This window comes from Danio rerio, chromosome 5, assembly GCF_049306965.1.
Source record: "Danio rerio strain Tuebingen ecotype United States chromosome 5, GRCz12tu, whole genome shotgun sequence".
Lineage (NCBI taxonomy): Eukaryota > Metazoa > Chordata > Actinopteri > Cypriniformes > Danionidae > Danio > Danio rerio.
Window position 1 is genome coordinate 51,898,495 of NC_133180.1, and position 288,358 is coordinate 52,186,852.

A 288,358-nucleotide genomic window follows, 5' to 3' on the forward strand; every position below is an offset into this window, starting at 1 on the left:
AGAGAGAGAGAACGAGAGAGAGAGAGAGAGAAAGAGAGAGAGAGAGAGTAAGAGAGAGTAACCTGTCGTGAACAGCCCCCCAATTTACAATATACAACCACCATATATATATATACATATATATATATATATAACTAATATATTAGTAAAGGTTTATCTCAAACTTAAAAAACAAGAACTTTAATTTACTTATCTCTAAATGACCCTGTCAATATCATTGTCGAATATACAAGGCTTAAAATCATCAGCCTTTGGACTAAAAAGCTTAAACACAGAATTCCACGCAAACATAAAAAATAAAGACATTATTATTCTCCAGGAGACATGGAGCAAGACAAACACTACCACACATTGCCCACCCAACTACAGGGAAATTATTCTTTCCTCACAGAAAATCAACACAACTCGACAAGGGAGAGACTCAGGAGGACAAATCATCTGGTACAACTCAAACCTCCACAAATACATTGACACAGTTAAAACCGGAAAATATCACGCATGGCTCAAAATCCACAAGGATCTACTGTCATCCAAAAAGACTGTTTCTTATGTGCCATACACATCCCACCATCAGAATCCCCCTACTACAGTGAAGACATGTTTGACTCTCTGGAGAAAGAGACGAGCCACTTCCAGGCCCAAGGACACATGCTCATCTGTGGAGACATGAACGCCAGAACAGGACAACAGCCGGACAACACCAACGCACAGGGAAGCAAATACATCAACAGCAACCTACCAGGCATACAGACCAGCTTCTCCCATCTTCACAGAAACAACCACGATCATATAGTCAACAAAAGTGTAAAAGAGCTCTTGCAGATCTGCAGGAGTCTGGGACTGTACATTGTCAACGGATTGTCAATGGTCGGATAAGAGGGGACATACTCGGGAGATTCACATTCTGCTCACCTCTTGGCAATAGCAAAGTAGACTATATGATAACAGATATAGACCCTTCATCTCTCAGTGCATTCACTGTTAGAGAACTCACCCCACTTTCTGACCATAGCCAAATTACTTTATACCTCAAAAAGACAATAACAAACCCTTGCACATAGCCCAATAAACTATTTAACATCAGAAAACCATACAGATGAGCTGAGAACAGTGCAGAAGACCACAAAAATTCAGTAAACAGCCCAAAAACTCAACAAATCCTAGATAACTTCCTGGTTAACGCATATGCCCACACCAAACAAGGAGTTAATATGGCGGTAAAAGATATAAACAATATATTCGAAAGTACAGCTAAACAGGCAAAATTAAAAGTTAAAACCAGACAAAATAATATACCCAAAAATGACAAAAACTGGTCTGATCAAGAATGCCTGTCAATTAGGAAACACCTCTGAAACCTGTCAAATCAGAAACACAGAGAACCAAATAATGCAGAGATTCGGCTTCTCTACTGTGAAACACTAAAACAATACAAACAAACACTCAGAACCAAAAAGGCACAATACACCCAAAAACAACTGACAACAATAGAGAACTCCATTAACTCAAATCAATTCTGGGACAACTTGTTACGTTTCAATGAGAGTCAGAGAAGATCCAATAGCAAGTGTACAAGTTTATTGTGATGACAAATACAAGAAGTGTCAGGCTAGACGGACGCAGGACGCAGGGCAGGAAACAGAACGGGGAAAACCAGATCCAGATTACTCCGCAGGGCCTGAGCACAGACACACAAACATGAGTGATAACAACGAACTGACACAGACACACAAAAGCGTCGCCCAGATATAGGCACCATGATGAGCCTCAGCTGGCGAACTAATCAGACCAACTGAATGACGTCATAACACGTGAGCCTAACAAATCCACATGGATAACCAAAACAAAACAAACCCACGTGATCAACATACACTCCGGAGAAGCGCACAAACCTGCAACCGTGACATTACCTCCTCTCCTACGAGCACCTCCTGGTGCTTCCAGAAGAGCTTACCTGGCGATTGTAATCATCGATAAGAGAGTGATCCAATATGTCCTTTGCAGGAACCCAACTCCTCTCCTCCGCACCATAACCTTCCCAGTCCACCAAGTACTGAAATCCTCGTCCCCTCCGTCTCGAGTCCAGAATGCGCTTAACCGAATAAACGGTCTCCCCATCTACGAGACGCGGCGGGGGGGGAACCGGAGTGGGCGGGTTAATGGCCGTATGAAAAACGGGCTTTAATTTGGAAACATGAAACACGGGATGTATTCTCCTGTACGCTGGAGGAAGTTTGAGGCGGACTGCCACCGGACTAATGATCTTGATGACAGTGAATGGGCCAATAAATTTAGGTGCAAGTTTATAACATACGGAACGCAAGGGAATATTCTTAGTTGAAAGCCACACTTTTTGACCGACGACGTAAACGGGAGGCTTCGACCGGTGGAGATCGGCTTTAGCCTTGGTGCGCGCACCCACTTGGAGGAGGGTCTGTCTGGCTCTGCTCCAAGTGCGTCGGCACCTCTGGACAAAGGCGTGGGCAGAGGGGACCGCGATTTCGGATTCCAGACTGGGAAAAGCTGGTGGCTGGTATCCTAAGCTACACTGAAACGGAGAGAGGCCCGTAGCCGACACTGGTAATGAATTGTGTGCGTACTCCACCCATGGGAGCTGCTGACTCCAAGAGGCGGGATTTTGGGAAACCAAACAACGTAACATACGCTCGAGATCTTGATTGGCCCTCTCTGTTTGTCCGTTACTCTGAGGATGGAAACCAGAAGAAAGGCTTACAGTCGCTCCCAATAAATGACAGAATTCTCTCCAAAATTTAGAGACAAACTGGGGTCCCCTGTCAGAAACCACGTCCGTCGGGAGGCCATGAATGCGAAAGACGTGATTAATGACAGCATCCGCTGTCTCTCTGGCTGAGGGTAATTTGGGCAGAGGAATGAAATGAGTAGCCTTCGAGAACCGGTCCACAACGGTCAAAACAGCCGTATTGCCACCAGATGGCGGGAGACCAGTGACGAAATCTAGCGAAATGCGACCAGGGTCTCGAAGGCACTGACAGCGGCTGAAGGAGTCCAGCAGGGGGGCGATTAGAAGTCTTAGAAACAGCACAAACAGAACAGGCCAAAACAAACTCGCGTATGTCCCGTGCCATAGCTGGCCACCAAAACCGCTGTTTAACCAAAAATAATGTACGACTCACCCCAGGATGACAAGCCACTTTGGAGGAATGTCCCCACCGAATGACGTCAGACCGAATCTCCTCCGGCACAAACAAACGACTGGGTGGGCATCCGACCGGGGGCGTTACCCCATCCAGGGCTGTGCGGACCCTGCTCTCGATCTCCCATGTTACTGCAGAAATACAAATCCTCTGGGAAACGATGGGCTCAAGAGACGTATTGCGCTCGGAAGAATCAAAAAGACGGGATAACGCGTCGGGTTTGATGTTTTTAGAACCCGGTCGATATGAGATGGTAAAGTCAAAACGTCCGAAAAATAATGCCCACTGAGCCTGCCTGGAGTTAAGTCGTTTGGCGGACCTGATGTATTCGAGGTTCTTATGATCGGTCCAAACGATAAAGGGAACCCCCGAACCCTCCAACCAATGACGCCACTCCTCCAAAGCGAGTTTGACAGCCAACAACTCCCTATTACCAATGTCGTAATTTCGTTCAGCGGGAGATAATCGGTGAGAGAAAAACGCGCACGGATGTATTCTGTCATCCGAGGCTGCGCACTGGGACAGGATCGCGCCCACGCCCACCTCTGACGCGTCAACCTCCGCCACGAACTGCCGAGCTGGATCAGGTGTCACCAGAATAGGAGCTGAAACGAAGCGGCTCTTTAGTTTAGTGAATGCAACCTGTGCTGCACTCGACCACCTGAAGGGCGTCTTGGCGGAGGTTAAGGATGTCAGAGGGGCGGCGAGCTGGCTGAAATTGCGCAATAAAACGCCGGTAAAAATTAGCGAAGCCCAGAAATCTCTGCAGGGCCTTACGAGACTCGGGGATTGGCCAATTCACCACAGCCTGAACTTTCTCTGGATCCATGCGCACCCCCTCGACTGACACAATGTGTCCTAGAAAGGGAACAGACTGTGCATGGAACACGCATTTCTCCGCCTTGACAAAAAGCCCATTCTCTAGCAGCCGCTGAAGCACTCGCCTGACGTGCTGCACATGTTCCTGGAGAGAACGAGAAAAAATCAGAATGTCATCCAGGTAGACATAAATAAACTGATCTATCATGTCTCGCAACACGTCATTTACGAGTGCTTGGAAAACCGCAGGAGCATTAGAAAGCCCGAACGGAAGAACACAATATTCAAAATGCCCCCTGGGGGTCAAAAACGCGGTTTTCCACTCATGACCCTGCTTCATGCGAACCAAATGATATGCGTTACGGAGATCTAATTTCGTGAAAAACGAAGCCCCTTGCAGACACTCGAACGCTGAAGACATCAGCGGCAAAGGATACGTATTCTTCACCGTGATGCTGTTCAGCCCTCGATAGTCTATACAAGGTCTAAGAGACCCATCCTTCTTTTTCACGAAAAAGAACCCCGCCCCCGCCGGAGAAGAAGAGGGTCGTATGATCTTGGCCGCTAGAGAATCAGAAATATATTTCTCCATGGCCTCCCTCTCAGGAATGGAAAGAGAGTATAACTTGCCTTTAGGCGGAGAGGTACCTGGCAATAAATCTATTGCACAGTCATAGGGACGATGAGGAGGCAGAGAAGCAGCTCGAGACTTACTGAACACTCTCTTCAGGTCGAGGTACTCACTGGGCACGTTTGACAGGTCCATGCGCTCCTCCTGAAACACAGAACAAGAAACAGCAGAACGAGCAGACGAAAGACAAGACTCATGACATTTCTCACTCCACGAAAATATGGAATTAAGACCCCAATTAATGTGAGGTTTATGAAGAATTAACCATGGATGTCCTAAAACCACCGGTGAGTTGGAACAGTCTGTTAAAAAAAATGAAATGTGTTCAACATGATTTCCAGACGTGATAAGTTTTATGGGTTTGGTGGAGTGAGTGATAGTGGGAAGGGAAAGCCCACTGAGGGCGCGTACTGCAATGGGTTGTGACAGTGCGATAACCGGAAGTTTAGAACTGAAAGCGAAACTGGAGTCAATGAAATTTCCCTCCGCCCCGGAATCGACGAGGGCATGGGTGTCACGACTTCCGGAACCCCATGATACAGTGACGGGCAATAAAGTGGCCGCCGTAGAGGATTTTTCCAAATTAATTTCACCTATCAGTAACCCCTTACCTACTGATGGGTGTCGTCTTTTACGGGACAGGAAGCCACCCGATGACCCGCCCCTCCGCAGTAGAGGCAGAGTCCCTCCGTTCTCCGTTGGCGCTTTTCTTGCACGGACAAGCGGGATCTCCCCAGCTGCATGGGTTCCGGGTCAGCGCTTACCGCTTCCGGTGTCGCAGTTAATGCCGGAAAGTCAGGAACGGGATCCGAAAATCTGCTCTGCTGCAGGCGAGTCTCACGCCGAAGCAGTCTGGTGTCCACACGGATGGCCAAATCCACCAGCTCGTCCAGAGTCTTCGGAAGATCTAAGGAATAGATCGCATCTTGCAGACGATCAGACAATCCGTGCAGGAACATGTCCCACTGGGCCTCCGCATTCCAGCCGCATTCAGCGGCTAGTGTTCGGAACTCAATCGAGTACTCCACTACGCTCCGATTCCCCTGGCGGAGTTCAGCGAGGACTCGGGCGGCCTCTCTCCCGGAAGCGGCTCGATCAAAGACCTTCTTAAGTTCTTTTGAGAACAGGTCAAACGTAGAGCAGCATGGTAGCTTTTGTTCCCAAGCTGTAGTTCCCCACTGAGCCGCCTTTCCCGAAAGGAGGGTGATGACAAATGCCACCTTAGATTGTTCAGAGGAAAATAATGACGGCTGCAGTGAGATGTAAAGGGAACACTTAGACAGGAAGGATCGGCACAAGAGAGGCTCTCCAGAATAGCTGGTCGGAGGTGGAAGACGCGGCTCAACAGAGCGACCAGGAACCGCAGGCGCTGGTGACACTTCCGGGGTCGGTGCAGTCTCGGGGGCAGGTGGAGTATCAGCCTGTGCAGCACGAGTAACCAGTTGTTGGACCTGGGATGTGAGCAATGAAACTTGGCCAACCAGGGCCTGGATCGCCTGAGCCGTGGTGGCCAGAGCCTCATCCTGACGGTCGATCCGAGCGTTGCTGTGGGAGACGAACTCGGAGATCTGGGAAACACTCGCTGGATCCATGTAAAAGGTCAGTTCGTTCTGTTACGTTTCAATGAGAGTCAGAGAAGATCCAATAGCAAGTGTACAAGTTTATTGTGATGACAAATACAAATAGTGTCAGGCTAGACGGACGCAGGACGCAGGGCAGGAAACAGAACGGGGAAAACCAGATCCAGATTACTCCGCAGGGCCTGAGCACAGACACACAAACATGAGTGATAACAACGAACTGACACAGACACACAAAAGCGTCGCCCAGATATAGGCACCATGATGAGCCTCAGCTGGCGAACTAATCAGACCAACTGAATGACGTCATAACACGTGAGCCTAACAAATCCACATGGATAACCAAAACAAAACAAACCCACGTGATCAACATACACTCCGGAGAAGCGCACAAACCTGCAACCGTGACACAACTGGAAAACTTGATCAAAAATCATGAAGAGCTACCGATCCAAAATTCTGAAATATGGGAAACCCATTTCCAAACACTATTCAATAAAGTAGAAACAGACCCAAACCCTAAACAAAATCAAATAACAAAAAAACTGGCAACACTAGAATCGACTATCAAGGATAATCAAAAACCAATAGACTTCCCCATCACTATAATGGAGCTTAAAGACAAAATTAAATCTCTTAAACCTAAAAACGCATCTGGACCTGACAGAATATTAAACAAATGATAAAACAAACCAGCCCTAAATTTCAATCAGCCATCCTAAAATTATTTAATCTAGTTCTGTGTGTTGGTCACTTCCCTGATATCTGGAATCAAGGATTGATAACACCCATCTTTAAAAATGAAGATAAATTTGACCCCAATAATTACAGAGGGATTTTTGTGAGCAGCAACCTGGGAAAGTTATTCTGTAGTTTAATAAATGCCTGAATACTGGAATTCATCACGACACATAATGTCTTAAGCAGAAGTCAAATTGGATTTTTACCAAAATACCGCACATCTGACCACATTTACACACTGCACTCGCTAATTAAAAATCACTGTCCAAAATAAAGGTAAAATATAAGCATGTTTCATTGACTTTAAAAAAGCTTTCGACTCAATTTGGCACCAAGGCTTACTTTATAAGCTGATTGAAAGTGGTATAGGAGGAAAAACATATGACCTTATTAAATCAATGTACACCAAAAGCAAATGTCGCATCCAAAATAGCACAAAAAGAACAAAATATCTTTCCCAGGAGTGTGGAGTGAGACAAGGCTGCTGCCTGAGCCCAACACTATTCAGCATCTACATAAACGAGCTGGCGCTCAGTCTGGAGCGATCCACCGCTCCGGGTCTCAATCTCCATGACTCTCAGATCAAATGCCTGCTGTACGCAGACGACCTGCTGCTACTATCGCCAATCGAACAGGGCCTTCAGCAGAGCCTGCAGCTGTTGGACCAGTACTGCCAGACCTGGGCCCTGACCGTCAACCTAAACAAAACCAAAATCATCACCTTCCAAAAAAGAGCCAGACCCCAGGGAACACAACAAACATTCACACTAGGCACCAATCAGATAACACACACATCACAGTATAATAATTTAGGCCTGAACATCACCTCCACTAGAAACTTTAATCCTGCAGTGAATGAGCTGAGAGATAAAGCCCGCAGAGCCTTCTACGCCATCAAACGTCAATGCCCCATAGACATCCCTGTTCAGATCTGGCTGAAGATTCTAGAGTCAATTATTGAGCCCATCGCCCTCTATGGCCGTGAGGTATGGGGTCCACTGACAAACCCTGAACAAGATCTGGCCAAATGGGAAAACACCCGATAGAGACCCTGCACACAGAGTTGTGTAAGAACATCCTACACGTCCACCGGCACATAACAAACAACGGATGCAGGGCAGAATTAGGCAAATACCCTCTGATAATAAAGATACAGAAAAGAGCTGTCAAATTCTGAAAGCAATTAAAACTCAGCGACCCGGACTCATACCACTATAAAGCCCTGCAGGACAGAGAACTGAGCAGAAGAGCAGACCCATTCTCCCAGCTGGCCCAGAGGTTGAGGGTCTCTGAGACGTCTCCTAAGGAGCTGAACACATTCCTGCCACTGACTTAGATCACACACCAGATAAAGAACAACTACACACACCACTAGGAAACTCAAACATAACTGCAAAGCAAAATGCAGTGTTATCTGGCCCTGAAGAGACAATATACTCTGGCAGACTATCTTCACACAGTGACAGATAAAGGTCTGAGGAGCACCCTGAGCAGATACAGACTCAGCGGACACGAACTGGCCATTGATACGGGCCGGCACAGACAAACATGGCTGCCGGTGGAGGAGCGGCTGTGCCCATACTGCCCTCAGCAGCTGATTGAAACAGAACTGCACTTCCTTACTGAGTGCACAAAATACTCAGAGATCCGGGAGAAGTTCTACCCGAAACTCACACACACACACACAAAAACTTTGAGTCCCTGTCAAACAGTGAGAAACTGCCCATCTTATTGGGGGAGTGTGTGTGCTGCTGTGTGTTAGCAGCTCAGTTTGTGCACTCCTGCCACCGTCTGAGGAACCCACAATGATCCACTCCACTGTCTCCAACACACAACACAGGAACTCTTTACTTGTAGATTTACTGTTGATATTATTGTCATCACTTTTATCCTGTTTCACAAATTACCATTAATCTATTTTTATTTTTATTAATCTTTTTAGTTTTACTGATATATTTTTATTTGTATTAATCTATTTTTTTTTTTTTTACATTTCTTTTATTTATTTGTATATTATATTTTATGTTCATATTTGTTTGCACTACTGCCCTTTTTACACTGTCTTGTCTGTACGCAGTGACGCTGCACTGCTTTGGCAATATGAATGTACAGTTATTTGTCATGCCAATAAAGCACCTAAAATGTGAAATGTGAAAATGTGAGAGAGAGATGTTTACAATGACAAAGTGAGGGTCTAGTGCTGATCAGCAGGTGCTCATGCTCCTCTGCTTGACTAACAGTGTAAGTTGGATGATTAGCTGCACCCTGCTTTGAATCTCATTATCATCGGTCTGGCAGACGCCATGGCAGCCCCAGGACAAAGAGCTGTCCCGTTTCCCTACAAATCATCCACACAACACAAGCCGGCATCCCGCTGCACCACCCAATCACACCACTGAGAAATCCTACTTTCAGCACAAAGCAATGAATTATTACACACTGGATGTGAGAGGGTGATTATCTTGCATAGTTACTTGACTATGTTACAGAGTTCTGACTGCAGTAGAGGATCAAATAAATAGAGAGAATTACGGGTTTGCAAATATATACAAGGCTCAGCATAAATAAGTAAAAAAAAAAAGTTTAAAAAAATGAATATTTTATCAATTTCTCAGAGAATATTGACAGTTAAATGCATTAAAACAAGAGTTTAGTCACATAGCATCTAGTATATAATATATTTAAATTTAGATTATGATGACCGTTAAACTTGTCATAACAGTCTTGTGAAAAGGGTCAATTGCAAAAAATAAATTACAAACTGCAAAGTCGTCACCTGAGAATTATAAGATTCTATCTAACATTTTGGCAATCTGGTGGCGCAGTAGGTAGTGCAGTTTGCATGTTCTCCCCGCAACATCTACTTCTACTTTATTTCATATTGTGGAAACCATTTCTTTTGTAACATTGCCAGTAAAGGCTCCTAAAGACAATACAAATTTTATTTTAAAGATTTTTATTGAATGTATCGAAACACCCATGTTTATATGTTGTGGAAAAATATTAAATAAACTTTTATAAATAGGTGAAAACAAAAGAAAGGTAAAAAATATCAATTAGTAATTCGTTGACATTTTGTCACCTTGGAGTTATAAGGTTCTATCTGCATTCTGAGTGATTTTGAGATATTGAGCTTTATTTATTTATTTTTTTTGCATTCCATAGCAAACAGTATGTGTGACATTTGTTTTTAAATAAAAAGTCTTCAAATGTAAAAAACTTATAAAAAAAAAAAACATCCTGTAATGTAAATAAGTTGTCATTTATTAAGAATATGTCAATAACTCAATTTTGGCAAAAATGTCAGATTCATTCTTTCATTTTCTTTTAGCTTTGTCCCTGTATTAATCTGGGGTCACTACAGCGGAATGAACCGCCAACTTATCCAGCAAAGGTTTTACGCTGCGTAAAATAAAATTTGTATTGCCTTTAGGAGCCTTTACTGGCAATGTTACAAAAGAAATGGTTTCCACAATATGAAATAAAGTAGAAGTAGATGTTGCACACTGGTGGTGGTGTGGAGAGACCCCCCTCTAATAATTGTGAACTGTTTTGGGTGCAAACCTATACACGATAAATGCGCTATAAAAATACACATTACATTTAATTACATTACACTATCTGTTATTTATACCAGTTATTTATTCTCATGTTTGCAGTGCATTTATATTTTAGCAATCATCAGACTGCTTTTTGCTTTTATTCAACGTGACTCACACTTGTGAACACACACTCGGAGCAAAGTGCTGCTTAGGGAACAGTTGAAGTCTTCGTTCAGAGCATTGCTGAAGGGAATCACCTCAGCCATGGTATTGAGGGTGGATGAGAGTGCTGGATGTTTATAGAATTACTTTGTCTGAAAAGTACTAATAACTTCATAAATAACTTGACTCAATGCTTCCCTATAAATAAATCTCAGAAAATCCCTATAAATCTCAATAAAAAAGTATTTTACAAACATAGACTTTAAGCTTTATATGCAGTACATGGCCGAGAGAGCTTAACATGCTGCAGTTTAAGAAAACAAACAAACTGCATTTTCTCACAAGGCAAACAATTTTCTGCACTTTCTCATAACACTTTGAAATAGCACAAAACACAACAGAAATGGTTCAAGGAGACCCTAAAACGTGACTAACTATGCTGTGCCATGACTATTGCTCAGTAAAGTTGTAGTTGATCTTTGTAAGGTGAGTATTTTATTAGCCTAATGCTTTATGCTATTTAAAAGTGTTGTGAGAAAGTGCAGCCTGTTTTTGTAAATTGTTTGTGTTTTCAGAAAATGCTGTGCGTTTTTTTTATGTGTTTGCATTGTGGATATATAAACACACACACACACACACACACTCACACACACACACACACACACACACACACACACACACACACACACACACACTCTCTTTACACATTAACACAATCTTATTAACAGACAGCATTATTAAGTACATTAAGGAACTTTTTTGTTAGAAATTCTTCTATGTTTGTTTCTATGGTCTATAACAGTGGTGGCCAACCCTGTTCCTGGAGAGTGAGCTTTCTGCAGATTTCAGTTGCTACCCATATCAAACACACCTTATCAATTAATTAGGACCTAAACACCATGTGATAATTGCAGGCAGTGTGTTTGATATGGGTTGCAACTGAAATCTGCAGGAAGGTGGCTGTCCAGGAACAGGGTTGGCCACCCCTGGTCTATAGCTCTTTATTTTCACATTGCCATTTCATATTTCATATTCAAATACATTATGAACAGCAGCTACACTAATTATATTATTTGTTCTCTATTTTTTTATGCCCATCCTGATACCTCTAGATGTTGTGCAGCACCACTGATGGGATCCAAGACCTGTGAAGAGAAATGCCAACCATCAAGAACTTTAGGGACAACACGTACTCTTAAATACACTTAATTAAACACATAAACATCATCTATATGTTGTAAACCTGCAGATTAAGTGTACACATACTAACTTGTATTTAATTGTAACTTTAACATAATTGGATTGTAATGCAATAATGTGCACCTTTTGTAAAGCTGCTTTGAAAGAAAAATTATTGTAAAATGCGCTATACAAATAAATTGAATTGAATTAACTGAAATTACCTGAAAAAAATTAATCTAACCAATTACTTTTCAGCAAATAAGTAATTTAACTGGTTACTTTGACTAAATACATTCAACACTGCACTCCAAATTCCTGTTGTATGCAGAATTGTATGCATAAAAGCATATTTGTGTTTGTACAGTAGATGCAAACCAGTTAATTTATTAAACTTAACATAAATGGCCACTGCAATGCACAGAGAGAGAGAGCTCGTGTTATTATGACAGAGGCAAGTGTTTGGTCTCCTATACTGTGACATTTGAGAAATGTCATTGAGCTTTATATAGTGTCCTCAGCACTAGATGAGGATGTTTTGAATGTACGAGGAACAGTGGACACAGATGAATCTTAGTTCCCATGACTACATCAAATTATTGCCTGATTACTGACATCCAGCAACATCTCTGCATCTTCTCAAGCACCTCAACTGTACAGATACACTATAGAACTCATTCATTCAGTCATTCATTTTCTTTTCGGCCTAAACTCTTTATTAATCTGGGTTCGCCACAGCTGAATGAACCGACAACTTATCCAGCATATGTTTTACGCAGCGGATGCCCTTCCAGCTACAGCGCATCATCATATACACTCAAACACTACGAACAATTTTAGCTTACCACTCACCTGTACCACATGTTTTTGGACTTGTGGGGCAAACCGGAGCACCCGGAGTTACCTATGCGAATGTGGGGAGAAAATGCAAACTCTACACAGAAATGCCAACTGACCCAGCCAAGGCTCGAACCAGCGACCTTCTTTCTGTGAGGCGACAGCACTACCTGCTGCTCCACCGCACTGCCACTATAACACAATAAAATTACAAATTACAAATGTATTATATACATTTAAAAAAGTAAAAATAAAAAAACTTTCATCTTATTTTTCTTCGGCTTAGTTCCTGATTTATAAGGGGTCACCACAGCAGAATGAACCGCCAACTTATCCAGCTTATGTTTTACACAGTGGATGCCCTTCCAGCAGTAACCCAGTGCTGTAAGAGAGAGAGAATTTTTATTTTATTTCCATTTCAGCTTCTATGGCTGTCATGAAAAAAAAAAACAGATCAAGTTTACCACATTTTTTAAATACCACTTTTCATTCATTCATTCATTTTTTTTTTTGGCTTAGTCCCTTTATTAATTTGGGGACACCACAGCGAAATGAACCGCCAACTTATCCAGCACATTTTTACGCAGCGGATGCCCTTCCTGCCACAACCCAACTCTGGGAAACATCCACACCCACTCATTCACACTTATACACTACGGACAATTTAGCTTACCCAATTCACCTATACTGCATGTCTTTGGACTGTGGGGGAAACCGGAGCACCCGGAGGAAACTCACGCGAACGCAGGGAGAACATGCAAACTCCACACAGATATGCCTACTGACCCAGCCGAGGCTCGAACCATTGACCTTCTTGCTGTGCAGCGACAACACTACCTACTGCACTACTGCGTCGCCATACCACTTTTCTATAACTATAAAAATCATCTTAAAATTTAAAGTCATCAACAGCAATAAATAATACACAAGTTAAAATACACAATAATAATATAATAATATATAGGATGAAAATTTTAAACAATCTAAAATCAAGTTTTTTAAGGTTTACTTTTGATAAAAATTTTACAATTTTAGAAGGATTCACATATAAAAATATTTCATTTAAAGACTCTCCAGATAACAATTGTTGTCTGATAACATTAAAAATAGGGCATTCCACAAGTATATGTTTAACAGTTTGGTTTCTGCTGCAATATTGGCATTTTGGGGGTTCTTCTCCTTTGAGTAAATGTTCATGTGTGAGTCTTGTGTGTCCGATACGGCATCTTCTTTAAACAATCTCATATGTCTTGAGTTTAAAAATTAATTTACTTTTCTTCCTATTTCTGGCTGAATTTCAAAAAGTTTATTTTCTGAGCACTGATCCCATTCTGTTTGCCATTTGTTTAGAGTATAGCCTTTTATTAGTGGCTTTAAATCCGAAGTTGGGATTTTGCACTCCTTTAGCTTATCGGCTAAAGGGCTGTTTTGGGGGCTTTGCCAGCTTGTTCATTTTCAAATAGTCCAGCATGTCCTGGGATCCAGCATAAAACTATATTATATAACTTTCTCTTTAGTTTGTTCCCCAGTACTGGGAAACACCCGTACATTCACTTGTGGCACATGTGTTAGACTGTGGAGGTAACCCATGCAAATGTGAGGAGAACGCGCAAACTCCACACAGAAAGGCAAACAGAACCAGCTGGGGCTCGAACCAGCAACCTTCTTGCTGTGAAACGATGGTTAATTGGTTTATTAACGATTTAAATAACAATAAAGACAGTTAATACATTGTTTCCTAGATTTTAAATAGTTTTTCTTTTCCACAAGCAGTTCATGTTGTTCATCGGTTGGTCAAATGCCATTTGACAGTTCACTTGTGGAGGCAACAATCAGATTTTAAGCAATCATGCAATCTCTAAACATTTAAACTGACACAAGAGAAGTCAATACTGTTTTATTTGTCTTATAGTTTTTACACAACACTAAATATTCAATGTAACAAACATAATGCGTATGCACAGTAAGGGACCAGAAAAGGTAAACACATAATTAAAAAATAAACAAGTTTAAAAATGCTGAATTATTTTAACTAAATTTTGGCTAAAATATGGACAAAAACTACTGGTGGGTTCATATTTCAATTGAATTTTTAGGACTAAATTTACTCAACATTTAGGTTTTTCAATATTTTACTCATTTTGGTTTTTCAATATTTTCCTCATTTTGGGTCAAAATAACCCAACATTTGGGTTAAAGTAATCAAGCATATACTGTGTTACAATCCTATGTTTGTCTTGTCTCATCTGTTTTTTTTTGTTGTTGTTTTTTTCCTGTTTTGCTTAGAACACATCCAATTGGCCACTTCCAGCTTGCTTGATCCTGATTGGCCTACAGTGTTTTAAAAAGCCATGACATCACTTCCTTGGCAGCCATCTTGTTTTTGGTCACTTGCTTGTGTTTGTTGAAATGTTTGAATGTAGTATAGTGCAAAGTTTTTGGATGTGTTAGGACTGGGAATTTTGAGATTTGTGAGTACTGTTTGTTTTGTTTGACTTCTGAGATTATGTTGAGAATTGTGAGTACTGTATGTTTTAGTGTTTGCTTTGTTTATGATACTTTGTTCCACCAGCTTGTTTGACCTTTGTTGCCTGCTGACATTGATTTTGGATTGTCCTTTAAATATGGTTGCCTGTTTTTGTAAATTGATTGTAAATAGTGTATATATTGGGATGGTAAGGAGTTTGACGCCATTTTCTTTGTAAAACCTTTTGGCCTCTGTTTTTGTGTTAGGTAGTTATGGAAGTGAATTGTACTTTCTTTTCTTTTATTTTTGATCAGGTAAGTTAGAGATTTAAATAAAGGAATTTTTGTTTGTTATTTTGGCCTTGTCAGCTCCTGAATTCAAACCCCAATAAATCTTTGAATTCATTTTTGTTGTCGTGTCTTTCATGTTGTGCACCATCCCTAGACAGTGCGTAACAACTGTTTTTTTTTTTTTTTCTTTTTTTCTTTTACTGCTAACAAGCATTGTGCTATACTGAAGCATGTTTTAAAAACTGTTCACACAGCTGCAACCCACTATAGGAAACACCCATACATTCTTATTCACACAAACACACTCGTACACTATGGCCAATTTAGTTCATCAATTATTCTGTACCACATGTGTTTGGACTGTGGGGGAAACCGGAGAACCCAGAGAAAACCCGCGCCAACACAGGGAGAATATGCAAACTCCACACAGAATTGCCAACTGGCCCAGCCAGAGCCCGACAAGCGACCTTTTTGCTGTGAGGCAACAGTGCTAACCACTGACCCACCGTGTCACCCCTATTAAATAGATGAACAACTTTTATTTTTGAGGTTTGAATGATTCTTTATGTTCATCATTTACCACCTGTTGTGTGTCTTGAATATTATAAGAAATTTGTGATGGGGAAAAAATGTGCAATTTCTTGCAATGTAAATGCAGTACTTTTACAGTAAATGTGAAGATCACAGTTTTTTTTAATCTCTTAATCAGCAAATATTTCAAAACACTAGCTAAACTGCAAGCTAGGGGGGCAACCTTTGAGTCGCACAAAACATTTCTTGTATTGTAATACACATCAAAATTCTGCTACATGTGAAAATATAGACAATAGACATGTATCTCCTTCATCATCAATTGATTTTGATCTCATCTGTTTTGTTGTACGGTTTGTACTATTGATGTACCGGTGAAAGTGTGCTTATTAGGCTCTCTAAGCCCAAAGTTTACAACATGCTCATGTGGCCATGGTAAACTCTTTATCTTCTCAACACTATCACCATCTTTATCACTATATATCTTCCTTTTCTCTACCAACCTGTATTTTCTGATCCATTTTCCTAACAAAATCAGTTCTAAGTTATTTCGTTTAAAAACAATTAAATAATAAATGCCAATGACAATAAATCCAGAGAATTACAAAACTAAAGTAGGCTTTAGGCTGAATTGTGATCAGCTTGGAACTATCATGACATTTTCAAAATAAATACAGCAAAAATGCATGGATGCATTGTGCAGCATCATTGATGGCATACAAGACCAGTGAAGAGATGAAGCCAACCATCGAAGACTTCAAGGACAACATATACATTTCTTACACAAATACACATCATTAAACATGTACACAAAGACATTATACCTACATGCTATAAAATGCAAGTTAACATTTATAAACAATACGTTCAACTGTTTAAATCTATTGTTAATAGTTAATTAAAGTTATTAGTAACTTGTAATGTTATGGTTTCTATTACCCGTAAAAAAAATTCAGAGTTTGATTGTATTGCAATAAGCTGCTTCGAAACAATTATTACCTTGAGGAGGGCTGTAAACTTTAATTGAATGGATTTGACCATCAGTCCATTTTGAAACTAATGTTAACACAGCATGTGAAAAAATATCAGGCGAGCTTTTTGCCACTTGTAGAGAATAAACAACAAAAGTGTTTGAAAATTTTGAAAAACAAACAAACAAAAAAGTGTTCAATGCATGTATTTTGTGCCAATGTCACAAAGAGAAAAAAAAATGGTTTACAGTTTGCTCTGCATAGTCTTTTGTTTGACTGATTGTGTGAACAACTTTTAACATGTGCCTTCGGTATTGCATAATATCTATTAGTGGTTGATAAAAATGTAAGTAGGTAAGCCTATAGAGCAGGGGTCCTACAGATCTTAGCTCCAACCCTAATCAAACACACCTGAACAAGCTAATCAATGTCTTACTAGTTATACTTGAAAAATCCAGGCAGGTGTGTTGAAGCAAGTTGGAGCTAAACCCTGCAGGGACACTGGCCCTCCAGGACCGAGATTGGTGACCTCTGCTATAGAGTGTGATATGTGAATTAACTAAGTTGAGGAATGATATTTGAAAACAAGTATACACTTACATCCTTTTCTTGGTACAAAAATAGATTACCATAAGTAATAGGAATCAACAAAACATCTGGCAGCACATTGGTGCAGTGGTTAGCACTGTCACCTCACAGCAAAAATGTCGCCAGATGGCATTTTGGTGTGGAGTTTGCATGTTTCTCCCTTCGTTGGTAAGGGTTTCCTCAGACATGTGCTATGGGAGAATTGGGCATCAAAATTGGACATAGGGCGAAGCAGTGGCGCAGTAGGTAGTGCTGTCACCTCACAGCAAGAAGGTCGCTGGTTTGAGTCTCGGCTCAGTTGGCGTTTCTGTGTGGAGTTTGCATGTTCTCCCTGGGTTTGCGTGAGTTTCCTCCGGGTGCTCCGGTTTCCCCCACAGTCCAAAGACGTGCATACAGGTGTATTGGGAAGGCTACATTGTCCGTAGTGTATGAGTGTGTGTGTGTGGATGTTTCCCAGAGATGGGTTGTGGCTGGACCAATTTTTTTGGTTCATTCCACTGTGGTGACCCCGGATGAATAAAGGGACTAAGCCGACAAGAAAATGAATGAATGAATGAATGAATTGGACATAGTGTATGAGTGTCAGACTGTATGTGTGTTACCCAGTACTGGGTTGCAGCTGAAAGGGCATTCGCTGTGTAAAACATATGCTGGATTAGTTGGCAGTTCATTCCACCCCTGATAAATAAGAGACTAAGCTGAAGGAAAATGAATAAGTCACACTTTATTTTGATGGTCCGTTTGTTGAATTTTAGTTGCATTGCATCTACATGCCGACTAACTCTCTTTAGATCACAAGTAGACTGTTAAGTTGGGGTAAGTGTAAGTTGACATGTATTTGCAAAGTTTCTTATAGTCAGTTAAATGTCTGTTATAGGAGCAGAATTAAAAGATATAAAGCAGACAGTCTACGAATACTCAAATATACCATTAAAATAAAGTGTTACCAATGAATGAATGAACAAAACAACTTTAGTTGCATTTGCAGAGAGCCCATGTTTTCTTTATTGAGTGTAGTAACAATTACAAGCAAAACATGACTCTGTTTGAGAGCAAGCAAGCTGTCAGATGCAAGATAGTCATACTAATTACTAAAATGACAAAAAAAAACTTAAATTCAATGACTTAAACATGAAAAATGTAAATGGATTAATGAAAACTTTATTTGAATAGTTAAATAAAATAATAAATACTTTTGTGTAGACCTACATTGACTTATCAGCCTGGTGAAAGGGGTGTTTTTTTTTTTCAATAAGTGGACCTTTTTGCAGTTATATGCCTCATTTTCTATTTAACTATGATGTTTAAATAGTGCATTTTAGTAACATCTTAAGCACTATTTCAGCTGGATTCTGTGCATGGTCATCATAACCACACTTGATGTCCAACAAATATTTCCTAAAGATTTACCATAAAGAAATATGAAATAATTTCCAATTATTTCCAGTGGCCTATTGTTTTTTTATCGGACAAATAACATACAGATCATTCAACTTTCCTCAGTCAGAATTTTGACATTTGAATGATGATAAATTCAAACTTAATAACAACAACAACTTCACTAAGGTATATTTTTTAATGTCATGGATAACAACAATCAAAATTTGTATTTAAATTCATTTTAATGGGCGGCTTTTGGTGCTTCACACATTTTAATTGGTCATTTTTGTTTCAAAGAATAGATTTAGAAAAAAAGTTACTTGTAAAATGTTTTCTCTATTTAAAAAACAATACAGTAGCGAAAGATGGCTTCACTTACGTCAGATAGTATGTTCTCTTGCACAGCTGGATGTTGGACTGATGAAAATAATTTATAGCACTGGCCAAAACTGATTTGAAATCACACAGAAGCAAAAGCTGACAAAGGGTTCCGCTTGGTTTCAAAGCCTTTTTAATGGGTTATTTTCACTGTTTATGGTGGCATAGCAGTCAGAATAAGAAAAATGAGCTCATATATGACAAACTCTGGACTTTTGACAGTGAGGGTGCCACCCAAACCTCCTGGCTATGGGGCCCCTTATTGAGCACTGAACATATATTTTCAGAGATGATCGGATCTTGCTATTTGCAGACAGTTGTTTACTAATTTAGATTGTGATTTCGGCATATTCTTTAGGACAAATTTGATTTTCAAACTGCATGATTATTAAAAGAAGGAAAAACTCAGCTTCTAGTATTTTTATCAGTTAATTTGACCACTGGATTAGATTAGACATCTCTAGAAAGGACACTTAAATCATTTTTAAGTTACATAAAAGTATGTTTTGCGATTATAAACCGGTAATTATGATCCCGAAGCGGCACTATCATGTCTTGTCTTACAATGCTCGGTCGTGTTGCGAGCCTCTGTAATCTACTGGTTTGGTCTGTAATCTGCTAGCAGGGTCTGCGCATGAGCGGGGACGGGCAGGGAGAGGAGTGGGACTGGGAGCAGCTGTGGCAAATGTTCCACCAGTCCAGCAATATCGAGAAGAAAAGACAATTTACGGCTGAAGAAAACACTTTGACGCGCTCTTTGAGCGGAATCGAGTGGGTAGACGCGTGTTGGGCGTCCGCGGTCAACTGCGAAGCGTTGAAAAGTAGCAGATCGGCTCGGTTTCTGAACTCACTGCAAACAAAATAACAAGCCCGAAAGACTGACAATAAAGCCACAACTGACACCAGACTGAACCAGGGCCTCAATACACCATCCTCTAATCTACTCGGACATTCACCCCGCATCAATTCACAAAACCCCTGCTTGTTTTTGTGAAACTCGGGAGACAATGAAGACCTGAACTCATGTGCTAGCCGCTGAGCTGAGTGTGTGTGTGTGATAGAGTGTGTATGAACTCTTCTGTTTTCAGGAAACTTTCTCCCCTCGCATTAAAAGCCTGGACGTAGAAGAAGCTTTAGCAGACTTGGGGAGGAAGCTTAGGCTGTCTTCTTGATCTCTGCATGGAGGTGAGGGGCGAGGACAGGGGATCGGACGGCAGCAGAGGCCCCGACTCGACCCACTTTCCTCTTTACAGCAAACCCGCGCGAGTACGGGTCCCTGTCCCGGATCCTGACATGATGATTTACCCGAGCGCCGGAGGCGAAGAGCTCGCTGGGAGAGCCGCTGCTGCCACCGGCTGCGAGTCTCCCTCTTCGGACGGACCGGGTAGCAGCCGGATGTCGCCCACTGACGGGCCCACGGTCTTCCCACCTTTACCGCCCCCTCCGCCGTCTGGACTTGGGGGGCAGGGGAGTGTGGATGAAAGCGATCAACAGGATGGGCCAGAATATGAGGAAGAGGAGGTTGTTTTCCCCCTTTCAGCACCGCCCACCAACCAGTAAGGATTCATCCCGCACACATGTATCATTTTTTATTCATTTATCTTCTTAATTCATGATGGGAAAGCATTTCTGCAGCTCAGCTGTGCTCATCTTTTTGTCAAGTTATGCTTCTGTGTAGAACTGCTTTTACTAAAACTCGTCTACATATTTACTAGTATAATAGATCACATTTTAACTCTCATAATATGTTTTCAAAATAGTTTGTCTGTATTAAAATAGTTAGGTAAAAAACTGTTATCTGTTATAAATAATAGAACTGTTTTTTTTCAGCTGGTAAATTGCCACACACTATTCTCAGAACCAATAATGGGTAATAATAGTACTTTTGTCAATACACCCTGGCATATATATATATATATATATATATATATATATATATATATATATATATATATATATATATATATATATATATATATATATAGTTGAAGTCAGAATTATTAGCCCCCCTGAATTATTAGCCACCCTGTTTATTTTTGCCCTAATTTCTGTTTAATGGAGAGAAGATTTTTCAACACATTTCTAAACTTTAGTTTTATTTACTAATTTCTAATAACTGATTTATTTTATCTTTGCCATGATGACAGTAAATAATATTTTACTACATATTTTTCAAGACACTTCTATACAGCTTAAAGTGACATTTAAAGGCTTAACTAGGTTAATTAGGTTAACTAGGCTGGTTAGAGTAATTAGTCAAGTTATTGTATAATGATGGTTTGTTCTGTAGAATATCAGAAAAATATCTAGCTTGAAGGGCTAATAATTTTGTCCTTAAAATGGTGTTCAAAAAATTAACTGCTTTTAAAAAAAAATTAACTGCTTAATAACTGCTTTTATTCTAGCCGAAACAAAACAAAAAAATCATAAAACATGAAAGATATGATATATAACAGAACATGGAAAGTATGCAATTATAAAATATATTTAATATTCTTATTTATTAGTTTATTTATGGTTTTCAGTCATTAATTCCACTTCTTGTTTGTATTGTTTAGTGTAGTATTTCTACATATTTTTTTACTGGCAGTTTTTGTAACACAAACACACTCGCACTCACACAGTTTTCTATTAGATTAAAGATTGTTTCTATGGCATAGAAACCCCTAGACATAACCAACACGGACACGTTCAAAACACTAGATAAAACAAAACATGTTATGTCCTATTTGTAATTCTTTCTAACCAATGAGGACCAATATGTCCTTCTGCAAAGGATTACTTGCACGTATATGAATCCGCTTTTTATGACTTTCAGATGATTTCACTTCCTCATATTGCAGAATGTTAGATTATGCACACTGTAGCAGTTAAACCATTTAGTTTATAAGGTTGGACAGCCATATAATCTAACCACTTTCTTTCATCAGATAAGTAGTTTCATGTTAGGTTTTATTCTCTCTCTTCATTCCACCACTGCATAAGGCATTAAGCATTTTAATATCACTAAGTTTTAACCCCTCTATCGCAACATTCACAATAAAACCTTACATGGATCCAGACTTTCCTTATGCACACATTGTGAAACCAATTACTGATAAATGATTGTGACTGCTTTTTGTGCCGTTCATTATCATCATGCTGGAAGGATCAGTGGCCGAATGTAATGAAGAATGTCAGGGCGGCGACACTGACTGTTTCTGCTTTTTATAAAATGATAAGTTTAATGATAGTGTGTCATTTATTATAGCTCTCTCATATCCTTAATTGCTCAAGAGCAGATTGATAATTGGGCTATGAGCTTTATATTTAAAAATTCTAAATTTGCTTTATAAAAATACAAGCAAAATGTTAATACATTTCCAGCTTTATTAGATTACCAGAAGCATGATGTTAGGGCTGCATGATATTGGAAAAAAAACGAATGTTGCATTTTTTTTTTATTCTGGGATATTGTAATATCAAAACAGTTTAGCTAGATGTGTTGAATAACTATTTGGAAAAAATGTATCATTTTAGATTGATTGGGATGATTCTGTAGGGGAGAGCATATGCATAAAATATAAGAAACAACATAAAAGCATATACATATTCAAAAAAAAAAAGAAAAATACAAATCAAATAAGCAGCTTTTGATTGTTTTCCAAAGAGTTGAACTGTATTCAGGTGTACAGTAGTTAAATAATAATCAAATGTAAAACAATACTCTGAAGTCTTTGTTTTATAAACAGTTAAATTCAGTACAAGTTCTTTGCTTTTAAAGAGCCCCTGTTTGCTTTATAAATGGTCATATTTTGGTTCTGGGCTCTCCAACAACAGGCTGATATGCATACAAGGTCAAAAACACTCTCATTGTCTTATAATAATATGCATTTATTTGTACCTAATTATCCCAATGACTCCCATTTGATTCGTTCAGCAATTAATTTGTTTCCAAACCCCTCCTTAGCAAAGCTAATCTGTGCTGATTGGGCCGATAACACAGTCTGTTGTGATTGGTCAACTGCGATCAGCGGGAGACAGAGAGAAACGGCAAAAACTATTGAAATAGCAAACAGAGAATGTGAGAGCCAAATGCAGGAATTCAATAAAGCAATGCAGTTAAACACCAACTATTAAGCAGGTCGCACACCAGAAGCGCCGCTCGGCGGCGCGCCGCGCAGCGCCATGCAGCGCCATGTATTTTAGAATTACAAACATAGGTTTCTATCAGGATACACACACCGGCGCCGCAAGTCGGCGGCTGTCGGCGGCGCCCGGCGACGGCTCAGGACGCAGTTCATTTTTCAGCCGCGCCACAGAGCGCCATCTGATTAGTTTCATGTTAAATATCATTCGAATGTGCGCGTCTGGTGTGCGATACTTTAATCTGTCATGTACGCGCCGTGTCGCGGCGCCGAGCGGCGCTTCTGGTGTGCGACCTGCTTTACTCTACTTTTTATCCTAACCCCATTTGATTTCAAATGCTGTACACTGTATATCACATAGGACTATGAATCTAATTGGGAGCATTCAGAACATCCCGTTTAAAGTTTATATATTGAAGCAAAAGAACCATCCCTTGAAAGACAGTGTTTAAAATTAGCAATCCAATGTACTGTCAAATAAAAATCAAAAAAGGATTTTCAACCTAGCTTCGTATGAAACCCCATCTGATGAATATGGGTGTTAATTATGAAAAGCTTTCACTACCTGATTTGAGCCATATTCCTCTTTGGTGCAACTCAAAAATAAGAATCTTATGGAACTTAACCAAACAGAAAGAAGTCCTTGACTCACCCACACAAATACAAACAAGAATTCAAACAAATAACAGACAGTCTCCCTCATCATAAACCCATATATACAGATAGATCGAAAACAGACAAAGCAGTAACAGCAGCAGTAGTGTTTAAAGATGATGTTTTTGGTACTCGGATTCCAGGAGAAAGTTGAATTTACACAGCAGAAGCTTATGCAATAAATATGGCTTTAGAACAAATGAAAAGAACACAGTACAGTAACTTTTTTTATTTGCACAGATTCCAAATCCCGTCTTCAAGCACTTGAAGCTTCTAAGTGTGATCATCCCATATTTTCCATGATTGTAAAGAAAATTACAACACTAGAAAATAAAAGTTTAACACTATCTTCTGTTGGATTCCAGGTCATATGGGACTACATGGAAATTAACTGTCAGATGAAGCAGCAAAACAGGCTTGAAAGTGACAGAATGTTTAATTCCTCCTCAGGACTTGAAACCCACTATCAATTTGTACATAAACGAAACATGGCAAAGAGAATGGGACAACCGCATAAATAATAAATTACATGAAATTAACCCGGAAATAAATTAAATACATTTAGCAAATTATAATGAGACAAAGCATGATTGGACTGTCTATACTAGATTTGGACAATCTAGGTTAACACATTTATATTTACTGAATAATGAAGACCCACCTAAATGTAATTACCCTCAGGCTGCTCTTACCATAAAACATAGTTTGTTAATGTGGAAGTTTTAAAACCATTAGACAACTTTTTTTAAGGATTGTACTTTGATGGACATTTTTAAAAAGGTACCACAGGGAAAAAATTAAAATTAATGATCAAAAATTTAACAAAAAAATCATATTTAACTTTGGATATATTTTTGTGTGAAATTTATCTAATTATATTTTATATATTTGTCTTTTTATTGTAATACAAATTTGTTTTTATCATGTAATATTTTATGTTTATCCATTTTGCCACGAAATAGCCATAAGTTGCTGATGTGGCAATAAGGAATAAATAAATAAACTTAAACCTAACCCCAAGTTATAACAATGACACACATTTAGTATTAATCCACACAGTGGCAAAAGTTGAACTATTTTAAAAAATTGACCTTGCTGTGTGTGTATGACCAGCTGATGGTGGCCATAGCAAAGGCAAACAATGGAGGATCACGAGTTCAGAAACACTTTGAATCGGTAAATGAAGAAGCATGTGTTGTGTTTTTAACGTGGTTTTGGATGCAATATGTGAATAGCCCCATAAAGGTTTAACTTGAGAGATACAGTTCAAGCACTGATCTATAAAGATGCGTGATTACAAGCCGCATGGTGCGATTACAACTTATAATGCAAAATTAAACACATATTTTGCAAACCAAACAAAACGAGGCAACAATCTTAATCACACTTGCATGTTATGATGTGGATAAAGAAGAAACTGGTCCAAGTGAACTGTAACAGTTTTTGACAAAGTTACCTGCCAAAGTCTGACAAAGTCCCAAACATAATAGTCTCTGCTGCTCCTTTCTCTAATAGCAAAAAGCAGACGAATCCTGCATTGCAGCGTTGGTTATTGTATCAAAAATCTAAAAAATGACAAGAACAATAACAAAACTAAGTTGGCTATACTGTGGTATCGTTGCGAAAATGAACTTTAACCCTTTATTCTCCACAGCCGAAGCTCTATCTGTTAGTGATTGTCATCTATTGGCGTCATGAGCACTCCCATAGTCCCCCATGGGCCCATACTCTGCTAGTGTCTGAAGGGAAAGCCCGTTCACATTTACCGGAACGGGTACTACATATTTGGTAGTGGTGTAACGGATCACAAATCTCATCGTTCGGATCACACTCATGGACCATTTTTTTCCGATCAGCAAACAATGGAGGATTTGGTTTTCATTTATACAAAATATTATTGCAAAAACCATTTGTTTTAACAAAAATAACTTAAAACCTGCAGTTTTAATAAAAATAAAAATCAAGAAAGAACCAGCTGAAAAAAAGAAAAATATTCAACACAAAAAAATATATTTTTTTGCTACGGTTGCTGATAATGCTAAATATAGAAATGTAACATCTTGTACAACACATCATATTTATTTCCAATTAATGATTCAACGATTCACACAAAAAAACCTATTCAGTGACATCATTTTGATAGTTGTTTGTCGCCACCTATTGGTTAAATAATGCACTGGCTACAAAAGTCACCAGCATTAAGTTCCATTAAACGGTGATTTCAATCTTTGCCATAAGCATTAGTGTTTGTATCTGAACTATGAACTGTTCTCCCAGTACTTCTGTGTTGTTTAATTGTTTGTAACGATCAAACGCAGATTTAAATGCAAAAGGGCATCAAATGATTAACAAATATATGCAAAACATTATCATTTATCGCATGTTTGATTTTAGATCACAATATTTTAATGTTTAATTGTGCAGATTTACATTGAATGCATTAATGCAGGCTAAACAAACAGTGAGAGAAAATACCTTTATTGAATAACCTAAGTATGCATTTAGGTCCCACCAAAACTTTTTCTATTATGTTTTACAGGGAAACCAAAATACTTTCATGCATGTGATTTAAATAACGCGGAAGGCGATTTCTCTGCTGTTGTCATTAATGTTGAATTAACCTACAAGTTAAAAAAAAAAAATTATTAAGTTATTAATCCGCGGGTCACATGCGTTCCAAACTGTGGGTTGTGATCTGTTTCACCCCTAATATTTGATGATGAACTATATCAACGTTGATGCGTTCATGCAAAAGATCCGAACCCAACACGATTCATTCATTTGAGTCTGAGTCGACAATTTTGTTAGAATTAATAGTTTTAAATACAATGCACTTTTAGATTTAAACTTCAGCTGGATGTTTTCATTCATTTAGTGCTGCATAACTCACTGCATGGAAGGTCATTTTCAAAAACCTACAATAGGGGCTTTTTAAATGCCTCACACAGTTACAGGTCTCAGAAAACACTTTTATTATTTTATTATATTTTGTTGTATTAAATAATTATAATCCAAACTCAACATTGTATATACTTATGATATGACTTGAGAATGATAACATTGCTATATTGATGCTGAAACGATATATTGTGCAGCCCTACATAATGTCTCAATCACATTACGTTCCAAAAATACAACAAAAGGTGCTCAGGGGTAGCTTAAATAATGTGTTCGTGCTCTTTGAGTAAGGGATATTAGGATAAGCAGCAAAAGTCATTCCAAGGCACTCGAAAAATGTGGAAAAAATTATAAATATACAGTCAAAATTATTATTTTTCCCAAATCATGTTTAACAGAACAAGGAAGGACATTTTCACAGTATGTCTGATAATAGAGCTGCACAATCTTTTTTGCTTAAAATCAAGATCATGATTTTCTCACGATTCTGTAGATGTAAAATAAAGGTTAATATTAGTGACCATTATTATTGTTAATTCTCAAACGTATGGTAGAATAAAACTAATAATATTAGACCTATGTGTAGCTCTACTGTTGCTTAAAATGCTAAATTTTGTACAGTCATTATGGTGGACCTGAACAGAATTTCTGATGTCCTGGTTGTTAATTCACAGTGACGTGATGACATCAAAATACAACTATTCATAATTTTAAAGTTGATTTATCATGTTTGAAACATATGCTTGTCATTTGTCATTGACAACATTATTAGACCATTTGTTTTCACTGGTAAAACAAGTTATTTTTTTGGCTGCAAATACATCATTACATTTAGACAGAAAGGACATTTCTGGGTGAATTAAACCTTATTAATGCAGTATGTGACACTTTTAACGCTATTTGAAGGTGTCTATGTTGCTATGAAGACTTGTGCAGCCGCCTTTACGCTTCTCTCCTGACCTTGAAAATATATTTGGCTGAATCGTAGGAAAGCTGAATTAAGATTGTGTGTAGGGTCGAATCGAGATCGTGATCTTTTTTCGATTAATCGTGCAGCCCTATCTGATAATATTTTTTTTTTTCTGGAAAGAGTCTGATTTGTTTTATTTTGGTTAAAATAAAAGCAGTTTTTGATTTTTTTAAAAGACCATTTTAAAATTATAAGCCTCTTATATATTTTTTCGATAGTCTACAGAAAAGAACACCTTCATCAGGGTAACCATGTTAAAACAAAAAAAAAAAGCATTTCCTGCTTCATTAGACAACCAGAAGCATAATGTGTCCATCAAATGATTTTGCAATGACATTTTGGATGATTTGTGGTTCATTATCAGTGGTTTTATTGAATGTTCTGAAGTTCTAAACATGAGATCTTTGGCTTTCTGTAAAATATATCTTTCATGTGCTAAAAAAATTTGACCTGTGGGTTTTGCACTTCTGCATAGAGTTGTTAGCTGGTGAGGTACACTTTTGCCGTAGACTGGTGACCCAATTAGGATGATAGTTTCCTCAGAGCTTCCAGATGATTGACTCTGACAGACTTGAATCCCTAGAAGGCTGTGCTGCGTTGCTGAACCAGAGGTGATCCATAAGCTTATATTACTGCATGCACTCAGCGACTGCTGAGTTTTTGCCATGATGAGGTATTATTCACATTTTAGCCCTTCTCTGCTCAAAATGGCTTAGGCTGTGACATAACTGAAGGCTGCGTTGGCTTATGGCTCAGTGCACGTCTAAAATGTGCAACACCTTTGCAGTGAAAAGGAAGCAAGCAAGTGTATGCGAGGCAGGTTACATTAACAGCTTGTAGTCTGTGTTGTTTTATTTTTGATGTACATGTTGACACCGGAATGTCAAAAAAAGAAAAAAGCTTCCTCCTCAGTGTGTAACTTGTAACCTGTATAACCACATATTGTCATGACTGATCATTTCTAGATCCATTTCATTTTCTTTGCAATTGAGATGGTTGTTTCAGCATTTTCTCACTGTAGCAGGTTGAATGGCAGCGCAGCACGCTACACATTCTGTCTTATGTGTGACTAAAGTTAGTGCTTTCGTCACTCACAGAAGACAACCACAATCATTCATGCCTCTCTACTGTGCGCTTCATTCATAAACAATGATGCCAGCAGCAGAATAAATATTTCACAGATGCTTTCTACTGTTTAGCGAAGACAAAAAAAGGAGTGCACATGAAGAGCAGAGCAGTGCTCCTCTCAAGCCTTGGGTCTTGAGCGAAAACAAACAGCACTGTGGAGAAAGAGCAGGTTGATTATTTCCACGAAGATTAGAAAGGATTTGGAGTCATAAACGGTTTCCCTCAAGAGCTGGAAAGAGAGCGAGAGAGTATGATTTGGAGATCAACAGCGGCACATTGTGTCTGCTAGATAAGCAATTGCTCAACAAACTCACTTTGAGTCAAGGGCTAATTGAGCACCCATGCTGGTTAATGAACTATATGCACAGCTAGTGATTTCCAGTGATTAACTTCAGGTGAAAGGTTTATGTGAATATTTTCAAAAACGTAAAATTTCAGCATCGATGTTGTAATGTAAATACAAAACATTCTGTAAAATAACTTAAGCATTCATTTAGTTGTTCAAGCGTAAAACGAGGTAAAAGACCATGCAAGGTTATAACCGTTTTGGATTTTTCATTAGTTTTAGTTTTTATTTCGTTTTGACTTTTTGTTTCCAAATTCTATTCGTTTTAATTTGTTTTAGAGTTAGATTTATAGCGTTTATAAGTTTCTATATTTTGAAATTGCTTAGTTTTAATTTAGTTTTTATTAGTTTCAGTGTTAGTTTTATTTATTTATTTTTTAAATAAGGATATTTGTTAGGTGCAACATTTAAAAATAAAATTCTTAAAAACTCAACCAAAAATACATTTTTTTGAACATGTATTCAGAGAAAACTATTATTTACCACTATGTATTCTCAAATTTAAATACAATAGCCCACAAGACAGCTGCCTTTAAATACGCGTGCAAGGCTGCTTCTGATGTTAGATACAAGTAGTGATAGAGGGGGGAGGGGGGGTAAACTGAATTTAAGTATTTATAATGGATTTATAAAGTCAGTTCACTGGAAGCGCTGAGGCTGGCTGGCTGAAATTTCAAGTCCTTGTGCAAATATTCAATTCCCTTTTTTCCCTCTCTCTTTTTAAATTTTTTTTTTAGAAATACAGGGACTTTGGAATGCCAAATTGTGCAGCAAAACTCCTGGTTCCTCCACTGTAGAGTGTTTATGTAGCCGAGAGGCTTATTTGTTATAGAAAAAGTCTTCTCTTTCCTCAAAAAACAAACAAACAAACAAAAAAAGCTTACAACAACTTCTCCAATTCGTTGTTGTTTCTTTTTTGACTGCATTCATGACGTTTTAGGTTTAGTTAAAGTAATAATTTTTTTAGACCATGCAGGATTTTTCAGAAATCTCTAAATTGCTCTTAATGTTCTTCCAGATGTGCTTTTAACCGCCTGTTTTGTTCCCATTTGGTAAACAACATCTGAGTTCTAGTTTTCATTGTAACATTGCACGTTTAATATCATTCCTTACTGTCCATGCTGTTGCTGGACATCTATTGATTTCTCTCGAAAAGAATGTAGGTCAAGCTCATATGATGCTTTCCCTATTATAAAAGGTCTAATGCTGTAAAAGCTCTGCCCTTTTATGGATTGTCTAAAGAAGTTACTACATCCATTTGTTAGATTTCATCATATATTCACGAGGTTCCATGAATATTAAAAATACATTGCGGAAGTAGAGCATTTGGAGCATATTTTCATTTTGAGATTGTTGGCACGCAAGGATAACCATGTCTATGTCAGTTGCCAATAATGCACAATATTCTATATATTCACAATATTACATATATTAATATTTTAAATCTTAAGGCCCTGTTTACATCTAGTGTTAACATGTAATTTGAGTGATCCAATCAAAAGTGGCCAATCAAGTAGCAGTTTCCAGTGTTAATATGCGTCTCATGACTAGGGCCAGACAGAATTTGTCTGTTTGACCCTAATAATTTTGGGTCTATCATAACTAAAAATAATATGTTAAATAAAAAATAATACATTTAACTTTTATTTAATGTTTTACGATGCAAATCCTATTAGAGCCACTTATTTGGTAAACAAAGCAAGTACCTCATGTAGTACATCTAACACATATCTACTAAAAGACTGCTAAATCTACTAAATTATTACTTTATAAACTGTATTGAAAGTAAATCCTAAAACAGTTTTCATATTAGTAACTTCACACAATCAAATAAATAGATTCAATGATGGAATGAAAATCTGCGGAAATCTGTGGATTTCTGCATGCGTAGATTTTGTGTAGGCCTACTCATGACCCATGTGTTCAGAACGTTCCCTCTCATTTCATCTTACTTTAACTTTCTGGCAGTCATTAGTCTGATGTTACTGATTGATTGGACTGATCAACTTACAAGGGAATGGGAAAGCAAGTGAATGAAAAGATATGAGTGGCACCTATGATTTCGATCAATGAGTGCTTTTGATAAGCTTACTTACAACAGATGTTGTAGGTAGGAGGAGAGTAGGTAGTTATTTGGGGCTTGTGACTATATCTGAACATTTGCACTACAGGAGCAATCTATTCTTTGAAAGTATAGTCAAACTAAAAATGTTGTGGACTTTAGATCAGAATGACAAAAGTGCATTCCCAAAGGTAAGCTGCTTGTTTGTAGGGTGTTTACTCAGTGTTTTTGTGCAGCTGAATATGTCAGCGCTCTTCTAAAAACTTCTTAAAATCATTTTTTTAATTGCTGAGTAGTTACTATGGTGCTGGTGTTTTAAAAACATGGTGTTTCAGTGACGACAATAACAGAAAATTAACACTGAGCTTGACAAGAAAATAAATAAAAATGCTTTGTTGTAGGCAAGCCCTATAAGCGTGTGAAAGAGACTCCATGTAACTGTAGAAATTTGTTTGGAGCATACACATTTACGACAAAAATGTTATTATATTTAAGTAATTTATTGTTTTAATGTAATTGTATGTTTATAATGGTCCAAAAATTATCCATAATCTTAGTTTTAGTTTTTCACTAAGTTGTGTCGGGGATGGCTGGGACTGTCATTTCTGTGAAGAATAATTGTTATGGGGTCTTTGTTTGAATTTCATCTTAAATTGTCAGTGGCTGCATCTTTATTTTGGATTTAGTTACAGTTTTTCTTGTTTGCTTTGACCTGGTTAAAGAAACTAGGTTCCACTTCATTTTCATTATCACTATTCCAGCAGAGCAGAAGTAAGGTCTTGCAAATGTGTAAGCCCTTTCTCATTGGGTTGACACATTTTCCCCACCATTTTTTAAAACACTGAACACGGATGTCATTCAAGCAGTCCAAACTCCATTGTTTTAGCTATGGTAACCAAACAGAAACCATCTATTCCTAACCATTAGACACTACCAAGATCAGTATGATTTCACTGAAGCACTGGTTTGACACTCCTTCACACAAATCCTCAGTTAGCAATCAGTCTGCAAACATAAAAACGGTGGAAGCTCTGTGATGTTCTGTGCCAGCATGGATGGAGGAGGTCAATAGTGGCTATGTCCTATACTCCCAATAGATTTGACTGTATATTGGTTTACATGTGTTTTCTTTAATATTTACAGTATTTTATTACTTTTGTCTTTTTTTTTTTTTTTTTTTTACAGTATTTCAGTTTTCAGCCACACTTTGAAAAATTTCTTTAATTCAATAAAAGTTTAATCAAAGCATTTCTTATTCTAAATCCACTTTTTTGCAAAAAGGCAAATTTGACAGCCCAAATAGAAAGACATCAAATAAGTTCTGTATTTTGTATTTTGTTGTCCATTGTGTAATGATTAGTTGAAAGAGCTCATATACTTGTTTGCAAGTTGTGTTTTTTGAAGGTAAAATTAACTTTTGTTGCATATTTTAAATGTTTTGACACGATATGTGCGTTTTGTTAGCAAAACGTGTCATTTTGACCACAAGTGCCGCTGTTTAGGCCTGTGTGTTAACTGTTTTGTAAATGTGGAGTTTCAGTTGACGGCTACATCAAAGCAATCAAGAAAAACTGTAAAATAAAAGAATGTTTACAACTAATAATGTAAAATCAAAACATAATTACCAACTTAAAAAAAAATGAAGCACTCAGTCAAGTTTAAATTATTTTGTACAAACATAATTTTAAACAAACCCTATTAATGTTACTATTTAGAAGAAAATGGCATGTTTTACCATAGCTTTTATGCTGCGTTCACACCAGACGCGGACCGCTCGTCAAGCGCAAGTGATTTACATGTTAACTCAATGCAAACGCGCGAATAGACATCCTGCGGCGCAATACGCATGAATGACGCGAATTGCGTGAATGGCGTGGCGCGAATGGAGTGTTTTGGGCCTTAATTATTCACCCTCCAGTCTTCTGAGGTGTAGGTTATGGCTGCACAATTAATCAAAGGGGATTGTGTGCATGTTTTATTAAGTAGGTTCTGTAACCAGAAGTAAATCATGCTTTCAGATGGGACATTTTGTTTAATACACAGAGTTGTAGTTCACTTTCAAGCTACTCAAATATAAAATCAAAGATGGACTTAGAGGAGTAGTTACCACTGGCTTGATTTACATAGATATATACATTAGATGTTGCCTATCCTGCTGTTGTCTATTTGGAGGAATCTTTTAACATAGCCGCCATTTTAGTACAGGGTAGCGCTACTTTGAAATGAATGCGGGACCAAGGTGCAGTGCAGGACTGTGGCCATCCAAAGCCAGAGATATGCACACATATATGTATGATCAGGAGTTTTCCCGGTTGTATGTAAATAATTTTTTTAAATTACTAAAAATACAATTTTACATCTTTTTCACATTAATGGATGTGACCGCACGGGCATTGCCAACAAAGAGTGTGTGTTTGTGTGCATGGAAATTTAGTACTGTCCTCCCTCCTCGTTTAATTTGATCTAATCCGAGTCCTGAAACACACCCCTCTCCTGCTTTCACTTCTCAATATGACAGAGGGAGCGATTCGTTTGTAAATGAATCTCCGTTATGAACAACTCATTCACTTAGTCGACAATAATACAAGTTTCTAGCACAGCAGCATCTTGTTGTCATATTTCATAACATTTTTTGCTTATTTTATTCAACAAAACTAGCATAAGCCTAGTATTTAGTGCGAGTTGGTGCTCCTTTGCCTTATGATGAATGCAGTAAGAGACTGTATTATCATCAATAACATTACCTGTTAAGCACAAAAGTTCACAACATAAAAAAAAACTAAATTTTACCTATGAAATGTGATACCTTTGTGCTTTGTTCTCTTTGTTTGCTTGTTACTACACCCGTACACAGCGTTAAAGTCCAGCATTTTCACATTGGCACCCTGTCTTAACCAGTGGGGTTGAATGACATTTGTCCTGGAGCACTGTATAAATGTGGCGACGCTATTGACGCATGCTCAGGGTCTGTATGCGGCATCCAGTGTATATATTTATGCTTAATTTATACCCATCCAATGCAAAAAAACTTTTGTCTTGTTGTATTTCATGCATTTTCAGCACCATAGAAAAGCCACTTTAGCTGGGTTTGTTTGCACTGCTGTCACGTTCTGCACACCGTTTGTGGATAAGGGAGCATGCTGCTGGCAGCGAGTTGTTCATCAGAGCAGCGATTTGAAATTGACGAGAAGTTTCAGAATGTTACCTATATCATATCACTCATAGAACTCTTAGAACTTGTTGGTCACCAAGTGATTTCGAGTCCACAAGAGATTTAAGTTTATGCACCTGAGCATCAGAGCAGCGAACCGCTTTGAAATTGGGGGTGCGACCCGGCGTGACTGTTCAGACTGACACAAGGAGTCAATTTGTTTCTTTTAGCGACTGCAGTAAATAACTGAACAGTTATTTGAAATGTACAACTGCTAAGCTTAAAATGTACATTTATTTTTGTATCTTTTTTTATCCGCAAAGTGTACAGCTTTTGTCACCGCAGTCTATCGTTCTGGGCTTCTGCCAGATAGATATTGATATTAGTATACTTACTAAATAAAGTAGACTTTTATACTTGATCTTTACTTAGGTATACTTCTTTTTCCTTAAGGTGTATTTACTAATTTAATTACTAAGATCGGTCCTGTACAGCCAAAGAGAGTATTGTCGCTGTGACAGACAAGTTGGGTCAAAGCTAGGGATGCTCTGATCAGGATTTTTGCAGCCCATATAGAGTACCGATTCCTTTTCATGGTGATCGGCTCTTACGGAGTACCGATTCTGATGCTTAAAGCTTTATAATGCATTAAGCACATTTCCCTCTAAATATGAATCTTAAGAGAAGATCTTGCCTTACCTAAGAGAATAAATCAAGGATGCTGCATATAATCCCTTAAACACATCCCTTTAACCATTTAGGTGTTAATGTGTCATGGCCAGAAGCAGCTTTACAGAAAATAATTCATTCATTCATTTTACTCTGGCTTAGTCCCTTATTTATCAGGGGTCGCCACAGCAGAATGAACCGCCACAGAAAATAATATAACATAGATATAAACAAATTACCAAAAAAAGGAATAAGCCGAAAAAGAAAATAAATGAATGATTGCATGAAATTACAAACAATGCAATTTAGAAACATTGCAAATGATAAAAGAAGAGTTCAACATGTCTCAATCAAGAACAAGTTTACAATGCATATTTAATGCATAAGAAGTTAAAATGCACACCTATAAAATATTCATTGCAATAAATATATTGTGAGAAGTTATATTATTAAATTTTCATGTTAAATAAATAAAATTTTATCTATCTAATAATTCCAGCCAGCTTTTAGTGAATTTGCAATATTGTCAAAAACAGAACTTTCAGTTGTTATTTGTAAAAAGGCCTAAATACAATCAAGACCATACAAGTATTTTGCTCGTCTCCAATATTGACTGCAGATCTTTTAATGAGAGGGAGAGAGAGAGAGAACTTGTAATATCTTTACTGCTCTATTCATTTAACCTAGTAAGTTTAGACCATCACTGTGCCTCTTGCGATCTGTTGTCTCTTGTCTCGTCGCCATGATTTCCAGGTAATATTAACTTGGGTCGACATCGCCCAACCCTAATATACTCATAAAATCCAAATCAACAGCTACCAGCACTTTTAGAGTAAAAAAAAACAAACAAAACAATTATACACACACAAGGCAAAATCATTTTTCATACTGTAGCTCCTGACAATTAATTGGTGTTTTTATGCAGTGAAACGATCTGTGTACAAACTAAACCTAATTACATTTGAGCCACATCCCCAGCAGCATGATTGTGTAACTTCATGCTTTGTGTTTCTAAAAAAGTTATGCTAAATGGTTTTGAATTTTAGTAGAATTAAAAGAAAGGAATTTGCATAAGACTTTGGAAATAATGTAGATTTGCAAAATCATTCACACAAGAGTTACTTTAGTTTCTTTTAAGGCAGTCTTTTTCAGCTAACAGTAGATTCATGGATCATTGGACAGCTCTTTGGGGATATATAATCCATCCCTTATGTGACCCCGTTTCAGCTCGTACAGCACAGTAACTGCTTGCTGAAGATGGACTCTTTAGTCATCCATCTGTGTGCTGGAGGACAGTCCCCGTGTGCTGACTCTAACAAGCTGTGACACTCCATCATGTGTAAAGAAAAACAAAGCTGTTTGGCAGCTGCTCCCAGACCACATTCATCTCCACCTTTTCTCCAGTGTGGAAACTTCTGAAAAATGACGTTGCTGATTCAGCCACTTTGCATAATGGTTGGTCATTGAACAAACCAGTGGGATTTCGATGGTTTTGTGTGCCAGCTTGCTCATTAAGTGTATTTACACTACATTTTCAGCCAAAATGTTTTGCTTGTTCATCTATATGACAATGCATTTTGGGGATTGATAATGCAAAGTCAGTCATGAACAATTGTTCACATCAGTGGTGGTGTACATTGTAATTTTGTCTTCAACAAAGTGGTGTTTTTTAATTTTTTTTTACCAATATTAAAACCAATAGCAGAGATGCATAATATACACCCAGCAAATTCTAAATACATATCAGCATTGAGGGCAATCTTTGAAGCCATTTTACATGAGGCCTGGGAGATCAGGCCTATAAACTACTTTCCACAAAGTGCTAATCCTCACTTCCCTCAAGATACTGTTTACTATCAAGTTGAACATGCCAAATACTGCCCTAGCATACATAATGACAGCATTTTTGGCACTTTTCTTGAATATTTGTTGATGTTCATTTTAGAACTGAGACCAATACGATGCACATCTTGTTTCAAAGCCAACAACACAATATATTAAAGATACATATGAAGCAGCAACTGCTATGATAGGATTCACACCTATCACAATGTTCGATTAAATTTCAATTCAACACAATGTAATAAGATGCAATATGATGCAATGGAAAAAATATGATCACTTTTTGTGTTACTGTCAGGATAAGCTTGGTTCCTTAAACAGTGACAGTAGGAAAGCTGCTATGTTACCTGCTGATTCTTTCTCATGGGCTTCTATTATAGCTTGTAGATTCTCTATTTAGGTTTATGCCAGCTTTTACTTTTTAAAGATAGCTGAACAGCAGAACATTAGAAAGTATAATCTAAAACTGCTATTTAAAACAACTAAAATCAAATTATAAAAAAAAGACAAAAGTTTAACACATTTGCTTAAAGAAACACTCAACATTTGAGCTTGGACCTTATCCCATTAAAATGCTCCCTTTACAGTTACTGCTGCCATAAAATGTATGTACATGTTAGTATTAATTTCTGCAGAAGGCACATTTAAAGTCAACAGCATATAGCAAAATGCATATTTTGCACAAGATTATTAATCTGTTTAGCACACATGGGTGCAGTCATTTTTATGTGTGTTTTTTTAGCAATTCAAATATATTAAGCATAATGAATAGCAAATTAAATGCCAACTGGTATCTCATGCAAGAATTTTAATCTAATGCATTTTGTCGTTAATTTATTTACAGATGCATCTTCCTATTTTTAGTAGACACTGAAAACTGTCATCCATATGTGAAACTTTTTAAAAAATGGTCAACTAAAAACCGTCAGTCATTGTCATGTAAACAAAAGTCCCTCTCACGCATCGATACCGATAAATATCCGGAAAATTTCCAGAATGACTTTAGTAAAAAAAAAAAAAAAAAACGCTAGGGATATGACTGTATTATAATTGTTTTGCACAAAAGTTTGCAACACAAATTTGTAAAAAAAACTAAATCTTACCTATGAAATGTTCTGCCTTTGTGCTTTGTTTTCTTTGTTTGCTCATCACTACACCTGTACACAGCGCAAAAGTCCAGTATCTTCAGACAAGTAGAGTTGAATGACTTTTGTCCTGGCAGCACTGTACAAATGTGGCGGTCCATATGGGAAATGTGTGCTGGCGCTAACTGGAGCACTCTTTTAAGTGCACACATGTCAAGCAACAGAAGCAGAGCTTGAAGGTAAACAAACAGTGGTTTATCTTAAACATTTTGTTGATAATTTTTTACACAGTTGGCATTAAGAAGGAACATATAAACTCTATCTGACTAGCATCTAGCAACTAAATGTGTTTGGAAAAACATTCAAAGGCTTTTACTTCCACAAACTTCGCGGATGTGAATTCATTTGAATGTTCTGATTAGCTGGAGTAGACGTCTCATGTCATCACGTTCTAAATGTGAACCGGCACTTTTCCATTTGCGTTCACAGATAGCAGCAAATTACCGTAGCGTAGGCCGATACGCTGTGCATTATAGGATATGGAGGAAAAATATTTGTTGACAGCGCTTTACCAACAGAGAGAGAGAGGGGAAAACATTACCTGATGGATCATTGGTAATATTTCCGCAAGATGACTATGTTACAGTTTAGCTAAATTAATTCACGCCTCCTCCTGAAGTGACGAGCGATGCATTAAAACACTGTTTTCCAGCCGCAACCGTGCTTCATTCTCAAAATGTATAGTTTGTCTAAAGCAGGCATACAATCAGTCAGCGCAGTCGTCCCTCCAGAGTAAAAATGACATTTTGTGTCTGCCGGTTTTGTTTACATGCGGGAGTTCATTAGCATTTTCCCGCACATGAATTCTAACCAATCAATAAGCAGTTTAGGAAATATGTACAACAACATCAGGCCAATGACAGATCTGGATTTTGTCAGATGACTGCATTTTTGGTTCGTTTCAACTGGTTTCAACTCGTTTCAACTCGTTTCAACCCAAAGACGGCAGAAAATGCAACAATGTATCATTTATTGCCCTTGGTCCGGACCAAATGAAGCACCCTTAAATCTTTTTTTTTGTTTGATAGGAAGACAAAGGTATGCCTACGTTTTCATTGGATTGTAAAGGTTGAGGAAAAACTCAGATTGAATTTACAGATGTAGCCGACAACGTAAGGGTTGGAAAAAATGCTATTTATACTTTTTCTGTTCAAATCTTGAATTGTCGTCAGGTCCCACCTTTCTTAGCATCTCGCATCCCGTTTGTCCCCTCCCTTCCCGTCCTGCCTCCTCTCTCTTTTGCTGAGCTGTTTTTAATGCTATGCATTATTTGAGTGACTGCCTTCACAGAGGAAGGATGTGAAAAGCAGACCAGGTAAATTCAAACAAAAACTTTATCCTACAGCATCTCTTCGCGTTTACTTGGAGTAATTACCGGCAGGGATTATTTGACTTTTGGATGTCAAATCAGAACATATGTGAGGTGGAACCCTCCTCCTTTTGATGCAGACTGAGTTTCTGTTCAGTGACTTGAAGAGGCGTGTGGTGAGCGAACAGCAGGTTCTCTGGGATATGGCGACAACCAAATGGGAGGTTTGTCTGGTAAGACTGAGACGAGCGACCCCAGCAATACGGCAGCTGAGCGGGATTAGTTTGTGAGTGAGTGAACCGGACAGCCCAGGATGCAGCAGAGGATGAATTCAGCGTAAGTGGGACATGAGAGCTGCTTTTCAGAATCCGAGAAATCCAACTGACAGAACATAGAAAAGAAACATAGTAAAGAACATCCATTTTCCGTTTTACTCTCTTTGCTAAGTTTACGTTCTTGCTTTCCAAATTTATCAGTGAAATTTTTTTGTTACATGCTTATGCTTATATCAGAATTGATACTTGATGTGTTCAAATTAACATGTTTATATTTTCTTTCTTAAAATGAATATTTCCTTAATAATTTGGTCTGTTATCATGCTTTGAGCAAAAAATCTAATATTTTTTAACCACACTTTACAGAAAACAACTACTAAAATGTCATAATTGAATGTCAGACAGGTGGCATGGTGGCTCAGTGGTTAGCACGGCTGTCTCACAACAAGAAAGTTGCTGGTTCGATTCCCGGCTGGGCTAGCTGGCATTCCTGTGTGTTGTTTGCATGTTGTCCCCGTGTTCGTGTGGGTTTCCTTTGGGTGCCCCGGTTTCCCCCACAGTCCAAAAACATGCACTATAAAAGCATATTTATATATCTGCATCAAGTGCACGCATATGCTTTGGCGCAGAGATCTGCGCGGGACTAAATTTTGAATCCTGCTCCCGCCAGGTTTTAGCCCGAACCCAACCGCTCCCGCTTGTATTCAGCATTTGTTGTGCCGCTGCCCCCCCTCCCCCCACCCCGTTTTCTACCCGCCGCGCCAGTTCCCGCTAACAGGGCGGGGGGAGACGAAAACCACCCAGCTATACAGAGTCCAGACAGCCTATAACAAGCTGTCTGTATAAACACACACACACACACACACACAGAAGCAAGCAAGTCACACAGACAGCATCACACTCTCTCTCATTCACACTCATACACACACACAGACAGCACAAATCTCTCTCTCTCATTCATTATTTAATAGGAATTTAGGTACTGGTCAGAATAAGTGACTAGCTGGTAGCTAGCTCTCTGCAACTCTCACATCGTCACCCACTGAAGCTAAGCAGTAAGCATTTGGGAGAACAAATGGGAAAGATAGTTGGCTGCCAGAAGGGCTGTTAGTTAGACCAGCTGGGGGTGCTCAACCTGTTGTCTGTGTGGGTCCTAACGCCCCAGTATAATACAGGGGACTCCGTACTGTTCAGTGAGTGCCATCTTTCGGATGAGATGTTAAACCGAGGTCCTGACTCTCTGTGGCCATTAAAAATTCCTTTGAAAAGAGAACGGGTATCCTGGCCGAATTTGCCAAGTGGCCTCTGTCCATCATCCTTATCACTTGATAAGGACAACAAAATAAGACATTTGTGGATGTATTTGTCTATATGCACATTTTTATCAACCTAAAACTCAGCTAGGTTTCTTTTTTTTCTTTTTTTGTAAAAAATATTTTTAGCATTATGCATACAAAAATAAATAAATAAAGGAAAGTTGTTGCTTCAGCATTAAATAGTTAATCTAGTTAGTTGGCAAAAGCTACTCTAAACAAATTACTGTGTTGTTTAAACCCAAATTTGGGTCAAATTTGGACAAACATAACGTATATTTTTAAAACAGCGGTTAGGTATGTACATATTTGATACATATTTGACCTAAATTAGGGTTAATGCAGCTCAACGTTTTTTAGTTAGTCTTGTAATACATAAATATTACATCAATATTGAATATTACCCGAATAGCCTATGGACATTTTTATAAGCTATCACTCTCCACTAGCTAACACTGAAAATATTTGATTGATAAAAAGGCTATTGTTTGTTTTTTTGCCATTTATATAACGTGACTCATACCATAAACATTGCATTTAGTCATGAAATATTAATGGAATGTGACTAAATTCAGATGAAAACCAATTGTCTCAGGTGGACAAATATTATGCATGGTTTTGTTGATGTCGTTTGACAGTTGTTTTGAGTCACAGAATTAGGTTTGTATGTTTTTTATCTTCATTGTAAATGTTTCAAACCATTTGAGTTGATTATTCATTGTTTTCAAATAGGGATGCTCATTTTGGTTAATTTTGCTAACTGACAACTGCCGCTCGTTAATCAGATATTAACGGTTAATTGATCAGAATTATATTAAATTATTCTAAAAAAATTGACACATTAAATATTGATAAATACTGATTTATTTTAACATGCTAGCATATTAATAACAGAACAAAACAACAGAGCATCCTCACGCACCCGCAGTGTTTCCAACAGCATAGAAAAACTAAACAAAATTAATAAAATAAACAGGCCTTCCCTAAAATATTTCTCTCTTAAATGATTAATTTAGATTACAAAACGAAAACACTGACTGAATCCTTTTTAAGAACCTGCATGGGCTGTTTTTTTTTTTTTTTTTCCAATCATATATTTTTGTCTTTGGTCAAATAAAAATAGCAGATTTCCTCAAATTGCTCGCTCCATGTAAAATATGCATTTATTTAATCCCCGCTGTTATTATTGAAATACAAATCATTATTTTAAAGATTATGTCTTGATATAGTCTATAGTTTCTCCTCTCACTCGAGGTTCAAATGTGCGCGCTGCGTGATGAAAAGACAATGACAACGCACACATAAGTTGACTTTTTGTAAACAGTTTTGTTGTTTAAATATGATATTGCATTAATTTGCATATATGCTTTATAATCTTTAAAATGAAAGCTAAAGCCCCTGTTGTTGTGTTTATGACGCAAATCCAGGAGGCTATCAGCATCAGCACTGGTTTGGCATCAACTCGTCTTTATCAAACAGCAATATTCTTCCATTTTGCTGTTTTGGCAGATATGTCTGTAAGCACGTGTGGTTAAACATTATCGTCCCGGGAGTTAACAAATATGTGTTGCAGTTATATATTAAGGGGCCGATCGCAGCAAACGCGTTTTTTACTTCCAAAAATGCGAGACGCACCACACCGCTTTTTATGTTGACAAGAAAAAAATAAGCGCAGTGCTCTTTTTTTTTTTTTTTGTCCCTATGAAACGACTGAGTCAGCTGGGTATAGATTGTGCAAGAGTGTTGCTGTCTATGTTGTTAGAATTGTAAGATTTGTAAAGTCATACAGCTATGGATAACTTGAAACAGCGAGCACTAGTCTCTTCTACATCTTCAGTGTTTCCTCTAGGATTTTTTCCAGCTGTGGTGGCATAACTTTTACACAAATCTACCAAACTACCTATGGCATTATTTCAATGGCAAATTGAGAAATGTTGTAAGCTCAGTATTATAAGTCGAGATCGTATTTTCGTGCAATACGAGTGTGCTTGTGCGTCGATTTTCTCTGCTTGTGCACGAAACCTATTGCATGCCCTTAAATATGCTGCTCAAGCGCAGATCTTCTTGTGGGCTCTCAAATAAACGCTGCTGAAATGTGATATAGCATGTTTATGTTGTGAGTATAGCTCCAACATTTATTAGATTTGTTAGGAATATTTATGAATGTCTCCAATAGACCTACAGAGCAGCCTTGATGCTCCTTGCAGTAAAGTGAAACGGCTATAAACTCGAGCAAGACAAAGTCATTATTTCCAGAACCACAGACCTTTATCTAATAATAAAGTATAATTATGCAATGTGTGTTTATCATGGCTGAAAGCTATGTTGTGTTTGCTGGCCTCACGCATCTTGCACCTGTCAGTCAGTCAGTCAGTCAGTCAGCCAGCACGTATCCTCAAAGGGTTAAACAAATAACACACAGCACTAAGATTACAGAAGTTTGCGCTGTTATAAATCACTTACCTTTTAATACGTTTTGGTGCAATCGTAATCCGCTATTAAAAACAACAACAACAATGACTGAATGTTTTGAATGAGCTGTATGCTAATGTAGCTGTGGCGGGATGCATTTTGGTATGGAAGAATGAATGTAGCGGAAGCCAGGCTCTTTAAAAGTTCTCTGAAGTTGTCTTGACAACACAAACGCTGCTCTGGGATGAGTCGCGTGCAAAACACTTGCGGCCATTAGTAAACCATTTAAAAGATGCCCCTCTTTACACAAAAGGCGCATTCGATCAGCCCCCTATGCAGCCAAACTCTAATAATATTTAAAAAATTTAATAATTTTAATAATTTAAAATTTTAATCATATAACTGATACCATTAATCGGTTACAAACGCACCTTTTCGGTTAACGGTTAATCGATTATTTTTTAGTACAAGTAAATTGTAAGTGTGCAAGATCAGCCAGAAGAGCAGGTAACAAGTATTCCAGCTTTAAAATTAAAGAGCTTGACTAGAAATTGTGCAGCTGTCAGGAAGGTTCTGATCTTTCTGATTTTGCATAGTAAAACCTGCAGCTTATGATTATGCTTTCTTTGCAATGTGATTCTTAAAGGACAGCTGGTCAGTTGGGATTGCCAGCTGTTATCTCATAGATGCGATAATAGTTGGTGATCCCAACTGGATGGAGAAATTGTTGGAGGGAAAACAATAAATTACGAGGTCTGTGCAGCTACTGTTGTATCATCTGGTTGAAATGGAAAAACAGAGCTGTGTCGTTCGGCACAATAGTGATGAATGAAAACTTGTAATCAGGTTATGGGTCATAGTATGTGGCATAAATTGAGAATAGAAGAGTACTTAGAACTGATCCCTAACTGATGTGGTTTGGACACCTATTCCCTCCAGGCAATCCTGAAACATCTGCTGGTGAGGTAAAACTCCAGCCAGCAAAGTGGACTTCCAGTTATGCCCACTGAGAAGAGAGGATGGATGAGTGAATTTGAAGTGTCTCTGTATCATGTAATGTGTAATGTAATGTATATTTGTATAGAGCATTTATTGTGTATGGCCATTCACCCAAAGCGCTTCACAATTATGAGGGGGGTCTCTCCAAACCACCACCAGTGTGCAGCATGCACCTGGATGATGTGACTGCAGCCACAGTACAACGGCGCTAGGGCAATCACCAAACACCAACTCTTGGTTGAGTGAAGAGATAGTGATAGAGCCAATTTAGTGGATGGGGATGATTGGGAGGCCATGATCGTAAGGGCCGATTGAGGGACTTTGGCAGGACACCGGGGTTACACCCCTGAACTTTACGAGAAGTGCCATAAGATTTTTAATGACCACACAGAGTCAGGACCTCAGTTTAATGTCTTATCCGAAAGACTGGCTGCGTCCGAAACCGCATACTTCCAGACTATAGTACGCTAAAATCAGTATGCGAGCCGAGTAGTATGTCCGAATTCATAGTGTTAATAACTTTGACATGGTGTCTTTGTTATTACATCTTCTCTACAATGTTTATATTGTGTGTGTGTATACTTTCTTTTTCTCTATTATATGTATATTTGATATTTTGGTATTTATGTTATGAAGTGTTCAGTGTAAAACCGGAAGTCTTTTAATTTGAATTAATTACCGTTACGGATATAAACAGACACGGAAAGATCACACATGATCATGGCGTCCCAGCTGTGCGGTCTGCTACGGACTAAAGGTTTAGCTTCTGGTTTGATTGGAGAACAAGGTACTGACACTTCGTTTGATATGTTTGTTTGTTTGTATTGAGTTTGTACATTGAGTTTAAGTGATGTCTGTTTGTTTGTATATGGTTTTCATATTTGCTTACATTTGGTTTCATTTTCTCTTTGTGTACAAGCTCTTACGGTGTTTGCCGTATGGTGCAAGATATACGGTGTTTGGCCTTTGGTATAAGGTGTTTTGATGTTGACGACGGCGTCAGTGAAGTGAATGCTGCACTGAAATAAATTATGGAAAAACACCAGTGAAAGAGGCAATCCTTTATTGAACCAGGGAGCTACAGTAAGAGCTTGCCATCATCGGGTCGCTGCTTAACGGAGTGGACGGCAATTAAAAGGACTTCTGGCATCGGCGCGCTCGTTGGGAACGGTGTGATTGCTCGCTACGGATCAAGAGCGAACTTTAAACAGACGGAGCTACAAGGCTACACACAGCTGCACGGACTGATCTAACGGACTTCACGGCATACAACGGCTTTAAACTAGTTTGAGGATCGCAGTGAGTACTAAAACAAAGAAACTAACTGAACTTTTAAAGGGACAATTTCTCGATTATGGTGTGTGTGTGTTTTTAAAGGGCAATTAACGTTGTTGTGTGTGTTTAAGTCACTTGTTAAATGAATTGTGATCTATCAAAGTGTTTAACTATGCTTTTTAATGCCTTTTTGCATATGGTTAAAATGAGTGGTTAATTTAGTGCCTTATTGACCTAAAATTATTGTGGGGTATTAATTTATAGATCCAAAAATGTCAAAATCAGATATAGGTTCAAAGAAGCACACTAAGCAAGCTGATATAGAAACTAGGAGTGAAAATACACGACGTTCAACACGTGCACAGGTCCCTACTGAAAAAATGTTAGCTTATCAGCAGGAAGAGCAACAAAAAAAGAAGAAAAAGGTTATTTCTTTGTATGATAAATGGAAAATTGAAGCCCGTAATGCACGTGAGCAACTTAAATCGGATCTATCAGACACTCAATTAGCTATTTTAATTGAAACTTTGGAAATTGCTAAAAATAAGGTTCTCAGTGCTTATGATGAATTTAGGAAACAAACATTACCTGATGTTGAGATGAGACGAAAAATGGATTCATGTGAAGCAGTAACAACTGATGTGACCAGAATTGTTAATGAAAGAATAGCAGGAATAGACGGTGATTACAGTTATGAGAGGGAAAAGGAACGTCTTAGTGCTTTGAGTTATAAGTATGCTAATTCAATTTTTGGTTCAACAGCTTCACAAGTTAGTCAGGAAATCAGTGATCATTCAGGTCATTGCTCTGTTTTATCAGACTTGGAGGCGAAACGTGTAGATGCTGCAGCAGAAGTAGCAGCCAAACAAGCTGCATATAATTCTTTAATGGCAGAAACTAAGCAAAAAGAGAAAATAAAAGAGTTAGAAGATCAGCATAAAAAAGCCCTTGAAGTTGAGTTTAAAGAATTAGAGCAAATTCAAGCGCAAAAGGATTTAAAAGTAGCTCAAGCTAAACTGGATGTTTACAGTGAAGAAGTTGAGAAAATAACCAGCTCTTTAAATGATTGTAGTAGTGCGAGTGGATCGGAGTTGTCTCAAGGAAATGAAAGGAAAGAAGTTAATCGACAGGAACAAAATGAGACCACAAATCCATCAGTTAAAGCATCAACTTCTGAATTCTCTGCTCTTGTTCAAGCACTTCAAGATGGCATATCTGCAAGCAAACTTCCAGTTCCAGAGCCTCCTATTTTTACAGGTGATCCTATTCACTTTATTGAGTTTAAGCAATCCTTTATGGCACTTATTGATAAGAAAGGGATTTCCTCTGCTGATAAGATGTTTTATCTCAAGAAATATGTGAGTGGGCCTGCACGGAAAGCCTTGGATGGCACTTTCTTCAGAACTGATGATGAAGTCTACAAAGATGCTTGGGATAAGTTAAATCATCGGTACGGCCATCCATTTATTATTCAAAAGGCGTTTAGAGAACGTTTAGCAAATTGGCCTAAAATCCACCCAAAGGATGCCATGGGACTTCAAGCTTTCTCAGATTTTCTGAATGCATGTCGTGGTGCATTACCTCATGTTAAGGGTCTTCAGATCTTAAACGATTACCAAGAGAATCAAAAACTTATGCAAAAGTTACCTGATTGGGCAATTAGTAGATGGAATCGTCAAGTTACACAGTCTATCACCAATAATCATGAATATCCCACTTTTGATGAATTTGCTGTGTTTGTGTCAACTGAAGCGGATGTAGCATGTAATCCAGTTACTTCCTTCCATGCTCTTCACAATTCAGGATATACAGATGAGAAGGTAAACATGAAAGAAGTCAAGAAAAATAGAGTACGGGTTTTGGCTACTCAATCAAACACTGAAGGGGATCAATATGTGATCAAGTCTTCTAACAAAACTCAATGTGTGTTCTGTCAGAAAAATAATCATCAACTTGACAATTGTTCTAAATTTCTCAGTAGACCATTAGAAGAACGACGGCAATACATACAAGAAAAGAAGCTTTGTTATGGATGCCTGAATTTTGGACACAGTGCAAAAGTATGTCGATATCGTCTAACATGTGATACCTGTAACAAGAAGCATCCAACTAGTTTGCACAATAACAACTTTGTGAAAATGGTAAGAACTTCATCTTCTGCAGTTCAAACGCAAAACGATCCTGAAGATACGGCTAATGCAGTAACGTTAAATGTAGCTGGAGAAGAACCTGGTGTGTGTACTTCTATGATTGTCCCTGTTTGGGTATCTGCGAAACATAATCCAAGTTGTGAACAATTGGTATATGCGCTGTTGGATTCTCAGAGTGACACGACTTTCATTGATAAAAGTGTGAGTGATTCATTAAAAGCTGCATCATTTCCAGTGAAACTAAAGCTGACAACAATGCTTGGAAGGGATACGGTACTTCAAAGTGAGAGAGTGACTGGACTTCAGGTGAGAGCTTATAAGTCTAGTGACTATATCGATTTACCAGCAACTTATACTAAAGATTGTATTCCAGCAAATCGCCACCATATTCCCACGAATGAGGTTGCTGAACATTGGAAGCATCTTTCAGTCATCGCAGACAAAATACCTCCACTACAGGATTGTGATGTTGGCCTGTTAATCGGCTACAACTGTTCAAGATCAATGATTCCCAGAGAAGTGATAGCAGGAGGAGACGACGAGCCCTATGCGGTTCAAACGGATCTTGGATGGAGTATAGTAGGTTGTTCACCACGCTCTGACTTATTTAATGTTAGTAGATTGTGTCATCGCATAGCAGTTAGGGAGCTTCCTTCTATCACACCTGTCAACATAATAAGGGCCCTTGAGAGTGATTTTAAAGATGCAGACGAAGAAACCGTCAGAGTATCCCAAGATGATATTCTCTTTCTTGAGAAATTAAAATCCGGCATAAGTAAAAACATTCACGGTCACTACCAAATGCCCCTTCCTTTTAAAGTAAGGCCGAAACTGCCTAATAACAAACGATGCGCTATGGTTAGACTTGATCACCTTAAAAGGAAGATGGTAAGAGATGAATCGTACATGAAGAATTACAATCAGTTCATGAGTCAAATCTTTCAGAGAGGAGATGCTGAAGAAGTGCACAGTAGTGGTAAGGAAGGAGAAACGTGGTACCTACCTCACCATGGTGTTTTTCATCCGAAAAAGGCAGACAAACTGCGTGTGGTCTTCGACTGTTCTGCAAGGCATGAAGGTTCATCCCTAAATGATCACTTGCTTCAAGGTCCTGATCTCATAAATAGTTTGCATGGCATTCTAATTCGATTTCGTCAACATCCCATTGCACTTACTTGTGACGTTGAAAAAATGTACCATCAGTTTCACGTAGATGAACCCGATAGAGATTTTCTGCGATTTCTTTGGTGGAAGAATGGAGACATCACACAACCTGTTCATGAATTTCGTATGAAAGTTCATTTATTTGGGGCTGCTTCATCTTCAGGTTGTGCGAACTACGGCCTAAAACATCTTGCGACTGAAAATGGGGAGTTGTATCCACTGGGCTCACAGTTCTTGCTTAAGAACTTTTATGTCGACGATGGAGTGATCAGTGTGGAAAACGTGCATGAAGCCATTAAGGTTGCAGACGAAGCGCGACGTCTCTGTGCATTAGGTGGTTTACGATTACATAAGTTCTTGTCTAATAATGAACTTGTATTGAAGGGCATCCCTCAATCGGAGAGGATGTGTGGTGTAAGGGGTCTGGATCTTGCCTTTGATGAATTGCCATTAGAGAGAACACTTGGATTGCAGTGGGATAGGGAATCTGACTGCTTCAAGTTTAAAGTACACCTGAAAGAACAACCTGCCTCTCGGCGTGGCATATTATCTGCTGTCGCTTCTGTTTATGACCCTTTAGGACTCATTGCACCTGTCCTTTTCAATGGAAAGCGAATCTTGCAAGAAATGTGCAAGAATGGCAGTGGTTGGGATGACCCTCTGATGGATGGACTGAGTTTAAGATGGGTAAAATGGAAACAAGATTTACAAAGCCTGCAAAATCTAAGCATACCACGCACATATGTACCATTGAATTTCGGGAAACCAATTAGTATTGAATTGCATCATTTCTCCGATGCTAGTAATGATGGATATGGTCAATGTTCTTATGTCAGAGTAAAGAATGAAGAAGGAAATGTTCATTGCGCACTTGTGATGGCAAAATCAAGAGTTGCACCTCTCAAAGTTGTAACAGTCCCTAGGTTGGAATTAGCTGCTGCTGTAGTCTCAGTGGAAGTAAGTAATGTACTCAAAAGGGAGCTGGATTATCCCGTTGCTAATGAGACATTTTGGACTGACTCTAAAGTGTTGCTGGGGTATATAAGTAATGAAGCACGCAGATTTCACACATTTGTTGCAAACCGGGTGCAAAGGATATGCCGCAGCACAAAAATCGAACAGTGGAGATATGTTCCGACGGAAAGAAATCCCGCTGACTACGCATCTAGGGGTCTCACTGTAAAGCAACTACTTGACTCTGATTGGTTTACTGGCCCAAAATTTCTGTGGGAAACTGAAATGTTTATTCCATCTGAGCCCGCTCCTGCTCTTCTATTGGGCGATCCAGAAGTAAAAAGCCTTTTTACTTTGAATACAGAGTGTCAAAACAGCTTCAATTTGGCCAACCGCTTAACAAAATTTTCTTCATGGACTAAGGCAGTTGGAGCTGTAGCTCGTCTCTTAAGGAGAGCCAACAAGGATAGATCTAGTAGTCTTAGTACCATGCTAGAAAGACAAAAGGCAGAACTCCATATAATTAAATGCTTGCAAGAGAGTTCTTTTAAGGATGAGCTGAAGGAAATCAAGGGTGGGAGAGGTGTGTCATGTGGTGCATTACGTCCTCTTGACCCTTTCGTGGATCTTGATGGTGTGCTTAGGGTGGGAGGAAGACTTACTCGATCAAGTTACCCAGACTCTGTGAAGCATCCCATAATTATTCCAAAGACACATCAAATTACACAAATGATCGTTGCTCATTATCACAACAAAGTTATGCATCAAGGAAAAGGATTTACTGTAAATGAAATTAGAAGTAATGGGTTCTGGATCCCAGGAATCAACAAAGTTGTGGCATCCTTCATTAAAGGTTGTGTTGTCTGCAGAAAACTCAGAAGACCAGTTGAGGAACAAAAAATGGCCGATCTTCCACCAGAAAGAGTTGATCCATCCCCTCCGTTTCTGTACACTGGGATGGATTGTTTTGGTCCGTTTTCAGTTAAGTCTAGGCGAAATGTACAAAAAAGGTATGGCCTCCTGTTAACGTGTCTTTGTTCCCGTGCTGTGCACATTGAACTGCTTAATGACTTGACAACTGATTCTTTTATAAATGCTCTACGTTGTTTTATTGCCATTAGAGGCACAGTTCGACAGCTAAGATCTGATCAAGGGACCAATTTTGTGGGAGCAAGAAACGAGCTGAAAGGTGCACTCTGTGAAATGGATCCAGAAAGAATAACTACTTTCCTTTTGGAAAATCAGTGCGAATTCATCATGAATACACCTCATGCAAGTCATGCTGGTGGCGTATGGGAACGTCAAATAAGAACAATAAGATCTGTTCTGAATGCGACCTTTGCTCTTTATCCAGGGAAATTAGATGACTCTTGTCTGAGAGCGTTCCTTTATGAAGCAATGGCAATTGTAAATAGCAGACCACTAACTGTTGATTGTTTGAATGATCCACAAAGCTTAAGACCCATTACTCCGAACAATCTGCTTACATTGAAGCCAGTGACTGCTCTGCCTCCACCAGGTAAATTTTTGGAGGAAGATGTGTATGCAAGAAAGAGGTGGAGACACGTGCAGTATTTAGCCGAACAGTTTTGGAGCCGTTGGCGCAAGGAATATTTAGCAAACATAGTGACTCGTCAGAAATGGAATATGCCTAAGAGAAACCTTCAAATTAATGACATTGTATTGGTGAAGGAAGAAAACTTGCCTAGAAATGAATGGAAGCTAGGTAGGATACAGGAAACCATTAGTAGTGGTGACGGGCTTATTAGGAAGGCTAAAGTGCTCTTAGGTGATTGTAAACTTGATGCGAAGGGAAAACGTACAACCAAGCAATCCATAATTGAAAGACCAGTGCAAAAACTTGTATTGCTAAAGGAAGGAAATGAATAGTTATTTAAAATTGTGTAAATAAGTGGATCATGAAATCATTTTAAATTTTCTACATATTTATGGGTGTGTATTTATTATCATGAAAAAAAAAAAGGGTATTTATAAAAAAAAAAAAAAAATTTTAAAAGGAAAAAAAAAAAAAAAAAACACGTGAAGAGTTTGTTGCTAGGAAATTATTCGTGACTTGTAATTTGGGTTTAATACTTGCACTCATAATTTGGTGGGAGTGTTAATAACTTTGACATGGTGTCTTTGTTATTACATCTTCTCTACAATGTTTATATTGTGTGTGTGTATACTTTCTTTTTCTCTATTATATGTATATTTGATATTTTGGTATTTATGTTATGAAGTGTTCAGTGTAAAACCGGAAGTCTTTTAATTTGAATTAATTACCGTTACGGATATAAACAGACACGGAAAGATCACACATGATCATGGCGTCCCAGCTGTGCGGTCTGCTACGGACTAAAGGTTTAGCTTCTGGTTTGATTGGAGAACAAGGTACTGACACTTCGTTTGATATGTTTGTTTGTTTGTATTGAGTTTGTACATTGAGTTTAAGTGATGTCTGTTTGTTTGTATATGGTTTTCATATTTGCTTACATTTGGTTTCATTTTCTCTTTGTGTACAAGCTCTTACGGTGTTTGCCGTATGGTGCAAGATATACGGTGTTTGGCCTTTGGTATAAGGTGTTTTGATGTTGACGACGGCGTCAGTGAAGTGAATGCTGCACTGAAATAAATTATGGAAAAACACCAGTGAAAGAGGCAATCCTTTATTGAACCAGGGAGCTACACATAGAATTCGAAAATCGGTATGCGGGAAGTACCCGGATGACTTACTACTTCCGTCGAGATTCTAGAGTGCACATCCCATGCATGCTGCGCTCTCCCATGATGCCCCGCGAGCGAATTCATGAATGGGAGTAAAGCGACACAATTTATGCAGGTAGGTCATGTGACCATGACAAAATGGTGGATGTAGTACGTCTGAATTCCATTCATACTTTTCACGTTCACACTGTATAGAACAGACTTTTCTAACAGCCGAGTAGCACGTTTAAATTCAAATGCAGCACCTACTGAGTAGTAGGCGGTTTCGGACGCAGCCAGACTCTGTCTATCATAGGCAGAGGACACCTCCAGTTCCCCAAAGCGGAACCTCCTTTAGCAGTCTGTAATGGCCCATTTACACTAAGTGGTACAGTATTGTACGGTAATGGTACAGGTCGGTAAGGGTCACCTTTATCAGGCTTGCTCTTCCACTGCCAAAAGGATACCAATGGCAAATCTCAAAATAAAGCTGTACGGGTCATTTACATATCATATGAGAAGCAATTCTCACAAAATAGAGGCTTTATACAAAAAATACTTGTGTTCATTACTAACCTTTCTTTGAACATGATTTGATTTAAACTGCAGATCAATGCTAAAAAATAGCAAAATATCCTACTGTAAAGTCTGCAATTATATAGAATAAATAAACAAATGCAACGTATATAAACACAAACAGACCCATTTACAGACAGCATACATTAAGTCCTTAATTGGGTTCATTTTTTGCAAACCTCTCATCGTTTTAGGTTTCTTAAAAGAGTCATTTGCTCCTTGTTTTTTTGGGCTTCTCCTTTGTTTTTTAACGCTTCACTCTCATGTTTGTACGTTTCTAAAAGGATCGGATATCTGAAGCACTTCAATAATCACATGTTCGTTATTTCAAATATAGATGCGCGGCAAGCTCAGAAAGTGAAACCGCTTGTGCTTTAGACGGCCTTGTAAACAACGAGGCACACCGTAGATTCTGCTCTTCTAATTGGCTTTGTCGCTGTTCATCAAGACGATGACAAGGTTTGTTTAAGCTTGGGTTGACCATGGCTCATTATTATATGTATATATTATTAAGATGTAATGTCTTGGCTGTGTTTTAAAAATGGCACATTCTTTGTTTTCATCTAGTGACGTATCTCTGTAAACCAATAGCATTCAGCTGCGTGTCTTGCTCTGCCTTTTGGTACCCTTTTGTTGAGCTGGGTACCCTTCCAAAAGGGTAACCAAAATGTGGTACGGTATGGTTTTTGGTACTTTTTGAAAGTGGAAACGGCCATAAAAATGTAGCGAACCAAACCATACCTCTGAGTGGAAATGGGACATAAGGCAGTGATTGAGAGTAGTGCAGTCTTAGTGGAGTGTCTACATTTGAAGCCTGATTGGTTCGCATTATTATTATATCATTATTATTATTATTATATTAGCAGGTTATTCTGAGCAAGAGCAGGTTATTCTGAGCAAGAGCAGGTAATTCTGATCAAGAATAGTCAAGAATTAAGTATTCTGTTGTACAGCATTGCAAAGAGGGGTGAGAGAAAACAAGTTGATTGGACATGATAGCTTAAAATTTCTCTACAGAGAGGTCATGTTTTGATCTTCTGTTAGTCTTACACAATTACGTGATGCGATTTCACAGGTTAGAGTTGATCAAGTTTGAAATTTGAAATGTGGTGACATTTCCGGTCTGCCGCATCCGTATGTGTATGAATGGCAAAATGGCCTCATGACAAACTGAAGTTTGACCCAATGCTTTACGATGGCAATAAAAACCCATCAAAAACAACCCACTTTCTTGAGACTGAAAAATGAGTTTCCTCAAACTAAATGAGAACTTACCTGGATCGAATTTTAAATGGAGTGCAACAGGCCTTAGGTTTTTTTCATTTGGTGTCCCCCTTGTGCAGAACATGAAGTAGACTCAGTTGACAGCTGGCAGCCTAGTTGAAGGGCACTGTTAATGCCATTTGGTTTCATGACTCTCATACTAATGAATGGTGACATGACATCTTTAGAGGTGTTTCTGAGGCATTTGAGACCCATCAAGAGAGATGGATAAGTCGAAAGCGATTAAGAGAGCTAATATGATCCCTCAATCAAGTCTCAAAAAGCTTGCTCTGCCCTGACTTCCTTCCAGATGAAGTGTTGTAAATTGAAAGGTCCACCTTCTTTTCCTGATATCTGGTATGGACAAATTGCAAAAAAGCAAAAAAGGTCATGTTTTGGCTAGCTAGGAAGATCACATACAGTAAGAATAATGTTCTGCTTCCCAGCTATCTTGTCAGGATCTTTTTGGGCCATTTTTTTAGTGAATAATTTAGACAGTTAGTTTCTTTCAAGGCTTTTTAGATCTAAAAATACCAGCTTTGTCTGGAAATCATAAGATATTCAAGTGTTTCAGATTGAGGTTGAAGTTGAGTGTTGAGTGCCGGCAAATTCACTCTCTTATTGGGTTAATTTTGCACTCAAGGCATTTTCGCTTCATGTGTGAAGTACAACTTTTCTTGTGAAGTGTCATGATGGTGTCTTGTTTGTGGGTTAACAAGCACATGGTTTTCTCATCTTTATTTGTGATACAGAGTTCAGTTCTGTCAAGACTGTGAATGTACTTGCTGATCTTGTGTTGCAGTCTGTTTATTTTTGCCTGCCTTGCAACACACATCATTTGATTTCAATTAAAACAAGGTGCAAAGAAGGCCGTGTCAAGGCAGGCTTTATTGAGAAAATGCCACATGTCCACTTCCTGTTTCTCTTCTTTTGCATAAATCGGGTCGAGGCAAACAGACTTTTGCAGTGATGCTTCAGTATGTTAGCTCTTTAGTCTCAAATGCAGATGTGTAGCCACAGATCTCGAGATGGTTAAAGTGTGTGGTCTCAAGGCGCATACTTGTTTTTTGGCATGAAAACAGGGAGGTTATTGCATACAGTTTTAACATATTGAAATGTCAAAGCTCTGAAAGTTGAAGCATTAATTTGCATTGATTTCTGCTTGTGGCCCCTTTTATAAAGTGAAGTTAAAACAGCAGATCTGATATTCTTAATCAGATGAAGGTGGTGATGCTTTTTCTGTACTGGTGCACCTTTCCTTTTTTAAAAATGTATTACTGTTTTTTATTCATTTATTATTTATTTTATTCATTTTAACATTCTTTTTTTTAAACTGCTTTTAAGATTCCCAGTATATATGGGTTTATATTTGAATAAAACAACCTTATTTTATATGAAAAACATGACTTTTTTTTTTGCAATTTTATCACACATTTATAGAATAAAACTATTCATATGTTGTCCAATATTCCTAATGAATCCAGTAAATTTAGTGAAACTATTGATTTATTTTCTGTTTTTCCCATTATCAATGATTAGCATATAAATGTAGAACAAAGATATTTTCAAATTTGGGGAATATGAATGATGCTAAAAATTCAATGATAAAAAAATATTACAATCATAAATATGAAATAAATCTAATCCAGAGGTCACTTTATGAGCATTTCACCATTTAATTTGATTATCGTCATATGAGTACCTAAACTTAAAACATCCTTCGTTTATTTTATCAAAGTAAAACCTTCGCTTATCTTAATTTGTGCAATTTAAACAAGACAAAGGTTTCAAAGCAAAAGCATGCACGTTATTTAAATCACCATATTGCATTTAGTTTTGTTAGTATTTTAATTCAGTTTGTTATTAGATTAGATTGATCTGAAAAAAAATCACGATCTTGATTCGACTCTATACACGGTTTTAATCCAGCATCTCTACGATTCAGCCAATTATATTTTTAAGTTTGCAAGAAGCATAAAGGTGGTCGCACAAGTCTTTACGTTTACGTGGTGTGTAAAGTGTCACATGCTGTATTTATAAGGTATAATTTACCCAGAAATGTCATTTCTGTCTTAATGTAATGATGTATTGGCATCCGTGAAATGACACGTGAGCTGATACACTGTTTGTTTGCTACTGAGAGAACATGTGCTTGTCCGCAAATCATGTATAGTGAACAGAACCTGCATAGACTGTAAATAACAGGTAATAAAGGTGTAAATAACTTTCAGTTTGTTGCACAGATTGATTGTTTGGGAGCCACAAGGGAAGTATGATTTGCATGGATGTTTTTTTTTTTTCTCAGTGATGGCAGCCATGACGTGAGTGTATATGTATATGTATATATATATATATATATATATATATATATATATATATATATATATATATATATATATATATATATATATGTATATGTATATGTTTGTATAATTACAAATGATGCCAATTTAGAGTATTGTGTGAGGGGCTATTGATGAACAGGCTTCTTGGCTTTGCTTGTGTGTTTGCTTCATCATCTATTGTTCATTATGTCCAGCACTAAAGAGTCCTTCTTAATTCTTTTCTCATAGCTTTTGTTTTTTTGGGCCAGTGATTCATTTTATTATGCAGTAAAACTGTACATCAAAAGTAATAATTACTCATTTTTAATAACACATTTTTCTTTCTTCCATGTGCCATTTTGTCTTCCCAAAAATAAAAGGCATTGTTGCATTTTCATTTGATTCAAAAAGGATATTTATTTTTAAAAAGGTTGTGCCAATACGATTTCCAATTTTCTTTTTTGATTTATGAAACCTTCTGAAATTCTTCCGACATTTCGAAAACCTTACAGCATTTCATAGGCCCTACTATTGTGAAAGTTTGAATGTCATCATTGTACACTATACTGTAACCAAAAGCAGATATGAAACCTTTACCTGCTTCTTGTCAAGTGCACCACATGAATCACTGGACTGTTGACACTGTACATGCATCTAATTTAATACCAGTGTTCCGCTTCCAAAGAGGAAAAGAGATTATGATGTAATTTACTATTTTGATTCATGGTTTCTGTTCATTGGAGGCTTCAGCTAGCGATCAAGCACTGACATGATCAGGCATTCCTCAGGATAGTGTGCTTGTCTTTATCTCATCTGGATGTGTTGTTTACCCATAGGCCTTCGTTGTCGGCACAGGAACTGCTGCTATGAAGGAAAGATGATAAAATCCCTAGCTTGACTGTTTACAATGAACCTGATGCCAGGCCTGTTTCACACACAGTTATGTAGTCTGTATTTTTTCTGTGCCTTTTTTAACATATTGACATACACCAAACAGGAATGTGGTTTTAGGAGCAGTGCGTTAAGAGCATTGCAGCAAGTCTCAAAAATAAATGGATTGACTCAATTTGGTCATTGCATCATAGATGCATGTATTTACAGTCTACTGTGTCTTATAATCAACACTTTTTTTTTCTTCAACTATTGAAAATGAAAGAAAATTATGCCTTTAAGGACCTTTCAAGAGTTCACACTTAGCTGATGATTAATTATAAAGCTTGTTTGGCATGCTTTCCCTGGAGAAACCCCCCTCTCATAAGATTCTCGAGCCTGGGGCTCCCTCCCGTTGCAAGGCGAGAGGGGAGTTTGAGCTCAGGTAGATCACGAGAACTCCTCTGCTGTAGTAGCTAATGAACAGATGGTGATTGCTCTTAAGAGATAACTACTTACTAGGTGCATGTCTATGGTGCCAATTTGGATTAGTCAACTAACTTAAGTTGCATGTTTTCGGATGGTGGTAGTAAATCGGTGAACCCAGGGGACACCCACGCGAGAAATGCACTAAAATGCTGTGAGTTTTAGTTACAAAAAGGAACTGAAAAGATAATAACTAACTCAAACTTCTATTCAAATTTGTTTAGAATATTCAGAAATTAAACACTAATTTTTCTCTAGAGCAAACAATAGTTATGGCGTTAGTTATCACCTGATGCCTTTGTGACAGCTGCAAACAACTCTGAAATTATACTTTGCTGTTGCTTGCTACTAGATATATTGCTTGATACTAGCATATAGCTGCCTGTGGTGCTTTTTTAGGTGATGGTTGTTGTATTTCCTCGTATTGTGGCAACAATTCTGCGACAGCTTTTACAAATTACCTGTTTTTGATTGGTGTCTGGAACTTTGAAACAAATATTCTCATATTACCATGGGTCAACGATAAGCATTGCCCGATAGCCCGGGGCAAGAATGTGAGACGCTCGGGACAGTAGACAGGATCGTAACAACATCATAACAACCTATACAGCAAAGAGACAGCAACATCAAATGATGATGCTAAAAGAAAACGTTTGTTTTTAACTTTTTGGAAGCAGACATTGTGAGGGTACATCACGACTAAAAAAAATGAAGTGATGTTTTGAATAGTTTGCCATCAGTTTGGCAGGTCAGCCACGTTTTGTTCTGCAATAAAACACTTGCACATTTTCCATACCACTACTTTTGTTTGCATTACACTTTTTAAATTTGCTCATTATACATTAATTACCATTTTTTTATATTTAAATTCTAGATTCACAAACATTTAAAAAAAAAAAAATTGTGGCTAAGAAATAGCTATTAACTTTTTTGGTGGGGCCAGTGAAAAATCTGAACCACTGGTCCAATCAGGCCAGTAGAAAAAATCCTTAGCGTTATACCCTGATTATCGACATGCTGTTTTTCTTTTATATGAATTAATGCTTCTGAAGGGGCAGATGCCATCATCGCACTTGTCCACGCTTTCCTGTTTGTTTATTTTATTTTCAATTTCTGTACCTGAATACTGTTAGACTTCCGAGAAAACCATCAAATAGAGCTATTTAAACTATCTTGTAAAACAGTATATGCATCACAATATTGCAGAAAAAAATTATTTCTCAATATCAGATTTTTCCAATATCGTGCAGCCCTACAAAATACTGTATGTAAGATGCTATTGCTACTTATATATGTATACATCATTATAATAATAGCAATATAGAGTATGGTGTGATGGGCTAGATTTACTCTTAGATTTACGACTTCTGCCACTTGTGTGTTTGCTTTTGTACATCATCTCTTTTTCATCATGGCCAGCTCTAAGGAGTCCTTCCTTATTCTTTCCACATAGCTTTTGTTTTCTTGGGCCCATGATTAATTAGAAGTTTTAATAGAGCACGTTATCCAGCTCACTAAAAACCCTGCATTGCTGACGTCATTTTTATAGTGAACAGAACTGCAAAACAGTCCCGCTGAGAAGAAAACGCAGCCTCTGGGAATTATGAGGGACTCTCCTTCTGCTAACAGTGCACTTTTACTCAAAGGACTTCTTCATAGAGTCTGTCTGTTCAATAAATTAATGCAATGAGAAGAGGAGCTTAGCCTAGTTAAGCCTGCAGTGTGCAAATTACGCCTACACACTTTATCATGCTTGAAAAAAAATGGGCCAGAAGTTGGCATGGCCAAGTGTGATCAGTTTTTAACCTTCAAACTGCATGATATGTGTTATAGAGCAAGCGTTTGACAGTCGTGATCACAACATTTTTCTTTAATTATGTAGCCTAATTTAATATCTGTTTTGTGCCACTTACAGCCTAAGTCATGGAGGGTTGCAAAACTTGTAATAATAAAGTATTCACAAATCGACTACACATTTTTTTGCAGGGGTGTGGAATCAAGGAAGGGAAAATTCACCAAAAACGAAACTTCTGTCATTGTTTACTCCAGTGTTTTCCAAACCTGTTCCTGGAGGCACACCAACAGTACATATTTTTGACTTGGCTTATCTGGCTTATCTGAACCATTCATTTCAGGTTTTGGAATCTCTTCTAATGTTCTGCTGAATTGATTCAGGTGTTTGAATTGGAAGAGCAGCGCTTCCCTTAGGTTCCCCACACCTTTTAGCCACATCACATAAATAGTTTTAACACTATTTTATTATTATCTGTTTTAAGCTTTTCTCTTTTCAATGGGTTAAAGTAAAAAAAAAAAATACACCATTTATTTTATGCTATTCAGGAGCCATGTGCACCAACTGACAGGTCAAATCTGCTTCTCACTCCCACACAAGTTCAGGTGTAATATATTGTCAAGTGTAATATATATATATATATATATATATATATATATATATATATATATATATATATATATATATATTATATATATATATTATATATATATATTATATATATATATATATAATATATATATATATATATATTATATATATATATATATATAATATATATAATATATATATATATATATATATATATATATATATATATATATATATATAATATATCAAGTATATATATCAAATATATATATAATATATAATATATATAATATATCAAGTGTAATATATTGTCATCATCAAATCAATAAAATATACTCACTATAAAACCCTAAAGGTTAAGATAACCTAAGATAACTTAATGTTTTAAGTTCAAAAACTAATCCTAATAAGTACTTAATCTATTTGAGTAAATGAAGCAATTTGAGCACAGTAAAACCCATTAAGTTAAGGCAACTCCAACTGTTTGAGGAAAACGTTTCCAAAAAAAAAAATAATAAATAAAAAAAAACATTTGGGTTAAACAACCAATATATAAGAGTACTGTGAGCTTAATTTTACTTAAAGTAATGAGGTATTTAATTAACTCATTTACTTCAACACTGAGTTCAAAGCTCTTTTTAAATGAGTAGAATTAACTTTCAGTCAATTTTGAGTGAACTACATTAATTTCATTTAATAAAGTTGACTGTTGTGTTTTACAGTGCAGTATATGAGAAATAAATGACAGAAAAAGGAATAAAACAGACAAGATCTCTAAAAAATTATAATAATTACAAGAATAAATGTGTGTATATTGTTTAGATAAGACAAAATAGTTGATTAGCCATTTCTAATGGTGTACAAATATTCTGCAGCCAATTTCGATGTAATTTCGTCCTCTCTGAGTGTTTATTAAAGTTTTTCTGAGTCATTTAGATTTAAAGAACTAATTATTTAATAACTCTCACTCTCACGGCTGTGCGCATAAAATTAACTACAGCTTAGAAAACAAAAGCAAAACCAAAAACTGGACATTTTAGGAAGTTTAGAAACGCCAGCCGGACGCAAAAAGGTGCAGGTTTCTGTGGGCCTGCAAACTGTCTGTGGTAGTGGTGACAGTTCTTGCGCACACAGACCGAGCAGTATGAAACGGGCAAAGGAGAGATTTTCCACTGCTTAATTGCTCGTGGATGTTTGTTAATATCAAGCGGATACAAAATAAGTGTAAAGTATGATAATAATATTAAAAAATTTGGTGGCTATTAATAAACCTGGGCGGCCTGCCCAAATAAAGTCTATAGCAGTGTTCCAAATGGCACACTATACACTATGCACATATGCACTTACACACTCAACAGCAGAGTATATGAATGTATGTCATCCCAAATGGGACACTAATGTTTTTTTTTACTAAACTGAAATACAAACCGTTTCCCTGATGATGTTTGATGGTTGCTAAATAAATTACCAAAAAGTACCAAATAATACTTGCCATAAGTATAACCGCATTCACAATCGGGAGGCTGTATAATCACTCTCGTAGGAGAATTTTGCTTTCACAATCTAAAATAAATAAAGTAATCTAACATGTGTGCACTATAGCTCCATACCTTCCACTACATGAGGAAAGCAGCAGCCGTTGAGTGTGTGAAGTGTCCAACATTCCACACTTCATTTTACCGGTTGAATAAGTGCATCATAGGTAATTAAAGCACACTTATTATTTTTAGAGTTTTCAGTGTGAATGCATTGCTTAGACTATTTATACTACAAAATGGCGTAGAATAGTGCATAAGTATGCGATTTTGGGACGCACCTTATGTGTGGGAAGCACTAAGGAGGTTGAAAATGTGTGCTGTTGGTGTGCCTTCAAGAACAGGGTTTAGGAAACACTGGTTTACTTTATTTGATTTTCTTCTGTTGAGCACGAAAGAAGATAGTCTAAAGGGAAAAAAAAATCTGTATGATTTGTTGATAAATATGGACACCAATGCCTCCCTCCTCAAAAAAACAAATACACATTATTTAGAACATTTTGTTTTGTGTTAAACAAAAGGGTGACACTTTAGTTTAAGTAACAGTTCACACAATTTACTACTCACTTATTACCCGTCTATTATTAAGATATTAAGAATTTATTAGTAGGCAACTTAAAGTACGATCTTATTCTACATCCTTAATCATACCCAATACCTAAACACTACTGTTACCCTCCGAACAATTATTAAGCAGCTAATTAGTAGTTTGAGCAAAAAATTGCAGTTAACGATTTGTTAATAACATTTATTGTATATTAAAATAATGTGCGACCAACGTAAGAAATTCATAAAACCACATAAGAATAAATGATGAGGAAACCTCTTTAGATATGGTTTTTAGCTGAACCCATGGTTGTTGCTGATTCATACAGTATACAAGTCATTTATAATTAGGGCTTGACATTAACATCCACCAACCCACCAAATGCGGGTAAATTTCCGTTATGGTGGGTAAGACAGCTGCTCCCATTAGCCACTTTAGCTGGCTGAAAATTATTTTTAACTTGTAATTTTTTTTAAAACAATAAGGTTTGACAATACAGATGGCCCAAAGTGCGAGCTAATGTGATCTCAGAATCAAGATGCAGCAAGACTAACAAAACTAATTGTGTTGGCACAAGCAAAAGAAAACAGGTAAATACCGAATAAGAGGATGATCACTAGCACACACAAGTGATGTGATGCGCGTGACTGTTAAAAATCGTGCTCGAAGCAACCGTGCCTAGAGAAGACGCAACTGGTGAGATCTTGCACCCACAGTCCTGCTGCTTTTAAGAGCTCAAGATTCAAAAATAAAAAAAATCTTTTGTAAGCAGCAGCGGTCACTGCTTTTGTTTTAATTATTTTTTGAACAGATTATTAACAGGTCTAACATTAATCGTGTGCTCGATTGATCATACTTTCATTATCACACACAGTATGTTTTTTTTTTTACTTGCTATCATTGCTTACAAGTGTTGTTGTTAATATAGTTTAATTATCATTTTTTTACAATAACATTGTGTTAATATGATATTACCTCCCCATTTATGTGTAGTTAATTGCTAATCTGGGACATTTAGCCAGGACAGACTGCTGTGCATATTTTAGATATGACAATAATTATTTTCAATGTAATTTTCTTTAAAAGAAAAGTTTTGAATTAAAAAGTGCATAGCTATATTTTGCTTGTTTTGACACATTATTTAAAATTTGTGGCTAAAATAATTATTTATTTATTTTTGATGTGAGATCAATTTGGTAAATCTTTAATTTTAAGCTTTGAAAAGTCATGTGAAATAAAAACTAATTGCAATGCGACAACCCAGTTGCTCGTGCACATTAAGCAAGCTCATACAAAAAGTGAATACAAACACACACAAAAGATGAAATGAATGAGGAGGTATGTGGACATAACATAAAATCTAAATCAAGTAATTTTAGCACGCCAAAGTCAAATTTATACATATAAAACTTATTTTACCAACAACAAAATTGTGACTAATGAAAATACCAAGTGACTAGTAATGTTGTAATTCTGCTAGCCACAGTGGCCGGTGATCAAAAAAGGTAATGTCAAGCACTGTTTATAATCACTATGAGAGTCAAAACATGAATAATTATTACCTGTGTCTTATAAAACAAAATATTTTGGATTATTTGCAAAAAATACTTTAGAAATGGCTCTTTCCAGAGAACTAGATGAACCATTTTGTGAACCAATCATTTTCAATGTCAAACTCTCGATCAAAACTCAAGTCTGCCAGTCACTTCTTGAAATGAGGCAATGATACTAGGTGTGCCACCCAAAATGTCTCTAACTCAAACATGCTGACCAGCTTTACGCAGATGCTGATTTAATTTTTTTTCCAGGATTTTTATTGGTCTGAGGTAATATTAATTTTTTTGAGCTACTGGATTGGCTTTTTAACCCATAGTCATTTAATTTAAACACCAAACAAAAAATAATATATAGCATAATATCAAAAAAAATATATCAGTCTGCCTGTAACGAATCTGTCTCATACGAGTTTCCCTGTTTAAATTGATTTACTGAAATTAACTTTTCTATGATATTCTAATTCATTGAGATTCACCTACACAAAATGCTGGGTTGTTTTTGAGTTGTAAAATATAGATAATCCCAACTACTGGGTTAGTTTTGAGGCCAAAAACGGCAAGTGATAAAAACTGCTTAAAACAAAGACAATCATCATTCTTTTTTGTTTTATACAACATTATATGCAGTAATAAACATGTTTTAACAAGTTGCCAGTGACAATTAATGAGACGAGAGAGATTGCAGAAGTGCTCAATTGTGCATTGAAGGAATCAGCTTGTCTCAGCTTTTTGTGTTACATTTGGTTCAAGTTCAGTTAATCCATGATTTAACAAAATTTGGATTGAACCAAACTCAGGTTTTCTATGTAGTAAAATGTGTAAAAGCTATTAGGGCTGGGCGATTTTATTTTTTTAATTACTTACCCTTGTGTGGAGACCGCGCTCTGTTAAGGCTAACTTATACTTAATCTATTATGATTTATACTTATTTTATTATTTTGATATTATACTTCAGCCAAGCAAACATGTATTGTCTTGCGCAGCCTTCGCATACCCACGCACCTCTCAAAAAAGATTAACTGCATGTGTTTAGTTGATTTGCTAGTGGTGACGAGGGTGGGCAGCGTGGAGAGCCTAATTTTAGGCGATGTGTGTTAGTTAGTTTGTGTTGTAAGTTTTAGTGTTAGTTTCAGTTGTCCAGCATTAATGTTAAATGATAAATAATCATAGATAATAGATAGTGTGTGTTTACATCAATTATTTTAAAATCAAGTAATGCACCCTACATGCAAAAATCTCTCACTTGTAATATTAGAGCTTATTTACTGTATGAAACTTGTCAGTGAACTATGAAGGCAAAAACATATAAGTAAATAAAATGTTTATTCATTAATTGTAATTAATAAAAATGTTCATTTAATCGAGATTTTGATTGTAGTCCAAATCACCCATGCCTAAAAGCTATAATCAGTTTTCTTTTTTCTCAGGTTTTTTTTTTCTTTGTAATTGCATTTTTTATTGACACAACACTTATAAAAACCTATCCAGAACAGCAGAGATGCCCCACTTTATAATCATTTTACTACCCACACGATACTTTAGAAATGTGAAAAGCCTTTCCTGTAGACTGAGCACAACTTTACAAAGTTCCCTTAGAAAATGTGACATTCAGCACTAGGGATGGGAAAATAACCGGTTTCAAGGTTTACTGCGGTTTGGAAAAGTCAAGGTAATAAAACCGCATCAAAAATGTATGATATATTATTCCTGAGGTATATGTAAAGTTCTTTTTTAAAGAGTTTTTTCATGTATTGTAAAGAAATTTCAAATCTGTGTTTTTGAAACTAATGATTTATTTAAATTATTTAGCCTGACATGTTTACTGTTCCAAAATATTATAAATGTTTCTTAAAATGAAATATATTGTGTTTAATTGGGGGAAAAATTGTTGTTTTTTTACTTAGACCAAGGTTATCAGACCTACAAAACCATCCCAATCAATATCAAATTATGAGTTCTTTTCAAATTGAGCTATTCAAGTTAATCTGGTGAAATAATTATATACTTATATTGCAATAAATATTGCAGAAAACAAAATATCGCAATTTTCCAATATTGTGCAGCCCTACTCTAAACATGGTATGAGAGTGCACATATTCTATGGCAATGATATTCTATGATAGAATGTTCTTTGGAAAAATGTACAAAATATAATTTTCGTTTTTAGACATATGCAGTGCACAATCTGCAGATTTAGAGATGGATGTTTTACCTTGGTTTGTTTTTGAAAGGACCTTCGACTTTTAAAGAAAGTTTATTCCTGGTAAAAATCTTTTTGACTTTGCCATTTTTTATATTTGTTAAATTATTTGTTTATTTTGTTTATTTATATTTGTTTCTTTACTGTCAGCTTAAGATTGGGAAAAAAACGCAGCTGTCTAGCTCCGTCTCACACCTTCAAATGGCACCACACGTTCATTGCGTGTCGGCATACTGTCTTCTGAGGCACAAGTCATATATTAAATAAGGAAAAGATTCACGCAGCTTCTCCTACCACAGCAAATTCCATCTTTACTGTTGATATTTGGCACCAGTTAATCAGGAAGTAATGATTTGGTTCTTTTTGACTCGTTGGATGGAAACGCTGCTTTATTCGCATGTCTTTTATGCGATAATCCAGTTTTGCTCATAAATTTAATTAGCATCTTTGGATGGAAACATTGCTAATTTTAAATGTAATCTCGAGCTAATCTCAAAATGTAAATGCTTCTTTTGAGACTTTTTTTTTATCATAATGTGATTCCTTATCATTATTATTATTACAATTAAACTTATTAAAAGTTATTGTGGTTTGTTTTTAGCACTAAAATGGTTTTACATTTTCAGGTTGTAAATTTGGAAAATGGCTTTAAATTTAAATTTTATTTATTGTTTTTGTTTTAAATAAATTATATTGTGATATTAAAATTAATTAATTATATTATAATAAAATTATATGGTATCCAATCTTTCTAAACAAGAATTGAAATGACATCTGTATAAACAAAATAATACAACTTGCCATAATATTCAATGAACAGAGCTTATTTCCCTGTAACAATAAAAGGAACTTACGGAAGATGTTTGCTTCCCACTCATGCTGTATTAACAGAATCTTATGCTGGTTTCACACCAAAAGTGGAAAGTATTTATGCGATTAGATTAAATACCAAGTAGGGGTGTAACGATTTATCGTAGTACGATTTATTGCGATGCAAAAATGTCTCGATATGCATCGTGGCGTTATGACAATTTGATTACGATATGACGTCCGTTTCTCTTATTAGTTGAGCTGTTTGCACGTGAGCTATGTTCCACCTGCTGTCGCATGTGAGTTCAGATTGCAGCAGCAGTAATGTTAGCAGACCAAGATGAGTGGAGTTTAAATAAAGGATGGCCCATCCTCTCAAAATCAGACGTCTGGCAACATTTCGGTTGTAGTCATTGCTTTAGACTCGTCCGCTTTTTGACACGCATACTGGGTCAAACATCCTAAGTTTTAAAGTCTTCACAGTGATTTACATACTTTGCACAGCGACAGGTATACCTCCTAATGGTGTTGAAAGAGTCACAAACTGTATTTATAAGGTACAATTCACCCTAAAATATCATTCTGTCTTCATATAATGATGTATTGGCGGCCGCAAAATCACACATGACGTGAGCTGTTACTACAGAGGGCGGACTATGATAGACGCGTGCGTATGGCAAGCCGTTTTAGCATTTAAACCTTTGATCTGACTATCCATAAATATATTTAGAGATATTTCTAATTATATTTTGACTAGTCATAATTATAATTCGACTAGTCAAAATATAATTAGAGATATCTCTAAATGAATTAAATTAAATATGAATTAAATATATTTATGGATAGTCAGAACAAAGGTTTAAATGCTAAAACGGCTTGCCATACGCGCGCGTCTGCTTCAGTGAACAGAACCTGCAGGTTGTGACTAATAAAGTAGTAAACAACATTCAGTTTGTGGAACAGAGTGATCTTTCAGGAGCCGCGTGGGAAGTATGAACAGCACTTAGCAGTGGAAATGAAACCTAAAACGTACACATTATTTAAACAATCATATCGCATTTTAGAGTTATGATTACGACGAGCATTAACCCTTTTGAGTACAGAGGTACACAAAAATGCACGTCAACATGATACACTTGATAGCGCCGACATCAGCGACGCAGAAGAAATAGTAAACCTGCCTAAACTGCTGAAAAGAGCCACGACTGTCCTGTGTAATGAAAAGACGGCCACCCTGTCACTCATCATGCCCATGAAGACAGCCATCCATAAAAACCTCTCAGACAGATACACATAAGTTCAGGATTATCTTATAGAACTGCTGATTACCTGAAAATGTGGATTTTTTTTGCACACACAAAAAACGCAAGTGACCAAGCAAAGCCTTAAGTTCTTACTGTTAAATTCAATTGAATAGAAAGCTTATTTTTTTTTGCACCTTTACTTAAATTGTTCCTTAATTTTGTCTCTGTCATTTCAATAATATTTTTTAAGAAGTTTTTAAATTGTTTTATTTTCCAGAGACAGGCCTGTTTAATATATTTTCTAAAAGAAGGTTCAGTTTAACAAGTTGAAACAAAAGAAATACATAAAAATAGTTTACTTGGTAAAATTTGCATTTCAGTTAAATTGTAAATTTTTATTCCAAATATCGTGATACATATCGAATCGTGAACATTATATCGTGATACACATCGTATAGTGAGCTGAGTGTATCGTTACACCCCTAATACCAAGTCAATGCAAACATGCGATTGACGGTGAATTTCCACCAGGTGGTGCGAACAATGCAGAATGTTTGTGAAATTGGCTTCAATCGACTACGGTGGGTAAAAAACATCCCACAAATAAACTAGAGATAAACTTAAATACTAGATTTTTGAGATAAACAGCATTCTTATCTTATTTCACAGAGGTATTTTTTTTATTTCTTGTAATATTTCATGCCAAATACCTTTTTGAGCGTATTTAACACAGCAAACAAAAGAACGCCTGTGCCATTGCCTGACCCATAGGATAAGAAGTTTATATACACAGTAATTTATTATAGTAATGTTTTATCTGCAGTTCAACTGAGGCATTTGACTGACACACAGCCTGATGATAAATTAAAAGGCTGTGGGATACTGCAGAAATATTTGATTGATTGATTAATTTATTCAGTTTGAAAGTTTACTTACAGTTATAATCAAGCTACAGTTTATTTATGTCCAGCAGTGATCACGTAAAGTTGTTTCATTTGGTTAGCTGATGATTTGTAAGGTTAGGGCACATTGGTTAGGTCTTGACTTTTTTTTGCAAAACGTTAAATCAGACAAGGAAAAACTACCATGATCTAAAACTTCTAAAAATGTGAGCAGTGTTGTTAGAAAAGCTACTGTTTAATTTAGTGAGCTCCGTGTTTTTAATGGATGAGTTCCTGCAGTAAAAGCTTTTTAAAATTTCTCGCTGTGCTGAGGCGCCTTTTTTAGAGCGAGATTTCACTTTTGATATATCCGCATGAGTTTTTGTCAAGGGAAAACTCTGCGGCAGGAACCCTGTCATATCTCGGTTTAGAGGGTGACTTGCAGGATTTTCCTTCTTAAAATCTGTTCAATCTTATAAAATCCTGTTCAAATACAATCTCTGCAAGTCTCTCCTTCTTTTAAGCTAAGCCTTTTTCACAAATATGGAAGGTAATTTGGAGTAAAGTGAATCAAATATAGCAGGGCTATTCAATCAGTTTGTCATGGGGGCCAATTGATGAAAAGCATGCCAAATGAGGGGCCTGAGAGATATGACTTGCAATATAAGTGATGACATCAGCAATATAAGAGCCCATATGTTGTATTTTTGCACCCACAATTTTCTATATTTAAACATTAATATGTTGTATTCTGAAACTACATAACATCACTGCATTGTACAATGTGGCTTTTTTGTACAAACATATTTAAATGTTGTATTTCAAATCTCAAAAAAGCAGTGTATTGCTCAAGTAGGCTTCTTCTACATTCAAACACATTCAAATATTATGTTTTAAACTGCGTAACATTTAATGATGCAAGGATTATAGATTTTGGTTGTACGACTATAGTCTGAAGAATAATCATGGTTTCACGTTTATCACAATTATTAGGCTTTTATTAAATTAAAAAAAGTGCTAGCTTAGAAAATCACAAGAAAACTGCTTATATTTTAAAGTGTTCTTTATTGCTGCTCAGTAACCAAATACAGCACAAAATATGAATAAAAAACAAACAATAGTCCATTTCACTCTTTGGACTTTTTGATTTAAACATGAGTGTTAATTTTACAATTAAAATAAATGACAGAACAATGAATAATAATTAAAAAAAAAGAATTAAAAAAGTATTTGTAATGTTCATTTAGGCTATATATTAGCTAAGAATTCAAATAAACTGTTGTTATTATCTGTGCTCATACATACATAGTCATTTTAATAATTTGTAATAATTCATCTAATGTATCTTTTGTTTACATTGCACTAAAAGCCACGCACAGCTCTCCCCTCTACAGTATTTCGGAGAGCGTGAGTGCGTCGGTCTGCTTCCAATATGCACACGTCTCTATTGGAAATAATGAACTTGTGTGCGGAAAAGACGCAATATGTAAACAGCCTGCTGCTTGAGTTAATCCAAAGTGCATGCACAAAGAAACACAAAATACTATGGAAATCAAAGCAGCCAATAATGCAATGACATCCATAGTAGAAACCCAAATACTATGGAAATCAACCCCCAATGGGGAATGAGTAATTTATTTCAGAAATGGTGAACTATTCCTTTAAAACTGTAAATATCAAGTGTGAACCTGGACTAAATTTGTAATTTTGTCCAGATCAAAGAATTTAGGATAATTAAACTACAAATCTGAACACTCTTAACCAAGTTTGTTGCAGAATGATCTCATTGATCTGTGTGCTTTTCTTTCAGATGGTACCATGGAATGTTGGACCGAACCATTGCTGAAGAGCGATTGCGTCAGGCTCGGACACCGGGCAGTTACCTCATCAGAGAGAGCGACCGCCGGCCTGGCTCCTTCGTACTATCTTTTCTCAGCGTGACCAGTGTGGTCAATCACTTCAGGTGAGTGGCCTTTACTATCATGAGATTTTCATGTGTGATTAAATGATATTACTAGGGAGGCAACAAAATTAAAATTCCAGGCCAAAACTGGCCCTAAAATGTAGGGTTGCTCTGATCAGGATTTTTGCAGCCGATACAGAGTACGCGTGAAGAGCTGATACCAAGTACTGATTCTGATGCTTCAAGCTTTATAATGCATTAAGCACATTTTCCCTTTAAGTATGAATGATAAGAGAAGATCTTGTCTTACCTAAGAGAAGAAATTAAGGATGCTGCAAGCTACATATAATACCTTAAGCACATCTCTTATAATCATTTAGGTGTGAACATGTCATGGCCAGAAGCAGCTTTACAGAAAATAATTCATCCATTCATTTTACTTCAGCTTAATCCCTTATTTATCAGGGGTCTCCACAGCTGAATAAACAGACCACAAAAAATTATAAAACACAGAAATAAAAAATGGTAAGGGAAATTACAAACAATGCAATTTGGAAACATTGCAAATGATGAAGGAAGAATTCAACATGCCTCATTTAAGAAAAAGTTTGGAGCACATATTTGATGCATAAAAAGTTTAAATGCGTACTTCTAAATCTAATATTTCTTTACTAAAAGGAAACATGCTTATAAACTACTGTCTATAGCAACAAGTGTGTTACAAGAAGTTTTATTATTAAATATTTATGTTAAAAAAAGTGTTGAATTTTTGTTTATCTAATAATTCCAGCAAGCTTTTAATGAACTTGCAATATTGTCAATTTTTTTTTTACTTTCAGTAAAAGGGCATGCAAGACCATTCAAATATTTTGCTCCAACTATTGACATCAGATCCCTTAATGAGAGGAGGGAGGGATTTGCACTTGCGATATCTTTACTGCTCTATTAGAGTACACAGTGCCTCTCGCAATCTGTTTTCTTGCTCATTCACTCTTGTCGCAATAAATTCTGGATATTTTAACAAGTTTTTGGAGATCAAGTAGCTGGTATGAAATTGAGAGACTCGCAGAGCTTCTGGGAGAGGTTCAGAAACGCATTTAAATTGGTAAAGGAAAAAGCACGCATCATGCTTCTAGCATAGTTTTGGATGCAATATGTGAATAGCCCATGAAGATTTAACCTGAGAGATACAGTACAAAGACTGATCTATAATAGATATGTGAGTACAAGCCGCACAGGGTAATTACAACTTATAACACACAATTAAACACATATTTTGCAAACTACAGTGACACAACGAGGCAACAATTTAAATGACACTTACATGTTATGATCTGGAGGAAGAAGAAACTGGTCCATATGAACTGTAACGGTTACTGACAAAGTCCCTATCAAAGTCTGACAAAGTCCCTTACAAAATAGTCTCTGCTGCTCTTTCAATAGCAAACGGCTGGTGAATCCTGCGTTGAAGCTTATGTAGTTGTATCAAAAATCAGAATAATGACAGGAACAAACATGGCTCTAGGTTGGCTATACTGTGATATCGTTGTGAAAATAAACTTTAACCCTTTTTTCCTCGCATCCAAATCTCTCTTTTTGTTTTAAAATTGTATTTGCTAAACATTTCCAGTCATATATATATATGTGTGTGTGTGTGTGTGTGTGTGTGTGTGTGTATATATATATATATATATATATATTATTTTTTTTTTTTATCTATGTACAATGACATCTCTTTTCTTAATAATAATTCTACTACCACTCAGTATATTAAATAGACATTCAAAATAAAAAAAAATAAAAAAACAAATGCATAACAGTCCCAACATCCATTCCGCAAAAAACACACGATTCAGATCAACTTTATACCTCTTGAGAAACTGTTTAGTTGGATATATTTTATGTATAATTTTAAAGTAGATTTCACTGACTTTATTAGTGATAAAATATTTGTTGTTATAAGAACAGATTAAGTTCCAATTGATATTCTCAAATTGGTTATTCCAAAAGTATTTGTGTCTAAAAATTGCAGGACAATGAATCAAACTTTTAAGAAACCGCAGCCAAATCTCTATCTGTCAGTGATTGTCATCTTCACGTCATGATCAGTCCCGTGATCTCCCGCGCCTCTGCTAGTGTCTGAAGTGAAAGCACTTTCACATTTTACCAGAAATGGAAGTACATATTTGATGATGTACCGTATCGGTGTCGATGCCATCAAACAAAAGATCCGAACCCAACTCAATTCGTTTATTTGACTCGAAGTCAACTATTTTGCTAAAGAATCAATAGTTTTAAACAAGGTGCACTTTTAGATTTAAACCTCAGCTGGATGTTTTTATTCACTTAGAGCTGTGTTACACACTGCATGGATGACCATTTTCAAAAACCCATAATAGGGGCTCTTTAAGCACATTATACATGTTCTTTAAGTAAAAAAAAAGCATTTTTGGCTGTATTTATAAACTGCTTACTAATGTCTGTTAATGTAGAGGTAATGCTCAGGGCCAGACGGAATCTGCGGACTTTTTTTGCTATTTCTGCGTAGAATTTTGGTAAAAATCTGCGGATTTCTGCAGAATTATTTTGGGAGTATCCAGCAGAGTATCATAACTAAAACCTTAATATTTGAAATAAAAAGTAATAAATTACTGAATAAAAATTTACACATTTACTCAAGTAAATAAACAGAATTAATGATGGGCTAAAAATCTGCAGAAATCTGCGGAATTCTGCGGAAATCTGCACGTGCAGATTCAGTGTGGGCCTAATAATGCTTAACAAATGTTGACATGACTATTTGCTGATGCTTAATAAACCAATCATAATGTACAGTTATTATGAAGTGTTACTGATAATATTGATGATATAAGCTTGACCTCTAAACCAGAGATACCCAAACTAGGGCCCGCAGGCCAACGGTAACCTTTGATTTGGCCTGAGATCCCTTCTGAGAAGAGAGGGAGAATGGTGGGGATGGTTTAGAGATTGTCATTTCAAACTTAATTTCACCTTTTATTTATTTGTTATATTGTAAAGCCGCAAAAAGCTAACTGAAATTAAACATTTCAATTTAAATCGTGTCATTGAAGCAGATTTTGTTTAAATACTGTCACCTGACGGGTAGAAGACTTAAGTGAGCAAATCAAGGCAAAGACAGATTTTGCTTGGCTAGTGTATTTAGCATTGAACTCCACTGTGTTATAAATGTGATTGATTATGTTTTTGTCACAGTAAGTTATAATTTAAAAAGGTTATACTTCATTAGTTAGTATGATTCAATGTGATGTTTTTTAATTCGTTTCTCAATTTTATGAAATAAATTAGGAAATGATCCATGGCAACTTTAATGTAAAATAGTTTGGAATATTTGTCTTTTGCCCACGGCTGCCAATGCTGTTTGATTTTTAGTCCTTCATAAGAAAAAGTTTGGGTATCCCTGCTCTAAAAAAATTAAGAACATTAAAAGCAAGCAAACAGTCAGAAGAGCCAACAGTTTTTGCAAAAGCAGGATTCAGGTAAAAATTAGATTAGCTTGCAAATGCAGCTCACATCTCTGAATAATAAAAACTGTATGCTCAGGGTATTTACAGCAAAGATTACAGTTCAAGCTGCACATCATTAATAATGAACCAGCGCATGCATCTCATAATGATCTGCTCATAAAGGAACAAGCATTAAACAAAGTCTTTTAATAGTATAATAAATTTAAACCACAAGCCATAATCTTCACGAGTGTTGCATTTTGATTCTGCTGCTGAACAAAGCTCTCGCATTAAAACGAACATGCCTATTTGCACTACTCAAGTTATACAGACACTGCAAGTGCCTTTTAAGCATCTGTTGAATATTTGAAGCGACTCAGTCAATACTTTATCCCAGCAATTGTCAGTATGATTTATTTTGCCGTTGTGATTTTAATGCTCTAAGGTAATGCAACATTTTCTCATTGATGTGTGTTTTTAGGATCATTGCGATGTGTGGAGATTACTACATCGGTGGACGACGCTTCTCGTCCCTTTCAGACCTCATTGGTTATTACAGCTATGTGTCTTGCCTACTGAAAGGTGAAAAACTGTCGTCCCCAGTAGCTCCCCCTGAGGTACAGTCAAAATTTTGACAATTTATTTATGTCCTATTTGTGTTTATTGCTATATTTGAAGTCTGCATGAACTGGAATCGTGAAATTTTGTGCTTAATTTACAGTCACACTTTATTTTGATTGTCAGTTTATTGAATTTAAGTTACATTGCATCAACATCCCAACTAATTCTCTTTAGATTATAAGTAGACTGTTAGGTTGGGGTTAGAGTAAGGGTTAGTAAAAGTTGACATGTTCTTGCAAACTTTCTTATAGTCAGTAAGAAGCTGAAGCAGTCAAACATGGGCCTGCATGATATTTGAAAAATTGCACATTGCGATATACAGTTGAAGTCAGATTTATTATGCCCCCCTGTATTATAAGCCCCCCCTGTTTATTTTTCCCCCCAATTTCTGTTTAATGGAGATTTTTTTCAACACATTTCTAAACATGATAGTTTCAATAACTCATTTCTAACAACTGATTAAATTTGATCTTTGCCATGATGACAGTACATAATATTTGACTAGATATTTTTCAAGACACTTCTATACAGCTTAAAGTGACATTTAAAGGCTTAACAAGGTTAATTGTGTTAACTAGGCAGGGAATAATTAGGCAAGTTATTGTATAACAATGTTTTGTTCTGAAGACAAAAAAAAAATGGCTTCAATGGGCTAATAATTTTGAATTTAAATTCTTAAAAAATTAAAAACTGCTTTAATTCTAGCCGAAATAAAACAAATAAGCCTTTCTCTAGAAGAACAAATATTATCAGACATACTATGAATTTCCTTGCTCTGTTAAACATCATTTGGGAAGTATTTAAAAAAGAAATTAAAAAGGGGCTAATAATTCTGATTTAACTGTATATTGCGATATGAATACCATTTCACCAGATAGCTCTTTTTGGAAAGAATTTATTAATTTAAACTTATTTTGGATTATTCTGGAAGATTATGGAATTCTTATAAAATATTATTGGGAAGATAAAAACATTTTATATCACATTATTCAGGTACAGAATGATCAAATGTTCAACCACTGTATAGTGGACTGTAACTACAAAGATGTAGTTATTTATACAAACAAATACTGTATAGTCTTCATTGTATAAGTCTATTCTTACAGTCATGGGTCTTTAAAACGTGCAAATGATAAACTTTCACTCCATTATGGTTAAACTCTTTGGTGACTCCAAAAATTTTGTTTTCTGAACTATATCCTGCTAATCCCAACGTATAAACTCAGCATTGCACTTCCTGCAATATAACTATTGCGGATGTGCACATTGCAATATCGAAACAGTATATTTTGCAGCCCTAGTCAAAACCATCAAAGAGCAAATGGTTAGACTTTGATTGTAAACAAACATTTGTTTTCAGTGGATTGACTTGCATTGATCAATTGTTCTGAAGAATAACAATATATGTTAGCCAAATAAACATTGTAAATTTGGATTTTTACTTAAACCGTAAGGTATGTATGTTGTTCATTGGTGTTAATATGTGCTGGTTGTGTTTTAATAACCTATCATTCTATTTGTAGCCAGTGGAGGACCGGCGGCGAGTGAGGGCCATACTTCCATATACCAAAGTGCCAGAAACTGACGAAATCAGGTATAAAAACCTTCTAACATACTCATCTTATCTAAAATTGCTGGGCCTAGACAGTGTCCTGCATGTTTGATGAATTGATTTCTAGACTGTGAATAAAATACAAACGTATGAAACATTATGAAATAATGTCAAATGTTAACAAAATCACTTTATCAGTTGAATTAAAATCTTATCATCTGAAAATACTGTTCTTTAGAGTTTACCTTAATCAACTGAAAACTCCTTCAGGAGGCCACTTGTAGTTTGCTGCAACAAAATCTCTTGAGCAAATCAACACAAGTACATTTACATGGACACCGATAATCTGATTTTAATACAATTAACACAATACACTGATTAAGAGTCTACCATATAAACAGCGATTTTTGATGACCTTAATCCAACTAAAGTCATAATTGAACTAAACCGAAATCCAATTGAGACGAATTGAATTTTTTTTGAATTGCAGTACCGACATATAAACACCTTTAATCAAAGTATTACCATTATGGACTTCTCATCATTTTGGGACTAGGATGTTTCATACACACATGGCTGTTTGACACTATTTTCTGCACTTATTGAGTCAGTGAAGGACCACAGACACACAAATTGCAAAATGCAGAGTTTTTTTTTATTCAGTTTTAAATAAAACATCAGTCCTTACTTCATACTCGTATCCAGTACCTCAGTTTGTCACGTGGCATGAATTAAATTTTCCTGAATAAAAGTAAAACTGACAAACTGCATTTAAAGTTGAAATATTAATAATGAACCCCCAGAAATTCCAGAGGAAATTTGGATATTGCATATATGCTATAACATGTAAAACAGATCATGAAAGGAACATTCAAAAAGCAACTCATGTAAACACCTCAATCATATTGTTTTCTTTTTCAGAGTAAAGCTGCGGTCACATTAGAGTTTGTGTGTGCGATATTCTGTCATGCGGCGCAGAATTAAACAAGATTATTAGAGATTTAAAAAAGCGAGGGATGGGTCCATGCTTTAAATTTCTGTCCAGAGATGTCATGTTTCGATCCTCGATTGGTCTCACGCAGTCAAGTGATGCGATTTTGCAGGTCAGAGTTCATCAAGCTTGAACTTTGCACTGCAGCAACCTGCGAAATTTGAAGCATGATCCTACGTTTCCGGTCTGACACATTCGCTTGCGTATGAATGGAAGTCTATGGGAGGAAAAGCCCAGTGTGACCGCAGCTTGAGGCAAATAATTTGATTACTAATGTCCGTGTAAACTTAGTCTATAGCCCCTTTCACACAGTGATACCGGTAAATATCCAGAAAATTTCCAGATTGACATTACGGGTAAATTAAAAAAAAAAAAAAAAAGCGATGTTCACACGGACACAGACTTACTGGATTTTTTCAGGAAAAGAGCATTTACACATCCATTCCAAAATACCAGTAAATTTTGACATCAATTACCAGAAATGACCTCTAAACGGCTGCGCTTGTATTTGTAAACATTTGACTACATTACAAACCCTGTGGATGGATCAGAATTGTGAACAACTTCGATGAAAACATATGGAGAAACACTTTCGCATGTCGAGATGTTCATAATATGTGTGTGTGCTGGTGCTCATCGGCTGCTTTACGTGCACATGCGACACGTCAAGCAACTGAAGGAAGAAGAGCTTGAAGGTAAACAAATAATGGCTTATCATAAGCATCTTATTGATAATTATTTAAACAGTTGGCATTAAGATTGAACATAAAAACGTTATCTGACTAACATCTAGCAGCTAAATGTGTCTGGAAAAATATTCAAAGGCATTTATTTTCATAAACCGTGCGGACGTGAATGCGTCTGACTGTTCTGATTGGCTAAAGTAGACGCCTCACATCAGCGCATTCTAAACGTGAATGCGCTCTTTCTGGCAATCTTCCCACAACACAGCATTCTGTGCAAATTACCGGTAATGTTAGAACTTCTCTTTCCAGAAAATAGCCGGAAGTGAATTTATCGTTTTATTTTTTTTTTATTTATTTATTTTTTTTAAAGGCCTGCTCACACAAACAGACCTTTCAGGAAAATTGCTGGTAATTTTTCAGGAAAGGATTTTATGTGTGAAAGCTAATGTCAAACTGCAGTAAGACAAATCATGAATTTCGGCTATGTTGTTTTGGGGATGCCAGTCAACTATTTAGAGTTCATTTTGTTGTTGTTATTGTTGTTGTTTGTTTGTTTGTTTGTTTGTTTGATTGTTTGTTTTTTTTTTTTTTTTTTACAGATATATATTTTTATTTAAGTTATCCTGAAATGTAGGCTGAGATTGATATCTGAGTGAAATGGCTTCTGAAATAAGAAATAAAAAGTTGGGGGGAGGGGGGCTTTATTTCATACATCATGAATTAATTTAATCATTGGATGTTGGCCATTGCACATTCTTTGTTGACACGCTCGCATGTCTTTTTTTATTTTTTTACTGAGGATACTTATGTTGAAAATAATGGCAATCACACTATACTCATTTGATTTCTAAACAGTTTGTCTCCTGAGAAAACAAACAATGACTACGTTTACATGGACAAGGTGTTGTTTTAAAGGTATTTGATACCTCACGCCATATGTGAACCATATGTGAAAAAAAAATCAGCATATTACCTTTCTGTGGCCCTTCACTGACTCAGTAGGTGCAGATGATAGTGTCGAACACCCGTGTGTGTGTATAGACTATCCTGTCTCAAAATTATTTTTAAAGTTTGATTGCAGTGTTTACATGCCTGTACTGCACTTCAATAATGCCCCTAAAATTGGCATACTCCACATGTTTTAATTCCATTTCTGTTTAGTTTTAATATGACTTTTGTTGGATTAAGGTCATCAAAAATCACTGTTTACATGACAGACTCTTAATCAGAGTATTGTCTTAACTGTATTAAAATCAGATTATTGGTGTCCATGTAAACATACTCAATGAAACAGATAGGGGTGTCCTGATACAACATTTTAACTTCCGATATGATACTGATATTGCAGCCTTCAGTACGAACTGATACCGATACAAATCCGAAATTAGCACATATCATGAATACTTTACTTTTACCTATTTCGTTGAGTGAAATGTATGAACGGCTAGCTCAAACTGAGAACAAAAGTCAGCAGCAATAAGTATGAAAAAAAACGACCAATTTATTAATTATCGGTTGCATAAATGTAAACCTTTTACATAAGAATATATAAAAAGAATCAAAGAAAAAATATTAAGACCCTAAAAATATCTTAATTGAATAAACAAAAATAGATTTTTTAAAGTGCAAAATACTAATTAAAGGTTACTTTAGTTATTATTATTTTTTTTTTACCATCAGCAAATGGTAAAAACAGCTGAGAGCAGGAACATAAGAAAAAAATAGTGTTAATTGACCAACTGCTAAAGGTTGAGTGTCCAAATTTTCAATTTCTCACACAGCTTGTTGATAAATTTTTGATCCAGTTTCGATTTGAAAAATACATTTCACACTGGGGAGCAGAAATAAGGAGTTGTTAAGAATAGCTGAAACAGAATTTAGAGCGCATCGGACTGCTTACATCAGAGCTTTTTAACGCTGTCCGATTTAGTTTTTTTGGACTGATATCAGACCTATTTCCGATATCAATATCGGATCGGGAAATCCCTAGAAACAATTTGCAACTGGCAATTTATTTAAACATCGAGATTATTAGTGCACAGATATTTCATGTAGCTCTACAATTTTACATACAAACATAAAAATTTAAAAATTTCAATTTCATGACAACTTTAAAGTCTGTAAGTCCTAGTTGTTGTATGAAAGACAATGATTTTAACCATTTACATTCCCTCATAATGTTTTTAACCTTTATGAGTGTCTGCTCTCGAACACTAGATATGTTGGTTGATAATAGGAAATCAAAAACAATTATTTTGAAAGTCAGTGAGTGCCATCAAACATTCTTAATTGTTTTTATTTTGGGTTCAACAGAAGTAGGAAACTCATAGTTTTTGACCAAGAGATTTCATTTTTGAGTGAACTATCCCTTTCAGATATCTTTAATTTTAAGCAGGAGATTATCCTAGTATTTTCTGACTTTTAAAATATTAGTCATTGCATATAGTTTCACATACTGTGCATAAAGCAATGATTCTAGTCTTGGGGCATGTGGTAGTAAATAAGGGGTATGTTAGTGTTAAATAGGAAAGACAACAATAATGTGCAGTGCTGGGGTACTCCAGGACCAGAATTGAGATGATTTACTCGAGTAGCAGTTTGCAGCAATCTTTTGCAATCTTTTGTTGTGTTCAGTAGCACTTATAGTAAGCTGCAAAATGTAGCAGTACAAGAAAGCAATAGCAAGAAAGCAAGAAAAGCGGGAAAATCTTGTGTGACAGACTATTTCACAACCTCATGTATGTATGTATGTATGTATGTATGTATGTATGTATGTATGTATGTATGTATGTATTTATGTATGTATGTATGTGCGTGCGTGCGTGTGTAAATATAGTCAACAGTGCTTTCATTATTTGTAAAACCAGTGTTTTGCCAGTCACATTTCTAAACTACATTTATGTTTTGTAATTGTTGTTAAAAATATCTTCTGTGTTCTTTGCATGTTTGTTAGTTTTCTCAAAGGAGACATGTTTATCGTTCACAATGAACTGGAAGATGGTTGGATGTGGGTGACCAACGTTCGGACAGAAGAACAAGGCCTTATCGTTGATGATCTTGTGGAGGAGGTGGTATGTGTCTCTAACCCTTTATCCTGTAAAAGCTCTTTACAAACGACAGTGATTTTGTGATCTCCCTGAGAATTTGCATATGGATAATAGATTCTTCTCAATTTATTGTCAGGGTCGGGAAGAGGATCCCCATGAGGGAAAAATGTAAGTCTTTATAGTATAAAACAATATGTCTTTTAACAGCAATTTGAAAATGGGCTGGTGGAACAGCTGTAATGTAATAGAATATGTTGTGATTTTTTATACATTCCCTTTTATGACTTTTAAATGGCTTTCAATGGTCAAACGTGCTTTATATTAATAATGGTGTTTTTACACAATCTACAAACATTAACATCTAAAACTTTGATCCCTTAGCCTAATCTTATTCTCACCAGCTCAACAGTTTAAACTGTTAAGAATTATGCAGCAATCATTTTCAATATGACTTTTGCCTGTAGTAGTGCTGCACAATTAATTAAAGGCGATTGTTTAAACTAGGGCTGTTCGATATGGGCAAAAGAAACCTATCACGATTTTTTTAACCATATTGTTATGTTGTTTTTAATCACGATTGTGTCACAGACATACTGAATCTGTGTGTACAGTGTAAATCTTAAACATATTTTAAAAGAAAATCATTTATAGATCAAGACCTCTTTGTAGCGCTGCCATGAAATATGCCATTCACATAGTGTCTTTTGCGCGCACAAGTTCATTATTTCCAATAGAGCCATGTGGATTGCATGCACATTCCAGGCGCACTCAACTAAAAACATATTTTTTCAGACAAACTTTTATGTAAGTTTTCAGAATGCTGCACCGCGAGTCACGTAACAAAAATTGACTGATCAGCTTCATACTTTGTATGGGATATACACATTTTACTTACCTCAGACCAACAAGAAACCTGAACACGCTTTGTTTAGGCGCGCTGTTTCATGATTGGTTCAAATACCATACTGCGGGAAAATTAGAAATTGCGCATGTCCAAATCGCGATTTTGATATGATTTCAATCAAACGCACAGCCCTAGTTTGCACTTTTTTTTGTCAGTAAAGTCGGTTTTGTAAATAGCAGTAAATCTCCAGCGCTGGCTTTCAGATGGGGCAGTGTGTTTACTACCCAGAGCCGCTGTTCACTGTCAAGCTACAAACAATTGCATTCATAACCACAAATGGCTTAATTAGACAGTTATTGAGAATTATGAAATTGAGGATAATCATTCTGTAATTATTGACAGCTGATTGTGGCACTTTCTGTTGCTGAAAGCACATACAAATACATTATTTTTATTAAAATATTATTATTATTATTATTAATAAAAAAAATAATAATAAAAATTAAAGGGGGGCTAATAATTCTGACTTCCACTGTAATAGCATGTTTTTAGTTTAAACTTCATTCATAACTTCAGTCAAGTTTTTGAAATCAGTCGTTCTTTGAGATGATTCTATGGTCATGTGATTATTAGTCATGTTAAATCAATAGCAGGTAAATCTTGTTTATAATGGGGATATATACACTTCAGTTTTTTTTCTGGCTGTTTCTTTATGGGTGTTTGGAGTTTCCATGTGAGAGTGCCCCTTGGACCTCGGAGGAGATTTAGTATTGATCACAGAACCGTGTTCTCCTGAAGAGATGTTCATGAAAATCGCAGCTTTTGATTGATCATGATTGCGAGTTCATTTAGATTTATCATGCAGCCCTACAACTTAAGCTACTTTTGGTTAGTTTAGTGCTCTAGGTTCTGCCAGAATCCTGGGGTGCAAGTATATGTATGAACATGAGCATTTGAGCTTCCGGCTGTGGCTCTGATCAGCGATCAGCTTTAATAGAGGTGTGCTGATCCCTTGCACTGTGACTCTAATGGTCACGCTGACTCACAGAGCCTGAGGTGCTGCCCTCTGCCCTGCTTGCTTATCTCTCATATCCTGTTCCCTCATGATTTCCTTTTTTATCTTTGCAGCTGGTACCACAGGAAGATCAGTAAACAGGAGGCCTACAACCTGCTATTGACAGGTACATAAACATGAGTCAATGCACACAGCAAATAATTGCTCTACAGTTCATTCCAAAATAAAAGTGAATGATTATTTGCCCTTTTTCTTTATTTTGCATATTTAACTGTACATGCTTATTTTATCTAGTTTAACATTAAGATTCGGTTTTGGTTGTAGGATATGTTTTCTCATAATCTAAAGGCACACCAGGACGATTTTGAGTTAATACAAGGATTATGGAAGGAAAAAACAAATAATGACAAACGTAGACTGTTGGATTAAATATATATTTTTTAAATAATAAACAAATAATTAAAATAAAATATCCGTTAACCACTTCTGATTAATTTGTGTTTGACTGCAATTAGGCTCACATTAGCATAGATAACAAATGGTAAATATTCTTACAAGAATTAGAGGCAAATTGCGTACATTAGAGTATAAAAGAAACTGCCATTATTTCATAACTGCCTTTGAGGTTTACTCAAAAGCAGGTCTAACACTCTTTCTTCTCTTAGTTGGCCAGGTCTGCAGTTTTTTGGTCAGGCCCTCAGACAACACACCGGGCGATTACTCTCTCTTCTTTCGTACCAATGAGAACATCCAAAGGTTCAAGATTAGCCCCACTCCCAACAATCAGTACATGATGGGAGGACGCTACTATAACAGGTAGGAATGCAGGCTGAGGTTTAAATGCCTGAAAGCATCAACTGACTTGAGAATAACCACTCATAACCCTAATAAATATATTGTTTTTCTTTATACTACAACATTTTTTTCAAGGCTATGTTTGTAATTTAACAAAAAAAAAAAAAATTATTTACATTCTTAATGGTCATTGTGATGATTGTATATATAAATATATATATATATATATATATATATATATATATATATATATATATATATATATATATATATATATATATATATATATATATGTTTACTAACACTGACTTTTGTCTGTTTGCATAATATGCGAAGCGACAGAAGCATTTAAATACCACAGACATTCAGAAGCACAGAATAGTGCATTGCACTTGCAACTAAATAAACAAGTTTATAATTTAATTAATAAATCTTAAACCTCCTTAACATCACTAAAAGTACATGCTGGATGACTGATGACCCTGTTTGCCCTGATTTCTCAGATCTACCATTCATGTTTAAACTGTATGTTTGCTAATGCTAGTTATTTTATTTTTAAGAACTGACATACACTATCGAGTTGGGTCTGTCTGCATGCTGCAAGACAGGGGCGTAACATAAAGGGATGTAACTTGATGTTATGGAGACCCACATGTCAAAACTATGTTGTAGGCAAGATGGAGCTGTACCCAGTTTAGTTATTAGCTCAGTTATTACCGTTTACACCTGCTCCACACCGAAAACCCAACCATCATAGACATTAACATTTACACTAACCCAACCCTGATCCACACCCATCACTGTTCCTAACGTCTACACCTTCTCTACACTTAAACCCAACTATCATCATTATTAACGTCTACACCTTCCCCAAACTTAAATCCAACCATCACAGTTATTAACATCCACACCTACCCCAACCATCACAGTTATTAACATCAACACCTACCCCAACCATCACTGTTATTAACATCTACACCTACCCCAAACATCACTGTTATCAACATCTACACCTACTCCAACCATCACAGTTATTAACATCTACACCTACCCCAACCATCACAGTTATTAACATCTACACCTACCCCAAACATCACAGTTATTAACATCTACACCTACCCCAAACATCACTGTTATCAACATCTACACCTACCCCAACCATCACAGTTATTAACATCTACACCTACCCCAACCATCACAGTTATTAACATCTACACCTACCCCAAACATCACAGTTATTAACAGCTATACCTACCATAACCATCATAGTTATTAACAGCTTCACCAACCATAACCATCACAGTTAACAGCTTCTCCAACCATAACCATCACAGTTTTTAACAGCTACACCAACCATAACCATCACAGTTATTAACATCTACACCTACCCCAACCATCACAGTTTTTAACATCTACACCTACCCCGACCATCATAGTTATTAACAGCTTCACCAACCATAACCACCATAGTTATTAACAGCTTCACCAACCATAACCATCACAGTTATTAACAGCTTCACCAACCATAACCATCACAGTTATGAACAGCTACACCAACCATAACCATCACAGTTATGAACAGCTACACCAACCATAACCATCACAGTTATGAACAGCTACACCAACCATAACCATCACAGTTATGAACAGCTACACCAACCATAACCATCACAGTTATGAACAGCTACACCTACCCCAACCTTCACAGTTTTTAAAATCTACACCTACCCCGACCATCACAGTTATTAACAGCTTCACCAACCATAACTATCAAAGTTATTAACATCTACACCAACCATAACTATCACAGTTATTAACATCTACACCTGCCCCAACCATCACAGTTTTTAACATCTACACCTACCCCAACCATCTCAGTTGTTAACATCTACACCTGCCCCAACCATCACAGTTGTTAACATCTACACCTACCCCAACCATCTCAGTTGTTAACATCTACACCTACCCCAACCATCTCAGTTGTTAACATCTACATCTACCCGAACCATCACAGTTATTAACATCCACACCTACTCCAACCATTACGCCTCACTAACTTACTACAAGGTCCACTTGTCTTGCACTCTGCAGACAGATACACTTAAAACTATCTGCTGCCACTTTTAGTATGACTAAAAATATCATATAAACTGGTATTCAAACTCGCACTGGTAACATTTAACACTTAATAAAGCACATAATCAGCACCTGAGGTGGTCATTGTCATAGTAGTTTATGCTGCGACATTGCAGAAATAGGTGCTGTTATTAAGTAGAAATTTCACTTGTAACCATCATGGATAGAAAATCCTTTTCAAATGGAATTTTTTTTTTTCTTTTTTGTTATGTTGCGTTGGGGTATGGTATGATACTACCCTGACACTCTAAGGCCCTGTTCACACTTGATATTAAGATGCATTTAGAATATTCTCATACATACCACTCCTGTTAAGTTTAAATGTTTTCTTTTTAAGATAGAAAATAAATTCATATTTAACTGCAATTTTTTATTTTTCACGAGACACAGCTATATGAATGTTTATTTCATGTGTATTGTCCTTAATGTGCTTTTAATAATTGTATTCTATGCAAGTGAAACACTCAGGGATGTTGTTTACACCATAGAAAACAGTATGGTTTTGCCTGATGGGTCTTTTCGTATGATCAATTCCTGATCCCTTGCATAATGTTTTTTTATGCACCTAATTTAATTATGGAAGAAAAAGCTAGCAGTGCATTAAATAGTGCTTACATTGTGGTAAAAAACATGCAAGCAATCTTCTGAAACATGACAGCATAAATGCTGCATGCTTTCAATGTTTTTAACCTAGTTAGTTGCTAGCAGTGTTTCTGTCTGTTATTCAGACTTACACCTTCTTTAAAAGAAACGCATTCAAAGCTTAGTAGTAACAGTTTGTCTTGTGAATTTTTATATCTAGAGGCAAAGATTAATTAACAATGCTTATTCTAATACTATTACTTGTTTGATTGAAATATCGTTGTTGTTAATGCTTTGTCTTTGTTTTTACCATGCAAATAATATGCACAGTAATTCATGCTGGAAACATGCTAACAACATGCTAATTTGTAAAGTGAAACATGCCATAGATATATACACTAGATGTCGCCTGGCCTATTGTTGTCTATTGGACAGAATGCGTCAATAGCGCCACCATCTTGCTACAGGGTAGCGCTCCTTTGAAATGAATGCGGGACCAAGGTACAGTGGAGGACTGTGGCCATGCAAAGCCAGAGATATACACATATACACATATATCTGTGATCGGGAGTTTTCCTGGATGTTAGTATGTAATTTTTTTTTTCTAATTACGAAAATTATAATTTTACATCACTTTTCTACATTGATGGATCAGTGACCGCATGGGCATTCCTGACAAAAAGCTTGTGTTTGTGTGTACAGAAAAGTACTATCCACCCTCCCTGTTAAATTTAATCTAATCCGTTTCCTGAAACACGGCTCCTCTCCTGCTTTCACTGCTCATACTGACGGAGAGAGCGATTAGTTTTTGAATGAATCCCCCGAACGACTCTTTCACTAACGTAGGCGAAAATGATACCAGTTTCTGGCAGCGCAGCATCTCGTTGTTATATTTCTTTTGCATTGTTTGCTGATTTTATTCAACAAAACTAGCATAAGCCGAGTGTTTAGTGCGAGTTGGAGCTGCCTTGCCGTATGGTGAATGCAGTAAGTGACTGTTATCATCAATAACGTTACCTGTAGAGCACAAAAGTTCAGAACATACAAAAACAGAAAAAAACTGAATATTACCTATGAAATGTTCTGCCTTTGTGCTTTGTTTTCTTTGTTTGCTCGTTACTACACCCGTAAACAGCGCTAAAGTCCCGCATCTTCACGTAATTACACTGTCTTGACTAGTACGGTTGAATGACATTTTTCCTGGGAGCACTGTACCAATGTGGTGGCGCTATTGACGCATGCTCAGGGTTCCTATGCGATATCTAGTGTATATATCTATGGAAACATGCCAACAACATACTAATCTGTACTTGAAACATGCTTACAACATGCTAATTTATACAGGAGCCATGTTAACATCATGTTAATCCATACTGGAAATATGCTAACAACAAGCTAATTCATACTCGAATCATGACAACAACATGCTAATTCATACTAGAAACATGCTAATTCATACTGGAAACGTGCCAACATGATAATTTGTACTTGAAACATGATAACATCATGCTAATCCATACTGGAAACATGCTAACAACATGATAATCTGTACTGTAAACATGCTTACAGTACACTGATTCATATTGTAAACATGCTAACTTGTACTAGAATTGTTCTAATAACATGCTAATTCATACTAGAAACATGCTAATTCATACTTGATTCTTGCTATCTGTCTATCTTCATGCTATCTATCTATCTGTCTGTCTGTCTGTCTGTCTGTCTGTTTACATGTCTATCTGTCTGTCTGTCTTTCTATCTGTTCAACTTTCTATTCATCCTTATACCCCATATTTATTTGTCTATCTCTCAATCTATCTATTTGTACACCTGTCCATCCATCCATCCATCCATCCATCCATCCATCCATCCATCCATCCATCCGTCCATCCATCCATCCATCTGTTTTAAACTATATAAACTATTGCCAACAGGCTCTCAAGCCAGCCTCAAAGTTTGTTCCGACGAACTTTAATAATAGAGTTACTATTCCAGTTCTTTAAAATAAATGTACAAGTAAACCTAGGCATTTATGAAATAAATAAACTTGCTAGAGAATAATATCTAAATGCAGATTAGAATATAATTTACCCACAAACATCATTTCTGTACAGACTCGTAACAGATTTCTCAGATTTTCATTTCCACTGCATGTCTCCACAAAGCATTTTAGAGATTAAACCTTGTCCCAAATATTGTGGCGCACAGCAAATTTAATTAAAATGCAATACTTTTTAATTTTCCACTCAGCAATGAAAAATCACAGAACTTTACTTTCAGACAGTCTCTAATTAAGTAATGCTTTTTTCCTCTCTTAGTGTTGATGATATTATCGAACGTTACCGAAAAGAGCAGATTGTAGAAGGATATACCCTGAAAGATCCTGTCCCAGTCCAGGTAAATGAATCTCACTGTAATATAATCAAATAATTTTATACCTCTTAATAACAGCCATGACATTGTGTTGTTTCTTTGTTGTATTAGCAAAAAGAGCAAGTTCTATCTGATTTGGTTGATGGCAGAGAAATATATAACACTATTCGACGAAAAACAAAAGATGCTTTCTACAAAAACATCGTCAAGAAAGGATATCTTCTCTTCAACAAAGGTACCCATGATTACTTTTGTTTCCATCCAGCTGCTCTTCTCGCTGAGTTTGACTCTAGTAGTGTTTGTATTCGTCGCTCAGTGGGACTTGGACTGATCTTGAGAGGATGTGGGTAATTTGAAGCACATAAGCCCCATGCGAGTGTCTTTGATCTCCTGCGAAACGAAAAAGAGGGCTCTTTACAGACAGCTTAGGATGAGCCATGCTGAACAAAAAGAAAAAGCGTGTACCTTAACGCACACAGAGCTGTTCAGTTCAATGACACTGACTCTGCTTAATAAGAGATTTGGTTCTAGGTGGGGTTTGCTGCTGCTGATAAAAGTGTATTAGTCTGAATCGGTTCTGACACCCTGTCTGGTTATTATTCAGCTGTTGTTTGTATCTAATATCCAGATGGTTTAATAGGTGCTAAAACTTTTATGCCTTCAATGCCATTTGTCATTTACATGCTCGCTCTGTGCAGATTAAATTTCTTAAATCGAAGGCATTAATAGATGCGATGTTCTGCAAGAATTGATATGTGTTTAGACATTGTAGGGGATCTGGGGTTTATCTACTCCATGTTCTGCATGTTAAAATCAATTTCTCGTTGGGCTGATTACTGCAATATTGGCAGAAATATTTATTTCGGTTTTTAGGGGAATTTTAAATATTATTTAAGAAGTTGTTAGACATGTCACAGACAAATAAAGGCCAATTTATACTTCTGCGTTGAGTGTGTGTTGTGTGGTATGTCTTGTGTAGTCTTTCACAGTCGCATACTCTTCATTGTTCTCTGATATGCATTATAACTACACGTCGCGATGCAAGCTAGATCTGTAATAAAGAATGGGTACTGAAACTCTGTACTTATTTATTTAAACTCTGTACTGTAATTATTAAAATAGATTGACTGCATCAAAAAGCCACTGAAACTGCACAAATAAAAAAAAAATAGATCGCCCCACCAAATGCATGAAAACGAATTTAACAAGCCTGATTTAAAAATTTAAGGAGTAAAAAGTACAGATATTTGTGTTCTACCATAATACATCTAAAACCCTGATTGCTGTAAAAAGTGTTAGTGGCAGGGAAGCGTTTTCTCTCGTCAACGGCAGAGAAAGAGTTGAGCAAAATCATTTAGCAATTTGATGTACATCATAATACCAGCCATACATGTAAAGCACAAATAGTGTCCTTTAATTCGGTCACCTTCAGTGGCCGTCATCCTTGAACGAATCACCATCATTGTAAGCTGCTTGCTTTTCTGTCTGTTCCATCGCTCCATTTGTTAGATGTTTGCTCCCACTTTCAAATGTACAAGACGCCCAATTTGCGCCATGTTATTCACTCGATTTGCCCCACAGAATGTCTAATCCCTGAAGCAGCTCATCAGGTTTAATAAAGGAGGCAGAGAGTTTTTGACGAGTGCATTTAAATTGTTTACTTAGATGCAATAAACCTAATCAATGAAATCTTCATTGTCTCAGTTCTTTGCTACATACTGTACAAGCATCAATTCTTATCTTTATCGGGTTGGTGATCTCATAGCACATACTTCTTTGCACATATCATCATACTAACATGTAGCACTGTAGCACCAAAGCACTGTAAAGTTACAAAAAAAAAAAAAAAAACTAATAACATAGAAAAATAAACTCAGCAAACATTCACAAAACATCTAACATTTTTCAAATAAATCCAATAATAAACAAAACATACCTCGCTCTGCTTGCCGAAGGGATACTAAAGGATAAAAGCTCATGGCATTTTTCCAAGCTGTACCTGTTAGCTCATGAGCGTAAATTACTCTTACTCTATTTTGCCTCACTTAAATCCTATCAGTCTATACAGCCTCCCTTTGGTGACCCAATTAAAGAAAGCAAAGCGTGTAAATTAAATCATGGCAGTTACACCATCTTTGCATTGATAGTGTTATTATTGTAAGGGCATATCTTAGACATCACCTTTCGAGAGTCGCTCAAATACATCACATGCGCTGTGTCTACAACGTCTATAAGTCATGTAAACCAATTGCAAACTGAAATAAATATAATTTGATTATAGGGTTTGGAATTGGATTTTTTATTAAATTATTTATATTTTTGTCATTATTTTGCCTTAAAAAGAAGAATTTTGCAGGATCGCAAAAAATTGTGAATTCTTTTTGATTTTGGGTTAAATTCAGCCATTTCAAAATCGTAAAAAAAACTAGGGGTCTGAAATATAGGCATATTGTAGACCGATGTCTAGGGCCAGACAGAATTTGCATACATTTTTTGCTATTTCTGTACAGAATATTGTAAAAAATCTGTGAATTTATGTGGAATGATCTTAGGTGTATCTTAACTAAAAACCTAAAATTTAAATAAAAATAATACATTTATAACTTTTATTTAATGTTTACAATGCAAATCCTATTAGATCCTTTTTTAACAAACAAAGCAAGTCTTTCATATAATATATCTACCATTTATCTACTAAAAACTATTACTAGAAATTATTACTTTGCACACTGTATTCTAACTAAATCATATAAACATTTTTTATTAGACAATAATATTTCTGAAATCAATTTAAAAACTGCATAAATATGAATTTACACACAATTACACAAAACTAAACAAATAGACTTAATGATTGGCTAAAAATATGCGGAAATCTGTGGATTTTTGCATGCGTAGATACCATGTGGGCCTACCGATGTTAATTCTTATCCATACTTCTGAGACATTTTCTTATTGGCATTCAGTTGTTGTTTGTATTTAGTATTCAGCTGGTTTGATGTGCACTAAGGCTTGTCTCTTAACAGTTTATTACGTAAATAAATTAAGCGTCCTTCCATGCTTTCATTTCTTAAATTTTGTTTTAAATACTTCTTTATCACCTTCCCGCATATACTTCCACAGGTAAAGGCAAGCGCTGGAAACACTTGTACTTCATCCTGGAAGGCAACGACGCTCATCTCATTTACTTTGAGAGTGAGAAACGAGCCACCAAACCCAAAGGATTGATTGATCTGAGTGTCTGCTCTGTGTATGGGGTCCATGACAGTCTGTTTGGCAGGTATGCTACTGTAATGCTACACAAGCCACTAGTGTACTTGTATTTCTAAAAATGGTTTGCTTGCAGATTCAGATTGGTTTAGTGTTTTGTTTGAAATTCACTGACAGCTGGACTGTATAGCTTAAGTGGCTGCAATGTTTGGGGCCAGTGTGTCAAGCACTACTGATGTTGTGTGTTTAATGATGATGCTATTATTTTGTCCAGGCCAAACTGTTTCCAGATTGTGGTTCAGCACTTTAGCGAGGAGCAGTACATTTTCTACTTTGCAGGGGAAACACCTGAGCAGGCACAGGTACATATCACTTTGACAGCATCCAAGTTTTTATAAGTAGCAGGATTTATTTAGGTCTTTAAAAGTATTTTTATTATACCTTTTAAAAAAACAGGCCATAAAATGATGAAGTTATGGCATTATTTATTAATTTATTTTTATAATAAATATATCTAAACCTCCCCAAGTTGAGACATTTGCTCAAGATGCAAATTTAAAGTTGTGTTTTCTTAGAAATTAAACAAAAATTAGCTTTTGCTTCAAATGAGAACTTGAATATATATTTCGGTGGGTTATAAATTAGGTTGGATTTTCTGAAAATTAAGAACATTACGTCTTCACATTGTCAAGAAAACAATTTAGAACAAACTGTATTCATATTTTTGTGAAAAAGGAGTTACTCTTATGTTCACTGTTATCAATTTCCTGTAGAATCTATAGTAACCTACTGGCAGCAGTTCACCAATAACTTACTGTAAATCAATTACAGCAAAAATTCTGTATTTACATTTACATCAGCATTTGACTTGTATATGTATTGCATATATTTACTGTTAAATATATATTTATCATCACCATTTAAATTTAAAATACAGTAACATACTACTTAATTTTCCTACTGTAAAATTTAGTTTATATTACAGTTCAGTTCGCTAGTAGCTCACTGTAAATGTTACAGCAAAATACTGTATTTACATTTATACTGCACCATTTATCTTCCTGTAAATGTATTTACTGTAATGTTTATCTTTACTGTAAAGTAATAATTTTCCTAATGCAACTTTAAAATACAGTAACATCATAACTGTCCTGAAGTAAAATTCTGTTCATATTGCAGTTCACTTCGCAGTAACCTACTGCAAATAAATATAGTATTTTTGCTGAAATAGATGTTTAAAGCAGTGTTTATCCTGCTGTATATGGATTCACTATATTGTGTATCTTTACTGTAAAATACAGTTATTTTCACAATACAAATAAAAAATTCAATAACATATAGCATATCTGTCCTACCGTAAAACTGAGTTCAGATTAAAGTTTAGTTTGTCAGTAATTTATTGTAAATCAATTACAACAAAAATACTGTATTCACATATACAGCTGCATTTATCTTGTTGTATATTTATTTACTGTATTGTTTATCTTTACTGTAAAATACAGTAATTTTCACAATGCAACTTTGAACTACAGTAACAACGCATAACTGTACAATTTTGTTCTATTAAAGTTCTCTTCACAGTAACCTACTGCAAATCAATTACAGCAGAATACTGTATTTACATTTACAGCAGCATTTGTCTTTACTGTAAAATATATGCAGTAATTTCAACTTGTCAACAGTATTTTAATTATAACTTTAAAATACTGTAACATACTGCATCAATGACCTACAGTAATATTCAGTTTAAATAAGTTAAATACTGTGTAATTTACAAAAATCGTTAACTGTTTTTTTAAATTAATTAAATTACAATAAATGAAATTTGTATTTTCAAACTGTTTGTAAATGTACACTTAGAAAAGATAGATATATTGGGTTTCCTGCAAACTTATTCAAATTACCTGCAGAGACCCTGTAATTTTTAAACTGTTTTTACCTTTTTCATTTTTGACTGCAGTTTTTTACTTTTATTTTAGATGTTTGTATATTTGTATGTTTTTTTAATATAAATTATTTAATATATAAATCTAATTGATTTCTATTAACAAAAATATAATATTATTGTTTTATTTAGTTAACTATAATAATGAACATAAAGGGTTCAGAATTATTTGATATTAATTTTATTTGTTTAATTTAAAAGTCTGTTTGGCGGGATTTATTTGATAACAATTACTGGCAAAATTGTGAAATGCTAATACAACTTCAAATAAAATCATATAATGATATATATTTAAATATAAATCCAACACAGTATAATTATACATTTTAAAATATATTTGTATATTTTACATTTTAAAATATAATTTATTACAACTTATTTAAGTTATAACAACACTTTTATTGTTATCTATGTAAAAATAAGATGAATAATATGTCTTGGAAATTTTTATTGTTGAAATTTGGATGAATATGTCAAAATACTGCATTTATTCAAGTGTACTTTTATTATAAGCATATAAAAATCTTTATTGGGACTTGAATAAATGACACCACTACTAACACTACAAACTAAATCGATTTTAGTCGAAAAACGACAAAAGATTTTTTAGATTGTACTTCATGTATTAATCTAGCTTGTTCAAAAGTACTAAATAAATCTTTCACCCACAGGACTGGATGAAATGCCTTCAGACATTCTGCAATAATCTACGGAAACCCTTACAGACCACATACAACAAGCGTTTGCGTCAGGTAAGAGCGACCATCCGTTGTGTGTCAACTCTCGCTGTTCCCATAAAGCGTTATCCGCTGTCCCTTTAATCATGAGATAAGACGTTTGGATGCCTGGGAATGTGCTGTCTGAAGAGGCCACAGCTGAACCGTCTGCATGCTGGTGAACAGGCCGATGAAAAGCCCTTTCCGAGCACCTGATCCCCAAACAGGCTCTTTGGGCTAAATCTAAAAAAAACATCGTCATTTTCATTACCACAGGCATATTTTTGGGAAAAGATCCATGCGTGTCATTTTGCCTCTGACATCTCATCACTTATTCATTACAGAGAATGGAGAAAATCTCACATTTGCCTCTCGCCTTAGGTTAGCAGTTTGGTTCTATATGTGGAAGAAGCTCACAAACTTCCCATCAAACACTTCACCAACCCGTACTGCATCATCTCGCTGAACAGCGTGCAGGTGGCCAGGACTCATCCAAGAGAAGGACAAAACCCTGTGTTCACCGAGGAGTTCATCTTCGAGTGAGTTTATTCCAGTGTTTCCATTGGCCATGTTATTACTGGAATGTTATTGAATTAGGACTGCACGATATTAGAAAAAAATATGACATTGCGATATTGTGTTTTGCTACAATACATATTGCGGTATAAATTAAATTGTACCAGATGATTTGAATAGCTCTATTTGGGAAGATTTCACTCATTTAGATCCACTGGAATGAGCATCTGCATAAATAATAATTAATAACAAGCAAAAATAAATAAATAAACAGTGTTTTATGGTTTTCTGCAGAGTTGAACAGTATTCAATACAGAAGTTGAATCAATTGTATAATAACATGGCCATCATTGTATAAATGATTTAAAAATAATATTTATTAATATCTTTTTATCTTTAATGAATAATTCAGGGGCGTAGATTTAGCATTGATAAGTCCCCACCAGTTTCCAACAACTATCAGAATGTCCTCACCAATAATTTAATTTACTTAAAAAAATCGTGCAGAAAGGGTTACATCATGTTCTTTCCTCGAGCCGCACCGCCCCTAAACGCATATGAACAATGTGATTGGCTGTGTCTTTACCTGCTGTCATGTGAATGGCTGTAGCTGCATTCAATTACAATCAGCGCCAAAACAACTGCGCAGGGGAATTTGCCATGCAATAATAAGGTGTGTGAGGTGTGACACACACAAGTGAGAATGGCGCCAGCAAAAAAGGTGGACATAAGGTGGACGAAAGTCACATTAACTCAAGTTTGCCATCATGATAATGCCGTTAATGCTCATGTTTTTCCCCCCATTGTAAAACACAGTCTAACGTTGTAGCAGACTGATATAGTTTGTGAATAATATAGCCTTAATCAACAATAAGTCTTTATTAAACTCTCTTTATCAGTAAATAACTTTCCTTTAACATTTAACAAAAACTGAACTGTTTTGCAGTTATTTTCTATTTAATTGTGATATAATCATTGCATTTTAGTGACATTCAAAGAACTGTTTTTTTGCTGAGTTAGCTTGTGGAATGGATATCGTAACCATGCTTTTTGATGTACCAAAAATATTTCCCACCATTTTGTTAAATTGCTTACCATACTATTTTACTCTTTTAAGTGTTTAATTACAAATGTGCATTTAAACTGTGAGTTTTATATTACAGTTTTATAAATAATGCACATTTAGAGTAAAGAAACATGAAAAGATATATTTTTTTTAAAATACAAATTTATTATCATCTACTATACCTTTTTTTTTTTTTTTTTAAATCTGTTTCAACTTGTTTTAAATTAAAAACTGAAGCCTATAGTCAAATAGCAAACCATTTCAATAAAAAGGAAAATTCTACTGTAAGCAACTTACTAAAACTAAAATCTTTGTACTAAAATCGTACTAAATTCGTACTAAAATCTTTGAAAGCTTCGTAGCTAAATTAGCTTGGTAAAGTTGGTTTTAGGTTTGATAATTACCGGACATTCACTCACGCAATTTTAGGGATCATCTGGGAATTACATCGATAGAACCAGATTTTAGTACAAACAAGTTGTTAATGACACAAGACCTAATATAGTATACTGTACAAATTCATCACAAAGCCTGCCGTACTTATGGCTGCACAGTTTCTCTGCCCTCCGAAGAAGCCCACGACTCCTGCTGTGGTATGAATGTTTGATGGTTGGTTATCCTGTGTCATCTGTTCCTCTTGCTGAACCAATGCGACAGCTGCTTCACGTAAAGCTGACTAATAGTTTTTACCATTTTACTTCTGTTACGTTAGTAACTCATGCTGTCCTATCCATCAAAACCTTGCTGCTACCCTTGGCCTCTGAAAACACTCAACGTCACTTGAATACGCCCCATCACTTGAATACGCCCCTCCCACTGATAAGCATAGGCTTTGCATGCAGGTTGACATTGAAAATAAAAACTAAAATAAAAGTGTAAATAAAAGTAAAACTTAAATTTGCATTTTAATTTGATTTGTGTCACTATTATAGTGTGAACATTAATAACAAACTTTGTAAAAATCGTGTTTGCATTTTATTTTTCAGTTTGTCTTTTTATTTTAATATTGGCAGGCTTGATGCCGAAATGCAGTGAAAGTGAAATGTTAAATCGGCAGCTTCTTTTCAATTATATTTTATTTCATTTTCGCTTTTGGCAGATATTTTACGAACAGTGTTTTATGATGAAATTGTTAATCTGGATTTCACTTTAATTTTCAATGTTTATTTGATGTATTTAAAATTAGCAGGATTTATCTTCCATATGATTCTCCCTTACCCACCAATGCCAAATGTAAACCTTGGCCTTTGAAATGATCTAATCCAGTGATAGAGCTATCGATGCTCAAACAACAAATTGTTCAGCCCTATATTGAATTTTATAAGGTGTATTCTGAACATTAAAAGTCAGGGAATTTTATTAATTTGTTTTTTCCAATTCATAGTTGTCTGTCATTTAATATTTTTCTTCCCATTTACCAAAATGTATTTTCATTCATCACGTTTTGTCTATTTGTGATGGTTAGCTATTTTTTTAAATATAAATTTTATTCCTTTACTGCTTGTTAACAGGCAATCAAATGCAGTCACCATGTTGTATCTGTTAAAATACTATCTGTGGTTAGTTTTGTCAGCTCAATCTCTCTCCTGGATTTTGTTAATAAATTTTTAGATTATTGTGCTCTTAAATTTCTTCCTTTTATCAAAATCTGTGTTGTTTTGCTCTGGGTGAACGTGCATTGTGATGATGTCACATTATGTTCATCTAAAGTGGGTCTCATGCATAAATAGAAACTTAGCGTCATGCTGTGTTTATGATATCTCACGGTATCACTCACTGGATACCGCAACCTTTTCTATGTGAGAATATAGTATTATTTAATGTTAAACTGTGAACAATGTGCCTGCCGGCCAAAACCTGTGGGAAAACTGTCACAATTTTAAAAAAATAGTAAACTCCACACAACTTTGCATTATTAGCTTGGATTTGTGTTAAATTTAGCAATCATAGAATCAGTAAATTCTGTATGGATTGCTCAACAGAACAGTCTGTTTTCTGATCCTTACAGGTCATGGAAGTTCTGCTTTTTATTCAATAAAATTTAAGGAATTTAACATTTGACTTAAAGTGGGGACCCTGCCATTTTGATTTTCAACACTCATTTTGAGGTTTGAAAGTGATGGTTTATTCAAACTCTGATTATATTCTCTCTCTCTCTCTCTCTCTCTCTCTCTCTCTCTCTCTCTCTCTATTAGTGACCTGTCGTGCGACATCAACAGATTTGAAATAAGCTTAAGCAACAAGTCCAAGAAAAGCAAAGAAAGTGACATCTGTGAGTATATCTTTAATAGCAAAATGAGGTACACAGCATGCCATATTATTGTGCCAAACACAATCACACACACACACACACAAACACACACACACACACACACACACACACACACACACACATTAATATATATATATATATATATATATATATATATATATATATATATATATATATATATATATATATATATATATACACACACACAGTTTTTTTTTTCAATTTCTGTTTAACGGTAAGATCATTTTTTAACACATTTCTAAACATAGCTAATAGTTTTAATAACTCGTTTCTAATAACTGATTTATTTTATCTTTGTCATGATGACAGTAAATAATATTTTACTAGATATTTTTCAAGATATAGATAAGCTAAATTGTTTTTTAAAAAAATTAAAAACAGCTTTTATTCTTGCCGAAATAATGCAAATAAGGCTTTCTCTGGAAGAAAATATTATCAGACTTACTGTGAAAATGTCATTGCTTTGTTAAACATCATTTGCGAAATATTAAATATAAATAAATTTAAAAGCGGGGTTATAATTCTCACTTCAACTGTGTGTGTGTGTGTGTGTGTGTGTGTGTGTGTGTGTGTGTACGTGTTTTTGTGACATATCAGGACACAAATCTGTATAATGACATGAGTATGACACAGGTATTACAAAAAGGAGGTGAAATATGAGGACATTGGTGACTCATTGGTGACTCATTTCTCAAAAAGCCTATAAATCCTACAGAATGAGTTTAATCAGAGAGTAAAGCTGTCTCATGTGATGGTTGGGTTTAGGGTTGAGGGTAATACAATATACGGTTTGGACAGTATAAAATGAATGGAAAACTATGTAATGTCCCCACTTTTCACAAAAACAAACGTGTGTGTGTGTGTGTGTGTGTGTGTGTGTGTGTGTGTGTGTGTGTGTGTGTGTGTCTGTGTGTCTGTGTGTCTGTGTGTCTGTGTGTGTCTGTGTGTGTCTGTGTGTGTGTGTCTGTGTGTCTGTGTGTCTGTGTCTGTGTGTGTGCACACTACAAGTTCAACATCCAGAATTAGCTAAGGTGACATGATGGCAAGCAGCAGATACAAGTCACTCAAACGGCTCCACCATTAATTATGCATAATTTTTAGCCTTGATATAAATTAAATGAATGAGTTGTAAAAAAAATCCACCCTCATTTACAGTTGTCATGAAGTGTAATATTAGCTGTACACACTAAAATCATTTATCGTACCAGACTGAAAACAATTTTTTTCTGCTGTAAATTTGGATGTTTTTAAAATAAGAGTCTATATTATTGACTCTCCCTTTGGAGCCAGCCTCAAGTGGCCAGTTGATGAACTGCAGATTTCATATTGACTTCACAAAGAAAGCAGGAAGTTGCTAACTGGTTATCAGACTTCTAAAGTAGGTGTTTTCAAACTGTGGGGCGCACCCCACCAGAGTCACGAGACATTGAGGCATGTACTCAAGTAAATTTTTATGTGTTCACTAATGAATCTGATTGATATTAGCTCCACATCTAACTATCAAGCACCTTTAGAGTTAATGCGTGTGAGTAAAAAATACACAAATAAAATTGACCGGATGCTTTTCAAAACTAATGAAAGTAAAAAGTAAAGTAAAACCTGTGAGCCGTCCGACAAAAAAGTGCCCGTCTGAGCCAAATTAGCAGGATGCTTTTCTGGATCTTTCACTAACTATGAAGACCTTACTGTCTACATTTACATGGACATCTGTAATCTAGTTATTTGCCATAATAGATAATAATATAATTAAGGTGTTTCCGTGAAGTGCTTTCATGTAAGAGTTTCATGTAATTTTGGGTGACTTTGGGCAGACTCACGCTGTGCCTTTTTCATTCGCGTAACATTGCAAGACTTCGCCCTTCACTATCTCAACAAAGTACTGAAGTGCTAGCTCATGCTCTGGTTACATTACGGATTGATTACTGTAACTCGCTTCTCTCTGGCATTCCTGATAAACAACTTCATAGACTACAGTTGATTCAGAATTCAGTGGCTAGGATAGTTACCTGCTCGCATACTTCTGATCACATACTTCTGATCACATAACTCCAATTCTCTTTCATATGCACTAGCTCCCTGTTCACTGTCGTATACAATACAAAATCCTCCTCTTAACATACTGATCAACATTTCTAATCTTCTTCATTTGTACACTCCTTCAGCTCACTGAGATCATCTTCTGCTGAACTGTTATCTGTCCCACACTTTAAGATGAAGTCATTTGGTGGCAGGGCTTTTATTTGTACAGCACCAAAGTTATGGAATTCCCTGCCTTTGCACATTCGCCAGATGGACTCTATTTCCAATTTTAAATCTCAGATAAAAATGTTTTTGTTTAGGATAGCTTTTAATGATTTGCTGGTTTAATTTTATTCTGATTGTCATTTTTACTGCTTGTATTTTTATGATGTACTTGTGATCTGCTGTAAGGTGTCCTTGAGTGCTTTGAAAGGCGCCTAAAAATAAAAGGTATTATTATTATTATTATTATTATTACTACTTTAAATGCAGTTCGGCAGTTTCACTTTAACTCATAAACATTTTATTCATGCTCCCGTGACAAACTGGGGCATTAGACGGAAATAGGGAGTAAGGACAAGTGGAAGAGTGTTATGAAATTTAATAACACACACCGAATAGAAAGAAAAAAACTTCCACATTTTGTGATGTGCATGTCTATGGTTCTTGACTGATAGCCGTGTGTGAGAATCTTGTCGGAAAATTGGGTGGATAGTCCTTGATGACGATAATAATTTGCCGTGTTTATTTTAATAATGCCACTTACATATGCATATTCCATGTCTTAATTCTATTTCCTTTTAGTTCAGTTATGACCTTAGTCGGATTAAGGTAATCAAAAATCATTGTTTACATGCTAGACTCTTAATCAGAGTATAGTCTTAATTGTAATAAAATCGAATAAAGTATTGGTGTAAACGTACTCAATGTTCGACTCAGTCACACCGTCAGGGCTCTGAGAACTTAGCTTTGCGAAGCAACATTTTCTGCATGTACATCAAAAGCAAGTAAGCTATGGCTCACACTTATTGACAGTGAAAGATGATTTACGGTTAGTCGTGTCAGGAATACACCCATGTTGTACTGACTTGAAAAGATGGCTATGTGTTTATTTTTATGTAATTAATGCTACGCACTTTAAACGCAGCAAGTAATATGTGAATGAGGTTTGCACATGAGTTATAATTTTGGCTCGGTGAAGGGTGGGTCGGGGGCACAAGTGAAATTGGCCAAACTTGGGGGGGCATGTGTCCTAAAAGATTGAAAACCCTCTTTTCTAAAGTAGTGCTAACTATGTTAGAAAGAAGAGTTTCTCAACTTCAGGTAAAAATGATGAATACCTCACTTCATTCTTTTACACCGAGTTAAAAAAAAGACACAGGTTATAAGAGAATACCCCAAGGCAGGTGTAGTGTGAACTTTTGTTTTGATACTTGAAGCTTTCTTGTTATTGTTAAAGATTTAAATATAAAATGTTCTTAAATAGCATACATGTAGCCAGTAACACACAAGGCAGTTGTGGTATAAAGTTAATTTTAGACTGTGACCTTTTAATGGAAACAGAATTTGAGGCATTATATCACTAACCACTGTCTGTTTCAAGGGTAGAGAAGGGGGAATTCAAAGCTTATGTTTTTGTAACTCATTGAACTTACAATAAAAAAGTATAATGTATAAAGATAACTATTTTATTCTATTTTTTTCTGTGAGAACTAGATGTACGCTATCCCTTACTTGTATTGGATGTCATTTTGATGCTTGCTGTTGTGTATATAATAAGTTTAAAGCTACTGCAACCTTAATCTGAAAATCTAAAGAAAAGAAAATCTTAATTGACGGTATATCATGGATAGTTTACTCAAAAATGAGTCTTCTGTCATCAAGTGAAGTCATCTCACTCTGTACTTTTTCCAAACCTGTTTGCGTTTCTTTCTTCTGTTGAACACACAATAATGTTGGAATCTATTTTATTAATTCATTCCTACTGTGCATGTCAGTGTTTTACTAGTTTCTGACTTTCTTCAAACTATTGTTTACTGTAGAAAAAAAAGAAAAAATCTCAAAAAAGTAATCATGGTGTGGGAGAAAATGGTGAGCAAATGTTTATTTTTGGGCGAACTATTCCGTAAATATCCCTGTTTTTTTCTTCTTCTTGGATTTGTGTGCCCTCTGCTGGCACTGTACGGAGCAAACACAACCACTTCCCTGATGCTTTTTCTTTATATGTTGTTTCAGTGTTCATGCGTTGCCAGCTGAGCAAGCTGCAGAGGGGCCAGATGATCGATGAGTGGTTTCCTCTGAGCTCCTATGTGCCGCTGAAGGGAATTGAGCCCGGCTCTCTGCGTGTAAGAGTGCGATACTCCATGGAAAAGATCATGCCCGAGGAAGAGTACAGTGAATTCAAAGAGGTGTGTGTGTGTCTATATGCATACACAATATATAGTAATTTGGATTTTACTAATGTAGCCTTGTGGTTGAATATGTGGACTAGATATTGGAAAAATCTAACATTGTGATATTTTGTTATTCTGCGATATATATTGCGATATGAATACAATCTCACGAGATAAGTTGAATAACTATTTGGAAAGAATTTATCATTTTAGATTGATTGGGATGATTCTGTGTGGGAGTACATAAAATAAAAAATCCACAAGTATAAACAAATTCAACAAAGAGATATATACCAATTAAATAAACAGCATTTTATTGTTTTCCGAGGAGTTGAACTGTATTCATCATACAATTATTGAACAATTAAATGTAAAATAATACTGCATAGTTTTTGTTTTATAAATAATTCAATCACATTAATCATTATTGTTTATCAAAGATACAATTTCTTATGTCTGAACCCTCACAGTCACAGGCTTCAAAAAACACTTGTGAAATGATCAATTATAATCCAGACATCCAACATTGCGTACACTCGCGATGTGACTACTGCGAATTATCACAATGCGATATTGATGCTGAAACAATATATTTTGCAGCCCTAATATGGACTGAAAACTAAAAGATTTTCAGTTCTTGCCTATATGTTTATAAGCCCTTAAAGGTCTGTGAAATTATTATTTGTTTATTAAATTGTCTAACCTAAACAAAACAATGTAGAAGTTAGTTTCAGTCTGTTAGCTTTACAATGACAATGACAAACAATGACAAAATTTGCATCTAGAAAATATAAAACTGATAAAAACATTCAAAGCTTGGAGTTTGTCGCCTTAATCAATTGCTTTTCACATCGCCTCATTTTTCATAGTTCAGTTTCTTACTCTGTCTCCATCTTTGAAAAGCCTCTCAGGCAGTATGCTACAGCATTGTGTCTGAATGGGGAATATCAAATTCTCCAAAACTTTAAGCCAAGCTTACGTTTACATTTCATATTTGTAATCACTAATAAAGTTAAACATCAACCGTCTCTTAAGTTCTGTTGCTAAACATTCGAATCAAACTAAAACGGCATATTTTCAGGTTGCCCGAGCTAATGCGCATGCACACTTGAAATGACTGAGATCATGACACCAACCTCATTTATTGCCATTCTACACATTATCATCCTCTGGATAATGATTGTCTGATCATGTTGCTCTTCTGAAGTAATTCTTGGTCTTGATGGCGAATTTCCTCCAGAAATTACAGCGATGTTTGAGTAGTTGTTGCTGTCATGTGATGTGCTTTTGACAGAATGGACTGTACCTCGCGTTTGTTTCATACAGAATACAAGTACATTTAGTTCATTTAAAAGTAGATATTTTAAGCTTTATGGGGATATATTTCTTATGTCTGTGAAGCAAGTATTCGCATAGATTTCAGTGTGTTTGTTGACCACCAAACTGTCGTAAAAGCACACGTCTGGTCCGAGCTTCTCCGGAGAATCGTCAGTCGATAGCGATTGATGATTGGCTCCTGTACTTGTAGGCGGGGCTTCATTCACCATATTGACCGTTACACTTTTCCCCATTCAAAACTATATGTGTGACACGTCTTGTGTATTCTGTACACTTTGGCTGAATAATTTTCACTGGCAGTGCTGTGAGGAAACCAAACGCTATTGGCTGTTTTTTTTTAATAGGAGGAGCTACTTATTGCATTTTATAAATTACCAAGGGCAACAATCTTCCAAAAAAAACAAGGAAAAAAAACAAGGAAAATCTAACTCTTGAATGGAGGTTAAATAAATGTACATTTTTTTATTTTCAGGTGCTCCTTTCTTTTCTTTTTTATTTTGTACAAACCTGTAAAAAAATTATTTATTATTATTTTTTTTACTATATATTTTAGAAATGCAAAAAACAAAGTGATGTATCTTTTGAGTAGATTGTCATTGCTGACTTGCTCTGTCTGTGCTTGTCCAGCTGATCCTGCAGAGAGACTATCATGTGATCTATGCGTTGGCGCACGTGTGTGGTCAGGACCGCACTCTGCTGGCAAGCATCCTGCTCCGCATCTTAAGACATGAGCGAGCGGAAGCCCTGCTGCTGAGGACACTGAACGACAGAGAAATTAATATGGAGGGTAAGACTCTCTCTCTCTCTCTCTCTCTCTCTCTCTCTCTCTCTCTCTCTCTCTCTCTCTCTCTCTTGTTGTTTTATTCACATTTCAATCTTCAACAGCAAACAGATGTCAAGGCTGGCCAGTTTCCCTCAGGCTTCTTCATCATGCTTCAGCTCCAGAACAATGCTTTGACAGCTTTGTTGCTGCATTTTACACACTTCCTTTTTTGAAGCTATAAGCTATTGTTCATTTAATAGAGCAAGTAATCAGACGCTGTCTTGACGATGTGCAGTGTGTTCAGAGAAGAGCTGTCACTGTACCAGCATTAGTACTAGACACTTTTTTCATTTGTTGGTGAATTTACAACCACAGTCATGGTGAACGTTCGGTTCGTGAATTTGAATTAGATTTCAGAGCGTGACTCTTCAGAAAGATTACAAAATAATCTCCATGACCTTATTAATATTTATTTTTTAATATAAAAGCATTTGTAAAATTTAATTGCTCTAACTCGACAGCTAATTCAAAGCAGATCAGATAATGTACTGTGATTGTAAACATAACATGTACTGTTGTAAACAACATGTACTGTTGGTCTGAAGTAAACACAACAAGTCTCTCTTTTTTATTTTCCTGACGTTAAAATAGGATCCAAATCCTTATTTTGAGGCCGACCACAACATGATATAGAAATGCGGTTTCCCTGCATCGACTTGATTGACACCCACTTATTAACATGTCTCCATAGTAACGCGTATAATCATATCAACAAGACAGGACGTGCGCAAAGTAACCAGGATTAAAAGATCTGTTCAGCTCTCTGTGATCATAAGTCATCATCAAATGTGATTAAGAATGAGTATTACAGGTTTACAACATTTTTAAAACAGTGCATGTTAATGAATTACAGTGATTTTACTGTCTTATCACCACAGCCGCATGTCAGTACAATTATAAAAGAAGATGCTTCAATCCTGGTTTGTGAACGTTAAATCAGGTTTATTTTGTACATTAACATAACGAATATCCATACAGCAGTGGATATTAACATGTATCCTGTCACATTTGCTGTGCAAAAACTGTGGAAAGCTAAATGCATGGGCTGTGTTTGTGTGTCTGTGTGTTCGGTCTGTCACTGTGCTGTTTATCTGATGCAGCCAAGGCGGAGAGTGAGGTGGGCGGGTAGAACTAGCAATAAAGGCACAGGCACAGCTACATTGTGTTCATAGCTGAAAATTATAAAATACTGTAAGCTGTAATAAATAATTTAATGGGTGTTTTGAGCTGGAACTTTACAGACACATTCTGGAGACACAAAAGATGTCTCTTAAATCTTGAAAAATGGGTAAAATAGTTGCCCTTGGGTTAGCAACATAAATTGTGACTTGTCACTGTAGCTTTTAATTTATTTATTTTTTTTGTCATATTCGACCTATAGTCCGAGAATTTTTTTTTTTTAATTTGAAATCAGTACACTTGTTAATTGCCTAGTGTTTACAACACACCTTTCTACATTATGTTGTTTGGTTTTGATGTTGCAGATGAGGCCACAACGCTGTTTCGTGCCACCACTCTGGCCAGTACATTGATGGAGCAGTACATGAAGGCCACGGCTACACCTTTCGTCCATCACGCTCTTAAAGACACCATACTGAAGATCATGGAGAGCAAGCAGTCATGTGAGGTACAGCAAATAAACAAATAATAATATCCCACTTTTAAAAGGATAGTTCAGCCAGAAAGAAAATTCAGTCATCAATTACTCATCCTCTGTTTATTCCAAACTTGTTTGAGTATTTTTTTTTTTTTTAACAAAAATGTAGATCTTAAAAAAGTTTTGAAACTGATAGTTGTTGACTTTTATACTATATATTCTTTTTGCTACCATGGAAGCCAATGACTACCAGTTTACAACATTCTTCAAAACATCTTTTGCATTTATCAGAAGAAATTAACTCATCAATGTTTTGTTTGAGGGTTAGTAAATGGGTGAACTGTTTCTTTTATCTCATGCTCTGTTACCTTAAGATCTGTAAGTGTTGTCTTCTGTTCCTCCTGATGTGTAGTGTATATTATATCTGCATCATGTTCTCTCCAAAGCTTTGGATAAATTGGCTTTTGTGTGATTTCTATGATTTTCATTGAATTGACTTCTTTTGTGAAGTAAAATTTTTATATGGAACTTGATTCAAGTGATTGCGTAGAATACAGATGTGCAGTGGTAGAGCATTACAGGGATCGCTCAACCAATAATCAATATTCTATCTTCATCACATTATTCCAAGCCTGAATTAATTTTAGGGAATTAAGATTTCCCTTATGTTTAATGCTTTCTGGTTTTTCTCTGTAGCTGAACCCGTCTAAACTGGAGAAGAATGAGGATGTTAACCTGAATCTGGCTCACTTACTTAACATCCTTTCAGAGCTGGTGGAGAAGATATTTATGGCTGCTGAGATCTTACCTCCGTAAGTATGACTGCAATCTGACCAGCATGACTGCTATTAGGGGGGGTAGACATGGTAGAAATAATATGCCAAATATATGCATGCATAGACACAGGAATATTGCAATTGACCATTTCTAGATTAATTTTAAAAACTTACTTAAAAAGAAAAAAAAAAAAAAACGCAACATGATTCAAGTTACATTCTCTTAACCATCTGTCTTATTAACGTTTTATTACAAGTGCTTTATGCATTCAAGGGATCTGTGTAAAGCAAACAGGTTTCATCAAGTTTTCATCATTTTTGCCTTGAACTGCACGTTCCACAATTTTTCTATGTAAATAAGATCTGGACATCTTTATTTTATTTTAATTTATTCCTGATTTTTCAGCAGCCATTACTGCGGTAATTAGTGGACCATTATCATTCAGAAATCACTGAAATTGCATAAGAAACATTTCTGATTATTTTTACTTAACTATAAAAATACTAATGCATGATCCAATAATATACTTATTGATTATATGACAAAATAGTATGGACTCTTTTCACATTTCTGGGTATTTCAGCAATGCAAGTCATCGTAGTTGAGTAAACCTGGAGCACAGTGAATGAGGGAGTACATATTTGGCATTCCTATTTAATCAAATAATAAAAGAAAAACTCAAAGATCATGTTATAACGACTTCCATCAAAATTGTGTGAAGAACAAAATGTTTAAGCATATGCGTTGATCAGGCTTTTTTATAATTAGATGGTATAGTACAAAGTATTGCTTTATAAATATACATATGTTTAAAAAAGTCTAAGGATTAAAAAAAGCTTTCTAGGATTTATGACGCTAATAACCGTTAAACACCTCATAAGTGTCTTGTGAAAAGGGTTATAGATGTCCAGTAATGGCTATTTATTGGTCATCATCAGTGTTGTGCAAGTTACTTCCAAACTGTAATACATTAGATTACTTGCTACTGTTATTTAAAAGTAATCCCTTACCTTACAATATTACTGTCTCAGAATTTTAATGTTACATTACTTTTATATTACTTTTTAGTTACTTTCACCAAAATAACTACAGAATCAGAACTTAACATTCTAAAAATGTCAACTGCAAAGCATTTAACTTAAAATATATATGCAGGCTACTAACAATATAGTATATAATTGGCAACGTGAAGGCTCAAGACAATGCAAGAAAGGACGACAGCCAGAATTACAAATGACAAGTCTGTTAAAAGTTTGGTAGAGGTAAAGTGATTATCTGGCAATATCTGTGAATAGCTTGGGTATATTCATATTAGACACAACATGACTATATTTAAACTCCAACTCCATGACAAGATGCAGATTTTTTTTCTTATTGTTGCCATTGTTTTATTTACTTTAAATTCAAGTGGTTCACACAACACAAAACTGTCATGCACAAAATGAACACAATGAAGCTTTATCAGTATAAAATGCAATCAGAGAACCAACCCCCCAACCTCAGTCATTTTAATCCATAGAAATTAACATACTGTATAGGCTAAACATTGCCTAACTGCTTAGAAAGAAAACAGATCAGACAGAGATCTACATGCATCTAAAAAGACTAAATTAATGCACCTAGGCTACAACAACAAGACAAATAGCTATTGGCTCTATGAAACCATAAAACTAGACACACTTTTCAATACCAAAATGAAATTAAAGTGCTTTGGCCACCTCTGTTTCCACTGACAAAGGTGTATCAGCCATGGCATTGGGCTGTTAATCAAATAAAAAGAATTCATCCTCATGGCAGGTGACTTCAGTAGGTTAAGCATAATCCCATCCATCCCTATACTAGATTATATAGAATTCTAGCTAGTCGTCATGTAAACATTAGTTTACCTTGTCATTGCTGCCAGTCACAGGGATCTTGCTAATTAATTGATGGTAGCAAGTCTCCTGACATCTCGAGGTTCAAGTGGCATGATGGCAGACCGAGAAAAACTCAATTTCTCAATTTTCTCTTCTCTGTAAGTGGAGTGGTCACATGGCAACGGTCAAGATGTTTTTCTTTTTTAATTGCTAGTGCTATTTCTCAATGTCGATAATTCTCTCGGGTTTATATACAAAGGTTGTATTTGACAATAATGTTCTTCTGCTACTTATCAAAATCAAAGGAATGCGTGTACGTCCATCTTGCGAATGTACTGTCTTCTGTCATTTTCATCTGCTCTGTTCATCGGCTTACTGTAGACCGGGCAGAGCCAATAGCCTTGGACCTCAAGCTTAGAGGCTGAAATCATTCCACGTTAAAAGTAAAAAGTTCCAATAGCAAAAGGGAGATTAATTACTACATATGTGTATATTTATTTACTAATCACAAACAGAATATAGAACTTACTTTCTGTTTTTTATTTGCTAATGTCTTGTGGGCGAAAGCCAGGTTTGTTGTAACGCAAGCGTTACAGAACATGTACTGAGTAAAATATTTCTGAAAATGTATTATTAATGCCTTGCACTACTACGTTACAAGGAAAAAGAAATAAGTTACTGTAATACATTACTTTTATAATGCATTACTCCTAATTATTACTATATTTATTACTATATTACTGTCCTGTCAATGTCATATACATTGGACACTTACTTTTACAAAGCAGTTTATAGAGTTGGTTGATTGTCCATTTCCTGTCCCAGGACCCTGAGGTACATTTATGGCTGTCTTCAGAAGTCAGTGCAGCAGAAATGGCCGACCAACACTACAATGAGGACCCGAGTCGTGAGGTAACACCGTGCAAACACGCACAAATATAGCTTGACAAAGAACAGCCTCTTGCAAAGTGCTAAAATGTGTTTGTGTGTGTCCTCCAGTGGTTTCGTCTTCCTGAGACTCATCTGTCCAGCCATCCTCAACCCCAGAATGTTCAACATCATCGCTGGTAAGTGCAAAGCCTCACTCACAAGCTTATTTACCTGATGCAACACATTTACCTCAGGTAATCAGATTTTCACTCTGATTAAGAGTTATTTTTTAAATAAAATTGCACATTTAATACACATTTAGCATTTACAAAATTATAAAAAGGTTTTTAATATATTTATATAAATAACATATTCGTATCTAATATTTATAATATGTTATTTTCATTTTACTAAAATGTTAAAAAAATCTATACAGTAGTAATTTTATACATATACATTTTCAATAGTCTGTTGAAATCACATACACAAGCACATACTCGATCCGTGCATATACTCCCACAATAACACATGCACATACATATAAACTTGATCCGTGCATATACTCTATCCTCGCATAAACACCTAAATTTACACTGACATACACAAACTCGCTGCATGCTGGCATATAGCACAAACTTACATAATAAAATTCACAAACATATTTATCAGGAATCTGGTTATTGCAAAGCTGATGAAATAAAAAAGAATGGGATTAATATATGTATTAATTCTGTTAAATAATTCAAATTTGTTATATAAAATTATATAAAATATTAGTCTATATAAATAGACTATATAAAATTAGAACTATTTTATGTTATGTTTATATTTAGAACTACGAATATATTCAAACAACTCAAAAAACTTGAAAAAAAAAAGTCTAATTTTCTATTGCAAATATTAATGTAGCCCATACTCTTTTTTTATTTTTTATTATTATAATTATTATTCTTTTTTATGTTTTTACGATGTGGATGTCATAATTGTAAGATTTTAGTAATATTTTGATTGTTAAATATTCAGCATATAAAAAAATAAAATAAAAAAAACGCTGATAAAAATTTCTGTTCGTCAAGCTAACCTCCATGAACTGTCTATATATTATTTATATAAATAAGCTGAGTCTGAGAGTTTTATTTATTTGATAGTTTACTTCACATTTCTTGTTTGTTAAGGCTCATACAAATAAAAAGTGAACATTAATTTTTATTTTGTTTTTAGAGACTGGAGGTATTATACAGTTTGCATATTCAGTTTGCAGACATTTGTTGGTACAGACATCCATTGTGTGCGTTCTTGGCAGTTTTTTTCTCTGTGTTTTTAATATTCTCCATATCGATATCAGAATTATATCGCATCGACCAAAATTAAATATTGTGATATAAATTTTTGCCATATCGTCCAGCCCTATGACATGGTGCGTTATCCTGCTGCAAGTAGCCATCAAAAGATGGATACACTGTGGTCATAAAGGGATGGACATGGTTAGCAACAATACTCAGCTAGGCTGTGGCGTTGACACAATGCTTAATTACGACCAGCACAATGCCCAATTAGTATTACAAAGTGTGCCAAGAAAATATCCCGCACACCATTACACCACCAGCAGCCTGAATAGTTGATATGAGGCAGTTGTTGATGTTAAATTCTGACCCTACCATCCAAATGTCGCAGCAGAAATCAAACCTGTGTGAATTGTAGCCACAGTTTCCTGTTCTTAGCTGACAGGAGTGGCACCCTGGTCTTCTGCTGCTGTTGCCCATCTGCCTCAAGGTTGGATAAGTTGTTCATTCAGAGATGCTCTTCTGCTTAGCTTGGTTGTAACGAGTGGTTATTTGAGTTACTGTTGCCTTTCTAACAGCTGGAAGGAGTATAGCCATTCTCCTCTGACATCAACAAGGCATTTGCAACCACCTAAATCACCTTCCTTCCCCATTCTGATGCTCGGTTTGAACTGCAGCAGATCATCTTGACGATGTCTACATGTCTAAATGCATTGAAATGCTGCCATGTGATTGGCTGATTAGAAATTTTGGTAACAAGCAGTTGGACCTGTGTACCTAATAAAGTGGCTGGTTAAGTGTATGTGCATGACATCATGCAATTTTAGACCCCCAAAACAATTAAAATGAAAAGCTCGAACACAAAGTTTTGTGTATTTTGTTGAACATTGTGTTGTGTAAATCCCCTCTAAAGATATACTGGTATCGGTCCAAACATAATATTAACGATGATGCAATCGTGTTTTGTCTTTTCAGATCCTCCATCCTCCACTGCAGGCCGGACGCTCACGCTGGTAGCAAAGTCTGTGCAAAACTTGGCCAACCTGGTGGAGTTTGGTGCCAAGGTGTTTAGATTTTCACGCTGAGTTCTAAAATGATCTGTGCTGAGAGAATGCTAATGTTGTGCTGATGTGTTTGTGTTGCAGGAGCCCTACATGGAGGGAGTCAATCCTTTCATCAAGAACAACAAACAAAGGATGATCATGTTTCTGGATGAGTTGGGGGTAAAGTTTCCTCTATTCATTTTTAAAGCAGCATGGCTCAGTTTATGAGTACTGTCTGAACCCATTTTCTCTGTTCTGCTCATCCAGAATGTTCCTGATCTCCCCGAATCCACCGAGCACTTTAGGACTGATCTGTCCCGTGACCTTGCTGCCCTGCACGAGATCTGTGCTACTCATTCGGACGAACTCCGCACCCTCAGCAACGAGAGAGGAGCACAGCAGGTATGGGTCTCTTTTGCAGGGCATGCTGGGAGGAAATATAGTGCATCCAGAAGTTTCTATTCATAGCGCTTCCCTTTTTAACATTTTTTTTATGTTACAGCCTTATTCCAAAATGGATAACACTGATTTATTTTTTCCAAATGCTACACAATACCCCATAATGACAATGTGAAAAAAAGAGTTTTTGAAATAGTTGCAAATATCATTAAAAATAAATACCTGAAAAATCACATGTACATAAGTATTCACAGCCTTTGCTGTGAAGCTCTAAATTGAGCTCAGGTACATTCTGTCTCCACTGATCATTCTTGAGATGTTTCAGCAACTTTATTGGAGTTCACCTGTGGTAAATTCAGTTGACTGGACATGATTTGAAAAGGCATACGCCTGTCTATATAAGGTCCCAGGGTTGACAATGCATGCCATAGCACAAACCAAGCATGAAGACAAAGGAATTGTCTGTAGACGTCTGAGACAGGATTGTCTTGAGGCACAGGGCTGGGGAAGGTTACAAAAAAATTCCTGCTGCTCTAAAAGTTCCAATGAGCACAGTGGCCTCCATCATCTGTGAGTGGAAGATGTTTGTAACCACCAGGACACTTCCTATAGCTGGCCGGAGAAGGGGGAGAAGGGCCCTAGTCAGGGTGGTGATCAATAACCTGATGGTCACTGTGTCTGAGCTTAAGCGTTCTTCTGTGGAGAGAGGAGAACCTTACAGAAGGACAACCATCTGTGCAGCAATCCACCAATCAGGCCTGTATGATAGAATGGCCAGACGGAAGCCACTCCCCGCCTGGAATTTACCTCTTAGGAGTGAATGTCAGGCGTTACGTTTGGAGAAAACCAGACACCGCTCATCACCAGACTAATACCATCCCTTCAGTGAAGCATGGTGGTGGCACCATCATGCTGTGGGGATGTTTTTCAGCAGCAGGACCTGGAAGACTAGTCAGGATAGAGGGAAAGATGAATGCAGCAATGTACAGAGACATCCTCAATGAAAACCTGCTACAGAGTGCTCTTGACCTCAAACTGGGAGGACGATTCTATCTTCCAGCAGGACAGTGAACCAAAGCACACTGCCACAATATCAATGGAGTGGCTTCACAACAGCTTTGTTAATGTCCTTGAGTAGCCCAGCCAGAGCCCAGACCTAAATCCTATTGAACATCTCTGGAGAAATCTGAAAATGTCACCATCCAACCTGATAGAGCTTGAGAGGTACTGGAATGGGCAAAAATTCCTAAAGACGGGTGTGCCAAGCTTGTGGCATCATATTCAAAAAGACTTATGGCTGTAATTGCTGCCAAAGGTGCATCAACAAAGTATTAAGCAAAGGCTGTGAATACTTATCTACATGTGATGTTTTAGCTTTTTTCATTTACTTTTTTCACATTGTCATTATGGGGTATTGTGTATAGAATTTTGAGGAAATAAATGAATTTAATCCATTTTGGAATAAGGCTGTAACATTAAAAAAATGTGGAAAAAGTGAAGTGCTATGAATATTTGCCGGATGATATATCTTCATGTAAAGACTGCTTTGGTTAAATTTTTTTTAGGGTTCACACTTGTCTGTCAGTGAATAAAGGTTATTGCACATGTCTTTTTGTAATCATCATCCAAAAAAGTTGTCATGCACAAAAACCTTGCGCACCAAGTCTGATGGATATCATTACGTAGAAAAAAATCACAAATCCAAAATAAAGCCTTTGAGCAGCGAGACTGATTTTGTCTTCTCTTTTCTTAAAAAGACATGAAGAAAAAACTGTTCCTCAAATATTCCATCCTGGAATCACGTAGAGAGGAAGATGGTAGACATTTAACCAGATCAAAAGTTTCTAAGGCAGTCTCTGTAAGCGTAAACACAACATAAGGTTGTATTTGTTTTTAATAGAGAATATTTCAAATGAGAATATCAAACTGTGTGCAAGGACATTTAAGGAATCGTGAAACATTTTTTGCACAGCTTAAAATGACAGCACTACAAAAAAATAAATAAAAATCAGTGAGTTGCAAGTGCTTTTCTTCTGTCAGAGTATTTGAAAAAGGCAGATTGCTCAGTGCTCTGCATAAGACACACACTCAGCACCTCGCCACGCTGTTCTAAAAAAAAGTGGCACTCTCATTGGAAACAATTGAAAAAATATGCTTGCCTTCGAGAAACGCTTCAGTGGACAAGTATGAACGCTGCCATCTCAAACTTTTTGTGCACTGAACATGTGGACCACTGATAAGATGCATCTAAATCCACTTCCAACTGCACTCTGGTGCAGTTTTAGCAGAAATATGAACTCATTACAGATTAAAGATCTAAGAGGGCCATAAACAGGATATGATTCGAAAGGTAACGTTTCATAAAAGTGTTCCCAAACCTTTTGACTCAAAGGGCCACAATTGTCAAGAATTTTCTAGTCACTAGGACAATCCATAGGTTGAACAAACTGTACAAATATTAATATCTAAGTGTAATATTTGACTTCGTTCATACTAATTGCGAATTGTGAATGTTTTGGTTATTTTTGTAAGAATTTTACTTTATGTAGCCTGTTTTAAATGAACCCTCATGTTGTTCCAGTCCCCTGAGACCTTTCTTCATCTCCAGAACACAAATTAAGATATTTTAGATGAAATAAAAGTGCTCCCTTGTCCTCTAAAGACAGCAAGGTTCCTGATTTGCCCAGAAAGGGAATCAAAAACATTGTCAGTAATTCAACTGTAAACATAAAACATACAAGCATCATATTGATCTGATTCTAACATAGGTACACTGTTTTTGGAGCTTTGTATAATTACAGTTAAACACCTGAAGTCATGGTGAACTTTTGACAGTGTGTTGTTTCCTTTTCTGGACTTTGAATGTCATAAGACCATTTCTGTCTTTTCATTTCATCTAAAATATCTTAATTTGGGTTCTGAAGATGGACTAAGATCTCGGCAATGAAATAACATGTCAAGAATCTCAACAAATTTGTCAAAATATTTTCATTTTGAGTTTCCCTTGAAACTCTGCTGAAAATCACTGGCCTAGCCTGTAGTCCTATTTAGTTGTGCAATTTTTAGGTCAAGCTAACTTAGAACAAGTGTCTCTTGAAGAGTTTATCAGAGGTGCTGTCAACCACTAAGTGTCAAACTTGCATACTACATCTTTAATTCCACAATTAGTGTGAACTCAGAATAAACATGTCATTAACTTCCTGTGTTTGTTCGGCATGCCCTTAACATGTATCACAGTGCGTTTTCATCTAGACTGAGATATTTTTTAAAAACATCTGTGGAGAAACTGGTGTATGTGTGGACATGGCCTAATTCTCCAGCTACCTGTTTTTGTTTATCATTGCCTTTCAATAGCTCAAAGATGTCACCAGTTACATGCAAAACCTTGTGGCCACAAGACCACCTTAAGGAAATGACACACTTAAATTGTGGGTTTCACTGTCATTTTTAACCCAGCAGGACAAGCTGCAGTATATAATCCTGTCGCTTTACTTCTGTTCCCAGCACGCGCTGAAGAAGCTGCTGGCCATCACCGAGCTCCTCCAGCAGAAACAGGTGCAATATGCCATGTCCAACAGCAGCAGGTAGTTCCACCTCCGTCTTTCTGTTTGTCAGTTTGTCTCCGTCTTCATGGAGTAGTCAATGGGACCCCCAGCATGTTCCACCCTCATCCTCCCCCATGTCAGATCCCATCCTCCCAATATTTCCCATTCGTCTCATTGCCTGTACCACAAGTACTATGCAAACTACAGCTACAAAACAAAAACGGCTGGACACCAATGACTTTATAATCACGCGGTCGAGTTTGGCGACTCTCAGTATCATGGGTACATATCAAGCTAACAGACACCTTTAAGTCTGCAGAATGACGGTTTAAACACAGCTTGCCAAAGTGTATCTCTTCATCTGCTTGGTCCGAATCTGAACTGACACAAAGCTGCGACCGTTCTTTCTCTATAACTGGATTATGAGCTAAATGCTTTTTATACTGTAATTTGTTACTGATTTACATGGTTATGAATATGCAAAATGTGCCGAGACTAGTGTCCCTTTAACCCACTGTTCTGTTTAGTTCCAATTGTGCTGTAGACTGGATTTACTTTTGTTTGTTTTTCTTTTCATCATCCTCAGAGAGTATGATTTTTATATCCGTACAATAAATTCTCTTGCTGGAATCATGAGTATATAATTTGAGGTAACCTGATTTGTTTTCCATATTGTACAATATGTTTAATTGGTTCCTCCCTGAGACTATTTCAAAGCCAAGATAAGTTCTCAGTAGAAATGTTGACGGTAAAATTTAAACAGAAAAAAGTTTACAGCAGTAAAATTGACTATAGTAAAGATTGTACCAAGAATGCATGCACTTATTAAAAATGTTTTATAAAGTTCTGACTGGCTTATGTCTCAGATCAGCTCATCAAAGCAGCTTTTAATAAAGAACAAGACGGCTGTTGTGCTCCTCTGAAAATATTCTAGTGTTTGTCTACATTTTTAGTTCTTGGTTTTGAATAAAGGACCATTATTATGGTTATAGACTGCATCTGTGGTGTTAATTAAGCATAATTTGAATCCAGAACATCCCTTAATCTTTACTGAGACTGTCCCTGTAAAATGCTGTACTGTATGCATATGGTGAAGTTACAGTACAGACCGTTCACATTCAGTGGATACATCCATTTCAGTATTATTATATATATTTAAAGTCTTTTTTTAAGGCTGCATTTATTTGATTAAAATAACAGTAAAATAATGATGTCAGAACTCAATTTTCAGTAATATTAACATTAAATTGTAATATTAGTCTTCATTGATCATTCTAATTTAAGGGCCGTTGTCATGTAGAAACATATTTTTGTATATATTCTGGAAATGGAGAAATCATTTTCAGCTCAAAATACTTTTTTGATGTAAAGCTGAACTTATCAGGACATTTTTAAAGGTTAAGTTCATCCAAAAAAGAAAACTGTGTCGCTACAACCCTGTGAGAACTTCTATGTCTTCAGAACACAAATCAAGGTATTTTAGATGGAATCTTTCCTGAGATATTCAAAGTCCAGAACAGGAACGAAACTCTTCATTTGATCTCAATGGTTCAACTCAACTGTGACCATGTGAAGGATTTTGTAACCATGTGTTTCGTAAATCAGACTTTCTTTGCCTTTTTCTTCTTTTGTACGTCAGCTGTGCTTACCAATTGTGAATTCAGACTACATGATTTTCAAAGTAGTCGTGTCACAGATGTTTTCACACTGCATGACTATCTGGGCTAGCGTTCTGTCGCTGCTGTTTACACTGCAAGATGGATTGATTGACAGGAGGTTTTACACTGAATGACTTTAAAATTGGAAGAATCGCAGACAACTTTGTCTCAGTCTACTAACAACTCTTACAACCAAACACATGCGAAAAGTAATATGAAAACAACGCAAGATCACACAGTATGTCTTTTGTTGTTAACTACATGAGAAACAGAGCTTTAGTGAAGTCAGGGTTCAAAACATTTTTACTACTAAAATTCCAAGACTTTATACATGGTAATAAGAAAAACAATGACAATCAAATTTATTACAGCACATCATAAAACACGCAACAATCTATTTTGTTTACATTTGTTTTTATATCTAGAACTCCTGAAGTGCGAGTAAATAGTAAGTACATTTTAATCTTTGAGTAAACTGTGCCTGTAAGGCCTGTGACTGTGTGAACGTTTCATATTTTAAAACATCCGGTCAAGATTTTTTTTGTAACTTTAAAGATTAAATAATATAAAATGAAGACTGCAATGTTGATGATTCTGTACCTGAATAGTGAATACCTGAAAATTTTAATTCACTTTTATCTTTACTAGATTTCATTTATCTATGCTTGTAATTTATTCGTTATATATTATTCGAGATTCACTGCTCTACAAAATTCAATGATTTGACTGATTTCAGGCATTTGTCTGCGATTTCTCAAAACCGGTAAGTGAATCAAAATCGAGGATAAAAACATGCAGTCTGAACTTAGCATAAGGGCACTAAGATGTATTACCATTCATGCAAGCATCATATTTTTACAGAGTAAAAGCGCACCCTAACCTGACACGGAGAACATAGGCAAACACAATTTATTTTTTTTATTTTTTTGTACCTTCACCTGATTACAGTTGTCACTGAATTCACACATTTTTTTTATTATTCCTTTTCTGAACATCTCAGGAACATTGTTGTCTATGGCAGGTTAGAGAGCTCTCAGATTTCATCTCAAAGGGTTAGTTCACCCAAAAATAAATATGGTTATTTATTACTCATGTCGTTTCAACCCCATGAGATCATTGTTCATCTTCAGAACACAATTTAAGATATTTAAGGTGAAATGTGAGAGCTCCATAATCCTCCTTAAGCCCTGCTCACACTGAGGCAAATTTGGGAAATCCTAAAAGATTCCTGGACTAAAATCTGTGGTCTTTGATCAATGGTTTGACATGTTCACAGAAAGCTGCTTAATGCCTGTGCGATCAGAAGATGAAGTTCTGGCAGTGTCAGAAAATTTCGAACACTTTCCTGCTGTGTGACAACAGCTGCGATAAGCATTAATCCAAGAACCAATAGGAGTGCAGAATCTAATGACATAATCCATGTGACAGCTCAAATGATCGTTAGGAAATGTCAAAACTGTTGTTTTTTTCTTCCTGGTTATATTGTTGAGACGACGTGTGCAAAATTGCCACTACTGATTGTTTATGTTTGCTGTGAGGAATCATTTCAGAATGAAGGATAGTGGAAAAAGTGCTTAATGTTAAACTCGGGAGTTTTCTTCCGTGTTTGGTGATCTTCACTGCCGTTCAGTCTGACACGGTACAATCGTTTAGGATTATAAAAAAAAATTAAAAATCACAGTGAGCCAGCCTTCAGACAGCAAGGTTCCCAACCTATTAGGTCCAGGAAATATAACTCTCAAAAATTTGTCAAAACAAACTATATGCCTTCAGTGGCCCGATCAGAATACTATAAACCTCTTATGTGCATATATATATATATATATATATATATATATATATTAAAAAGTTCCCTAATGCCAGTATAGCGCATGCATTCACATGTTATGCACCTGGCGTATAACAAAACCGTGTTTTGTTTCAATCAGGAAGTTGCGCAAAACAGGCACGTGGTCTGTTTTGAGGATGATTTTAAGGTATTTATCTGGACTGTTGCCGTCTATGGAGGATGAGGAAGCTCTCTAAATTCACTTAAAATATCTTTAGTTGTGTTCTGAAGATGTACAAAATTATTACAAAGATGTGAACTAACCCTCTAATTTGGGTTTTGAAAATGTACATAGGTCTGAGGGATTAAAACAATGAGTAATTAAATAACAGAATTTTCAATCCTTTAAAGATTTTTTGCAACAATATAATTTTTAGTTTTTTTTTTACTGAAAATCTAATAACTCTAAAAAGTAAAAAAATTAAAGCAGTGTTGTCAAACTCAGTTTAGTTCCAACAGGCTTACAATACTTGTACATTTCAAACAAACCTGAAGAACTCAATTAGTTTGATCAGGTGTGTTTACTTGGGGTTGAAACTAAACTTAGCAGAGCTGCTGCCTTCCAGGAACTGAGTTTGACACCTGTGCTTTAATGTCAAAAAACATTCCAGGAATAATGTGATTAAAAAAAAGAAAGATTTATTTTCACATTACTAAAAGATTTACACATCATTTTACTGAAATATTTACAATTTAATAATGAGAAGCTCATCCTCTCCTGTTACCAGATGGAATCACTCGACCTGTTCTTGAAAATCTCTGCTGCCAGTTTAAAGTCATTTACTTATCACAATGCATCCAAATCATCATCAGTCCACTCCTGCAAAACAGAAAACCCATGAGATTCGAGCGGCAGCCAGAAGATGGGCATCTGAAGAACAAATAATCAAAAACATACTTCATCTGCAACCATCTGCCTTTTCACAACGTGATCGTCATCTTCATATCCATGTTTTCTTTTCCTGAATGACACGGAAATGGAAAGCGTCAGAACCATCAGCTCCTCTCATCTGAAGACTGCATTCAATTAGAAGGCCATCACTCTCACACACATCTGAGCATGCATGCTAGCATTAACCATGTAGATATAGATCACATCTAGTTTTTGTCCATGTCAATTTGTTGATTAACTGTAGCATCAACACAATAGCAGTTGTTTAACCCTCTAATGCAGTGGTTTTCATCAAGTGCCACCTCAGAAAAAAAATTGTCTCTCCAAGTACCACCATAATGAGCAGTATTGAAATACAATAGCGTAGTAAGCCCAGTAAAGCAGCTACAGCTCTGCACAATTCTAAAACGTGGTAGATTAATTTCTATTATTCAGAATATATTTATTCTTACAATGGCGGACATTGTCCGCCATTGTAAACATTATAAATAGTCTAAACTTTAATACTGTACTGTGCTTGTATGTAAAAAGAAAAAAAACATTTAAATTAAAATGTGCTTTTAAAAGTTAAAATTGGTAGGCTAATGTTCTTAAAAAGTAAACAGAAAAGTGCTGTACTTACATGTAAAGTATTAACATACAGTAGCCAATTCATCAACTTATGAAAATGTTGCCTGGACCTCAGAAATATAGACTATGTCATAAAATAAATAATATTATATGTCATTCATATATAAATCATTTTTGATAGATTTTTAAATACTTTATTTATAAATATGTAGCATGTACATATGACACATTTGATATCTACACATACCACAGTTTGAGAACCACTGCTCCAATGCATTCTGGACACGCAATGTATTGGCTATTTGTTGGTCAAAAATACTTTAAATTTATCTAATTGATCTAATCTAAAAAACAAAACAAAAATATATACCCTTTCCCCCATTTCTAACACTTTTACATGGCACGGACGTGATGGTGGGGAAAAAGGTGGAAGAAAAAAACGATAGGAAAATATATATTTTTAAGTTGTTTTGCATTCCCTTGCAAAACTGTTGCTCGACAAACACTTCCTATTTACTTTATACGTGTCAACCCATCAATTTTTGCTGTGATTCTCCTGTATTTTATCATACTATCCCACTATAAGTATTTCCCCATACTTAAATCTTGGAAGCACATTGTAATTAATATAAAAATGTCTGCATTCACTTTCTTTTCAATAAAGTTGTGCGTTGATCATCACCCTTCATATGCAACCTCTGACTGTGAATGCATGTATAAGCTTTGCCTGACGAATGCGCTCCGTATGATAAACTGATCCCAAATCAGCATCTGTACATGCCTTTTAAAGAAGCTAAAGTGCAGGACATTTTGGGATTCAGGTGTGTGTTTAAACACAAATACACTTAATAATATGTAAACATGTCTTTCTTCTGTGTTTTATTTAAAAACAACTAAGTCTCTCTTAAATGAGCACAATCGGTTACTAAAGTAATGGACTACTTTCATTATAGATACAGAGCGCATCCGTCAGTCAGCACTTATACATGCATTAACTGATTCAGGGGTTGCGTATGAAGGGCGATGATCGATGCACAGCTTCAATGAAAAGAAATTGAATGCAAACATTTTCATAATAATTTTAATCTGCTTTCAAGATTAAAAATATGGGAAAATACTCGGAGATAGTGGGATAGAATGGTGAAATACAAGGAAATATCGGTTAAAACAGGAGTAGACATGTATGAAGGGAACAGGAAGTGTTTGTGGAACAACAGTTTTGTTAGGGAACGCTAAACAACTTTGCGTTGCCTTGCAAAATATCTTTGTGAGGGAATGTAAAATATCTCTGTGAAGGAAAAAAACTTAAAAATATATTTTCCCATTCCCATTTTTTTTTTCCATCCATTTTTCCCCCACTATCACGTCCCTTCTGAGTCTTCTTACTTTTATAACTGAATTGTATTGACAAATGTGTAGGCCTATTGATGAATAATTGAATGCATTTTCCCGCTTCACCTGAATGCTTTTTGCAATTTGCAAGTACAAATATTTAATATCTGGACTTTTTTGAAGTTTTTTTTGTAATTTAATATGTTCCAAATTCAAATAAAAATAAAGGGGTATCTTATCTTAAAACAAAAATTGACTATTTATTCTTTCACAAGGGTTTCCAAAACTTTGAGTGCCTTTTTTTTTTCTGATTGACATAAAGACGTTTTGAAGAATGTTGGAAACCTGTACCCATTGACTTCCACATTAGGAAAAACAAATTCTTTGAAAAGTCAATGTTTACTGTTACCAACATTCTTCAATAAATAAATAAATAAATAAAATTAGACAGACAGACAGACAGACAGATATTTTGTGTTCAACTGAAGAAAAATCCAACCCGGTTTGTAACAAGTTAATGTTTTTTTTTTTTTTTTTTTGTGAACTACCCCTTTAAATTTACTTTCAATCATTCCAGTAATGTTTGTACTTCCAATTCTCTCAATATATATTCTTAGAAATGTAATAAACTAAAGCAGCGTTTACATTTATGGAAACACATATTTTCCAACTTTTTTCTTGCTGTGGTTCTTGGTAAATTTAAAAAACATTTTTGTATTTGTTAACCCTTTAACTACCTGCTCTACCAAATGGTTGACAATATTTTAAATAATGACTGAAAGTCATTAAAAGAATAATGTAACAAACATAATCCTGTTACTACTACACTTAATTTTAGTGTATAGAAAGAAAACATGTTAACTGAGAATCTGAAATCTTTTAAGGCAAAATTAAAAAAAATTAAGATAATTTAGTGTTAAAAAATGATTTTTTGATTGTTTTTAAATAAATTAGTTTTACAATTCATAATTTCAGATTGTTCATAGTAGTAGATAGTTGGTAGAGGTTGATATTTTAGAAATTATGGGATGTGTTGGAAAAAACTGCATAGAGTGTGTTATCTAGCAACATTAGGAGTTAAGAAATGCAATCCAAACAAGTTTTTCCTGTTAAATGGTTATTAATAATAATAATAAATGTAAATCTAGTAAAATCCTTCCCCACGTTATGCAAAAATAAGAGACATTCTGAATGCATTATGAGGGTTATATAAAAGCATAAGAAAACATGATGAACAAACTGATTCATAGCTACGATAGCGTGGCCTCCCGAAAGCACTTGATTTCTTGGTCAACTAGAAAAATTGCTCAAGACAAGCTTGATTTCTAAAAAGGTATCCACGCTTAATTTTGTCTTTATTTTGCAGAACTGAATGTACCTTTATGGCTGTTGCCACCACTATCCAGATCCTCTGAAAGACACGATTGGTAGCAAAGACAGCAAGACTCGTTCTCCCCAGATGCAAATGAAGACAGCGGTAACTAGCTCTGACTAGTTAAACGACACACACTGCCAATCTCAAAAACCCACAGAATCACAACAAGATGAACCACACAATAAATGGTGCGAGATATTATTTGCGGTGAAGAACATCTCTTGAATCTTCCAAACTTCCCAAGGGAATACCAAAATCTGAAAACCCTGTTGACTCAAAGCTTCTTGGACCTGACTTTGATTGAACTGACCTATGAGCAGTGACCACTAGACTGGCATCTGTAGCATGCAAGAACTCTGGCGCCGCATTGCTGTTGACCATCAGGGAAGCGAGATGCACTTACGGTGCAAGCCTTAAGAAACCGTCTACACTCAATACTACCGCACAACCTCTTCCTGTTTTGCCCCGCGGTTTCAGGTGCAGGTAGGCTTCGATCCCACAGATAGCAACTGATTCCTATCTTACCTTCTGAGCCGCTTCGCTTGACAAGATGCTGCATCCTGGCTTTTATCTCTGAACCAGTGTTTGTGTGTGATACATAAGCAGATCAGTGAGTCCGATTCAATTTTAGGAAATAGATTACACGCGGTTGGTGCATGCGTCCACTTTTAATAACTTAACCCTCGTTCTTCCACTGAATCGAGAATGGCGACAAACTCAAAACCCTGAATTTATAGCTTTATAGAGTAGATTCTGAGCTTCCTGGTTCATTTTCCATCACAAAAAAACCCAGCATCAAAACGTGCTGACTATCAAATGATATTGGTTTATTATTATCAGCTTGTTTGTTTCTTGATGTGAACTATTATGATTACCTGAGTTATGCAAAACTTTAAATCTTCTCTACAATTTATTAGGCGCATTCCATAATGTGTTCTTGTTTGATTGTTTTGAGAGGTAGTCCTATTGTCCTCCTTACAAAGAAAGTACTATGGTGCTACCATTTGTACACTGGTGATTTTCGATATGCGACGGTATTGAATGATAACCATGGTACATGTCCAAAAAAAAAAAACTGTTATAACTATTGTGCCATGTTGTAAAAGTATGGGAAACCCTGTTATGTTAATGTGTATCAACAACCGCTGACTGGAAAAGCTCACTTTGTTCTCATTTCCTGTTTCCATCTACAGCTGATGTAGGATTCTCTACGGTGCATTTAGCTGCATTTTATTACCCAGCAAAACCGGCAAAAAAGCATGACGCAGATTTACCCCTTTTTTTCTACTTCAGGTAGCTCATGTATTTTTATTTTTCTATTTTATACTCAAAAACCACGACTTTTGCATCTTAGATACAAAACACCAAGTGACTAACCTGGCTGAATAAAACTCTTAGTATGAGAACGTTTGTTTGTGTGTTTGTTTTTTGCTGGTCTCACCAAATTTAATTCTTCCACAAATACTCACAGGTTTGTAGCAAACTCAGCATAAATCCTTTCCAGTTTCTGTTTGCAGATACTGACTTCCTCAGCTTTGGGAAGCTCGTACGCTTTAACAAGACTTGTCATTCCTACAGTGAAAAACATATTAAGAATTATCCATGTGATACAACAGTGTCACTTATATCAGTGTTTCAACCATGTTCCCGGAGGACCACCAACTCTGCACATTCTTCATATGTCTCCTTAACCAAACAAACCTGATTCAGATCATCAGCTCAAATAGCAGAGGCTGAAAAACCTGTAATGATGGTAACAATAGAGACATCCAAAACATGCAGTGTTAGTGGTTTCCAGGAACGTGGTTGAGAAACACTGACTTATATTATAAATGCAACAATAGTAAATTAACTTACTTGATGACAATAATTGTCCTAGCAGGTGCAAATTACCACCATTTTGGCAACAAGTAGTTTTATGGAAGGATATCCAGGACAATTTTCAAATGCAATTATAAATAGGATTGTTTTATGCAAGTAGCTCTGTTTTATTATACTAAATATTTTTTATGGTTCAGTCATAATTCTGGTTTGTGCAGTGTAATAAAAAACACACAACATATTAAACCATCATTAATATTTCTCTACTAAAAAAAAAAAATCATACTTAAGTAAAGATGCCATTACTTGCTTACAAATGTAGTGCGAGTTAAAGTATCTGTTGAAAATATTACTCAAAGTATGAGTTAAAAGTAGACATATCAAAAGTACTCGAGTAGTGAGTATTACCCTGTAAACGGCTGATGCATTTACATGCAATTTGTGTAAACTTGGCATTCTGTAGTGCATTTAGTTATTGCCCAGCAGCCACATAACGCTACAAGAAATCAGGTTAGATTTAGGTTGTGATGTTAGGTGACAAAAATTCAATGATTAACCAGTGTCTAAGCACATCATTATTTTAAATCAGCCTTAACAAATGTCAAATGATGTTGTTATTTGGTTGATTTAGGTTGTACACAGACATCGGCCTGATGTTAAGTTAAACGCAATGTCCTCACGCCACGACGTTGAGGTACAATGTCAGTCTAACACCATGTTAATGCCTTGTGCTTGCTGTGTGTTTTAAGGCCATTTTGGTCATCATACAGTAAGCATGTCATCTTCCTATTAGTGACATGCATCTAAACAGTCTCTGGGTCATTGCGTGTAAAGATTTTGGACATCTTCTTGGACACTTAATACTTCCAAACAGTTTGCTGCAATTATAAATAGCACATGTCTTGAGGTAGTTCATTAAGATGCAATTTACCCCTCTGTCCAATCAAATCGCACATGGAATCACAGGACTGATTTTTCTAATCCCCATAGACAAGAAACAATAAAGTAGTGACTGCAGATTGAAGGAAAGTAGAGGAATAAAGTACCGATACTGAATAAAACTATACTATAGGGAACGTAAAACAAAACAATTTAAAACTACTTAGTAAATTACAATTCCTGAGAAAGACTACTCAATTACAGTTATTTTGAGTATTTGTAATTTGTTACTTTACACCACTGCTTATTATACATATTACCCTGAACCTTATTATCATGTTTAACCACTGAAAATCTGAGGGGGTGAAGGTTTTGTAGCCATGTTTAGTGTTATTAACCTTAAGAAAGAGAAAGTTACTTACGTCTCATTGACTCATACATCTTTGAGAGGGTCTCTTTATCCTCCTTAAGCCCCATACATTCATTTAAATATCTGTAAATGTCAAAGAAAACGATGCTATATTAAGAAAATGTTCAATGTAGCTTTTTTTTTTTTTTTTTTACACAATACAAATTCCAGTATTCATTACATTATATAATTACAGTAATTAGTCAAACACTTCTGTGTTTTTTAATAAAACTGTTCATTTACATTAAAAACAGTACAACCCTAATTCAACCCTATGTCATTTTTGACTGACAAGAAAAGGGATGATGGTGGTTTTTCACCTTTTAATAATTATCATACTTGTATGAACTAAAACACACCTTGTAAAAACATGGTCATACAGTTGAAAGCAAAATGATTAGCCCTCCCCTGAAATTTTATTTTCAAATATTTTTATAATAATATAAAAATAGTGCTGTAGCGATGCGGTGGCACAGTAGGCAGTGCTGTTGCCTCACAGCAAGAAGGTCACTGGTTCGAGCCTCGGCTGGGTCATCTGGCGTTCCTGTATGTAGTTTGCATGTTCTCTCTGCGTTTGCATGGGTTTCCTGCAGGTGCTGCAGTTTCCCCCACAAGTTCAAAGATATGCGATACAATTAGAGTGTTTGGGTGTTTCCCAGTAATGGGTTGCAACTGGAAGGGCATCCACTGCGTAAAACATGCTGGATAAGTTGGCCGTTTATTCCGCTGTGGCGACCCCAGATTAATTAAGAGACTAAGCTGAAAAGAAATTCAATGAATAAAGTGCTGTTTAATGGAGGGAATATTTTCAACACATTTTTAAACACTGATTGCGTCCTTGCTGTGATGACAGTACATGATATTTTACAAGATATAAATATGGAGCTTAAAGTGTGATTTAAAGACTTAATTTGAATAGTTAGGGTAATTATGAACAGTGTATAAACAGGAATCAGAGAGTGAAATTTAATTCCTTTTAGAACCTTTTTTAAGACACTTTCCATATATCTTAAGTCCTTATCACCACTTTAGGTTTCAACCAGGAACATTGGCAACATTTTAACTTAAAGTATATTTACTCAATTCTGATTTTAAGAAAGATTATTTATACAGTATAATGAATATAAATGCTAATCCAGCGGGTGGCCCCTATAGACAAAAACTATTAAAAAACACAATCGTACAGTTTTGAATGGGGAAAAAAGTGTAACGTCAATATAATGAATAAAGCCCCACTTTCTAGTACAGGAGTCAATCAGATCGCTATTAGACTGATCAATCTGATGATGAAGACTGATGATTGCATGATGGCTTGGACCAGAAGAGAGTTTCTGTAGATTTTCTGTAGTTGTTGTTGTTTAATTGTTCAATTTTATTGGTGATTCTTAATACGAAATTTAATCGTAAGCATGACAAGCAATTTTGGAGAATTTTCAAAAAAAATGCCTGAGCATACTGCCCGAGAGGCTTTTTAAAGTGACTTGCCTTAAAGCAACTTTACAATAGAACAGCAGGAATAACGGCGTTGCCTTAGTTACTACAGTAAACAAATCAATGTGATGTTAAATCTAGCAGGATTTTATCGATTTCATAAACCACACAGCACCCCAGAGTTGGCAGATTAAAGGCAAAATTATCATACAACTACATTGTATAATCTAAATTTTAAGACAATGTAAAATAGCTTTTAAAATGTTTTAATACTTTTTTAGGACCTTAAATTTCTCTTAAATGGTTTATCAATTTTTAATACTTTATAAGACGCTGCAGACACCTTGATGAAAGTCATCGTACAACACAGGTTTGTTCTTTAGCCAATCAAAACTAAGGGGTCTAATAATGTTGACCTTAAAAATTAAAACTACTTTTATTCTACTTTAACTAAAATAAATAAAACTCTCTAAAAATGGTATATAATAAAAATACTGTGAAAATGGCTTTGCTCTGGTGAAAATCACTTTGGAAATAGTTTGGGGGGGGAAACCTTCAACTGCATCTAGATTAGAATTTTTTTTTCACTTATCTAATGTGAAAAACATAAGTGTCAAGTTTACCATCAGAGAATACAAGGTGGAGCGTCTCTTTTGCAGCAATATTCACAATATTTTTATAATCTGCAAATACGAAAAAAATAAATAAATAAAAACGTACACATCCATCTTGAGGCCAGCACGTGCAGCGCTATTGAGGACAGCAGTGAGAGCAATCTGAGATGGAGAGAAGAGCAGTCCGGCATCTGTCATTGTTGCTCGGTTGAGAAAGTCTTCAGCACTTTTTCTAAGCATCTCTGGGTTCTCTAACAATGGGTACCTGGTCTGAAAAATGCAGACGCCATGCACTCAGTTAACCGACTATTGGTAATGTGGCAAATGTAATGCACACCAGCTACAGTATATTCGCCATAATAACATTATCTCAGCCAATGCTGTGCATTAGAGATAGGACTGTTTGCAACTAGGCATTAGGCTCACCTTCAGATCAATCAGAAAACCCTCCAAAGGTCGATACGGATTGTGAACGACCAGATGAAAATTCAGCTGCTGGATAAGGAGCAGTTCATACTCCAGAATCTGATCTACAGCTCTCTCCTGTCCCGCTGGGCTCTCCTGAAGATTCCCCACAAACTGAGTGCTGGACACATTAAACTCATCCACTTTACAGGACAGATATGCACATGTCAACCTGCAAAAACAGACATGGAAGTCAGAATCTGAAATACTTTATAATCTTCTAACTTATTCCAATCAATCACTATGCTTACATTATTGTCCGAGGATGATACTCCATTAATGAGTTGTTCAAATAGAATCTTCGAAAATACATGCAAGCTGTGCCCTGAACAAATAAACAAATAAAATAAGACACAAAAGGCCAGAAGAGCATAATAAATAAATCATTGTTTATTTATTAAATATATAAATCATATTTATTATATATGATATATTAAATATGCTTAACTGGCAACACTGATATTACTTACCACAACAGATTTAGGCATCACAGGCTTAAACACAGCACAAAAGTCTAGCAATCTCTTCTCATAGTGTTTGAAAAGCACTTTCTCTTCCTGCTCATTGAGAAGTGTGGATTCATTTATTCCAGGCTAAAAAAGATAACGTGTTGATTTGGTTATTTAATCTTAGATAATTTTAATAAAGCATTAAATTCAAAAGTTTTAAAATGTTTTATTATTTTATAGACTTAAAAAAGATAGTTTACTACTACTATAAAAAAAAATCTGCCATTGTTTACTCGCCTATTTGTTCAAACTCTGAAATTTTTGTGTTTAATAGATGAAAGAAACTGAAACAAAGTATGCTGGAAAGTGGCAGCAGCCAATGACTTCTGTAGTTTTTGGTTTCTACAGTGGTTGCCGATGACAGCTCATTTGCAACTAGGCATGGGCTGGTGTAAGTTTCTGATGGTATGATGACCTTGAATAAAAATATCAAAATTTCACTGTATCATGGTTTTGTGATTACTGCTTAAAAGTAAATTCTTTTCAAATGTCTGGGTCACCATCGAACAGAACACTATATTTTATTTTAGGAAACATTTAAAATATTATAGAGCAGTAAACATTTCAGGCTAAATAAATAAAATAATTCATTGACTTCTGCTGTCTTAGTTTCAAAAACACAAATTTCTTTAAACACATTTATAAAACAACCCTTACATATAGCATATATAGGACAGTATAACAGAAAATTCTAGCAGTTTTAAAACCTTGACTTTTCTAAACCATTGTAAACCTCGAAACTGGTTATCGTCTCATGCCAATTTCCAACATTCTTTAGAATATTTTGTTTTTATGTTCTACAGAAAAAAGAAATTGAACTTTTTGGGTGACCGATCCCTTTAAAAGAGCTTATAAGTCATAAAGTTCAGTCCTATATTTTTATTAATTAAACTAACATCACCTATTACAAATGTAGCTATTTTCACTGTTGATGCTACTTTTACTGACATTTACTTGTAATGTAAACTATTTTACTTTTTTCAACATTTTGCAATTTACTTAGGTTGAAATATATGTTTAATCAAAAAAATGTATGTACAAAAAAAGCAAAACTCAACAGTGTAGGGTCCTTTTTGTTAAGTAAACTTTTTTTGCAACTTGTATTATTGTCATAATATGGTACAATGAGATAAAAGCCTTAGCAATTATCACAACAAGAAAATAATACAATCATTATGCATAATCAAAGATTACTCAGGGTATTTGTAGTAAATCTGTGATTACACAAATAATATGAAATACAAATAATATAATACTTTTTTTATAATAACACATGGTTATAACTAGAGAAATATAGATCTGCATTCGTGTGAATTACCTTTCCACTGGACAGAGCTTTTGAGCAGAACTTCTGATTAGCTTCAAGTCTTAATTTATCCAAAGTTTCCTCTTTATCATATGTCCAGAATTTCTTCTGTGAGCTGTTGTGATACATGTTTAACCCACGTCCGCTGACAGAACAAGGAAAATATGATTAACGTCAGATGTGCGTTTAACATAATGCAGCTGCGTAGCCCAATTATTAGTTGTAACGCTAATCAAGCTACGTTAATTATTAGCATTTCAATTAATGAACAGTATTACCGAGGCAAATGCATTCGCATCTTATTAAAAGCGTAAGTTACTCTGTTTCAAAGTTTGACTAACGTTAAAACAATAACCTCACCCCTAATGCACACGATGATGTTTCTTAAATCAAGTCTAGTCGTACAAACATCAACTATTATACAAGACGAAAAGCTGCGTATCGCACTCAAAAGTTTCACGATTATAAACGTACGTTATCTAAACACGCAAGAAAGCGTCGCATGCGATACACGCCACTTGCGCCTTTGGATGATGTCGATTGTGTTCATCTCTAACGAGTCTGATTCACTTTTTCTAATCGGTTCTTTCGGACAGTTTGTTTTAATGAACCGTTTTAAATGAACACTAAGCAATAAACTTATCACATGTGCTAAAACCAAGCATGAAAGACATTTATAAACACATATTTTTGTTTTTAACAAATTGTTGTTGATGAAACTACAGCACAGTCGCGTTATTTATATATTTGTTTATTATTTTTGAGATGTTACTGCTCGAATCGAATCATTCTGTAAGAACCGGTTCAATAAAGAGATCCACTTTGGACTTCGAAATCGAATCCCCATCACTTCTTCTCACCGCACATAAACATGGCCACGAGGAAATATATCCGTAGATCATTGCAGGAAAGAAAACATATACTCGAGAAATATGATCGACTTCCTCAAATGCCCCTAAACGCTGCTGCGCGTTTGCTAAACGTCTCAGCTCCTCTGCTTAGCATCTGGCTCCGGAAAAGAAACATGAAAAACGCCAAGTCGGACCTTTCTGGAGCTGTCTATCTATCCTGCAAGACACATCAATTGGAAGCAGCACTGTGGAGGTGGATAGATGCTTCGTTTGCCGACGGTATTACAGTAAACGAGCCAATGATTCGTGGAAAAGCGATTCGAGTGGCTGAAGAAATGGGTCTCTCTAATTTTCGGGCGAACTCCGCCTGGTTGAAACGCTTTAAATCACGGGAGCCAGTGATACGAGAGATGTTCCAGGTAGATCAGAAAGAGGGGAATGCCGCTGGAGATCCAAAATCTGCAGATAAAGTGACAGAGTCTCAAAAAAACCTTGGAGCCAGAAAGACTCATCGACTCGAAGCGGCACTCTGGCGGTGGATAGATCATACTCAGCAGAGCGGCGTTGACTTGAATGAATCGACTATTCGTTCAAAAGCTGCTCAGTTGGCCAAGATTGTGGGTTATGGTAACTTCAGGGCAAATGCAGAGTGGTTTACTCGATTTCTAAACAGAGAGGGACACATTCGATCAATGTTCAAGATTGGCAAAAATAATCAGGATAAAAAGAGTATGGGAAAACTGGAGCCAAGGACGAATTTCACAAATGCAAACATGCAACAGCTTGAAGATGCGCTTTGGAGATGGATCGACCATTGCCGTGAGAACAACGTTACAGTAAATGACTCAGTGATTTGTTCTGAAGCATCTCGGTTGGCTCGGATGATGGGTTTCATTAACTTCCAGTCAAATGAGGACTGGCTGAAGTGCTTTAAAGCTAGGGGAAGAGTCGTACAACGTGTGACCAACCCCAACCCATGTCCAGAAAATCCACCAAATGACCAAACTAAGGAAGAAAGTGCATCCTATCGCATGCAAACTGATGAGTCAAGTACAACCGACCAATCGTACAGTGAAAGTGATGTTTTATCAGATCTGGACATTCCCAAACTCGAACCCACAGTCGTCACAGCTGAGCTCAATGGAAATGCACACAGCGTCACTGTACCCTCACTGTGGCAGATGAAGGAGGCCATGAAAACACTGGCAACCGGTTTACTCTACAGGGGATTCTGTGACTTTAAACTGCTTCATCGCTTTGAAAAAGAGGTTGACAATGTTTTGAGGAGATCTGTGACCCTAGGAAAAAACAACAGCTTGCAAGCCTAAAGCCATATGTACTGAAGTGTACAATGTACTTTCATATGTAGTCTTTGTTTTAGCATCATCATAACCTCTTTCTCTGAGGAGACCACACGGGGGCGCCAAGTGTTTGTTATATTTAAACACGTCCCTCTTATGTTGCAAACAGTCCAATCATTTATTCTATTTTGCATCCAGCTTCACAGTAGAATATTAAGGTCCTCAATTTGTTAACATTTGAATCTCCTTCAATGATTTTATTTTTACACAAAAAAAATAAAAGCTGTTCTTAAAAAAATAAGACGTTTATGACTGTTTTTTACTACACACTTGCACACGCACGCAATATTTTATAACAAATATTAGCTTTTTTAAACAAGAAGCCAAGGCATATGAAGCAAGGCAGCATAAATTACCAAGCTCCTATTTGAGTAGGGCTGTGTAACCTAATTTGCATAAACATGAGTAATTTATGAATAATAAATGCCCTTGTATTCAGCGTGATCCATTAATTTGCATATCACCATGGCACTACAGTTATTTTTCCTGTGTGCTGTGCTACCATGAAGCGATAAGAGCCTGCAGAAAACAGAATCAAAAGGTGAGTATTTACTGCCTATTTCTACACTCTCTAATCTGCTGCTGCTGGTTAGGTACGATGTATATGTCTTAAGCTAAATAACTGTCATTTTGTCCAATGCTTTTGAGGCTTGTTTTCAGTGTGTGGCTACAGTCTGGTACTAGTGTTCTGTCATTGTGTGAACTGCATAAACATGATGTTTCGTTGCATTATTGATGAGATCCAAGCTCTGCCTTATAGGCAGCTGGGAAGTTGAAAAAACTGATGGATCATGAGTGCATTGTCTGTAGCCTACTAAAGATGGTGCCACAACAAATAGCAGCTTCTCAAAACCTCGGTCAGTGTTTTATCATTATCAGCTGGTCTAAAATCTCATTTCCCATGTATGGACTGTAAGATTCCCACTCTTCTGAATCCATCAGAGGTCATTTGCATGATCTGTTTGTCATGCAGCAGCTGATTTCTGGTGTCAGCACTGCTGGAAAAGCAGGCTTTAGGTTGCCCAAGGAATTTTACAGTTTGACATTTTGTCTGCATTGGTATTTGCTGCAGGTGGAGATGAGCAAGGCGTCAGTGCTTTTATCCATGAACTGTGAACACATTGTGGCAGATGACTTTCGTTATTATCTGATGTCTTCTTATTTCAGTCTGTTTAGAATGGGTTACAGAAATTCAATGCACCTCAGTTGATCTTCTGTCAATATTTCCTATGCTATTTCGACAGATAGCAATGATTTTGTAAATTGATGGTGTGGAGAGATAGAAGTGTTGACTGTCCGTGATGAACGGCTGACATTGACGCCTGAATATGCACGACAGAAACGCTGAAGCTTCTAGTTGAGTTCTGAGTAAATCAATGGGGCTTTAATAAACTCATGATGTTGTATTCAGACTCAAGCCTGTTTTATGCACACATTCCAAGTGTGTGTCTATACTTTTTACTATCACCTTGGATATTATTGAAAGTCCAATACTGTGGCATTGACTCTACTTCGTATTTCTGTGATATCGGACAGAAATAAGCTCCTCATATGCGAAAACAGCCTTTGAAAAATCTTTCAAAGGGTTTATACATGTGTAATTCCAGTCAGTTCTCCCCATTAAAGTTTTTGTCTATAGGCTACAAGTGCTATATTGCTCATGAATGCTACGAGAAATTTTGTTTAGAAGATTTATTGAGGCCTTATGAGCACCATACAGAGTAGGGCTGCACAATATATCGTTTCAGCATCGATATCGTATTGTGATTATTCGCAATAGTCACATTGTGTTATAACTGATTATTTTGCTGTGTTTTTTTTCTTTTTTGAGGCCTGTGACTGTGTGAATGTTTTAACAGCATTCAGGCATAGAATATTGTTGCATTTGTAAATGAATAGTAATTACTTGTATATGTTTATAAAACAAAGACTTGCACTATTATTTTGCATTTAATTATTCAATTACTGCAAACCTGAATACATTTGTACTTCTTCTGAAAGCAATTAGACACTGTTTCATTTCTATATTTTTCTCTGTTGATTTTATCTACGCTTGTAGATGGGTAATTAAGCTTTGACAACATGAAGAAATTGAGTTAACTTATTAGTTTTTACAAATATAAGTGGGTTGAAAAAAACAATTATGTTGTCTAAAAAATCTCTAGACCTGTGTTGTGTGTCTTATTTGATACACACTTATTTGAGTGTATCTAGTGAAATTGTATTCATATGGCAAAGCATATCGCTGAATAAAACAATATCGCAATGCTAGATTTTGCCAATACCGTGCAGCTCTAATACAGTCTATAGTGCACCTGAATGTATAAGTTAAGCACAAAATGTTGGCTAATATTACATATATTTATGTTTATGTGTTTCTGCTAGCACTTCTCAGTCTCCCAGGTGTTGTGTAAATTGTAAAAATGTCCTTAAACTTTAAACAGTTTTTATTACACTTAAAAAAAAAAACTTTTTATTATATATTATAATATTGTGATGCATAAACAGCTGATTTTATTGTGTGTGTTTGTGAAATTTATTTAGACAAAAAACTTGAGCATTGGTGATTTACTGTATTTGGATTTGAAATACAATAAAACCTTTTCATACAGACATTATGAGATTCGCAACAATGTGCAGTTTTTTTTATAAATACTGTGAAAATAAATTGAGACTACTTCAAAAGTATAAAAACAATTATGCTTACAAATGTGTATTTTTTGTTTATCTGTAAATTACTTTAATATATCTTCATATGACATATTATCCAAATTTAAATGTAGTTTTTTCTTTCTTATTTATAAGACAACGCCAATGTTTAAACACTTGAGCAGTTCAGCAATCAGTGTTTGGTTGAATAACTTGGTTTTTAATGACAACAAAGGGAAATATTTATTATCAATAAACTGTTTCCGGGAAAAGAAAATGCTCTAAATGACAGTAGTTTTAAACTCATCTTTAAATGTATAATGTAACTCTTTTTTCACTTATATAGTGCTACATAATGTCATTAAAAAAAAAATAGTTGTAGATGATAGAAAGGAGAGCCCAGTTTATCAGTATAATACTGTTGGTTTGGATATTAGATACTGATTTATTTAGTATTTAACAGTTTTCATTACACATTTATCTCAGTGTTTAATGTATTTTTGTTTATGTTTTATTGTATATTATAATATTGTGATGCATAATTGCACATAAAACAGCAGATTTTATTGTGTGTGTAGTTGTTTTATACCAAGATTTTTAGCGTTAGTGATTTACTGTATTTAAATAAAAAATAAATAAATAAAACCCATCTCATACTATGCAGTTTTTTTAAATTTATTTATTCATTCATTAATTTTCCTTCGGCTTATTCCCTTTATTCATCAGGGGTCACCACAGCAAAATGAACCTCCAATCTATCCAGCATATGGTTTACACAGCACATGCCCTTCCAGCTGCAACCCAGTACTGGGAAACATCCATGTAGCCAACACTCATTCACACTCATACACTTTATTCAATTCCCCTATACCGTATGTTTTTGGACTGTGAGGGAAACCGGAGCAGTTTTTTTTTGTAAAATAATGTGATAATGAATTGAGACCAGTTTTTTAAATTCTAAAAACAATTATGCTTATGTATGTGTATGAATCATTTTTAGTTTATCTGTAAATTATTGTAACATATCTTTCAAATGTCATGGTATTTTCTTCTTTCTTTTTGATCAGACACCAATGTTTAAATGCTTGAGGACTTCTGCAATCAGTGTTTAGTTGAATAACATGATTTTCAATGACAACAAAGAGAAGTACATGTATTTATTATTAATAAAAAAATAAGAAGAAATGAAAAGAAAACGCTCTCAATTTAACTTTTCAGTCCGCAACGCCCAAAATAACAATGCCAGTGACTTGAGACCTTCACATTTCTTGGAGGGGGTTATAAATATCCAAACGTTGCGCACACAACAATAGGCCTATATACAAAAAAAAAAAGTGCAACAGTCTTACAATCTTATAGTTTTTATAGTCATTTATTAATTTATTTTATTTAATATAAGGGCAGCATGGGGCACCCTAAGCTAAATTTTCCGTAGTGAATGAGTGTAAAAGAGAGTGTATGGGTGTTTCCCAGTGATGGGTTGCAGTTGAAAGGACATCTGCTGCATAAAACATGCTGGATAAGTTGTTGGTTTATTCGCTATGGCGACCCCTGATTAATAAAGGGACTAAGCTGAAAAGAAAATGAATGAATTTAATATTAACCTCACCTAATGAGACTAATGGACACAATGTTTTCAGCACAAGTCTATTCTTAGTTTAATTTCAAAGATCACAAATCAGAGATCATTCTTGACATTCATTTGTGGAATGTATTTATTTCTAATGTATTTGATTGACATAAATGTGTCAGAAAGTTAAACCTGGTGCAAAACAATCAATCTTCTGCATCTGACACAATTGCTTTGTTGTTAATCTAACATAAACACACCAATCCTACAAAAAATAATAATAATAATTAAAAACCTGATACGAAAAAAACTTTTCTTTTGCATGTTGTTGTTGTTTTTTGTGCAGCTATTAACTACAATTTTTATCTTCTGTGTGTTGTGGATAAAATATGGCAATTCTGATAGTTAGATAATAATTTTTTTTTTTACTTTTTGAAAGACATTCGTTCATTCATTCATTTCCTTTTCGACTTAGTCCTTTTATTAATCAGTGTTCACCACAGCGGAATGAACCGCCAACTCATCCAGCATATGGTTAATGCAGCAAATGCCCTTCCAGGCACAACCTAACACTGGGAAACACCCATACACACTCTTTCACACATAGGCCTGTCACAATAATCAATATATCGACTTACACATGGACCTAAAAAATTTCTGTTAATGCAATATACAGTTGAAGTCAGAATTATTAGCCCCCCCTTCTTTTTAAAAATATTTTCCAAATGATGTTTAACAGAGAGATTATTGGCCCCTTTAAGCTTTTTTTTTTTTTTTTTTTGATAGTCTACAGAACAAAACATCATTATACAATAACTTGCCTAATTACCCTAACCTGCCTAGTTTACCCGATTAACCTAATTAAGCCTTTAAATGTCACTTTAAGCTGTATAGAATTGTCTTGAAAAAATATCTAGTAAAATATTATTTACTGTCATCATGGCAAAGTACAAAGAAATAAGTTATTAGAAATGAGTTATTAAAACTATTATGTTTAGAAATGTGTTGAAAAAAAATCTGCTCTCTATTTAACAAAAATTGGAGGAAAAATTAACAGGGGGGCTAATAATTCTGACCTCAACTGTATATTGCCAATATAAAAAAAACATATCTGACCACATTTTGACTAATTGCTGAATTGCAGCTGTCAGTTTTAGAATGGTTAAAAGAACACTCTAGTATTTACTATTAATTACTACAGTATATTTTCATGTGAGTGTCTGATGACTGAAAATGGATCTGTTACTTTTTTCTAATTTCTTGTACCTTTTTTGTTAACATTATTTATTTATTTGTTTATTTATTTATTTATTTATTTATTTATTTATTTATTTACTTATTTATTTATTTATTTATTTATTTATTTATTTATTTATTTATTTATGTATGTATGTATGTATTTATTTGTTAAGGATATCCGTCTTTAGAATATATATATATATATTTCACATTATATATATATATGTTTCACATTTATATATATATATATATATATATATATATATATATATATATATATATATATATATATATATATATATATATATATATATATATATATATATATATTTCTTAAGGATGTTGGATTTAATTATACACACACACACACACACACACACACACACACACACAATTATATATATATAATATAACTTCACATTCTGAAATACATATAGACATGAACTTTACATACAAAATGAATTGTATTCTTCATTTTTAACAAACATTTAAAATAAACATTTTTTCCCATAAATAAATGAAGAGTTGAGATGCAAAATCCTCTAAGTGCCATCGAAAATTTTCATCGAAAATGAACATTTTTCTCAGCCTCCTTTGTTTATGTTGACTTACAGTATTTCACTTTAAAGACCACAGAAATGACTTATTATTTACCATAAAAGTGAAATTACTGAACATACACACATGAGCCAGATAAAAATGCTCATTTTATAGAACAATTTCAGTGTTTTCATTTAAAACACAAGAGTTCTTGGTTTGGTCTTTGTCATATTCTGATGTGTACCAGACGCTGGCACTGAACAAAGGCAAGCCCAGACGTTCACATATCATCCACTCTTTATGCAAAATTAATGCATGCCCCCCATGACAGCATGATTTAATTTCCTCCTTTCATTTTCTGTCGCTCGTTGCCATGGACACCGGCAGAGGGCTGTTGTGATATTAGCCGCTACAATATGGACAAGTGCGGCTCTCTCCATGAAGCAAACAGCTACTAAATCACATGACCTCATCAAATCTCTATTCTGCTTGCAGACCGACTGGCACTGTGCCATGATCAAGAAATCTAATGTATTCATAGCTTACTTACAATTTCAGCTTAAAAAACACATCGAAAATTTATGTCGGACATGGTGTTCAACTCATCGGAAGTGTTATATTGACAAAACCAAACTATTTGGAGAGAGAAACACAACAAATATTTCTCATTGTACATTTTAGAAAGTATAAGAGAATGCTATTGGCTAGCCACATTTGTTTCGACAATGGTGATTGAGCTAGACAGGATGGCGTCATAACACTGAGTGCAATGTTGACTGTGTTGCCACCCAGAACATGTTGCCTGCAATGACCAATTGTGTGTGTTTATGTGTCTGTGGAAGCATATTAGTCTGCCCGTGGAGTAATGTATGCCTGTGAATCCAAGTGTGGAGATCAAAATGTTTCAGGTTGGCATCAGGCACCTCCTCCCCACCATCAGCTGCCCCCCCTCCACACACCGCAGGTCCCATCCTAACCATCTCTCTCTAATTGGGCTCTGTCTAGACTCCTCAGCTTAATATTGCATCCTATATTGTCTCTTGTATTCATGGAATCTCCAGCTGTACAAAACCATGCTGTAATGCCAAAATTTGTGATCAGATTTGGGTTTCAAACTATTAAAATGCGTTCCTTTAATTAGTTTTACTGTAAGTTATAGAGGAAGACTGTAATAAAATAATGTTTTTAGCATATCTTATCTGGATTGTTCATCTAAAAAACAAAAAATTCCTACATGTCACAGATCATCCAAGATGTAGTGGACTTTTATTTCTTCAGTAGAACTTTAAAGAAGTTTTTGAGCTAAATCCGTGGTCCTTGGTGATTCATATAATGGTAGTGAATGGTTGTTGCTAGATTGGCGGATGGAAGTTAACGTGAATTATTCCCATTTATTGTATTTTATAATGTCTACCCCCACCCCAACCCTAAACCAAACCGTCACAGTAAGGTAAAAACAGTTGTTGTACCGAGTATTATTTATGGTATCTATTAAATGACCCAATAAATAGGATTTTTTAATGCCTACGCCGACCCCAACCCTATCCAAAACCGTCACAGTACTGTAAAAACTTTAATTATTTAAATACAGTGTCATAAATAATGCTGCTATATTGATGTGCATATCGCACTTCCGGCTGGCCGAGTATCCGATCTAGTCTTTATCGTAGTGAATGGACCCTTTTCACATTTACGGGTTTCTCGGTTTTATATGGACAAACTTAGAATGCAGTGAATGGGAGAGTATTACAATCATATTTGCTCAAATAATAAAGGAAAAACTTAATGGTGTTATCGAGACTTTCAAAAAAAAGGAAAGGCAAATTGACAATTGTGATAACTTTAGCCAGAAGAGAGAACAACATCAAATTTACAGTCTTGTCCATAGACACTGCATTAAAAATGCCTCGCATAAGTGGTAATTTTTAGATTTTTGTATTTTGATGCAAGAATGATATAATACTCATACAAATACTAGGGATGTAAAGATTCACCTGACTCACGATTCGATACAATTCACGATACTGATCTTACGATATGATTTAGTCATGTTTTTTTTTACAAAGTTATTTGGAACAAATTTAAGCTGAAGAGGCTTTTCATTTTTTTTTCAATTCTGCACAGTAAACTAAATTGCTATCTTAAAAGCAAATTCCAAAAAAAGAAAAATATTAATAGAAACTAAAGAAGTTTCATTAATTTAAAAAAAAAACTAAAACTGTGCTGGGATTTTCCATTTACATTAAAGAGAAATATCAGCATATCTATGTTTTCTGGAATAAGCTGAAGTCTTTGCACATATACAATGCACCCTGCTGATGGAAAACCTCTTTCACTGGATACAGAGATGCTGATATGGAGAGGTGAACCTTTCCTAAACCAGAGAGCACACTGATTATATAATTGCTAATTATATAGTAGGATAGATACAGGAGTTGAAATTGATTATGAAGGTGAATAATTAACATTACTTGTATAATTAATTAGTAAAAGTATCAGTGTACACTTAAGAGATAATCTTGAACATTTTTTAAACATTCCATAATAATAATAAGCAAATTATTAAAGGACCATGAAACCCCCTTGTTTTAGCAGGGTGTTTTCACACCTCTACTTTGGAAGAAGTCAGGAAAGTGGGCATGTCCAGCTCTGTTTAGGGGGGAGTGTCAGAGGAGCAAAAGAGGCATGGTCTGTAAAAAATTTGCATAAAAATGGGAGTGTAGATTTTAGGCACACGCTAATTTTCAGAGTCAAAACACACACACACACACACACACAGAGAGAGAGAGAGGGGAGAAAGACAGACTGTGTTCACATGGCTATAAGTAATCAAATTATTTGACAAATTATTAAATGGTGGACTTTAACTAGAGTTTGGCTCTTTCATTCAGGGAATTTCATTCATGACCTCGTGACAAAAGAGATACTTTATTCGAGGAACTCCTCTAAGCGTGTATGCAATATTTGATACTGCACAGCGAATGAGAGAAAAAAAACTCTGCATTTCTCGGTAACTTAGATGCACTCGGTAGGTAGCGTCAGAAAGCCATGTTTGCTATTCCTGTCACAAAATGCGGCGAAAATCCTACATGACGGTAAGTTTGATTGTGGTGCTAACATGTTCACACTCACAGTAATATTTAGTTCGATACGAACTAACTTTGCCATCTAAGTAAACAAAGACCACTAGTCACTCACTTACCAAATCTGTAGAAACAGGACAATCAACAGCAACTAGAGCCGCGTCTTTATTAAGAGGAGACGAGCAGCAAATCCGGATCTCGCCATTTCCAGATAAGAAAAGGTCTCAGGTAAACAATGTTCCTTAGACACGTATTGTTGTCGCGCTTTGTGTGCACTGTTATCCACACGTGAGTCCAGCTGTGCTCTCATAGAGAGAAAATGAAAACAAAACCTTCATTGCAGCAAATTACAAAAGCAACACTGCACGCTTGTTTTGTCAACACAACGTGGCGTCTCTCTGAACACTGTAACATTAAAGAATATTAATGAAGTTGAACAATAGAGTGCGCTGATTGGTTTGAACCAAGTCTTACCCATGCATTAATCCAGCACACTCAGAGATGTAATAAAGCACTCCCAGGTACAGATGTCCAGTCTACATGCTGGAATACACGCTAAGATCTCATGGCAGTGACGCAGCTTCAAAAATTAGTTTCAAACCGGAAGTATGAATTTGCTTGAAATAACGTAAAAACAAACAATTGTAACTTTTTAGTTAAATATATGCATCCTAATAGTGTTTTTAGCAGTGTGGGACACATACAACTGTCAACGGCTCAAAAAAAAAAGTGTTTTGGTGTTTTGTGACCCTTTAAAACATGCATGAACTCAATTGAAAAGGAGAGGATAAACATAGTCTAATACCTGCTTCTGTAACAGAATAACTATCTCTTTCGGTCTGAAAAACATCTTCACACTTTCACTATGAAAACACTGATGCACCGTGTGATCTCCGTAGCATTCGTCAGACTCGGAGCAAGCGGTGCTGCAAATTATCCGGTGTGTGTGGTTTGGCTTTTTAATAGTTTTTTGCGTATAGACGTTTGTGATAGAAATTTTTCACTGTGCTGATGGTCTATGTGCATCATATTCATTGTTCTGTTAGTGTAAGTAAATGTCTTTTGCACTATTTGCACACAGTTTGTGTTTTGTCTGGCGCACTTCACCGCTGTTATTTTACTCTGCCGCTCCACCTCTTGCATGTCGCTAATGTGCAGGTACAATGAGTTTGCGCCTGTCTAAATCTAAATATTAAAAGCTTTCATTTCCCAATGATGGGTTGCAGCTGGAAGGGCATCCGCTGAGTAAAACATAGGCTGGATAAGTTGGCGGTTCATTCAAATGTGGCAACCCAGATTAATAAGTTAATAACCCCCCCCCCAAAAAAATGAATAAATAGATGAATGAATTAATTACTTTCAAGTATTTAACATTGTGAAAAGGGTCCATTATGATTGTTTTTTTTTTTAAATAAACACATACAAATGAGTCCAAATCAACTGGTAAGAAATTGAACATTATTCACAAAATTATTAGCTTCTTTCCACAGCCTGATCCAACAGTTCTTGGAACATATGCGACAATAGTAAAGATGCTATCAAACAGACCTCCTGTCCAAGCTCTCGCACTTTCACTATCAAAAGTGAACAAACTACAATCGGACCTCAATCGCATATGTGCAGAGAACTGTTTAACCAGGCTGCGGATTAAAGCTAATAATATTGTAAATGATGTTCAATTTCTTATACAGATTTGATTATTTGGCTTCACAAGATCTCAGTGTGTCATCAGCCATGAATAATTAATTTGTATGTCTTTTTTTATTTTATTTAAAAGATATAACCATTCACTGCTATTAATCACCAAGGACTACAGATTCAGCTCAAAATATTCTTTATGTTCTACTGAAGAAAAAAAGTCACCTACATCTTGGATGACCTGTGAGTAAGTAAATTAACAGGACATTTTCAGGTTTTGGGGAACTATCAATTTAAGGGATAATTCACACTGAAAAATCTGTCCTCATTTACTCACCCTCTAGCAGGTTTATTATAACTAAAATGTAACAGTTATAATGAATGTAAATTGCAAGTAATGTAAATTGCCCTATCCACACGCTATCCCTAAATCCAACCCTTAAAGAAAATATGCTACTTAGTGAGAAAAAAGTATGATTTTTAAGCTTTTTGAGAAATGTCCTTATAATTCACCATCTACCTGTAATACCTGTGTTATAACCATGTGTCTCAAATACAAGTGTGCTGATATGACATGACACACAATATATATATATATATATATATATATATATATATATATATATATATATATATATATATATATATATATATATATATATATATTTATATATATATATATATACAGTTGAAGTCAGAATTATTCGCCTCCCTGAATTATTATCTCCCGTAAAAAACTTTTTTTCCCAAATTTCTGTTTAACAGAGAGCAGACTTTTTCAACACATTTCTACACATAATAGTTTTCTAATAACTGATTTATAATAACTGATTTATTTTATCTTTGTCATGATGAAAGTAGGGCGACGTGGTGGCGCAGTAGGTAGTGCTGTGTTTCTGTATGGAGTTTGCATGTTCTCCCCGTGTTTGCGTGGGTTTCCTTCGGGTGCTCAGGTTTCCCCCACAGTCCGAAGACATGTGGTACAGGTAAATTGGGTAGGCTTAATTATCCGTAGTGTAGGAGTTTGAATGAGTTAGGATGGATTTTTTCCAGAGATGGGTTGCAGCTGGAAGGGCATCCGCTGTGTAAAAACATATGCTGGAAAAGTTGGCAGTTCATTCCGCTGTGGCAACCCCAGATTAATAAAAGGGAATAAGCCGAAAAGACATGAATGAAGGATGACAGTAAATATTTGACTGGATATGTTTTAAGACACTTTTATACAGCTTAAACTGACATTTAAAGGCTTAACTAGGTTAATTAGATTAACTAGGCAGTAGGCATGGGCCGGTATAAGATTCTGATGGTATGATAACCTTAGATAAAATTTTCATGGTATAACTGTATTGTGATTACTACTCTAAAATATATTCTTTTTAAATGTCTGGGTAAAAAAAACTCAAAGCTTTTTTCCACTTTGAATGCAATATCTTTTATTTTAAGAAATATTTGAAATATTTTGGAAGAGTAAACGTGTCAGGCTAAATGAATTATTGATTCTGCTGTCTTCATTTGTTTTAAAAACAGAAAAAAAAAATGGAAACAGCATCTTTAGAGATCTTTTTTGCTTGAGATACTGTTGTCCTAAAACCTAAAAAAAAAAAAAAAAAAAAAAAAAAAATGAACATACTTTAGGAACGGTATTGCAGAAAATTTGTAAAACCTTGACTTTTCCAAACCCGCAGTATACCTTGAACATGGTCATCGGCCCATGCCTACTATGCAGGTTAGGGTAATTAATTAGGCAAGTTAGTTCTGTAGACTATCAAAAGAAATATAGCTTGAAGTAGCTAATAATTTTGAACTTAAAATCTTAAAATGTTCTTTAAAAAAATAAAAACTGATATTTCTTTCACACATATATATATATATATATATATATATATATATATATATATATATATATATATATATATATATATATATATATATATATATATATATATATATATATATATATATATATAGTTTACAAGGATATTTTAAATTGTAAAAACATTTATTATATGGCCTTACTCTACACCTACCCCTAATCCCAACCCCCACATGTAACCTGTGGCAATACTTACATGTTAAGTAAGATTTTAATCATTTTGAATTACAAGGACACAATTTATGTCTTCATAAACCTCCTTAGCAGAGTACAACAATGTTTAAAGTTATCTTAACAGAAATAAAAGAACAGTTTTTAGGTATATTTACATGTATATTTTATAAAAACACTTCAGCTAAATATATTTATTAAATTTAAAGAACATTTTCATTGGTGTATTATCGTTGTTATTGGTGTAAATCTGACACCTGCAAATAATTTCCTTAATTTTAACAAATATTTAATTGACAGCATAATTTCAGTCCTCGTTGACTTACAATGCAAGATAGCAAATCTTTCTGAAGTGACTGAAATCTTCCGCAGGTTGTCTAGAGGAAGGCCAAAGGGAACAACCTTTCAGCCGAAGCAAGAGAAGTTAGCCACTCCAAATCTGTTCTGCTATTTGGCATCTGTAGAATATCACTAATGTATTTAAGTCCCTCAAAAAAAAAACAAAAAAAAAAACAGGATAATGTGGAGTTTCTACTGTTTAAACATTGCAGCTGCAATGGATTGGCAGTTCCATTTGAATAAAAAAGGTTGTGTATCTCAGCATTCAATGTTCGCTTGTGAATGCACAATATATTGATGCTGATGAGATGAAATTGTTGAATAAAATCATTATTTTTGACTTATACACACAATTGATTCTGATCATTTTGATTTATGCACTTTTATAAGTACTCGAGAAAAAAAATAAAATAAAATTAAACCCGGAAGATGAAATTAGCTGACAAAAGCTCAAAATGATCCAGTGTTCCCCACAATTAAAGCTGACACATGCTAATGTTATATTAACTAATGCTCAACACACAAAAATCTGTTAACATTTGTAAAACAAAGTACTCCAGGATGTCTTAAACCTTTAAATAAAGCCTATTTCTCCCTCTCAAAAGCCAGTTCTAGTGAATAATAAACGCACTAAACTATCATTAAATAAAGAAACGATTCCAACTAATGAACAATATTATAAAGTTTTACCCATGCTTGCTTTTTTAAAAACCTTCATAAGCATTTGAGGAAATGAATTATTTCTCTCCCGATGGCAATGACAGTGAAAATATAGGCTAAGTGGACACTCCTGCAGCTCCAAATCTAAATTCGGGCCCACTGTCATTCTGACACACTTCTCAATAGCAGTGTGCCCCTGTCAATATAGCTGGAGGTGAATAGATAATCAGACAGCAATCAGAAATTGAGATCTGCCATTCAAAGGCTATCTCAGTGTGGATGAGGAAGAGGACGGGCAGCCCAAGAGTGCAAGCATTCATGTGAAAATCCAATCCTTCACAGTACACAGCCCCCGCAAAGCCTGCAGAATGACCCTTTTATCAAAGTGCCATGTCCGTAGCTCTCCAAATAGCCAGCATGCTCTCAAGGAAAAGACGCATGTACAAACCTGGCAGAGTAATGTATGACCTGTCTTCACAATGTTCTGGGTTTGTGACCCAGCGTGTGTGTGTGTGTCTATTGCTCGAGTGTTTTTGTATGTTGTCTGTCTATGTTTGGGTGTGCCGAGTGTTAAACGTGTTTTGCGGTTTTCATGTGTGAAAATGAGATTTTTTTGATGTCCTTGGGAGTGTCACAAAACACACTGTGTGAAATGACGCTGTGGTCACTGTAGGGTGAGAAGGGGTTACTGACATTGTGGCATAAAAAACCTGGCACTAGAATAGATCATCATTTTAAAATATGTAGTAAAAGAACAGAGTAAAACTGTATTAACCTTGACTGTCAAATTAAAATTATAGTTTGGTAGTGTTGTTTTTTGCCATTATAAGAATCTGTAAATAAAAGTACATTTATACCAAAAATATTTTGTAGTTATTTTACTCTTGTATTATTGTTGCTATAATTCTCCTAAATAAATTACACCAAGACTACTGTAAAACCATTAATTGTAGAGTTAATATGGCTTTACTTCAGTAATGTAGTAAATCAATGGTTAATTTTGTCGCTTTGAGGTCAAAATGTTGTAGTTACTGTTATTTAACTGTTTGTATTTTTGTTATGTTGTTATGTGTTTTAACTACTTATAAATAGTTAAACCATGTCATTGTGGAGTTATTATGGTTTTACTTCAGTACTGTAGTGATTAAATGGTTGATTGTGTAGCTCCTATGATTTTAAAGTCAACCCAAGGTTCATTTTGTAGTTATTGTTAGTTTACTGTTATTTTTTGTTGCTGCTATGATCCTACTACTAAATATTTAAACTATGACTGATGTAAAACCATTCATTGTGGAGTTAATATGGGTTTATTTCAGTACTGTAGTGAAACAATGGTTAATTTTGTAGTTACTGTTATTTTACTGTTGTATGTTTTCTTGCTATGATTCTACTACTAAATAGTTAAACCATGACTACGGTAGTAAAACAATTGTACATTTTGTAGATACTATGATTTTAAAGTCAAACCATGGTATATTTTGTAGTTACTGTTATTTTACTGTCGTATTTTTCGTTGCTATGCTTCTACCACTAAGTAGTTAAAATATAACTGATGTAAAACCATTAATCGTGGAGTTAATATTGCTTTACTAGAGTACTGTAGTGAAACAATGATTATTTTAAAGTTACTATGATTTTAAAGTCAAACCATGGTTAATTTTGTAGTTACTGTAATTTTAATGTTATTTTTTGTTGTTGCTATGATTCTACTACTAAATGGTTAATCCACGACTACTGTATAACCATTAATTGTGGAGTTAATGTGGGTTTACTTCAGTACTGTCGTGAAATAATGGTTATATTTGTAGCTTTAAAGTTAAACCATGGTTAATTTTGTAGTTACTTTTATTTTACTGTTGTATTTTTTGTTGCTATAAATCTACCACCAAATAGTTAAAATATAGCTGATGTAAAACCATTTATTGTTGAGTTAATATGGGTTTACCTCAGAACTGTAGTGAAAATGCTTTGTTTTAAAGTTATTATGATTTAAAGTTAAACCATGGTTAATTTTGTAGTTACTGATATTTTACTGTTGTATTTTCGTTGCTATGACTCTACCACTAAGTAGTTAAAATATAACTGATGTAAAACCATTAATTGTTGAGTCAATATGGGTTTACTTCAGTACTGTAGTGAAACAATGCTTTATATTAAAGAAAAAAACCTACCTTAAATAAAACGTTTCAATTAAATGTTGTAAATAAATCAGAGATATCAGTGAGCAAATGAAGGCAAAAGCAGATTCTGCTTGACCCATGGTTAATTTTGTAGTCACTGAAAATTGTTAACAATTTACAGTATTTTATTACATTAAACAACATTAAGGAATTTGCTACAATATTTATAATTCTGTTATAAATAATTTAAAAATATGTTTGTGCTAGCTTAAATCCATTAAACAATATTAACTAATTCCTTGAAACCAAAGTTGTATTTTTAATGTTGAAATTATTGTAAAAGCAAGACCTTAAAACTGTTACTGTAATATATTTTAAAATCTGTTGAATTATGTATTTGTTTGTTTTTTTGTTACTAAATTAATTGGCAAGACAAATGACCATGCCAAGCCATTTGTAATGGGATTTTGTGGGTTGAGAAATTTCTATCATTATTGGTAAACTCAAATGCAACAGCAATATTTTTTATTTAGGAGCACTCATGACAAAAGAAAATAAACAAAAACCATACATTTGCAATATTCCCTTCTCCCTCCCATGAACAAATAATGCATGGTTACACAAAATTCATTCATGTCGTCCCAACTCAATCGATTAGGTTAATGTAACAAATTTAAGTGAATTGACACTAAAACAATCAAGTTTCCCCCAAAAAATCTCCAGAATTGTGTTGTATAAGCTCATCTTAAATAAGTAGTTGGAAAAGGCAGCAAAAGTAATTTTTGAAGTGTGGCTTCCATATTTAAATGCATGCTGTATACACTAATGTAATGACGAGAGTATTACATTGTATTGCACTTCCTTTTGTTCTCGTGAACCAAATGGCCTAAACAGTTACTAAATGGTGTACATGCATGTGCAGGCTAGGTGGACCAATATGAGATTCTGACTGTGTGATAACTCTGGATAAAAATATCACGGTTTGGCGGTATTGTGATTACTGCTCTAAAATATATTCTTTTAAAAATATATTTATATAAATGTCTGAGTAAAAAAAAAAAAAGAAAACCTTTTTCCCCTTTAAACACAATATATTTTATTTTGAGAAACTTTCAAAGTATTTTGAGACAGTAAACATGTCAAGCTAAATAATTTAAATTAATCATTGACTTCTAAAACAAATGTGTTTACACTAAACAAAATAATGTTTGCTGCTTTGTTCAAACTACTTATTTAAAATGAGCTAAAACAACACGGATCTTAAGGTTTTTTGGGGGGGACAACTTAATTGTTTTATGTTCAATCCACCTAAACTTGTGAAAACTAATGAGTTAACTTAATTCCTTCATATTGTCCCAACACAAATTGATTGTGTAGAATACAGCATTTTTGCAACGTAGATATATAGTTAGGAGTAGATTAGGCTTAAGATATTGTAGATATAAAATTCCTCTTATGAAAATTAACCGTTGTATTATTTTTGTCATATTTATCATATGCACAACCATCGCTTTATTACAAATGCAACCCCTGGTTTTATTTTATTTGTAATACAACCAACCACTATTCATCTACATAAGGGTCATTATGTGTACAGAGGTCCCTTCAAAGCGTGTGTTTGTGTGCGAGCGAGTGAAATGTGTGGAATTTGACTTTAATGAGACACTACAATAATCAAATTGCAAATGGCCCCCTTGTGGTCATGAAGATCAAAATGGTCTTTGTGACAGAAAAATGAGCACTACAATATTCATAATCTCATAGCAGTACTTATCGTTTTTGTCTTGGAAATGTGAATTTGTTTCAAATCCACATTCTATTTTCACTTGATAATGTAGCTAAAATATTTGAATACATCAGCGTTTCCCAAGCATGTTTCTGGAGGCACACCGTACAACAGTACATATTTTGAATGTCTCCCTTTACTGACCTATTCATTTCAGGTTTGGTGTCTCTTCTTATGTTCTGATAAGCTGATTCACGTGTGTTTGATTAGGGAAAAGTTTAAATGTGTACTGTTGGTGTGCCTTCAGAACCAGGGTTGGGAAACACTGAAATTCATAATACAAAATGATTTGTTTTTCGTAATATATTAAGAGTGGCGACGCGGTTGTTTTTTGCTGTCACCTCACAGCAAAAAGGTTGCTGGTTTGAGCCTTGGCTGGGTCAGTTGATGTTTCTGAAAGGTGTTTGTCCCCTGTGTTCATGTGGGTTTCCTCTGGGTGCTCCGGTTTCCCCACAGTCCAAAGACATGTGGTACAGGTGAATTGGGTAGACTAAATTGTCGTAGTGTATGAGTATGAATAAGTGTGTATGGATGTTTCCCAGAGATGGGTTGCAGCTGTAAGGGCATCCGCTGCTTAAAAATAAAATATGCTGGATAAGTTGGCGGTTCATTACACAGTGGTGACCCCAGATTAATTAAGGGACTAAGCCGACAAAAAAAAGAATGAATAAATAGGCTAAATGAATATTAAAAGTTTAGATGCAAACGCCTTAGTTCAATCTGAAAAGTTCTTCTAAAACGCATAGTTATTTCACTACTAAAAATATTATTTACCTTCAAAATGGAATCACTGAACCCAAGCAGAGAAGGCTGAGAAAAATGTGAAGTGGGAGAGAAAAAAAAACTCCATATGGTTCCCACTTCCTCCTCAAGATGGCGCACTGACCTCATTGTTCGATTCTAGGTGGCCGGCTCCTTCAAAAAAAAAATCAAATAAATAAATAAATAAATCCAAGTGATTATATGACATTTCTAAATGCTCTTCCTGGCATGCTTTGCAAGATTTTGAACACTACACACCTAACAAAGCCACACTCAGAAAGTTGTTTATTCAATATGCGCATGTAACTCCACGAGCACCAAACTGCTGTAAACTGACAGTGGGGTTGAGCACTGTGGTGATTACAAGTGGCTGTTGATTAAGCTATTGGCCTTCATGGGCTACTCATCTGTCTTTCTTTATTCATTGCATTCGCCCGTTTTTCTCCTTGAAAGAGACCAAATGGATCCCAGCAGGTGAAAGTAAAGAAACGTGAAAAGACGCCCCTTTTTGGTTCTGCTTTCACACCAACACAATACCCCGTCCCACCTCTTTCTGTCCGGGTTTCCTACCTGATTAAACCTCTTCCTATGAACCCATTGATAGATGGTGCAAAACCTAAATCAACAAAAGCTGTATGAGCCCCTCTTAAAATTTCAAAGCCTTCTAACAGTACGCTTCAATTAGCTTTTGTTTCTTGCGTAGGCTCTAGTGAATGTGTGTGTGTGTGTGTGTGTGTGTGTGTGTGTGTGTCAGAGAGAAAGCAAGAAAAAGGATGTCCTTTATGTGCTTTAATGTAATAGTTTACTTGCTGATTAATTCAGAGATCTCACAGATAAAGCTGGACTCTTTTCCATTAAATCCCGCCTGTCCTCATATCTGCCTGTTTCTCAGTATGTTTGGAGAATTGATTCAGCATATGCGTTCGTTCTTTATTTGTTGCATTAAGAAGCGCATGGCAAAATTACAGAACTGTTCGCTTTATTGTTAGTCATCAGACTGCGAATTTGTGATTTGCGCCAGGAAGCTTCGGGTTTATTTGTTTTGGAGACTTTCATTTTGTCTCTTTTAATTTCTGGGGCATATGAAAGTGTGCAAATTGATTCTATTATCAGTGCGTTAGCAGGGCCTCCCTTTTTGTCATTCAAATGAGAGTTAAACTTCAAATAAGATTTTTTTTCGTCTCGTCCTCTGTGCGGTGTTTGGTGTTGCTGAGTGACATGGGAACCCGTAATTGACTGAGTGTAAAAAAAGAGGGGAGAAAAAGTAAAGAAGGGTATGGCTTGGTAATATGTAGATGGCGTGCCTCTGCTCTTCAAGAGTTACATTCTACATCTGGGACAATTATACACACTGAAGCTTTTGATCAGCACTCTGTCATACTGTGTGTGCGTTTGGATTTTCACCTCTTTATAACAGCATTCATGTTTTTACATTTTGCCTATGCTAAAAGGTATTATTAAAATAAATAGGGTATAGGGTTTTAATAAATGAGCGCACACATAATATTTATTCATTCCCTCACTGAGTAGTCTCAAAATAAAACTGTAAAATTGAGTGTTACAAATTTTATTTGCTTGTGATTTGACATTCCCTTGTGTGAATTTGGTTTTTAAGGAATTATGCTTATTGATATAATTAAATGACTGTTAAAGAGAAGCTGTAGGCCCATTCCATAGAAATACAATAGGTAATCTCAAGCTTCTCTCAGTTATACATTGAATTACTAATACATGTATTATTATTTTGTATAATAACAACACTGTAACAATTATTATATGATCAATTAGTCCTGACAGCATGTTTTTAGGACATTGTAACTTATTAATCTAAGTTAACCATGTTCTAATTTAATTTAATAAGTTACACAAGCTGTTTTAAGCCAGTTTAACATAATATAAGTTTAATGCACTCATAAGGTTAATTTGAATCAGCTTAAAAAATTAAGGCAATCAGCATTTTTGACAGTGCGCATGTAAAGAATTAAATGATCAATTAGTCCTGACAGCATATGTTTTAGTTCATTGTGACTTAATAAACTAAGTTAATCATGTTCGAACTTAATTTTATAAGTTACGCAAGCTGTTTTAAGTCAGTTTATCATAGTATAAGTTCAAGCACTCATAAGCTTAATGATGAATGATGAATAAATGCAGTGCGAGTGAAGGCTTTGTTTCACTGTAGCCTGATTACTGTGTAATTCTACATTTATGTATTCAATAATGTATGGTGGAACTGTATGTGTACTTATTGTATTCACCTAATAATTTAGTGGATTATATAAAATAACAGCATGGATTAAGGTTATGCAGGGGTAGGTTTAGGGATAGTAGTTCTTATGTAATGACTATAATATGTATAGTTTGAAAAGGGACTGTAAGTGCTGACAAATGTTAACTAACAATAGGTTTCTAATGTAATTCATAAAAACACTGTAAAAAATGCTGGGTTCCACAAAATTCCTTGATCTGTTTTAACACAAATCGATTAAGTTAACTTAATTGTTTCTACAAATGTAAGTTGACTGAGCGTAAAACAACAAAGTTGTCCCAAAAAAAAACCTCAAGAATTGTGTTGATTCAGCTCATTTTAAATAAGTAGTTTGAACAAACAGCAAAATTATGTTTTGTTTTCTAGGCCTATGTTAAAAGATATTATTAAAAGGTATAGAAAACACCTACTAAGGGTTTTAGTAAATGAGCGCACACATACTATTTATTAATTTCCTCACGGAGTAGTCTAAATATGAAATTGTAAAATTGAGTGTAACATATTTTATTTGATCGAGATTACCTTGTATATTTTGTGTGAATTTGCTTTTTAAGGAATTGTGCTTATTGATCTAACTAAAGGACTGCTAAAGTGAAGCCATGAAGCCAAGCTTATCTCATTTATACATTGAAATACTAATAAATGTTTTTCTTTTTAATATATACAATAGCCATTGAATAAAATAATAATGAATAAATATAAGTGTGAGTGCGCACTTTGTTTTACTGTATCCTGATTCGTGTAATGATACATTTATGTATTGTGTTTAACCAATAATTTACTGAGTTATATAAAGTAATAAAATGCAGGGTTCAATGCAAAGGATTTATTCTACTGGCCACTAGTTCCACCAAAAAAAAGTTAATAGCTATTTTTGACAATATATTTTAAATAAAAATTTAAATTTGGTATAATGACCAAAAAATAAAAAATAAATAAAAGTGTTATGCTGACAAAAGTAGCAGTATGGATAGAGTGCAGGTATTTTATTGCAGTTTTAAATCATTCAACAAAAAGTGGCGCACTTGACTTACTCATTTGTAATTATTCGTAATGTTGTTAAATGTCAATTAACAAAATATTTGTCCAAACCAAACTTGCAGCAGATTGTACATAAAACATAAATAAAACAAATGCTGGGATAGTCGGTTCATTCTGCTGTGGTGACCCCTGATAAAAAAGGGACCTAGTGGAAGCAAAATTAATGAATTTGACTTTGCTGTTTCCCCACTGCACTGGTTATTAACAGGTTACAGAAAAAAAGAACATACAATCGCATAAGAGGACCCAAAAAGCAATATGCTGTTTACATCACAGAGAAGGCAGCATTTAAAGGCTTAAAAGCACAAACTGTTTCGCGATTCTGAGACTTTATTTGAACGCAATTCACAAATAGTCACAGGCAAATTGAACGGTAACACTTTATTTTGATTGTCCATTCGAGTGTCTGTTTAATACCTGTTGACACTGCTCTTTCAACAGACATTTAACTGACTATAAGAAATTCATAGTACATTTTATAGTACAAACCCAAACCCTGTCCCAAACCTAACAGTCTACTTATACTCTAATGAGAATTAGTTGGAGAATCAGTTTAAATTTAATTCAACAAACAAACCATCAGAATAAAGTATGACCTTTCATTGTATAGCAAAAAGCTGCATTAACAGCATGAGGGTGAGTAATAGAATTGTCAATTTTTAGTGCGCTTGTGTGTGTGTTAACTTTTTTTTTAAGTAACCAGCATTAAACTATTTATCAATGTATTATGTTCTTTGTGATGTGCAGATAATGCAAGTAGCTTAATATTTAGTGAATCTTTTGTTTAGTTCTAAATTGTAGCTCTCTGTATTTTTTATTGGTATGTATTTATTTATCTTTAACTGATGATCTGATTGACAAAGCCATGGAGAAAAAGGAATGGGTCAATGTCACTTGGTACCAAAGGGGTGAGGGGTGAGGTTGGCACACCCACAACCCTGTGGTCACCTCCAGGCATGCTATCACACACTGACAGGCAGGCGTGATGCCACGGCACTTCACACAAACATAGCCACATTGACAGCCGACTGACCCAGGCTGACAGCACCAGGAAGAAGAAATGGGGGAGAAGGCAGAAGTTCTCCATGTGTCCGTCACGGTGTGAGCGTGTCGGGGTGTCAACAACTTTTTTCTTCCAGAACCCCCTAAATCCTCCGCATCAGAACACATTCACATACCCAAACATCCGTGACCTTACTGGACACGGGTCACTGTACAGTTGCACTTAAGATGGCTGTGGTGGTTTTAATAGGATAAATGGGATGTGTCCATGTAGGGCTATGCAATATGAGGATATACAGTCAGAATTATTAGCCCCCCTATTTATTTTTCCCCCAATTTCTGTTTAATGGAGAGCAGATTTTTTTCCAACACATTTTTAAATGTAATAGTTTTAGTAACTCATATCTAATAACTGATTTATTTGATCTTTGCCATGATGACAGTAAATAATATTTTACTAGTTATTTCTAAAGAAAAAAACTACATAGCTTAAAGTGACATTTAAAGGCTTGATTAGGTTAAATAGGTTAACTAGTCAGGTTAGGGTAATTAGGAAAGTTATTGTATAACAATGGTTTGTTTAACAATACTTTCTCCTGAAGAAAAAATATTATCAGACATACTGTGAAAATTTCCTTGCTCTGTAAAACATCATTAAGGAAATATTTTAAAAAGAAAAAAAAATTAAAGGGGGCTAATAATTCTGACTTCAACTGTTTATCTTATGCACAAAATAAAACGTCTATTGTTTCATTTTATGCTCAATCATTTATATTGTAGTGTCACAAAATAAAATAAAAAATACTGTAATAGAGATTCATAAATTTTATGAGTCCAATATTACATGTCATTATGGGGATGCAGACAGAAACAAGAATAAAAACATTAAGAGAAAGTTATGATCTTGAAAGTACAATGGTTTACATTTTGCATTTTACTTATTTTATTTTTTATACCTTTAATTGTTAGTTTTTGAAAAGTGTTTTATATCTCATTGATATTTATTTTATATTTTTACTCTCCTAATCAAACATGTGCCTCAATTTACTTCTTAACAAAGCGAGAAATACGATCACACATGAATGAGTAGATTTCCAATTATATAATTTAAGATAAAAGTAGAAAAAAAAGTCCTTTCCATATGGTCAATGTTTAAACATTTAATCTATTGAATTTACAGAAAAGATGCTATATTATGATAATATAATACAATGGTCCTCGACCCTTTTACAACCATGGACTGGTCAACACTTTGGCAATTTTACAGCAGACTGTACGCCTGTGGCATTCATACAACTCTGTTGGAAATAACCTGCGTGAACTCCAGAAAAGATGCAATATGCGAAAGGCTCCTAAAAGGCCGCCATCATTTGTGATCTCCAGCAGTTGATCTTCGTGCACAGACATGCTGGATTCACCTGATTTGTTGACAGATGTGTTACGGATTTATTGCTTAGCAGTTCGTGGGTTTTTCACTGGGCCTTTTCCCCTCCAAAAAGAAACTTTCCAAAGACGTCTGTTTCTCACTCATTTTGCTGCTTGTGGGTCACATTTGGATGCTCAGGTGACCGAGACCGAGGTAAGTGAGAGAATATGAACATTTTTCAAAGTAAAAAAAAAAATTCAAAATAAAAGATTGCTCAGTCTCAGACAATAAATAAAACGAAAATAATTAATGATTTCTTGTGTGCCTGGTACCAATTGATCCACGGACTGCTACCGGTCCATGGCCCAGTGGTGGAGTAACACTGATATAATATATACTTATTTCGTGAGATGAGATTTTTGTCATATTGCCCATGCTAAGGTCCATGTCACTACTGATAGGGTGAGCAGAAAGACTTGTAGACAGGGGCATAGAGTATCTAACTTGATTTAGTTCAGTTAATAAAGCAGCCAAACAAGAGTGGATGGGGTTCTGTGCCAGATGAGCTTCTTGTTTAGTCATTGAGCATTATTGATGCATTGGATGTAAGTCAAAGGTTTAGTCACAAAAGCTTTTTATATGTTTTATATGTCAATGCATTTTATATGTCTTCATTATGATAACATGCTATAGTGGGCTTTGCTGTTGACAGTTCATGAATTCACCAGTCATAAAAGGCTTTTAATTATGCTGAGACATACCAAAGTGCTTTGTAAAGTCTGTAGCTCTTTTGTTCAAGAAAGTCTTTTGAAGTCATTCTATAGAAACTGGAACTTGTGAGCAACAAAAAATTGCTATAAAATGACATCGCTGATCATACAGACGACTTTTATTTCAATTTGAGACAGCAAGGCCATCATCCGTTTTTATCCTGTGTTTATGTGGGAAGGGAAGTGGAGGAATCGCATTGTCTTTATATTTACGAGCGAGAGAGGTATACTCTCTGATTCCCCTTGAAGTTTCAAGAGACGCCAGTGAAGATGCAGGCCTCTGAAGTTGATAACCCCAGCATCATGTGACAAGGAGATGAGAATGACTGGAGCCCTGTTGAGATCCCTTCTCATTAAAGAGCAACCTCTCAACTATTCTGTAAAGAAGTTGACCTCCATGGTTAAAAAAGGTGGGGGTGCAGGTGAAGTGAGAAGCAAACATTAACGCAATGTATGATTCCACCAGTATATGGCACAAGATCCACTTGCTTGCTGTGTTAATTTAAAGGAGGATGGAGGGACAAAAGATACAAATTAGAACAGAGCAAAGACAAACAAAATGTGTCTACAGAGTAACACAGTAGAGTGAGAAACAAAGATGGACAATAACGTGAGTGGCATTGCTTTGTCCACCTCCAGATGTTCTCTATGCTGGTGTCTTTTGGTCTTTTTGGTCCATTTTCCATGGCTTGGTCTTCCACACCAGGTGGTTAAATTTCCATGCATTGCAGTCCTTACTTTGTGGTACAAATTATCAAAGGACTGATATTTTATCCCCTTCATGCTGAGATGATGACAATACAGACCCTACGCTGGAACCACCAGGTAACCTGGTAGAGCCTCATCTTGTGTAGGCACCAGACTGAGCCTCCTCAGGTCCCGAAAGTCCATTAAAGCAGGTTGCTCACTGTCTCTAGGTGATGAGAGGTTGTTGAGGGCATGGAGCCTTGCTGACAGGCATGAAAGGGCCAAGGATCACCTGTCACCCACCTCATCACATCAAAGTCCCACAAAGAAGTACCTTGCATGAGGGATCTCCTCATGAATATACTGGGCAATCTGAGCCCTATTATTAGTGAGATAAGGTTTTTGTAGGTTCTGCGTTGAGCTCGGACGGCACATGATAAATTACCACCCCTCTTGAAGTATGTGTGCTTTCACCAGGAATATTTTAGGGTTTTTTATGGTATCATCATCTTCTTATTAGTGGTAAGACCCCTGAGTGCTGAAGTGAAAGGGGCTTGTGGTGTCCCCCCGAGCCCTTGCTTTTACCCCTTAATCCGCTGGCTAATAAGTTCATAGCCAGTCCATATGCTCTGGTGCTGTTCAGGAGGGGGAGGTGTTGCCCCATGCTACTTACACCGAGCAGACCCATTTCTCAGGTACCTCTCCTGCTGACCGACTTTTTGTTCTATCGGATCAGTCCACTCCATGGCCAGAATAGTCTGAATTGATTAGCCCTGCACCGTATAATTGCCAGCAAATCCCACTGAATCGTTTCCCATCCATTTGAAAAGGACAATGTTCAGTCTTTTTCTCCCCAGCTTTTCTTTGGCGCCCCTCCCCCATTACCCTCCTTTTCATGCCACTTGGTTTGTCTCCCACCCCACACCCCGAGCCACCTCCTTGAGGTAAGGAGAGAAGGGGGAAGGGGCTGGAGGAGAAAGCACTCCTATTCCGGACGAGCCCCCTATCCGAGCACTGGCAAAGGATGAAAGCGGGCGGCGGGTGGACGTGTTCTAATCCATCACCCTGGAGTGTGAGTGTAGGCTGATCGGAGTCCTTACCTGCCGGTGCACAGTTAGGGTTTGGAGGACAGAGGGAAGAATCCAAGGAAGGGGGAAGAGTTGGGGTGTAGTGTGAAAAGGAACTGTGGGGATATGCACGCGATTATTCAGAGGCCCAGGCGCCAGCGTCAACTGCTCCTGCAGCTCTGCTTATTCAGCTGAGAGGCCCAAAATCTCAGGTCGGGGCAAAAGTCTATCAGACTTACTGAGAATATTGTTATGTTGGAGTAGACTTGGAGGGACGATCAAGTGTGCCATGTCTGGAACAAAGACCATTTAACATGTTTTACTTTGAGATTGTCCTTTTGGCACCCCTATACACAGCTACAATACTGATCTCTCTCTTCAATATTTAACCATGCAAACACTGTATATTTTAATTCAGTATTCTAAAATTATATTTGTTTTCACACTTTATAAGTTCTGCATCTGCTATTAGGCTAATCTTCCTTCCCAGAAATGAATGTGACCCATCTTCACAAGACTGAAAACACTCAGATTTTAAAGTTAACCTTGAGCCAAGCAGAACATTTTCATGACTTTCGAGAGGTACATACTTTGTTTATTAGGTCATCATTAATAAGATGCATTCCAATAAAGTCAGATGTCTAATTAACATGTTTTATCTGTTTCACGCATCATACACCTCACCTTGAGGATTGCTTGCCCTTCATGAGAATGATCTAAACTCTAATCTCAAAAGATTTGCATAATTTTATGCTAAACGGGGGTAAACTGAAAGCTTTGTTTAAAAACAGTCCTCTGTCTGATAAAGACATGTCTTTCTTTTCTTATTCTTTATTAAATTGTATATCTCTATTAACCTTCAGTGACCATGTTCTTTGGACACTGGGGCGGGTCCTTTGGGAAAAGGTCATGGGTTCAGGGTGATAAGGGTTGTGACCCTTCCCATATTCGACCAGGCCTGATTTCAAGCTCAAACAAGCTACTACATATAATGCCCCATGGGATTTAATGAAAAACAGGCCCTATTGTCTGATCTGAGATCTGAACACAAACAAATTTAGTATTTTCTTACAACACGACCCTAGTGGCAACATGCTGGGATTGTCTGACTAATAAGAAGATCAGTGAATTAGACTAGTTTGGAGAAAAAAAAGTGATTGAAAGGCTCTTTCACTGGTTTAGCTGAAAAAAAAGTAGTTCTAAAAATATTGAAATTTAAAAATTGAGACATTGAAGTGACCCTGAATATGTAGTGTGCAATTTTAAACTAAACCTGCACAGGGTCATGTGTGTGATTCTGCTCAGCTTTACATACCCACTCAACAATAGGGAAGCTATAATAATCTGCATCAATAGGATATCAATTAGCTGGCAATTTGTTCCATAAAAAAGCAACCATCTGTAGAATTAGCTTCTGTTCAATTTCACCCTTCATGACAGATCATGTCTTCCCAAGGGAGTCTGTGACATTGACAAGATCCCAAGCTAAAGGTCATATTGGCAGTGACCACTAAAGGGCTTGATGATAAACTGGTCAAGCCCACTATTCTAAGGGCTCCTCCTTTTACAACCATTTTACCAGTTTGTCCATTGACTCCAGAGAGCTGAACAAGTAGAACGGTTGACATCCCATAGGTCAAAGGTTGAATGATCAGGATTGTTTACACACAAAAATTCACACACGAATTCCTGATAATTTTAAAAGACAGTCACCATAAAATCTGACCTGGATCTACATAGTTTGGTTTCAAAACAAGACATGTATATAATGAGGAAAATGAACTGTAGTCATTAGTGAAAACAAAGTTAATTTGTGGAACACTAGATCCTTATTGAGGATATGAATGTTTACATACATATTGAACTTAATTTTAGCTGGCCTCTGTGATATGAAGAAAAGATGGGTGTCTTGGGATCCTTACTAAGGTTCGATTCTATGCTTCAATCCAGGCAGCCATCAGTTTTTTTTTTTATATTAACATTTCCCTATTGCGCATCAAAAAGAGATTCTTCTAGTGTTTGACCCAATAAGGGTTGGTGGTGAGTCGATAACAGACCCGGGGTGTGAACCTGTCTTGCTGCTTAAGTTCCTGAATGGCTCCCTGGGAAACTGCATAACTGGGAGTGGTGGAGTTGCCTAGGACAGCATGTGGTTGTTTTCCAGCTTGCTGCCCCTTTAAAGGCCTTCAGTGCACAGGGTCTGTAATCAGTGCATTGAGGAGGGGTGCCTGTTGGTTGGACTTCTGTTTGAAAGATGGATAGAGAAAAGTTTGAAAGTAAAAAAAAAAGCATGGCCTAATGGGAAAGTAGGGTAAAACTTTTAAACTGCAAGATGAGATCACTGCAGTGGAGATTTCATTGCTACACAGTTGGCTAGAATTGGCTCGTATATACTCTTATTATCCAATAATGAGTGGACAGTGGCACTTCCTTCAGATCATTTTAAACAATGAGCAACAGAAAAAATGAAGACTTGTCTTGGTAGATGAATTAAATAATACATCTGTGTGCTTAGTTAGTATCTTCTCTATCGTTATTACTGCAATTTAAAAGGGAATATTAAACATCACCTTAAAATATATGCGGTGTTTGATACGGAACACGTGCATAAATTGCACTATTTGCACATGAATAAACATATGAACTATTTTGAGTTTACTTGCTTCATTCGCACGTAAAATTTACTTCACAATAGACGCTGATTCGCATCATGGGCAGAGTTTCTGTCTGCCTGCTGACACTAGTTTCTTTGCTAAATGCCTATCATAGATTTTATTTAGAGAATAGATGTGCTTATGTGCTTTAGGAAAGGCTAAAAACAGCGTACATTCGTTTAGCACCACGTCTGAGTCCACTAGATCTTTTCAGAGGTGCACCCAGCTCTGTGAGTTCATCAACTTCTTCAGAAACTATACCTGGATGATGGAAGCTTTTAGTGGTGCTTCCGACTGAGCCAAGCCCAGTTTGATGAACTGTTGTCCAGTTTCGGAAGAGGATTTTTCCTCGGGACACCAACGACAGGCACTACGTCATAATCACTCTCCTACAAGAGCAAGCTCATAATTCGTTAATGCGGCACGAATTTCTGCAGAAGTTCAGAATTTCCAACTCGAGTGATTTGTGCGAAACACAAGTTAAGCCTTTCAAATGTGCAAAAGGCTCAACTCGCGCTGTATCATTCGAGCAAACTCATTTGCATGTATCACAACGCAGGATGTCTATTCGCGTCTTTGCATTGACTTAACATGTAAATCACTCATGCTTGACGCTTTATCTGCATCTGGTGTGAACGCAGCATTAGACCAAACTCTCCAAAAATTCATTGGAGTGGTACCGTGAGGTACTAAAGCCATAGGGTGCTAATATGCATACCTTAGGTCATAGGTCTCAAACTTGATTCCTAGAGGGCAGCAGTTTTGCTCCAATCCTAATAATAGACAGCTGAACCAAATAATCAATGTGTTCAAGGCTACTATAGACTATTAAGCAACTGTGAGTTGGAGGTGCTCACTCCAACTCACTGCGGCACTCCAGGTATTGAGTTTGAGACCATTGCCTTAGGTGCAAATATGTACAATTTAGAATTAAATAAAGTACAATCATGTACTCTTTAGGTTTTTTATCTTAGGGTACAGCTCCTGTGACAGAGCTTGATCCTTTCTTGGTGAGTGTATGCACAAAACAGTTCAATATTTCACTCACTGGATATTTGTTTTGCTTTTCATCTTAGTTTAATGATTAAAAACACAAGAATTTGGGTGTTTGTGTCACATTTAACAAAACACATTTTTTCTTTTGAAAGTACATATATGCGTCTACCCTGTATAAATTTGTTTTGCATTTGTTTAGCTTGAGTTCACAGTGTGCATCATGGCTGTCTCTGTCCAGTAATTGATTCCTTCACTGTCAGCCATTTTCTCACTCGCGTCCTCCTCCCCTTCTCATTCTCCATTCCATCTTTAGCATGGGCAGCTAAAAGAGGCAGATTTATCAGCATCACCCTGCCATGATGACAGAGTAAATATTCATCCAGACGGCCTAGGTTCCCACACCATTACCGGGGCGTTCACTGTTGGCCCTGCTGGTACAATCTTTAAAGGAATTGTTCAGAAGAATGAATGGAGCCAAAGAACTGAAGGGCACAGAGTTGCCCAAACAAAAGTTTTAATGTTATTAGCCAAGTCTGTCCAGTGGGATAAAGAGAGAAAATAGATTACTGTAAGTGACAGTGATGTACAGATCAAACATCTAGTTATGCCAGTATAGATTATAGATAGCACAAAAATATAGCTAATCACAAAAATGTAATATTTGGTTTCCGATGGCCCATTGACAATTACAAGTGAAGTCAGAATTATTAGCCCTCCTGATTTATTAGCCCTCCCTGTGTATTTATTCCACAATTTCTGTTTAACAGAGAATTTTTTCAATATATTTCTAAACATAAGTTAATAGTTAATTCCTAATAATTTATTTATTTTATCACTGCCATGATTCCAGAACATAATATTTTACTATATATTTTTCAAGATACTAGTATTCAAATTAAAGTGCAATTTAAAGAATTGAAAGAATTTTCAATCTGTAGTTTTAACAATGAAAGTCACACATTTAGTCAGTGTTCACCAAATATGCGCCCTGTCATTTTCAGATCTAACTTCAATATGGAAAAATATTATAAAACTTACCGAACATAAAAACAATCCAAACACGAGATTATATTTCAGAACTCGAGCACAACTGGATAAAAAAGTCTAAACATGTCCAGGAATATCAGTTTGACACATAAATGACACATTTGATGCCTGTATTGAACTTTAATGGGCAGTAGTGCGACTATAAAGACAAAGGTCAGACATGCTTGAGCATTCTGTCCCTGTTGATGGTTGCTTCGTGACATCATGTACAGTTTTTTTTTATCTGTTTGGATGTCTTTGTTCCATCCTGTATCAGTCAAATCACATAAGAGTTTGCATAATTGTGGATAGAGACCCAATTATAGAGACGTTTCAAAAATTCAATTTTGCCTGCATGCATACCAAGACTCTAATGGCACCATTCACACTTATTTAACCACACTACGAGATCAATCATCGTAGAGTTTAAACCAACCAAACATTCTCAGGCCCTGTTTACACTATTACGTTTTCTCTTTAAAAGTGTGTTTTAGAACAAAAAGATCCTTGCCCACACTGGCGTTTTATCTAGCATTTCTGAAATTATCTCAGTTCACACTACACGACTGAAAACGTACACCGCAAGACCATACACGCACTCTGGTATGCGCTGAAAGCTGCTTCAGTGTATTCTCATGTCTGAGTTCTAAGCAGTCAGCGGGAGCTCTGAGCTTACCTGCCCATCGACCAGTCCGTCACGAATCTGCCGGTGGATCTCATCTCTCTGTTTTTGGTAAATGCGATCTTGAATTAATCTTGTGTATACCTATATCTATGAATCTATTAGCCTACTTGTTCTCAGGTAATGCGTTTCGCTGAGCTCAAAGATAAGTTAAAATACCTATTAATTGATATAACCACGTACACTGATTCCGCATATTTGACCAATTGCTTGCCTTCTTATGTTGTATAAACCTATTACTTAATAGTAATAATAGTAATCATTTTTTAATAATTATAATTATAGCTTAGGCTACTGATTATAATATTCAGCAAAAGATATGGCTATTTTGTATTTCACCATGCATTTCCGCTAATACTTTTATTGTGTGTATATTGCTTGACATTAAGCACATCTTGCTAGAACCCACACAGTGAGGCCATTATTAGGCTCCATTTTGTTATAAATTTGCACAGTGAACATGACAATCATATAAATATGTACATGGTGACTTAACCTCTTTGATGTCTGTTCTGTTTTTAATATAAAAATTAAGAGACATTGCTTCATGTCATGTTTTCTAAATAGTGAAACGTAGCCAGAATGAAAGACGTTATAAAAGTATACTACCGTTACATTTGAAGATCTACCCGACGAGTCCTCGGGAGTTCGTTATTAACTTACGAAGTCTGAATTTACAAGGAAAGGATGCAAGTCTGAACTTTGTGTAGGCTACTTGATATTAAGAAAAAGCCCCATTCAGGTAGTGCAAATGTCTGCAGCCACGTCTCTGTTTTCCCCCATCCACATTGACACAAAGCAGCAGCAACTTAAAACCAAAATGGCCTCTTCAGCGAAAATGCTCTGTTTACGGGGCTCAAAAGGGTATTTTATATGGAAGGCGTAACCATAGCAAAACTTTTGCATCTAAAACGTATTAAGGCTGATTTATACTTCTGCGTCAAGCGCACACGAATGCTAAGGCGCAGCCTACGTGTTAATGCATAGCCTTACGCCAGGAGTCGCTGATGCACACCTCTTAAAAAATGTAACTACACGTCACAACGATGCATAGCGCAAGCTCTGTGATTCGTCGGCTTGGTTGTGCTGACGAGTCTGGGTGAGACCGAGAGCCACACGAGCCAAATGGAGTGATTATTTACAAAGTGTGGAGTCCCGTAAAGGAGCTCCGGATGGAAAGTTTTGTTTTGTGTTTACCTAATGGTTAAAGCTGTTGCACGTCCGCCGGTTCCTGCCTCAAAATGAGCGAGTTTGAGCCACTTGTACATTAAAAAAGCGTTCTGAAAAAACAAATCACCAGTGAAGAAATTCCACACAGAGGAACACTTCACTGCCAACTAGCTTTTCAGAATTGTTATTACCGAACAACAGAAACAGCGCGCAGAGGTATAAATGCACAGCTACATGCGTTGCATACGCTGTGGGTCACGCCGGTCACTTGACGCACTCACACTGACAGGGCCTCAGTGTAAACACAGCCTTAGTTCACTTATGACTCATTTCCTCTGTGAATAATGGTTGGGTAGAATAGAGTACAGTGCATATTTATTTCTAATTTCCACTTTAACAAGTACCACCACTTTTTTTGGAACCAAAAGATGGAGCTAGACTTGTTGCTGAACAGAGAGAATCGTTCCCTGTGCATGGTACAAGAAAAATGACAACATAGAAAGTGCCATTTTTAAATACACAGCCAAAACACCACATCGTGATAACACAATGATTGCATGCCACAATGAGCTCACACAAAGGTTGTCTTCTTATGACAAAAAGGCATGAGCCAAGAAGCAAGAACAGAATCTGAAGGCACTAAACATGTTAAAAACATGTTTTGAAAGGGGTGCTACTTCCTCTTTCTATTTGTGTGTTTTCCATACATCTACATCTGTAATAATAAACTTGAGTGTGTAAAGAAATGAGATATGAGAACAACCTGTACAGCTTTCTTCTTTTGAAAGAGACTGACCTTGATTAGAACTTGCTGGTGTTCACTATGCCTACCTAAGTCAGGGTACTGTTGGCAAGTGGAAACAGAAGCCTGGTCAGTGTGAACTCTGTACTGAACTAACCTGACCTCTACGTCGGGCAATGTCAGGTGGTTCAGACCATAAAACAGCTTTAGTTTTCTTCAGTGGACTTTTAACAAGGCAAGTAAAGTAGTACTTTACTTACTCTAGTTCATCAGTTGTAGTCCGTTGTATTTTCTAGAGTAATGTTTTCCCTCTATCCTTAAACTTGAGCTACATTTACATCTATTATTTTCAAATGATCCGTTAAACCCAAATGCATGTCACAGAAGTAAAGATCAGTCACTTACTCTGTTTTATCATGACTTTTATCAGTCTCTGTTGACAAACAAACATTCGTTATGGTTGTTTCGGGCGCAGTAAACCATCTGAACATTCATGTTAAATCCCTTCTATTGATAGCTATGCATTTAATTGGTGACCTGTAAGATACTGTACTGTTTGCTTAGATGTCCTGAGGGGTTATATACATGATGTTTATGAGGTGAATCAGTGTGTAAGTGTGTGTGTGTGGGTTGCGCTATTGCTTTGTGTCACGCTGGGAGACCCTCCTGAGAGGCACTGCACAACACTAAGGTGGGTGCAGCTGCAATGGCTTTCATCTCCTCAGGCACTCGGCAGGGAATCACAGTATTTATGAGTGTGTGTGTGTGTGTGTGTTTGTGTGTGAGAGAGTAGTGAGGATGCAGTGTCTGTCATTTGAAGCTAATTACGGGTGGCAAAAATATTGTATTTCTGTATCTCAGGCCTCACATTTGGGATTGTAACTCTGGTAATTCAATATATCGGTATCAGTTAGGAGACAAGTGAAAACTCTTTCAGCGCATTTGTACTTTAATCAAAAGAAAGTCGGTTCAGTTGTCTTCATGCCTTCTTGGAGAGCATATCTGGAAGTTTCCATAGGAACAAAGCTTTGAGAAACCATTCAGTTGGATTCTGCTGACAGTGTCCACACTAAGGACATCCTCTCCCCAAGAGTGTGTCTGAGTCGATCATCCACTGCGGCTCCCTTCTGCGCTACGTGTGCGGGAAAACACATACGTAAAAGCGGCCACTCGTGGATCTCGGAGGCTGCCCACGGCTAAAGTGCGAGCAGCTAATACATGGTGCACCTTTTGCTTGCTCAGATGCCGCTTATGGTTGGGCAGAACATTTTAGCCCCCGCAGAGTGCCGCGGGGCAAGAAGTGATACCTGCGGTGGAAAGCTTTCGCTTCGGGGTCTCTGCACTTTCTTTTCCTCAGCTTTGATTTCGCTCATCCCTAAATCAGTGATAGGGCTCTAAAGGCTTCTTTTAGCTTCACGTCTTACTTTGACAGGACACAACTCTGTAAAAGTGCACTTATCTCAGTCTGACATGTAAGATTAGGTTTAGTCTTGATCTGTGGTCTGTTATATCCAGCGTAGATCCAGATTATTTTGTTACTGAATCTTCCTTTCTGTCTGAAAATATCAGGTTTTAAAAAAATCTCTCAACGTGATTGTCATGTTTAACTCTTCTAGCAGCCAAGAGGTAAATGTGGGGGAAAAGCAGAAGGTAGAGAACAGTAAAAGCCAAAAAATAACACGCATAGTTCGCTGAATGTGTTTAGATATCCTTGCCAAAGCCTACTTTGACTTTATCTGGCCAGAAACAAATTCATCACATTTTCTGGACTCCAAACAAAAGTTAACTTTTTTTTTTTTATTGTTGTAGTACTCGGACCATTTTTTCAAGGATTATTCTTGTCTCTAACTATATGACCAAGACTGTGTGGATAATACCACTAAATTACTACAGCATTGTCTGATTTATTGGCTAACATCATCAATGCGATTGCTTGTAAAATATCTGGATTGAAATGCAACCGATCATTTAATTTATTTTGTACTATTGTGTCAGATGTTTGCAAGGGATTGTGTTCAACATGTTTTTAAAACTAATACTTAAAAGAGATTTTGTTGATATGGGTGACGCAGTGGCGCAGTAGGTAGTGCTGTCACCTCACAGCAAGAAAGTCACTGGATTGAGTCTCGGCTGGGTCTGCTGGCGTTTCTGTGTGGAGTTTGTATGTTCTCCCTGCGTTCCGTGGGTTTCACCCACAGTCCAAACAAATGCGGTACAGGTAAATCGAGTAGGCTAAATTGTCCGTAGTGTATGAGTGTGTATATATGTTTCCCAGAGATGGGTTGCAGCTGGAAGGGCATCCGCTGCATAAAACATGTGCTGGATAAGTCGGCGGTTCATTCCGAGACGGTCTCTAGGGTTTACAGAGAATGGTCTAAAAAAGGGAACATATCTAGTGAGCAGCAGTTCTGTGGGTGCAAATGCCTTGTTGATGCAAAAGGAGAATGGCCAAACCAGCTGATAGACAGCCTACAGTAACCACTCCTAACATCTCTGAATGCACACACGTCTAACCTTGAGGCGGATGGGCTACAGAAGCAGAGGTCCACAACGGGTGCCACTTCTGTTAGCTAAGAACAAGAAACTGAGGCTACAATTTGCACAGGTTCACCAAAATTGGACATTAGAAGTTTGGACAACGTTGCCTGGTCTGATGAGTTTTCTACTGCAACATTGAGATGTAGGGTCAGAATTAGGCGTCAACAATATGAAAGCATGGATCTATCCTGCCTTGTATCAATAGTTCAGGCTGGTGGTGGTGGTGTAAAGGATATTTTCTTGGTACACTTTGGACCCATTAGTACCAATTGAGCATCTTGTCAATGCCAAAGCCTTGTTGAGTATTATTGTTGACCATGTCCATCCCTTTATGACCGCAGTGAACCCATTTTCTGATGGCTACTTCCAACAGGATAACGTCTCCGTTTTCCATGTCATTAAATGCACCATGCATAAAATGCGAATCATCACAGACTGGTTCTTGAACATGACATTGTGTTTAACACACTCAAATGGGCTCCACAGTAACCAGATCTCAATCCAATGGAGCACCTTTGGGATGTGGCGGAAAGGGAGATTCGCATTATGGATGTGCAGCCGACAAATCTGCAGCAACTGCATCATGCTATCATGTCAATATGGACCAAAATCTCACAGGAATATTTGAAGTATCTTGTTGAATCTATGCCATGAAGATTAAAGCAGTTCTGAAGCGAACGAGGGTCCAACCCAATACTAGGTGTACCTAATAAAGTGGCCAGTGAGTGTATCTATATGTATCTATGTATCTATACTGTAGCACATAAAAACACAAATACATAAATGCAAGCAAGTTGAACTTTGAGACCCTTATATCCGGCAGGCCTTAGGAAAGGTTTTACAGTGGGATGAGTCTGATCAACCAGTCAAAAGAAGAAGAGCTAGTTGAGATGTTTTCCTGTCATTTACTGCTACATTCTGTATCAGAGCAGAGGACTCAACCACTAAAGTTCTTTAAAAGCCTCTGGTCTTCATGGTATTGCTGTTGAGCACACTTTAATCCGAGTTTAACTGGGTTTGGGGGATAAAGGAGCTATTCTGTTTTCTAGAGTTCTCTGTAGATTTTGCTGTATTCCTCCTCCTACTCTGATAGCCCTTGTCTGCTTTCTATAGTAAGAGTCCTTATTAGAGATGGCACCACTCTCCCAGCTTATTCAGAGATGTGAGGGCTGGCTTGATCATTAGTCACTGCGGGTAAGGGCCGCATCAAAGCCTGCTTCCAGTCATGCACTAGTGCCTTAAGGCATGAACTTGGAAAGGGTCTGTATCTACCTGCCAATTGTAAAAAAATATTGTTGGGGAATTTACTGAAAATTATTAAGGCAAAGTATTTTTACACAATGATAAATAAATGTCCCTTTTTGCTCTTTCTTGGCTCACTATGCTGTACATCACCAAGTAAAAACTACGTTGGCTGAGACAGCTTAACGCGCTGCAATTTAAGAAAACACATGCAATTACAAAAAAACACCAGCAAATAAAGAAGCGATCTTCACCAATTTGACAGCACACATGTTGCAAATTGGTCACAACACAAACAACTGTAGAAACGAGCTGCAAATTGATCACAACACTTGCAAATATGCACGCAACACAACAGAAATGTTTCAAGAGGACCCAAAAACATGAAGGATCCTGCTGAGATATGGATGTGTTTTTTATTTTTGTTGTGTAATCAGGATATTAAAATAAATGAAAAACAACTCACCTTTCAAAGACTACCAATCCTTTTACTGAGCCACAGTCACGGTATAATAACACATCCATATTAGTTTCTGATTAGATTCCAAAGAGGAATGATCCACAAATTACGTAATTAATATGTCTGATAATATTTTTTCTTCTGGAGAAAGTCTTATTTGTTTTATTTTGACTAGAATAAAAGCAGTTTTAATTTTTTTTAAAAGTTATTTTGAGGACAAAATTATTAGCCCCTTTAGTCTATTTTTTTATAGTCTACAGAACAAACCATCATTATACAATAACTTGCCCTAATTACCTTAACCTGCCTAGTTAACCTAATTGACCTAGTTAAGCCTTTAAATGTCACTTTAAGCTGTATAGAAGTGTCTTGAAAAACATGTAGTAAAACATCATGGCAAAGATAAAATAAATCAGTTATTTAAACTATAATGTTTATAAATGTGTTGAAAAAATCTGCTCTCTGGTAAACTGAAAACAGGGAAAAAAATAAACAGGAGGGCTAATAATTCAACTGTGTGTTGTATGTGTGTGTGTGTGTGTGTGTGTGTATATATATATATATAGGGTAGGGGTTGATGTAATTAAATTTTATGAAAATGCTTTTAAAAGTTTAAAGAAATGATAACAATAACACAAGCTTTCTATACACTTCTATACATCACGTCTGTGACATGAAAGGCCTTCACTTAAACAGAGTCTAAAACGCCTCTATAATGAACTAAATAATCAACATATAATATTTTAAAAGCCCCCAGCGTGCCTCTTAATCCATTTTAGCAGCATTTTAAACAATTTAACCGTTAAAAGCCAAGCCCTTTTCATTTGGCCGACATATCACAAATATACAAATGCGGAGACACTTTCTACTTCCTTTTTTCTAGAGAGCTTTTATCCTCAAGTAAGGCATAAATGACAGTCGAATGTGTCTGTGCCACAAGGCAGTAATGATTGCATGAAATTACAGAGGCCTCAGCAGGCCTCCTCCTCCTCCTCTCTCTCTCTCTCTCTCTCTCAGGTAGCAGGATCAGCTCTCACCCCTGCCTTCCTTTCTCTCACTCTTTCCCTTCTCGCCTCTCACAAGCTATTCAAAGGGAATGTATAACTGAATATGAGATGGAGCGGGCGTCTTTCAAGGGCCAGAGCTAATGAGACGTTTTACCTTGAAATCAGAGCAAGACAGGAGGAGACCCTGTTGAGCTGAGCTTGCATAGGGGGATCACAATTGGGTCTGGATCCTTCAGCGAGAGAGCACGAGAGGGAGAAAGAGAGAGAGAGAGGGTGTGATCCATTCCAGACAGGAATAATGCTCTCGAACCAGAGTGGATTATGACAGGAGGACATTTTCAAGCAACAACGTGACCTGAAAGACTTGTTCAATGCTAACACTGACCCCGTTCCCTTTGTTTGCTATTGTCCTGGGCGCCACCCCGTACGTCAGAGTTAAATCTGTACCGCTCTGCTTTCAGGTGAAAGCCACAATTATTCTCACTTGAAGAAGCAAAAGCTGGAACGGGGGTGATGAGAAGGAAGCCAACAGGTACTCTTGACAGTTCGCAGTGCCAGCATGGATCAGAGAGCCCCGTCATATGAGGCCAGAGATGAAAGGGGATGGGAGATTTGTGTTCTGAGGGGTCCGCTTTTTAATCAGGGGCCCAACGAGATCGGCCACTAACCAGTGTCATGCTAATAAAAGAGCGTGGAAGTGTGAATGGAGGGTGCAGCTAGTTATCGACACTCTATTAACGTGCTACCGCTATTTACGTAGCATTGAGGGGAAGGGAGGCGGGAATGCTGAAGTGTGGGGGAAGGGTAAAGACGAGCATCTTTTGTGCAATTGTGTATGTGCGAACAAAGCTGGACATCCAATCTACATTGCGTGCCTACTAATCACCGCATGCGATAATCAAATCATTTTGGGCCATGGCATATTTTTGCTCCATTGATGATGGGGAGGTTGTTTAGTCTTTTCTTAAAATAGCATGGCGAGTCGTATGCGGTAAATAGACCATGTAGTTATGGTGATATAACAACATGCATTTTGATCATTTAAATAATTGAACAGATCACCAAGTCCTCAGTCATGGATGAAAGGACAATACGTTAGTACCCAAAATTACCTTTTCAGAGAATTTCGTTAAGAGCTCGACCTCATGACCTTCGATGTCTGGCATAGTCCTCATTCAGGCTTTCCCACAGACAATCCTGCAGACGAACTCGTGTCAAGAGGCTCAGCATATGGCCCCGGGCCTTTCCTATTGTCTGGAGTGGTGGGGCAGGATGGGCCGCCATTATTGTCACCATTGTAAGATTGGCAATGTGTCTGGAGGAGCAGAGACATGACAGGGTGAACTGGGTCCCAATGATGGCTTGTGCCCTTTCCCACCAACCCACAATCCCATTCCAGACACTAGCTTCACAAATGCTTGGTCATTGTCAATGTCAATGTCAAGGCCTAAAGTCATAACGTGAACCAGGATCCTGTCAAGTACTTTGATTTGCACACATTGAATGGTTTGGCGAACATCTTAAATGGCCTAACATTAGGGCTTCACGATTTTGTAAAGGTCTGACCCCTTTTCTGCAATATATAGTTGAAGTTAGAATTATTAGTGCCTTTTTATATTTCCCAAATTATGTTGAACAGAGCAAGGACATTTTCTTCTGGAGAAAGTCTTATTTGTTTTATTTTGGCTAGAATAAAAGAAGGATAAAGTAAATCAGTTATTAGAAAAGAGTTATTAAAACTATGATGTTTAGAAATGTGTTGAAAAAAAAATCTTTTCTCCGTTAAACAGAAATTGGAGAAAAAAAAAAAAAAAAAAAAACAGGGGGGCTAATAATTCTGACCTCAACTCTACTGTATATATTGCAATATGAATAAAATTTTACCATATGACTTGACTAGTCCTATTTGGAACAAATTTATTTGTTTATATTGATTAAGTAAATTCAGTAGGGTAGTGAATCAGGCATTGAAGGCAGAGAAAATATAAAAAGTGCTTTGTTGTTTTCCACAAAGTCAAACAGTATTAAAGTACAGATATTGAAAACAAATGGTAGTTTCTTGTGCCTGAATGTTTTTAATAAAATAAAAAAACAGATACAACTGATAAACTTTTACTCCACTATGGTTAAAGTTTGTAATGCAAAATCCAAAAATCTTGTATTTTAAACTGTAGTGCTGGTAGGCCTGTCACAAGAATCAATAAATTGATTTATTACGCAACACATGGACATGACCTCAGTCATTTTTGATGATGCAATATATATATACCCTATACATAAAAAACAATTCTAGCAACATTTCAGCTTATTCTGCATCTCTTTCTCTATTGGAGGTGTCAATATGGTTAAAAAACACTATCCCAGCAGGCACACAATATCATAAAACGTTAATATTATGTTAAATTTAGGTTGTGACCAAAGTTCAATGTCTAGCCAACATCTAAGGACAACGTTATATTGACGTTTAAATTACATTGATTTTAGGTTGTGTTGGAAAGTGACCAAAATCCAACGTCTGATAGACATCATAGTGGTAACGTCCACACAATGTCAAGGTGTAACATGATTAGACGTTGATATTTGGTTGATTTTAGGTTGGACGTTGGACATTGACGTCGGCCTGACGTTGGGTTCTGACATCAACCCGATTTTCATTTACAAGCAAAATCCAATGTCCCCACGATGTTGGGGTACGTCAATATGACGGCCTGCGCCTGCAGGGATAGTATTTATTATAAACAGCAAAAGAAAGTCCAAGGTATTCAAAAAATGTGGAAAAAATAGGAAAAAGTCTTTATTAATGTGGCTATTCTTTAAAACTGTGTCTATGCTTTTAAGTAATAGTTATGTAAATAAAGGCTTTAAAATATTTCTTCCACATTGTTCGAGTACCTTGGACTTTGTTTTGCTGTTTATTCTGATGAATCCCTCACTCAAAGAGCACTGACACATTAATTGAGCTACCCCTGAGAACTTTTTGTTCGATTTAGAATTTTTTGTTTTTACTATAAATTACTAAATTATATTTTCATGTCGAGGTCTGACAATTGATGATTGCATTGTGATGATATTATACTGTCATTCTGGCATCATGAGTAGCATAAAATGGTCTTAAAATGACAATTATATTGTTTATTGAAACAAAAAATAGATACAGTGACAGGTCTAGGTGATGGTCATTTATAATCTTAACTCAATATTGCACAATATGTGACAATTGTGGATGTTTCATTCATTACTTTTCCTTTGGCTTAGACCCTTTATTTGTCAGGGGTCGCCACAGCAGAATGAACCATCAACTTATCTAGCATATGTTTTACACAACAAATGCCCTTCCAGCTGAAACTCAGTACTGGGAAACATCCGTACACACTCATTTGTGGATGCACACATTGCAATTTTGATGCTGAAATTAAATATTGTGTAGCCAAAATAAACAAATCACATTAACAGAAATAGCTTAAATGATTTGCAATCCAAACAGATTGGTGTATTTTCATTAATGTAATTTTGCCAGGTTTAACTGGCAGGGTTTTGAACAATGAAAATATCCGTTTAGTGGCTCTACATTATGCACCGTTCTTGTACCATCTGCTTGTGCCTTCCTACAAAACCGGGAGAACTTCACGGTGGGTTTTCCTAAACTGTGAACAGACAAAAAATAATAATGAATTGATGATGAGCTAGCTAAAGCAGTTGGTTAAAATGAGTTTCTGTCATTCCTGGAGCTTGATCTAAAATTCTCTTTCATCACCTTTTTAGGACAGAAAAGTGCCGGTGGCAGAACGTATTCTTGTTTGATTTGTTGAAACTGACTCTAATGGTAATTTTTAATATGAAGACATTACAATTATAAAATCAATGTACTATATAAACTCATCACGGTATATGGCTGTGTAACAATTTTGAATAAATATTTACGTTTTAAAATGACAAGAGTTTTGGACTGTGAAATGATTTTGCTTAAAATGTTAGATTGTTTTAATAGCTTTAATATGCTTTTTAAAGATGCTTTTGGTAAAACTTTATAATAAGATTTAAAATAAATTAATTAAACTATCATTATTATTACTATTCATTAAATGTTAGTCAACTATACAACTAATAACAAATACAAAAATACATAAATAATGTGTTTTTCTTAATTTAAACATACTAACACATCAATAAAAATCAAGTTGCATTTGTTAATACTATTTAATGGACCTGAGCTAACACAACCTACAATGAACAATTTTTAAAAAACTTCTATTAGGCAACACAAAGTACTTCTTATTGTTAGGTAATAAATTAATGTTAACTAATAAAATCATATTACAAAGTTTTTTTTAGGTTTTTTAAAGCTTTAATGGTACATGTACAAAATTAACAGGACATGTAGACCGTCTGTTTCATACGACGTTCAAAAGTCAAAAGAAAAGTTCAAAAGAAATTGGAATATATCTGCAATATGACACAATGTGCATAAAATGTTGCCAAATTTAGTGACAGGAGTTTTAAATGAAATCAAGAATTAATACATTTTATACATTTTACATTTTATCATATTATATTATGTTTTTAAGCCTTAACAGTGCAAATAGATCATCACTGCACATAATGATAATAATCTAATGTATAAAATTAACAGGACAGTTTTATATGACATTCAGTTTAAGTCTAGAAATTGGAATATATCTGCAATATGACACGACGAGCATAAAATGTGCATAAAATGACTGTACTTGTCATAAACACACACATACACACACAGACACACACAGACACACACGCGCACACACGCGCACGCGCACACACACACACACACACACACACACACACACACACACACACACACACACATACACACACACACACACACACACACACACACCAAAAAGATGGGAAAAAAAATTGCCAAATTTTGTTAAAATCAAGAAATTGTTTTACCTTTAATAAGTGCATTGGATGAGTTCACTGCAAAGTCTGGCTTATATTTATTGCTTCAATAAATTATTATTATCAATATTTATTAAATAATATCATTCATTCATTTTCTTTTCGGCTTAGTCCCTTTATTAATCTGGGGTCGCCACAGCGGAATGAACCGCCAGCTTATCCAGCACGTTTTTATGCAGCGGATGCCCTTCCAGCTGCAACCCATCTCTGGAAAATTTAATTCATGAAATAATGATTTAATTAATCATTAAATATTAGTCAATGTATAAACCAATAACAAATACATATAAATAATGTGTTATTCTTAATTTAAGCACACTAATACATTAATAAAAAACAAGTTGCATTTGTTAATAGTATAAAATGGACCAGAGCTAACATGAAGCAACACAATGTGCTTTTTGTTGTTATTCTATAAACAGCGTTACATTAATTAAGATAAGATCTTAATTAAAGATTAAAGTGGCTGACAATAGTAAATATTCTGGTAACGCACTTTACGATGAGGTTCATTAGTTAATGCAATTACTAACATGAACTAATCATGAACAACACATGTACAGCATTTATTAATCATAATTGAACATTTACTAATGCACTGAACTAACAATGAACTACTGTATTTTCATCAACTAACGTTAACTAAAATGAACAAATACAGTAGTAGATGTATTGTTCATTGTTTGTTCATGTTAGTAAATGCATTAATTAACATTAACTAATGAACCTTATTGTAAAATGTGACCAATATTTTTAATAATAGCAATTCATCCGCTTGGTTTTTGAACTGTGCAGAGCTGCAGCTGCTTTATTAGGCCTGCTTTAATAGGCCCTATAATATAATATGATCAAATATTATTTGATCTTATTAATTAATGTTTTATAAGCTTTAAAGTGCAAATAGATCATTACTGCACATACAGTAATTTGATACATGTGTCCATGTATAAAATTAACAGGATATGCAGAGCGTCTGTTTCATATATTTAATTTTAGTCTAGAAAATGGAATATATCTGCAATATGGCATAAAATGTGCACATGCATAAATTACTTGTCTCACACACACACACACACACACACACACACACACACACACACACACACACACACACACACACACACACACACACACACACACACACACACACACACACACACACACACACACACACACACACACACACACACACACACACACACACACACACACACACACACACACACACCAAAAAATATTGGCAAATTTTGTAACAGATTCTTTTTTTTAATAAATTATAAGAAATCAAGAATCAATTTACTTTTAATAAGCAGATTTGATGAGTTCACAGCCGAGTTTGGCTTACCTTTAATACTGGATAATTAACAAGATTAAAAAGTGATTTAGGTCATTCAATGAAGAATTTCGGCTACGGCAAACATTAATATATGACATATTCTTATTGGGACACACACACACTAAAGAATCCGGCATTTAGAGAGAAAGCCCCACCTTGCACGTACCATCTTAATTAAATTGTTGCTAGGAAACAGAAGCAATCTTTTGGTAAATTGGCAGGCTTTAGCAAAGTGTGAAGAGGCCACTCACACAATGGCGACACGTTGACTTGAAATACATCCTTGGCAAACTTACTTTCAGACTAACCCTTATTTCCCCTGTCTTTCAGGCCAGCAAACAGAGGACACAATATGAGATTCTCACCTCCACTGGTGACTTATGGGGGAATCAGCTCCTATGGCCTTCTGGGATACTATAGACGGATCATGCCTCCAGCCACTGCGCCCGGCAACTGTCTCCAGTGGCAACAATTCCTTAGTGACAAATACTTCTGTATAGGAGCCTCACTTCGGACAAACGTACAGCTGCACACAGGCAGGACAGCAAAAGGTGTTATGTCTGTGATTGTGGGAATAAATCTCATGTCTGAAGAAAGATTTCCCTGAGCAGGAAACAGTAAAGTTTTCTTTCTTCTGCCTCGAGATTTATTGTTGTGTGAACACGCGCAGCTAAGATCGTCCCACGGTTCTTCTGGAATCATTATACTCTCTCATTTACCTCATTGATTTATAGATGTAACAGACATAAGACTCACCATCCTAAGCTAACTATTGCTTTTTATGCAATAGTGCTATTTCAATCATCCACCCATTTTCTTTTCGGCTAAGTCCCTTTAAGAATCTGGGGTCACCACAGCGAAATGAACCGCCAATTTATGCAATGCAGTGGATGCAGCCATCACTGTAAAACAATGCTATTTCACATGAAGCAAAATAAACATTTTTATTTTTGTTTACATTTTGTTAAGGCAAGACAGTGCAAACCAAACATTTCTGTCGATTTTGAGGTGCTGTTTTGTTAATAAAGTGTTTTTTTAGTCTAATGGCAAGAAAACATTCAAAATGTTTCTTCAATTACAACATATTTTTAAAGGTGATTTTCTCAGAATTGTTGTTTTGTGTGGTACGCCGAGAAATTGATGAATAATTAATTAAATGAAAACACTTTTAACCCTATGACGCATATAACACAGATGTGATCAGTAAATTGATTTTAATAGGCTAAACCTTTTATTTCATTTTCAGTTTTCTAATATTTGATATGTATTATTTGAAGCTATTCTCCTCCCCATATTTGTAATGGTTGGTGGGGGCATTTCCCATATTTTTACATCCCAATGTTGGCATGTATGGTTTAATGACTTGCTTTTCTAACACGCAGTAAGCAGATCTAATTTATTTAAATATGTAAATCCAAATCATATATTTAAAATACCAGTTAATGTTTAGATTTTAAAGACATACAAATAAGTCAAATATACAGGCAACACCTATTTAAAAAAATATATCAAAAAGAGTTTTTATATGAATATGATGACATATAGCTTATATTTATGAGGTCTGAAGAACATTTGCAGGTTTTGATGAATAGGCTACTATATGTTAATACTTTCAATTTCAGTAAAGCAGTTTTCTTTTTACTTTAAAAACAGTGCTATTTTTGATTTAGGAGCAAAAGTTTACCTGTAAGCAGAGTTAATGTTCAAACTATTTTTAATGGTTAAAGTGGCTGACAATAGTAAATATTCTGGTAACGCACTTTACGATGAGGTTCATTAGTTAATGCAATTACTAACATGAACTAATCATGAACAACACATGTACAGCATTTATTAATCATAATTGAACATTTACTAATGCACTGAACTAACAATGAACTACTGTATTTTCATCAACTAACGTTAACTAAAATGAACAAATACAGTAGTAGATGTATTGTTCATTGTTTGTTCATGTTAGTAAATGCATTAATTAACATTAACTAATGAACCTTATTGTAAAATGTGACCAATATTTTTAATAATAGCAATTCATCCGCTTGGTTTTTGAACTGTGCAGAGCTGCAGCTGCTTTATTAGGCCTGCTACACTACTGTATTTTAATACTGGTCATTATGACGATACTTGGAGAGACCATTTTTTCTGAGGTGGTAAAAGTTTGAGAACCACTGGCCTACACCAAACATCCTTTTATTTATATGTAACTGTTTATTCTATATTTGGAAGTGTTTATGATGTTTAACTTTGTGCAACATTTCATTCTACACAATAAATAAACAAAATTATGCTTATTAAGTGATTAAAATGTAAAAAAAAAAAAAAAAAAAGAAAAAAAAGTGACTTTTATTTTCACTATTAGCATAGTTGGAATGGCATGCCCTAGCACATATTTTCCTATTAAATTAACATTGTTTTGTGTTGGCCTCTTTGTAGAAAATGTTTTGTATGGAACGTCATTATAAAAATAATAAAAATACTCACTGGTTTTTGTTGTGTTTTTCTGGTCATTGATGTCTTCAGTGATAGTGCTGGTATGCTGGACTAATAGTGGTGTCCCATGGGGGCTTCGGTTGAGTGGCTGCCGACCTTTGCTGCCCTCGGACCACTAGCCATAGTTCAAATAGAGGCACAAGGGACACATCAGGGGCAACTAAGGGCTAAAGAGGATTATAGATCGGTGGACACATGCCTGATGAAGTCTGCTTGACCAAAACGATGTGAGGCCTTGGGATTTCATCAAAACAGAAACGTGGAATTCAGCTGTTAAGGTGCATTTCAGTCAAATTTGAATGACTTAATCAAACGAAAAGACGTACAAACAAAATCTAGAGTGAATACTAAAATTTAAAATGGCGACAATAGCTTGTTCTGGGCATGTGTGTAACATTAAATAATTTTTTTAAATACACATAGCCCACTATAATAGACATGCTTTTCATCTCTAGAGCTCCTCTGAAAGGTCACTTTAAGATAATTTTACACATTAATTTCAGTGAAAAATAAAACAGCATCATTATAACATGGACAAACGAAAACCTAAATATCTTCACGACAACCCATCAAAATAAAATTATATATACATATATATATATATATATATATATATATATATATATATATATATATATATATATATATATATATATATATATATATATATATATATATAATTCTCCTTTCCTTCCATATTTCAATTTTAACAGGATTTAAAAGCGTTAAATTTTCATTCATTCATTTTCCTTCAGCTTAGTCCCTTTGGGGTCACCACAGTGGAATAAACCGTTAACTTATCCAGCATACGTTTTACACAGCGGATACCCCTCCAGCCGCAACCTAGTACTGGGAAACATCCATACACACTCATCCACACACATACACTACGGCCGATTTAGTTTATTCAATTCACCTAAATAAATGGATTTTGGGAAATGTAAAAGGACCTTCTGTAAAATAAATATTGTTTGTCATTGCTGTGAGATTATTGTAAGAAATATGATTTCGGAACTTTTTGTTTGAATATGAAACCTGTGATCAAGTTTTTACACTTTCTGCACACATTGTTCCAATACCATATTTCAGACATGTTTCTCATATATCACACACATATATTATATGTTATATATATATATCAAAAACTTTGTAGTTTGAAATTAATAGCGTTGTAAATTTTTTTTTAACATAATAATCCTACTTTTCTTCCCTGTTTTAATTTTAAAAGGATTTTTAAAATATGTTTTGGTAAATTTTCAATAAATTGTAAAATTGTGTTACTTGGTTTCAAGTGAACATGCTTTTTTGATATCTAAAACATTAAAACTAGCCTGGAGTCTGGACACTGATCTCCATTATAATCATTGAGTGTGGATACATTTCAATTTATAAAATTAAAAAAAAATTTAATTAAAAAAAAAAAAAAAAAAAAAAAAAAAAAATATATATATATATATATATATATATATATATATATATATATATATATATATAAATAATGGAATTTGGGATATGTAAAAGGACCCTAGGTGAAATAAATATTGTTTGCTATTGCTGTGAGATTATTCTGTGAATTATGATTTTGGAACTTTGTTTTGATATGAAACCTGTGATCATTTACACTTTTACACATTTCAAACCCATATTTCAGATGTGCTCCTTATATTCCACACATTCTTATTTTAACACCATTGCAGATGTAAAGCTCAAGTTTATTTTCTGTAAGTGTATGGGATTTAGTGTGTGTGTGTTTTCTTCAAAACATACAGAAGAACTCTGTATATGTACATTGTTCCTATATTGTTTTACAATTCTGTTTCAATGTATAAATTACAATAATTCCTTTTAATGATCTATGTCTTTTTATCTGGGAATCCAATAGTGTTTTTAAAATGACTGTAAATAATAATTGAGTAATACAATTAAAATGCGACATAATTAAAAACATAAATGCAAATTAATATTGTACAACGAGATATGAACTAATCATGAAGGTTCTTAATATGTTTTAACATACCTCAGATATTTCTCAGATTGTCCTGTCCTAAAGTCAAGCACCTTTTCCTCAGCATTCCATTTTTATGTGCGAACAGCTCTGATGTGCACAACATCTCGGAGATAAAATAAACAATTTGTAGCAAGATAAAAACAAAATTAAGAACCAGTGACAAGGGATGCAGTCAAATTAAAGGTGCTCTGATCTCACTCAGTTTATACCTGTCACTGCATCACACATTCACAAGGGGGCAGTCACTTCTGTTCAAATGCCCTGATGAGAGCTTCATCCTCAAATCATTATGGAGTGTATTTAATTGCATTAGATTTGACACTACAAACACTGTGCGTTCTCAGACACTCTACAATATATATTAAAAACATAAATAAGATCATAGCTCTCATTCTCCTCTCTATGTAAAACAAAATATAGATGTGAATTACACAGACATGTAAATGTCTAAGTAGTTAGTTTGCAAGTAACACGTTCATGCATTGCATACAAACTGTTCCAGAGTGCATTTGCATTATGTAAAATCAAGTATAGCCTTTGAAAACAGCCCTAAGTGCGAAACGAAAGCATCCAGATTCGTTAGCTTCCTCAAGAGTCTGTGCTTTCAGTCTATTCATTTCTGGACAAAAAGAACAAGGTTAGGTCACCCATTATTACAAGTTCTCATTATTTATTTTGCTGCTCTCAACTGAGCTAACACAATAATGAAACTCTCATTATTTAGCACAGACAGTGGAGCGGTCATTAAAAAGATACCTTTTGAGAAGATTCACTTGTTCGGGCACTGGGAACGATGACCCTCGGTGGGCCTCGGATGAAATGCTTTGAGTGAATGGAGTCTTCTTAGGGAAAGAAAAGAGCCTCTTCGCCTGTTTGTTTTGGAATTTGTCTCATTGATCCAAGAGCGGCTACTAAAAGAGGAGGCCAGTATCGACAATAGCACTCAGGACAACATTACACCAGCGAGAACCATTCACTGTGCGAATTCATGTCATTCACAGTAATTCCAACATTACAAAACTGCCAATTTTAAGAAATAAAACTTTGTAAAAAGGATTATGTGACAACGAGACTTTAAGTTTTCTTGACAATCATTTATTAAACAAACTGAAAAATAATAAATAAAGTTAAATGCATTAGACCGACAGATCAGTTCAGGCCCAAGGGTTTTAAAACAGATACGTCTCTACTGGAATACTGAAGAGAAGAAAAGTGATTTGTCTACAATATCTCAGTATGGATCAGTCATGAGCCTCGTACACTGTTATTTGGCATTAGGGTCAGAAATGTTAACATACATGCTTACTGAAAAAAACCGTAAAAAGGTGTTGTACTTAGTAACAATTTAATAAAGTTTATTTTTAATCAATTTTGGTCATTTTTCTGATTTTTAATGGTGGGGAAATCATAATAAGGCAGTGAACTAAATCCTAAAGGTTAAGACTAAATTGCCCATTGCTGATTAATAAAGGATGTGAATGTTTACAGCTAAAATAAAATTTGTGTCCTTCAATGTTCACAGCTTGAGAATCAACAACTAAAATAAAAAAGGCTTCAGCATATAGACAAATGTTGATTGTGCTGTTGATGATAAATGTCCTTGGAGGATTGATTCAACTGATATTTGTTAATGCAAAGAGCTGTAGATTTGTTAAAATAAAATCCATCATAACAACAATCAAAAATCAGGCAGGATCAATACATTCATTGTCTGCGTACCCTCCTCAAAACTCAAAACAGAGGGTGAGAATAAGACTTTACAGTAGGTCAACACTTAAAAATGACTAACAGACACAAAAAAAAAAAGAAAAAGAAAAAAAAACATACCTGATATGCCTCTGTGCAGTTTTTCTAACTGTAGTGCCCAATCATACAATATTAAAGTGGACCTCATTAAACTATGTTTCTTTGTGATCAAGCTGCATGTTCTCTTTTGGCTTGCACCTCTACATGTGTGCTTCCGATTTCCAGCGGGAAATACTGTACACACTCATGGGGGAAAACAAGCATACTTGGCACCTTCACATGAAACAAATCCAATCCTGTTACTTGATGCTTTACAGAAAATCAATAAGCTCTATCCAGAAACATGGAGCCCACTTAGAGGATGTGTTTGAAGTCACTGGACCCGAAATTCAAAGTGAAACATCTGACCGGTTAAATGACGGGGAAGGGTATCAGATGAGCGGAGGCCACTGCTTTAGACAGTTTTTTTGAGTTAGCTTTTATACTTGATCAAAATGCCCTTTTTAGATTTACCCACCAGCAGCAGGGGTCACTGGGAGCCTGCAGGCACTGATGTTAACACACAAACCGTCACTCTCACATGCGCTTGCGCGCTCACACACACTTAAATTATCTATCAGTCTTCTTCAGTCAAATGAAATACTCCTGGCGAGGAAGCTGGGTTCAGACCCTCAGACAATAGACAAATAAATACACCTTTAATACGCACATTTCTCCTGGATGAATCCCCTCACTTCACTCTCCCAGCTTGACTAAAAACACTGTTTTGACTTCACATACCAACAATGAAAACCTCTCGTACAGCAGAACCCAGTATCTACTTAAGAGAAGTATAATAACAAAAAAAAAAAAAATGCTATTAAAAATCGTCGTTCTTATGAAATTCATTAAAAATAAAATGAAGTACATCAAAGACCATGAGTGATCCCTTCCTTCCAACCTTCTAGTGGCTCATAAAAAAGTCAGCATTTCAAGGTCTCCTTCAGTTGGCATCCCCTGTTCGTTGATGCATTGATGAATATTACAGTGAGTGAATTATGACTGTTGTCGTTTGTGAATTTGTTAGTTTAAAACAATGCGGAAGTCCTTCAGAGAAGAACCCGACTGATATGGTTGTAGGAAAGGGGAATGTTTGAGTGCCTCGTGCTGCAAAGTTCAGTCGAAACAAGCCCTTAAAGATGCTATGCAGCCATCAGATACTGGTGGTAGAAAAGGCCGAAGAGAGAGGTGGAGAACAAACACGCGGCGATCCACCAAGTGAAGAAAGACAGAAGCCCTCGAAAAAGCAAGGGGGAGAAAACAGTCCTCAGCCCCCCAAGTGCAACCGACAGCTGGGCCACAGTTTGAGAGGCCTCCATCTGGCTTTGCCCCACCTCGGCAGGGCTAGAGTCCTCGTTTGATAGACACGGCAAACTCTCATCAGAGTAAATCACCCACGAGTGTCCACCTGGGGGTTGAAAGAGGAGTCTGAAAATTTCAAGAAACCCAACGGGGCTGATAGAGATTGTGTCAAGAAGAACTTCAATGCACTTACCTAATGTCTTTAGCAGCAAAGTAGTGTGTAACAGCATCACCAGAGGCGCAATGTACTGTAGAGCTATTACACACAGGTAGTAAAAGACTCGGGCCACCTGTGTGAGGGAAAACAAATTTGCAGTTAAAACACTTAGGCAAATTTTGTTCAAAACAAGCAGCTTGGCAGGAGAGGAGCTCATCAAACAGACTTGCTGAAACCATCACTGGGAGCTTAAGTACAGAGGGAGGCTGCGAGCATATGATTTTGCAGCAGATGTAAGACCAGACACCCCTGCGACTCTACAGCCATTTGCGAGTCTCACTTATGGCTTGGAACATCAAACGGGCTCTTTTCCTCAGCCCCAGCTGTGGAGTGCTGTGGGTTTTGATCCTTGCGCTCCACTAAACTCAAATAGCCTCCTCATTTTGGAGCTTTGAGGGCAACAATGCCACGCAGTCCTTTTTCATACCGACATATTTCCACCTTTGAGGAATGTCGACACTGTAATGTAGGCCTCTAGAGTAGACGCCACAAGAGGGTCCCTGAGTGCATTTATTAACTAGTATCAGATCAAACATCACAAGAACAATCCACTGAAGATGCTCGGGATAGGGGCCAAAAATAAAAGATGCCTTTGTGTTCGATAATGTAATTGCAAATTATCGACATTATTCTGAGACTACCTGCTATCTTTGGGATTTTTGATATAATGACACGTCGTTTATCTGAAAGAACAAGATGTAACAGGAGCATGAAAAAAAAAGTGTTAAAAGTCTATGTACCATTTTTTGGAGGTCCACAGTACTAATGCGTCCCGCTTCCTTCTTCATTTGTAAGACGCCCTTCTGGGCCAAGTTGAGGTAGGCCTGGAGATGATGCCGCATCATGGCTAGTCTCAGCACACAGAGAAGCAGGATCACCCACAGACGCAATGTGTCATACGTCTTCTCAGACATTCTGCAAGCAGATGAAGAAGAGTGACACACTCGATCATGGCCAGTAAAATAAGCCCCAACTTTGGCATTTGACTTGAGTAATGAGAGTTAAACAAAAGTATCAAGGAAAAAAACAAAACATCAATTCAAGTAAACAGAAAGAACATCTTTTGTTATCGCAATGTGAAGCATTTATGAATAGAAAATCGAGAAGAAAACTGCAAGTCATGCCTAGATTGCCTGGCAGTGCTAGGAAGGATATTTTAAAAAGGTAATTTTGAAAAGTAATTAAATACTAAAAGCAACCATATTTTAAAAAGTAGTGTAGTTTTCCACTACTTTATTAATTAATCTGATTAACTTTTATTACTATTTGATTACTTAGAAGATATCACACACTATCTTCCCTTATTTGAGCCAATCAAATGAGTCAACATTTTTTAGAGTGTGTTAGTATGAACCCATCAGACTTGATCTGAATAAATATCCAAATCAAAAAGTGATAGTTCCCTCAAAAATACAATTCTGTCATCAAAAATCCATGAATAACACTTAGTTCAGAAATTATTTGGTTCTAGATTATTTAGACAAAGAGGTTGGTGATAAAAAGCTGTTGTTTGTGGAGCTGCTTAATGATCCTCTGCTGAGATTTTGAGAGATTCCACATATTATAATTCAGCTGATTTCATTAAGGCAGGGTTTCTACATGCTTCATCAAGTCAAATTCAAGACTTTTTAAGATCTTTTTAAGACTGTGATGAATGAAATTTCAGACTTGCACAAGGCTAAACGCTAACAATTTTTTAATGGCCAAGTTAAACCTTAAAATAATTAAAAACAAATGTTATTGTAAGGAAGATAATTAAACCATATTAATAAGTAAATAGTTACCAAATAAACGTTTCTTTAAACTTTTACTGAAATATATTGTTAGTGATTGGAAAGTTGCTGGCCCAATTGGGTATAACTTTACAAGGACAAAGGAAATAAAGACCCGTTTAACAGGATTTACAAACTATAACACAATATTTCAGTGGTTTTAAGACTTTTTTAAGGCCTAACATTTGGTTTAGGGCTGTCTAGGGCTGTGACTGAAGTCAGTTGTAGTTTTGTGTTTCTCTTCTGTATTTTTGTTTATTAATAGCAGGTGTTAGCAGGCTAATTATTCCTTTCATTGTCTCATTAACTTGAGTAACTTTAACTCAATTTAGAGACATGCCAAATACTATCTAAACCAGTGGTCTTCAACTTTTTTATTACCGCGGACCAGTCAACGATTGATAATTTTACCGAGGACCGTAGGGGGGGGAGTTGCTAGGCGACCATCAACCATTTCCCCAGTGGAAGACAAGCTGACAAAACAGCTGTCACTCTGATACGGATTTTATTTATAGAAAAAATTACAAAGCACTGCAGTGTTTGGGTGTTCTGTGTTTGTCTGAGATAATTAGTCTTAGCAAAGTATGTATATTCAATACAAGTTGATCGGTCAGTTCTTGTCACGTGACTCGCAGTGCGCTCGCAGGATTCATTCAATTGGGTGTGTCTGGTCTGAAAGGCCCCAGCCCATCAAGCAGCTTGTGCGCACAAGCCGCGCACCCTTATTGGAAGCAACAAACTTGTGCGAACTAGAAAAGACATCATATGCGAACGGCCCCTAAAAGGCCCCCATCATTTGGGATTCACCTGATTTGTTGCCAACTGGGTTGTGGATCCATGGCCCTGTAGTTGCGGACCCCTGATCTAAACTGAGTAAATTTTACTTAGAAGATTTGCACCCTTTACTTGTTCAAGTCCAATTTTATATTCTTTCTTATGTTGAACACAAAACACATTTTGAAGAAAGCTGTAAACCAACTATTGACTACCATGGTATTTGTTTTTGCTACTATTTGAGTCAGTAGTTACATATTTTTAGCTTTCTTCAAAATATCTGCTTTTGAGTTATACAGAATAAAGAAACTAATGAAAATTTAGAACCACCTGAAGACTCCTACACACCGGGACGGTTTTCGTTTGTGTTTATCGTCGGCGCTACACAACTTTACACCCGCTTGTGACACAGGAGGAGAGGAAGTTCACATGCTTGTTGTTGAAGTTACTGGTGACTCGAACAAGCATGGATGGTTCAAGCAGCAGCTCCAGCTGTAGCGATGAAAAAATGATTATTGTTCACAAGAGCAATAAGCAGCTAAACGTTCACATCACCTCTGAGCATCTTCTTCAATGTGCGCTCGCAGTTTTGTGCTTGAGTGCCTCCAAGTGCTGTTTACTGTAACTTCAGCAGCTCCGTGCATGTAAACAAAAGTGCCGATCTAATTGGTGGGCATGGTTTTGACCGGGCGCGTCAATACAAAAAACGAGCATGAGGCGTTTTTTAAAAAATTACGCTTTTGCCCCAGGCGTTTTGCACGTTGGTGTACACGATCGTTGTTTAGTCGGGAGATAAAAACGTCTCGGTGTGCACAGGTCTTGAGAGTGACTAAATAGCAGGTAATTTTCCATTTATGGGTGAACTATCCCTTTAAGATCCACGACTCAAACTAACCCTCAGTGGGACATAAACATGTGAAATATTCAAATGAGATTCAATGAATTCCACAAAGAGTAAATTGTTACTAACTTTTACAAAAACTCAAATTTAATTTGCCCAAATTGCAGTCTTTGTTGTGTCAAACAAATCCATCTTAAAGGTAGAATAAATTAATATAATCTATGCCTTGTACCTATACATACAAAGTGCAAATAACCTTTCTTTATAATACTGTGAACCAATGAAACAAGTCAAAAAACACCAGAAATGTGCATACAAAATGTTATACTTTGAGGTAAAGAATCATTAATTTGATAAACTAGTGATGTGAGGTACTCACAAAGGCACATTGTCTTTTCCAAATGTGGGATTTGTTATGTAATCCTTTGTTATGGGCTTCACCCATAGCAGTACCATGATTAAAGGGGCCAAGAAGTTGATATGCAGCAAAGTCCTGAAATATGAATGCATAAAAACAACATATTAGTCATCATCACAGACCAGTGCATTAATATTAGTGGAGCATCAAATGTCATAAAATACCACAGCTTTAAATATAGCATTTTCCAAGCACAAAAAGCATGAATGTAATCCAGGCCAAAAAGAGGTGTAACTGTAAGCCCCATAGTGTCATGAGAGCAGGTATGGAGAGCTGGCCACACTGAAGAGGATTAGCTATGTGAGATGTGTAATGCTTAACTCCTCTTTTGTAACACAGTTACCCTAGAGCTCAGTGCTGGCTGAAAATGGAGACAGGGTCTGAGGTAATACTTATAACTGGCTGAGGATGTGGTCAGACACTGACTCTTAATGTAAATTAACATGGAATTATTGCTAGTGGGTATCCTTTTTTTAAAGCAAACTTGTTATATTCAGCTTGACAAAAAATAAATAAATAAATAAAAATAAATAATAAAAATTAAAAAAATCCAGATCTAAATATATAACATGCAGCCACTGTTTTGGTGTTCTTGTTAGCCGTTCTTTGACAATCTGGTCTGGTTGGATTAAAAAAAAGAAGATACTTCAAAAAGTAATAATATTTAAATATAATAAAATATAATTTCTAAAATGCATCAATACATTTAAAATTACTGACACCATATTTTATACATACGCTCACCAGCCACTTTATTGGGTACCCCTGTCCAACTGCTCGTTAACACAAATTTCTAATCAGCTAATTACATGGCAGCAACTCAATGCATTTAGGCATGTGGACATGGTCAAGACAATCTGCTGCAGTTCAAACCGAGCATCAGAATGGGGAAGAAAGGTGATTTAAGTGACTTTGAACGTGGCATGGTTGTCGGTGCTAGATAGGCTGTTCTGAGTATTTCAGAAACTGCTGATCTACTGGGATTTTCACGCACAACCATTTCTAGGGTTTACATATAATGGTCTGAAAAAGAGAGAATATCCAGTAAGCGGCAGTTCTGTGGGCACAAATGCCTTGTTGATGTCAGAGGTCAGAGGAGAATGGCCAGACTGGTTTGAGCTGATTGAAAGGCAACAGTAACTCAAATAACCACTTGTTACAACCGAGGTATGCAGAAGAGCGTACCTCTGAGTGTACAACACATCCAACCTTGAGGTGGATGGGCTATAGCAGCAGAAGAACACCCTGAGTGCCACTCCTGTCAGCTAAGAACAGGGAAATGAGGCAACTATTGGCAAAGGCTCACCAAAATAGGACAATAGAAGATTGGAATAACGTTGCCTGGTCTGATGAGTCTCGATTTCTGCTGCAACATTTGGATGGTAGGGTCAGAATTTAGCGTCCTCAATATGAAAGCTCGGATCCATCCTGCATTGTATCAACGGTTAAGGACCAATTGAGCATTTTCTCAATCATATATGGTCAAAGAACAGCTAATAAGAGCAACAAAACTACTGAATTGGCTGGTTTAATAAAAATCAGTTACTTCAAAAAGTAATTATTACTATTCACATAATTTAAAATAATAAAAAAACACTATATAGCCTTTAAACAAAATATATATCAAAACCCAAAACGTTTAAAAACAATAACATCATATTTCATAAACATATTGCCATTAACTTTAAAAAAAAAACATTTAATGCCTTCTCAGGCATGTACAAATCGTGTATAATCTATCCTTTAGTTGAAAAAGTTAATTATTCTGCAAAATATCTGAATAACAAAAAATAACGTTCTCTAAATGTATAGCTCATTATGTCATGAACTAATTTCTCGCCTTGTTAAAGCATATGCAATTATCTTGATAAATGTAGCCGTTTTATAGTTAAAACAATATAATTTTTTCAAAATATAAATAATTAATCTGGTTCCTTGAACCTGGTTTATACAGAACAGATGAATTTATGTACATTATTTAAGCAAGTATTTTATAATGGTAATTAAGTTACCTGACCTTACTTTGCTTTTTCAGCAGAAATGTAATTTGATAACTGAATTGCTTATTGAATCTAATTGCGCCTACACTGGACATCATCAAGGACAATATCAATTATGTAAACGCATTAAAGTAGACTTATGATTATTGAAACATTATTGAAATATTTACTGTGTGACTTTGCAGTTGTTTAGCGTGAGGGCATCGAGATGCATCTGGGCCAATCGCAGGCCGGGGAAGGTGAGAAAGGCTCCAATGAGAGCGCAGAGAAGTGCCAGGATCAGCTTAAAGGTTAGCTTGGATATGGGGCCCCTGTAGAGACGGAGGTAGAGAACAAAGCCTGTTCACCGCAGGGAAGCACAAACCATCACATACACTGCTTAATCTCAACCCACAGAGACATGCTATACTGTAAACACAAACACACACCCTACGTGGATGATCACTGGCCATAATACTCACTGAGACTCGAGGCCTTGATTCTCCAAAAACTGCACGGCACTTTCGGAAAAATTTGCAAAGCCTACAAAAAGAAGAAACTGTTTATTGAGAAACTTTCTTACAAATTCTTATAACAAATGTCAAAATAATGAATTAAAGTAGATGTGGGCAATATTTATAGTCTAAAACAGGGATCACCAAACTTGTTCCTGGAGGGCCGGTGTCCTGCAGATTTTAGCTCCAACCCTAATCAAACGCACCTGAACAAGCTAATCAAGGTCTTACCAGGTATACTTGAAACACCCAGGCAGACGTGTTGAGGCAAGTTGAAGCTAAACCCTGCAGGGCACCGGACCTCCAGGAACGAGATTGGTGACCCCTGGTCTAAAATAATATAATAATTTTTGATTTATAAATGACTAAATTTACATGGACATCAGTAATGATGATATGATCAAGTGTATTCAAGGTGTTTACATGAGTTGCTTTTTGAATGTTCCTTTCATGAAACCCATTTTATATATTAAATAGCATATAGATCCATTAACCTCAGTGTGTCTCCACGCTATCCACATTTCCACCGGAGTTTCATGCAATTTCAGGTGTTTAATTTTTAATTTGTCGACTTTAACTGCAGTTTGGCACTTTTACTTTCATTCAGGAATATTTCATTCAAGCCCCATGTGACAAACCAGTGTTTATATGCCTGTGCTGTACTTTAATAATGCAACTATGACCTTTATCTGATTAAATGGAAGGAAGAAAAAACATGTAGTAATGTCTTAACTGTGTTAAAAATGGATTATTGGCGTCCATGTAAACTTACTCATTGTGCACACTGACATTATCGAGCATGTCACTTTTGTTACTAATACCAAAAAGACTAAATCAATATCAAGCAATATGTATTAGACTACTTTAAAATCTTTTTACAATGCTGATGAAAAATGTAAAGAGAGGTTCTCAAAATCGTAAATAAAAAATAAAATGCCAATGTACTTAATTTAAGAATTATATAGGGACATTTTTAAAAATGATTTTCAGTGCTGAAAACTAACAATCACACAGAATAGGATTCACCTACAGATCACTGCCACATATGGTGAATAGCATTGGATACACTTCCAAAGTTTCAAAGTCATCATCTCGTTGGATATATTTTACTAGGATTTCGTGAGACCTGTGTGTGGTTTTCTTAACAGTTTGCTTTATAAACAAAGCTATCATAATGGCTAACATAGAAAAAAGGAGTGCTGTTGTGTTTACAGTTGTGACAATTAGTACTTGTCAAAATCAACTATGCATAGTTTATGGCTAAGTCCAGTGTTGCTATAAGAAAACAGAAACAAAATTGAGAAAACATTGTTACAAATTATTTAAACAAATATCGTAAAGAATGAAAATAAAATTATAGTAGATGTGGCAACATTTATAGTCTAAAATAATATAATAATTTTTGATTTGTCATTGTGCACATTGACATCAAGCAAGTCACTTTTGTTGCAATACAAAAATATAAATAAATATTTATTTAAAAAAATATATATCAATGTTCAGCTTTTTAAAAAAGAACATTAGAATGATGATGAAAAATATACAGGGCTTTTAGCAAGAATTTCCTAAAACGTATTAATAAAATACAAATGTACTTAATTTAGGAATTATATGGGAACATTTAATACATTTGTATTAAAATCATGGCTAATACAGAAAAAAAAAAAGAATATTGTTGTGTTTACAGTTGTGACAATACTTATCAAAATCACCTATGCATAATTTATGGCAAAGTCCAGTGTGTGCCAGGATCATGGTTTTGCTGCACATTTGGGCTGCTTTGAAAATGCAGTTGCTAAAAAAAAAAGCTATGAGTTGAGTTTTTTATAATATGCCACAGCTGTCTAAATGTTTTGTTCTTGCAAAAACAAAATGAAAACTGAATCAATTATTAATGGAAGAAATTAGAATGCCCAAAAACTCATGCAAATGAGTAAAATCGTTTGATGGCAGGTCAAATATTTAAGGATCACTCTACTTTTTTTGCAAATATTAATTTTACAAGTCACCTACAGTCAAACAACTGAGATTTACCATTTGTGAATTCATTCAATCACTCTCTGAAACAGGCGGGGGCACTAATAGCTTAGCATAAATAATAAAATTGCACCATTAGCATTTAATTAAATTCATATATATACAGTATATATATATATATACAGTATATATATATATATATATATATATATATATATATATATATATATAAWTTTTTTTTTTTTTTTTTTTCATCAGATCTATTTTATAAAGTTACTTAGAAGTGTTGTTTAGTGTAAAAAGTCAGTTAGTACTTTAATACATATACTGTCTACAAGTATTTGTATTACAAAATATTAGAGAAAGCATGGTAAACCTTTTCCTTGTGGGATTTCAGCAATTGACTGGTTGGACAAGGAAATAAATTGGGATACTTTTCATTCCTTTTGGCTGGGTTATGAGTTGTCAATGGGCTGGGATTTTCAGACTCTTTAAAGCACATCCAAGAGTTTTAGATGCTGTAGGGACATCAATGTTATATTTTCAATACATCAGAAATTTCACTACAAAATAATTTCTACAAATTGTCTGTATGTGAGCGCATGTAGGTTTATACCTTACTTGCTTTGTTAGATCAGCATAGTTTCATAGCTTACATGAACTATTTAGTGTGTAATGTTGGACTACAATGAAAGATATTGCAGTCTTAAATTCTGTGATACCACATACTGCATAAAGAGAAACCAATATATTAAAAAATAACTTGACACTTTACCTGTCTCGAGGCCAAATTCCAAGTAGTTCTCTGTGACGATAAGGATAGCCATGGCTTTCACAAAGAAGAAAAAGGCAAAGGTGATGCAGAGGGAACGCTCACCGCCTTCTTCTAGTCTGAAGTAGTGAGCCGTGAGGGAGAAAAGGATCTTCCTGAGAGAAAATAAAGCTAAGGAAAACGTTCAAAAATAAAAATAAAAACATTTGTACCTTACACACAGAAACTGCTCTGAACAAACAAATACATACATTCAGTCATTCATTTTCTTTTCGGCTTGGTCCTTTTATTAATCTGGGACGCCACAGCGGAATGAACCGCCAACTTATCCAGCCTATATTTTACTTAGCGGATGCCCTTCCAGCTGCAACCCATCTCTGGGAAACATCCATACACACTCATACACTACAGACAATTTAGCTTACCCAATTTACCTATACCACATGTTTTTAAGCTGTGGGGGAAACCGGAGCACCCGAGGGAAACCCACGCGAACACAGGGAGAACATGCAAACTCCACACAGAAACACCAACTGACCCAGCCAAGGCTCGAACCAGCAACCTTCTTGCTCTGAGGTGACAGCACTACCTACTGTGCCACCGCGTCGCCTACAAATACATATATAAATGCTTGAATTAATTTTAAACCTAAGAATTATTATTTTTTTGACATTATTGATAATACACACCTGACAAAACTAAATTGTTAAAGCAATTCACACTGACAAGAATTCACGAAAATGGCAAAAAAAAAAAAAAAAGTATTATGCACGTCAGGCCATGATGGCACTGTTACTTTGAGAAGAAACAAGTCAAGTACTTGCACAAGCAAACTGACTAAACATAACATACAGTTGGGAAAAAGTTTTTTTTTTTTTTTTTTTTTTCTGGGAATAATATTTCTAAAGGAGCTGCTGACATGGAATTGAACCAGATTTTGTTAAAAACCCAAACAATACACACATTAAAAATAAGAAAACAAAACAAAAAATCTGTTATGTAATAATGAAATGACCAAAAAGAAAGTTCTGAACTACTAAAAAGTGTTTAATACTTTATTTAAATGGATTTTTTAATGATGCCAGCTTAAAGACATCTCTCATATGGCGAATGAAGTCTTGATGGTTCTGTGGGTTTCATCTATCAAATCTGAGCTTTATGTTGTAATTTTTATTGGAATAGAGTCAGGTGATTGGCTGGGCCTTTCTACAGCTTGATTTTCTCTCTCTGAAGCCATTTGAGAGTTTCTTTGGTTGTGTTTTTGATGAAATGTCCACACCGGTTTCATCTTCATCATCCTGATAATGTAGATGTTGGGCTGAAGCAGCTGAGATTAATTTACACTGACAATGGGCGGAAGGTTGCTGAATAAGTACTGAGAAATTTCAGCTGCTGTCTAGACTCTTACTGCCTATTTACGCTTCCCTTTATTCAAGTGTTCAATACTTTTTCCTGAGTCATTTCATTTTATTACACATAGCTTAATTTGTAAACTAATTAAATTTATAAAATTATTAAATTATATTATATTATATTATATTTCTTTGGTTGTTACCCCCATCCAGTGAAAACTTCAAGTCATTGGCACTTTTAGGAGTGTTTTCTGAGAAAAATAGTGATGTTAAATACTTGTTTCCCCCATAGTACATGCATGTGACGTTTTCTACTTTTCTACTTTAAACTTGTACAATATATGTAATTTATAAAATATATTAGATGACATCATAATAAAAAAAAAAAAAAACATTACATAAAATAAATTTGAAACCCAAAACAGTGTTAAGTGAATGCATTCTAAACGATAAATGATCTCTCTGCATTGGTTTTCGGGCAGAAAGTTTTAGTCAACGTCATTCTTGCTTGAAAAAGAAAATCAAAGTAAAGCTGTACAGGTCGTTCACATATCATATGAGAAGCACAAAACACAGGCTTTACACACATAAATACTTCTGTATAAATGTTCATTACTAACCTTTATGTGAACAGGATTTGATTATAACTGAAGATCAATGATAAATATGAAATGCGAAATAGCCTACTGTATATAAGGTCTGTGATTTTATAAAATAATAAATAAATAAATGCAACATATATGAACACATACAGACCTTTACAGTCTTTGATATGTTCCCATTTACAGAAAAGCTACACACAACATACATTTAGTCCTTATTTAAGAACAACACCCAACATAAAGCCCAGTCAGTGCAAACCTCTCATCTGTATCTTTAATCTTCCCCAGCACATGTAACCTCTTGTTAGAAAGTAATTTCCTCATTTTGAGTTCATAATAGTCCAATAGGTGATGATAATAGTTAAACATGGCAGTTTGTTCATAGTTTGGGTTGCTGAAAGAATCATTTCGCTCCTTTGTTTTTTCAGGCTTCTCCTTTGTTTTTTGCACTTCATTCTCACGTTTGTTCGTTTCTGAAAGGAATATACTTCAATAATCACACGCATGTTATTATCATCAGCTCAAGAAGTTCGTTATTTCAAATATAGATGCGCAGCGAGCTCACGCGAGTGAAACCACTTGCGCTTTAGTAGGCCTTGTAAACAACAACAGTGTACACTCCAGTACTCTCTGCTCTTCTTCTTGCCTTTGTGGCTGTTCATCAAGACGATGTCAAGGTTTGTTTGAGCTCTGATCAACCCTGGGTCAACCAAAAACAAGCTGTACTGTAGGGTCCACTGAATGGAAACGGGCTATTACAGGACAGGCACTGCATCCTCTTATCTCCACCTGCTCCTGAAGGTCTACATTCTCTCCAGGAACCTCCCCTCAGGGTGTGATGCCATTGCAGAGAGGCTTTAAGTCACTTTCCAAAACCTTTTTGTTCAATGTTCCTCACTGGTGGAATGATCTTCTAATTCACATACGGACTATGGACACACTAGTATCTTTTACATGACAACTAAAAACCCATCTCCAGAACCCCGGTGAATACCAAAACCACCTATACAAGCACTTTCTATCTCTCTCTCAAAAAAAAAAAAAAAAAAAAAATCTACTCTAGAACTTAATTCTCTGAGCACAAACACTTCTCTGTGTATTGCCTCTTCTTGTTGAATCGCTGAATGCCTCCTCAATTGTAAGTCGCTTAGGACACAAAAAAAAAATATATATTTTATCTGAGTGTGAACAATCTTTTATCTCAAAATATCTTTCATTTTGAAACAAGACCGTATTCTCTCGATCACATCTCGGTCACTTGACCGTCCGAATTTAACCAAGCAGCAAAATGAGTTAAGAACAGACGTCTTTGGAAAGTTTCTTTGTAAAGAGGAAAAGGTTCAGTGAAGAACCTACAAACTGTCAAGGAATAGATCCACAAAACATTTGTCAACAAACCAGGTGAATCTACCATGTCTGTGCAAGAAGATCAACTGCTGGGGATCGCAAATGAGCACGGCCTTTTAGGGGCCATTCCTATATCACCTCTTTCTAGTTCACGCAAGTTCAATATTTACAATGAAGGTGACACGCTCGTGCCTTCCAGATCCACACAGGTGATTAATTATTATTATTTAACATTTCGGCAGACTAATTATCTCAGACAAACACGGGACACCCAAAAACTGCAGTGTTTGTAATTTTCTCCATAAATAAAACTTGTATCAGAGTGACAGCAATGTTTTGTCAGCTTGTCATCCTCTGAGAAAACGGTTGAGTGTAGCCTTGAAACCTTTGAAAACACCACCCTCCGGTCCGTAGTAAAATTGTTAAGCGTTGGTTTGTGGTGATAAAAAGGTTGGGGACCACTATGCTAAACGACTAAATGTAAAAGACCACAAATACTCACACACTACCAAGTCATCCCAGACACAACAAACTCACAAAGAAACATGCACTTTATCTGAAAAATGAAAACAATGTGTGTTCTAAAATTGACCCAATATACGAAACATTTAACATCATTATGTGGCTCTTACAGAGTACACAACACTCTGTGAAATCTGTCAACTTTCCGCCCTGACTGTGTCCAAACACTCTTCACATTACCTGACTTCAATTTAAAGAAATGCATTTAAAACACCCCCCATGAACCATTGTCAAAGATAATTTCCCTAAGGTGAGAAACGACAAATTTGAAAAGCAAAGACAGAAAACGTCCAGCTGCGCCTCTCCTGTTACAGCAGCTCGCCCGTATGTGCCAGTTTTGATTATACTGGTCTAGGGTCAATCATTCAACTTGTGGCTACATCGCGCAAATCTGCAAGGCAAGCGGGCGGCCATCTGAGAAAATGTTTCAGTGACCATCACTTTGACAAGGCCATTTTCCGCCAGCACACACTCTCCACTGAGATCAGGAAAAATGGCTCCTTCCTGTCCACATTCAGCCATTTGCACACATATAGACCTATCATCATCGTCATCATCTTCATCACCCTACCAGGCACCTTCCTTCCTTCCTCTCCTTTTTTCCCAGGCAAATCAGTCTGGTGGGCCGTGAAAATTGGGCCTCCAATCTTCTGTGGCAGGCTGAGCTAGGTAAAGGGCAGCGGCGAGCGGAGGGAGATTGATCTTTGTGGACTGTGCCGGGGTTAATGTGTGTGATTTGCCGAGGCACTAGAAGGGGAAAGTAGCAGGTAAAAGGCAACAGGTGCAGCTTTCATCACTCACGGCTAGACTGTCCCTGCTCCGAGCATGAAAATTGAGCTTCTCCATAAGGGTTGTCTTTTACAAAGGAGGTTTTATAATTTGGGAACTGTAGGCATGTTTTTGAATAAAAAACTTTAAAGGTTTATTCTGAGGTTCCGTTAAAAAAAGCTAAATCTCGCTATTTACACTACAGGTCAAAAGTTTAGGGTCAGTATGATTTTTAAATGCTTTAAAATAAGCTTATCCTGCTTATCAAGGCTGCATTTATTTCATCACAAATAAAGTACAAATTGTAAAATTGTGAAATGTTATTGCACTATAAAATAAAAGTAGTTCAAAAGTAGTTTATAATTTAATTTAATCATTTATTCAAGTGGTTTTAACAATGAATTTTCAGCCTCATTACTCCAGTCTTCCAAGTCACATAATATTTTAGAAATCACTCTAATATTAGTTATTATTATTATTGTTAACATTTGTATTATTATTAATATTTTAATTATTAATGGTAATAGTAATAAAAGCAATAACTGACTGGAGTAATAACTAATAATTCATTTAAAACTACAAACAATAAAAAGCAGTTATTTAAAATACAAATAAATATTTAACAATTTAAACATTTATTTTTACATGTAATAAATTCCGCCTTGATGAACAGAATCCTTTTTTTAAAAATAATTAATTAAAATAAAAACCAAAAAAATAAAAAATAAATTGACACCAAACTTTTGACCCATAGTTTATATACAGTATTTTTTGTGTTCAACAGAAGAAAGAAACTCAAATAGGTTTTTTTATTTTAGGTTTTCACTTTATAAACAAGTGAAGGATGTGTAGATGATTACATAATTCATTTTTTTCTTTTTTTTTTGGTGAACTATCCTGTTAATTTTAATTTGTAATTTTATAGGGCACTGAATAATGAATAAAATATAATTACAACAAGCAAGATAAAAGTGAAATAAACTATTCTTATGGTTTTCTGGGGAGTCAAACTGTATTCAGATACAGAAATTAAATAATTAGTACAATAGTACTGCATAGTCTTCATTGTATAAATAATACAACAATGTGCATCTTTATAAGTTACAAACAATTTACAAGCAATTTCTTGTGCCTAAATGCTTTACTCTTTCTTGAAATCAATCAAGCCTTTATTTGTCACTACACTTTCGTATAAATGCACATGTTCTTCCACCAATCAAAACTGCTTTTATCTAAAAATGAAATACATGTAAATAAAAGTAATTGTAAAAATGCAATATTGTGTAAATAACAGATTCTTCAGAAGTGCATTCATGTAATATTTCTTACCACTGTTGACAGTGCATACTATTTTATAGTAAACTTATACTGTTATTTTTTACATATATATAATACCAATTAGTCAAAAATTTAAGTCTTAAAGTCTTAAAGTCTTTAACAAAAAATGCAATTTTGATCAATTTTATTTATTCTTTTACTGTAAAAAATAAATATATAAAATGACTTATCACATTTGTAACTATGGCCCAATCTCAATTCTTGCACTTAGTCCTTTCCACTACCCCTCATTTTATGCATTCACATGAAGAGGTAGGGGTGTCCCAATTCTCTTTAGGTTCAAGGCGTTGGGCTAAGGGGAAGGGCTAGATAGCCCTTGAAACATAGACTCTTCAGGACCACACTCTAAACCAAGGGGTAAGACAATTTCCCAGAATACAAACATCTACAACGACAACAAGGCTGCAACCAGAAGTCAGGAGATGCACAAACTAGTATTTTTTTGTCATTATTATGAATTTTTACAACAAACAAGCATGTTTAATACATCCCTAATGGTGTTCATGTTTTATTGACATGCTTTAAAAAAAAAAAAAACTCCTATAACTCCTGTATAGCAGTCCCACAACATACTTTCGCATCTGTCACTCAAATAAACTGTCAGAAAAGTCTAGCAGCTGGGAATGACCTTTTTTGTCCTGGCCAAATTCCTTCCATTGGCCCTTACCAATCATGGCCTGCCAATCATCCCCATCCACCGAATTAGCTTTATCACTGTCTCTGTGAGCACACTGGCGCCATTGTCCTGTATCTGCCGTCGCACCATCCATGTGGATGCTGCACACTGGTGGTGGTGTAGAGAGACCCCCCCATAATTGTGAAGTGCTTTGGTGTATAGCCATACACAATAAATGCGCTATGTAACACAATACACAATGCTTGCTTGCTTTTTACAGTGTGTTCTATAATGTTAATGTTGTTTTTGTGTGTTTACACAGATGAATATGGCCTGGGTGCAAATGCGCAGTATAGTTACAAGCTTATTATAAATACTACAAATAAATACAAAAAAAATAACGCAACAGCAGTCGTCGATCTCATATGAAGCAAGAGATTGCGATGCCATATGATGACATGTGCAGGTGTTGTAGAGCTGTACAAAAATAGAATTGCGATTGGGTTTAAATTTTTAAAACTAAATTCTTGATATAAGAAAAAAACACAATAGTTTACAGCTATGCACATAATGAAATAATTACAAGAATTATTCCCAATGTATTATGAAAGGGAAAACTCAAGTATTTCGAGCTCGAAAAGGATACATGACAAAGGCTAAGACCAGCAGACTCCACACCACACTGATGTTCATCTCTCCACTGGGCTCCGCCACACAGAAGTACAACTCAGTGATGAGATACACCACCGTGGCGGCCACCGTGAAATCCACCAACCACTGGAATTCAGGAAAATAATGTAGAGCTGGACAAAAAGAGAAGTCGAACAAAAAGAAGCTTTAGGAATTGGTCTTAATAGGTAGATCCTTGAAGCTCAAGGGTTCATTAGGTCTCATCTATGACAACGTGCGAGTTACCCAGTGTGTCCACTTCTGCGATGCACTTTGTCTCCAGTTGAAGGTCGATGTCTTTGGGAATAGTCATCGGCTTATTCTCTAAGTGCCCATTGTACTTTCTGAAAAGCAAAAATGTGAACATAGCACATGTAAAAGTTTGCTCAAAGTAGGCCAAGTCAAAACACAAAGACACACACACACACACACACACACACACACACACACACACACACACACACACACACACACACACACACACACACACACACACACACACAATTGCCAAGTATATTTTGGTTAAAAAAAAGAAATACAGTAGAGTGATTTCTTTTCTCAGATCATTTGCCAATAGTATTGTGAAATTTGTATTAAAATTAATACAACCCAACTGGGCTACTACCCAAAGCAATTGCTATTACCCTAGCATAACATAGAAGGTACACATTTGATAATTTACCGCTTTCCCTGGGAATCCAATTCACAAGCTTAGATTTACTGCAGCCATGTTTAACTATTCGAGACAAAGGGAAACTAAATGGAAACTAGGACTGCATGATATATAGCAAAATGATTGATGTTGTGATAATAGCATATGCGATATATGTATAAATTACATTTATTTTATGCATTGATTATCTAAATTTGACTAATCGGATGGGGCCTTGCTATCATTATCCCCACCTCCCCAGTAGTTGCTGATCTGCTATTGGCTGGAGCACCCTAAAAGTGAAGCCAAAGTTGAGAATAAATACGTATGGTGGGAATCAAGACAACAGTTAGTCAGACTCAGAATATTTGCGTTTTATTTGCGTTTTATTAGAGTTTTTCACTTATTGAAACAGATTTTTTTTTAAGTCTTAATAAGAATCAATTAGATCTAAAAAAAAAAAAAAATATATATATATATATATATATATATATATATATATATGTTTTACCTGTTTATTTTAATAGCATTACATAAATGATTTAAAAATAGCTAATACAAATAGCATTTCTCAAGAGAGATGTTATATTCTAAGTAATATTGTTACGGCAGTACTCTATAACGTCACATATTTTTTCCAGCACGGTGGTAGGTTGTTGACGTGACATTGCATTTTCTGACCCACATGACAAAAATGTACATAATTAGTATTGTAATTATTTAAAATGCATTAACATTTTTTGCAAATTCTCAAAACTTGTATGTGACTGGCTTGAACAATTTATTGCTTCAATAAATTACAGCTCTTTTAAGTTATAAAGAAATTCATAAAATCCTTAATAAATACCTCAGGCCTAAGTACACAGTGGCTATTTTTGTAAATGGCAATTATTGTTTACATGTAAATTTTTTTTTCTTTTTTAAATATTTCCCAAATGATGTTTAACAGAGCAAGACAATTTTCACAGTATGTCTGATAATATTTTTTTCCCTTTGGAGAAAGTCTTCATAAAAAAAAAAAAAAAAAAAAAAAAAAAAAAACATTTTAAGGTCAATATTATTAGCCCCTTTAAGCTATATATTTTTTGATAGTCTACAGAACAAACCATTGTTATACAGTAACTTGCCTAATTACCCTAACCTGCCCAGTTAACTTACTCAACCTAATTAAGCCTTTGAATGTCACTTTAAGCTGTATAGAAGTGACTTGAAAAAGATCTTGTCAAATATTATTTACTGTCATCATGGCAAAGATGAAATAAATCAGTTATTAGAGATGAGTTATTAAAACTATTTTGTTTAGAAATATGTAAAAGAAATCTTCTCTCCATTAAACAGAAATTGGGGAAAAAAATAAACAGATGGGCTAATAATTCAGAGGGGCTAATAATAATAATAATAATAATAATAATAATAATAATAATAATAATAATAATAATAATAATATATTTATATGTATGTTTTGACGGTCACGGAAATACCGCAGGGGGTGGGTCGTGCAGGGCCTCCTTAGTGCCCAGAGCCCCCCCGTAGTGCGTGCCCTGCGGGCCCGTCCGCTACACCACTGTGTTTGATGCAGACTAAAATAAACTAAGGCCAGTTTTACTTAATAATCCCTCATTAAATCTTGCCGTGATGAGACAGAGGAAGTTCAAAACAAGGTCTGCTTATATACTTTGGCGACAAAACACAAACTGGTCTGTCAAATAAAATTTTAATATAAATAAAATTGCAGTGAATTATTCACAGTTTCAGAGTAGCTTATATCAGGCTAAATAATGTTCTGTTAATGCCAATCCATATTGCATCAGTTTTACTTTATTTAATTTAATCAGAATGAATGGAGAATGATTGAGAGGTGCAGTGGCGGAAAGCGCTAAACTGAACATGAATTTAACCACTTGAACGTTTATCTGCACTTCACATTAAACCACAGAATGGTTTCAGAACATTTGGAATATAGTACAGTAGGTCTACATGACAACTTTCTAGGTCCTTATTATAAGCTACCTTCATGGCTTAGTTTTCTTATAAACGCAATATAGCGCATGCGCAAGAACGGATTTGGATCAGTCCCAGATCCAGCAAAACTATGTGGTATCAAACAGACATTCAATTCAAGTATCGGGATCAGTGCATCACTAATATGAACCTAGCCCGAAAAAATAGTAACTTTTTATTTACTGTCGGTCTAGTACTCAATGTAACCAGAGGCCAAGCTTTAAATAAGAAAATTATCTAAACTCTTTTTTAGCAAGATGCTACTGGTCTTTTTGACTGTAGGGGACTTAAAAAAGTGGAGTGATGATTAATTACTGTCGAGGAATACAATTGAACTAAATTTTTATTACTCCTATCATATAATCCTTTAGAAATAAGTCTAATTTGTGGGTCTAATTTGATGCTTAAAAAACCTCTCATTATTAATGTTGAAATGTTACAATTTTTAATATTACTTGTGAAAACTACTTGCTCAAAAGAATCTAATTAATTTAAAATAAAAATCTTCAGGGTCACTTTTGGACAATTTCTCTTTGTAGGAAACCTAACATAAGCAACAGTGCAATAAAAAAATTCCCAATGATGAAAAGTCAAAGGAATGCATCTGAGAAGCAGGCATCAATGTGTGGGATCTTCAACTTTGTCCAAAGGATTTTGTACAGATACATCCCAACAGAGGGCTCTGTCTCTATTGGAGACCAAACACTAGAGTTTGCACATTTTACGGGGGGATTAGAGAAACCCTCCTCGCTATTGAAAAAAAAAAGAGCTAAATCCATACAACGTTCAAATCAAACATATTTTCAGCCATCTCTAATGCCGTCTGCATGACAAAGAACAGAGAAATGAATGTCGGGCTCTGCTGGGAGCGGTGGGATATTGGAAAGGGGCACAGTCCTTAGCGTGAACGAGTCGAGTATGCAAGCTTTCTGCCCTGTGGCTCCAAGCCAGCTGAACCTGAGATTCTTGGACTTCTCCTCTGGGTCTCTGTTGTTTACATAGGTCAGTGTGCACAATGGTGTTCAGCACAAAAGCACTGTGGGCACAGTAGTCTCTCTGCGCTGGATTGCGGCATACCTGCCTGACAAAATGGCCCAAGAACTCCCCGCAGAGCAAAAATGGACTTTTGTTTGAGAACAGGAGGTAGGTATAATAGAGCTGACTATCAAAACTAAGCTGCTAGACACAGGCTAGTCTACCTTTTCAGGGAATTAGCATTGTATGCATAGTCGACAGCTTTCATCTACAGCCGAATACGGGCAACAAAGCTGCTTGATTTTTTATTTTTTTTGTCACTTTGTTGGAGCCGCAAAATGTTCTTCAAACAAGTGCGAGCAATCTGGAGAAATGCAGTGTTGTACCTGTCCTTTTTGCTCTTGCCACCTTTCTGCTGCTTTCCAGCCAGAGTCCTCAGCTCGTCTTCTGTGGGGTGTTGGTACCATCGCAAGCTAACAAGACAAAGAAAATATAGATAAACATTTCCTAATAGTGAATGAAACCTGATTAATACACTATTATTAAAAGAGTCATGAGTAGGCCCACATGGAAACTGCACACTCAGAAATCCACGTTTTTAGCCCATCATTGGGTTTGTTTATTCTCTTGTGTAAATATGTGTAATTTTATATTTACTTAGTTTTTAAATATTTTCAGTAATATTATTGACTAATATTAAAATGCTCATATGATTTATTTACAATACATTTTTTTAAGTAATAGTTTCTGTCTTTTAGTGGATATACTGTAAGACTTGCTTAGTTTACCAAATAAGTGAATCTAGATGAATTTGCATTGTAAACATTAAATAAAAGTTAAAAAATTATTATTTTAATTTTATATATTACGTTTTTAGTTATAATACTCCCAAAATAATTCTGCACAAATCCACCAATTTTTTTACAAAATACTTTGCAGAAATAGTAAAAAATGTTTGCAGATTCTGTTTGGCCCTAATCGTGAGATCTGATGTGTCTTGCAAGATCTGACTGGTCTTACAAGCACATCATATTTAACGCCAATATCCTCACATTTAGTTCCAAATCAGTTATTTTTCGTTCGACAACCAAAGCTAGGACTCAATTCCAAGAACACAGGGAACTATGAAGGTAATTCAGTTGCGAAACTCGAGAGCTTGCAAATGTAAATGTGAGCACTTGTGATAATAATATTTGTATGTGTAGGTTGAAATGTACACTTACAGCTCTGATGTGAACAGCTCAAATCCTCGATTTGCACACACACACAACAATCCACACACTTGTGTTTTGAATTGGAAGTTGCAGATTAATAGTTGTGTATTTGTAAAATGTCATTCACAAATACAAAGTGACAGACACACGTGTGCACGGCAAATTTGATTGCATCTCCATTCTACAACCACAGGTCGGCACTCACAACCTCTCAGATTCGTCAGTACAACTACAAATCTCCCGCGCTCTGACTTTTGCTACACATCTCCCGCGATCTCATCTGTGCACTCGCAGATGCAGAGGCGTGAGCAGCGCGGGGTGGGGGAGGGGCGGGGCTGGTGTAAAGCTGTTTCATTGGCTGAAGCCTGACCAATGAACAATGCCAGCAGCCAACAGGACTGAGGTGCAAAATAATCATTTGCCACGATTATTTTATTATTTAGGGTTTATTTAAACTCTTTTCTGAAGAGATTTTTGTTAAAAATCATAAATTCTGTGGAAATGTACATACCAGTAAAAAAGCAGCAAAAGCAGTTTATTGGCTACAGCCAGCCAATGAGATGGGGCGTTTCTGTTTGTCAGCACACAGGGCAGCTCACGTTGTTGGAGGCCTCGAGCAATCAGAGGGTAAGTTATGATTTTTTAATAATTATCTATATGTTCAATACTGTTAGCTAAGCTAAGGACTGTGCTGGGTGCTTCTCTTGTTTGTTTTTTTATATAAGAAACAGTTTTGAGTTATCTAGGAGCTGCTTTCAATCATGTTATATGGTTCTAAAGATACGATTCAACCCACATGAAATAAGTTGTAATAGCATTTATAGTAAACAATATTACGTTTTTGAACCATACTAACTATAATAAACTGTATTATACTGTATATATTGCAGTATCTACAACTTTGTTAATGAATGCAACAGCACACTGTAGTATTAACTAGCATGAACTTTAATAAATTGAAGTATATTTACACACACACACACACACACACATTAATAGCAATTAAAAATAACACTAGGCGTTTCAGTTTCTTACAGATCATACCGGTTTTGGTTATTATAACCTGCATCATGTCTATCTATCCATCTATCTATTTACATGTTTGTGTACAGTGTGTCCTTTATATCACTTTTTTAATTATGAACGTTACTAACTATAGGTTATTTCTCAGTTTCCTGTAAGGATGGAGTGACAGGAGAGATCAGCGTGTTTCAAGTCAATGAGGAACTCAGAGAAGCTGCATAGCTTGAATAGGATGTTATTTATGCTAAAGATGACATGAGGATCCAGCTCATCTACAAACACTTCAAAATGATTCAGATCATTCAAGAGGAAGCCGACCATTTATTTTCTCTTTTTACCTGCCAAGATGACTACAGATTTGAACAAAACACACACTCACCCACACACACAACTTTTATTTTGATAATTGTTTAGTGTAGTATTTTTACACTTTACTGTAAAGCAGGGGTGTCAAACTCAGTTCCTGAAGGCCCGTAACCCTGCACGTTTTTAGTTGAAACCCTGCTTCAACACACTTAAGTGAAAGTTTCAAACAAACCTGAAGGACTCAATTAGTTTGATCAGGTGTGTTTAATTAGGGTTAGAACTAAACTTTGCAAAGCTGCAGCCCTCCAGGAACTGAGTTTGACACCTGTTCTGTAAGGGAATGTAATTTGTCAAATAAAATTTACAGTCCAAATTAGTGCAGTGCAAATGTCTAGTTACTTGTATTGAAATATTTCAGGGTTTTTCCTTGTTCATAATGAGATGGAGGTGGTAAATCCAACTTCATCATTACCCATCAAATGTTATCTCCTCTTTGATACTTTGCTCAAGCCTTTACTAATGGTCAGAAAGCAGGCCGTTGTGTAAAGCTGGTTGATGCTCGCTGTAATAGAGAGAGATGATGACTGTTCAGCTTATGTTGCTTAACCCTGCAGATGAGATGCTCAAAGTGGACCCTCAGCCGAGCGATGGACACTGTCTCCCTCACCTAGTTGCTCTTCCTTTGAACACACATATCATGTTGAAGGATGCAAGTTGTGGACCTAAATCAGATGTAATGCATGTAGATGTATAAATTAGAAAGAAATGAAACTGCTTTAAAATGTATTAGGTTTTACATATAAATGCGTGTTCTTAACAGATTTGTTTCAACTTGATATTTGCATAATAAATGGCATTAGAATGTTTAGTTTTAAACAGATAGCTATATTTCAATTTTTTCAAATTTAAGCTACATATATATATATATATATATATATATATATATATATATATATATATATATATATATATATATATATATATATATATATTTCAATTTATTAAAGTTCATGCTAGTTAATACTACAGTGTGCTGTTGCATTCATTAACAAAGTTGTAGATACTGCAATATATACAGTATAATACAGTTTATTATAGTTAGTATGGTTCAAAAACGTAATATTGTTTACTATAAATACTATTACAACTTCTTATGTTCTTCTTCATGTGGGTTGAATCGTATCTTTAGAACCATATAACATGATTGAAAGCAGCTCCTAGATAACTCAAAACTGTTTCTTATATAAAAAACAAACAAGAGAAGCACCCAGCACAGTCCTTAGCTTAGCTAACAGTATTGAACATATAGATAATTATTAAAAAATCATAACTTACCCTCTGATTGCTCGAGGCCTCCAACAACGTGAGCTGCCCTGTGTGCTGACAAACAGAAACGCCCCATCTCATTGGCTGGCTGTAGCCAATAAACTGGCTTTGCTGCTCTTTTACTGGTATGTACATTACAGTAGAATTAATGATATTTAACAAAAATCTTTTCAGAAAAGAGTTTAAATAAACCCTAAATAATAAAATAATCGTGGCAAATGATTATTTTGCACCTCAGTCCTGTTGGCTGCTGGCATTGTTCATTGGTCAGGCTTCAGCCAATGAAACAGCTTTACACCAGCCCCGCCCCTCCCCCGCCCCGCGCTGCTCACGCCTCTGCATTTGCAAGTGCACAGATGAGTTCTGCTACAGAGATCGCGGGAGATGTGTAGCAAAAGTCAGAGCGCGGGAGATTTGTAGTTGTACTGACGAATCTGAGAGGTTGTGAGTGCCGACCTGTGGTTGTAGAGCAAAGATGCAGTCAAATTTGCCGTGCACACGTGTGTCTGTCACTTTGTATTTGTGAATGACATTTTACAAATACACAACTATTAATCTGCAACTTCCAATTCAAAACACAAGTGTGTGGATTGTTGTGTGTGTGTGCAAATCGAGGATTTCAGCTGTTCACATCAGAGCTGTAAGTGTACATTTCAACCTACACATACAAATATTATTATCACAAGTGCTCACATTTACATTTGCAAGCTCTCGAGTATTGCTACTGATTTACTTTCATAGGGAACGGACTTGCATTATTGTGAAGATCGGTCTTGCCAGGTCACCTCAGAAGAACAAACTCGTGAGAACATGAGAACAGAGAACATGTCCTGTGAAAAATAAGATTCTGTGTTCTTCCTGATATATATATATATATATATATATATATATATATATATATATATATATATATATATATATATATATATATATATATATAGTTTCTTTATTTAACCAGATAAAAACCCATAGAGGTCAAGATCTCATTTACATGGGTGACCTGGCCATGAGGTCTGTAACACACAACCTATAAAAAATAATAATTATAATTTTATACATTTTTATAAAATTAAGAAAATTTAAAAATACTGTTTAGTTGTTTAGCTATACCACATTACAATATGTTAAAAACACATACATTGAGAAATGGACTGTTGTTGTTTGCAAAAAGGGTTAGGGCGAAATTAGTAATTAGGATGAGCTCAGACATTTTTAGTTCAGACTGAAGAGTATTCCAGGATGAGAGGGCAGCATGACTAAAGGCTCACTTCCCTATTTCAGTTTGAACCCGGGGAACAGTCAAATGATAAGATTCATTTGTACGTACGGCATACTGGCTTTTTGACATATGAAGAAGGAAACTTGGGTATGAAGAAGGCAATAGTCCCAGAAGAGCCTTGTAGACCAGAGTCTTCCAGTGGTTGTACCATCTTACATTCAGAGAAGGTCACTAAGCTTTGGCATACAGTTCACAATGGTGAGTCAGCCTGTAACACTCTCTGAACTTTCATAAGAAATCTATATAAAATGCTGCGCTTCCCACTTCCTTTATTCAGTGGCAATATCTTCTAGGACTTCTTGACTGAGTTTTGCGCTCAAGTCTGTATCGACGCATCCTCGATATCAAGAACACATCTGGAAACTTTCACGAATTCTCCATTCTTGTGGTCTTAAGTTTTGGAACTGAACTTAGATGGCTGATAATGACATACACAAGAACAAATAGACGCAAGAACGCTGAAGAACGCATATTCAGAAACAGTCAATGTCTATGAAACCAGGAAAAGGGGTTCTTAAATAGCAAAAGATTGCTGGGCTACAAGTAAGAACTGATTGCATCAGGTGCTAAGGGCTGAATATCCAAGGCCAACGAAATGGCAGCCGAACATAATGCTGGACACATTATCGCTTCTAATCTCTGTCTATGAAAATTATGATGTGCTGCTTGAACACTTTATTCTCCCTTGTAATTTTCCTTCTAAGCTAAATTATGGCACTCTGAATGAATGGGTTATTACTGCTTTTAATCTATAAAAAAGGGGATTTAAAGCACAATTTCACTTGAGGCGTCCTGAGGTTGAGGCCTTGACATCAGCTACCGGTTCACGGACCTTTCTAGCTACTATCCCCTATATTTCTTTACAGGTTATATCCCAATATTAGTGTTATCATTTTTTTTTTTATTTCAGCTACACTGTAAAAAAAAACTATAAAAAAATATAACGGCAAAAAGTCAAGAAATCAAAGATTTTTTTGTTTGCTTTTTAAAAAAGTTAATCAGGTTTTTCTGAAACACTAAATTTTGTTACAAAGTTCAACATAACATTTTTAGTCAGTTTGATTGATGTAAATTGAGATTGTTAGAAAGGTTAATTTAAAGGGCTCCTATTTTAACCCTTTTTCAAGATTTAAGAAAAGACTTTTTGTGTCTGTTTGCAGTGATTGCTTGTTTATTACTGCATATTATTTATTTTTTAAAAGTTACACTTTATAAACTACAAGTTGATTGCAAAGTGAACCAAAATTAGCAAATTTTTGATAAAAAAACACTTTAAAATATATTTTATAACTGAGAATTTATTTCTATTCTCCTTCTATTTTCTTTCTGAAGCCTAAAAAAAACTTGTCCCATTCTTGTGAACCCAGTCTCATGCCTTGTCTCATGGGATATGCATCTCGTCACACTATTATATTTCTCAAAATAGTCTCCTAAAGTAAACAAGGCAACAGTTATTCGATGGAAGTCACAACAAAAAAGTAACACAGAGAAACTCTACTACAATTTAAGGTACAGTAAGTGTATATTATTTTATAAGTTCTTGTTATGATGAGTGGGACTGGACTGGCAGGCCAGTGGAAAAAGTGGAGACAAGTGACACGTGTGTTACATTGATCTCAGGACTCTCAGAAGAAGGATAAAAGGAGGAGTGATGATGATGATGACAGTGAAGGACAGAACAGGCCAGAGACATTTTATGTTTTATGCCATTTTATGCTGGTCATTTTTGTTTTGTTATTTGTTCTTTTGACGATTAAACTTTAGAATAAATATTAGCGTCATCACTCCAGTCTTCAGTGTCATATGATCATTCTGAAATAATTCTAATATTCTGATTTAGTTGCTTAAATTTCTTTTTTTTTTATGGGAGGAAATTTATCAGAAATGACCAATTCAGTCTTCTCCAAAATTTTACATGTAATTCAATGCATTTCTTTACACTTTCCTTTGCAATAAATTGTTAAATAAATTAGCACATTTAGAGTGAAATTGATTAATTTATCTTCAACATATTGTTATAAGTGATTAAAATAAAAAATGCAAACCAGATATAGAGTTAAATAAAAGTGCTTTTGCTTACCAGATGTAATTTATTTGGATATGATTAAAATGGTGCAGGTCATAGTACATACTGTGCAATTTAAATGCTTGTAATTTAATGGACGAATGTAAAATAAAGTCATTCTTTGTAGGGGAGTTGTAGTGGTACCCATAAACTCCAGAACTCCAAACATCCAAACTCCAGGTTGGCCGTTGCGTTTACATGCTCAACAGAAATGACTGTGATTGGCTCTAATGATCATCGCTTTACCACTTTTCACTAATAGCGAACACAGATATATGGAAACTGAAGTGTTTGAAATACATATATATCAGAGGATCCATTCATGAGCAAACATAAGAGCAATCTGCTGACAGATCAGCTGATAGACATGGATTTCAAATGCTCTCATGTCCATTTCTCTGTGTAAGTACTTGTTTAAGAGATGATCAGTCATATCTGTTGAGCATGTGAACGAAATAGCCAATCGGTGGTGTTTAGGGTGAAGTGAAGTGGTGAAGAGAGTATTGTCAAGAACTTTTACCCATACTCAAAACTGGTACTATTTTTGACTCATCAAAGGCTACGTTCACACTGCAGCCAAATGTGGCCCGAATCAAATTTTTTTGCCCACATGTGACTCAGGTAATGACAGTGTGAACAGCCCAAACAGCATGGAATCTGATCTTTTCAGTTCTGATTTGTACCACTTTCATATGTGGTATTAAATCACACAGATCTGATGTTTTGCAATGCGACCGCAGTGTGAACGGTTATGTCGGATTTCATGCTACTTTTACATAATCTTCGAGCAACATGCGCCATCATTCTGTGCTGCAAATATCATCTACTCCTCAGCAGCACAGTAGGAATGGCACACAGGGTAACTACTTTACCACAGAAAGTTTTTCATATTGAAGACAATTTTGAAGGCAAAACTGGTGCTTGTTAACCAATCTGGTTAACGATTGGGCAACGGTTGGATCGCGAAGCTGAAGAGCGTCGGGGTTGATGCAGATGGGGGATCCGTGCCAGGGCCGGAGTGGGACTCCTTTTTAGCTCTGCAGTTTCAAGCCTAAGACCGGCCCACCTCAGTCGACGACTGACTATATTAAAATAATGTCATTTCCAATTCAGTTTCTAATGACACTAACATGTCTTTTTCAAGGACTGCTTTAGAACTTCAAATGTTTTTCATAAATATGAGAACATTAATTCTTTATAGATATCCAGTCCTTTGTAACGGTCGTCACACAAAAAAATAAAATATGTACCCCTACATAAGTAACCCAAACAGTATTTTACTGTCTTAAAAATTATACTCTGGTGAGGTTCGAACACGGATCGGCTGCGGCGTTGTATCATAACGTGCTAACTATTGTATCATAACGTGCTGACCACGATAACGCTGTTAGGCACTGTTCTGTTATCTGCTGGTTTAATGTCTACTCATTTTTTACCCTACTTTTTTTCCCCCCTTTTTAGATTTCTTATCATTATGTCAGATTTATTAATGTAGTGAATCATCTGATTTTCATTGAGCAGGTTTAATATTCATTAATATTAATTAATATTCACTGAGGTGCCGCTGTTTAGAGTGGAAGGGTGAGCAGTCCACAGGTTAATGATGATCACGGGACTGGGAGAAATAAATAAAAAAACTGGAGCTGCGGCAAAATAACGGATAAAAAGAGTGATGTTATGGTCAAATAAACAAATAAATGAAAAAAGTGCAACTGCTGAGAGTGCAAGCAGCTAGGGACACCGGCCCTCGTGGCCAAAAAACAGACCGGCCCACCGGGAATTCTCCCGGTTCTCCCGATTAGCCAATCCGGGCCTGATCCATGCGCATTCATTTTAAGGAGGGGGCACTTTCATTTTAAGGATTAAAGATTTCTCTCCCAGAGAACAAAAGGGCGGGTGCTCAAGCACCCAAACCCCCCTTCTGCGCATGTATGTTGTTTATAACAAAGTAAAATGAAATAAATCAGCAAACAGAGATAAAATATCTCTGCCTTCACAGTTCAGTCTGTGGCTGCTCATTATTAACCCTTGATGAGTTCACAACACCGGTGGTCAGAAAGACACGCACCACAGTTGCCATAAATCATAAATGATCTGTGTTTTCAATCACAAGTGACTTATTTTAGGTTGCAAATGCCAAAATACACATAAGTAGAAGCAGAAAAACCTTTTACAGTTCATGAAATACACCACGGTTGTTCGTGAAAAGAGCAATAATCTTAATAAGCATATTCTGACAACGTGCTTCATACAGTATACACATTGTATGCATAATTAGACATTTTGTACCATCTGTAATTGTACTTTTGCGCATGTGGGTCAGTTTTAGGAACAGGATCTGATTACACAGAAAATCTGATATTGGCCACATTTATAACAGTGTGAACAGCTATGCTAAAAAATCTGCTCTGAGAAAAAATCAGATTTGAGCACTAAGCCTCACAGTGTGAATGTAGCCAAAGTGAAAGAACACACACACATGGTGAGCATACACCGGAAACAATGGGCAGCTATTGCTTCCAGCACCAGGGCAGCAATTAAGGGTTAGGTGCCTTGCTTTAAGGGTATAAAAGATGGAAAAAGTGTGGTTTCATTTAGTCCCCTATCTTTAATTCCTGCCATGGATGAGGAATTCAACCTGTAACCTTTCGAAAACAAGCCCAAATTTTTGTGGAAAATAGACAATTATCTTTTCAAATTGGAGTAACGATTGGTATTAACGTCGTAACTTGTATTGACATCCATAATGCAGACAGCATAGAGGTGTTGATTGAGTTGAGGAGAAAATGATCACAGAATCTTCATTTTCAAATATACTATTTCTTCAAATTGCAAAGGATGTTTGATTCCAATAAAATGATCAGATCACTGGTGGCAAACACAACCCCTTCAACTTTATTTAGAAACTGGCCTGTCATGAGCCCTGAGAGGGCTGTACTGCTTTCAGTTGTTTTTGTATGTTTACTTCCTAATGAAAACTTAATTATGAAATCCTCCTGGGCAACACTTCAAGCCCTGCGCTGGAGCCAGAGTTTTCCCAAACTATTTTTACAGCCAAAAACAAGCACAGATGAATTATTGAGCACATTTGGAAGAGCTGTTTACTCTAAACACATATGGCGCTAATTAAGGGTGGAAACAAGCATGGCTTGTACTTTCGTTAGCGATTCTCTCGGGTCGGAGCGCTTTTTGATGATACCCTTTGGTCTTTCTGAAGCACCATAATGATGCATTTTTGATGGACCCTTAATATGAACAATAAAACATGTGAGATGGTTGCAAAGTGGAGCAGGATCTGTGGACTAGGTTGTTAAGTCTGCCTTGAAGATTAAGATGCAATTTTAGCTTGACCATTGAGAGGGTTGCCTGAGTGGCACAGTGGGCTGTACTTCCTCATTACCTGCCACTGCAGAGGAGCCATCGTGCAAACGAATAGTGGGGTATGATCTTCTGAATCACGCTGGCCATTACCATGGTAACCACCAGCTGCACACTGATCACACCCTGAAGAGAAAGAGTGAAATATTAGAACACTTCCTGATCGCAGCAGCAAGGACACAGAACAGCATTCAGGGCAGTGAACTAGCCTCAACTGACAGTTTGGTTGGCTGTAACAGATGACTTTTAAACCAAAGTAGCAAAATTTGAAGAAAGATTGAGCATAAAAATGACTAGTCCACAGAGTAAGGAAAAATGTATTAGGCACCTCAAAAGGTAATAACCTTTGCAAATGATCTTGACTTCCATGGTCAAGCACCTACAGTGTTCTGTAATTGCCTTAAACACCCCAGCATCAAACTTCCCCGGTTGGAGCGTGGGAGGGAGAACTGTTAGCATCAATGGCCAATCTCACGCTCACCATCCACATGTATAAAGCTCGGTGTCCTGGCCTGTGTTAAGGAGACGGTGATGTGCATTCAAATGATGGCTGAAATGTGACTAGCTAACCATTTCGAAACTTGCACAAAAGAAATTTCCATGCCAGTATAGCTGGTGAAAAAAATGCATCTGAAACATTCTGTAATATCGTGATTGTGCAAGTTCGACTTGTTGAATTCTGTTACATCACTTATTGTATTATGGTCAGGATCTGTGGATACAATGAATGACTCTTGTTGTTTAAAATCTAGCATAGATATCACTGCACCTCTGGAAATGTTTAATGAAACAATAACTGAAAAATAAACATCAACACTGAAAATATACAGTTGCCAGTCAGAATGGGCAAGCCCCCTGATTTATTAGCCCCCAGTTAATTTTTTTCCCCAATTTGTGCTTAACGGAGAGAAGATTTTTTTCTATACATTTCTAAACATAATAGTTTTAATAACTCATTTCTAATAACTGATTTATTTTATCTTTGCCATTATGACATTAAGTTACTGTATCTGGCCTACATCCTTATGATTTATTTATGTATTTTTACATTTTATTAAAAATTAAGTTTGAATGACACTTCTTGTATTTGTCATATTTTACTTCTTTATGGCTACTGTATACATGTGTTACTAGTTTCTACTTCAAAAATAACATAAAATACCAGAGGGGTGGTTTGTAAAACATTGTAAACTGTGTGGGGAATGTGCTATAAGCAAAGCAAACACTACCAGATTACTGTTGTGTTTGCGATAAGAAAAAATGCTATACACATGCGGGCATTTCTTTGTTCTTTCTTTTTACTGAACTAGTCTGCAGTAACCAAAACAGGAGACACATTAGAAACAAACAGATGGCCAACCAAAAAGGGACTCAACATACTGCAATTATTATGGTATAAATACAGCACTACAACATACGAGAGAGATAGATGACTTAGAATGTCACTTACTAGTTTAATAATGTTTTGATGAGCTGTAGTTTAAAATTATGCTGTTTTCTCTTCTAAGGCCTTATTATGTCACCATATTGTGAATGGTGCTGTATCTCATAAATTCTAAATATTTAAAATAGGCACTACGCTTATAAATAAACTGCATTTTTGCAATCTAGACAACTACATTCTCACATAAAGAAGCCTAAAAAGTACATTATGTTGCCCAACAGCTGCAATATTTGTCAAACTGTAGTGATTTTATTGATCTGCTGTTACTTTATGTGGGCGGAGTAACACACAAGGGTGATATACATTTCATAATTCACTTCTTTGGAAATATGGTAAAATATCATTTAAAGACTTGTTGGGGTTTCTATGGACCAACAAAGGCAATTTTTGAAGCTGCGTCACGGTCATGACATAGCGTTGTATTCCAGTGTGCAGACTGGACGTCAGTCCATGAGTAAAGCTTGGTTCAAACCAATCAGTGTGCTCCATTGTGTAACTTCCTTAATATTCATTAGTCACAGTGTTTTGATGACAGAGACGCCACGTTGTGTTGGCAAAACAAGCGGGAAGTGTTGCTTTTATAGTTTGCTGCCATTAAGTTTTGTTTTTATTTTCTCTCTGTGAGAGCTCAGCTGGAGTCACGCGTGGATTAACAGTGTACGCAACGCTCGACAACAATAACTTACGTGTCTAAGGACGAACATTGTTTACCTGAGAGCTGTTCTCATCTGCAAATGCTGAGATCCGGATCGCTTTAGTCTCCTCTTAATAAAGACGTGGCTCTAGTTGCTGGTGATTGTCCTGTCTCTACAGATTTGGTAAGTGAGCGACCAGTGCTCTTTGTTTATTCAGTTTGTTCGTATCAAACTAAGTTAACTATTGCACCGAGTACAAACATGTTAGCACCACAACCAAACTTTAACCTCGTGTAGGATTTTCGCCGCATTTAGTGACCGGAATAACACACGCGGCTTTCTGATGCTACCTGCAGTGTGCATCTAAGTTTCCTGGAAATGCCGAGTTTTTTTTTATTCTCTCATTCGCCTTGCGGAATCATTCATGGCCCTTAAACAGTGTGTATGTACATCTAGTCATTCTCACTTTGTACATGTTATCAAAGGGGTGGGGGGGTGGGGATAGTCCGGCCCATTAGTGACCATCTTTCCATCATTAGCATAGGCAGCCCTGAGTGAGAAGAAAGAGCATAGAATCACCAAGAGGCGACACTCTAGTGCAATTTGGGAAACAGCCACTAGATGGGGCGGCAGCTTTTTTGGAATAAAAACTCTAATAGAACAACAGCATATTATAAGTCTATAAAATAAACTATTGAAAGTGCTGATGATTGTGATAATCAGCGTTGTATTATCGTCTTTCAGGTTATATATCAGCTTTAATGCGTTTTTTAAGTTAATAAATAAAAAAACAAGCAGCTGCTTGCCATCCCGACAGCAGTAAGATCCAATGGACAGTCGACCGCTTTTACTCCAAAATGGCGGAATCCGGGGCTGTTGCAATGGAACGTTCTATTGAGTGTCGCCTCTTGGCCATTCTAAGCTTTTTGGTGAGAAGCAGCCGTCCACAGCAAGTTTTTTGTTTTGTTTTGAACCTGTTGCTATGCTGACGTACAGGTACATTTTTAGCCCCACCCTCTTTTAAAAAGAGGTCTAGGAGCACAACCTATTTTGAAAATTAAGTGACAGTCACCAAAACAGCACAATTTGGATCAGCCTAAAAAAGGTAGTTTCAATGACTTATAAAAAAATACTTATAGAGTATTATGAGCTGAAACTTTAAAAAAACATACACTCACACAAGGGACATCAAAGACTTATTTTACATCTTGCAAAAAGAGGTATAATAGGTCCTTTTTAAGACATTTCAAGCAGCTTTTGAAAATGTGATTTTAAATTAGTGTTTACAATATTTGTTTTGCTCACCGTATCCAAACTACAGAAATAAGCAATTAATTCAGTTATTCAAAAATGATAACCTTTGCAAATCATCTTGACTTCCTCATTTACATTCATCCCATGTTTTAAAGTTAGCATCAAACTTTTACATTTACAGGATGAACAGCTGTGATTTTTAAGCACTTGTGCAGTGACTTGATTTAATTCACAGTAAAACACTGTGAAAATGAGCGCCTCAGCATATAGCTTTCACAGTGAATTACTCACTCGATAAGCAGCATGAATGCAAAGCTTTCCGTAAAATGAGAAAAGTTTTATTTCGTTCTATTCTGCTTTTCGCCACTCTGATGCCAAAACCTGGACAAAAGTAAAGCCACACAAAGACACAATAGCTATAATGTGCTGCAGTGAAACACATGAAAGCAGCCGCATGCTTCTTTTCACTGCTGGTTACAGGCAACTCTGAGTGAACCTAAGCTTGTTTCTCTCACTTCACCTGAAACAGGCAGGTATCCCATTGCCGAGGGAACTATAGGAGCTATGAGAATGAATGAGAGACTGCTGGTAATGGAGCCGTCATGTTGAATCAATTAATATTATGTTTTTACATGGGCTACAATCAAGTGTACATTTTAATGATTTGTTCCATTTAAAGATTCTGGCACAAGCAAGAACTTAGAAAAACACTTTTTTATTAATAATTTATACTTTTTACTAACTTGTGGAGAAATTTTGGATCTATTTATTAATCACAGGAAGGGGTGTAACACGGTATTGGGTGTACCCCCACCTTTCAAAATAATTCATTTATTTTCCTTTAGCTTGGTCCCTTATTTATCAGGGGGTTGCCACAGTGGAATGAACCGCCAACTATTCTGGCATATGTTTTACGCAGCAGCTGCCTATCCAGCCACAACTCAGTACTGAGAAACACCCATACACACTCTCTTTCAAACACACGCACTCATACACTATGGTCAGTTTTGTTTACCAAATTCACTTATTTGTCTTTGTATTGTGAGGGAAACCGGAGCACCCAGAGGAGTGGTCAGGGATAGAATGTGCAAACTCCACAAAGAAAGGCCAACTGACCCAGCCTGGATTCAAACCAGCAACCTTCTTGCTGTGAGGCGACAGTGCTAACCACTGAGCCACCGTGCAGCCCACTTTTAGGTTAGGTTGATTAAATACAGGAAATGGGATTAAAATCGAAAACATTTTCCAAACCAAAGTTACACCCTTGATCACATGTAATTGGATTTTTCAAAAATATTAGTATGTGTTATTTTTGGTATGTGAGCGAAAGCAGATATTTAAGCAAAATGTTAATGCACTTTTGCTTGAAGCCATTCACAAGGAATGAGGCATTTTAGGCAGTCTAAGGGGTTTTTGGACATTTCCTGAAAAAAGGCTAGTAAAACAAAATGAAAATTTACTCACCATTTAGTTGCCTTCAGGTCGATCCGAACATTTTGAGTTTCTTTTTTTCTGCTGAGCCTAAAATAAAATATTCTGGAGAAAGCTGGAACCCCTTGACTTCGGGCTGGCCGATAAAAACAGTATTGGTATTTATTGACCGAACACTACTGCCAATAACGATTAAAAAAACTTTGGTATAAAATTTTGATATGAAGATTAGGGTTAGTTTTATTAAAATTTGGCAAGAAATGTATGGCAATAAGCTTTGGGTGTAATTTTGTCACGCGACTTGCAGCGCAAATAGGGAGCGACATGCACATGGTGTGCAAGCATTTTCCAGACGCACCTTGCTGAAAAACATCTGAAAAATCTGCTTCACATTTTGTATGGAATATACACCTTTCAGTAACGGCAGACTAAATACTAAGGAAAAAAACAGCGCATCCATACACTGCCATGCTTTTTCCTTTTTTTCCATAAACTTGTATCAGAGCTGAAGCAATGGTTTGTCCGTTTATCATTCTCTGAGAAAACGGTTGATAGTTGCCTAGAGAAAGTCGCGAGGGGAGCCCTTTTCATGTTTCATGCCATGTGTTTTAAGTTGCGTTATCGCCACTTCTGGCCAGAATAATAACACACACAAAAATAATTGCTGTAAAACAGCAGTGAGGAGATTGCAAATAAAAAAGGATGCAAGGATGACGCCAGAGTGGATTTTTGGTTTCTTTTCTTGTGCATCCCAGCCTCTAGCACCCCATCTGAACGATTTTTAAAGCATAGCAGTAATGTGGTCATTCAACTTCATGATTTGTTGCAGTATGTATTTGAATAATGATGGTCAGTTCCTTTACCTGAAAGCTCAGATTTGATTATCATAATCTGTGTTAGAGGTTTATTGTATCATTATTACTGACACTTTACAGATGTTTATCTACCTTTATTATTGCACACACTTTGTATCATTTTATTTATCAAGTTTAAGAGTCTCTTTAAGACTTTTGTTTGTTTTATTATAAAGAGTTGAGCTATTTTGTTTAAATATTTTTGTTTTTGACTATTAAAACTATTTGCCTCAGTATAAAAAAAACTCCTAAATGTATTGGTAATAATATTTAACAATTATTAATACCCAATTATATGAAACATGACATTGTGATACATATTGTGAAACATGATATTGGTTATTATTATTTATTTAATTTATAATTTTTTTTTTTTTTTGCAATATCGGCCAGCCCTACATTGACTCCCATAGTAGGAAAAACAAATACTATGGAGGTCAGTGATTATGGATTTCCATCTTTCTTCAGAAAATCTTTTGTGCTGAACAGAAAAAAGAAACTCAAACACGTTCGTGACAGTCAAAGGGTGAGTAAATGATGACAGAATTTTACATTTTGGGTGAATGTCCATCAAGCAATGAAGGTAATATCAAAACAGTTTCCACCGAACTTCTCTCTAGATGACTTAAACCACCACTCTGGACATTTCTCCTATATAAAAATGGGACGCCTCCCTTGCTGGGGAAGTTTGATCTATCAGTGTAAGTCACCATGAGAGGTTGGGGCCGCTGAGGTAATTGAAGCAGCATGGGACACTTATCTGACTTGCTGGCAGTGACCTGGACAGCACAGGGGCCAAATGAGCTCTGAAGGGGGCCACTGAAGATAACCAGCAGGTCCGAAAGCTCAGTCACCATATGAGATAATGGTCAAGAGGAGAACTGCTCTGGTAAAGTATGGATTTTGAGCTCTTCAAAAACAGCCTGTGGCGACACGTCAAAATTCGAGGATTTCCAATTAAATTCCATCCATTACCTCACTCAGTTATTGCTGGCATGTTGTAGATTCTAATTTAAACAAGAGCAAAATAAGACTAATGGCACTGAAAGGAAATGACAGTTTTATAACTGATAATAGAGTGTATTATATGATATATTATTTACATCACCTTAATTCTACATTTTACACTTTATAAATCAGAAGTTGCCAGGTTCGGTCCAGGAGGGCTAGTGTCCTGCAGAGTTTATCTCCAACCACAATAGGTCACACTTGCCAATAGATTTCTAGTCATCTTGAAGATATTAATTAGAATGTTCAGGTATGATAATTGTTGTAGGAGCAAAACTCTGAACCCGCTAAACAAGCTTTTGCAAATGTCTGTATTACTTACTATTGGAAAACCTGTAATGCTAACTTGGTCACATAAAAGCATGTCTTAGCCAATCACATAGCGGCTTTAAGTCTCCTTTCCTGTGTACTGCCATACAGAAGCAGCATTAGCGTTAGCCAGTTTGCTTTTTAGGCTAATGATATTTAGGAGTGCTTTCAATTGGCTTTGCTGAGTGTAGACATTCCCTGGTTGGTGTGTTCAAGCAAGTTGGAGCTAAGCTCTGCAGGACACCAACCCTTTAGGACCGTGTTTTCCACCCCTAAACTGTTAAAAGTAAAAAAGCATTTACAGAAAAATCATTGAAGTCTGTCTTAAGCCCACCTATGAGGTCTTCTTAACCACTTGTGAGCAAGAACAAGACAGGAAATAAGTGATCAAGACTGAACAGTATTTGAAGATAAGAAGTGTTAAAAACCGGTTTCCAAAGGGCCACTAGCTCCAACCCAAACAGAGAAAATAAAAAATATTTTTAAAAGTTTTTAAAAATTTTTTTATAACACCGACTCCAAATCTAGGCCTTAAATTACACTAGAAAAAGAACTGCTAAATGACTAAATGATTAAGGTCAAAATATTAGCACAGCTAATCCTCTGATCTGTGTGATGCTGACCCTTCAGGAGTATGATGGTTGGTCGAAGCATATCATTCAGTTATGGTCTTCATTATGTTTAGGAACTTGTGTCATCTGCTACATACAGACTATTAAACAGGTACTTACATGTGTATTTTATTTGAAATGTATTTAAACACATAGTACTGACAGTCAAAATGTGTATATAAAGCTCTGTAACTCCACGTGTGTCCCATTGACACGAAAAATCAATGTTTATACACAGTTGTGGTCTTCACCCTAACCTAAACAATTGAGTTATTTTCTTTAGAAATGTGTTGTAAAAAATCTCTCCGTTAAAATGGGAAAAAAAAATTTACAGGGGGCTAATAATTAAGGGGGGCTAATTATTTCAGACTTTAACTGTAAGTATGGCTTTAAAGCAACATTGGCACTGTTTAAGTGACTGTGAACGATCTTATATATTGACAGTCATTGCCAATAGCTTATATGATTTCCCTATTTAGAATTAGCAAAAGATACTTTTTTGAAATTGTATTATTAAAAAGAAAGTCTGAATATGAACATAAAATCAACTTTACCCCATTGCCAGCACCGGGTGAGACACACAAGCACACAAGTGTCAAAGCCAGTTTAGTTCCGGCCATCCAGGAACTGGCTTTAACACCTGTGCACTAGCAGAACCATCATGTCTATTGAGGACACTCATGTAATGATGTAATGTAGCAAAGATGGTGAAATTTGTAACTAACTGATGCCCCATTAACACCAATGCATTTTAGAGTTAAAACAACATTTTAGAATAAAAACAATCCGCGTCCGCACTGGCATTTCAGGACAACTCTCCATCCACACCACATTGCTGAAAACGCACATCACGTGACCACACACACACACACACACACACACACACACACACACACACACTGGCATGCACTGCCATGCTTTGAGCACATCCAGGCTACTTAATATTGTGGAAAAGCCCCAATCAGATAGTAGAATGTCTGCAGCCATGCCTCCGTTTTTAGATGTCTCAGTTTTCCCCCATCCACACTAAGACGGAGCAGCAATGTTTTAAAATGAAAACGGCCTTTCAAGCATTTCCATAGAGCTTAGTTTTCGGCACTTGAAACTCTGGTATAGTGTGAACAAATAGTGTAACTGTAGCAAAACGTGTTTTAAAACTAAAACGTATCAGTGTAACAGGGCCTGAGGCTCAGAGAATTGTTATTTTGTTGTGAACCATCTCTTTAAAAGTGACAAGCTTTATAGTTGTTATGGTGGGTGATGTCACCCTATCAGCAGAGGGCAAACTGAGGTCAAAAGCAGAGACTTTACCTGCACACTGAGGTAAAGTTTGTTTTATATTCACACTTTCATTTCATTCATTTTTAAAAAGTAGCAACTTGTAACACTGCCCTGATATTGTTTATCATGTTACTTTGAATATTTGGTCTGAAATAGCCCATAAGTATGAATTCAATGCAGCATTAACACCGTTTAATTGACTGTGAACAATGTCCCACTTTGACAGTCATTGCTAAAAGCTAATACAATTTCCCTATTTAGAATTTGCAAAAGATATTTTTCTGAAATTATATCAATAAAAAGAAAGTCTAAATGTACGAATACAAAACCAACTTTACCCCAATGCCAGCACCAGGTGAGACACACAAGCACACAAGTGTCAAAGCCAGTTTCTGGAGGTCCGCTGTTCTGCACAGTTTAGTTCCAACCCTGTTTCAACACACTTACAGAACCTGTAGGTTTTAAACAAGCCAGGTGTGTTTAATCAGGGTTGAAACTAAACTGTGCAGAGCTGTGGCCCTCCAGGAACGGAGTTTGACACCTGTGCACTTACAGAACCATTATGCCCATCAAATACACTGATTTAACAAAAAAAAAAAAAAAATACAAATTTGTAATTAACGTTAACTTAGGCTCAGGAAATTGTTTTTTTTTTATTTATTTATTTTTTTTGTGTGAACATTCTCTTTAAAAGTGACAAGCTTTGTGGTTGTTATGGTGATAGATGTCATCCAGTCAACGGAGGGTAAACTGAGGTCAAAATCAGAGACTTTACCTGCACCAGGTGAGACACGCTAGCAGAATTACAATGTCCATTGAGTCCACTCATTTAAATACGACATTAAATGACATAATTTCACATTTCTTTTTTAAATACCACCACACATTTAAAGTATTAACTTATCTCAGCCCTAACGTTACTACATGAAGTCGTTACCCAAATCTACAAGCATGGCTGCAAGCATCAAAACCTTTAAGCGTCACTGCCATACATCAATCATTAGACTGAGCAGCTAAATAAAATATTCTCCGGTTATATGACTGTAAACATGACAGCACCGATAATCAGCTCTTCTCTTACCATTTTGATGTAGCAGTGCTGTGAAAGATCTCAACGCCGGCTGACACTCTGAGCACCCCGGAGCGGAGATCCAGCGGCACGGTGCACATAAGCCTGTCTTACGGGGCTTTTATTTGAGATTACTGTGTTGACTGGTAAAACGAAGACCTAAACAAACATCCCACTAATCGAGCCGCGGCTCCGCTGTGTTTTCAACAGCAGTAGAGGTCACGCTCAGACTCTCGGTTGCTCAGCTTGCCAACGACAGCCTCTCAGGATCGACGACTCCCAGAGTGCGCTAATAATATATATTGGAGTCACACTGAACTCTCGGATTGGCTAATATAACGTGTTTTAATGTGTGTTCACATTTCAGGTATGTTTGAAACGAAAATCTTGTATAATTTGATTTCTTTGAAACAGGCACTGGTTTGGGCGAATTACAAATCTTGCAGGACCCCTTCACCGGAAGTAGTGAAGGGAGCACATGTGACGTTTTTCTACCGGTGTTGTTATTTATTTAACCCTCACAGGACTGAGGAACATCTGTGTGAATATGCTCCTAACAACCTCCAGTTTTGTGATGTGTTTGGTGAAATCTGAGGTAACGTTACACTGACAGTGTTTAGGGATAAAAGTAGGGTAAAAGTATTCAAACTCTTTATGTGCTTTATTATATGATACGTTTTTTATTTTTAAATTTAAAGTGTTGAAAGATATCGTTAATGTATTATCCATGCAACTAAATTGTGCCTTAAAATTGTGTCAATAGAATAAAATAAGATAAAAAATAATCCAGCAAACATTTTATTAAGTTTAATAAATAAACACTAAAAAAGCAAAAAAAAACTTTAAATAATATAATTATTAAATAATAATTAAATGACATTTAGGTAAATAATAGCATATTTATTAAAATAAATAAAACAAATCTGATTAAAATGAAAAATCCAAGTATATTAAAATAAGTTACACAGCATTTATAGATGAAAATGCTATCACATTTTTTCTATATTATCTTATTATATTCTATAGACTTTTTTTTCGTTTGTTTATTAATGCATTATAAAATTATTATTACCTGAATGTTAAAAAATAGAAGCAACGACAATAATAAGCCAACAATATAAGAAAAGCAACTTTTTTGTCTTAATAAGTTTTTTTTTATATATATATAAATTTAAAGCAGGTGAAGCGGTGGCGCAGTAGGTAGTGCTGTCACCTCACAGCAAGAAGGTCGCTGAATTGAGCCTCGGCTGGGTTAGTTAATATTTTGTGTGGAGTTTGCATGTTCTCCCCCGTTCGTGTGGGTTTCTTTCAGGTGCTCCAGTTTACCCCACAGTCCAAAGACATGCGGTACAGGTGAATTGGGTAGCCTAAATTGTCTGTATTGTATGAGTGTGAATAGATGTTTCCCAGAGGTAGGTTGCAGCTGGAAGGGCATCCACTGCGTAAAACATATGCTGGATAAGTTGGCGGTTCATTCCACTGTGGCGATCCCAGATTAATAAAGGGACTATGAATAAAGGAATGAATTTAAAGGGTTGAAATTGAAAGATATAATTTAAAAAAAGGTTAAATGTATTATCTTCTAACCAAAGAGCTACTGAATTGTGCTTTAAAATTGTGTAAGTGTAGTTAATAAAATAAAATAAGATTTTAAAAAATCTAGGAAACATTTTATTAAGTTTCATAAAAAATTATAAAAAAAAATCGTATTAAAGTGATCAAATTATTATAACTATTATAAAATAAAACATAAGTAATAATAATTCCATAGCAAACAAAAAGCTTTTGAGTTGTGCTTTAAAATTGTGTGAAATCATAAGAATAAAAAAGTTCAAGATAAACAAGCAAACATTTTGTTAAGATTAATAAAGAGACACACTTCAGAAAACAAAAAATAAAAAAAACTGATTAAAATAAAATAATTATTTAAAAAAAACAATACATAAATAATAATGAAATTACATTAACCAAAATAAAAGCATCTACACTAAAATAAACAAATGCAAATCTGATGAAAATGAAAACTACAACTAAGCACCTTCCGACTGGAACAATCTCCCTTCCTTTTTTAGATCAATTAAATCACTTCGTCTTTTCAGGACTAATTTATTTTCTCTTCTGGAAACAACTTGCGAATGTTATTAATAGTGGCTCCAAATTAAATGTTTATTATTTATTTGAATATCAAATTGTTTGTACTTTTGATTATATGTTTTTGCTTATTTAGGCTTCAGATCGTGGGAAGTGCTTCAGGTGGAGTGTGCTGCTTGTTTGTTTGTTTGTCTTGTCAAGTATATGTAGGTTATGATGTGTTGTACTCTGTTTAATTAATGAACTTTTTAGGGACCCCCTCGAAAATGAGATGATTCATCTCAAGGGGCTATACCATTCAATAAATTCAAAATTATGTTAAAATAAGTACATAAATAAACAGAAATGTAAAAAATATTAATAAAACTTATTTTAGGCCAATTTATAATATTGACTTTTCACAGTATTCATTAGGTCTTTATAGGAATGCAGATTATATTGTTTCAGCATCGATATCACAATGTGATCAGTGATCATTCCCAATAGTCACATCGCAGGATATGCAATGTTGAGATTGCAGTATAATTTATGATTTGCATGTGGTTTTGTTGCCTGTGACTGTATACTGATTTTTAAAGCATTCGAGTATATGAAATTGAAGCACTTGTGACCTTAACTACGATTAATTTTATTGAGTTATTTTTACTTTTGTCATTCAGATACTGTACTTCAATAGTGTTACGGGGAATGATAAAACACTTTATTTCAATTGTATCTTTCATGATTATGTTTATAGATTGTTGTGGAAGAAAATACTCACAACACATGCAAATACAGAAAGGCACTGCAAATAGCACTGACAACAACGAAAATGGAGAAGCGTTTGAAGAACTTTGGAGAAGCATTATTGCAGAATCATCACAATAAAGCTAACATTATAAATTCTGTCCAAATAGAGATATTAAGTCATCTGGTGATATTGTTTTTATATTACAATATATTGCACAAAATAAAATATTTAAAAAATGGCAATGCTAGATTTTTACAATATCGTACAGCCCTAGTCTTTATACATTAAACTATATAAAAGATTTTTCTAGGAATAAATATTGCTAACATTTTCTCTTTTTTATTATATATAGCTGTAAAAGGCAAAGCGAGGTTGCTTAATTTGTAGTCTAATCAATCAAATGAGCTTTTTCACATTTACCTGATGCAGAAAGCAGTATTAGTAAATGAGTAGGTGTATTCACACTCGTATGGTAGTGTAAATAAATAGCATTGGCTCATGTCTGAATAATCCCTGTCTCTCCCATGTCATTATTTCTGTGTACAGTAAACAAGATCTACTTATCCTCTATTTACTAAAGACCCCTGTATGTCTATAACCGTCAAATACAGATAGAGATTTAGAATGCCTTATTTATTTTTATTTTAGATGTGTTGTCTGTCTTCCCAGGTTTAATCAGTAACCTTCATTTGATGATTGTGTTTATTATAGTTATCGCATTTACTTCGAAACTAATTGAGAAATAGAGTGCTCTAATAAGGAATGCTGAGTAAATAGTTGATGCTGCTGTGTGAACAACAAACACACATTAATCTGCCTGAGCTGGCCGTAAATGGTGGTTCAGTGCTGAGCATGAATGATGAGGAAAGCTCAATTTAACCTTTAAACGGAATGTTTGAATTGAAATGATTGAATTGTTAAGGGGCAATGCATCATTCATTTCTTCCTTTATTCATTCGTTTACTTGTATATTGACTGATTTAAATATGTTTTTTCTTTGGCTGTAATTACTAAAGTTTTCAATATTTCTTTGTTTATTAAATATGCTTATTCTGCAGTATTTATATAAAATATTACCTACATTCCAAACTGATTTCTAAATATAGAGCCATATTTATCGGTAAACGCACATCTATTTTCCACTAATAGCTAGACAGTTCCTCAAACCAGTTTAAATGCATTTATTCTAAACAAATGAACATTTTTGAACCAGAAATTGTTAGTAAATGTCATAGTTACAAAAAAAAGCATGTAGTGTAGATTTTTAAATTCGAAACGAAAAAAAAAAAAACTAACTAATATATATGTATGTGGGTGATTGTAGAATTATGGGTAGTTGCATCTCCAAGACAAAGATATTTTTTTAGAAAAAAAATCTTAATGAAATATAAATCACATCTCTAAAAATAATGTTTATGTGTGTTTTGTATTTGGGGATATTCTGGCTTGAAATGAACTCAATGACTCTCACAATGCCGAAGATACCCAAACTCAGTCCTTGAAGGACTGTGTACGACAGAGTTTAGCTCCAACTTGCCGTAACACACCTGCACTTATCACTGTTTAGTTCTCTCGGATCTACGTCGTTGATTATATTACACCACCCACTACTGGCTGAACATCTGAATGGGTTCAAAGGGAATGCCATAAAACCTTCAGTACTACACTGTTGTGATGTCAGACTTGCATTGCATTCTGGGACATATAGGTAGCCTACTGGAGTAAAGCTGACTTGCTTCATTGGTCAAAATTGAGAGATCAAGGGTATGTCCATGAAAGCTTCCCTCGTTCACTTGATGAAGTTGAACACACTTAAAAATGGTGGTGGGGATGCCCCTGAGGAAACAAGGGAAGGGAAGTTCAAAAGTGCATTTTTAAAAGTGGAGTGGAACGCAGCAATAGGCTGCATTCGAAATCGCATACTTCCATACTGTATAGTGCTATAAGGTTGCACTTATATTATGCTATACGAACTGTGTCCAGGCATGTTTCCCAGTTCGTTTGACAAGCGTGAGTGCTCTAAATCGGGCCCATGCACGCTTTAGTTGGCTTTTCTGTGTGGAGTTTGCATGTTCTCCCCATGTTTGTGTCCTTGGGGTGCTCTGGTTTCCACTACAGTTCAAAGACATGTACTGTAGGTGAATTGCGTAAGCTAAATTGTCCGTAGTGTGCATTTGTCCTGGGGCCTCATGTACGAAGACTTGCGTTGAATTAAAGGTGCAGTTGGTGATCTTTCACAATGCTAACAGCTTAGCATTAATCTCTGAATCACAGTCCCTCCCCTGCCGTCTAGAGCCACGCCTCCTTAAGCACAAGCACAGCAAAAGAACACACTCTCATGTGTTAAAAGCGACTAGTGCTTGTCCGGCGGCGAGCAAGTCAAACTGACATGCTATTTCAGAGTGAATATTAGAGTTGCATGGTAAACGATATAGGCGGAGACTAGGTGGAATAGCGGTATTTACTTGTGTTTTGTTGTTAAACTAATTAAAATCTACATTGTTGATGCTGTAAAAGGTCCCTTATGAAACTGAAAATAGTCTTATCAATCTTTCATCGGAAGATTTTAGTGGCTGAACATCATTTCTGTGAAGATATAACCCATTTGTAACAACAACATCTAACGTTACATCAGCTTTGCGTGAAGCAAAAACAGTTTTAAAACAGAACATTACATGTCTAAGAGAAATCCTTCAGCCATTGTGTCATCGTTTCTTCAGTGTGCAAAGGTAACTCCAATATTAATAGAGGTTTTTAAAAAATTTTGATTCAGCAGGTTTTTACTGATCACACATGTGCTTTCTCTCGTGAACACGTGGCGGTCGGCGGAGCTGCGTACAAATGGCTTCGCAGTTGTTCAAATCTGCATTTGCTGACAGACAGATTGGGCTACTTATCGGAATTATGAGAGATGTTGGTCCGACTCTATTTAATTAGATGAACACTTTTTAGTTTTATGCCCTACCCAAAATAATACATATAAATACATTTAGATCATTTACTGTAATCATTACTATTAGACTGTATAGAGACTTTTAACCAGCACAACAAAAAATGCTTCTGAAGACAATCACCTACTGCACCTTTAATGCTAAAACATTGCGTACAGACAAAGCTGTAAATGTGCGAACACAGTAAAAAATTCAGATGTATAAAACACTGCACACGCGGAATCCCACGCACATTCTCTTTGTACATCCGAATTAATGTGAAACAAAACCCCTCCTTGTCTCTTCCCCCTAATAAATATGGTAATAACTGCACCTTGGCGAAACCAAATAAAAAAGCAATGGCAAAAGCAAGCAAGAAGAAAAACATCACAGAATGTGAATTGGAGGTGCTCCTATCTGAGGGAAACCAGAGAAAAACTGTTATTTGCAAGTTTGTCCTCCGGAATTAATAACAAAAGAAAAAAAAATAGAGTGGGAGAATTTAGCTGATGACGTTAATGCAGTGGGGTCTGAACATCACACTGTGAGTGAATTAAAAAAGAAATGGTTCGATGTAAATGTGCAGGTTCAGAGGAGAACAGCGGTGCACCGTCAAGAACAGGCGGGGAAACGGGATGCTGAACTAACACCTTTTGAGGAGAGAGTTGCCTCAATTGTAAGTGACACTTTACTGTCTGGAGTAGTATCCATGTCTGTGGAAGACACAGAATGTATTAGAGGAACACTTTGTTAGGGTGGTATAGCATCACCCCTCCTCTCTCAAGGCATCGCCACCGGCATTTTAGCTGCCCAATCGCCCACTCTACAAGTGACCGAGTGCGAGAATGGGCATCATTGTATCTGCGCTCTTGGTCAGTTTGTGGGTTGTTGAAGGGGGTTAACAGCCACGTCTTTAATAAATAACCACGGTCTCCTAATATGCAGTTAAATAATTACGCACAATAAAAGGAAATAAAAACTTAGCTGGAATAATATCTTTAAATATATCACTCACCAAGAAGCCTCTCACGCACCCTGCCACCTTGGAACCTTCGGATTCGACCATTGACAATGTCCTCTAATAAGGCCAACACTGCCATTGCCTAACTGACTAAGTGTTGTATACATTTGCTAATGCTTTTATATGTTCTAAATCACATAATTGATAAAATATATATATTGTGTCAATTAACCCATTTTGTCAGTTATAAATTAATAGCAATGTTTTTTCACATGTGTTGGTGCATTACTTTGTAGTGTGCAATTTAACATCATTGCATCTAGGAGTTGCTAATGGAAAAAAAAAAAAACAAACACATACAAGACATACACTTACATCGTTTCATCACTAGTAAATCCAAACGTGAGCGTGAAATCCAAAGTTTTTGTGCATACGCAGCGTTGTTACCTCAACCTCCAGGTTGAGCGTTGGTCTAATAAATCACCAGGTATAAACTACATATTACTAAACCAATATTATGCAGCTCAATATCAACTTTGATATAAATGGCCCTGGGAGTAAGTAGTGATAAAGCAGGGACTAAGCCAAAGGAAAGTGAGTTTACAGTAAATTGTGTCATTCCAATTTAAGAAAAATGTATGGAAAATGCTTGAAATGCACACAACAATATGATGGAAGAGATGGCAACTTCCTTTGTGTGTGTGTGTGTTTACTGTTAATATATTTTTTATTTAAATGTTCATGTTTGACATATATATAAAATGTTCAGAATTTCATATATTTTCACCCTTTTATTACAGTATGGTTTTAGGTATAAATGTAAAGACCTTTAATGCACTTGAAGTGACTAAAAAACATCCCAATAACAAAAACACACAAGTGAATGTCTTGTATAATGTTGTGCATAGTCCTATAGTCCTTCATTTTATTGTCTGTACAGTGTGTGGCAGTGAATTGTCTTCATTACTATCCCTGCTGCATGCTTTATTTTTGGATGAAATACCATATCTGGGTCATGGAAGATCACAGTCGACTTTCACAGGCATTTCTGCGTTTTATCCAGGCTTTCTCCTTGGCGTCTGTTCCCTTATTTCCAACTCCCTTGCTCTGCGATATAAATTCACACTATATGACAATACCGCAGCCCGGCTCTTGTATATTCAGTCACACACGCTTGTATCTAAATGGCACTCAGAATTTTTCATGGCGATTGTCAAACAGAAACTGGAATAAGAGCGAGATTACGCCCTGCTTTATTTGTAATTAATTATACATGATGTGAAATGTGTGCCAGAGCCGCAGACACACACATACAGTTCTGTCGTTCAGTTTGACAGCGTCTGTACATTTACAATACAAATAAATGCCTTTACCTTTCAATAAAAGTGCTGTCTTTTTTACTTCAAAATATATAGATATTTATAAAAATTAAAATGTCAATAATAATAAATAGTTTTAATTAGTAGTTGATTTTGACTATCATTATTATTATTATTATTGAAGTATTGTTATTTAAACTCTAATGATATGAGTAGAGACACGTTTGTCTTCGATATACACAGCATTCATATTTCTGCCCTATTGTTTAAAGAAATGCAAAAGTGGCATTTATATGCCAATGTGATATCCAGTCCACTTAGAATCATCACACTCGTTCTATCAAATGTCATGCGATTTTTCTAGAGACATAATGTTATTTAAAGGAATTACACTGGAGGTGCTTTTGTTGCATGTATACACTTCTCTCAATGTAAATTTCACCTCTATGCATTGTTGACATTAGACCCCGTCTGCAAGCCCCAAACATTCCTTGCCCAGGCAGGCTAAGGCGAAACGAATATGTGCTCATACTGTATGCATTCTCTGTGAAATCCCAAACAAAAAGCGAATATATAGTGATAAAATTTATCATTTATTGTCAAAGTTTTAAAATATAAAGTCTTTAACATAGTTTCTGTGGGTCTTACAAAGTTTTAGTTGGCCCTTCTACAATTTAATGTCTTAGATATGATGAATGTCTTAGAAATATGGACTTTTTGAACTTTCATTCATTCATTCATTTTCTCTTCAGTTTTGTCCCTTTATTAATCTGGGGTCGCCACAGCGGAATGTACCGCCAATTTATCCGGCATATGTTTTATGCAGTGGATGCCCTTCCACCTGCAACCCATCTCTGGGAAACATCCATACACACTTATACAATTTAGCTTACCTAATTTATCCTTTACCGCATGTCTTTGGACTATGGGTATAGTTTATTGTATATATAGTATAATAAAGCCTCTTTACTACTCAGTCACATTTGTTGTACAAACAGGAACTTCAGCAAACAAAACTATATAAAAATATAACTTTTCTTCTTTAAAGGAAAGTTAGAGCAATGTAACTTTACACACGTACAAGAACAAATGTACCAAAGCTAGTAAATATATGTCACTGAAGCAGATCCTTGAGATAAAGGTCTTGTTTTCTGTGAAATTAAAGAAAATCAAGCTTATGCTTAAAATAAGATCAAATCAGAAAAAAAAAATTACAAAAGTTAAAGGTGCAGTAGGTGATTTTCTTCAGAAACATGTTTTGTTGTGCTGGTTAAAAGTCTTCACATTCCAATGGTACTGATTAAAGTAAACGATCTAAATGTATTTTTATATTCGGGGTAAGGCATAAAACTAAAAACATTCATCCAATTAAATATTGTCTGGCCTATGATTCTAATAATTCTAATAAGTAGCCTAAACTGTCAGCAAATGTAGATTTGTGAAACTCTGCACCTCTATTCACGCAGATCCGCAGTTTGGACTCGAGTGACAGCAGTAAAAACAAATGCTGAATCAAAACTTGGAGTTACTTTTGCATGCTGGAGGAAGGATGACATGGCTGGAGTATTTCTTTTAAACAGGTGATGTTCTGTTTTAAAACTATTTTAGTCACGCAGAGCTTATGTAGATTTTGTTGTTTTACGAATAGTTATATGCACAGAAGTGTTGTTCAGCCACTGAAATCATTTGGCAAAAGATTGATGTGACTATTTTCAATTTCATAAGGGACTTTTTACAGCATCGATAATCATTTTTCCAGTCATTCATTTCCTTTTCGGCTTAGTGCCTTTATTAAACAGGGTTCACCACAGTGGAATGAACCGCCAGCTTATCCAGCATATGTTTTATGCAGAGGATGCCCTTCCAGCTGCAACCCATTACTGGGAAACACCCATACACTCTAATTTGCACTCATACACTACAGAAAATGTTAGCTTATATTTAAGCTTTTATTTATAGCATGTCTATAGGGATTAAGGGGGATACTGGAGCACCCAGAGGAAACCCATGTGAATTACTTGAATATACATCTGCTTAATAAGCCAGTAACATGAATTGTGAACTAAACTAAAATGTTACCATGTTTTTATTATTATTTTTATTATTATTATTATTATTATTATTATTATTATTAAAGTAACGTGTTAAGCTTAACTCAACGATACTTTGATTTTTCACGCAAACTGCACAGACACACTGCTTGTTCAAACTACTTATTTAAAATAAGCTGAATCAACACAACTCTTGATATTTCATTGGGACAACTTAATTTTTTATGTTCAATCCACATACATTTGTTAAAAGTGTCAAGTTAACTTAGTTCATTTGTGTTGAGACAACATGAATGAATTTATTGGAACCTTGCATTAGTGTTGCATGCAGGACTGTTGCAAACAATTTGTTTGTGTTAAATTGGTTTGTGTGGACTTCCCGTAGGCGTAATGATTGTTCAGACTCTGCATTACATCGTTTTACAAGCTCTACACCCTCATTCACAGTCTCACTGCAATTTGTCTTTTTTTTTGCTATAGTGGATAATTTGTATGAATTTGTATGATCTCACTATCATCGTTTTAGTACAATTTGTTTGTTTAAATTCAGCCCAAATAAATTGTTTACAACTATTTAATTTTTATTTATTTTATTTATTTATTTATTTTTTTGGTAAATCCAAGGAATCACCTTTGAATATTTTTTTTTCAGTGTATTTTTTCCTCATGAAATTAACGCCTCATTGGAAAATTATAAGTGAACCAGTGGAAAATTAATGTCTTAATTAAAATTAATGTTTTTAAAGTTTTGACATCATGGCCACGGCTCCGCTATTGTGGCATGTTCTTTTATTTTTACTAACACACACAGAGGCTATGGTGCGACAGGATTCTGACTATATAGAGGACTCTTTTCTTCTGCCAGTGTGCTTAAAGAGAGGCCTTTGAGCGGCTCTGAAAGAGGGCTGGACCTTCATTGGGTCAGACTGATGGCCCGGTGTGAACTCCCACACCTCACAATCCATCTCTCCTTCTGTTGTCCCAGACAAGAGCCTATCTAATAGCCAGAGCCCCTCAAATCCCACAGCTGAACATGTAGACCTTTTTTTTAGAGATAGTATTCTTTTATGAGTTATGAGTTTCTCTTACTGACAAATGTCCAGAACTTGTCCATCATAAATAGTGAAAATAAGCCAAGCAGAATCCTTGTTCCAACATCCAGCTGTGCATGAAAACAGAGACTGATGTAAGTGATGTCATCTTTCGCCACTGTGTTGTTTTAAATTGTTAATAATTTCCTGCAGAATCTACAGTAACTTACTGGCAGCAGTTCACCAGTAACTTACTGTAAATCAATTACAGCAAAAATACCATATTTACATTTAAAGCACCATTTACTGTATCTTGCTGTATATGTATTTACAGTATTGTATATCTTTACTGTAAAATATACAGTTATTTTCACAATGCAACTTTAAAATACAGTAACATACTGCATAACTGTCCTACAGTAAAATACAGTTTATATTACAGTTAAATACTGAGTAAGTTTCAAAAATCGCTAACCATGTAGAGAAAACAATTTACAGGTCATTTTTATTTTAAATCGTGGACCTTAATCTTGAAACAGAAAATGACCAATAAAAAGATGTGAAGCACCAAAAGTGGACCATATTAAAATTTATTTAATCCATGAATTTTCAAATGTACTTTTTTACAAGAACACTAGAAAAATTGTGAAGCTCTACATTAATAATATTAATATGTTTTAATATATATATATTTTAATTCAAACAACCAAATTGTGACTGAGTACAGTTGAATGTGCTGGCCACATTGTTATTTGCCTAATACGTGAGAATAGACCACAGTTTTTAATTTAAAACATTTAACAGATCCCTATTTTTTTCTAGCAATATATGGTGTAATTAATATGTATTCTCTCTCTCTCTCTCTCTCTCTCTCTCTCTCTCTCTCTCTCTCTCTCTCTCTCTCTCTCTCTCTCTCTCTCTCTCTCTCTCTATATATATATATATATATATATATATATATATATATATATATAAATATAAATTATTATTTTTTTCTTTATTCTAATTCTTTAGGAAATTTTTTGGTACATCAAAAAGTGTTATGATAACCACCCGACAAGCTAATTCAGCCAAAAAATAGTGCTTAAGATGTCACTAAAATGCAGTATCTCGTAATTAAATAGAAAATGGGAGATGTATAACTGCAAAAAGATACGCTTTTTGAGAAAAAAAGAACCACCCCTTTCACCAGGCTGGCTACAGGCCTGCAAGGATTTATTTATTTTTTTACATTTTTTTTTTAGTATAAATATCACTGAAAAAAACTATTCAAAGGTGATTACTTTAGTAATTTAGTTTTTTTTTTAATTTTATTTAACACATATAAATTGTTTGCAACAGTTTTGCAGAAGTCATTTTTCTCAGTGTACTGCACTCAAAAAATAGCATTTGCTGTTTGTTCAAACTACTAATTCAAAATAAGCTGAAACAACACATTTCTTGAGGTTTCTTTGGGGACAACATACATATTTTATGTTTAATCTTCTTTCGTAAATGATAACAGTAAGTAGTGTGGAACCCAGCAGTTTTTATACTCTAAAAATATTTGGGTTGTTGTAACTCATATTTGAGTAAAAAACAATGGACAAATTCTCTAGATGAAGAATTTAATTAAAAAATGTAACCCAAATGCTGGGATGGTCCATATAGGGCTGTGCAATATTGGGAAAATCCAACATTGTGATATTTTTTGATTCTGCGGTATATTGTGATATGAATATAATTTCACTAGATGCACTCCAAAAATGATGTTTGCTGTTTGTTTAAACTACTGATTTAAATTGAGCCGAAACAACAGAAATCTGGAGATTTCCAACTCAATTGATGTTCAACCCACTTACAGTTGTAAAAATTCATAAGTTAAATAAATTCCTGCATGTTGTCCCAACTCAAGTGTGGAAGCCAGCCTTTTTTACAGTGTGAGTTGAATAACTGTTTGTAATAATTTATAAATGTAGATTGATTGGGATGACTCTGTAAGGAAATGCATAAAACACAATAAACAAGTGTAGGTAAATGAAATAGAGAAAAAGATACAAATGAAATAAACAGTGTTTAGGTTTTCAGAGGAAGTCCAAATGTATTCAGCTATGCAGTGATTAAATAATTAAATACAAAATAATACGGTATAGTCTCCATTTTATAAACAAGTCAATAAAATTAATTTCTATATATTTTTCAAAATTACAAAGGCTACTATTTCTTATACCTGAATGTTTTTAAAACCTATGAACAGTCAAAGACCTAAAAAAAAAAAAAAAACGATGTGCAATTCTAATGCTGAAATGATATTGGGCTGCCCTAATCCATGTTTGACCCAAATTTGAGTAAAATAAAAATCAACAATAATCATTTATTTCTCAGTGTTAGAATCTATGGTCTGTGGCCTGCTGTGGTTATAAACTGAAGGCGTTCGTTTGAATAGATTCTGCCAGAGCTCTGTGATAATTAAAAAGAGGAGGGAGGGCGGGATCTCCACAAAGAAAAAAAAAAGAAAGAGAGAGAGAGAGGGAGAGATTCTCTTCATCAAGTAATTAGCCAGGCTTTCATGCAGAGCCGCTCACCATCTTTATTATTTTGCTCTGGCTTGATGATGGACTTGCAGGGGATCACGGACACACACACATTTCTTGATGTGGCACATCTGAGAAACAGTAAGATTTTTGTGGATGAAAGCTGTCTGGACACGTAGTGTATTCATGTGCTGTTATTTGCATGTCCGACCGGATCCGCCCTTCTGTCAAGGTTGAATTGTTGTATCTTGTATAGCAGACTGATTCATCTTTCTATTTTATGCCACCGTTTATATTACTAGAGCATAATATGTTCTGACATTTATAATCAGGGATTTTATTCATGTTATTTCATTTGTTCAGGTCTTTAAAAAGCCGAGTGTAAAGGTGTCAGTATTTCTGTCAGGCCTCTTTTTAGTATAAATGCTTTTGATGAATGTTAAATATACAGTGCTCAGCATACACTCCTCACATATCTATATTTTAAATTCATATTTTTATTAGAAAGCTATAAAATATGAAATGTGTGCATATACATTACATTAGTCAGTATACTGAAGCCAAATCTAATGCTTATTGTTGGAATATTTAATCAATTCCATGTGTGTTCAATAAAAAAGGTAAGGAGAGGGTTTTCTTTAATGCCAAACATATTAGTACATTATTGAAAACAAATGAATAATTCGATTCACAGAATTCTGGTGTAAGGATGTGTTTTAACCCCAGCGTTTCGAACTGTAGTTCTGCCGAGCGACTAAAAAGTTATCAGTATGATGATAATAAAACTGTACATTCTAGGTAAACCATTCTTTTGCAATCTTATACGGAAATAAGGGCAGCATTAATAGCTAAAAATGTGGGAGAGCGTTGATATTATGTGATTGTATTGTATTGCAATATGGAGCGATTAAGTGTTGATCAAAAGTAATTCACAAATACTTGAAAATGAAATCATTTAATGACAATAACTTGCTATGATTACAACTGAATTAGTTAGAAATAACTGTATAAAATGATAAAATATTAAATGACAAAAACATATAATAATAATTGTACCCAGCTTAAACGTAAAAATAAAGTTACCAGAGGTAGAAGGAGAGACAGAGGGAGAAAGAGACAAAGAGCAAGCAGGCCTCAAGGAGGCAGAGAAGATAGCCTTGAGAGCAGGAGAGAAGCAGACCGGGAAAAGAGACAGAGCAAAGTTTACCAGCGATTTTGTCTTTTTCTTGACCATATGACTAAAGCCCAAATACTGAGACATTCAAACTGACCAATCCACATGTGACCATATCGTAAAACCCCAAAAGCCCACACACCAGGCCCACACACCATCTGCCCTTGGAATTTGTGTGAGATGTGTTTTTTCACACATTGTGTGTGTTCTTTGGTGAAAAAAGGCATGTTTCGCCATATAAGCAAATGCATATGATAATTTACACTCTTACACTGGTATCCTCATTGCAATACAAGAATTACATTCAGGAGGTGCGTAACAAAATATACATTTCCTGACTCCAGCTTTTATAGACATCTGATATTAACAGGTGGAGTTTAGAGGAATTTGTCACTTGTCAATCATTTTCCAGTCCTGCATTGGCTGCACCCATACATACTTCCTCTTTTTCTACAAATTCTCCGCTCAATTTAATTTAACCTCTTAAAGTTGTGCTATTTTGGGCTTTCCACCTGGATTTTGACTACCCAAATTCAAAAACTTCACATGCAGAGGTTTAAATGCAAAAGTTTGGTATCATTTAAAAAAAAAAAAATGTTTACATTTTCATAAAACACTGTTGAAAGTGATAAAAAATAATTGTATATGTTGTCTGTGTTATAATAAACATCTCCAAAAAAAGAGGCACTTTTTTTTCGTTAACTCTATAGTATAGTACTATTGTACCTTTTAGTTTCTGTATGGTCTAGGTTGCTAAAATTATTTTGTTGGCTCCTGCAAATGAAATGAAATTTTGTTGATTGTAATTTTTTGTATTATTTAGCTTGAATTGAATCGTATTATCTTTCTATTTTTTTGTTTTGTTTTGAGACTACAATAGTATTTTAATAAATATATCTGTTTAAAAATTCTGCCTATATTCACTGAGAAATGGATAAACACATATTCATTTTCAAAATGGGGTGAACTCAATTATGCTGAACACTGTATGTATGTATGTATGTATATATATATATATATATATATATATATATATATATATATATATATATATATAAAGTTTCACATGATGTTCCATTGTTCATTCTGCTGTGGCAACCCCAGATTATTAAAGGGGCTAAGCCGAAAAGAAAATAAATGAATGATGTTCCGTTTTCATTTTTGATCATAAAATAAGTCTATAAGATTTTTTTTTTCCAGTTTATGGGCGAACCCAAATACCTGGATAAAATTTTAATTGAACATTTAACCCAAACCAATTAGTTTTGTCCATAAAAAAAAGAAAAGAAATGGATTGTAATTGATTTATTTTTCTTATTTTACAATGATTTACCAAAGGCAGCGATTATTGACTGAGTGAGCTGGTGAAGTCTGTAAAGTCTTTTACTAACAACACATGTTGTGCTGGTAAAGAGCTTGACCTTTTAGGTAAAGGGTGTTTGGTCAGCATTTGACCATGACCTCTAGGCATGTTTACTGCTGACCTCTTCTTGTTAAAGTCATATTGATTACTGATCCCTGGAGACCCGAGCACGCTGACCGCTCACTTCACAACCTTTATCCCTTTAAACTGCCAGCTCTACCAAAATGGTTGACCATATTTTGACTGTTTTAAATAATGACTGTTAAAGTAATTTAAAGTATAAAGAAACAAACATAATCCTGTTGCACTACTACTCCTAACTTTGGTCTTATTGTAAAAAACATGTTGAGAATCTGTAATATTTTATGGCATACTTCAAAAAGTAAAAATTATTTAGTATCCAAAAATGTTTTATTTTGATTGTTTTTTTTAAATAATAAATTGGTCTTACACTGCATATTTTTTATAATTTTTGTGAATTTACTTTTACTGTACTTTTCCTGTACTTTTACCATTACTTTTACAATATATTGGTAAAGGTTGATAATTTAGGAATTATGGGATGTGTTGGAAACAAAATGCATTGAGTGTGTTAACTAGCGACGTTAGGAGTTAGGAATGCTATCCATTTCTTTTTCTCTTGGTGGGGCAGTTAAACGGTTGTTCTCATTTGCAAAATTGGCAAATCTTCACAAATGTTTGTACATTTCAAATGCTTTGTCTTTTTATCCAGTTCTGATGCATTTTCTATCTGTCATTAAAAAAAATGTTATTAATGAAATTGCAGCCATTGTCATTTATTGGACCTCATAAACTCACATTTCTGTTTCTATGTGTACTTTTTTATATCATAATTATGATTATGTCCTTTTTATTTAATTTTTTTTAAATCTTCATGAATATTTAGATCTGTTGTTGTCTTTTTACATTGTATATTTTTGCATTATTTGTAATTAAATTAGTTGTTATAATAATAAAAATTGTTATTAGTATTTAGGTTTTTTATTATTTAGATTTTTGTTATGATATTAATAAAATAACATGTAAGATTGTCTCAAAGCAATACCATCTGTTCCTGTTAGTCTATGCATAATGAATTTATAATGTTTAATATAATAATAGTAATAATATTAATAACAATACAGTTAAAATGAAACATTAAAACAAAAGCTAATCTTTTCTGGAAACACATTCCTAATAAAATATTTGCTGTCAAGCCAACCAATGATAGTTATGATGATAAAAAAATAATAATAAATTATTATTATTATTATAAAATTATAATAATAATAAAAATAACAAACATAAATAAAAGTTAAACTATCTTAATACATACTGCCTCTCTGGAATTACAAAAATAATAGTTTAAATTCGTACAAAATAGTTGTACAAACAATAAGTATACTTTAATGCATTTTAAATAAGTATTATATATAACCTGTCTGATGAAAAAATCACTATAATCCTCGCTGTATTTTATGAGTGTAACAGCATTGCTCAGTCATGTCCTCCTCCACACACACACAAACACACACACACACCCTGTCACTAGCAGCAGCAGCAGTCTGTCTACACTGACCACGCAATGCAGAGTCACACCCAGCAGAAGAAGTCTGGGGTCTGCAGCGTTAGCATAACAAAGAGCCCGGAGCATGTGAACTTCAGGAACCTTTTGACCCTGCAGACACACGTCTATATGCAGTGAGAGCCTCCACACACACACACACACACACACAAACACACGCACACACTCATTTTCAGACACACATCTATCAAGAGTAACTGTAAACCACATATTCAAAAATGTGTGATTAAGTACTTGAATACATGGTTTACGAGGACACCCGTGTGTATGGTTTAACAACTTTAATATGGTTTATGAGGACACTCGCCTTTTGTTTTCTTTCTTAATACCGACATTTTGTGAGAGTTGTGTTTAGGAGTAAGAGAACAGAATATACTGTGCAGTATAAAAAAATTATTTTACACACACCTATTTACTTGTACAACTATCATTGTGGGGGCTTACACAATAGATACACACACGCTGTAAAAAAATCTGTTTTTTTTATATATGTAAATAATAGATAGTCAATTACAAAAATTTACCAGAAATCTTAATTAAATTTAATTTATTATATGTTATAAATGTTAGTAATTAAATGAGCGTTATTTTATGTTTTTTTTTTCTGGCACCTCAGCTTTTAATTGAAGGAAATTTCTGTTATTTAATGTTATTTTATGGTAAATATTTGTAATTATAAGGCCGTTGTTTAACGATAAATATCTTTTATTTATTGTCCGTTATTTTATGAGAAATGTCTGTAATTTATTGTCTGTTATTTTACGATAAATGTCTTTAATTTGTTGTTCGTTATTTTACAAAAAAATGTCTGTAATTTATTGTCCGTTATTTTACGATAAATGTCTATGATTTATTGTCCGTAATTTTTATAATAAATGTCTGTAATTTATTGTCTGTTATTTTACGATAAATGTCTTTAATTTAACAGCCATAATTTATGTGTTTTTTTGATTTAAGAAAATTTCTGTAATTTAGTGTCTGTTAGTTTACTGAAAATATTTGTAATTTAACGGCCATTATTTAGCTTTTTTCTGGCATCCCAGCTTTTAATTTAAGGAAATGTCTGTAATTTAACATCCAATATTTTATGGTAAATGTCTGTAATTTAATGGTTGCTATTTTCCATTTTTTTCCCAGCTTTTAATTAAAAGAATTTTCTGTAATTTAACGTCTGTTAACTTCTGTAATTTACCCCCCCCCCCCCCCCCCCAACATTGAAGACAGTATATTTTATTTCAATAAACATTACAAATATTTTTAAATAGTAAAGATGTCAGGCTAAATAGTTAAAATAAATCATTGACTTCTGCTATCTTCATTAGTTTCAAAAACAACTTGAAAAGGCATCTTTGGTTATCTGTCTTTTCTGTGGATATAAGGTAAACCACTGCACTCTTCAATTCTTTAGCGTGCTTGGATGTTGGTGCAAAAGCGATTTGTTTTTCAAATGTTTCCTGAATCGTGTGCTGACTAGCAGCTCTTGATGTGGAGGCTCCTTTTGTACTGGAGAATCTGTTGCCTTAAAAAACTAAATTAAATATTTAAAAGAGAAAAAAAACCTAAACATATCGTAGGAATAGAATCACAAAATTGTAGCGGTTTTAAAATCTTGGCTTTTTCAAATCACGGTCAAGCTTGAAACTGGTTATCGTCCCATGCCTAGTCCACAAGGTCAAATATAACCGCAACTGATAAACTTGTGGGGACTTTTGACCTCCACAGCATAGGGTACAGAAGGAATATACACACACACACACACACAGCTCTCTCTTTTTATTTTTTTTCACCACAGATGTTTAGTTGTTGTTTGTGGCTCTCTGTGCAAATGAAATCCTGAAAGTGTGTGTGTGCATCTCTGACATAACATAACAATCGATCATCTGTTGCCATTACAGCACTGTGAAATTAATCAGGAATGCCAAAGTGCAGTGCATTTTATTTATTCAGTTCATATTTACTCTGGAAAGCATGATGCAATGTTGTTAATGCATTTTTCTCCCTCTCTCTAAGGAAAATGTGTATGATGACAGTTTCTCTACCAAATCCCTTCAGTGATGGTCTGACATATCAATCCTACTCATTTTTGTTTCTGTATTTGTGTCGTTATGTTTGCTGAGGTACGAGTGATGTCACTTTCTTATGATGTCAGAGTGTGAGTCAGAGCAGGATGAGTAACAGTGAAGAATTCAGACCAATGAATACAGTGGTGTGTGTGTGTGTGTGTGTGTGTGTGTGTGTGTGTGTGTGTGTGTGTGTGTGTGTGTGTGTGTGTGTGTGTGTGTGTGTGTGTGTGTGTGTGTGTGTGTGTGTGTGTTAAGGACTCTGTCCTAAAGATGAATCTAGGAACAGTTGTAAATGAGAGTGGATGTGAATGTTGGACAGAATGTCCAGATGAGGGTTTTGTTGGCTGTGTGCAAGTGGGGACCTCTAGGATTCAGAACATCAGCTTTAGTGCTGAAGATGCAACACACACACACACACACACACAGATTTTCTCATGCTCCCAGGCTGATTTGCATCAGAGTTCGCCATGCTCAGGCCTCTCACACAGCCACAGACACACTCTCTCATCACCGATACAATGAGGAGTGTGTGGGTTCTGCAGGTGTCCAAAATCACACAAAGCATCATCTGCTGTGCCATATTAAATGTCAGAAGTGTTCCTTCATTAAACAATTACGGTGCAGCAAACAAAGTGCACTAAATCTCTGACCGCTGACCTCTTTAAAATAATTTTCCCAAATTACAGTTGCTTTTATTCATACACACATTTTTATTTTAACATTTTTAGATATAAAATGTTAAATGTTATGTTTTACAAATAAAATAGTTATGTTCTGACTTTTAGACATGTACTGTTATTTGATATTAGATATTAAATTATATTAAATTGATTAAATTAATATAAAATAAAAAAATGTTGTGTGTTTAATATATTTAAACTTCCAGCATGGCAGTAAATACACTATAATTACTGTTAGATATTTCTCAGATTATTTACATATTTTTAACATTTGTTTTTGAATCTATATATATATAGATTATTCATACACATGTATGAATGTTGGTTATTTTACATAAAATTATTTTTTACGTAAAATAACATGTTTTTTTTCATTATTGTTATCTTGTATTATCACTTTTCATAAATATTTATTGATTTATTATTATTGTTATTATTATTATTATTATTATTATTATTATTATTATTATGTTTACCATTATTATTATTGTTGTTGTTATCATTATTGTTGTTGTTTATATTATTGTTGTTATTATCATTATTGTTATTTTTGATGTTATTATTATTGTTGTTGTTGTTATTATTATTGTTGGTGTTGTTATTGTTATTATTATTGTTGTTGTTGTTGTTATTATTATCATTTGTGTTGTTGTTGATATTGTTATTATTGTTGTTGTTGTTGTTGTTGTTGTTGTTGTTGTTGTTATTATTGTTAGTGTTGTTATCATTATTATTATTGTAGTTGTGGTTATTATTTATTTTGTTGTTGTTATTATTTTTGTTGTTGTTATTATTGTTGTTGTTGTTGATATTATATTATTAGTGTTGTTATTATCATTATTGTTTTTTTGATGTTATTGTTGTTGTTGTTATTATTGTTGGTGTTGTTATTGTTATTATTATTATTGTTGGTGTTGTTATTATTATTATTGGTGTTGTTGTTATTGTTCATTTTGTTGTTGTTATTATTATTGTTGTTGTTGTTATTATCATTATTGTTGCTGTTATTATTGTTGGTGTGGTTGTTATTAATTTTGTTGTTGATATTATTGTTGTTATTATTATTATTGTTATTGTTGATGTTGTTAGTTATTGTTGTTGGTGTTGTTATTATTAATTTTGTTATTATTATTGTTGTTGTTATTATTGTTGTAGTCATTATTATTATTATTATTTATTATTATTATTATTATTATTATTATTATTATTAGTAGTAGTAGTAGTAGTAGTAGTAGTAGTAGTAGTAGTAGTAGTAGTAATTTAAAGGAGTAATATTAAACTCTGAAATGTGCCAAATGGCCATCACTTTGCCCTCTCTCATGTTTTTATGTGTGTGTGTTTTGGATTGGAACACATGACGTCTGAAGTTCAAGTTGAAGGCTTCACTGACTTTATCCGGCCACATTTGGTGTCTGACAAGGCCAGTAGTGAAAGGCTATGGAGACAAATGAAGGACAGGTCTCTAAGGAGCTCCACCGTGGCCTGAGCGCTGGGTGAGGGGACTTTGTCTAGACCAAACCTCTTTTGTGAGTCCCCTGTGATCCCGTGTCCCGTCTGAATAGGGGAACTTGACCCAGGACATTAACTAGTCGCAGAATCAGTGCTTTTGTTTTATTTGTAAATATCAACCTAAGAACCTGAATCTAAACCACAGTCTAAGTGGGTTAACGTTTATTATTTTATTTTTTTGAGCAGAAAGTTTCTAGAGTATGATGAAAGTCATTTGTTCTTTGCATATCAATGTGTGCATCTCATAAATGGAGTCAAATAGTTGTTAAATTCAGCCAGACAGTGATAGTCTGCAGTCTGCTTACTGGATAATGCTGTTTGACTTTGAGTATTTATTTTTGTGCTGCAATACATGAATGAGGATTAAAATTTTGACGACTCTATAATGTTTTCTTTCTTTCTTTCTTTCTTTCTTTCTTTCTTTCTTTCTTTCTTTCTTTCTTTCTTTCTTTCTTTCTTTCTTTCTTTCTTTCTTTTYTCTTTCTTTCTTTCTTTTTATTTTTCTTTCTTTCTTTCTTCAATTGTTTATTTATTTATTAATTCATTTTCCTTCAGCTTAGTCCCTTATTTATCAGGGGTCGCCACAGTTGAATGAACCACCAACTATTCCAGCATATGTTTTACACAGCAGATGCCCTTCCAGCTGCAACTCATTACTGGAAAACACCTAAACACTCTTGCATTCACACACATACACTACGGCCAATTTAGTTTATTTAATTCACCTATTTGGACTGTGGGGGAAACTGAAGCACCTGGAGGAAACCCACACCAACATGCAACCGCCACACAGAAGCCGGTACTTGAACCAAGGATTTTCTTGCTATGAGGCAATAGTGCTAACCATTGAGCCACCATGCCACCCTTATTTCCCCTTAGCCCTACACCAACAAGCTAAAGAGAATTGGAACACCCCTACCACTTCATATAGACATGACTAAATCACGCACTTGAAAAAGAAAAATTATTTTATAGTAAATACTTTAGTGTTCTATTTTAGTGTGGTAATAAAACAACTGTGGTAAAAAAGCAAGAAAAAAAAAAGTTTATAAAGTTTCTATAGGGTATATTATACATTATAGCGTAATGTAGTAAACCATTTATTAAAACTTATCTGTTCACTAATATTATGCTGTAGCATTCATTAACAAAGAGTTTAAAATATCATAATATTACATACAGTATAATAAACTTTACTACGGTTGAAAAAACACTACAGCATTTACTATATATTAGTACAGTATTTTTAAACGTGGGCAGAAAATCTCAAATGATTAATAAATCGTCTTGATAAAGTGATTGAACATTCAAGTCTCCAATCATGCTTCAAGGTGAAGAAAAAAAAGGGACAACATCAATTTCAATTTCCACCATTATTCTCCCTCAGTTTTGTTAGCACTCATGGAACAATAATGCTTTGACTTCTGCTTCTGGAAGTCAAAAAGTAAAAAGCAGTTTAAACTGCTGTGCCTCAAGGCATGCTGGGAGAAGAAAGAGCTCTTTGAGGGTGTGCATTGAGACAGACTAATGTTGCCTTTACATGCTGTAAAAAGTGCTGGGTTCCACACAATCGATTTGCGTTGGGACATCATGAAGAAATGAAGTTGACATAATAGTTTTTACAAGTTTAAGTGGATTGAACATAAAACAATTAAGTAGTCCTAAAAATTTCTCAAGAATTGTGTTGCTTCAGCTCATTTTAAATAAGTAGCTTGAATAAACAGCAAATGTTATATTTTAAAGTGCAGTAAACTTTCCTGAGCCATTCACTGTCAGTTCTTTATGATTATGACAGATGTTGCTTATTTTTTTATTCTGAGATGTGAATGTTAAAGTTACATAATAGACCCTTTGGTCATACTTTATTTTAACGGTCTATTTGTTGAGTTTAAGTTACAGTGCTTTTACGTGCCAACTAATACTCATTAGATTATAAGTAGATTGATAGGTTGGGGTTGGGGTTAGGGTTAGTGTAAGCATACATGTACTTGCAAAGTTTCTTATAGTCAGTTAAATGTCTATTGAAGGAGCAGTGTCAACAAATATTAAGCAGACTGTCTACTAATACTCAAATGGAGCATCAGAATAAAGTCTTACCAACCCCTTTCACATTTATATGTTTTTCTGTCGCAGAAGTAGTCATAGTTGGGTAAATTTATAGAGAAATGAATGGGAAAGGTCAACAATTTCTTTTCTCCATGTTGTTTCAACACAAATTAAGTTAATTGAATATATATATATATATATATATATATATATATATATATATATATATATATATATATATATATATATATTTAACAAATATTAATTGGATTCAACTTAAAACTATTTGATTGCTCCAAAAACAACTTAAGAGTTGTGTTGTTTCAACTTATTAAACAAGCATGGTTTAAACAAGCAGCAAAAAACTTTTTTTTAAATGCACGTTAAATATGATTTTTAAAAGTTTTAAATGACAAGGACACAATGCATGTTCTCCTAAACCATCTCAACATTGTAATACCTTTTAATACAATGGTATTACCTTGGTCATACCCATGTTATTTTCAGTGGTGGAAAGAGTACTGAAAAATCCTCTTTAAGTAAAAGTACTATTACTTGCCTAAAAATGTAGCGCGAGTAAAAGTATCTGTTATAATAGTACCCAATGTATGAGTAAAAAGTAGAGTCTTTTCAAAAGTAAAAGGTAGTGAGTATTATGCTGTGAAGCTGATGCGTTTACATGTAATTTATGTATGTGTATAAAGGTAACATTCTGTAGTGCATTTTTAATGCGTTAAGACGATAATATTACAGTAGGTTAGATTTAGGTCGTTATGTCAAGTGACCAAAATTCAAAGTCTAGCCAGCATGTTAGGATATGTAATTTGGATGTCCAATAATAACATCAAACGATGTTGATATTTGATGATTTTAGGTTGTGTTGGAAAGTGATCAAAATCCAACGTTAAGCCAACGTCTTAAAGAAATGTCATACTGACATCAAATGCTGACATTGATTCATCAAGTACGACAACCAAAATCAAAAGTCTGAAAGGCGTCATAATTCAATTCAATTCAGCTTTATTTGTATAGCGCTTTTACAATGTAGATTGTGTCAAAGCAGCTTCACATAAATGGTCATAGTGGTAATGTCCAAACAACGTCAAGCTGTAACATCATTAGTCGTTGATATTTGGTTAATTTTATGTAGGACGTTGGACATTGGCATCAGCCTGATGTTGGGTACTGATGTCAACCCAATTTTCGTTTCCAAACAAAATGCAATGTCAATCTGACGACATGTTGACTTCTTCTGCCTGCTGGGTGTTTGAGGTCATTTCAGTTATTATACAGTAAACCTCCATCATCATCTTATCAGTGACATGCATCTAAACAGTCTCTGGGTCAATGTGTGTAAAGATTTTGGGCATCTTCTTGGACACTTTTAACACTTCCAAAGAGTTTGCTGCAATTATACATGTCTTGAGGTAGTTCATTATGATGCGACTTACCCTAATATGTGTGATTTGATTGGACAGGAATCCCAGGACTGACTTTTCTAATCCCCACAGTCAAGAAACAATCAAGTAGTGACTGCAGATTGAAAAAAAAATAGTGCAGTAAAAAGCAACAATATGGGACTAAAAATGTACTCAAGGGAAAGTAAAAGTACATGTTTTTTTTTAAACTACTTGTAAATTACTGAGAAAAAATACTCAGTTACAGTAATTTGACTATTTCTAATTTGTTACTTTAGACCACTGCTTATTATACAAATTTGTGTCCTCAAAAGTCACAAAAAAAGTAAACAGTTTTTTTTTTTTTTTTTTATTGTGGGGACATTCCACACATTCAAAAATGTTTTCATTTTCAAATGTTTTCACTTGTTCAAACTACTTATTTAAAATGAGCTGAAACAACACAACTCTTGAGATTTTTGGAGGACGACTGTTTTATTTTCAATCAGTCAACTTAACCATTTTGTGTTGAGACAACATAAATGAATTGTGTGGAAACCAGCATTTTTACAGTGTAAACTTGCTCAAATAACAAAACTCAATGATAATGTTGCCAGGACTTTAAAAAAGGAAAGGAATGTGTCTGAGACAGATAATGCAAAAAGAAAAAAGAACAATGTTAAATTCATCGTCTTGCCCATAGAAAATGCATTTCAGACACCTTGAATATTCAGTAACATTTTTTTTTCTTTGTAACTTGATGCAAAATAAATATAATATTTTGTATATAGTAAGATACAATATTTAGATATAATATTTTATTATAAAGCTAAGCACTGCTTTATAAAGTTACATACATTTCTAAAATCTACATAATAAAACTTTGGAGGATTTTAGAAACTAATGACCGTTAAATGCGTCTTTTTTCATGCTATGACGTATCGTTTGGAGCCTGTCCTCATCGCTGCTGTTTTCAGCAGATTTGCTGTTGTCTGTTATTTTGTGTGGATTGTCACAGTCCTCATAAAGACAGTGGAAATATGACAGCAGAGAACTCAGCAAACCAGAAATAAATCACAGGATGCGCAAGGCTTCAGCCAACCTGTTATTGACCAAAATAAACATTTTACATTCACAGAGAGTAGTTCTGTGCCAATAAACAGCCATGTTACTACAGTATCAATGCAAACATGCAGAGTGGAGGAAGATTAAACTGGCCTTGTGTCTGAGGTCAGGTTGTTGTTGTTTTTGTTTTTTGGATCTCTGAAAACATTCACCTTCACTCACTATTTAGACCAATATGAATGACTGAAACATATTCTGAAGTTTGGATCATCAATTGCAATATATGAATTTTATGAAACCAAGCAGTTTTCTGCTGGCCGGTGTGGTGAATCTGGACAACAAACTTGGATTTAATTGAAAAAACAATGTGGTGGAAATTCTTCTAAATATGCCAACTTACAACCACATGACTGCTTATTTTTACCGTAAGAATCCCCCCTAAATGTTACTTTTTTATATTCTTAATTGTACTCAATGTATTTATAATGTTTTTCTGTACCCTTGTTACACATGTTCCATGCACTTACTATAACAATTACATTTCATTATGCTTAATTACATGCAACTAGCCTCAAACATAACCCTCAGCCTGACACTAACCATAGTTAAGTAAAATTATTCAGTAGTTAAAGGAATAGTTACACTGTAACAAGGGCACCTTACAATGAAGTAAGCATGTAAATTTCATTCATTCATTCATTTTCTTGTCGGCTCAGTCCCTTTTTTAACTTGGGTTCACTACAGCAGAATGAACCGCCAACTTATCCGGCACATTTTTATGCAGCGAATGCCCTTCAAGCCGCAAGCCATCTCTGGGAAACCTCCACAGACAATCATTTACTACGGACAATTTAGCCTACCCAATTCAACTCAAGAAACGCCAACTGACCCAGCCAAGGCTCGAACCAGCGACCTTTTTGCTGTGAGGCAACAGCACTACCTGCTGCGCCACTGCATTGCCCAGCATGTAAAGTGTGTTTAGAATTTATATATTTTAAGGAATTTTATGGAACAACTTTACTTTTTATAACAGTTTTTACTAATTATAACTTAAAGGGCCCTATCACACACCCGGTGCAATAAGAAATGTGTTTGGCTTGATTTGTTGCTATTTTCAGACCAGTGGAACATTAATTTTCAAATTTTTACCACGTTGTTGAAATATCAACTCCATGTGTGTCACTTTGTGGACTTATGAGTGTGCTGGTCTAAAAAAAGAGGTGTGTTAGGGTGCATTCTTGGTGTATTGTTAGTTTGAGAAACTGAAGTAGATCACGCCATTGAGCAATTGAAAGCTAGTCTACCTTCTTCACTTCGGGTGGCTTTTACAGTTTATTCATTCAGTTTATTTTTTATCAGTAGTATTTATATGCAAATTTATATTTGTTTTAATAAAAACAAGTTTAGATTTTGTCAGTTTTTTTGACCACATTTTATTATTATTGCTCATTTATTTGTTTGCTGGAATTTAGAACTGAATTTAGAAATAGTTTTGAAACAAATCTTTGTGCTTAACAAATGAAATTAAACATGTAGGCTAATTGATGTCTTCAGTGGAGTGCGTATTACTCCATGAAAGTAAAGGAGTAGAGTAAAAGTAAAGTAAAGATACAGTAAAGAGGAAGAATGGAGGAGGCTCGTTCTGCAGATGGTCTGTTTATCTGTTTTCTCTCTGGTGAGCATTCCGTTTTTCCACTTATAAAGTCGGCCATGTAAATAGCAAATGCACCATTGTGCAGCGCAACTGACTCTTAAAGGGAATGGGAGATGAGTCTCTGATTGGTTTAATGCATGATGTGCTCAAAACACAGCCTTAACTCATTAATGCGTTCGTACCATGCACTTTAGACTTTGCACTTAGCTTGTTAAAATAGAGGCCTTTGTACTGTAAATCTTGAATTTCATTTTGCCAAGGAAAAAAAAGAAAGAAAGAACTGAGGGACTGAGTAAAAGGGACTGAGTAAAATATTAGGCCATTTTCATTCTCGATGTGAACTAATATATTTAGTCAGCTTTTAAAGAAGGTGCTGGAATGAAGAGGACAAATGTCAATAAAAAAGCATGTTTATAGTAATCAAAAGTGTACAATTTGTTTCCCCTTGTGAATTCATTTGCATAGAATAATTGATTAATTGTGCTTTAAAATAATTTTTTGATTTCATGACAGATGGTAGTTGACAAATATAGTCATTTTTACACTTTAGAAATACTGGGTGGTTTAAATCAAAATAAGATAAAACACTAACAAATCCACACTGTAAAATGCAATAAGTTACTTTACTTTTAAATCGTGAGTAAATCCATTACTTGATGTAAGCAATTTTTTTTATAACAATTATGAACAAAGTTCATTTATTTAATTTTACGGCAACAGGTTTAATCAATAACCAATTGCTTTAAAACCAACAAGTTTACTATTTTTTTTCTTTAAAAGTAAATTTAATATTGCTTTAAAGGGCCCCTGTTTTACCCCATTTTCAAGTGGAAGCACGCACGCACGCACACACACACACACACACACACACACACACACACACACACGCACACACACACACACACACACACACACTTTGCACTGTTTTTGCACGCAAATGTGACAGGATACACGTTAATATCCACTGCTGTATGGATATCCGTTAATGTATAAAATAAACTTGATTTAATGTTTACAAATCGGAATTGTGTTAATAAAGACAGTAAAATCACTGTAATTCATTAACATGCACGGTTTAAAAATGTTGTAAACTTGTAAAACTCACTCTTGATCACATTTGATGATAACTGAAGATCACAGAGAGCTGAACAGATCTTTTAATCCTGGTTACTTTGCACACGTCCTGTCTTGTTGATATGATTATGTGCTTTACTACGCAGTTATGTCAATACATGACTGTCAGTTGATTTAGTGGGCAGGAAAACCGCACTCCTATGGCACATTGGCCTTAAAAATGGGAGAGATTTGGATCTTATTTTATCATCAGGAAATAAAAAAAGAGATTTATTGACTTTATATCACCCCGATATGACTGTGGACACCGACACACAGTTCTGTCCAAAAAGCTTACAAAAGATGATTTTCATCATAGGTACCCTTAAAAACCAACAGGTTTACTTCCTCTTTAAAGCAACACATTTACTCATTTTTAACTAATTACTTTTTGCAAATTCAACAGTTGAGTTACATTGTACAAAGTATTTTTGTTTATATTTTACTTAAATTATGATTGAAAATACCAAATCTTTAAGAGGGTACATTATTTTTCTGGCTTTCCTGTGTTAACTTGTTTGCATTTACATTTAGTCATTTAGCAGACACTTTTGTCCAAAGTGATTTACAATTGAGAAAGGCATTCAGTGATTCAACAAGAAGAAGAGATACAAACAAGAAGAGCTATTCATACAAATTCACTGTTAATGCTTCAAGTGTTTTTTTTTTGTTTTTTGTTTTTTTTTTTCAAATTTTTGTCAAATTCCAGCAAACTCCATGTGTTTTTCATGTGGAGTTTATGGACTTTTTTTTTTTAGGAGTGAGGCCTGTTTCATACATGGTGTCAGGCTAAACATACAAACAAACAAACAAACAATCCTCTTACAGGTTTAGTGTGGCCCAAAACTTATCGTTCTCAGTTTGAAGTGCTCGATCTCAAGAGAGAGAGAAAGAGAGAGAGAGAGAGTGAGAGAGAGAGAGAGAGAGAGAGGAGAAGAGAAGAGAGACAGAGAGAGAAACCTCACAGGCCACTGCAAGCCATCTGTGAAAATCAGTGCGGCATGTGTTCTGTCACGGGGCCTCTTGCTCAGGTAGATGTGTGCTTTTGGAGGACATCACCCAGCATGCTTGGGAATTGTGACTGGCAGACAGACACTCTGGGAATATGTCACAGTTCCCTCTTTAAAAGTTGCCTTTGTGCTGTTGAGCCCGGCTCCTGCGCGACTACATATATACGCAAACGCACGCGCGTACACCTCGTGCGGCGGCATATGCTCAGCTTTTCAGATGTATCCCTCTATTTGTCTGTGGAGAAATCCAAAAAGAAGCTCCTTTTGCAATGCAACCGGCTCTCATCTCCTTTAGCATGAAAGTGTGGAAAGTTTGGAAAGGAAGTGTTTGGTATCTCGCCGTCCGTAGGGAGTGCGTGGTGTATCGCGCCTTGGAGGCTTTTCCCCTCCTTTACCCGTTTCTCCCTTCTTTCCAATAAGAATAAGATAACACAAAGACCTGCTATCGGGAGATAAAGGTGAAATACTGTGCACTACTTTCCTCTTTCTTAAAGCACAAAGAGAGAGAGAGAGAGAGAGAGAGAGTCCTGGAGAATGTAATGGAGTTTTAAAGTTAGATTCCTCTCACTGGCCTCACCAAGGTCACTTTCTTTGGCCTTAAAAGCACTCTCGCTTTATTTTCTTTTCTCTAAATTTCAGATGACAACAGAAAAGAAGCATATATCGAGTTTCATTGTTTGCGTCTGATTTGGGATCATTGGTAAGTGATTCGAAAGCAAAGCTAGCGGGGCTTTTTGTGGTTCTGTGTGCTTACGGACAATTGAATTGTGCCGCGCAGTTGTTCTGGGAAGATCTACTCTAAAACTGTGTTTCATGACTGAGGATGGGCCATCGGTCATCGTAGATTCGCGGTGGACATCAGTCAGTCAATAAGCCTAATTGGATTGTGCCTCCGTCCTTCATTTGTAATTTTTCATTATTTTTGCGACTCTGGACTATAGATTAGCAGTGTGCAAAGCATTAATCTGAAGGTTTAGACTGAGACTATTGACATGGTGAATTCATGTGTTGGTCAGAAGTCTGAAAGGCTGTCTGTCTGAGCGACTCAATGAACTGAATTTCAGTCTGTGGAAAGGGAACAAAATATGCGACAGGCAGTCAGTTCAAAATGTTCCGAAAAAATGCTTTATCTGCGATTTCATGAGGAGTTTTGCTAGAAGGAAACACAGTTTGGTTTTCTGTGTTTCATGGGAAACATCTATTGATATAATACAGTACAAATTGCACAGGGCTTCTGCAGGTTTCTGGAAAAATAGGCTCATTATACAAGTCACAGACATGAACAGTTGAGTTTTACCATTCTATACAGCTGAGCACTTTTAGCTTAGCTTAGAATAGACCATTGATTCGGATTAGACCATTAGCATTAAGCTCAAAAAGGGACCAAAGTTTCAATAACTTTCCTGTTTTAAAGGGCACCTATAATGAAAATCATCTTTTGTAAGCTGTTTGGGCAGAATTGTGTGTCGGTGTGTTGTGTCCACAGTCATATTAGGGTAATATAAACACAATAAGCCCCTTTAAAAAAATTCCTGACATTAAAACAGGATCCAAAACTCTCACATTTTGAGGCCCATCTCAACGTGATGTAGGAGAGCAGTTTCATTGACAGCTGAGTATAAACATGTCTTTGTAGTAACGCATATAATCATATCAACAAGACAAGACGTGTGCAAAACAATTGGGATTAAAAGATCAGTTGAACACTCTGTGATCATCAATCATCATCAAATGTGATCAAGAGTGAGTTTTACAAGTTTAAAATGTTTTTTTAAAAAGTCCAAGTTTGTCAGGAATTTCAATGATTTACCATCTTTTCTTTATCACCACAGCCGCATTTCAGTACAATTATAAAATAAGATTTCATTGCGGTTTGTGGACGTTAAATAAGTTTTTTTTTTTTTTTGTACATTAACATAACGCAGTGGTAAGGAACCTATGGTTAGCGATTCATATGTGGTTCTTTGACCATAAATGCAAGCCTCTCCAGCTGTCTCCCTTCAATAATATTTTACAGTTTAAAAAATTAACGCAAAATTAATAAAAACTCAGTTTACATTAAAAAGGCGTTTCGACAAATGCATAAACTTGAACTGCAACACCAATAATAACAGGCAAACAATCATGAGTGGTGATGGCGAAAAATACATTTTTAAAAATAAATTTCCCTTTTTTTATTCATGGACTTGCTTCACATTTGTTTATTTTTGAGTTGTGCATTGACATAAATTAAGGTTTTGTTTAAACCTGTGTTATTTATAGTAGTAATGGCCTTTGCTGAAAAAAGGTTCCAGACCCCTGACATAAAGAATGTTTATACAGCAGAGTATATTAACGTGTATCCTGTCACATTTACCTTGCAAAAACAGTGAAAAGTTAAACACGCGTGCTGTGTGTCCGCTGTGTGTGCAAATTTTGTAATGACAGTCTCAGAAAGGTTTGAATTACTTCATAACAGATACATCAAATAATTATTAGTAAAGTTCTTACTGCAGTATTTCTCACAAATGTTAAGTGAGATCCAGGGCCGGAGTGGGACTCTTTTTCAGCCCTGGAGTTTCAAGCCTTAGACCTGCCCACCTCAGTTCACCACTGACTATATTAAAATAAGGTCATTTCTAATTCAGTTTCTAATTACATTATCACATCTTTTTTTGAGAAAACAGCTGCTTTAGAACTTCAAATGTTCAACAACCCTTACAGTATTATATGTCTTAACAATAAAAATGTTACTCAGACAAGGACCGAAGCCGGGTTGGTGGCATCATAACCTAACGTGCTAACCACTGTACCACAACAGCTATATATTGAATGGTGACTTATCTAGTTACATCATCATTAACCTGCAGGCTGCATCTTGCTCATGAGGCTACGAGAAAATAGATAAAAAGAGCAGAGCTGCGGTAAAATAATGAATAAGAAGGCTGTGGTCAAGTAAATAAATAAATTATTTTTAAAAAGTGTGACTGCTGAGAGTGACAGATTCTGGAGCTAGGGACACCGGCCCTCACGGCCAAAAAATCAACCGGCCCACCGGGAATTCTCTCGGTCCTCCCGATTAGCCAATCCGTGCCTGGTGAGATCTGCTTCCTTCATGTCAGTCTGATGCAGCCGAGGCGGAGATTGAGGCACACTCTGACAGGCAATTGAAATCTCTTTTTTTTTGCTTGCAAATGTAAATGACTTGTGTTCTTTGATCACATTTTCATATTGTATAAACTTTTTTCTAATGTAGTTTTTATGAACAAGTGTAATTTGCTGTGATGGCTGCTTTACAGTACAGTTAAAATATTTCAACAGAGATTGCGATTTAAAATATGTACCTTGCATTGTTTTACTGCTGAATGAACTGTTTGTTAAAAGTATCAAGATAAAAAAAGATCTTACTGTTGTGTTTTGGAAATTAAACCAAATGTTCTCAATACATATTACAATGATCTTGTGTTCTGAAACAGTGATCATGTACTATGAAATGAAGCACTGTAAAAAGCAGGATTCCACACAATTCATTCATGTTGTTTTAACACAAATCGATTAAGTTAACCAAATTTAAGTGGATTGAACATAAAACAATCAAGTTGTCCCAAAGAAATTTCCAGAATTGTGTTGTTTTAGGTCTTTTTAAACGAGCAGCAAATTTGTTTTGAGTGAGTGCAACTTCAATGAAATCATGATATTTTGAAAGAATGACTAGTGATGTTACAAGTGTGATGTTTAATGCTTTGTACTCAAAGATTTGAAAATGCACACCTCATAAAAAAGTAGTGCCAATATTCTTTCAGTATATCTTCTTTTGTGTTCAACAGAAGAAAGAAACTCAAACAGGTTTTGAACCAGTGGAGGATGAGTAAATGGTGGCAGAATTTTCATTTTTGGGTGAACTATCCCCTAAGTCAAGACAATTTTAAAAGTTCACACATACACTGCAAAAAATGCAGGGTTTTACACAATTTATTCATGCTGTCCCAACATAAATTGATTAACTTACCACTTTTGACAAATTTATATGGATTGTAGATAAAAAAAGTTGTCCCAATGAAATCTCAAGAATTGAGATTGAGGAGGGAGTCCTGAGCTTATAAGAGCCTCGAGTACGGGGCTTCCTCTCGGCAGGAGAGGAGTTTGAGCTCAGGTAGGTCACAAGAACTCCCCTGCTTATTTATGGCTAATGACAAATTAGGGATTCCTATAGAGAGATGTACTGCTGACTAAGAGCTCATCTATGGGGCCAATTTGGTTGAATCAATTCACTTACGTCGCATGTCTTTAGATGTAAAGAGGAGACTTGGAAACCTGGGGGAATGCGAGCTGGGGGAGAACATGTAAACTCCATGCAGAAACATTGACTGGCCTGGTAAGGACTTGAACCAGTGACATTCTTGCTGTGAGGCAACAGTGCTAACCACCCTACCAGCCATTTCACCCTATCTAGAAAAAGGGAAGAGGAGTAATAGAGGAAGGGTAATTCTTCAAGATGAAGATAACTAAGGTATGAACTCTGGTTTTTTATAATGAGTTAGGAATCATGCGATTGGTGAATCAAGCGTTAGCTAATGCGGGACCAGCGTGGTCAATCATAAGCATGTGACCCTCTCGAAATGATCTTGTAAATGAACTTCACGAAATGAGAAATTTGCAGGAAACACAATTTGATAATATATTTTTTAAAGAAACATTCATGCAAAGCAAGCAATGTATGCTATTAGCAATTTTTTTACACACAACTTTGTTTTCACATTCCACTTATTTTATTAACTGTATAGCTTTATTTTATTAACCGTATTGTTATAACTTATTTAAAGGGTTTTAGTTATTTAATTATTTATTTAAAGGGTTAATTCGACCAAATATAAAAATTTCTGTCTGTTTGCTTTTTTTATTTGCACAGGTTATTATTATTAATAATATTCATAATAATATTTTTATTATAGTGGAACATTAGGGAAATGTTCAACTGAAATTGTGGTGCTTTATAAAATGCAAGTCAGCAGCTACAGGCACCTTAAAAAAATACAAATACAATACAATCAAAATATAATTAATACCCATGGTTTCTGCCAATATATAAGTCTTATACATTGAAACTATCAGTCTTTTAAAAAAAATAAAACAAAAAAATTATTTATAACATAATAATCCACAGCTTCTACAGAGAGTCAGATTTTTTGGGGTTTGAATAATTATTTAGATTGTTTTGATATTTAGAATGGTAACAAATATATTGAGGAACGTATACTTTATTTTATTTAAAATATTACATTATTATTAAACTTTTTGTTTGTTTGTTTGCATTTCATTTTAAAGTTTTAAGACTTTCTCCTCTTACCTTAAATTGTGGAAAAGAAAATAAAGACTTTTAAACCCCTTATAAGGGTCTCAGAATCTTGACAACCTGCATGGGTTCATTACAGAGTAAAAGCTGCTGATCATCTTCTTCAGCCCGATTCATATGATCCAAAGAACATCCTGGGAACATCATACTCATAACATATTTGATCAGCACATAATTCTAAATATTTCTAGTTTAAATCATGTTTCTTTGTACTGTATATAATGAGGGTTTATAGACTTGTGAAGCGACCTGGCATAAATCCCACAGTGTCATTCATTTATCCAGAGAAAAACTGGCGCACTTGGAGAGTTTGTTTTTTGCCAGTCACCTTTTGCTTGCTTAGTCAGGGTTTGAAAGAATCATAATGCTACACTTCTACAATTATGCTACACTTCTACAATTATGCTATACAAGATGTTACATTTGACTGGATTTGAATATGGTATCTTGCCCTACGAAATAAGTGATAAGTGTATTTCTTTTTTTTTTTTTTTTTTTTTTTTTTAGATTAATACATCATCTGAATGATAAAGTTTAATAAATTAGCCTTTTATTGATGTTTGGTTTGATAGCACACTAATTGGTCAAGATAAACCTATTTGAAAATCTGGAATCTCCGGATTCGAGTATCAAAATACTGAGAAAATCATGTTTAAACTAATCCAAATTAAGTTCTTATCAATACATATTACTAATCAGAAAGCATAGTTTGCTATATTTGCAGAAGTTACAAAATATATTTATGGAACATGAGCTTTACATTATATCCTAATGATTTTTGCATCGTATACAATTTGTATAAATTTATTACATATAATAATGTATTAATTTTGTCTCAAACAAAAATATACCAGAGCATCATAAGCCTGGATTTATGCTCTAGTGTCACATGTAGATCATTTACAAACTAACAAACAAAACAAACTAAAATGTTGTCTTTTTATGCTAGTTTAGCAGTATCATCTATTTAAAAGTCACAGCACACATAAAGCAGCCCATGAAAACTAGGCTGTCTGTGTATGTCTATGGCCCTGACACTACATAAGAAAATCTGTAGATTTTAGGATTTAGGATTAGGATTAAAAAATATAAACCTTTACTGTAGTAAAAAGGTGCCCAATGATTAAAAGTTGATGAAATACTCAACACTGGTGGGGGAAAACCTAGAAATTCACAGGGTTTGTGATGAGTGATGACACGTTTCTTCATGGAAAATATATTTGAGAATTGAAATGCTGCGATATTTTAGAGCAGGGATCACCAAACTTGTTCCTGGAGGGCCAGTGTCCTCCAGATTTTAGCTCCAACCCTAATCAAACACACCTGAACAAACTAATCAAGGTCTTACTAGGTATACTCGAAGCACCCTGACAGGTGTGTTGAGGCAAGTTGGAGCTAAACCCTGCAGGGACACCGGCCCTCCTAAACCGAGACTGGTGACCCCTCTTTTAGGGGTTTAGTGAAGACAGTTCCTTTTTAACACTCAGGACAAACTGTTAATGCATTGATATTTGAAGCTAAATCTGGAACTAAATCAACATTAAACTGTCTGAATTTGAGTTTGTATTTTATTTGTCTAAATCAGGTATGCCCAAACTCGGTCCTGGAAGGCCGATGTCCTGCATATTTTAGTTCCAACCCAAGTTAAGCACTCTTAACCAGCTAATCAAGCTCTTTCTAGGTATACTAAAACTTTCAGGCAGGTGTGTTAAAGTAAGTTGGAGTTAAACTATGCAGGACACTGAGTTGGACACCCCTTGTCTAAATGCTTCAGAGAATTACTGTAAATGTTCTTTCAAACTATTTTCTGCATTCAAATAAGCATTTTAACTCTTATGTGCTGTTAAGGGTGTTTTCATCCTCTCTGGGGTGATTTAGAGTCTTAATTTGGCCATATATTTTTCTGTGTTTCAGGTAGTGGACAAACCTTAGTGAAAAATCTTATTTTCACACATATTTTGAGTAAATGCTTTGATTTTTTTATTTGATTATTGATACACCCTAATTCACAACCCATTTGTTTTGTCCGTGATGAAAACACCTACTGAATTTAACTGCTGTAAAATGCATCAAATCATTTATTTTTTGCGTAAATCTGTTAATTAGCCTCAGTCCTGATTAAAACTACTAAATTGTTTAGAAAATTACAGGATTTTAACTCTTTAATTGCCAAATTCATAAATGATGTCACTGATTTGGTGAAAAAAAACACACAAAATTAAGTATTTTTAATAGAAAAGTAATTGTGAAGTAAATTGGAACAGTGCTCAACGGTTAAATGCGTTAAATGTAACAACATCATGTGTATTTCCAGTTTAAATCAATTCTGAGTTCTCAAAGTTTAGATTTTTTTCTCCTTAATTTACTGTTGGTGGCTGTTTTTGCCCCATTGACTTCCATTATAACCACATTATTTTGATAACAAAACCATCACAATATATAATCATGCATTTTTGATTGTTGGTGGTTTTTGCTGTTGGGAAAATGTAAGGTTTGTAATTTTTACTATTGATCGTTATTGACATTTGCCCTTTTACATTGACGTGTCTGAGAAAATCAAAATATGCATCTCAGCTCTCAGAACTATATGGAGTAAACAAAAACAAAACCTGTTTATTTATGCACCATCAAATGTGGCTATAATGAAAGTCATTGGTGCAAAAAAAAAAAAAAAAAAGCCACCAACAGTAAATTAGGGAGAAAAAATGCCAATGTTGTTACTAGTCATTCATATGACCAAGACTGTGATAAAAGGTAAAAAAAATCAAGTTCACAATTACTTTTTATAATAAAAATACGTCATTTGTCTGTTTTTTTTTTTCACCAAATCACTGACATCATTTGTGAATTTGGCATTAAAGAGTTAAAATCCTGTAATTTTTAAAAACATTCAGTAGTTTTGATCAGGACTGAGGCTGATTAATAGATTTATGCAAGAAAATTTGAAAAAAATATTTTTCCGTTGCATTTTTACAGCAGTTTGACTCAGTGGACGTTTTCATCCTGAACATAACAAAAGGATAGTCCATTTGAACAGTGCTAAGAGTTAAAGTGCATTAAATGTTTATTGTAACTGTAATATCACATGTATTTCCAGTTTGAATTAATTCTAAATCCAATTTCTTAAATCTAAATGCTGAATCTCAAACTTTAGTATGGCCTTTTTAAATAATGTGATTCACACTCCCTGCATTTTATGTAGTTCCAGGCATGTTTTCCCTCTTCATTTCTTTAGCTTGTTTTCGGTTGGGTCTTTTTCTTTTGCTCCAGATCCAGACAACACCTGGCCATCTCAGAGTCACATGACACTGAGGTCAGCGCAACACACAATGCCCGGCTTGTGTTCAGGTGTTCTGGCCGACTCCCATGTGATCAACTCTTTGTGACACATGCAGAAAGAGCAGAATACATGAACTCTCATTTCCAGACCAAAGCAGCTTCATTTCTCGCATCTTGACCATTTCCTGATGCAACTCTGAGAAAACAGCTAACATCAAGCTCATTTTTACCTTAGTCACATGATATGCGGCTAAACCGGGGAGAGATAGTGAGCGAGCGAGATCTACTTTGCATTACGCATGTGAAATACCTACGTGCATAAATCAAATCCGGGCAATGACATTGAAACTAGACATTATTGTTCTTTCATATTGTGCGCCTGAAAATGTGGAACAATGACAAGCCAGAGGAAAACGTCGATCCGAGAAATGGAAAGAAAAGGATAATTGTACATTATAATGGTGGAAATATTGTAGAGGTGACATGTTCAGACTGAAGCAATAATTCCCCCGTTCTGCAGTCCCTTAGTGAGCTACTGATTCCAGCATGTCAAGCCTCTCAATGGATCCGAGACTGATCATTTTAATACCCAGGATATTAAATATTTCATCACCCGCAGTTCAGCAAATAAATCACAAGACCTGTTCCGTTTTTTTTGTTGAGAAAATCAAAAATGCACAATTTATTGAATGAATGTAATCTACAAGCAGGTTGAGAAGTTGGACCCTATAGCGGTTTCGTCATAAAAAATAATGCACTCCGTATGCGGTCCAAGGGTTATTCAAGCTGCTTTGAGTGTTGCGTATGATGTGCTGTCAGAGCGGACCGCAGCATTAGGGCTGAGTGTCTGCAGAGCTGAATCAAATGGCCAGTTCATTGGGTTTTGTGACCTGTGTCTTCGGGCGCTGGACACTAATGAGGGTGGCTTGTGCTGGACAGCTTTCTCTTTCTCAACCTGCAACACACAGAACAACAGCACACTGTCATTTACTGCAGGCCTGCATCAAACACTCATATGGGACGCTTGTTGAGGCAAACATTTAAATTGGCATTAAATTGTGTAAAATGGACTTCACAGAGTCACAGTGTTCGGAATCAGTTGTGTTCGGAATTAATTCAATGTCCTCTGCATTCATGTAGAGAGACTAGTTGACTGTTGCTGGAACCATCATCTATTTGTGCTTTTAAACTTCATGTTTGTGCAATGCTTTTTTAAAAATGTTAAATTAAGATTAGGCACTTTTACATTATAATAAAACAGTGGTCCTCAACCACCGGGCTCAATTGGATCTATTGGTACTGGGCCGCACAAGAAATCATTATTTATTTCCGTTTTATTTATTATCTGAGTCTGAACCAGTTTTTATTTTGAAAAATCTTTTATTTTAAAGAATGACTGTATTCTCTCGCTTACAACGTGGTCACTTGAGCACCCAAATTTAACCCAAAAGCAGCAATATGAGTAAGAAACTTTGTTAAGGGGAAAAGGCCAAATGAAGGACCAACAAACTGGCAAGGAATAGATCTGCAACCCATTTGTTAACAAATCCGGTGAAACCACCATGTCTGTGCAAGAAGATCAACTGCTGGAGATCGCAAATGATGGCAGCCTCATTCACATATCATGTGTTTTGTTATTTCTAATGGAGGTGCGCGGCTTGTGGTTAGACTAATTGTCTCAAACACAGAACACCCAAACACAGCAAAGTGTTTTGTAATTTTCCTCCATAAATAAAAGTTGTATCAGCGTGACAGCAATGTTTTGTCAGCTTGTCATCCTCGGAGAAAATGGTTGATGGTCTACGAACCACCGTCTCCTCTCCCGATGTTGGAGACTACTGTCATAAAATATGTAAAATTTAGTGTAATAACCTGCCAGCTGTACTTGAAGTTTACATAAACAAAATATAGTGATAGAGTTTCCAAATTTACGGCAAATTACAATACTTCATTAGTTTATATCGTGTTAATGCATTTTTTTTTATTTTAACATCTATGTCAGTGTTTCTCAGCCACGTTCCTGGAGGACCACCAGCACTGCATGTTTTAGATGTCTCCTTTGTCTGTCACACTGATTACAGGTCTTTCAGTCTCTGCTAATGATCTAATACTCTTAATCGGGTGTGTCTGATTAAGGATACAGGGAAATGTGCAGAGTTGGTGGTCCTCCTGAAATGTGGTTGAGAAACATTATGTGTGTGCCAAATCGCATACTTACGCACTATTCTACGCGATTTTGCAGTATAAAGAGTGTAAGTAGTGAGTTCACACTGAAAACTCCCAAAATGCACTTTAATTACATGAATGATGCACTCATTCAACTGTTAAACAGAAGTGTGGAATGTTTGACACGACACACACTCAACAGCCGCTGCTTTGCTCATGTAGCAGAAAGGAGGGAGCTTCCAGGCACTGATGATGGTTTACTTGTTTTATTTTGGATTGTGAAAGCAAAATTCTCCCACGAGAGTGATTATACCACCTCCCGATTGTGAATGCGGTTATACTCATGGCAGGTATTATTTGGTAGTTTGGTCATTTATTTCACTAATTTGGCAACCAACAAACGTCATCTGGAAAATGGTTTGTAATTTCAGCTTAGTAAAAAACCCATTAGTTTTCCATTTGGAACGACACTACACTCATGTACTCTGCTGTTGAGTGTGTAAGTGCATAAGTGCATAGTGTATAGTGTGCCACTTGGGACGCAGCTATGGGAAATGTGCAGAGCTGGTGGTCCTTCAGGAACGTGGTTGAGAAACACTGATCTACATTGTATCTTTTTGTAGTGCACATACACAAACCACTTATAAAGCTGGTGGTGATGACACTATGAACAAAAGTTCATCTCAAACAGCTTTTCTACAAGCTGAGAGAATATTAACACGAAGTAAGTGGCTTAGTGTCACTCACACAAACATTATTTGTCAACATTACATATACAGTAACAACAACAAAAATACACAAAGAGACTATTAGGAACCATAGTAGTGTCAAAACAAACAAACAAACAAACAGAAATATAAATATTGAAGGATAATGCAGGGAATTCTGGGAAAGTTGATTTATGGTTATTCTTCGTATATTGTACAAAATATTGTTTGTAACATTTATTTTTACAGATAAAAATCACAGCCATTTTATACGTTAATTACAGCTATTGTTGATAATGTTGTGAATTTTGGAATATTATTAACCAAACAATAAATAAATATGTTTTAATTTTTATATATTTCTACAACATTATATATAAATATTGACACGTTTTCATTTGACAAACTTTTGTACGTATTTCTTATGTTCATGCTTTTAATTAATTTCAGCTTATACTTTTAATAAAAAAATAGGTTCATACTTTAAAAGGTTTTTAGTCACTTTTTTAGGTTTAAGTACATATTTAATTACTAGACATTTTAAAAAATTTACATCGTTTTGTATTATTTAATAACAGACATCATTTTAGTTCATACCTTAAACACTTATTAATTTTGCTTTACAAGATTCTTGTGTTATTTTTAATCAGTTTGTTCATACGTTTGATTAAAATCTGGACATAATATTATTTTATTAAAGGTGCTTTTTTGTTTCATTGCAAATTTAGAAAGTTATTTCAGTTCCATGTTGCTTTTAATTAATTCAGATAACAAAGTTACTTTTCTCATTTAAATCAATAATTGAGCTTAATTTATGTAAAATATATCACTAAAAGTTACTTATAGTTCTGGAATACCAAATATACGTAGTTGCTGCTGAGATACAATATTTCATATTTCATTCATTTTCATTGCAGAAGATTATACTTTTAATTGATGTGCAGTTCATACTTTTTAATAAAAAGGTAGTCAGTTTAACTTCATACATTTACAGTTACTTTTGTTTTATTATGGTATACACTTTTCTTATTCAAACTCCTTAAGGTCTTATTTATCATCAATTTGAAACATTTCTCAATTGGGTTTCACATTAATCTGACTGCACAAAACTGAAATATTATTTGAGTATATGTAGATTTGACACTGAAGTCTGAAACACACTACACCTTTTAACAATAATAAATCCATTTTACAAGCAACACAATCCTAAAGTTAAAAGGTTAATCAAAAGGAAAAACTCTTTCTTTGAGAAAAGCTTCCTGTCAGATCACTTACAAAGTAGAGTGAGAAATGACAAAGCACTAATTCTGACATTAAGCCTCACAAATCCCTCACTGCTCATTTAGTCCAGCTTAAGCTACCATGATCGTTTCATTTATCGAGAAATTCCAACAAACTCTTCTCTCTTTATATACGCTATAGGAAAGCGTCCTCATAAAGTTTTCCACCCAGCTTGCCAATTTTATTAAAAGTTGTCCAGAACATGAGAGGGATTCTGACATTCCTAATATCCCAGTCTGTCTGCCGGCAGGCTTACGGCGCATTATTATACCTCTTTAATACAGATACACTCTTAATCCAAATGTACAGTTTGAGGGGAACAGATCAACGAGAAATAAAAAATGGAGGATTGTAGCAAAATGAGCCGTCTCTATTGGCCTGTCAGGCTTTAAGTGCACATTCATAAGCTGAATTGTGAAATGGTTTGGCTCTAATAGAGTCGGGATGGCCCTCTGACTGCAGCTCTCAAGATCTTTCTTCTGAAATGAAAACTCCTCGTACTCTTAGGCACTACTTCACAGCGGCGCCATTGCGAAACTGTTGTTTTTCTCTTTGCTGCATTTCGAGCGTGCAATGAAAACAACACAATGAACGCACATGATGAAATTTTGCTTTAAGTTTCACAGGCTTTGAGATGCGACTCGCTTTCCTGAAACATCATCTGGAAGACGCGTTTCGTTCCACAGACGTCCAGTTTGACTTTCCCCGACAGCAGGTCTTTGATTTCATCAACAAAAGGAAACTAAAGCTCGTCTCATTATGAAACTTGTATCAGATTTGATTCCATTATCACAGTGTGGCAACGACAAAAAGTTCATCAAGTTCTCAAAAAAGCAGTGTTCGCTAACAAAGGGGGGAAACAATAATGTAGCGTCAGACACGTTCTGGTCTTCACCTTTGTTCCTCCTCGTCTCCCACATGGTTTTGGCTTACACTTCTCCTTAAAACCTGATAAGAGTGTTGTTTTATTGTTGTGAAGAACACAGGTTTGGGAGGGTCTGCGTTTCTGCCTCCCCTTGTTATTATTGTTGTTGTTTTTTCAGAGAATGACTTATTCCCCTCATTGCATTCTGTCTCGTATCTTAGAATTATATTTCTTAAAAAAAAACATTAGATGATGACGAGAGATTTAATTCTTAAAAGGACGCTTGCACTAGCACATATACGGTTAGCTTTACTGTAATCATTCACTTTATTTTATGTTTTTACTTATTTTATTTGCAACTTCCCCAATATTTGAGTTGTTTTGTGCATTTTTGAAAGTTTTCAAGACAGAATAAATGTTATGCTGTGATGTTATGCTATAGGTGCATAGCTTTGTGGAGCTGTGCATCGATGGATTTGCTCTTGAGTGTTTGAACATTCAGCAGTGAAGTTTAAACCACACTGAACTGAACTAAACTGAACTTCAACTCTGAAATCTGGATTTTACTAGAACCTAGTTGGTCATGATGATTATTACATGGCTCAATAACAGCTACATAATGCTGGGCTTTTTAGTATTTGATTCATCTAAATTCAGTCCTCTTTTTCAGACAACATACAAAATTAGGGAACAACCTACAATGTTGGGAATTTCTCAGTGCCTGATTAGTTTTATACAATATTAAGGTATCTTAGCATTAGTAAAGTAAACTTTTTTAGGTATATTTCACAAGTTGTACTATTCTGAGGTAGGGCTATCTACATATATCGCAATACATTTTTTTATGAATAACGGTGATAAGTTTTTGTTCCTTGCCACTTGCTTGGTTTAGGATTTGTGAAGCTGTTCATTGATGGATTTGCTCTTCAGTATTTGGACTTTCAGCAGTGTAATTTAAACCACACTGAACTGAACTTCAACTCTGAAAACTGAACTGACACAGTTTCCATTTACAAGAACTTCTATGTTGAGCTGCTTTGACACAATCTACATTGTAAAAGCGCTATAGAAATAAAGATGAATTGTATTGAATTGTTAAAAATGCATTCAACAGCGCCCAAAAAGCAAGCAGGAAATATTGTTACTGTATCGCACTTTTTTTAAATTACAGATTGGAACCGATCTCTGTTGTTCAACTTTGAGTAAAACAATAAGGTCCTATAAAAGTTGTAGCTAAGTTGTATATGAAGCATCAGCACAATCCCCAACACCAGCTGTGTCAAAGAGACGTCCACTCAGCATGTGCTTATGTTATTGCTTAGTCTTCATTCATTCATTCATTCATTCATTCATTCATTCATTCATTCATTCATTCATTCATTCATTCATTCATTCATTCATTCATCCGTTTGTTCGTTCATTCAATCCATGTGGTTTACTTCTTTATCCTGCCTAAAGCAGTCTATTAGTTATCTCAGTCTAAGAATTTTAGTCTGTTATAAATTAATTGTATATCCAATACAACATCTGGTAAAAATACATTTCTTGTTTGTATGAAGGATAAATCTAAAAAAACTTGTACTGTTTTTATCTCTAAAATATAACATTATTTTATATGACGTTTCATAGACTTAGTCGATATGTTTTTTAGAATTTTATATATACGTAACGGGAGTTCTTGGCTTTTCTAAGGCTTTTAAAATAATATATCGAGATCAAAATTATATCACATCGACTGAAATTAAGAAGTATATCATAATATAAATTCTGGCCATATCGTCCAGTGCTATTCTGAAGTATACAGTACAAAACATATCGTTTATTGTAAATCTGGCACTTGCTGGTAATTTCCTTTATTATTCTACAAACTCTGTTCAACTGTTGTTTATAATATTCTGAAGTTTCCCTAACTCTTTCAATCCCCAAACTTTGTCAACACAACCCTCTGTGCAGTCTCCTCATCCAGAGTAGGCATTGCGAAGTTCATCATGGCACCAGTGTTTTGCATCACCGTCTTTGCCGATTACCTAAGAAAATATGCTGCATTGCGTTGAGAGTTTAGCTTTTAGGTGCCGTGTCAAATTGGCAGAATATTGAATAAATCTCTCTTGCTACCTCCTTGCAAAATACTTACATTGCACACATTACAATGTGATAGCTGATGCAACATAATAGATAGGGCTTCTTACAGCAGATATGATAAAATGAATACATAATGATATTCACCAATGATTACAAAGGTTTGAGATCAGCTCAGGACATCGTGCAGAATTCCACAGATTTTTATCCCATCATTAACTCTGTTTATTTACTTGTGTAAATGTATAGTAAATTTATAGATATTCAGTTTAATTAATTTCAGTAATATTATTGATTAATATAAAAAATATTCAGATGATTTATTTACAATACAATTTGTAAAGTAATATTTTCTGTCTTTTAATAGACATATTAAATGAGAGACTTGCTTTGTTTACCAAATAATTGGATCTAATTAGATTTGCATTGAAAAACATTAGGTAAAATTCTAAATGCTATTAGTAAAACTGCTTTTTATTTCATATATTCAGTTTTTAGTTATGATACTTCCAAAATCATTCCACATAAATCCGCAGATTTAAAAAAATTCTGCGCTAAAATATGACAAAATCTCTGCAGATTCTGTCTGGCCCTACCAATAAGACATTACGGGCAGTGCTTATGGTCATGTTGCTAACACTTTCTTCTGTGGCTTGTTAGATTTGTCTCATCCAGCCATCTCCATTCTAAATCTCTTGTCTCAGAAAGTAAATAATTAAACGCAAAAAATCAAGACAACAACAAAAAGTACTTCAGCCCAGAGGAATAAATTAAAAGTGCTCGCTACATACAGCGCACTGCCTCAGGAGGAGCGTGTACCTTTGAAGTGCGGCCGGAGATCGGCAGAGATGTGTTTTTCAGCATCACTTTGCTTTTACTGACTCTGCAGAATTCATCACCCTATCTGTGTCAGATTCCTCTCCAACCGCACATTATTTCTCTGAGAATCGAAAGAGGTGCTTGAGCCACTCTTTCCCGAACTGAACCCTGCGCGAACTAACCACTTTTGCTTGATCCAACCATGCTGCTATCCTGAAAGAAAGGAGCAGAAGAACCTATAACCTATAACATCAAAGTGAGCGTCCATGTGCATGAAACACTACTCTGCTGCTTGCCTGATATTCTGAATATGTTCTATAATCTGAAATATTGTTATGGATTTTACATATTTGTTTAATGCAAATGTGTCAAACCAACGCAATCTAACGCCAATTTGTAATTCTTTTTAATTTAGTTGCTAATATGTATTCATTTGTATGATCTTTTTAACACATTTTAGTAAGATTTGCTCCACAGTTCCTTTTCGTATGTTTTAATATGAATCAAATCGTATGAATTCATGCCACTTTTCTGCAACCGCTTTGAATGTTATCGTTTGATTGAATGGGCATTATCAGTGGTTATCAGCTGATAGATATGGGCCAGTAGGGGCCTTCTGCGCCTACTAGTAGGCTCAGAAGGCTGTTTTTATCCATCCACATGTTAATCATCTATACTAATAGAAACAACTCTAGATGCATATCTGTTTTTACATCACTGTGACGCATAGTTTTAGTGTCGGGGTAGTATATATAAATAATAAATAATATAAATAATTCTCATTAACTTCTGCAGCTGTATGTAATCTAGAGCTGATTAACTATGTGGATGGATGATAACAGCTTTCTAATAATAAGTAAATGAGTTTCCTTATGAGATCAGTCGGGTCAAACTTAACAAGCTCCAACAGGCCAAATCTGGTTGGCCATATACATTTTTGTGGCCTTCAAGAGCATATGATTCACACCAAAAATGAATTTATGTATTTGTGCAAGTAAAGTCAATGCAAACCTGGTAATGTGTTTGCCACAAAATTCACTTCAATCTCATATTCTGCGCAAGTACTCAATAACTCATGTAGAGAATTTGTGTAGGGCAAAAAGCATCCTGTGAAGGGGTTCTCAATCTCGGTCCTGAAGGTCCGGTGTCCTTCAGATTTTAGCTCCAACCCCAATCAGACACACTGTTTCCTAGCTTTAAGAACGCTGAGAATAGACTCATGTTCTTGTGGAGACTGTTCTTGCCAAGTTACCTCGGAAGAATGAACTCTGTAGCCCGTGAGAACAGAGAACGTGTCCTGTGAGAAATGAGATGCTGCGTTCTTCATGATGGTCACATGACCCTCACACATTTTTAATGAAACATTATTTAAACATTACAGCATTCATGTAATGATTAATTGATTTTACCCTTTTTACAATATACTATGCAAAAAAGTCATATTAATATAGGTTGCACAAAACAATTAAAACTATTTTCAAAACGAATTTCAGCAAATAAACGCCCTCAATATGTTTGTGCATTTATTAAGATTTTCAAGTCCATGTTTACTTTCAGGTGAAGCAGTGGCACAGTAGGAAGTGCTGTCGCCTTTCAGCAAGAAGGTCCCTGGGTCGCTGGTTCGAGCCTCAGCTCAGTTGGCGTTTCTTTGTGGAGTTTGCATGTTCTTCCTGCGTTCGTGTGGGTTTCCTTCGGGTGCTCCGGTTTTCCCCACAGTTCAAAGACATGCGGTACAGGTAAATTGGGTAGGCTTAATTGATTGTAGTGTATGAGTGTGTGTGTGTAAATGTGTGTGTGGATGTTTCCCAGAGATGGGTTGCGACTGGAAGGGCATCTGCTGTGTAAAACTTGCTGGATAAGTTGGCGGTTCATTCCGCTGTGGCAATCCCAGATTAATAAAGGGACTAAGCCAACAAGAAAATGAATGAATGAATGAATGTTTACTTTCACATTTAGAGAAACTCCTGAGATGAATAAGTTTTATCTGTGACCTTTATATAAAATGCTACACTTCCAACATCCTTTATTTAGCCGCAATGACTTCTAGGACTACTCAAGCAAATCTGCATCGATGCGTCTTCGATATTAAGAACACACGAGTCCTCTGTTCTTATGATATTGAGATTTGGAACTGAACTTTGGCAGTTGATGATGACGTTACATGAGAACACAAGGACACACGAACACAGAAGAGTGCATAGAAACAGCCTAGAAACATCCTTGCAGGTGTGTTGAGGCAAGTTGAAGCTACAATCTGCAGGAAAACAGACCTCCAGGACCGAGTTTGAGAACCCCTGATCTATAGTGAGTGACTTATAATTATAATAAAGTTCATGCTGCTACATGTTCACTATGGACTTGTTTACAAACAGTCACTTCATAAATTCTTTTCTGATTGGATAGTTATTTGATCGTGAAAAGGACAAGTGTAAATGATATCCAAAATGCCTTTGAGATGGAAATAATTCTAATTACTCAAACCATTTAGGAGGTGATCTGAGATACATTTCAGATGAAACTGGACTGTTGAAACTACATATGTAAATGTTACTCCTTACAAAATGTAAATAATAATAATAATAATAATAATAAATAAATAAATAAAAAAAAACCCTGAAAGAATGTGTTATGGTATGTAAAAAAAAGAGGAAAAGTCAAGAGAAGCAAAAACATAGAAAAATTCTATCTATCTATCTATCTATCTATCTATCTATCTATCTATCTATCTATCTATCTATCTATCTATCTATCTATCTATCTATCTATCTATCTATCTATCTATCTATCTATCTATCTATCTATCTATCTATCTATCTATCTATCTATCTATCTATATTTAGAATGGCACAGTGTTTAATTTCTTTTTGGAGAGACGGATAAACACAAATAAATGTAAACCCTTTACAGTTTTGAATGACATCTCTTAAGTAAATGTACATTAAAATTGATGTTTATTTTATTCTGTAATGACAGTGATCGAAGAGCATGCTATGTGTGCATGTGATGATGTTTGGAACATAAGTGAAGCACAAAGCCACCCATAGCCTACATGCAAAATCAATTGCACAATGAATAAAATATATATCTTTAGTTTATGTTAAGAAATGCTATTTAAATAAAATAGTATGTGTCTTATACTTTAGTCAACATTTGAAGATCATATCTATTTAGCAGAGATACATTTTGTGGACAAATGTAAATTGAATCAGTGTAAACCGATATTTTTAAAGCACATTAGTGAAGACAGTTCTCAGATGATGGATAATGATCACATGAAATGCAAGTAAAAAAAAATATATTGAATATTCTAAAGCAATTTTATAATTATACTTTTCATTAACCAAAATGTAGCTGGGCTACTCTTAGTTTAGAACACTATTAGCAAACACTTTTCTGCTCTTAGAAATGTAGAGATTTGAAAACGTACATTATCCCACCAAAAGGTAAGGAATAGTTTGCCAAGCCTTTGTCTCCTGGTCAAAGACTTGTAATTGAGTCATTTTTTACCTTTTTCTTCAACTCTTCAATTTCAACTATAACTTCAGAGTTGTTTTTGTCCCTTAGTGACCACCTCTTAACCCCAAAAGTGACCCTTTATTTAATGCGACATAAATAACAGAACAGTCTACTAACCTTCCTTCCTCACATCAAAGAACAACGCAGCACCTCCGAAACATCACTAGAAGGAAAGAAAAAAGAAAAAAAAACACAATAATTAGTGTCATGTGTGAATGAACTGCTTCTATACGTCGAGTTAAACCTGTCGAAATCTCTCCGCTCCTTTCTGACCCCCAGTAAATGATGTGACCTACTTCTCCCTCCACCTTCAGCTCTTTTGTTGGTGTAGATAAAAGCAGCTCCTCACCACATATCTGACAATGTATAAGTAAAGCACATTCCAGTGCACAGTCTCGCTCCCAACCCAACAGAGGAACACTAAAAGAGTTTCAGCTATTATAAATAATTTACAGAATTTTTCATTCGCCCTTTTAACCCCTCTGCAAAAAGCACATTTGGCTCAGGTTAAAAATATATGCTCCACATATCTGCTCGGTGTAGATGAAGGTGAATCATAACCTGGAGATGTCTGTGGTCTTGTTTTCTTTTTGGCGCTGATGTATTTAGAATGAAGGGGTCTAAGGGATCTAAAAATCCCTAAACAAATATCGTCCCTGACCAGAACGTCAACTCTTACCCCGTTCAGCCATTGCATTACTTTTTAATGCAGCTAATGCACATATCTTCCTTGTCCCGCTGAATCAAGTGTTTTGCCCTGGGTATCCACGTGTTGGTACGGCCCTGGCATGTTGCAGCGTTGTCATGGAGACCAGGATAAACCTATGATCTCCCAGCATGCACGACGGGCACACACAAACACCCCCCCCATCTCAGTATCCGACACCAGACGGCACAAATATCTTGGTTCTTGGCCAGGGGCTCCTCTCCTTTCATATGTGTGCAAATGAATTCATGGCCATCTAAGAGTGGCGAGATCAGCGCTGTTTTCCAACGGCTAACCCAATGGAGCAGGGGCAGCCCCATCATGGGCCGTTCGCAAACTGAGATAAATGCATTCAGCGCTGTGTGAAAATGTATTTACAAAATCATCAGAAATTCATAAATCTTTTCCATTTCGACACTTTAATTATATATCTATATATGATGATACGCTCTCATAAATAAAGGTACAAAAGCTGGCGCTAGTGGTACCATTTTTTTTTTCTTTAATAAAATCCATAAAGAGATATTTTTTATGTGCTAATATTGTATGTACACTTTTGGTACCGTCATATTTTTTGAAAAGGTACCGCTCACAGTGGCAGCTTTTGTACATTTATTTCAGAGAGCGCAGTTTATATTTATCCATTAAGGTTTTTCTTGGTGTGTAAAGATCTGTGTGTGCTTTTGTGGGTATCCAGGGACTTGTACAGTTTATCCCACTGTTCATCCTGAAACGATTCTTTTCATTAGCTGTTATCAATAATGTAACAGTGTGCTTGTTCAGTTCTTTTCTCTCTCTCTGTTACGACATTACACATGCACCAGCACATACACTTCACTGAGCATACAGTAACACACATGCTCTAACATACATGACCTACAAACTGGATACTAAATCTGCTTCTAAATCATCTTCAAATCATTACACCACATCTTACTTGGATATATATATATATATATACTTTTTCCCCAATTTCTGTTTAACAGACAGAATTTTTTTTCAACACATTTATAAACATAATAGTTTTAATAACTCATTTCTAATAACTGATTTATTTTATTTTTGGCATGATAATAGTAAATAATATTTTACTACATAGTTTTTAAAGTTTAAAGAGACATTTAAAGGCTTAACCAGGTTATTCACGTTAACTTGGTAGGTTAGGGTCATTAGGAAAGTTATTGTATACTGATGGTTTATTCTATAGACTATTGAAAGATGACTATGAAAAAAAAAATTGCTTAAAAGGGCTAATAATAGGACTTGAATAGGTGAAATTTAATATTGAAAATATTATCAGAAATACTGTTAAAATGTCCTTGCTCTGTTAAACATTATTTGGGAAATATTTATATTTAAAAAAAGAAAAAAAAAATCAAAGGGGGCTAATAATTCTGACTTCAACTGTACACACACACACACACGCACGCACGCACGCACGCACGCACGCACGCACACACACACACACACACACACACACACACACACACACACTAAATATGCAAATACTGCGTGTAACAGCTTATCTATGCAAACATATAATAGTATTAGTGTTTTTATACTTATTATTTAACAATTCAGTATTTAGTAATAAACAAATGCTTAAAAAATGGTTAATTCATTTATTATTTAGAAATGTTGTACAGTGCTGAGCATATATAAGTATAACCCCTCACAAATCTACCTTATATTTGTGCATATACATTAGATTAGTGAGTGCTGAAGCCAAATTTGGAGCTTATCTAACAAAATAACTTACGATAACGGTCCAAAAACTAGTACACCCAAATTTATGTTGTAGAAAAATATCAAATTCAAATTTTAAAAAGAGGAAAAATCAAGAGAAGAAGAAGAATGCTGGGCACTATCACAAGCAAATGTATATACACTATCACTGTATATACTACCACTCATAAAAGAGAACTAATAATTATTCATATAAAAATAATCAATCAGTATAATAATGGCATTGGTGAAGGTTTAATATCTTGGCTAACATAATTTCTTTCCCTAAGATGGGGACTCTACTTTCCCATACACTAAAAATGATCCTTTGTGATTGGAGGGCTAATTTGAAGTGTCAATTATTCTTATGCAAATGCATATGTTCTTTCTCACACTTCAAAAGGGGTTGAGCACAGATGGCTACCCCACAAATCATGCCATGCAAGGCACAGCAGCCGCCAGACAATAAGAGCTTGAATAATGTGATGATGGTGTCTGCATGTCTGTCCTCCCTCACGCTGCGGGATGTTCTCAACGATAGCTAAGGTTTGGTAAAGCGAGGGATAAACAATCAACAGTGTAATATCAAAATCAGCTTATTTGTTTGCAATAAAGATTGTCTACTTGCATCAGTACAAGTCCACTAAAAGATTAAATTTGCATTAATATAGAGTTAAACACTGTAGATTCTGAATTCTATAGATACAAATTTAATCTAAATGTTACGCATTGGTTTAGTTTACCAAACCTGGAGAGCAAAAATAAAGAAAAAAGATAGTCAAACAGAAAGAAAGAGACAGTTAGAAACAAGAGGCTGCTCTCTCAGCGTGACCTGAACAAGCCACTAAAACGTGATTTCTGACAGTCTGCTAGCACTCAGGCTGAGAGACAGCGGCCGCTCTGCTTTTACGCTAAAGACCATGATTTTGCCTCTGAGAAGTCGGCTGACAGACACACACCTGCTGAAAAACCAGGCAACTTAAAGACAAACATGTGGATCGGCCTCAGCAAACTAGCATGCTAATGGTGGACACCCAGTTTAAAGTCAGCGTGAACCGGAAGTTGTTGAGACTCATATTTTAGTTTGTTGATGTACTTCTGAAACTGAATATTGAGTAGGAGGTATGCCTTTACTTTTGCACATCGTTTAAACCAATGGTGTGGTTAAGAATATAGTGGCTGAAGCCATCAACCTAATGCCATCTGAAAAGAACCGCCACACCAAACATGGAGGTATATGGTCAGATTTGACTGAAGATTGCCAAAGTAGTATATATATATATATATATATATATATATATATATATATATATATATATATATATATATATATATATATATATTTTTTTTTTTTTTTTTTTTTTTTTTTTTTTTTTTGTGGATTGACTGAATGAAAAGAGCAATGTGCTCTAGCAAAAGAAACATTGTAAATTGTGATTTTGCATGGATTTTAAAAGGATAGTTCACCCCAAAGTGCAACTTTCCTCACATTTACTCATACTCAAGTGGTTTTAAACTTTTATGGGTTTCTTTCTTGTGTAACAAAAAAAAAAAAACAAGATATTATTAAGAATGTTTGAAAAAAAAAAGGTTATTGTTTGTTTGTTTGCTTGTTTAGATTTTATTAATCCCAAAAGAAAATTCACAACACGCCTAATAGGAACATAAAATACTAAAGAAGTAGCTCAATAGCCTGTTGGTTAGAGCATCAACACATAGTAGTGCGATGTTTACGGTGATCCAAGTTCGATTATCGATAATAAATACTCAATGGCTCAAAGTCAATGGCAGCTGCTTTCCAGCATTCTTCAAACAATCTTCTTTGATGCTCAACAAAAAAAAAAAATTAAACTTAAACAGCCTTGAAAAAAGTGAGAATGTTGAACTCAAGTGCATTTAGCAATAGTGTCTTGAAGTGAGCATAACATAGACACTAGACAGACCCCCTATAGTTTTCGTGATTCTGCGATCGCTGAATCCAGCACAAAATCAACAAATTTTTGTGATCGCACACAATTCTTAATTTACATGCAAAATAATCAGTGAACATACCAGTGGGAAAACTGTATAATCAAATATCTCTAAGATTCTATACTGTATGAATCAAATAAGTTTCAGCTCAAAATAATACAGGGTCTTTTTGTTTTTGTACAGGTTGTTGGATTAAGCTGTAGTCCTTATTGCAGACTCCTAGTTTTTCGCAATTCCGTGATCGCTAAATCCAAGGCAACATCAACAAAAAGTTGACATATTTTGTAATCCTGCAAATTTATTCATTTAAACGCAAAAAAGATCTAATAAAACATCCAATTCCAAACCATATAATCAAATAATATTTATTTCAGTTTGCAATTGTTTGTTTTACATGACTTATAGATGTTGCATATGCAGCGCGTGATGTATTTGAGTGTTACGTCTCACCTGCAACCTCACAATCATTGCATTACATTACAATAACATACTGTTATTAGCATCTAAAAGAATTTATTTTTGATTTAAAAGTCTTTAAGAGCTGTAAAAAATTGCTAACATTTCAAATGTATTCATACCACACAACATGAGAAGACACAGGAAGAGTATAGGAAACAAAAGACAATGTTCCTTGACCTTCTCAGCTGTTCCATCGCTTAACAAAGAGGAAGAGAAAAGAAGACGGCAAAGAAAACTTTTCAGAAGAGTGGATCAAACAACCAGCTCTGGCGTCGTGTTACAACACAACAATGGTGCCATTGAAAACAAGACTGAACATGGCAACCGGGTCCACAGGTTCCGATTGTCTCACAAAGGGTCAAGAGGGAGAGTAGAAGCTGAGTGTTGAGATATTTTAGACGATAATGGATCTCCAGAAATGAGACGGTTTCAGTTTGCCAAGTTTGTTTTGACTTATCAGCCACAGAGGCTGAAGTTGTTAAACCTGGATGAGTAAAGAAATAAGGGAATTGTCCAGACGTCAAGGCCTCATGCTCAGGTGGACAACGGATCGGCTAACAAGATCCAGGAGTGTGCAGAATGTAAACGAAGTGATACTTTACATTCACACTGTTCCTGAATAAAGTTAATCGGGGCATAAAAGCTGAACCCTTTCAACTCCAACTAGTAAGTTATCCGCCACACAAAGCTAAAGTGAGATGTTTGCTTTCTAACAACAGTGCTGTAAAATAATTCAATAGCTTTCACCCTTCACCCCTACTAACAAAACCTCAACTGGAAGATGTTTTACCCAAAACATTCAGTCTATTGTGTTGGACAGGCCTCCTGGAGAAATATGAGCTCTACTAAAACGGACATGTTTAAAATCTGTTTAGTTACAGTATAGTAAACAAGCTCTGGGTAAAATAAGGTGAAGGTTAGGTTTAAGGGAGTGTGTATAAGCTTGGTACCTTGTTATTACCATTACTGTAACTATTATAATGTACATATTAAGTTGATGATACTTATAGAAACATGCATGTAACATATAAATATTGGCTTGCATGTTCCTTAAGTCTCTGTTACTCACAGGTTGCAAGAAACTCCAAAATGAGCCTCAAAGCAAGAAGGTCGCTGGTTTGAGCCCCGCCTGGGTCAGTTGGCATATCTGTGTGAAGTTTGCATGTTCTCCCCGTGTACCAAGCCAAAGGAAAAAAGAACGAATGCATAAAATTGCATAACATTAAGTTATCCAAACGTAAGGACTGAAACTTCATTGGTTAACAGGAAGAAGAATATTGTAAGATACTAATTTGCCTTCATTGCAATGGTAATGTTATAAAACATGAGGCTGATGTCTGCCTGAACTAAAATATAAAACGATAAGTTTTATATGGATATATAAAAAGCATACGAAACGCAACAGCTAGTGTCTGCTTAAATCTAGATTACATTAGGTTAGATTCAACTTTATTGTCATTACACATGTACAATGCAAAGAAATACAGTTTAGGTCTGACCAAGAGTGCAATAGCAGCAAGTGAAAGATATAAAGTGCAATCATAGAAAAAAACTATGGTGATGCAGATGGATGTACTATGAACATTATATACAGGTTGTATTAGCTATGAACAGAGATTTACAATAGATGAATTTATGTACTGCTTGCTATTACAGTTTTTTTTTACAATTGTTTACACACAATTACTTGTACTTCAGACACAATTACTACAACATGTAACTGATGCACCAACCCCCTGAACCAATTCTGCTAAACTATAAGCACAATTCCTGCTTTACACTCAAATTGCAGGTTTAAACACATTTTTTTAAAAACGCTACACACAATTCTCTGCATTTTGCACAATTTTCATGCAGAAAATCTTTTGTTTTCACAAGGAACACACTGTCATTCAGAATTGTAAAGTCAGTTGCCTTACTTTGCATACTAACTCATCACATGAGTAAACACTTGTCTTACAGAATTTCAATTTAGAAATCAGAGCTCATCTGGATCATAACTGGTTCTCTGCCCACCCACAATTTTTAGTGGCTTATCTCCTTCCATATTCTCCATTCCTCAAACCTATTGAGGAATTGTTTTTCTGCCTGGAGATGTAAAGTGTATGACCGAAATCCACACACACATACCCCTTCTCCAAGCTATAGCAGTTGATGCTTTTCATGGCTGGATTCACCATGCAAGGTGACATTTCCCCCCCTGCTTGGCCAGACCAAAACAGAAAAGAGGATGCAGTATAGTGTTTTTTTTTTAATTTTTACTGTTACTGTATTCAGTAAATACTTCTGTTGATGGTACATGTAGACCACGTTATCTGCAACTTTGTGTTGGTTAGGACGAACACTGTGTACACAGTTTTTTTGGGTAAAATACAGTAAAATGTATTTGGTATTTGTGTGTTTTGTATAAAACAATATTCTGAAATATTTTACAGTGCACTTCTGTAGGCCCATGTACTGTCTGTCTGTAGTAAGTGTTACACTGAACAAAAAAGGCTGACAGTAAGTCATTATGATGAATGGTCAGAGTATTTTACATTAAGCACATCAGTGTTCAACTGTTCTTATAATTGTCTATTGATGAGATCTGCCTACAGAAAATGTGTGTAAACAATTGAAAAAAAAAAACTGTAAGTGTAACACTGAACAGAAAAAGGCTTACGGAAAGTCATTATGATGAATGGAGAAAAAGTGGTCATAGTGTTTTACGTTAAGCACATCAGTGTTCAACTGATCTTATGAATGTCTATTGATTTTGCCCAATGTGTGAGTGTTTTGTGATTTGTGTGTAGAGTTCTGACAATATGAGACATGCTTTCAGAAAATGTGTGTAAACAATTGGAAAAAAACTGTAATAATCAGAAAGATGCAGATAGATATGAACAATTACAAATGTATGTGTACATTGTATATGTACAATTCAAGATAAATTAGTGCAACATATTGTGATGAATATGTGCAATTTTTTAAAGTGCAAATATTAAATAGTGCAGTGATTATAGGGAGTATAAGTTAGTAAGTTTGAGAGCATGGGGCAAAAGAGTCAGTGGGGGGCAGAATTTAAAAGAGAAACAGCTCTGGGGAAAATACTGATCCTTAAATGTTTTATCTAAGTTCTGACAAATGCCAAAATACTGTATGCTAGAAAATGTGTAGTGTAACAGATTTCTTCGATGCACCACAATGCAGATGTGGAAAATTTAGTATTGTTTCATTACTAGATCATCACCAGTTTTTACGTACTGACGTCAGTTATCTCGTATGTTAAGGTCATATACGATTCGAACGAGGCGAGGGTGAGTAATTAAATTGCTCCAACTACTTAAAAAGCAGACAACTGCGCAATTCAGTCTTTTACTGACACTGAAGTACAACAGAACCAGGGGACACTATTTCACTGCTAGGGAGAAAATAAAAGTTCTCTCACACTCTGTCTGCCACTGTCTCTCTCTGTCTCTTTCTCTCTCTCTCTGTCTGTCTGTCTCTCTCTCTCTCTCTCTCTCTCTCTCTCTCTCTCTCACTTTAGACCTTTGAACTGCTGGCAAGTTAGTAATGTAACATTTGATCTCCTCTATTGCCAATACAGTGATAATTGTGGATCCTGACGCAAGTGTGTCTGTAGAGTGATATTTCTCCATGGCATCTATCATGGATCAGTTGTGATAGCTGCGCAGTGTGCTTTATTACGCATATACAGACTGTTACTGTGCATTCTTCAGTGTCCGCGTCACTCACCTGTGAACAGCGCTGACAGTTTTAGAGCCAATCACAGCCCTTTCTGTTGATAGTGTGAAGGCAATGACCAATCATAGGGATGTTAAAAAACACGCTCGACAACGCTTAAAAAACAAACATAATAATATTTACATTAGTTTATTTGTTAAAAATGCTTGTGTTGTTTTCTGTGATAGTATTTGTGTTTTGTTTGAAACATACAAAAGAGTGTTTTCTTTGAGCAGTTCATAAAAAGGGGAAGTTTATATATCTGACTGCTTATAGGACAAAATTGTAAAACAAATATTATACTGTATAAATATGAATATATTTTAAAAAAATTAATTAAAGAAATTGTGTGTTGTGAAGAAAACAAATACAATTGTGGATAGAAAGCATTGTCAATGTACCGAGATATCGAATTGAAACGAATTAATGACATGATAATCATAACCGAAAAGATCCACGAGACCAGTGTAGGTTCACACCCCTAGTTTTAATCTTAAAAACTTCACAATTCATACAAGCTAGCTCACATATAACTGAGTATCACTATGACTTTAATCATAATCATATCTTAATTTGAACCTGTTGCTGCAACAACAGAATCCACACATTAGTAGTCCACTCATCCACTCGTCACCTCCCTCGAGACCAGCCCAAGTCTAGACTACAAGTAATGAACAGATGCAATGACAAATCTGTTTCTTCCCTAAATGACCACAAATTACACAATGAACGAAACGAACCTTACAGCAACAGCAAAGGTTTTTACTTCCAGCAGGATTCAGAAATCCTCCAGTACAAAATGGTGGCTCACTTCACACCAAAAGCTAAGTCCAGACAAGCAACCATGATACTGTCACAAACACTGTCACTGTGAGGGCGGACATGCCTATTCACACAGCTCACACTAGTCTCTCCATGTGCCAGTGTTTTTCTTTTTCACCTATCTCCCCCCAAAAAGTGTGTGTGTGTATGTCATACACATCAAAACGGTAAGGTGAATCCTTTTGAGCTGGCGGTGCAGTTGGCCACAGAATGAATAAACATCCATGTCAGGAGAAACTGATACACTCCCCTTTTCAAGCAGACGGGCCTCTCGTGGGAAATCCAGCACTAACACAATGGATAGAGACGGCCTTTTGTTGAGTCTCTCAGCTATGGGCTACTTCTCCTCCAGAGTCTGTAGCCTTACCAGACCAGAGCAGATCACTCCCCTCGGTTCCTGTTCCCGCTCTCATACACCATTAACTTCGCCTTTCTCCATACTTTCTACTTATCTATCCTGGAGTGTGTGCTTCAGTGCTACATAATAGGTTGGAAATGGTAAAAA

General features: G+C 35.6%; 4 protein-coding genes and 3 long non-coding RNA genes across 15 annotated transcripts in view; 4 read left to right on the forward strand and 3 right to left on the reverse strand.

Moving 5' to 3' along the window:
- The first annotated feature begins 19,918 nt into the window (after positions 1–19,918).
- On the forward strand, positions 19,919–126,279 carry rasa1a (RAS p21 protein activator (GTPase activating protein) 1a). 3 transcript variants are annotated; one of them, XM_009301766.5, is made up of 26 exons: positions 19,919–20,828; positions 71,307–71,459; positions 75,366–75,501; positions 77,029–77,099; positions 81,688–81,805; positions 81,918–81,949; positions 83,754–83,806; positions 84,306–84,456; positions 89,472–89,550; positions 89,638–89,761; positions 92,650–92,806; positions 93,011–93,098; positions 95,353–95,433; positions 95,779–95,936; positions 99,175–99,251; positions 103,527–103,699; positions 105,650–105,809; positions 107,330–107,472; positions 108,139–108,254; positions 110,901–110,987; positions 111,075–111,142; positions 113,204–113,292; positions 113,374–113,451; positions 113,539–113,673; positions 117,175–117,254; positions 124,862–126,279. In XM_009301766.5, exons 1-26 carry the CDS (start codon positions 20,452–20,454, stop codon positions 124,908–124,910), a joined length of 3,033 nt encoding a protein of 1,010 aa, XP_009300041.2. In that variant the 5' UTR covers positions 19,919–20,451; the 3' UTR covers positions 124,911–126,279. The 3 variants fall into 3 exon arrangements, with proteins under 3 accessions (XP_009300041.2, XP_073807499.1, XP_021332296.1); XM_021476621.3 differs by lacking the exon at positions 19,919–20,828 and adding an exon at positions 39,183–39,909; XM_073951398.1 differs by lacking the exon at positions 124,862–126,279 and having other exon boundaries at positions 19,919–20,851; positions 71,212–71,459; positions 117,175–118,141.
- Positions 121,324–132,824, reverse strand: ccnh (cyclin H). 4 transcript variants are annotated; one of them, XM_073950320.1, is made up of 10 exons: positions 132,779–132,824; positions 132,317–132,449; positions 130,960–131,082; positions 130,741–130,814; positions 130,451–130,661; positions 130,131–130,294; positions 127,993–128,063; positions 126,340–126,442; positions 121,600–121,663; positions 121,324–121,521 (listed from the first exon to the last, which is right to left on the reverse strand). In XM_073950320.1, exons 2-10 carry the CDS (start codon positions 132,431–132,433, stop codon positions 121,489–121,491), a joined length of 960 nt encoding a protein of 319 aa, XP_073806421.1. In that variant the 5' UTR covers positions 132,434–132,449; positions 132,779–132,824; the 3' UTR covers positions 121,324–121,488.
- A 324-nt stretch (positions 132,825–133,148) lies between these two features.
- LOC100150296 (uncharacterized) lies at positions 133,149–134,754 on the forward strand. The gene has a single exon (NM_001386791.1). The coding sequence runs from the start codon at positions 133,176–133,178 to the stop codon at positions 134,481–134,483; it is 1,308 nt and encodes a 435-aa protein (NP_001373720.1). The 5' UTR covers positions 133,149–133,175; the 3' UTR covers positions 134,484–134,754.
- A 237-nt stretch (positions 134,755–134,991) lies between these two features.
- LOC137495629 (uncharacterized) lies at positions 134,992–182,423 on the forward strand. The gene is made up of 2 exons (XR_011015579.1): positions 134,992–135,057; positions 180,270–182,423. It is a non-coding gene; the product is annotated as an uncharacterized lncRNA (long non-coding RNA).
- Positions 182,424–185,521: 3,098 nt separating this feature from the next.
- tmem161b (transmembrane protein 161B) lies at positions 185,522–228,326 on the reverse strand. The gene is given in 12 exon segments (NM_213371.1): positions 185,522–187,630; positions 187,718–187,814; positions 188,482–188,656; positions 191,508–191,621; positions 193,717–193,857; positions 194,008–194,068; positions 196,793–196,944; positions 203,981–204,137; positions 204,250–204,347; positions 208,018–208,104; positions 218,245–218,348; positions 228,131–228,326. Coding segments are annotated over 12 exon segments (1,455 nt in total). The 5' UTR covers positions 228,134–228,326; the 3' UTR covers positions 185,522–187,364.
- Positions 228,327–254,942: 26,616 nt separating this feature from the next.
- On the forward strand, positions 254,943–261,132 carry LOC141385600 (uncharacterized). Its single transcript, XR_012406337.1, has 2 exons — positions 254,943–260,159; positions 260,456–261,132. It is a non-coding gene; the product is annotated as an uncharacterized lncRNA (long non-coding RNA).
- Positions 261,133–264,210: 3,078 nt separating this feature from the next.
- si:ch211-202e12.3 overlaps positions 264,211–288,358 on the reverse strand; it is a 72,729-nt gene continuing 48,581 nt past the window's right edge. For 3 of the 4 annotated variants that reach the window (XR_012406334.1, XR_012406335.1, XR_012406333.1), the window contains 3 exons: positions 278,565–278,610; positions 266,445–267,969; positions 264,211–266,100 (listed from right to left, as the gene is read on the reverse strand). This is a non-coding gene — a long non-coding RNA (si:ch211-202e12.3). Of the gene's footprint in view, positions 266,101–266,444; positions 267,970–278,564; positions 278,611–288,358 lie in introns of those variants that run through there. The other variant, XR_012406336.1, reaches the window with a different exon arrangement.

Coding starts and splice junctions, on each gene's coding strand:
- rasa1a (XM_009301766.5), top strand. CDS start 20,452: ATGGAGGTGAGGGGCGAGGACAGGGGATCGGACGGCAGCAGAGGCCCC. Junction 71,460..75,365: donor AGTGTGGTCAATCACTTCAG/GTGAGTGGCCTT, acceptor GTGTGTTTTTAG/GATCATTGCGATGTGTGGAG. Junction 113,452..113,538: donor TGTTTCTGGATGAGTTGGGG/GTAAAGTTTCCT, acceptor CTGCTCATCCAG/AATGTTCCTGATCTCCCCGA.
- ccnh (XM_073950319.1), bottom strand. CDS start 132,602: ATGCGAATGCATTTGCCTCG. Junction 126,443..127,992: donor GATGTATGAGTCAATGAGAC/GTAAGTAACTTT, acceptor TTTTCACTGTAG/GAATGACAAGTCTTGTTAAA. Junction 121,522..121,599: donor GGCAGATGGTTGCAGATGAA/GTATGTTTTTGA, acceptor TCTGTTTTGCAG/GAGTGGACTGATGATGATTT.
- LOC100150296 (NM_001386791.1), top strand. CDS start 133,176: ATGGCCACGAGGAAATATATCCGTAGATCATTGCAGGAAAGAAAACAT.